This window comes from Sus scrofa, chromosome 15, assembly GCF_054392235.1.
Source record: "Sus scrofa isolate SSC_HxYL_T2T_F1_AM1 chromosome 15, Sscrofa_HxYL_maternal_Yorkshire_Landrace_v2.0, whole genome shotgun sequence".
Taxonomy (NCBI): domain Eukaryota; kingdom Metazoa; phylum Chordata; class Mammalia; order Artiodactyla; family Suidae; genus Sus; species Sus scrofa.
In genome coordinates, this window is record NC_139397.1 from 113486055 (window position 1) to 113774412 (window position 288358).

Consider the following 288358-nt stretch of genomic DNA (forward strand, 5'->3'; position numbering starts at 1 on the left):
TTTTCTGCTGTGTATTTACCTAAGGAAACTCATAGGATAGAAGAGAGACATAGTCCCTGCTAAGACTCTTCTCCAAAACTTCCCTGAAGACTAAGCAAAAAGTTTTCACTGGACTGTCATCCTTCCTACAACAAACTATACCTTGTGTCACCATCAAAGCTATTAAGAACCCATTCCATGTTGACTTGTGTCAAGGAACTAACCCTTGGAGAGATTGCTTCCCCACAATGTGTGCCTTTTCAGGGGCCACTAATTGCTTAGTTGGTGTTTAGAGATGACCTGATCATCATGATGGAGTTGGGGGAAGACCTTGAGACATGGGATATTATAAACAGACAGTTTTAACCAATTGTATTTATGTTATTTACGAGTGTGTATAAAGTAAATGCAGATCAGCTGAGGTTGTTATGTGTTCACATCCCAATTTAATTTCACATACCTATTTCTCTAAACGGCACAATTTTTTTATCAATGAAAATTTGGAATTACACTAGCCATTTTGTGGAACATTTGATATATCTAACATTATATATCTCTCAGGTGGACAATGAAAGAAAGGTAATAAGATTCTAAACATCCAATAATCATTCTTCCCAACTTTATTAAGAAAGTATTGACAAATACAATTGTGTACATTTAAAATGTACAATGTGATGATTTGATATATGTTTACTGTGGAATGATCACCAAGACCAAGATAATTAACACATCCATCGCCTCGTGGAGTTAACTTTGCATGTATGTGATGAGAATGCTAAAGATCTACTCTCAGTAACTTTCAAGTACATAGTGCTGAATTATTAACTATCCAATAATCATTTTAAAATTGAACTTTAAAAGAAAGTTTTACAAAGAACTTTAAAAGAAATATAGAGTTCAAATTGGCTTCCTTAAAGTTCTCCTTGGCAAAGTTTAAAGAAAAGGTTGTTTCAGTCTTGGATATACTACTCTCTACAGACAAGGGCCTCTTTCACTTTATCTTTTATTTCTAATGATTTTTATTTTTTCCATTATAGTTGGTTTACAGTGTTCTGTCAGTCTTCTACTGTATAGCAAAGTGACCCAGTCACACATACATAGACACATTTTTTTTCTCAAATTATCCTCCATCATGCTCCATCACAAATGACTAGCTTGGATTACTTTCTCCTTATACTTCTATCACTTCTTCAACCTCTACACGAATGATCCTCTACAAGGATCCTCTAAGTATGTTTTTTTTCCTCAGAAAGTTCCTTGGGAGGAAACTTTTTAATTTCCCTTATGGTGTAATAATCCTGAAATAAGGCTTATTATGCAAGTAGAAATTCAATATTTGCAGATGGAAATTCAATATTTGTTTCAGGCTGAACTTCATGTCATTACCAAAAAATTTTGTTAACCAAAAGAGAAGAAAACTAAATACCACTCCTGTCAATTTGATCATCAGAGACTTATGGTATAATAAGATGGACTTTCAAGAAACTCTTTTTAGAAGCCCCAGAAAATTCTTTTACCTATGTACAATTTATTGCTAACTTGGTCATCTTTGTACCAGTGTCACACAAGCTTTAAAACAAAATGGAAGACTTGGCCTTAGTCAAAAATACCTGCGGGATAGAGTGGCTCTGTGGTTAATGAACCCCACTAGCATCCATGAGGACGTGGGTTCAATCCCAGGCCTTACTCACTCAGTGGGTTAAGGGTACAGCATTGCCGTGAGCTGTGGTGTAAGTTGCAGATGTGGCTCAGATCCCACATCTCTGTGGCTCTGGCGTAGGCCGACAGCTGCAGTGCCGATTGGACCCTAGCCTGAGAACCTCTAGATGGCACAGGTGAGTCCCTAAAAGACAGAAAAAAATCTGTGGGCTAAAAAGAATAGATAATCCATAAAACATCTATATTGAAATGTAAAAACTTTGCCTAAATGACTGATTTCCTTAAGGTAGAAGCCAAAGAAGACAATAAAAACAATAAAAGGCATATAGATTAGAAACAAGAAATGAAACTTTAATTTTCCAATTATATAATCATTTATGTAGAATATGTAATGTGATCTCCCAAAAATGCTGCTAGAACTAATAAGTGAGTTCAGAAATATTGTAGAACAAAAAATCAATAAAAGAACAAACAAAAACCAACATTGTACTTCTATATGTTAAGAATCACTGAGAATTGAAACAAAAGCCATATCATTTAAAATAGCATTAAAAAAATAAAATCATTTGGGATAAAATTAATAATATATGGGTTAGACCTATATAATAAAATGATGAAATAATACAGAAAAATTTTTTAAAATAAAAAATGAAAAATTCTACCATGTTCAAGGACTGTAAGATTCACTATTGTTATACTGGAACTCCCTAACCAGATCTAAGAATGAAACTCAAACCCTATCAAAATATCAGGTTTTAAATTGGCCAATTTCTTTCTATGAAATTTAAAGGACCTATAAAAGCCAAAATAATTTTGAGAAGTGAGTAAAATTGAAGGATACTATGATTTTAAGATTTACTGTAAAGCTATGGCAATTATGTCAGTGTGATATTGGCACAAGGATAGGCATATAGATCTATGAACTAGAGAATCAAGAAATAAACCAACATATATATGATTATTTTTATCATCAAATTTATCAAGGTAACTAAGTGGAAAAAGAAGAGTCTTTTAAACAAATATCTAGAATAACTGGATATATATAAGAGGAAAGATAGACTTTGAACTTTCCTTCACATTTATATATGAAATTTAGCTGGAAGTTAATCATAGATATAAACGGAAAAGTGGAAGCTATAAAATGTCCAAAATTAGATGTCGTAAAAATTCTTCTGCAATCACATGGTAGGCAAAGGACAAAACAGCACAAATACTAAAGAAAAATAATTTGTAATTTGTGCTTTATCAAATATAAAAGTTCTATTATTTAAAAGACACTGTTAAGGAAATGAAAAGGCAAGTCATAGATGGGCATAAACGTTTTGTAAAACATTTTTCTGATGAAGGACTTAATCCGGAATATATACTTTAAAAAGCTGAATCTAGTAATAAATGATAACCAACCCAATAAAAGAGAACAAAAGAATTAAACAGCTACTTTTATCAAGAAGAGATATGAATGATAGTTAAGCACATGTAAAGATGCTCAACATCATAGGACTTTAGGGAAATGCAAATTAAAACATATACACACACACATATATATATATGAATCACTTTGCTGTATACCAAAAATGAACACAACATTGTAAATCAATCAATAAAAGAGTTTTTTTTAATATTTAAAAAAAACTACAATGAGATACTTGTCCACTGGGATGAAAAAATTTCTTAAAGAATGAAAATATCAAGTTTTGGCAAGCAAGTGGAGCAACTGGCAATCTTCTGTATTGCCATTGAAAATACATAATGTTACAGCCATTTGGGGAAAGTCTGTCAATTTCCTGTAAAGATAAATATGCACCTACCATGTGACTCAGTAATCTCACTTTAGATATTTTCCTGTCAGAAATGGAAATACATTTACTTCAAAGATTTGCACACCAATACTCATAGACTCAATTCTTGACTTAACAGTTTTATAGATGGCATTTACTTAAAGACTGGGCAAAGAAAATACCAAGCTGGGTATGCAGTAACCATCTTTGTTTAACCTTTAAAATTCAATCCCTTACCAGAGGCTTAGCACAAATTTCAAGAGAAAGTTTTAGCTTTTTCTAGAACCTGCCATATTGCCAAAGGAAAAAAAAGCAAGAATCTGTACTGATAACAGATACCCCTCTGGGGCCACACATGACTTTGGCACACTGTGAAAAAGGGAAAATTCCTTATATCTAATGCTCTTATTACAAATATGTAGCAAATACACAAATTATTAGAACCTCTTCAGTTGTTGAAACAAATAGGTATTATTTAATTGAAGCTCACATTATAAAGTACAAATTCTGAAAACACAAATGTTCAGTGAAAATATGACACCATAAATATCAGCCAAATTTGTAGTTTTGAATTTTTCATTGCCGCTCCACAAAAATTAAAAACAAATGAGTAGTTAATTCTAATAATATACTTTAGTTAAATGTGTACAAAATATAATTTTAATATGTAACAATATAGTAATATTATTAATGCTATTTTCACATTTAATATTATTGTTATATTTAATGCTATATTTTAATTTTTTTCTCTTTTATTAAGTATTCAAAGCCCAATGTGTATTTCACACTTACAGTACATCTCCATTGAGACCAACCAAAATTCAAGTGTTCAACAGTCTCATTTGGCTAGTGCCAACTGTGTTGGACAACCAAGCTCTAGACACTGCTGCTAAACATGCCCTGGCTTATCATCATTCCAAACAAGCGCTCTTAACATAGATTGGCATATAAGAGCTACTCAATGATTGAGACATAAATCTATGAATTCTTCCAAAGAGCTCATTTTAAAAGTTAATAATTCAACCTTAGATTCTGAGAAAAACATTGTGAATGATCATTGAATAATTCATGAAGATAAATTTTGTGATACCAAAAGAGCTGAGTGTTGGCACCTGATAACCTCAAATGGATATTCATGAAAATTCTCATTATGAAAATAAAAGTTATTTACCATGAAAATGGATACTGGTGAGTGACGATGTGGCTGGTTCACAACTCATAATCAACAATTCTGGGGGGGGGGGAGCCTTCAATCTCTTAGTGATATCATTACCTATGATAGCTTCGAATCTTCTTTAAACTGAGTTAGTTAAATATTATAAAGGGCTAACTCAGTATATTGTTCATATTGTCCTATCATCCAGAAGTTCAAGCTGCCTTTCCACAACATCTCTCTTGCCTGCCATTGCCCAACACTCAACTTGAATGTTTGGTACTTTGAAAAAGTTAACAAAGAAAGGCTACGTTTGAAACCTATTGAAACAAATCTTATATAATGTTGACTACTCACAGCAGTCAAACTTCAGTGAGTTGATACATGACTCCATATTCCAAAATATAAAAAGCTCACCAAAGAGCAATCCAAAATCTTGGGTGATCTCAAGATAAGATCTCCAGGTAGTCTCCAAACATAGATGAAATCATAAAGCAGACAATTGCCACCATGATTTTGGATCAAGTAGATGACTTTTTGATGTCAACAAACTTTGTTCAAAACCCAAATGATGCAATCCAGATGATGAGAAACACAAATAATCCATGTTTTAATCTACAAGATTGTGTTCTTTATTTTCCTAGATATTTTTTCTTTGTTGATTTAAGGTTCTAAAGGGTTATAACACTTGCAGATCCCTCACTATTGCTTCCTAAATGTCTCTATTTTTATTACTGTTGTTATCCTTCATTCAATACCTGGCTATTGAAGGTATGATCTGGCTGAAAGATACAATCAAATCAAAAGTCAAATTGTTCCCAATTTTCTTTGGGTGACATTCAGCTTCCTTTAGTACCAGTCCAGAATCAATTGGTTTCATGAGTAATTGTTTTCAACCACTAGATGGCAAACACAACACTAAATCAGAATGAAAAGTCTAAAACTCCCCACTACATAAGACAATGCACTGGCAGTTTCTACCTCCCTCAAAACAAACCTGAAGCCTTTTATAGAAAGTAGACTCTGTAACTGAACAGTCACAGAAACAGAACTTGGAGGAGAACTAAGAAATGCGTTGTGTGTATACATTCGCTTCTGTAGCTTTCCTGTTTTAGGCATTACTGAAACTGTTCTTAATAGCGTTCTCCATTGCCAGAAAGATTATGAATAAACTCAGCTTATTTTTTTGACATAAGGTTTTCTGGTGATCTTTATGGGAATTTAGATGAAGTATTCTTCTGATTTGTTTTTAGTTTATTTAGTGGATCATGTCTATTATCAGCAGTCTTAAAATAAAATAGTAGTTGTTAGAGGAAAAAGTTACATTGTTGAAGTTAGTTGTTCTTTGGCCCAAACTACATCCAATACCACCGTCAGTAAAAATTTGCCATATGTATGTATGTGTATGTGTGTTTATATACACACATACATGCACAAATATACATACAAACACATACACACATATAATACGTGGATATAGACACACATGCAGTATTTTCCAAATTGGCAAATCATTCATTGACATAGTTAACCCAATTGTCACTAAAATAGTTATTGTAAGGAAAAGAAACAATAGGAACTCCGAGTAGTGAAAACTCTCTTTGAGAATGCTAATACTGAGTCAACAGAATCCGTAAAGGCATGAAAATACAAGACAGTACAGATGGGAGAAAGCAATGTTCAAGAAAAATCTGTATTTCTGACTCTGATTAGATAAGTTCTCCTTAGCTGTTCTGAAGCTATGCAGTTTACCTAATATACCACCCAAAGCTATTTGTAAATAAATCAAACAGAAGCTACAAAAGGAAGCCAAATCATCCATCATGCCTTTAGAGGCCTACTCCACCTAAAAACAAACATCATTTAATTTCAGTTTATTGTAGCAGAAAGTAGAAATAACACAGAGTCTTTATAAGCCTGGCACTACCCCGTGACATAAAGGTCTGGTGCCAAGATGCTGAATGATTTCAATATCGGGTTGACTAATCATTTTCATCATTCATTTTAAATGAACAGTGACATGTCATTAATTAGTATTAATCAGGAAATTACCACACAAGCACAGAGAGAGTGGTGGTCCACACATGGTTCATTAGGCTTTCATAGCTTAAGACATAAACCAAAAATTTAGACTATTTACAGAATTTTATAGAGGCACTTGATTTCAAATATTTCAAACATATTATGAAAGATAAAAAATACATTTTAAGAAAACCTTCTTAAAACAAATGTTACTTTTGGCCCATAACCTTGACAAAAGGTGAAAAAAATACACTTTCCACAACAAAAGTATGCCACATCAAAGAATAAATGTCACCTGTGAAAAAGTCTATCAATGAATTAATATCTCCACATGTTATTTTATAAACTATATATCCTGTATTTTTAGAAGGCAGAGTAGGATAATATTTAATAAATAGTTAATTTGATACTGAAATTTAATCATTAATTTGATCATTTTTCCTGATTTCAAAGACATACCTCCAAGTAAAAAGAAGAAAAGCATATCTACTTCCGTATTTTCTATGTATCTGAGGGCTTTGGCAGACATTTTCTTGAAATCGAGTGAAGCGAGCTTGTCACTTGAAAGAAAACAGCTGATATTTGTGGCAAAAATCTAAGCATCATGTGTGGTAACATCATGTATGGATAAAAGGACCACTCAAAGAGCAAGAACAGTCGATGGATTTTAATGTCACTGAGTACATGAAATTCTTTGATATGGTTTCTCATTGCACATTACAACACACCTTTAAGAAACTAACAGTTTGGTAGCTCCCTGGTGGCTCAGCAGGTTAAGGATCTGGTGTAGCTGCTGCTGGGGTTCACGTCTGATCCCTGGCCTGAGAATTTCCACTATAGGCATGAACTTCCACTGTAGTCATGATCAAAAAAAGAAAAGAAAAGAAAGAAAGAAAAGGAACTAACAGTTATCTTCACATGTTTCAACTAAACCAATACATTGCAACACCTTAACGAGACTTCAGATGTCTTACATTTCAGCCATTAAATACATTTGCAAAACTATAAAACACCAGTACTCTTCTTGTGGCAAGCCAAATTCTTAGGTGGCTTTCAAGATTCTTGTTCCCTGTTGTATATGTCCAATATAATTACCTCTCTTTGAGTGTGGACAGAACCTGTGAATTTCAATGGCATAGTCACGCTCTTGATTAGGTGACATTACATGACAAAGGTAATAGGATAGTAATGTCCCTGATTGTCACCTTATTTAAGATTCAATGCAGACTTAAAATAGTCTCTCTGTTGGCTTTGTAAAAGTAAGCTCCATGCTGTGAGAGACTATACATAGAGTATAATTCCATTTCAATAAGCTCCAAAATACATGAAACCAATCTATCGTGCTAGAAATCACAATAACCCTTGCAGGGGCATGGAAAATAGTGACCGAAAGGGACATAGAATATCTGGGCTACTGGTAACGTTCTTTGTCTACTTCTGGATACTGGTTACATGAGTTTAATTTATAAAACTTCAAGTAGTTGTACTATTGTGATTAGTGTTCTTTGATGTAAGTATGTTATACATCAATAAGTAATTCCAATTTAGTCATTATAATGAACAAGCATATTTTACCACCTTCTTTTACTACCAACAATACTACATGAGACAGGGTGTACTGGAGTTCAATTGCTGGGTAATAAATTACAACAAATTTAGCAGCTAAAATAACATACATTTTCATCTCAGAGTTTTAATGGGTCGAGACTCTGGACACAGGTTAGCTGGGTCTTCTGCTTAGCATTTCACAAGGCTGAAGTCAAGGTGTCAGCTAAGATAGATTTTTTTTATGGAGCTCAGTGTCCTTTTTTAAACTCAAGAGGTTGTTGGTATAATTTATTTCCCTTGTGGCTGTATGACTGGTGTTCTCAGCAACTAGAGGCCACACTCAGTCCCTTGCCATGTGGCCCTCTCCATAAGCAGTTTCATCACAGAAGCTTGTTTCAACAAGGCCAGAGGGAGACTTTCTCCTTCTAAGACTGCATCTTATATAGCATAACAAAAGGGAATGACACCCCATTGACTTTGTCATAGTCAACTGTTAGAAACAAATTACAGGCTCTGTCTGTACTCAAAAGGAGGAGATTATTCAAAGGAAAAGGAAGGAATTATTGGAAGTCACTCTAGAGTATCTACTACACAGAGTATCAATGACTGCCATTTAAAAAAAAAAAAAATGACTGCTCTTTATGTAGTATTTCTTCAAGCGTGGAAAATTTCACTTTGGATATTTCCAAACTTATTTTCGCTCCTGAGAAGCTTCAGGGAGTCTTTTGGAAGTGTCATTATAACTGAACATGTATCAAATGATGACTAGTTTTTGGAATGAGAAGTATTAGAATCAGTATGCCCCTGCTGTGTTAATCAGAGACTTCTGGGTTGTTATTAAATTAACATAAATTATAAGAGTATTTCCCCAGTCTTTTTGATTCTCAACCTCAGGGATTCTGTAATGTTTTCTTCAATAGGTACTTATTCTATGAGATGGGGTATGAGATAATGCTTCTGCATGAGATATCACAGATAATAAAATATACCAATTAGGCCAGTAACTAAAGGATTTCTTAGAAGTTTCTATCAAGTGTTAGGGAAGTAATTAAACAATAAATTATTTTTCCATGTCTGTTGCAGTTAAATGAATGATGAAATCAGTTCAATTTCAAGTGTTAAATATATTTAAATGGAACACGTCCAGACTGGAATTAATTTCAAAGAAGCACTTGCCTTGCAAAACATAAGGCACAGATATATAAGGCAAACATTTTGCACTATTATATTACTGGGAATACATATACCTCAAGATTTTTAAAAGAAGGGTAAAAATACATGACAATGATAATTAATGGAAGAGAAAATTGTGTTACTGAAGATACAAAAAGTTTATTGTTCTGTCATTACCTCTATCTCTGTTCGTATCTCATGCTCTCCCTCACTTCCTCATTAATTTTACAATGTACTGTTTACTGCCATATCCCTGGAGCCTAGAAGGTCAGTGTTTGTACATACTAGCCATTGAATAATGATTTGTTGAATTGATGAACATGTGAATAAATAGGTGTATCCTATTTCTTGTATTTTAATCTTTTTATTGCCTAAACATCTCCAAGTTTTTATTTTCGGTACCCTCACATGGGCTATCTCATCTTAAAAGTCAGAAGAATAACTATGAAAAATGGAAAGAACTTGCTATTGATTTAATTAAGAAGGTGAAGGATTAAGATATTGATGGAGACAGAAAGATCTACTGGTTCAGATCGCAGGAGAAATAAGCCCTGCATAAAGAATAAAGCCCCCAAAGCATCAGGGAAAGATGATATTCAATACTATTTTAGGTAGAAGAGAAGGTCTGAAAGAGCCTCTGCTCTTACTCTGTGCTGCTGATTCAATCGTCCCTGTTAATGCCGCGAGGCAGGTGTGTGAGTCCCACTTTCAAGTCTGATATTTCACAAGATCAACTGGCATTTAAGCTCCTCGGGCTCTCTTCAGGAGTCATTCAATTAATACACCAAAGAGCTTTTGGTTTGCTATGATTCTTCAAAGGTCAAGTCGTAAACATTTAAGGGATATGTGATGATTAAAAGGACTATTTACCATAGACGTTTTAGGCTAAAAAACAGTTTTTTCCTAATTTTGACTACAAATCTTAAGAACAAAACAAGATAATGCCTCAGCAACCTGCCCAGACAATATCACTTTGAATTTTTGTGATAATGGCAGGTTCTTATTTTATTTAATTTTTTTGTGTTTGTGTGTGGCTATGCCCAGGGCATGTGAAAGTTCCTGGGATCGAGCCCATGCCACAGAAGCAACCCAAGCAACTTCAGTGACAATGCCAGATCCTTACCTCACTGAGTCACAAGAGAACTCCAGAAGGGTCTTATTTGAAATGCCTACAGTGATATGACAATTATTTTAATGTAAATTAAGTATTTTCATCTACGTTCATATTTTCACTATTATATTTTGAGTAAATGTTGGGGATATTAAGTATGAGGGGCTTTTTATAGACTTATTTTTATAATGGTTTAGCTTTTGTGTCAGTACTTTCATTAGTAAATATTTTTTGAGATATTTTATTTTAACCACTTGACCTAATAAGTATGAAGGGTTATTGAATTCAGGGGATGCTTACAAGGAAAAGGGCCCTCTGCTTATTACAGATTATAAGTACTAGTTGAAGGTGAATGTCAACAGTAAAGGAATGAAATGACAGTGTTGTAGTTCTCAAGAAAAATGTCACTCATACCAGAGATTTGACAATTAGAGGAGTTTAGCCCTAGAGCAAAGGTGCTAATGGTCACTGGCAGACAGAGCTTGCCAACACTGCCTGAGCTGAGTGCTGGATGTTTAGAAAGCATCATCTTGGCTGTCCTAGGATGAGCGCAGATGAAACTCAAGGCTGCTGAATCACATGTAAACTTTAGGAAATAGCTTCTGCTGTTGACTTTTGTTTTCAGTCCTAAGCAATTTTGAGAAAAAAGAGCTTTGACAGGATAATTTTCTCTTGGTTAGATCATCAGCATTCATTCATTCAACATATATTCACCACACACTGCATACCAGGAATTGAGAAAAAAAATTGAAGAAACCATTTCTGAATTCCCAAAGAGCTGTATATAAAACAAAATAATCAGGACCAGAAGGGAAAATATGTGTAGGATATAGGAAAATCACACAAAAATAAAATTAAAAAAGACATCAAAGAATAGAAAATAAGGAATTTTAATCAAGAGGACTGAAGGAGGGAAAGCAAAAGAGAAAGCATGCCTAAATGGTAAAGTATTAGAAATGAGTTCTTACAAAGAGAAAAGACTAATAAAAGAAGAAAGTTCCTGAATAATATAATCATCTGCATGCATAGAAAAATTAAATAGCCAACTAAATATGTCAGTGTTAAAATATAGTACAAAAAGAGTAATAAGTTATAATTTGGGAATATGACCCTTCTTACCTATTTAAGACTACCTCATATTTTGACTGAATGTATTCAGTCCAGAAGTTGGCTACCTAAATTAAATAACTAATTTTACTAGCTTCAGTCATTGTTTTTCACAGAATTAGTGAGTTAGGCCATATTAAACCAGCCATATGAAAAACTGTATCATCTTAGTATAGCACAACCTATTTTCGAGTGGGTATATTAGTATATAGTCTGAATTTCTAAAGAATTATGAAACAAATTATTTATCTCTTTTTGAATAAAAATAAGCAAATCAGTGGTGGAATTTTAAAAAATATATATACAAAACATGTTTATGTGTGTGCTTTATAGGTTTAAATTTAAGAACAAAAAAGTGTGTATTAGTTGTTTCTATGTAAAGAAACTTAAACACCTCAGTGGCCAACACCCATATCCATTTTCCTGGTCATGAATTCTCAGGTCATCTGAAGTTCCAGTAATCTAGATTGTAATCAGATAGGGCAGGGTGGAGTCCCTTCATTTTGGTGTGTTTAAGTCTGCTTTGCATGTTTCACATCCTGGAGCCCAGACTGAAGATAAGCAACTACCTGGAGCATACAGTGTTTATGGCAATCACAGAAAATAAATGAGTTAATAGAAAGAAGTGATACCTCTAATGGTCTTAACTAAAGTCCAACACACTGTTGCTTCTACCTACATTCCACTGGCCAAGCCAACTGTATAGCCTAGGAAATACAGGGCCAATAGGGCAAGGAAGTATACATCCTGCCCTTATTTGAAGTCATTGCTGAGCCACATGAGAAAGAAGAGACATAATTCTATTGAGATGGAGTAAGGGACTGGGAGACTTTAATCTAACCTATTATAAGGTGAATTACATATAACATTTGTCAACTTACACTCTCCTGCTTCTTTATTGGGCATGAGGAAAACAGATTTAAGATGATTGCATTTGGACCAACCTCAAGACCAGAAGCACTTGTGATCAAGATTGTTTAGGTGAATTTCAAGAAAATGAGCCCTTTGGAACATAGAAACACTTTGGCATTGACATCATTCAGGAATACTGAGCAGAATCACTTTTTCCTCCTCCAAATATCCTTACTGGTGCTGAAATTAAATCAAATAACCCAAGCCAGTTTCTATATATGAGGAGATGAATTACTCTAGCTGAATCGTCTTGGCTTTGCTAAAAAGGGTATGGATAAGAACACATAAAACTATTCTGGATTATACTACAATCTATAATTTTTACTTCTTTAAAAAATTGTTTTACTTGTTATTCTAAAGTGTGAAATATAAAATTTTTACTAAGTCTACCTTCAAATGACACTGTTTTGCTTCATGCATAACATAAATACTTTATAATGGAGTAGTCCCAATTCTTCTCTCCCGTCCCTTACAACATTTCTATCATTCATTTCACTTACCCACATGCTATAATCTCCCAATGCATCATTACTATTATTACTTAAAACAGTTACCTTTTGGATCAATTAAAAATAAGAAAAATACAGGATTTTATTTTGCCTTTATTTGTTCCTTCTCCGTCTTCTTTTCTTTAAATGGGTTTGAGTTTCTGATCTATATTATTTTTTTCTTTCCCAAATAACTTCTTTTAAAAGTTCTTATAGGGTAGGTGTGGTAATGATGAATTCCCTCAGTTCTGGTTTTTCTGAGAAACTTTGTATTCCTCTTTCACTTCTAAAGGGTAATTTGCTAGATATACAATTCTAAGTTGATTTTTTTCTTTCAACATTTTATTTCACTCTCTTCTCACTTGCTTCTTATTTGCTTGCTTCTGATGTTAAGTCTGTTGTAATTTATTCCTTTGTTCTATAGGTAAGTTGGATTTTTTTCCTCCTCTGGTTGCTTTCAAAATATCCTCTTTGTCTTTGATTTTCTACAATTTGAATGTGATCTGCTTAGAAGCAGATGTTTTGTCTTTTATCCTGCTTGGTGTCCTCTGAACTTTCTGGAACTATGATGTGGTTGGTGTCTGTCCCTAATTTTGGAAAGTTCTTAGTCATTATTATTTCAAGTGTTTCTTCTGCTTTGTTTTCTCTTTCTTCTCCTTCTGGCATTCCATTTATGTATCTGCTGAACCTTTTGAAATTGTCCCAGAGTTCTTCAATGTTCTTGAGATTTTTTTCTTTTGTTTTTAATTCTTAGTCTTATTTGCATTTCAGTTTGGGAACTCTATTAGCCTATCATCAAGCTCACTGACTTTTATTCTGGCTGTACCCAATCTATAGATGACCTCATTAAAATCATCCTGTTTTATTTCAATTCTGAATTTTTAAATTTCTAGCCTTGGCTTTTTATACTTTCTTAGAGTTTTCTTCTTTCTGATTACATTTCAGATTTGTTCCTGTGTTTACTTTTTTCCATTTAAGATTTTAACACAAGAATCATAGTTACTTTATATTCCCTCTCTGATAATTCCAAATCTTATGTAATACCTTAAGTCTGTTTCCAGTATATATGTTACCTTTTCAGATTGTTTTTTTTTTTTTTCTCACCTTTTCATATGCCTTGTAATTTTGGGTTGAAAGCCAGATATGATGTGTAGGGTAACAGGAATTGAGGTTATAGGTAATATGAATTGAAGTTTCATGTTTATCCCCATAGGAATAGGGTTATGTTTAATGTTGACTTTGGCTGTGGGTGCCAGAGACTTCAAATGGTAGTTGGCCTTGAAAATTACATATTTGAGCCATATGAGACACCTTATACACAATTTTTTTCAGTAAATATGCACTACAATACTACACTATCTGCCGCTGGTTTAATCCATGGCTGGGAAACCACAGATGTGAAGGGCTGACTATAAAAGTTATTCAGATATTTTCAGCTATTTGGGGATTGGCACTTTACTGCACTCTAGTGTCCGTGTTTGTGTCTCCTTTGCTTTCTGTGGACATCTCTAAGAAGTCCTCCTTTACGGTTAGAGTCTGCATCTCACAGCTCTCTGAGTTGCAATCCACTATATTTATACTAGAGCCCTGTTGATGTGGTAGTAAAGTGTGGGAAAGGCAAGCATATTATAATCTTATGATTAAATTTCATGCTTTTAGTTATCCTGTGTCCCTCAGGTGTGACCTTAAATGTGTTTCTTAGCCACCTCCTATCCTCTCCTTAGGTGAGACAGAAAGGTTAGACAGAGTTAGAATCTAGGAAATATCCTTCTCTCAGGAGGGATAAGGTTCTGATAAAGTCATTTCCCTAAGATAAAAGGCTGTTGTTACAGAGAAGTTTCTGTCTTATTTCACAATGCTCTTTCTCCCCTCCTTCTAACAGAGCTTACAAGGAGATATTTTTTGACTCTTGACTAAGAGAAACCAGTATGGTTCCCACAGGGACAATCTACAAAAGTGTGGGTATCTACCCTCAAGACTGTGGCCTGCAGGAGTTCTCATTCTCAAGCTGGTCCACACTCAAACCAAAGAGATTTATCAAAATTAACATTTAAATACGCCTAACAATGTATGGCTCTCACGTCTTCTGGTCCAGGTAAATCTCAGCTGTGACTGTTGAAATTTGCCTGTCTCTAGATTTCATTGTGGTAGTTTTCCCTGTGACATCAGTTATCTGAGGGGTCCAGGAAAAGTTGTTGATTTTCAGTTTATTCAGCTTGTCTCTTATTACAGAGTTGGCAGTGATGACTTCTAAGCTCTTTACATATCAGAGCTCAAACTAGATGGATTAATACTTGGAAAACAAATTTGAATTCAAAAAAAGAATCCTAAGCAGTAAAATCTGTAAAAATTTCTTTAAGTAGAAGTTTATTAGTCAAATTTTCCACTAAGAAGAATCAGGTAAATTCTGAGTATTAAAAAAAAAAAAAGAAATAAAGAAAAACTGCTATTTTTACAAATCTGTGGGATCATATCTACTCTAGCTAACAAAGATCCAAGTAAAAACTTATTCCAAGGTGGTCCCATCATGGCTCAGTAGTAACGAACCCAACTAGTATCCGTGAGGACCAGGTTTGATCCCTGGCCTCACTCAGGTTAAGGATCTGGTGTTTCTGTGAGATGTGGTGTGGGTCACAGACATGGTTTGATCTGGCATTGCTGTGGGTGTGGTGTAGGCTGGCAGCTACAGCTATGATTCAACCTCTAGCCTGGGAACACCAGTATGCCACAAGTGCGGCCCCAAAATGGAAAGACAGAAAGATAGGAAAAAAGGAAGCAAAGAAGGAAGAAGAGAGAGAAAGAGAGTGGAAGTGAGGGAGGAAGGAAGGAAGGAAGAAAGGGGGACTCATTTCAAAATAGGTATTATTTGTGGCTGTTCTAGAAATCATCTCATTTCCTGGAGATGGGGCTAAGATGGAGGAATAGAAGGATTGGAGCTCAACTTCTCTCCTAAAAACAAAAAATTTACAATCAAATGCTGAGCAATCTTCAAACAAATGGACCAGAAACATTCAAAAAGATATCCTAATCCAGAAGACAAAGAGGAGGCCACATCAAGAGGTAGAAGGAGTGATTACGCAATATAAGTAACCCCATACCTCCTGGGTGGGAAGCCCCACAAACTGGAAAGTAACTGTATCACAGAGACTCACCTACAAGAGTGAGAGTTCTGGGCCCCACATCAAACTCCCACGCACGGGGATCTGGCACTGGGAGAAAGAGCCCCCCAGAGCATCCGGCACTGAAGGCCAGTGGGGCTTGAGCTCCACAGGACTGGGGGAAGCGGAGACCCTATTCTTAAAAGGCGCACATAGACTTTCGCATGCACTAGGTCCCAAGGCAAAGCAGGTTCTCTGTGGGAATCTGGGTCAGACCTGGCTGCAGTTCTTGGAGGACCTCCCAGGAAAGCAGGGGTAAATGTGGCTTGTTGAAGAGGAAGGACATTGGAAGCAAAGCTCTTGGGAATCTTCATTAGCATGTGTTTCTCCGGAGGTAGACATTTCGGGAAAATCGGGCCCCACTCATCAGTGTTGAGAGGTCCCAGGCCAAGCAACCATCCAGGTGGTATCACAGCCCTATTCATCAGTAAAGAGGCTGCCTAAAGACCCCTCAGGCACACAGATGCCTCTAATCTCACCCAGAGACAAAGCCCCACCCACCAGAGGGATAGGAATCAGCCCCTACCTACCAGTGGGCAGGCACCCAGTCCCTTTCATCAGGAAACCTACAGCAAGCCCCCGTACCAACTTCAGCCACAAGGGGGGCAGATGGCAAAAGTAAGAGAGGCTACAACTCCACAGTCTGTGAAAAGGTCACCACACCAAAAACCTATAAAAATGAAAAGACAGAGAAGTATAACTCAGATGGGGGAGAAAGGAAAAACCCAGAAAAACAGCTCAGTGATCAGGAGATTGTCAGCCTCCAGGAAAAAGACTTTAGACTGTTGATGGTGAAGATGATGCAAGACACTGGAAATAAACTGGAGACAATGATGGATAATTTACAGGAACACTAATCAAAGAGATACAAGATATAAAATTTAAACAAGAAGAGATGCAAAATACAATCACTGAAATAAAAAATTCACTAGAAGCAACCAAAAGCAGAATACAGGAGGCAGAAGAACAAATAAGCGAGGTGGAGGACAGATTAGTGGAGATTACAGATGCAGAACAGAAAAGAGAAAAAAAATTGAAAACAAATGAAGAGTCTCAGAGAACTCTTGGACAACATTAAACACACCAACATCCGTATTATAGGGGTGCCAGAAGGAGAAGGGAGAAAGAAAGGGACAGAAAAAATATTCAAAGAGATAATATCTGAAAACTTCCCTAACATGGGAAAGGAACCACTCACTCAAATACAGGAAGTGCAACAAGTACCATATAAAATAAACCCAAGGAAGACACCCCGAGACACATATTAATCAAACTTACCAAAATTAAAGACGAAGAGAAAATCTTGAAAGCAGCTAGGAAAAAGAAACAAGTAACATACAAGGGAACTCCAATAAGGTTATCGGCAGATTTTTCAGCAGAAACGCTGCAGGCCAGAAGGGAGTGACATGATATACTTAACGTGATGAAAGGAAAAAAACCTCCAACCAAGATTATTTTACCCAGCAAGGCTCTTATTCGGATTTGAAGGAGAAATCAAAAGCTTCACAGACAAGCAAAAGCTAAACTTTTAGTGTTGTTAAGCAACACTAAACCAGCTTTACAACAAATATTAAAGGAACTTCTCTAGGCAGAAAAGAAAAGGCCACAACCAGAAACAAAAATATCACAAATGACAAGGCTCACCAGTAAAGGTATATATATGGTAAAGATATGAAATCATCCATGCACAGTTATGCCACCAAAATCAGCAATTGTGAGAAGAGGAGGGTGGAAATGCAGGACACTGGAGATGCACTTACAATTAAGAGACCAACAACTTAAAACAGTCTCGTATATATATAGACTCCTATATCAAAACTTCAGAATAACTGCAAACCAAAAGTCTACAGTTGATACACCAACAAATAACAAAAATTAACTCAAATACAACACTAAAGATAGTCATCAAACCAGAAGAGGAGAGAACAAGACAATGGAAGAAAAAGGAGCAACAAAAACAAATCCAAAGTAATTAATAAAATATCAATAAGAACATACATATCAATAATTACCTTAAATGTTAATGGACTAAATGCCCCAACCAAAAGACATAGACTGGCTGAATGGATACAAAAACAAGATCCATATATATGCTGTCTTCAAGAGACCCACTTCACTTCTAGGGACACATACAAATTGAAAGTGAAGGATGGAAGAAAATATTCCATGCAAACGGGAATCAAAAGAAAGCTGGAGTTGCATACTCATATCAGGCAAAATAGATCTTAAGATGAAGAATATTTTAAGAGGCAAGGAAGGACACTACATAATGATCAAAGCATCAATCCAAGAAGAAGATATAACAATTTTAAATATCTACACACTCAACATAGGATCAGCACAATATATAAGGCAACTGCTAACAACCTTAAAAGGAGAAACCAACAATAACACAATAATAGTCAAGGACTTTAACACTCCACTTACAGCAATGGACAGATCATCCAGACAGAAAACCAATACGGAAACAGAGGCCCTGAGTGAAGCATTAGGCCAGATGGACTTAATAGATATTTATAGGACATTCCATCCTAAAGCAACAGAATACACATTCTTCTCAAGTGCACATGGAACATTCTCTAAGATTGATCACATCCTGGGCTACAAATCAAGCCTCAGTAACTTTAAGAAAATTGAAATCATATCAAGCATCTTTTCAGACCACAATGCTATACGACTAGAAATCAACAACAAGAAAAAAACTGCAAAAAACACAAACACGTGGAGACTCAACAACATGCTACTAAACAAGACTGGATCACTGAAGAAATCAAAGAGGAAATTAAAAAATACCTAGAAGCAAATGACAACAAAGATATGACACTCCAAAACCTATGGGATGCAGCAAAAGCTGTTCTAAGAGGAAAGTTTATAGCAATACAAACCCACCTCAGGAAACAAGAAAAAGCTCAAATAAAGAAGCTAACTTTACATCTAAAGCAGCTCGAGAGAGAACAGACAAGACCTAAAGTTAGTAGAAGGAAAGAAAACATAAAGATCAGAGCAGAAATCAATGAAATAGAAACAAAGAAAGCCATAGAAAAGATCAATGAAACAAAAAGCTGGTTCTTTGAAAAGATGAACAAAACTGATAAACCATTAGCCAGACTTATCGAGCAAAAGAGAGAGAGGACTCAAATCAATAAAATTGGAAATCATCTCATTTCCCTCAAGTGTCTGAACCTTATGCTAGTGAGATCTGCAATAGATGTATGAAGTATCTTCCTACCAATAAAATACCTGAAAGCCTACAGAAATTAACATCAGAAAATGAGATTGTGACTTCCAAAATTTGTTGATTTGATTCAATATCTCTTTATTCTGCATCTTCTGTGTAGTGATTATGAACACCACAATTGCTCAGTATCAGTGGTTCTCAACGTATGGTTCTGGGCCAACTTGTTTTAACAAATCCGTCATGTGATTCTGATACATACTAAAGTTTCAGATACATTGTTTTGTTCTATGGACATAATTAATAATAATTATAATAAATATGAGCTTTGCATCTACAAGGTGACCTCCATTTCTCAAGGAATCTTGAAGCTGTAATGGATCTTGTTGACTATTTTTAAGAAACCATTTTAGATAATCAAAGTGGCAATTCAATAAATTTGAGATCAATAATCAACAATAGGTTTAATATGTTGCTGAATTGTTTTCCCTGCTTTCATGAAAATGACTATTTCTATAAAATGGTATATCTCTGCCTGTGTGTTTTATATTGCACTATATTATTTACCTTCAATTTACAGAAATGTAAATTATTTGATAGCATAGGGAAACAAATGTTTCTCCCAATACATTCAACACAAATTGCCTTTGGGGGAGAAAAGATTCAGTTTGAAATAAATAAATATTCATTTTTTTTAGTCTTAAAATTATTCTAAAATGTAAAGTTCAATATATTCTAATATTTGAAACTTTCAGGAAAATAATATGCATTGAAAATGTATCTCACCTTGCTTTTACCTCAATGTATATTAATATCTATAAATCTCTAAAAGGAAAAAGTACTTTTTTAGGTATTACAAAATATTTAACCTCTTAACTATTTAGTAAATCAGTTCTATATAAATAAAGTACTTAATGACATAATAGATAAGTTCAAATGAACTCTAAAAAAATATGTGATGTGTTGGTTTTTAATAAATTTGTTAAATCCCAGTTTCAGAATTTTTATGAATGACTGAGGAAACTATTTAATTGAGGTAGTGTAGTAAAACATAAAGTATGAGGAAACAAATTATAGCTGTATTTTTTTAGTAGTTCTCTCATTCCAAGTTGATACATTATTCTCTGAATTTATCAGCTGTTTGTGTGAAATAGTCCTTCCTGCACTAGGTTCAAAGATTTTAAAGAGATAATTATACATTTGTAACTATCATACTGTTTAATTTTCTGAAACAGTACTATACCTTTATTACCCTTTTTATTCATCCAGTGATAATCCACATTTTAAACAAAAATCTGAATACATTATGAGTTTATGCCTTTAAAATTACCATTGCAATATGTTTTACAAGTCAAGCATATTGCAAACTCAAACTGTGAAATTGCCCACTAAAGTTTAATAAACAAAAAAAAAATTTTAAATCACAACCTATAAATGGACATAGAGTTAATGTCTAATGATGTCTATTTGCCTTTTCAAAAAACAGAAACTGCTAAAATAAATTTGTTATAATATATTAACAGCAGAAAGAACTAAAAGAAAAATGAGTTATATTAATAGAACAAAAACAATATAGATTTTTCTTTTAATTTTGAAATGTGGCAACATTTTAGAGTGAAATTTATGCACCTTAATCCTATCAAATAAAATAAATATATACTCTTTCTAATTTGAATTTCTCAATTACCATCTACTTTTTTCTACTGTAATATATAAATTTATCCCCAGGGCAGACTGCAATATGAACAAGGAGAGCTAAAATTCATATTACACCTAATAACATTACAATTATAATTTCTCTAGAGGAATTTTTCTGATTTCTCTAAGTACTCTAGAGCCAAGATTCAAATTTTATTTATAGGGCAAAAGATCTATATTTTAGAGCCAATTAATAAATTTCTAGATTTTAGTTCTATATTATTAAATTTCATGGAATCTCTAAAATTAAAAATATGACATTGACGTTTAATTTTATTTTTCAAAGCATAAGCAACATCTATCTTTAGATTTGTTGGGGAAAGAAGGAGTTGATATTTTTGACATTAGTCCTAAATTCTCCACATAAATCACATACCCATCCACTTCAGTGCTTTGGTATTAAAGGAGACAGAAAAAGTATTGTGGGTTTCAACATTCTTTCCTCTTTTCTCCCCGCAACTATCAGACTAGGAGAATCTATACTAAGGAATAGATGACCTCTGTTGAAGAGGCAAAATCCAAGACCCTGAGTCAGACAAATCTCTTGAGGATTATTACACACCTAGGAAGCTTACAGAAAAAACAACACATGAACACAGACACACACACACCAAATATAAACTAGAGAAAGGCTACATGGGATGAGATTTTTGAAATCTGAAGTTTTAGTCTTTGCAATACCTAATTATTACTCATTTTACTAAAAAACAAATCTTGCCTTTGGTAGTTAAATGTGAATGAAAGACATAGTCGTGTGTGTGTGTGTGTGTGTGTGTGTGTGTGTGTGTGTGTGTGTGTGTTTAAGTAAATATTCTATTTCACCATCCTTAAAGGGAAGCTGCTTATGGTGAATAAAATCAGGAGTGAGCTAAAGTTCATTAACCTGAAATAACTTTTGTTAAATATTCCTCTATGAAAGATATAGAGATATATCCTACTTCTACTTCCTATTTTGTTAATCATATAACAAATTTTATATTGTCAAGATTTAGACTGTATATATTTTCTATCACAACCATTACGTCCACAAATTTATATATTTAAATAATTTAATTCTTACTACCAGTGTGTTTCATTTTGTTTTTCAATTCATCTCCCAGTAATCTATATTTATTTTATTTTGTTTTGTTTTTCTAAGAATGATTTGTGTTGCTATAGTCTCTGAACTCTTCATGTTTGAAAATGCTTGCCTACTGCTTCAGCTCTGATCAATTTGGTTGGATAAAAATTTCTTAGAGCACACTTTCTTTTGCTATGGATGCTGTAGTCAATGCTCTGTTGATAGGCTATATAAATATACAGCCAGGGAGTTCCTGTCATGGCTTAGGGGTTAATGAATCTGACTAGGAACCATGAGGTTGTGGGTTCAATCCCTGGCCTTGCTCAGTGGGTTGAGGATCTGGCGTTGCCGTGAGCTGTGGTGTAGGTTGCAGACACGGCTCAGATCCTGTGTTGCTGTGGCTCTGGTGTAGGCTGGCGGCTACAGCTCCAATTGGACCCCTAGCCTGGGAACCTCCATATGCTGCAGAAGCGGCCCTAGAAAAGACAAAAAAAAAAAAAATATATATATATATATATATATGTACACACACACACACAGCCAGCTTGATTTATTTTTACTAGCAATTTTTACTAGCATTTCCCCAAATGTCTGACTTTTTTTTCTCTAACATCTAGTAACTTTATCAAGATATGTTTCAATAGAGACAATTTTATTCAACTGATAAAATCCAAATAAATTATTATCTGAAGAAAATTGCATATCACCAACTTAAAATTTTATTTTTATAAAAATTAGCAATGCTATATATTGAGCTAAATGCAATATGGGGTTTCACAAATAAATTTCATCAAATAGGTTCTTTGGGGCTGACATTCTTCTATTCTCAGCTTTTTAACAAATTTCATGTGACTTTGTAGTTTTATTAATTTCATACAGTACAGTAGTTGTCTCACTGGATTAGTAATGTATCTTTTAAAGAGTCTAGTATAGTTTAGTCAGAAGATGGAGTCAAGAAAAAATTCAGGCTCTTATTGTCATAAAGCAATAAAAGGGAAAGTAAACAGGGATGGATAGTTTTAATTTTAACTTTTTCTGTTTTCCAAAGTTTTTGTTCCTATCAAAACACTTAATCAAAAATCAGATTTACCTTCTTACATCCATACATCGTACCAAATACTTTATATAAACTCAGCCCATAATACACACACATCTCTAAAGCATGTTGATAAAAAGACGTGAGGTGCCTAAACTCTTATTTTCTAAATTTGGTACATTTTTGCTTATTGCTAGTTGTTTACTTTTACCATCCACATGCCTATATCACTGACTTCTTGCAGAAAACATAAAAGAATCATTGCCTTTTATTTACTTCAAAGAAAGGAATATTATTCCCAACTTATATAATCATACCAGCTATGACCTGAAAAATGGCTACCAAATGATGAATCTTAACCACATTAAAGTTTATTTAAAGCAAGAATAAAATAAAAAATGAATTGTAGTAAATTCTATGTGTTTCAAACAATGTCACCCTTTCCAAATTATTACATGAGGCTGACAATGAAAGAATTCTAAATACAGTGAGTATATCGGTGTGTGTGTATATATAAAATAATTTTAATTATATATATTTTAAAGTACTTAACATCTTCCCTAATACCTCTTCCCTTATAAGGCCATTTATACTCTATAGCCCTATACTATATAATGGAGAAATATTATAAAATAGAGTTTCACTCAGTATGTTGTCCATATATTCACTCTAGTTGATTATGAGAAGTAAATACCTTGCAGTTTTATTTCCCTCTGAATGTTACTCAATGCGCTCTCTCGAAAAGGTCATAGTATAATCAAATCTCATTTGCTAGCATCAAATAGGAAAAGCATGCACAGAAAAAAAAAGTCAAAGAAATAAATTTTTATCCCCAATATGAAGGAAAAAATTGTATAAACTCAAGAAAAAGTTCATACAATCCCTAAAATGACTTCCAAAGAAACATAAGTCCTTTCTCAAAGTTAGTTTGAAAATGAGGCAGATTCCTCTGAAGCTGCAAATAATTACACCGCTACCTAAAGGATCTATTTTTACCTTGAATAAAACTGTTAAAAGCTCAGCCACTTTATGTGTAAAATCTCTTGTCAACAATTGGGAATTAGTTGCGTAGCCTACAATAAGGCTTTTAAGCAAGGATACTTGAAAAAAAAAAAGTGGAGATTTTTTAAAATAACATGCATAAGTTCTTTACATTAGAATTGGAAGGGAAAAGAAAGCTTCCAAGGAAAAGAAAAAAGACACAGTTGCAAAATATACACACATGTATATGAATGGCAACAAATAAGTTGTGTTAGCATGTTAAAAAAATAGATTTTCTATTTTTACATGGACACTAATGCAAAACATTTCCTAACTCTACAGGAAATGCCATAAAGCCTCACTCAAGTTTCTGTATAGAATAAGGGATAAAAAGAGAGAAAACGACTGAGGTGAAATTCAACTGAATAAAGAATTGATAAAGTTTTGTTTTTCATCTACCATGCTGTATCTGCTGTTCTTTGGGAATTTAAAATTTCACACTACGTTACATTTTAATACAAAATCTCTGCCTGGGTTTTCTGGATTGATGTGCCTGAAGAAAGTACAAAGAACCCAAATCGGTTAAATAAACGTTTCATGTATTTCCACTGGTCTGAGTAAGAAAACAAAGCGACTCAACTAGCACAAAAAGAGATGAAAACTAAACAGTTAGTCACCAGTTGGTAGCTCAACATGTCCAATTAAATGGATTATCATTCAAGCAAAGCAGCTAGCATCTCGTTTAACCAGCATTATGGGAGTTCCTATTCCATAGGATGTTCTGGAACATTGTGTCCCTTAGAGAAAAACTACTATGAAGACATAGCTGCCTTTTGAATTTTGCAGTTAACAGGCTAATGTGTGTCTCTCCTCTCAGAAGTTTTCCTGGAGGTTATACACTTTATCTTCCCCATATTTTTTGTAAAATTTGTACAGAGTATTTTCTGATACCAGTTGCCTAGATGTGCTGCATTTCATATGGTTTAGCATGGCATTCAGTTGCTGTTAGTTATTATTAAAAGTGTAAAATACCAAAACCCATCAAACTATATGCAATTTGATTACAATACAACTTTTTTTAAAAAAATTGTAAATGAGGAAACCACACATATGTATTAGAATTAAGTATTTTGCTTTTCATACATTTCAATTCTCATCTATCATTACTTAAGTTAGATCAGATAATCTCCTGATCAGGTACAAAATGAAAATACGCCCCAAATATTTAATTGGGCTCCAACATTTCTGAGCTCTAGACTTTCTTCCTCTGCAACTTCACATCTAAGTGTCTAGGCAAAACAGCTTTACACCTCAACATTCCATTTTAATTATTTGCTCTCCCTAATTGACTTGCTGATGGAGGCTTATCTAAAATAAGGCATTTATCTGTGGCCTTATTGTTTCCACTTAGCTATAAAGTGCTTAAGGCTTTTTTATCTTTTTGATGAAGTGTAGTTTCTTCTCTCCTTTATACAATTCCTGGTACTACAAACAGAAGGAGGCCAGAGACATTTAAGAGTCGCATATAATTTAGAACGAGATTTATTCCCTTAGCCACCTTCTAGTCATTCACACCTCCCTCATTTGGAGCTCACTGCTCATAGCCTTTACTAATTACTTTGCACAAAATTGCTAAAGGTAATAACTTAATGAACCCAGCAACTCTTAGCTGCTTAAAAGGAGCTTTGCCTTTATCTCTTTACAAATATCTGAACACAATAGTTCAGAAGAATTTAAATAAAATTATAAAGTATGTTACCTTGCCCAATTTGTCAAATTAAAAATCTATCTAGGGCATTTAGACTGTGTAAAAATAATTTATATTTTCATAATGATTTATAGGCCACAGGAAATAAGTAATGTATTTTTTAATCTGCTGCTTGAAATTAAGTCTCTCAAGTAGCCTCTCCCCTCTCCCCAAATGTTACTAATCCTCTCTCCTGTATCCATCAACTCTTCTGACTCTCCAACTCTCATTCTGATGCTAGGGCTTACTCTGGCATCATATACAAGTGTGTATGTATGACAGATGAAGTCAATATAATAATTTCTCCTAGGGAGTTCCACTTATCCCCAGTAAACTGCATAGTGCTTCTAACAGTGCTTTATTGCAAAAGGTTCTAGAAGATCTATCTAGATGGCCTTTCCTGTTTTCAAGGGTGGGCACTGCTCTCACTTGAGTAGCAGATCATGCTCCTGTATTCTGCTAGGATAACTCCCACTAGATCAAGTGTAGTAGTTCTTGCCTTCCAAAGAGAGTGCTCACCATTCAGAATTAGGAGAAACTCTTGCCAGAAAACACAATCTCTCAAGTAGTAGATGACGGCAATAGCCTTTAATCTCCTTGAAGATACTTTCTAGGTTTGATTCATCTTTATGCCTCCCATAGTATCTAATGTAATAATTTATATGCAGAAGACATCCAACAAATACATGCTAAATATATAGATTAAAGAATTGAAGAGTCACAGTAAAGTTTTTAGTATCCAGAGGCAGCAATGATGATACATGATACATTTCCTGATTTTGGAAAAATATGCTAAAAATAAACAATGAAAGAGGAAAATTCAGTAAGTGAAAACCTATAATTATTTTATTGAAAAATGTGAAGGGAAATATTACATTTATTGCATTATTTTCATAAAGCTTCTGTTTTTTTCAAAATACAAACATACACATACAAAACAAATATCATTCGGGAAAAAAGTTTTATGCAGTAGATCTATTGACTTGTGTGTCCTGATTGTTACTGAAAAATGCACGCACACACTCATAAGTTAAATCCCATAGATCATAAATGCCATTGAGGTCACCACAGATTAAAGATGCAGCCAGAATCTCTGACTCCTTTGCTGCCTTCTCATGAAGAAAAATAGTGTTTTTAAATTTACTTAATGAAATTACATTCATCATTTTTCTGCTCCCTTTTTTTCCCGTTCTCAATACAATTCTGTCATCTTTAGAGCTGATGTCAATGAACTTGAATTTTTCTTAAGTCAGAATCCCAACTAAGTGAGATGAATGAAATCAATATTCTTCCTTTTACAGGTGAAATGAGTTTAGTAACATATGTAGTACTGTACCTTCCTCTCCTTTTTTCGCCTTTGTACTGCAATCCATCAACATATTGCTCTTGGCACCTGAATGAACACATCTTAATATGAGATTTCAAGCAACAATTCTTTCTCAATGTAGTGAAATCTTTCAGCCTTTGTTCCTAAAAACCCAACCTAGATCAATGTTCTTGCCCCTTCACAAGAATTTATTTCTATTATTTTTAACAGGATTCCTAGTACTCACAAGCAATTAGTCAGGTCCTTCAGCTCATGAAATATCTGATCTTTATTCAATTCTGAGGTCTGACTAAAAAAAATAGGACTCTTAAATAGGAGATTTCATATTCAAGGCCACCACGCTTTATGCTTTTGTTCTGTTTCATGAAGCACCTGTTTGCCATTATTCATAAGGCTTCTTCTATTAATTCAAGAATTCCCTCTGCAATAGTCCTTATAAGGAAAAAAGTAACAGACTGCTTGGTGATACATTTGTGAATTATAAAAAAGTATCAGACTGCTTGGTGATGCATTTGTGAATTATAAAATACAGCATGATTTGTGTGTGTATGTGTGTGTGTGTGTGTGTGTGCATGCTTTTTTTTTAGGGCAACACCCATGGCATATGGAAGTTCCCAGGCTAGGGGTCAAATCAGAGCTACAGCTGCCAGCCTATGCCACAACCACAGCTTGTGGATCTGAGGCGATGCAAGATCCGAGCCACATTTACAACCTACACCGCAGCTCATGGCAACACAGGATCTTCAACCCACTGAGCAGTGCCAGTGTCCTCATGGATACTAGACAGATTTTTTACCACTGAGCCACAGCAGGAACTCCCTACATGATTTTTTTTTAAACTTTTCCAATTCCATAAATCATTCTATTGACCTATTCCAATTTTACATCCTAATTACATCACATGATGATTTAAGCAGGTGATAAAAGAAGAATTCAGTAAAGAATATGTTGATTCATGCTAATTAAGGGATAAAAATCATTTTTGTTTTCATATATTCCTATTTTTCACAGTTCTGAATACCAATAAGAATTTATTTATTTAGTATTTGTTATAAGGAAAATATGGAAAAGTTATAAGCTAAAATTTTAATTTATTACATGAAATAGATGCATTTGAACTAAAATTGGAAATGTCCTGGATCTTAACTTAGTAAATTTGGGGAGACATTAAGGAAATCAAACTCAGTAAGGAGCAGAGACTAGAGAGTCTCTAAATTATTGTTACCATATGGGTGGGTTGAAGCAAGAATGCAGGTGAGTTTCAGTCAAGTAGAGACAAGGTCCCGGCTGAGACAGAACTTAACCGGCACCATTACCAATTATAATTCACACCTCCTATCCCATAGCTGCCCTGCTTTTAATAATCACATCATATGTGAAAAGCAACAAGCAAAGGAAATAAACAAATAGTAATTATTAAGTAGCTAGTGAAATCCATGTTCTCACTGGCATGGAGAGAAGTTTGGGGAGTGCTTCCAGAGGGATTAGTACAGCAGACAAAGATGAAATCAAAATGGGGCAGATATGTGAATGCTAATGAGTTTTATCAAGCCAAATAATTTAGGGAATTCATGAGTATCTCAGACCTCAGATATCTCTCAATGTAGCCAATGCAGATAAATCTTCGTGTATACATGTTGCTTCACCCATTGCTATTACCAACTAAAAAAAAAGAGAGAGAGAGAGACTGTGAGATGGCCAAGCTCATTCTCCAAGTTCGGTGGTTCCTGTCAACTGATCCTGCTGAGCTAAGGAGTGGATTACAGGCACACTCTGGAGATATTATGGGTTCAGTCCAGCACACCACAGTCAAGTGTATATCACAATAAGACAAATCACACTTTTGTTTTCTTTTCCAGTGCAGATAAAGTTATATTTATTCTATCAAACATCTGGAAAAGAGTTAACACCTATCCTCCTGAAATTATTCCTAAAAATTGCAGAGAAAGGAATGCTCCCAAACTTATTCTGTAATGCCACCATCAGCCTGATAACAAAATCAGACAAAGATACCACAAAAAAAAAAAAAAAGATAATTACAGGCCAATATCACTGATAAACATAGATGCAAAAATCCTCAATAAAATCCAGTAATATATTAAAAGGATCATAGATACACCATGATTAAGTGGCATTTAACCCAGAGTACAAGGATTTTTCAATATCCACAAATCAGAGTGCTACGACACATTAACAAACTGAGGAATAAAAAATCATGTGATCCTCTCAATAGATGCAGGAAAAGCTTGTGACAAAATCTAACACCCATTTATGATTAAAAAAAAAAACCCTCCAGAAAGTGAGCATAGGGGGAACCTACCTCAACGCAGTAAAGCCCTTATATGACAAACCTACAGCTAACATTATACTCAATGGTGAAAAGCTGAGAGCATTTCCTCTAAGATCAGGAACAAGACAAGGACATCCACTCTTGCCACTTTTATTCAACACAGTTTGCAAATCCTAGCTATGGCAATCAGGGAAGGAAAAGAAATAAGAGGAATCCAAATTGGAATAGAAGTAAAACTGTCACTGTTTGCAGATGGCATAATACTATACATAGGAAATACTAAAGATGCTATCAGAAAACTACTACAGCTCATCAACGAATTTGGTAAAGATGAAGGATAAAAAATTAATACACAGAAATCTCCTGCATTTCTATATACTAACAAAGAAAGATAAGAAAGAGAAGTTAAGGAAACAACCCCAGTTATCATCACATCAAAAAGAATAAAATACCTAGGAATAAACTTACCAAAGGTAAAAGACCTGCATTCAAAACTGGAAGACATAAATGAAAGAAATCAAACATATACAAACAGACAGAAAGATGTAACATGTTCTTGGGTTGGAAGAATCATCAATATTGTCAAAATTTATACTGCCCAAGGCAATCTACAGATTCAATGCAATCCCTATCAAATTACCAAAGGCATTTTTTGCAGATCTCAAACAAAAAGTTATTAAATTTGTATGGAAAACACACACACAAAAAAACCCAAATAACCAAAGCAGCTTGAGAAAGAAAAATGGAGCTGAAGGAATCAGGCTCCCTGCCTTCAGACTATACTACAAAGCTATATTAATCAAAACAGTATGGAACTTGGCGTTCCCTGGTGACCTAGTGGCTAGGACTTTGCCCTTTCATCCCTGCAGCCCAGGTTCAATCTGTGGTTTGGGAACTGAGATCCTACATCAAGCTGCTGCACACTGCATCATATATATATATATATATATATATATATATATATATATATAGCACTGTTACAAAAGCAGAAATATAGATCAATAGAACAGGATAGAAAGCCCAGAGATATACCCACCAACCTACAGTCAATTAATCTATGACAAAAGAAGCAAGAATATACTATAAAGAATAGACAACATCTTCAATAAGTGGCAATGGAAAAACTGGACAGCTACATGTAAAATAATGAAATTAGAACATTCTCTAATACCATACATAAAAATAAACTCAAAATGGATTAAAGACGTAAATGTAAGACTGGATACTATAACACTCTTAGAGGAAAACATAGGCAGAACACTCTTTGACACAAATTGCAGCAATATCTTTTTTGATCCATTTCCTAGATTAATGAAAATAAAAACAGAAATTTTAAGAAAAATGAGATAATTAAACTTAAAAGCTTTTGCACAGCAAGGAAACCATAAACAAGGAATTCTCATTGTGGCTCAACATTAACAAACCAGACTAGTATCCATGAGGACACAGATTCTATTCCTGGCCTAGTTCAGTGGATTAAGAATCCAGCATTTCCTTGAGCTGTGGTGTAGGTCACAGACATGGCTCATATCTGGCATTTCTGTGGCTGTGGTGTAGGCTAGAAGCTACAACTCCAATTCAACCCCTAGCCTGGGAACTCCTATATGCCATGGGTGTGGCCCTAAAACAAAAACAGAACAAAAAGAAACCATAAACACAATTAATATACAACCCACAGAATGGGAGAAAATACTTGCAAATGATGCAATTGACAAGAGATTAATGTTCAGAAAATACAAACAACTCATGCAGCTCAATATCAAAAAAAAAAAACCCAATCAAAAAATGGGCAGAATATCTAAAGAGACATTTCTTCAAAGAAGACAAAACATATGGCCAAAAAGTATAAAAAAAAGATGCTCAACATTCCTAATTATTAGAAAAATACAAATTAAAACTACAATGAGGTATCACTTCGTACCAGTCAGAATACCCATCATGAAAAAGTCTACAAACAACAAATGCTGGAGAGGGGGTGAAGAAAAGGGAACCCTCCTAGCTCAGTGGTGGGAAAGTAAATTGGTACAACTACTTTGGATAACAGTATGGCGTTTCCTCAAAAAACTAAAAATAGGAGTTCCCATTGTGGTGCAATGGAAATGAGTCCGACTAAGGAACCATGAGGTTGTGGGTTCGACCCCTGGCCTCGCTAGGTGGGTTAAGGATCCAGCGTTGCCATGATCTGTGGTGTAGGTCACAGACTCAGCTCGGATCTGGCATTGCTGTGACTCTGGCGTAGGCCGGTGGCTACAGCTCCAATTAGACCTCTAGCCTGGGAACCTCCATATGCCGCAGGTATGGTCCTAAAAAGGACAAAAAAAAAAAAAAAAAACTAAAAATAGAACTATCATATGACCCAACAATACCACTTCTGGACACATTTCCAAAGAAAACCATAATTCTAGAAGATAATGCACCCCAATGTTAACTGAAATACTATTTATAACAGCCAAGACATGGAAGCAACCTAAATGTCCACTGACAGAAATGGATAAAGAAGATATGGTACCTATATACAATGGCATATTACTCAGCCATACAAAAGAATGAAATAATGCCATTTGCAGCAACATGGATGGACCTAGAGATTATCATATTAAATGAAGTAAGCAGAAGACAAATATTATATGATGTCACTTATATGTGGAATCTTAAAAAAAAGATACAAATGAACTTATTTACAAAACAGAAACAGACCGACAGACTGAAAACAAACAAAGGGGAAAGGTGGGGGAGGGATAAATCAGGAGTTTGGGATTAACATGTACACACTACTACACATAAAATGGATAATCAACAAGGACTTACTGTATAACACAGGGAACTCTACTAAATACTGTGTAATAACCTATATGGTTAAAGAATCTGAAAAAGAACAGACATATGTATACATATACATGTATATGTATAACTGAATCGCTTTGCTGTACACCTGAAACTAACACAACACTGTAAATCAAATATACACCAATGTAAAATAAAATTTTTTTAAATATACACAAAAAGTTATGTTTATATATGCTGTAGTCTATATGCAGTAACATCCTGTCTTAAAAAATTTACACATCTTAATTAAATCTATTTTATTGCTTACATTTTTTTAACCATCATCTGAGCCTTTAGTGAGTTGTAAAGATCATGGATCACAGATCACCATAACAAATACGAAAATAATGAAAAAGCTTGAAATACTGCAACAATTTCCAAAATGTGATGCAGAGACATGAAGAGAGCAAATGCTGTTGGGAATGTGGTGCCAATAGAATTGTTCATACCAGAGTTGCCACAAATCCTCAATTTGGGGAAAAAAAAAAAAAAACACACCCACACACACAGTATCTGTGAAGCACAATAAAGTGAAGTGCGATAAACTGCGGCATGCCTGTATTTTCCCTGGCATTCACATCACCCGTGAAGACTGAATGCACCCAGGGAATAGGACAGTGTAACAGGAGGACAACACTGAGATTACAACACCTTCTCCCTTGGGAGTTTCCATTGTGGGTCAGTGGTAACGAGTCCGACAAGAATCCATGAGGAATCGGGTTTGATCCTTGGCCTTGCTCAGTGGGTTAAGGATCTGGTGTTGCTGTGAGCTGTGGTACAGGTCAAAGACGGGACTCAGATCTGGCATCACTGTGGCTGTGGCTGTGTCCAGCAACTGCAGCTCCAATTTGACCCCTAGCCTGGGAGCTTCCATATGCATCACATTAGGCCCTAAAAAGAAAAAAAATGAAACAAGATCTCCCAGAAACTTAATGAAAGGGACCAAAAATAATCAATACAGTAAAACAAACAGTAAAGCAATAATATATATAATAATAATATGCATTAAAAGGATCAGTGATATCCAATAACATATTTACCATAATTGAAAACTGTAATCCAGAGAAGCACAGAGACTAGAGAAATTCATTCTATGCAAATAAACTTCAAAACCTGGTATAAATGGACTACTTTTGGAAAAGGTGTAAAATATAAGCCTTGTCACAAAACGGCTTATAAATTCAGTGTTTCTAGACTGTCTGCTGCCTACAAGAGCAGGAAGTTAGCTTCGCCTTCCTTCTACCTTTCAAATCTCTCACAGGTATATAATTTTACCAGAAAATAACTGAGACCCAAAGTCCTAACTACAAGTTAGCCTGAAAAAAAAGCGGGGGGGGGATCTTTTCACTCTCTTTATCTGAAAGAAGAGTGGACAGAAGCCAAGTAATGCGGCTGCAGAGCCCAAGCTCTGCTGTCTCTAATACTTTGGAGCTATTAACATTGAAAGAAAGCAAATATTTTTACTTTCCAACTTCATTCACAAAGACATGGTGTCAATTATGTAAATCAAAAATTAGATCTTTTACCAATGACTTTAATTTTCAAATATTTAAACATTAGGGAACAATACACACAAAAATAAAATTAATATTTATCCATTTTCTCCAGTATATTAATGGTAGACATAGGCATGCAGTAAATTTTTTAGATAATGGATTATTTGGCATCACTCCCTGGTCTTTTTGTGGAGAAATATCCAAGTCTGAAGCTACAGAGAGATGCTGCTGGGAAGCATATTCATTTGATCCTGCAGTACACAGAATTCTCCCAATAATTTCCTATGTCGTGTAAGATATTTGTTACAGTGCTAGATCTCGGCAACAGCCAAGTGGCTCAGGCTGTATAGCCGAGTTCTGGAAGACGGTATAAACTCTTTATAAAGTGCACTCTTATCATCTCACCAACTGCTCCCACGTGGAACTTAGGGAGACCTATGAAATCATAGCTCTATGCAATGTTATCTCTTATTCCTTACTTCATTTAAACAATTTTTTAAAGTTCTATATCCCTAAAAAAGAAAGAAAGAAAGAAAGAAAGAAAGAAAGAAAGAAAGAAAGAAAGAAAGAAAGAAAACCTTTACAATCTCTCACCATGATTTTTGGTATCTTTTTGTTATATATCCATATTATTTGGAACAATGATACAACTTACAAACTAAGAATTGAGATTTCCTTAGACAGTGAAAAGCCTTTATATTAAATTCAGAATACAATTAGATTGGTTTTAATACAGTTTTGGAAGGGATTTTAACACAATACTTTCAAACTAATGACATCATTATAAAGAAAATCCTACTTTTATTAAAATAGTAGAGATAAAAACTAATAAATTAATTTTACAACCTAATGCTAACCATCTGAAATGTTTCACAATATTTAATTTATCACTTCTCCCAGTCTAACTGCATCCTTTTTTAGGGCCTCCACCTTACCTCAAGTCCAAATTTCTCTTAGATATCACTTGATTCCAATTCTTATTTTCTCTCTCTCTCTCTCTCCCCCCATTTTGATGGACCTGATAACAAAGGTCTATTTGGATTGGATCTCGTTATGCATGACCACACAGCAGTTGTTAAATGAAGTCCATCTCTCTTTGAAGGACTTAGAAATTCAACAGTTGTTTCTCTACATTACCAACCTGAGGGTACAAAGAGATTGTATGAGAAAAAGAAAAAAAAAAAAAAAAAAAAAGGAGCCTACATTAATTCTCCAAATTAAGCCTTCCATCTTCTCCAGGGTCAAAAGGAGAAAAAGAAAACCTGAATTTTCTCCCTCTACTGACTTCATCCTGTTGCCTCATGACAGTAATGTCTCTTCTTGGCTAACTGTCCATGCCTCTTCTAAAGAATTCTTACCACAACTGGACAACTTGTGCACTATTTCTGCTGCTATCAACCAGCTATAACTGCACCCACCCATGCTTACTCAACCTAAGTAAGCATGCTTACTCAAACTAAGTTTCATCCTGGGTAGGAAGCAGGGTGCGAATGACCTATGAATAGCAGATAAATACTTAGGGTAGGCATAAAATAGGAAGCACATACTTTCTGTTGGTCTGTTGTTGCTCTAGATCCCAAGAGAACAGCTTGGAAAAGCACAATAAATATCCTCCCCATTTTTGTTAGTAACAGAAGCACTCACTCATTAAATCCTTATACAATCTTCTTTCTCCAAAATGAGGTATATAGACAAGGATTTTTAGCCTTTTAGAGTAAATAGTTGAATTGTGAAATGGGTCATTTATTATGCAACATCCATTAACCTGAATATTGTGAGGTACTTACTAAGAACATGGAATGTCTGTTTTCTTTGTCAGTGTCCATGTCCTTCACTCTTATTTTCCTTCTCTGGCTACTTCACCTCAGTCCCCACCATCAACATTGTTGTCTGCTACCTGAACTTTAAGTGCAAGATTGGATGTAAGACTTTATCTTCTCATTCTACACTATTTCCCTAGGCAACCTCATCTACCCCCTTATTCAAACCTATGTTATCTTCTATAATGCCATAATCAACTAATAACTACGATTCATTTTCTCTGAATCTTCTCTGAATTCCCGAGCCATACATCCAACTGTCTACTTGGCATATTTGCTTGGATGTCTCAAAGAATCCGCAGACCTTTAGCAAAAGAATGGTGTCCTCAACCATAGAGGTGGACTGTCTACAGTGGGACATGCCAACAAGCTCCTGCAGCTCTGTGCCTAAGGAAGTGTTAACTTTCAGAGTTAACTTTCAGAGAGTTAACTTTCAGAGAGGTATTTTTTCTCACCAAGGGCTCAAACACTAACCTTTAACTATTTCCTCCAAACCACCAAGTTAAGTATTCCTAGGTGATTTTCTTGATCTCTTTCAGTCTTATATATATATATATTGCCAACCTATATATTTAGTTTTAAAACTTCATGATATTTTGATCTATATCTCTTGCAAACATGCCTTCTATCTATTCTGCTCATTCCTTAGAAACACTCTGGCTTTAACTTTCATCTTGCCCTTAACAGAAAAGTTCTTGACTGCATGGTAACATTCACTAAAAAAAACTCTGCCAAATATTTTGAGAGCTCAAATCTAATGGTAGTGTTAAAAGTTCTATCAGATATACTATGATTGCAAAGAATGTTATGGTATAATGATCGCCAAACATTTTGACCATAATTATCAGAAAAGGTTTGTTCTTGCCAATGTTTCTCCAATATTTTTATTTATATTCATCTGTTGGTTCATTGTATCCATGCACTAAAATACTGTATTCATTAATTAAATAATACAAAGATATACATTTTTAATGATTTAGATTAAATAATATTTTCAAATAATTTTATTTTTTGTTTTTAAAATTTCCTAACAGAAAAAGAATTGCGTTCTCAATAGAATATTCCTTTTTTATTTTTGGTCTTTTGTCTTTTGTTTTTTTAGGGCCACATCTGCAGTATATGGAGGTTCCTGAGCTAAGGGTCTAATCAGAGCTGTAGCTGCCAGCCTATGCCACAGCAATGCCAGATCCGAGCTGATCTACACCACAGCTCATGGCAATGCCGGATTCCACTCAGCGAGGCCTAGGATTGAACCTGCAACCTCATGGCTCCTAGTTGGATTCATTTCTGCTGCAACACGACAGGAACTCCCAGAATATTCTTTTTAATAATTTTCACTGAAGCAATGTTACTAACTCTCTTCTTAATTATTTTTGAAAATTTTAACATTTAATGACAGAGCAATATGAATGATTATTTCTATGTTCATATTATTTCAATAACTGATTTTTAATAGCTTCCATAGATGAAAAATATATCATACAAATATACATAAAATCAGATGGAAGAAGCTCTTTACATGCTTGGCTTATTGAATCATGGCTTTTATTTTTTAATTCCATCTACAAATTATGCAAAAGGGTTTTTTGTCTAGTATTTATCCTACATTAACAAAAAAACCTAAAGCAAAACATCATTTCACTTCGAAACTGGAAACAAAATGAAGCACTATCACCAATTTTATTCAACATTATACTAGGGGATCCTAATTAGTACAATTATATAAGAACAGCAACAACAGCAAAGAAAGGATGATTGGAAAGGAAGACAAAAAACTGTCACTGTTCCTAAGTGATGCAATATATACAAAGAAAATTTAATGGATTCTATCTTCAGTGTCCATCCTCTTAATTACGATGCTATCCATACTGCCTCGCTAATCATAGAAAGGGAAGAGAAAAAGGAAACCTACTGTACAATTCAGGATTCTCCAGAAAAACAGAGCCAGCTGGAACCTACAGTTCAAAATATGGGGAGCTGGTAAGTTTCAATTCTTAGAGCAGGCTGGCAGGCTGGAAACTCAGGCAAGTTTCCTGAGTTTGCTGTAGTTTCAAGGTAAAATTCCTTCTTTACCAGGAAACCTTGGAATTTTCTCCTAAAACCCTAAACTGATTGGATGACTATTGTTGATAGTGACTTCCTTTACTTAGAGTTAACTGATAGTAAATATTTGCATAGCAACATTTGAAAGTAGTATTTGCCAAACAACTAGGCACCACAGCGTACCCAAGTTGACACATACAATTTACCAATTACCAATTGCTTTTTTAAAGTCTGAATGACATTAACATCATCACAATAAAAACAAGGTATGATTTTAAATATGTTGCAAAAATTTTAAATAGACTTTGTGCAACCTGAATCAAGAAATCTTTCAGAACACAGGACCGCAAGAGAAGTTAACTGCAAAATTCATGGATGTTTAGATCATGTACTAATGTAATCAGTAATAATAACTGCTTACACCATTACAACTTAGTGCTGCTCTAACCTGTCCAATGCAAATTAGGTGATAGAAATATAAATCAAAAGACAGAAGCAGGCATTGGCGGTAGATGACACATGTGTAGAATACCAAGAGAATGAAATCTTATAAAGTATTAGAAACAATAAAAAACTCTACTGTGACCAATTACAAAAATCAAATATAATGGAAGAAAAGTTACCATTTACAGAGCAACAAATAGAAAATGCTCAGGTGTAAATTAACAAAAACAGGTAAAATCCACGTAAAAAGTGAATGCTATTAAGGAACATAAAATAACTGAGTAAATGAAACAAAAATTGTTATATTTGTTCATGTTGAAAATGCCTCTCTTCCTCCTCAGCCCCAAATTATCCAAAGTCCATCCTGTATTCATAGGCAAGAACTAGAAATGAGAAGGCCATATTCTGACAGAGGGAAGTGTGTAGATGTTAGTACACATAAACGCAAAGTATCATGAAGAAGATTTGAGCTTCACCGTTTATAACAAGTTTTCTTAACAAAAATACCTAATATTGTTACAATTAGAATCCAAGCTATTTTCTTAACCTTTTTAGCTGAAATATATTATCACAACACATGATCCAAAAGCACTGGGAGTGTTTTTTTAAACATTATTTTAAACTTAATATTACAGACTTTAAAATAACCCTGGAAATGGAGTGTTGGTATTATTCAAAAAAATCAAAGAACATAGAGAAATAATAGGCAGCAATTGGAATGCTCTAGATATAACAAATGCAACCAGTATGATAAAGGTCAATGGGTCAGGAAAAAAATGTAACATGCGGGGGTTAAATGATAAAACTTTGGACAAAAGAAAGAGAGTAGACGTCCTACCATTTCAAGAAAAGAAAAAGAAATTAAATTTAGGAAAGTGAGATACATGGCTCTTTTTTATGACCTTAAGTATACAGAAATCTACTCTTACTATTTTCATATGGTAAATATACAAATAGATATATTCCACCAGCCCTTAGTTGAATCTACAGATTCAGAACTTATGGATTGGGAGGTCCCACTGTCAGGGACTTGAGCAAGCATCTGCAAATTTTGTTATCTGCAGAGCTATTCCTGGAAACAATCCTCTGAGGATACTAAGGAACCAGTGTATATGAAAGATTACAGAAGAAAAATTTTATTTATTTATTTATTTATTTATTTGTTTTGTTTTTTCTAGGGCCGCACCCACGGCATACGGAAGTTCCCAGGCTAGGGGTCTAATTGGAGCTACAACTGCCGGCCTACACCATAGCTCACGGCAATGCTTAACCCACTGAGCGAGGCTAGGGATAGAACCCGAAACCTCATGGTTCCTAGTCGGATCCATTAACCACTGAGCCATGACGGGAACTCCAGAAGAAAAATTTTAAAAATTAACTAGTTAGGTGGTGAGATTACAGGTAATTTTTTTTTTCTCTTTGAGCTTTTCATTTAATTTTTCTATCTTAAATAAGTTATCTTTTTAAAACGTAACCAACTTATCATTTAATGCACAATTTTTTAATTGACATAGATTTGATATATAGTATTATATAAATTACAGGTGTATAACATAGTGATTCAAAATTTTTAAAGATTATACTCCATTTATAGTTATTATAAGACATTTGCTATATTCCCCATGTTGTACAATATATTTTTGCAGCTTATTTTATACCTAATAGTTTGTACTTCTTCATTTCCCACCCCATATTACCCCCCTTCCCTCTCCCCACTGGTAACCACTAGTTCATTCTCCACACCTGTGAATCTGCTTCTTTTTTGTTATATTCACTGGTTTGTTATATTTTTTAGATTCCACATATAAGCGATAACATACACTATTTGTCTTTCTCTGTCATTTAGCATAATTTTAAGCAGCAATTCTAAGATTCATGTTAAAGCTCAGTGGAAGATTTCTAGCATCCAGAATTGAAATCTCACTGTAACCTGCCCTCCAACTTAATATGTCAACAATGCTAAGATTTATTCAATCACAACTAATGAGACAAAGTCCAGTGGTAAAGTTCACACTTGTTTACTTCTTTATGAGAAGAGACTATTAAGCCACAGCATTCCGTTTTTGCCTGAATAGATGGGGCTGAGTTACATGGGAAATTTTTCCATAAGTACCTAAATTATGAGGGACAGTTCATGTCACTTTCTTGAGAATTTTTTTTAACTGGCAAGAGAAATTATACTGAAGGAGAATTCCACCAGTGTAATGATTGCCACAAACATAATGCTGTAAAAGTGTGACTGGTGGTTTTCCTTTGATAAAGAATAATCTTGTGTGACAATTTTTTTTCTCCTTTGTTTGGTATGACTCCACATAATCGCCTATATTGGCTTTCATAATTATAACTAACCTCTTGATAGCAAAAACATATAATATACAATCAAGCTCATTCAACAGTTACAAAATCTATTAGTGTGAGTGTAGAGAGGATCTCAACTATTCTCTTGCTAAACATTAAAATTAAAAAAACATTTGAGAAAGTATTCAAAGCCTTATTGAAGTTCTGTAAATTTCAGAAGAGTATCTTACAAGATAAATTACTATATTCATCACTCTTCAGCAGTGTTTTGTAAATTATTCTTAATAAATATTCACAGTACATAAATTTGAGAACAGTAAAGTGAATACATATTTAAAAGTTCCAGAAAATCTCAGGGAATGTTAAAAGCATTCATCTCTGAAGCATTTATCATGATAAACTATGAGCCAAGATGAATTGGGAAACTTTCCTTTCATTTTCCAATGAAATGACAACCCTGGATTTTCAGAGGCTTAACTATGCACCTTATCTACAGCAAATGGCCTCATAAAAAAAAGCAGTGAATTCACAAATGATCCAGTTCCTCTTGAGAGTACAGCAAGCAAGTCCTCAGAATGCCCGACCATTAACAAAGCCTGCTTTTAAAGAAATTATGCATGTAGAGAAGGTGATAAGAAAACTTACATTCTGAAATTGAATGATTGAAGACTGAAGATTGACAGCAGTAGTGCGGAGCCAGATTTATGCAATTAGAGGAGAAACTTGCAATATTACAGATGAGAGATGGCAAGAGCAGAAGGAGAAAAGAACTATCTTCCGAAGATTTGGGGGGAAAAATAATGCCAGGATTTTAGAAGAGATGAGACTGAGTAAAAGATACTTTCTTTAAGGGCTACAAAAATGGTAGTACTGCCCACTAGACAGTGAAGTCTGGAGAAAGAAGATGACCGAGAACATATATTTCACTGACAAACAAAAATAGTCTATGGTAGCCAGAATGACAAATGAGCATTCATCAAAGGTATATTACATATTACAATATCAGGCAAAAACATCAATAATAATATCAAACCTTACATTTCGCATAAAGAAACAAAACCATCTCATTTGGTTTAGTCAGATATGACTAAGGATTATCATTAACTAATTCATTCTAAATGATGTACATAATAAGCATCTTTCAGTCACTTTTCTGGGAACAAGGGACACAATGAGGAACAAGATTGTTCCAGCCCACAGGGAGGGAGGTGAAGAGACTAGTAAGTAAACAGGCAATTAAAGTAAAGTGAGATGAGTGCCAGTCGTAAGAATGCAGAGTATTCCCTCAGACACACAAAAAAGGCATCAAATACATGCTGGAAATGTTAGGAAAATCAGACTTAGCAGCAAGACATAATGAAGACAAAAGAGGAATTAAAAAATATTCCAAGAGAGGGATAGGATGTACAAGGACCACTGGGAAAAAGAGACAGTTTGGCTGGCATGATTAAAGAGTTTGCATGAAGGAGTTGAAGACTTGATAAAACTCAAGACAGAGATGTAAGTAGAGGGCAGATCCTAATAGATCCTAAAGAGCCTGTAAATGCCCTGCTCAGAGGAGTTTGGGTTTTATTCAAACTGGTTAAAAGAATATCAAGGATTGAAATGATGCCAGTATTAGAAAGAGGAAGAATCAAAGGACATTGGAAAAAAGTCAAGGGACTCAAGAATCATGGAATCCAAGGGAAGAGGATTTTTTAGAAGGGACAGTGATAAATATTAATAAACGCTAACATAAGGCAAGGATAACTTAGACACAGGAACAATATAAGGCATTAGTAAAGGTGGATTTATTGAAGTGGGTGAGGCACAAGAAAAATTTCAAAAGTTTAAGTACGAAGAGAAAGTAAAAACGTGGAGAAAAGAAATGAAAACATGTTCAAGGAAGGAGATATACTTGACACATTTTGGGGCATAGGTAAAAAGAAGGTTTGTGGGCAAAAGGGACTTAAGTGTACAGCTGACCTGTACTACAGTGGTTTGAACAGCACAGGTCCACTCATATGCAGGGTTTTGTTTTGTTTTGTTTTGTTTTGTTTTGTTTTGTTTTTCAATAAAAACTTACTGCGATACTACATGATCTGAGGTTGGTTGTGTCTGTGGATGCAGAACCACATACAGGGAGTGCTGACTATAAATTAAACATGGATTTAAACCCTCATTGTTTAAGGGTCAATTATATTTCTAAATATAGGAAGAGGTTATTAGGAAAACCTGAAGATACTGAAGGAAAACATTCACTACTTATTAAGCAGAATCCATTTAATAAATGGTATTCACTAATGTCTTAAATAGTAGAAAGAGAATTATTTAGAGATAAAATGTAAAGAGAAAAGTATAGATATAAATTTATGACTTTTTTATATAATGATTTTTTTCCATTATAAAAAAGAACAAAATAATGCCATTTGCAGCAACATGGATGGAACTAGAGACTCTCATACTGTGTGAAGTAAGTCAGAAAAAGACAAATACCATATGATATCACTTACATCTGGAATCTAATATGTGGCATAAATAAAACTTTCCACAGAAAAGAAAATCATGGACTTGGATAACAGACTTGTGGGTGCCAAGGGGGAAGCGAAGGGAATAGGAGGGACTGGGAGCTTGGGGTAAATAGAGGCAGACTAATGCCTTTGGAATGGATAAGCAATGAGATCCTGCTTTGTAGCACTGGGAACTATGCCTAGTCAATAATGATGGAGAATGACAATGTGAGAAATTTATGACATTTTAAGGCAAGGTGACAAGAAGTTAAGGAAAGATATCTATGAGCTAACTCATGTTTTAAGAGGGGGATATAATAGTATAACAAAATAACAGGGGTAGTTTTATGAAATTGTTTAAAAGAATAGAAAACTACTTCTGTAGCCCAAACACCACAGTTAATGCCAGAGATAATGGATTTATTGTAATGGAAATTTACATTATTCTGTCACATTTCCAGCACAGCAAGCATTAGAAAGCCATATGCAAAACCAGAAAAGATAAAAAAACAAACAAACAAACAAAAAAAAAATGGTTGAGATAATATTGTTTTGCCAGGAGGTTGGAAGGAAAAGACAAGAGAGCAAGGATTTTGTTGGTATTGGCAAGAGAATCATTGAGGTGATGATCCATAGGATCTGTGCTAAAGAAGGGAGGAAGAAAGAAGTATATGGATAGCAGGAGAGAGTAGGGTACCTAACATTCAAAAAGGATGAGCAACCTATGTAGTAGGAATAATATATCACAATACATTTATTGTAGTATATTCCACCTAGTACATTCCAGGCACTTTTGTACTTAATGACTGATGATCTAGCTCTAAAAATAATTCTGTTAGTGCTGATTGTATACTTATCCAAAGAGAAGTCAGCATCTTGGGCTTCTGAAACCTTTCAATATGAATATATACAATCCTTCTAATTCCTTAACATGTGCTGAATATCACACATAGGTGGAGTTGTATGGCATGTGCTCCAGCAAAGGACCTCCTGTCTTTCTCTTCTGTACCTAAGGAGTGATGGAAGGAACACGAAGGTGAGCATTAATGTTTAATCTAAAAAATGTGTTCCTCATATTAGACGCAATCAAAAGGTTAAGAGTTCTGAAGCAAGTGTGTAGCTAGCTTTAAAATTTGACTCAGACCTCAACTACTACTTAGAAAATTGAAGCCCAATTTGATTAAGTAAGCTACTGAGGATCACACTGTTAGAAAAAAATCCAAAATTAAAATCAAAACTCAATTCTGACTGATTTAAAATTTTACATTCTTTTAATATAATACATTCTCCTTTAATGTGAAAGAGTTCAAAGCACAGCTGCTTGTAGATATAAAGTGGAATACTGTAAGATAAGAATTTATAAGTGACATAGTTACGTAAGAGGAAAATGTCCAAGGTGAATCTTGGGAGATACAGGTGAAGTGGGAGTGAGGAGACTGTCAACAGATACAGCTATAGTACGTTACCATTGGATAGATTTCCCTTCCGGGAAAATCCAAATGTCCTTTGACCTTATACTGGAGGATGGTGGGATACTGACCAGAAAAAAATGATTGCAGATGGTCACTAAAGTCCTCAAAGAATGGCAGGGAATGATCTGGGGTCAGAAAGTAGAAATGAGGAAAGATAATGAGATGTATGGCTAGTTGGCCTCCTCTCCAAAGAAATATGGTGGTTGTTAATTATCACTGTATATATAAAAGTAGCTCAGAAAAAATAAAATCAAAAGAACTGGAGTATGAGAGTAGTGAAGATGCTTATCCCACTTCCAATATTGAGTTATTTGCTTTACAGGATTATGAGTAACATTAATTAAAAGACCTACAATGAATGCAGTCTTTTGGGAGTTAAGATTCAGTTAAGGGGGGGGAGATTTGAAGATCATAAAAATTTTATCACACAGAATAAAGATTTCAAAAAACAGAAGAGAAGGGTTTCAGAAGAAAAAGAGTTATGGAAGGTGGCTCAAGAGACAAAAAAAAAAAAAAAAACTGCAAGTATAGAGTATTGGTTACTGAAAAAGCCAATATTTGGGGTAGTAACTAAAGATAACAGATATTTGAAGCATAAAGGTTGATTACAAGCATCCTGAAACACAAATAAGTCTTGCTCATTGGGGATGGAATCATATTCGAGATTGATTGAACTTCCAAAAAATCCAGCTGTCAGCAAGCACACAGCAGGATTTGTCCCCAGGTTTTCCTGTGGTGTTGGCATCTATAGCAACCTCTGCTGGATCAAAACTGATTCAAGATTGTAGAAAAGCTACTTCCAAATTTTACTACCAATGCCAAGCACCTGAAAAGTTGCTTCCACAAAAATTTTAGAGTTCTAATATAGAACATTTGCAATTATATTTGACCTATTAATTATAATTATCTTCAAGGAAAAATTACATTATATTTGAATATTAGTCTTCTGTCAAGTCACATCTAGAAGCTACACATTTATGAACTTAAAAACTACTAATTAATTTCTTCTAGTTTTGAATCAGATTTTAATGCCAAGGTCAGTAAATTAGATGTATTGCTAGTGAAAGGATATAAAATGCTTTTAATATTCCACTAAATAATCTCAAGTTAACATCACTATTCTTGATACATTAAGTGAAATGCATGTATGATATGTTTAGCTGTTTTGTAAAAAGTATTTAACTCACACCACCAAATAAAATCAATATGAATCATCAGAGATATTTTAACTTACTCTCTAGCTCCCTGGAAGGACATAAAGATCATCTATATCCTATTCTAGAAATAATACAGTGGATGTCAATTTAAATTAAGAATAATGTGCATTTGCACACTATTTTAAAAGTGTAAAGCATACTGATGAAAAATAATTTCATTCTAAATTCATTTGAATTAACCCTCTATTTTCAACTTGAAATCATAGCATAAAATGCTTATTTTATGTAATAATTTGCAGTTTACACCCAAATGAGTAGATTTTTTTTGTGGTCCCACCCCAGGGAGAAATAAATGCCTTCTCCTACCTTTAGAAAGGAGAAAAACAGACACCTCTGCCATAATCGTTTCCAACCTGGTGTTAACTGACAGGTTCCAGGCCTCTGTGGCAGACAAAATAGCTATCCACGTCATCCTTTCACCTCTTCTTAGATACATGACAACCTAGAATTCAATTCTCAGCTATGTATTGCTGTATAATTAAATTCTTCCCAATAAAATATGAAGGGAAATAATATCAGCAACTTCCAATGTGTCCTAAAAGGAGAGAGGGTGACCCCTTTCTCTTCCTTGCTCCAACTTGCAACTTTAAACTTGGACATGATGGGGAGTCTTGTTAGGACATAGCAAAGAAGGGTAATATTCTAAGGACTGCAGAGCAACGACCAGAAGGAATCTGGGTCCCTGGACTTCATAGAACAGATCTACCATACCTGGACCTTCTTTTATAGTGTGTTAAGTAGGTGAAACAAACTTTCATAATGCAGATGAAACTCTATCCTAAGAAAAAATTGCTACTATAGTCTCAATTCATTGTAGTATGACATTGCAACTCATGTACTTAGTATGAATGGTGATTTCAGAAGAAACTTTATTTCTTTTCTCTGAGTTTCCAGGTGGCATGAAGCATGTGTCTGAATCAGTGAAAGAGAAGTGATGTATAATTTATCCATTACCTTTATATAGAGCCATCCTAAAATAGAACAAATCCAAATAAATGACCCAGTCCCTAAGTTTGGAAGGAAATTTCATAAATTTCACCTGCAAAATTAACACATTTCTTGGTGAAAACAAATTCTTTCAGGCACCCGCAATTATCGTCTAGTAAATCAGGCAGTGTATTAGAGATTATTAGCACTCAAATAAATATGTGCTCCTCTCTTCCCAGACACACTTGCAGTTAGTTTAGAGCCCTGTGACCTGGTGTGGGACAATGAAAAGTGGGTAGAGACCTATAGCTCCTTTGTCCCCTGCCATGGCAGGTTTAGAAAGCATGAGTCCTCAGTGGTCCACCGTCCACCTATAAAATGGAAGGGAACAATCACAGTGAATGCTCTGATATGCCACTAAGATTCCCTCATCAGCAGTGATGACTGCTGGCAGCTGAGTGGCTCTCTGGAAATTTTCCTGAGCAGAAAAGAGATTCTTTTCCAAGACTATTAAACCCTTCTCTAGTCACAGCACACATCTAATAACTGGTAGATTCAGAAGTATAACAGCCTGGCTCCCTTCCCCGTGTAAAACAACCTGAAGAACTAGCCCAGCTCTAGATCTGTCTGTGAGATTAACTGAGGCCTTGGGCAAGACAGCATTACAGTTCAACTCTTCCCTCTGCCCAGTCCTATTTTCTTACCTCACTCACCCACAGGTGCTGCCTGCCTACTCTTTCCACTGACCTCCATGGACACAGATCATCTCAGAGTCTGTGTTCTGGGGAAGCCAGCCTAAGACAGACATTCAAACTGTGTCACATTTTGTCTGAGCAAGAAATAAACCTTAGTTGTGTTAAGTCTTGAGATTTCACAGTTTATTTATTACTCTAGCAAAACTGAATGATAGTCATTCAAATTAGCTTATCTCCAAGTCAAAACACAGAATTTCCAAATTCCCACTTTCTTTCTTTTTTTTTTTTTTTTTTTTTTTGGTCTTTTTTGGTCTTTTTTGCCATTTCTTGGGCCGCTCCCTCGGCATATGGAGGTTCCCAGGCTACGGGTCTAATTGGAGCTGTAGCCACCAGCCTACGCCAGAGCCACAGCAACGGTGGATCTGAGCCTCGTCTGCAATCTACACCACAGCTCACAGCAACGCTGGATCGTTAACCCACTGAGCAAGGGCAGGGATGGAACCCACAACCTCATGGTTCCTAGTCGGATTCGTTAACCACTGCACCATGACAGGAACTCCCCAAATTCCCACTTTCTACTACTGAAGGTCTATGGGAAAGGCATGCAGATAATGGGCAACATTACATTTTTGCTACTGCATAAATTCTCCTGGCATTGAATCTGAGTTAGATTGCAAGTTACTTTAACTTAAAGACAGATAAAGAGATTTGATGACCACTGAGCCATAGCTTCTTTTCCTTATAGACATCTCACTAAGTGGAAGGAAATCCCAAGCCCATTATGTATTTTATTTCCTGCCTCAGGACGAAAAGGACCCACTGTAGATTGTATTTTGATCACAACTATTTTTCACTGCCCTCCCTGGGGGTTTATCACATTACCACACCATGTCAGTCAGGCCTGGCCATATGGCTTGCTTAAGACAACAAAACACAACCATAGTGATAGGTAGCATCTCTGAGGAGAAGCTGTAGAGCTAATGCACTATATTCTTTTTCCCTCTGCCAGGAGAACTAGCAATGTTCCAAATAGTGATTGATCCCTCATTCTTGGGTCCAAAGTTCAGACAAGGTGGAAAAGAGAACTAATCCTTAGTCATCACTATAGCGCAAAGAAGAAATAAATATTTGTACCACAAGCCTCTGAAATTTTGGAGTAGCTTGTTACTACAGCAAAAGTTATCTGATGACTGGCGATCTAAGAGAGAAAGGCTCAAACTTAGATTGAAAATCAATCAGTCAATCAAACCCAAAAACACCACACCAAACAGAAGGAAAAGATTTGATCCTTCACCTGTGTCACAATGAAAATTCCAACCAGTCCCAGCAGTGCCCTTGACTTTGCACCAAGTTAGCACTGCAGATTTTAAATATATCAGAGCCACCAAATTAGGTGATTGGTACCCTAATATCTCCCTTTCTCTCTCTTTCATTCTCTCTCAAGGAGGATTATTTGATAATATTTCTTCATCAGGGCTTCCAGTAATATTTATTTCAAACTAATAAACATAAAAAATCTTTTAGTAATATAAAACATTGTGGATTGCCACAAATGATAAATGCTTTAAGCTTCCACCTGTGTTTCCAAGGCAACAAAAACATGTTATTTACAGTCATAATCAGTGAGTAATCAGGTAGAAAAATGTTAATAATACTAAATCAAAAAAATTTTAAAAAAACAAAGAAAAAATGTAGTTCTCCCATACACACCTTGCCATCTCTCATATACCTAAACATATATATGTATATGCACATACTATACATACACATAGGTATATTAGTACATATATACATAAGTACATAAGTATTCAAAATTTAAATTTCTAGTTTTACATATCATAAATATAGACAGATATGTAGATACATAAACTTATAAAACATCATTTATTTGTGGATAGACAGCTACATATTTTTCTTAGGCCTGTAATGTCAAATTTTCCAGTGTATAGTTCACATGAAGAAGTTGAGATGGGGACTGAAAAAAAAGGGAGAGAATATAAAGCAGGATTTAATAAAAATACTAAAAGAGAGACATGTCAAAAGCAGATTCTCGATAGGGAAATTGCAAAAAGGGTTGTCAAGCAGGTAAATATATTTCCATAAGAACTTTTCCTTGGTTAAACCAAAATAATTGGAAATGATTGGCATTAAATATCAATCAGGATTATAGTGGACATCAGTTATAATTGAGAGCTGCCAGAAATCAACATAATCATCGGTACTATAAAAAGCTCTCTATGTTATCTGCTTTCAGAATATTTCCCAAGTCTTTCCTTAGTTGAAATTTATGCATTAATACCAAACTAGCAAAGGTGACTTGTTTTGCTGTTTGTTTTTTGTTTTTTTCTTTATGCCTTTTATAGGGCTGCACCCATGGCATATGGAGATTCCCAGGCTAGGGGTCTAATCAGAGCTGCAGCCACCAGCCTACGCCAGAGCCACAGCAACACCAGATCCGAGCCGCGTCTGTGACCTATACCACAGCTCACAGCAACACCGGATCCTTAACCCACTGAGCAAGGGCAGGGATCGAACCTGCAACCTCATGGTTCCTAGTCAGATTCGTTAACCACTGCGCCACGACAGGAACTCCAAGGTGACTTGTTATTTTTTATAATTTCTTTATTCTTGCTTTATGGTTCTTGCTTAAAATCTTTATTTTATATTTCTTCAAAGATAGAAAAAAGATAATGAAAGGTAACCAGTATATCTTAATCACAGGTTAGGATAACCTATATTCCTGCTATAAATGGCATAGTCATTTTTTGCATCATGTAATAAAGTGTGAATTCTGCATTAGTCCTCTTTTCACCACAAGTTTGTAACTGCCTCTCCTGAAAACAACAGCATAACTCATATATTGATACTGGTGCTGTGAGTATATGGAATGACTGACTGAAATAAATATTTTGATAAAAAATAAAGTTGTGGGATCTATATATTCCACGAATATTTAAACAGTGTAAGGGATAAATAACGGTTTGTGTGGCTAGACACTTTTATATGCTGTACATGTTTGATTCAGTGTTTCTGACATACAGGGCTCTGAGTGAATTGTAAGTCCCAGAGGAGCAGCATGAGTTGTTTAAGCTGGGTGCTTAAACTTAAGTGATATATTTATAACCATATAAATTCCTTTTATAAGAAGAGGCTCCAATGGGGCTTACTCAAAGTAATCATATTTCATATAAGACAATATTGAGTGTTGGAAAGGAGTTTGGAACAAAAGCCAAGCCAGAGATTTTTTCTGAATTGCCAGTTGGGAAACAGAAAAATAGAAAAATACAGAAATAAAGGGGGACAAAAATTGAAGAAAAATGAAGAAGAAAAAAAAGAGAAGGTCTTATTCCCTGCAGGAGTGCACTAGGTGTAGAGTTAATTAACATGTTGATGAGTCAGGGGAAAGCAAGGGAGAAAGAAAATTCCCTCACAATTTAGGTGGAGTCAGTAGTTAAAACATCTCTTGACTCATAGGATTCCTCTTTTCTACCCTGTGCACAAATCTTTAAACATACTTTGAGTGAGACCCAAATATTTAGTGTTTTTCTGATCTCCCATCCACAGCCCATACCTGATTCTGGAACACCAGAGATAATGATGTAAAACATTTCTATTACTTTGTCTCATTTTTCCCATAAGTGCATTTTCCTCCACCTGTGGTAACCATTGTTCTGATCACATATTACTTTTGCCTGTTCTGAATTGAACATAAATGAAATCATACAGTATGTATTATACTATATCTATTTTTTCTTCTTCCAACATCATGTTTCTGAGGATCATCCATGCAGCAGCAGTACTGGTGCCCCATCTTTTAACAGGCTACTACTAGCCTCCTTGTCATAGGGTAAGGTGATAATTACTACTCCTTTCCTCTAGAGGATTGCATTTGGCTGATGGCATCTCATATTTAGGCAACTCAGAGTCAATGTCCAACAGGTATAGCGTACAAGAGGACAGCTTTTTTGTCTCAAGTTGGAGATGACACTGCAGTGTGATCCTCCACAATTTAGGTCAAGCCCAGACTTTATTTGAGCTCACTATCCCCTCTGCTATTTTGCTTTTCTCACTCTTTTACTGTCTTTTTTTTTGGGGGGGGGCTCTCAGAAAATCATATATAACTGAATCTGTCACACATTTGTTTTTAGGATTAAGTCAGAAAATTGGCAATGAGAATTATCCTAGGAAGTTGACACTATGGGTTTCTAAGTTGGATTATCCACCAGTCAGCTAGTAATGGACCCCCAATTACTGGTGATCATTGTAATATTGATCATCTCTGACATGTTGTAGAGTGTAATTGTTTATAATTTTACCAGAAGTGAATGGAACAGGACACATATTGAAGGGTATGCACTGATGTGTACAGTATCTCTGGCATTTGAGAGGTGTGAGGGAAACAGTAACTTGTAAGGACTCTGGAATAGAATAGTTGTTGCTGAGTACCAGTAATGCTTTGAAGACAGAAAATGACTGACTCAGGGCAACCAATCACCAATTTAAAGTAAACTATTGAAATCCTGACAATCTTGTCAGATTTTAAAGGATCTCTCTACTTCTATAGCTGAAGAACTGACTATACTGAGAACCAGGACCTAATCTAAAGAGCTGCAGAACTTCATAAAAGGTTGAATTTCAGCCCCCAGCAAGACTCTGAGGCTATAGTTCCAATAAGGATGAAGTGGGTTCTGGAAACTTTAGCTGGGGATATGTGGATAGATGCACTTGAAAATCTTAAATCCAAAGGGGTTGCAGCAGGGTCCCCTCTTCATATGAGAGTATAGCTGATTATATTTTAATGGGAAGGATTCTATAAAAAAGTAGAGGTTGAAGTAACAGAAGACAAACAACATAATTACTAAATATGTCTATGAACTGATAAGACAGTAAGATTTCAATGGTCAGAGTGAAAAAAGGAAGATTGTGGCTAGGCTTGCTTGGGCCTGAGGAGAGTACAGATAAAGTTGGAGACCATGAATTTATAGTAGCGATAATATTTTCATCTTTTCTCAAAGCATGAGATTAAGCACAAAGAAAGTAGATAGTTGGATTTACCCAGTTTGGAGGTTGCATTAGCATTATGAAACAGAATGACAATGTGAAAATTTTGTGAGACTCTTCATAGATATGATAAACCATGGGATCTAAAGAATTTAGGAAGAGTTCCGTGGTCATCTAATGGTTAGGACTCAGTGTTTTCACTGCTGTGGCCAGGTTTAATCCCTTATCTGGGAACTAAGACTCCACATCAATCTGTTGCACACCACAGCCATAATCATAATAATAATTTAGGAAAGGAAGACGATAGGAAAAAATAAGTGGGTAGGAAGAAATTTAGGAATGAAACATCAGAATTTATCTGCTTAACCATAAAGAAGTTTGGCAAAGATTAAGATCTAGGATGTAACCCATCAAAGTATTGGCTAAAGTTCAGCCCTGCCAGTGGACAAAGTCAATAAAGACTGGGTACAGGACATGCCCAGGGATATACAGATCATTATTTCTCAAAATTGTAAGACTCACACCAATAGGTTGTACATTCCTAGTCCTCTTGATCACTGATATATACCCCTGGATCAAAACACTTGGATCACAGATTTCTCTTTGGCACAGATCTTTCTAGCAATGTCATTGTATATTTATTTAGTAAAAAAGCAAAATTTCTGGAAATCACTCTCAAATACTTCAGATTAAAACAAAGGTGACAAAATTTTAAAACTAGTGTATCTGGTTAAAGGGTATATGAGAGTTTTTTGTAGTAGTCTTACAGTTTTTCTGAAAGTTTGAAATTATGTCAGAGTAGTGTTTAAATGAATCTGTTATAGCATTGAAATAAAAGAGGGCTTACTGATGACTCTATGATATATACCAATTAAAATTTAAAGACCAATTGATCCTAATAAAACAAACAGCCACAGTCATGGCCTTATTCAAGCAGCCCCTCTGCATTATGAAAGTATCTCATAAATCAACTTTTGAAAATATTTTAGTACAAATAAAACAACGTATTTCATCTGATGTTATCATGATTTTGTAGGATATATGCACTTTTATCTTTGAATTCGATTTTTGGATCTCTTTCATATGATGTACTCTTAGAAAATCTTTCAAACTCTACCAGAGACGTAAGTCTCCAAATGCACATTTGAGTTTTTAATAGGGAGTAAAATAATGTAGTAGGACATTGAATTAATCTGTAAGATCTGAATTTGAATTCTAGACCTGCCACATGCAAGTTGTGTGACTCTGGAAAAGTTATTATATAAAACTGTAAGCCTTCATTGCCTCATTGATAAAATGAGGACAACAATAAATCTTTCATCATTATAATTGAGATTAGAACTAGTTTATACAAAGCATTTTCCACAATTATGCCTTAATAAATGACAAATCTTTTACTACAGTAAAGAAAATTGACAAAAGAAAAGATTGAAAAATACAATTCTGTCATTTGAAATGACTGAGAAATGGCGCATTTGAGAAAATCTCAAATTTTGACTTAACGAAGTATTATCAGCTAAATATAACATGCTTACCAGTTTTCAAAGAATGACAATGATATATACTTAATATTCAAAATCAGAGTCCCCATAATGGCTCAGCAGAAACAAATCTGACGAGTATTCAGGAGGATGCAGGTCTGACCCTTGGCCTCCTTCAGTGGGTTAAGGATCCACCATTGCCGTGAGCTCTGGTGTAGGTCACAGATGCAGCCTGAATTCAGTGTCGCTGTGGCCATGGCATAGGTCAGTGGCTACAGCTCCTATTTGACCCCTAGCCTGGGAACTCCACATGCTACAGGTGTGGCCCCCCCAAAAAAAACAACAACAACAACAACCTCAAGACCTACTGAAATTAATTTTATAGTAATTTAGTAGTAAAACTTTATATCAGTTCCTAAGTACATATTACACATATTTACTAAAAACCAGTAACGGAGAGAATGCAAATAAACTGGTATTAACTATCACTATGGAAATAGTAAATATAAATAATTAAAAAAAATAAGCTTTGGTGAATAAATAAACTTTGAGGGAAAACAATTTAGGAGGAAAAAACTTGTCGTGGTCCAGCAAATGTGTGCTGATTTATAATATAATCTCCTCCAGAATAGGGGTGTTGTCTCTCTATCTCACTGCTTAGAGCAGTACCTAATACATAGCAAGAAATTAATAAATACTTATTGGACAAATGATTAATGGAATGAGTACACCAACAGCATATTTCTATACCTTTATCTCATCCTACACAAGAGTAAACCCTGCAAAAAATATCTATTCTAATCTTGGTTGGTGGTGTACTTGCCAAGAATTAAAAAGCTCTGAGCACTTTCCAGCATGTTTTGTGTTTATGTATGTTTACATAAGCTACAATACTTATTATCTCAAATTAGTTATTGTTTCACAGTCTGTAACAGTACGAAATGGAAGATGATCTCTTTTATAAGTTTCTGGATGTGTTCCAAGAAAACGCTTAGAAAATTACAGCAGACAAATTAACAAGCTCATAATGGGAGGTAATTCCGATCATCTTCATCACATTCCTTTTTATCACAAGAGAATGAAAATGAAATACCTACAATCTTGAAAACAGACAGCTTTGGGAGATTGCCATCTTGAGTTAATTAGAAAAATCCACTTCTTCAACATCCCACATTGACAAGAAGTAGTCAGGCCTTGTTTTTTAATCCTAAGGCTGCAGAAAAATGTTACTGAGGAGCAATCTGTACCCCAATTAGAAAGCCGCTTGTCAAATTCTTCACCTGGAAGGTTTAGGTCTGGACTACATAATTTAAAAAGATATGTTCTTGCATATAAGATGTTACAACTCCAAAAGATAGGTATTCTTATCTCAAATTTTAGGATGAAGAAACGGAATCTGAGAAAAATTAATTCCGTAAGACTACATAGCTAATAACTGGTAGATCTAGAATCCAAAACAGGTCCTCTGACTCTGAAGCCCACACATGTAACATTTCACTATTCTGCTTTCTATTCCTAATTCCTTCAGAATTCAATAAACTATGATTTGCTTTTCCATATTCTGATTGCTTGCTCCAACTTATCATATTTAAGAGCATTCTTTGAGCATTTCCATAAAGCAGTAGTAATCCCACTTAGGAAAGTATACCCTCCTTCCCATTATACTTTTCAAGGGAATGATTACTTATCAAATTAGAGACTTTGTGAGAAACAACTGTGCATACCTAGTCAGGCTTGACCTATCATTTGAAGCATTCTGCCCTCAACACAGTTGCATTCTCTACTTAGCTGTGTGGAATGGTTTTTGGAATAGGTTCAGCCTCTGGGAACAAGGCTACAGTTCTCCAACTCAGCCAATGTTGGGGGGATAAGTTCAATTTGGGAGATACATTAGGAAGCTAATTTTGATGAGTGATCAAGTTTGGCTTCCTAATTCTGCTTTTTTGTTATCATTATTAAAACCACTTTGATTTCTGATGTGGCATAGTGATAAAGAACACAGACTCTGAAGCCATACTGCCTGTGGACAAATCTGACTCCACCATTCATGGAAAAGTTACTTAACCTTTCTATGCCTTAGTTTCCTCATCTGAAAAATGGAGACATGAACACCCACAACACAGCTACCAACTGTCCAAACACACTTATACCACTTCATAGGAGCTGCTAAGTCCCATATGCTCTGTTTCATTATGTAAAGAAGGTATCTTCATTCTTTCCAGCTTTGTGACTAATCGCTTTTGATCTGAGGAACATGCTATAATGAATTCCCCAAAGCCCAGCTCCAATTCAGTGAGAAGAGGCACATGCCTGTTATACAGGTTCTTTGGACTAATTTATATTCCTTCCCCCTCTTAGTTTTGTTCTCTAACATGGCACTTTAGTTTTAACTTTCTCTTTCTGCATAAGATCCCACAATTTAAAGTTTCTATCTTAGGTTATGTTTTCTAATTCCATCTAAGAGTCTCTGCTTTAAGAGTGCCCTCAATTTTGCATGTGTACATGCTGCTCATTTGGTGGAAAAGGATGATCTTCCCTCATGACAAAGGACAGTTCTTCAGTGAAGAGTATATGAGTAACCATTCTCCCCTGCTGAAACTTCAAACAAGTTCGCACTTGCAGTTAATACTTAGTTTCATAAATTCCTGGAACAATTTGCACAGGTTTCAGACCTCCTAGCATATGAGGTTTAGGATTAGGGTTTAGGAATAAAGTCTTTTGCCTTTGTTGTGCAACTTCCTTTGATCAGCCCTTTCTGCAAACACCAGCAACAAACCAAATGTGCCTATTATTGGCACTTTGCTATTGGCCATCAGCACCACACTTGTAATCAATTCCAGTCCCACATTTTTACAAAGACTCCAGGTCTCTCCCTACACTATCCATTTATGACTAATAAATGCTACTACTTGCCTAATAACTCTAGTGACAGTTAACTATCATTCAAAAATTGCAAATATCCAGAGCACAGCTTGAGATTTTAAAAATCCATTCACCATCCTTCCTAGAGAAACACGAACATGTATTTTATTGAACAAATGTTAGATACTGGGCATTTTTCTGGATAAATGAAAATGCAGAGATAAATGAGACACCTTTCCTGTGGTATCAAGACAGAGATGGCTAAATAAACTAATAACTAAAAAATTACAAGCAAGATCAGAAATAATAGTTTGTATCAAATACAGTGGGACTACAGAAGAGAAATTATTGTCACGACAGAACGTGAGACTAAACGATTTGAGATTCTAGCTGAGACTTGAAGGATAAACAGGAGTTAGCCAGGTAGTCAAGGAAACAAAATCATTTCAGATAAAGGAGGTCAGGGTCCTGCCCTCTTTACTTTCTTTTCTCTTCTCTTCTTCTGTGGTTGGATTTCCCTTGCTTGAGTTCTCTTTGAATTGCCTACAGTGCCTTCTCTTCCTTGCAGATTTAGCCTCTTTATCTCATTTAATTCTCTTCCTGCCATCACTTGCAACAAAATTCAAATTATTAAAAAAACAGACTTCTCAACTAGCCCCTGACTCAAATTTAACTAATCTTAAAGATCTTACCTTGATTAACTGTTGTCTGTCATAGGCTATTTTCCTAAATGGATTCCTAAAAAAAACCCTTAACTTTAAAAAAATTATAATTATGTTAATGTAGTTTATTTGCAAACTCAAATACACCAAAAACAGATGCACCAACTCACATGTTTTAAGTATCTAAACCAGCACATTATTTCCTTTTATTCTTTGAAAATCTTTGTTGTTTCCATCTAGAGGGAGGTCAAAGGCATATTTCTGACCAAAAATTAGTTGCCAGCTTTGAAGCATCACAGCCTCACTAACTGGCAAAGCAGATATATTCTTACCAGTGAATGTGGCAGTCTCCATTATAAAATCAGATTATGAGGGTCTACAATAACTGTTCAACCAGAAGAGGCTTAGTAGCAATTGGTCGAGTAATAAAATGTACGTAATAATTAGCTTGAGTCTAATTAATCTGTGAATAATTATTTAGCATTAAACATTTTTTATTAGATTTCAAACCTGAAGCCCCAGGCCTACATGTATAATTTTAAAAGTATCATTTGTGTCAAGTCTTAAAAAGGGCTTAATACTAAATAAATTAAATGATAATATTTCCAGCAATTTTTAAAGATATATCTAAATGTAGAAAGTATCTTAAAGAAGGTCATCTTTCTAAGTGTTCTAATATAAAATGGAACTTTACAGTTAAATATAAGACATACAGATCATGTTTAACAATATCCAAAGTCAAAGATAACAAGTTTATCAGTTTGTTGTGTATTTCTTGTTATATAAAGCCAGGAAACAATGCTTTAATTTGTCTTTCTTTCTCTAGGGGACCCAGAAAGTATCAACAAACATGTATCGAATAGATGATTTTATTAATAGACATTGATTAAATGGAATCAATTATATATGAGGATTCAAATATGTATCCCACAGTCTTATGTTGCCATTTTTCACCTAAACTCCAGTAGATAGGTCTTATATAAATTAGACAAGAGATATCATATGGTATTTGTCTTTCTCTTTCTGACTTCCTTCCCTCAGTATGAGAGTCTCTAGATCCATCCATATTGCTGCAAATGGCATTATTTTGTTCTTTTTTATGGCTGAGTAGTATTCCATTGTGTATATATACCACATCTTCCTAATCCAATCATCTGTCAATGGACATTTGGGTTGTTTCCATGTCTTGGCTATTGTGAATAGTGCTGCAATGAACATATGGGTGCATGTGTCTTTTTCAAGGAAAGTTTTGTCTGGATATATGCCCAAGGGTGGGATTGCTGGGTCATATGGTAATTCTATGTATAGTTTTCTAAGGTACTTCCATACTGTTCTCCATAGTGGTCACTTATGATGGAGCATGATAATGTGAGAAAAAAGAATGTATACATGTATGTGCAACTGGGTCAAAATGCTGTACAGTAGAAAACTGACGGTACACTGTAAACCTGCTATAATGGAAAAAAAATAAAAATCATTATATATAAAAAAAATTAAATAAATAAATTAGACAAGAAAAATAAACTATCCAAAAGGGAAAATATTTCCACTTGAAATTTATTTACAAAATGTATTATTGGATTTGAGGACAAGATTTTTTTTATATAGTGATTTTTATTTTTTCCATTATAGCTTGTTTACAGTGTTTTATCAATATTCTACTGCACAGCAAGGTGACCCAGTCACACATACATGTATACATTCTTTTTTCTCACATTATCATGCTCCATCACAAATGACCAGACATAGTTCCCAGTGCTATACAGCAGGATCTCATTGCTTATCCATTCCAAAGGCACAACAAAACTTTCCTTGAAAAAGAAACATGCACCTGCATATTCATTGCAGCACTATTCACAATAGCCAAGACATGGAAACAAGCCAAATGTCCATGACAGGTGATTGGATTAGAAAGATATGGTATATATACACAATGAATACTACTCAGCCATAAAAAAATAACAAAATAATGCAATTTGCAGCAACACGAATGGAACTAGAGACTCTCATACTAAGTGAAGTAAGTCAGAAAGGAAAGACAAATACCATATGATAACACTTATACCTAGAATCTCATATATAGCACAAATGAACCTTTCCACAGAAAATAAAATCATAGACATGGAGAAAAGACTTGTAGTTGGCAAGAGTGAGGGAGTGAAATGGACTGGGAGCTTGAGGACAAGATTTTTTTGTTCCATCTGTATGAGTTAGATCCAGAGGTTAGGAGAGCGAATGTAAATTGGTCAAAATCAAGTTTGAATTTATGAATAAAAATACGTATTCTAGGATTAGACAACTCACTGTGAAGCAATTTTTCAGAAACGAAATCAAAGTATGATTGACTTTATAACACTTGTCATGTGTTCTTGGCACTAATGGTTCAATTTGTCTTTTAAAATAATTTTCTATTTAATTATGATCAAAGTTCAGTATTATATAGCAAGTTAACATATATTATATAATATATTTTGCTGTATATTATACAGCAAAAAAAATTCCATGACAAAAAAAAGACTAAAAGTATTTTTATTTTGCTGCTAGTATCAATCACAGGTGTCAAGATACAGTATATATAGATAGATGGATGGATTAATAGAAAGATAGACATAAATAATGCATTAAGTGAAGTACAGAATCATTACATGAGTTGACCAGCAGAATGAAAACAGATATAATAACCACAACTCCTTGAAACCCCTCTTGATAACCCACCTTTATCTGAAATGTAATTTGTCAAAAACTGATACTATATTTACCTCCTATAAAAGAACATTTTGCCAGTATCCATGCTATTCAACCCAGTGTCCTTCTTGGGTGCACAAGGTTTGGCACCTAGAAGTTATTTAAGTCATTTCACAGCTTTAATTATATTGAACACTATTTAGAGAACCCATTCATTATTTTACTTTTTTTGCAGCTTCTCTACTCTCCAGCAGCATATAGTGTATAACACATAAATACTTTTGCAATTAACTATATTTCATACCAGAGCATATTAAGCAAAATCTCTGATTTGAAGCATCTTTTAGAACCAGGAAGCAATTTTTTAAGAAAAAAATCAACCTATGGTGAGGGCTATCAATATGTAAATTATTCGGCCTCTTAAATTTATTTGGAATTAAATTAATATCCAAATCAAATTTCACTACAAAGCAGTATTTTTTTTTTTTGCCTTTTTAGGGCCGTACCCGCGGCATATGGAGGTTCCCTGGCTAGGGGTCAAACCAGAGCTGTAGCTGCTGGCCTATTCTACAGCCGCAGCAACATGGACTCCAATCCTTGTCTGTGACCTACACCACAGCTCAGAGCAATGCTAGATACACAACCCACTGAGCAAGACCCACTTAGCAATTATTGAACCTGACTAGTATCCATGAGGATCTAGTATCGAACTAGCATCCTCATGGATACTAGTCAGGTTTGTTAACTGCTAAGCCACAATGGGAATTCCCAGCAGTATTTGTTATTAAAGAAATTAATTTGTAAACTTGATACACATTCATGCTACTATTCAATGCTAATGCTGATACTGCAATTAAGCATGATCTTAAAGAATAAACTATATTTTAACAGTTAATTACCATTGCATACGCTAAATATTCACTTCTTAATGCTCAAGTTTCCCTCACCCATGAAAATGTGATTTTTTTGGTTATTATTTAATTTCCTTTGTGTCCTAAGTGTTAGTGTCAGCTAACAATACATAAAAGAGAGCCCACAGAGAATAAATCCATCCGTTGTCATTATTGAAATAGAACTGCAGCTGTTTTGCACCTGTTGCTAAAATCTTTTTAGACGTCTCAATTGAGACCCTAATAGTTCTACAGATATGCAGTTTTGGACCTCTGTGTGAACAGAACTATGTCAATATTATACACAGGTGTAAAGAAATAGCTTTTTAAGTTTTTTTATGAAAGCTTACTTTGAACTTTTTATATTAAAATCAAACATTTAACTAGTCTTCAATGTGGCCACTAACAGATATATTTGGAATTGAAAGTTAGAAAATTAGTTGCTTATATCTCCTGCCTTGATGGGTTGCCCGTGATTTTCATAATTATAGCATTTACTAAATAATTGAGCATGTAGCTATATGGTCTTATTTTACAAACACATAAACTGAGGCTTTAAGAAAGTCAAGTCACCTGATCAAGATTATGGAGCTAGAAAGTGGCTGACACTAAATCTTTTTCTTTTTTAGGGCCGCAGGTGCAGCACATGGAAGTTTCCAGGCTAGCAGCTGAATCAGAGCCAGCCTATAGTACAGCCACAGTAATGCCAGATGCTAGCCACATCTGAGACCTACACCACAGCTCATAGCAATGACAGATCCTTAACCCATAGAGCAAGGCCAGGGGTCAACCTGCATTCTCATGATACTAGTTGGGGGGGTTTCCACTGAGCCACAACAGGAAGTCCCTAAATCTCATTTTTAAAAATCACTGCAAGCTTCCTCCATTCTGTGAGAACTAGCACTCTATTTTATGCAAGAGGCAGATGTTTGGAGGTTCCTCTAAAATGTAAAGCATAAACTTATGTAAACCTATTATATCTTTCAGAAGCAACAGTGCATATCTCAGAACAATCCATTTTAAAATCACAGTGGATATTTTCTATTTCTGGGAAAATAATACATTGTAATATAATATATCCCTTAGAATTAAATAATGGTCTAGCATTTTTCAATCAAGTAACTTACTGGATAATATGTATACCATCTTCAAAAGAGATTTTTTTTTTTTTGGTCTTTTTGTCTTTTTGCCTTTTCCGGGGCCACTCCTGTGGCATATGGAGGTTCCCAGGCTAGGGGTCTAATTGGAGCTACAGCTGCTTGCCTACACCAGAGCCACAGCAACGTGGGATCCGAGCTATGTCTGCAACCTACACCACAGCTCACCGCAACGCCAGATCCTTAACCCACTGAGCAAGGCCAGGGATTGAACTGGCAACCTCATGGTTCCTAGTCGGATTCGTTAACCACTGAGCCACGACGGGAACTCCCAAAAGAGATTTTTAAATGCATAAAATAAAAAAGCTGAATGGAATTCTACCTGGGACTAAATACAAAGAGACATAATCTCAGGAAGTTGTATTTTCCAGTTTCTTTCAACTCCTGACAGAAATACATTTTGGATCACACCAGAAATAAAACTGGCTTAAGGAAAATATTTTATAATATCCTTAGAATATCATTCTATGAATGACCTATTATGGACAATACCTCAGACCACCACAATAAGATGAATATCACAATAAAGTGAGTCACACAAATTTTTCAGTTTCCCAGTGTATATAAAATTATGTTTATACAACACTGTATTACGTGTACCACAGTATTATGTCTAAACAGTAAGCATAATTTAAAAATACTGTATTGTGGAGTTCCCATTGTGGCTCAGTGGGTTAAGAACCATGAGAATGCAGGTTTGATCCCTGGCCTCATTCCGTATGTTAAAGATCCAGCATTGACACAAGCTGTGGTGGAGGTTACAGATGGGGCTCAGATCCAGTGTTGCTATGGCTGTGGCTTAGCCTGGCAGCTGTGGCTCTGGTTCAACCCCTTGCCTGGGAAATTCCATGTGCAGCAGTTAAAAAGGAAAAAAGAAAAAAAAAAAACTTTATTGCTAAAAAATACTGTTATCTGAGTTCAGCAAGTTGCAATAGTAACATCAAAGATTACAGATCACCATAACAAATATAATGATAATGAAAAGGTTTGAAGCATTGCAAGAATTATTAAAATGTGACTCAGAAACCCAAAGTAAGCAAATGGTGTTGGAAAAATGGAGCCAGTAAACTTGCCCCAAATCTTCAATTTGTAAAAAAAACGCAATATATGCAAAGTGGAATAAAGTCAAGGGAAATAAAATGAGGTATGCCTATACAGACATAAGCCTATTAGTTCACCAGTTAGATCTCCTGAAAATCATGAATTCGGGATAGAAACACCCTTTCAGGCATGGCATCATATTTTAGAAATAGCTTAAGTCAAATCTTTTATTTATTTTAACCCACAGGATTTAAAACACATTAACATTAATAAACTGTTCCTCAGTAACAAATATCTCATGTAGAATGGCCTGTTTCCTCTTCATCAGATGCTGACACATCATTCAAGCATTCCTAAATGATCTAACGTGCTCAATCATTGTAATTTGGATTTAAAATATAGTATAGCTAGTAAACACTGACTCAGAAAACTTATAACCTCAGCAAGATTATTAATAAATACTAAAGCTGTCCACTGTTATTTATTGAGCTCATTTGGGGTTTTTTTAAGATTTATATTTAAGTCATTTAACATAAATTCAAACTCTAGCATTTTGAATTTTGGTCTTTCCATACTGTCATCCTTAGTTATAGCATGCATCACTAGCCTAAAATGGCTGTCTATGAGGGCATATGGTATTTTGGGAAAAATGCATGTGTTTCAGAACAGAGAAAACTGGATTCAAGTCCTAGTATTGTCATATGTTAATTAACCTAATCTCTTTCCATGTACCTCTCTCTTTTATTATAATAAAAGGAGAATACGACAAACTCAGAAAACTGTGGGGAGGATTTTTTTTAATTATATAGATCTATTTAATTATATATAATATATATTTATATATTAATTACATGTGTATGTATTTATAGTTCATATGTATCCATATATATTCTCTATAAATAATGAATACATGCAAATAAATTAATATATCAAATATATACAATTCTTGAAAGTATTTTCTTTCTTTTTGTAACCCTGGTCATGAGCTGATATTTTATAAACAAAAGAAAACCTTACTGATTCAGAGAAAATTGGGGGGAAAGGAACCATACAAATTAGTGAAGGACCTCAGACTACAATTTCTTATAGAATTTTATCAAAATTGCTGTTCCCCACATTTCCAAGTAGAGGGCACTACTTTTAAAAAAAAATAAAATCCACCTAAAATAAATACTATCTACTTATATATAAACCATAATTAATAGCAAATGCTATAGAGTGCTAACTATGGGTCAGGTAATGTTCTATGTACTTTAAATCACAGTGAAATAATTGTAATCTTGACAGGCAATTACTTCTTACTGTTGAGTAAACTAAGACTTTCCCAACCGATCTGTCCAAAGCCGTAATACATACTAACTGGCAAATCAGTCTAGCTACAAGATTCATGTCCCTATCCGCTACTCCTTTATAATAAATGTGAAAACAAAATTTTTTCTTAAATATGTCCTCTTAAAACAACATCTTACAATGTTGATTACATTGTTATGTTGCTTAGTAAAAATTAATTCTTTATTTAGTCCACCCCATGCCACTTGTAATTAGTCTATTTTAAATTACTATAGTCCAAATAGATTCATCTCCGTTTATAAATTTTTAAACAAGAAGAGAATATTGAAAACCAATTTATCAACCAAATTTTAATTTTGCAGCACAAGTTTTCATATAAGAATAATAATTAGCTATACTTCAAAATATATTTCTGAAACTTGATTAATAAGGTACAATTTTGAGAACCAAATGTTGTCGTTACATTTGAAAAGAAAAGTTGAAATAAATAAGAATACAATATTCAACTTCTATGGAAGGTGCCTAAAAAATAAAAACTGATTTTAATTCAATAAAATTTGGAATAAAATAAATCTTTAGTTATACCTTTGATTTTTAAAGGTATAACCCAATCCCAAAGGATTAATTAGCTCATCTTTAATAACTTTTTGATGTTCTCAAAAGTAAATTTAGAAATTGGAAAAGAGCAGATCAGAAGAAATCTAAATTATACCAAAAATAATTATATTCCTGAATGTAAGGCTTAGGAAAAAAGAAAAATAGTTATTTTTAAAGGCTGCATAATTTGATCTAATATTAATATATCAATATTTCTGTACTATTTTGTTTTGCTTAGAAGCAAGGTACAGATCGAACTGAGCTTGGGTTTCCTTTACAAAGTATAAGCCCATAAATCTATAGCTTAATATATTTTAGGATATTCACGATGGAAGAGTTACACAATTCTGCTTTTGAGATTCCTCTTATATTTCTCAATTCCCTAGTCAATACCCCATTTGAGAATATCCTTAATGTGAATCTTAAAATTAAGAAATATTCTCATATTCTAGCAAGAGCAGACAAAATTTGGAAAAAGGAGACTGTTGCCAATTAACTATAATGAGTGAAAATAAATCTCAAAGTTTCCAGAAACAAATGATTTCTATGGAAGTGCTTAATCTCTAGAAATTGTTATAATTGTTTTATTTTTGATGAAATTAAAGCTTTTATAAATGTTTGTTGAACTCAGAGAATATAAAAACAATTCATGGCCCACTGACATCTTTTTAAACAAAGGAAAACTGTCAACACTTAGTAGAGTTTTAAAATTTCTCAAGAGAAAAATTCAGTGTCACATTACAAAATTAATTTGAATTGATTGGCAAAACACTAAGATTAGTAACATTAATTACTTAGAATGTGATGTGACATTTTTTGTACTTTTGTGAAAATAAAATTACTGTATTCTTTTTGAGTCAGACTCCCATCATATAAAAACTCTTAACCCTTTCATTGAATTCAGAAAATATAATGTATTTGATGCTATGTTACACAGGGTTAATCCATTCTCCACAGTGGAGTGCACAAGTTTGAGCAGTAACATATTCTGTTCCACTATCATCCGTATAAAATATTGTTTACACTCCAGGACTATTGCTTCAGGAAATTATTGATGAGAGCAGCTGCTCCTTCAGAAGAAAAGTAGAAAAGTCCTTTCTGTCCAACCAGGGGCATTTTCAGTCCCCTGCTTTATCTCTATGGCACAGAAGCATGCAAGATTGGATTTCAGACTTTGAATATAAAAAAAAATAATAAAATGAAATAAAAATCTTTAGAAAGGAACTCTTTAAAACTTCACTTGGGAACTTTTGTCAAGCTCTGAGCCATCTCCCTTTACTCAGAATTCTTTGTTAAAAATGAAATGAAAAGCAGAGCCTAAGCTATACAAGGTAATCTCTATCCAACTTCAAATGCAACTCATTGCTACTGAACTGAACATTGTAATTGCAATTATAACTCTACACTGGTTCATGCATAAATTATTCAAATTCTGGCAATAGATTATTCAAACATTATCTCCAAGAAACACTTCTGAAAGTTCATCAACAATTATTCTACAACCCATTACTAACAAACGTCCTGCAATTAAAAGCTTAATGTATTTTTAAGACCCCGAAATGGTCAATAAAATTGTTTTAACATAAATCTATTTTTAGCTATAATTCACTATCAAAAACTTATTTCTTGCCAAATCTCAAAAAATTCAAAACTGTCTCTGAAAAGGTTGAGAGTTTATCTACATTGTTCACATTGAGTGTATATACTTCAAAAGATGAATATCTTCCATAAAATATGAAAATATGAATATTACTGAAAAAGGAGATTCTCAATTATTGTTAAAATAGCAGTACAATGCCAATTTGACTTACCTAACTGACTGTACCCACCATGCTCAATAAAACCATATTTCCATGTAAAAAGTTGAACCAAACATTAGAATAACTTTCAGTTGAGTTCTAAAGTTAAAATCATTTGGGCTTGGCTTTTGTGTAGGTCGCTAAAATTCATAAACTCTGCACTATGCTGTTGTTTATGTTGTAGGCTCTATGAATTTCCTCTTTAAGGATTATTTAATCCACAGCTTACACAGACACACCTGAGATCTCTGATTGCCTTCCCAGAGTATCACATCAAGTTAGTAGCATAGAATGCTTTCTCAACTATTATTGTCTGTTCCATCATGAATGTCACTTACAGTAGCCTTTTTAATTCATTAAAAAAAAATAAACTAGAGATTCAATAAATGCTTACTGCTTAACCTCTGGCCAAGGAATTGATTACCTACCTTACTGAAAAGTCCAAAGGCTGATCTTGTTTCCCCCATGACTGGGTCTTTCACACAGATTTCTTCTCATTGGTTCGGAGTGCATCATATCTGTATTGCTGAGCCAAGCACTGGGGCAGCAGAAACATTAACTCATACATTGGTTTGGCTGGTGTCACGTGACCAGGAACAGTTTATATAAGAGTTATAAATCACACTATTATCTCTTTTTGTTACATGTATGTTTAAAATATAACTATTCCTTTATTTTGGCTACACAGATGACAAAATATCAGGAAAGTGTCATTATACATTATCTATATTGTTTAGCCTTTGAATGAAATTTTCTCTTCCATAACTGAATGAAAATATTCTCATGTGTGAAAAGTAAAGGACTATGCTTTGTCTTATTCTTGACTCACAATTTCCTCCTACTGAAGGGAAGAATTTATAGGCTGTCCCTAATAGCTGTCATTCTGCCAGCATGCAGAGGTGCATAGTATATACAAAATATGAATTTCTGTATATATGACTATATTTATACTCCACATCATTCCCTAAAGGATTCCAGTATGGTTTAAAAGAAAATATGTTCTACTACAAGATGAAACTGAATGGAATTTGGCATATGACTAAATAAAAACAAAAGTAGTACGATAGCAGGAATACAAAAAAAGCATCATAATAACCACCGTTAATTTGCATATAATTAGTAGAGTAACAGTGTAAAATTGCTTTTAAGCTTCAGAGTAGGAAGAACAAGGTGAACATGATCAACTTTCTAAAGATTCAGAGTTTCTGTAAAACTTAAAAATACGCCCACAAAGAGAAACTGCTTTACACAGTTAAAACCACCACCAATATCTGCTTTTTCTTCCTCACTGAATGGAGCCAAGAACATAAAAATGTGGCACTGGACAGAAGGTAACCTTGAAGAAAGTGCCCTGAGATGGTAGTTATGATTCTACAGTAATAAGCAGAAACCTCTAGCCTTATTTTTATTCTGCTTATGAAGCCCTGTAGCAGGGAAAGAAGGGAGATGCAGGTTAAGGATATGCCATAAACTAGTCAATGTACAGGTGTGAAATGGATTATGAAACTATTAGGGGAATTTTTGCTGCCAGCAAAAAGACATTCCTGTTTATAGTTTATTATTTGGGACTTTCCGAGAAGTAAAAGACACCAGCAAAATCCTGTCTTCATCTTTCTCTTGTTATTCAAAAAATTAAATTGCATATCAAAGCTTGCTTATCAAAATTATATTTATCATCTTTCAAACACATTAAGATGAAAATAACTAGAAAGTGTATTTTAAAGAAATAAATAGCACTACCTTTCTTCTTTCAACTTTGCTGGAGAATAAAGTGACTAGATTTTGGATTTGCATCAATGAACAATTTAGGAGTTATGAAGAAGACACTAATTGTTGATGGAGCAACCTTTGCTGAAGAACACTCTTATTTAAATAAGCAGTGCCTCAGGGTATTTTTGTCAGTCTAAAGAGAGGCATTTTATTTCACTCTAGGAACTTCTACAGTTCAATGTTGCATTAACTGAAAAAAAAAAAAGTTTTAAGCAGCACATTTGCTTATGCATATGAGTAGAAAATCTCAATAGAGATATTAATTCTGATTTTTTGGATAAAAAAATAAAAGGGCAAGAGACCACATGGGACTGCATTATAAACAAAAATAGAGAAAAACCATAAAGAATTTCACAGAAGAGCCATTGCCACAACAGTATTACATATTCAGCTTACCTGTATTACATAGTCTGTAGTTACATCAATTAGTGATAAACTCATTAACCATAAAAAAGCACCATCATTTTACATGTGATCCAACAAGAAGATGCACTCAATTCATATTTACTGAGTGCTTATTATATTTGAGTTGCTTTTCTAGACACAGAAGCCAGAGAAACATCAAGATTTTTATAAATCATAACAATTCATCAATATTAAATGTACTCCAAGAAGTTAGCATTAAACTGGAGAGGAACATAGTTTTGGATCTTTCTATTTCTTAGATTCAGGTTTTGTAATGCTGCATTTTTTAATGAAGAAAAATAGATGTGTTGTTAGACCACAAAATGGAGAATAACTGTAATTTCTGAGGAAGATTTATTTAGATGGAGTGTTTGAACCTAGAGTGAATAATGAAGAGAAAATGGGGGATGGTAAAGGACCAGTTGCAATGAAGTAAAACTTATTCCTTGCATTGTGTGGGCTACTTAAGTACTGTAGAAAAATGAAATCTGAAGAGTTTTGTCTACATTCAACTTTGATAAAGAATATCTCTGGGAGTTCCCATCATGGCTCAGTAGAAACAAATCTGACTGGCATCCACAAGGACACAGGTTCAATTCCTGGCCTTGCTCAGTGGGTTAAGGATCTGGCATTGCCATTAGCTGTGGTGTAGCTCACAGATATGGCTTGGATCCCGTATTGCTGTGGTTATGGTGTAGGCCAGCAGCTGCAGCTTTGATTTGACCCCTAGCCTGGGAACCTCCATATGCCATGGGTGTGGCTCTAAAAACACAAAAGACAAAAAAAAAAAAAATTCTGCATTGAAAACAGATCAAAAGAAATACAGCAAAATATTTGGATAATGCGATTATGGTTATTTGCATCTTATACATTTCTTCACTTTCCAATTTTTCTGCAATAAATGTTACCTCTAAAAGCAGGAAAAAAATCAATAAATTATATTTTTAAATGAAGCGTAATATAACACGAAAACTAATAAAAATAAATCTGTATTTGCTTTTATATCTTCAAAGTACATTTAAATTATACTTCATATTTATGTAAATATGTATACACTTGAATGCACACTTATATACATATTTTGCCCATATATTATACCCTCAGCACAGAGTTACTGGTTTCCACTTCAATGTAAAGTCGAAGTTCCATTAGCCCAGGATCATACTGTGAAAACTACCAACTGTTAATAGTGATGAAGACATCAATTTTCACATCTCTGGTCAAGATTATGGAATGCTTAAAATAATCATATATTTCCAAATGTAATACTATAATGTACATTTAAAATTTTTATTAACTCTGAAGCTTTGTGTATTAATTAGTTAATGACTTTTTGTAAATCAGAATTCGCTTCCAGTTCCTGGATCCTCATGGTTAATTCCTTGCCACTCTGAGACATATAGGAATTTATTACTGCAAACCAAGCAGAACTGCAGGTAACTAGTTGAAACTATCTAAGATCCTTATCTGCTTAGACATTCCACATAAATATTTATTCTTTGGAGTCCTCCCTACCAGAAGATCTTTTCTAAGGAAGTAAGCCACAGGTACCTTCTATTCTCATACTGTAGAAACCTACTTAGCATATGTTACTACTATTAAAAAAAAAAATGGCTCAAGAAACTGGGTGCAGAGCCCCTTCTGCAGGAAAATTCGATGGAGTTTTTAAATTTTTCTCCTGTTTTTCTTTGCCATAGCCCAAGCAACCTTCCCGTGTCTTGTGAAAACTTGTTCTTTTACTGTATATGTTCTTATATTTTGCATGTGTGTTTGCATGCGGTGTGTAATCTCATCTTACATATCTTAACTTCAGACTGCTTCTGCAATATCCTGCCTGATTCATTCACTTTGACCTAATTCTCAGGGGTATTCTATACCTTCTTTCTGACTCTTAAAAGGAACCCACCTTCCATATTTTACTATGCAAATCTCCTGAGAACTCTGAGTTCACTATAACTTTTCTCCCACCACCTAAAAAGATCTATGACTCTAGTAAGACTCTTTTCATCACGAGTCCCAACATACATCACCCCAGCTTCAACCCTGTTTACGTTGGTCACTCACTGGGCTTCACATGTACTCTATTTCTGCCCAAGTCTGGAAACATTCAAGATTCAACTCTAGGCATTTCTCCTGCATAAAGTTTTCCCCAATACTTTTCCCACCTCGATCATTCTTTGGTCAGGCAGCTGTTAACAATGTGTACATGATCTTTTGTTTTTGCAGTACTTTCTATTCTTATTTTACTCTATTTTACATGCTCATGTATTATTGCATTAGAAGCTTCTCACAGAATTCATTGTAGGCAGTATTCAGCTGAACAAAATGAAGTAAATAAATACTTAGTAAACTGAATTAAATACATACTTGTGTGGAGTCCTAAAGAGAGAATGAGAATATGGTTGTTTCAGATATTTGTCTCCCTATCTTGATAAGACAGACCCAGCTAAGTTCAAAATATACAAGTAAATAAATATTAAATTTCTTTCTTTCTGATGTAGCCATTCTAGAGTATTTTAATCATACAAAAACTCAGTATGTTAATACAAAATTAGTGTTCTGCCAACATCACTTCATTTTTAATATTTTGATAATCCTTGACCCAACTGCCTTCATTGGTGCAATGCTCTAATTCAATCTCTTGAGAAAATGTGTTTATTCCCTAGTCTTTTAGAAATTAAAACCTCAGTTTTCTCTGGCTGTTTCTTCATAAGTGCTTTCTACTCTAATGCATTATTTAAAGTAAAAACATGTGTACGAGGCTATTTCGATTGGAAATGTTATGTTCATTTGTTTTCAGAGATAGAAAAACAAGAATACAATCATCACCTTTGTATATTTAAATAATTCACATTGCCAGAGGTCCTTTGTGCTTACTAAAACAGGGATGTATTTCATTAATCTTTGAGAGAGTATATTAAACAATGGGTTGCTAGATACAATTTTCTTTCTACATTTCCACTACATTTCCCTTTCTGATATTAGATATTTAAAGCATTGGTGACAATGAAACTTTAGTGGTGCATTATTTTATCGGGAAGTTTTTATTTCCCATGGGGTAACAGCCTTTCTAGAAGCACATTCAAGATCATTTCTAAGGATTGTTTTCATTTGTTACTAAGGAGATCTCAACTAGGAAGTAAGCATCAGGGACATTTTCTCTTTGCAGCTAAATCTACAGCACCTGGAAGAGTCCCTGGCATTCAACAAATATTTGCTAAAGAAACAAAGGCTAGGGAGTTCCTGTCTTGGTGCAGTGGAAACGAATCCGACTAGGAGCCATGAGGTTGTGGGCTCAATCCCTGGCCTGGCTCAGTGGATTAAGGTTCTGGCATTACCATGAGCTGTGGTGTAGGTCACAGGTGCGGTTTGGATCTGGTGTTGCTGTGGCTCTGGTGTAGGTTGGCAGCCATGGTTCCAATTAAACCTCCTAGCCTGGGAACCTCCATATGCCACGGGTGCAGCCCTAAAGAGACGAAAGACAAAAAGAAAAAGGAAAAAAGAAACAAAGGCTAAATCAGCAAAGAAGATTATTTTCTTCTGTACTGTGTTTCTTCTTATGCCTTTCTTTTTTTATTTTTACTTTTTTTTCTTTCTTTTATTATTATTTTTTTTTATGCCTTTACCTGTGGCATATGGGAGTTCCTATGCTAGGGGTCAAATTAGAGATGAAGCTGCTGGCCTACACCACCAGCACAGCAACACTGGATCCAAGCTGCATCTGTAACCTACAGGGCAGCTTACAGCAACATGGATTCTTAACCCACTGAGCAAGGACGTGGATCAAACCTGCATCCTCAGGGAAGCTATATCAGGTCCTTACCTGCTAAGCCATAACGGGAACTCCCTTATGCCTTTCTTAAAAGTTCCTAATGTCCCTTTTCCTCCCATCCCCAGCTCTTGAATACACATCCCATTGATACCTTCAGGAACTAACCGACAGAAACAGCTTTAAACTGTACTTAGTGATAGTAGAATACTAGTTGATGTGGACAGTGCAAATATTTACAGATAGGAAGCAAATATTTATAAGTATTATATAAGCTTATTACCCCTCCCCCCAAAAATATTGCTTGATTTTCTCTAGGTTTAGCAAGTTTGCATAAACATAATAGAAGTTAAGATTTGAAAACTAGTTTCCTATAAGAACCTAGGAGGCAAGCAAATGCTACCTCTCCACAGTTAATGTCTCTACAGCATGAGACAAAAAGAGACATAGAGAAAGGGAGTGATAAAGGGAGGGAAAAAGAAAGGGAGGGAGGGAGGGAGGAAGGAAGGAAGAAGAGAGAAAGCCTAATATCCATTGTATCAAAATACGCTATTTATTTTTTAAAAAAATCAGTTAGCTGTTTTATACACTTGTAGTTGCCAAGGAGAAGGGAGAGGGAGTGGGATGGACTGGGAGTTTGGGCTTAGTAGATAGATGCAAACTATTACATTTAGAATGGATAAGCAATGAAGTCCTACTGTAGAGCACAGGGAACTATATCCAGTTTCTTGGGATAGACTATGATGGAAGATAATGTAAGAAAGGGGATGTATATATAAGATGTGTATGTGTATATATGTATATTTATGCACATATATATATATGCATATATATATATATATATGACTGGGTCACTGTGCTGTACAGCAGAAATTGGCACAACATTGTAAATCAGCTATACTTCAATAAAAAAATTTAAAAAAATCAGTTAGGTGTTTTAGATCACATGGATTTAAGCAACTAATTAGCTTGCAAATATAAATGTTTCACTTAAACAGATTTGTACTATCAATATAAACACTTGTTCAGAAGGACTATCTTCACATAAAGATGACAGCATCTGAATAAATCACCAGGAAAATCTTTTAGAGGTTTTAGAGTTCTGACTTTTTAAATTATATTATACATTACTAAATACCTTTTTACATATGAGTGGGTTATTAACATTTAAGAAGCAAAGCCAATTCATATTTAACTTTTGTTGCAGGAGCTCACCATGGGGCAGTAATTCCCTTAAAAGAACAAGGAAACTAGGCACCTCCAGCTGTGATAGAAATGGGATTGGAAAAGGGCTCCTCCCTCAGCTCACCTTTTCATTGTTTCCATGTCTTTTACTGTAATAAATCACTTTAAAAGGCATTTTTTACAGTATCACTTCTGCTTACTTTACATGATCTTCAATTTTGGATACACATCAGTATACTGAGATATAGTTTGCATTTTTATAGAAAGCTTTATTCGAAGTTAAATTTGTTTTTTAATGTTAAATCGGAGAACTTCATTTTTTTTTTTCTTAAAGTGTTAAAAGTGTTCACGTTTTAAACCTTGAGACGTAGACACATAAAATAGCAATATAAATGGTTTTGGAATTTTGCTATCTAATTACTATGCTAAAGAGGCCAGGTCCCTTTATGTTTTGTTTTTGTTTTCTTTGTTTTTACTTTTTAAGACCATTTATGCAGAACTATATAGACACTAGACACACTGAAAACTATTGTATATTTTCAGATAAAGTAACTAAATTTTGTAACCATATGGAAAGAAAGCATTATACTTGAATACACAAGAAAGGAAACAAAATTTTATAGTAAAGAAAGATTTTAAATAATTTTTCATGGAATAAGTAAGATGTATAAAATATATCATGTGTGTACATAACCATACTCAAATTTTGATATTGCTTTTATAATAATTGAGATCATACCCATAACCTTCCTATACTTTGTTTTTCTCACTCCAAAATGCATCATGAAACTACAGGTTAACTAGTAGAAAACTAAATCATTATTTTTAATGGCAGCATAATGTTCCATGGTGTGGATTTTCCCCCTAGTTTATAAAATCACTCCCTGTTAACAGGCATTCTCTTCATTTCCACTGTTTTTCTTTACTTATCTTTTACTCAAGATATTTTCACATATTTTATTAAGTAATGATGCATCTGTTCATCTATACAGTAGACTCCTGCAAATAAAATTAGTAATCAAAGGTTATGCATCTTTATTTTAATAGATGCTGACAAATTACTTTCTCAAACAGAAGCATTAACGTTCACTTTTCCTAGTATGTGAAAGAGTAAACTCTTCTCCACATCACTTTACATCACTTTTTTACCACTGATGGAAAATATAGGGTTGTGTGTTTTTTGGGTTTTTTTTTGACAGATCTATGAATATAATGAAATATCTTGTTTTCTGTGTTTGGCTCAATGTGTGTGTATGTGCATGTTTCTCTATCACACTTAGCCAATTTTTTCTCACATTTGTTGACCATTTAGGTAAAGATCTTTGCTATTTTTTAAAGACATTAATTCCTCTCATCAGTCTAAAAGTGCTGCACAAGGTATTAGCAAGTACAATCCAGAAACAAATAAAAATGAAAATATATGACTAAAGGTGTATTCTAGGAATGCAAGAGGAAGTCCATTATTCTACATATTAATAAAAGAAAAATATATGATCATATTTATAGGTTATTAAAAGATATTTGATAAAATTCATCAATAAAAGCCTAAATAAAATAACAGAAAAAATATGCAACTACAATAGACAGTCTTACCACTTCTCAAAGGTATACATTATAATAAATAAATAAGCACTAAAATCTTTCCAGTTATACAGGGATGAACGCTATTACAATGTTAAATACTGCCTTGAAAGTTTTAACAAAAGCAAATACCCAATAAAATCAAACAGCTAGCATTAGCACCAGAAGAGACTCAATAGGATACTATTTGAGTAGTAGAAAATCCAAGATATGAAATGTTCAAACAAAATTATTAAAACACTTTGCGAAGGTAAAATGACGAAACATAAACATGCAAATCCAAATAGCTTTCTCTATCCTAGCAATAAATACCAATAATGAAAACACAGGGAAAATCTCTTTTTGATAATGATGAAATCCAAAAGATATTTAATAACAAAGATATCAAGGAAGAGCAATGTAAAGAAAACTATAAAATGTTATTTAAAAAAATAAAAGAAGATATGAACAAATGGAAATCATACCATGTTCCTGGGGAGAAGGAGAAAAGCATTCCTGCAATGCTTGAAAGTGGACCTGGTGCTCACATGTACTCTTCTCAAAGATACTCAACTTCATAGAGTAACACCATCAGAAACAGCTATGCTATCACCATGATGAATAAATACAAAAACTAGAGTACTACCTAATTTTTTTCTAAACACAGACAAAATGTGAATACTGTCCAAATAACAAAACTAATCACACCTCCTACTTCCTGGTTAATATGAGTACCTGCTTCTTCTTTACCAATTACAGCTCCGGCCTCTCTTTATTCCTCCTGCCTTCTAGGTGAGATCTATTATTACCCTCAATGGCAGAATCTCTCCTGCTTCCTTACAGGATCCAATCCAGGACAAAGCCAGACGGACTGCCTTACATCCTCTCCAAGATCACTTAATAGATCACTTATATAATAGATCCTTTTTAACTCTGAGACACCCTATGGCTCCCCATGATGTGTGTTACCCTTAGTTGCAAAGAACAATAAACCCAACCTTTTCAACAAAAGTTCATTTCCAATGGTCTTCAGCTGGGTGGGCATTGACACTGAATGGGAAGATTAAGAGCAGAACCTATCAAATTTTTCCAAATTAATATTTATTTTAATGTTTAAAGCAATTACAATAAGTGCCCACATAATGTGTGTTGTGGGTCTGGATTTGCTTAAAATGATCTTCAACTTAATTTAAATTTCAATTAAATAATTGAAATTCTTCAGTTTCATTCTTCAAACAAAGAATGTTTAATGACTGAGTAGGCTAAAAATATACATATAAAGAACAATAGAAAGGAGGAGGGTATATTTATAAAAAGGCAACAAGATGGGTCATATGGAGATAGAACTGCTTGGTATATTTACTGTGGTGATGGGTACAAAAACTTATACATGTGATAAAATTGTTTAGAACTAAATATACACACAAATTAGTGCAAATGAAGCTAGAGAAATCCAAGCAAAAGTGGTGAATTTTATCAATGTCAATATTCTGGTGTGATATACTGTAACTCTGCAAAATGTTACTATCAAAAAAAAAAAAAAAAAAACTGGGAAAAGCATTCAAAGCATCTCCCTGCATTATATCTTACAACAACCTGTGAATCTACAATCATCCCCAAATTTTCAACTAAACAAAAAAAAAACGAATAGCAAGATTTGTGCAGGAAGGGAACTTACATTATCAGAATGAAGACTTTACTCCAAAATCAGTGAACACAAACAGTAGGTATTGATATGAAAATAAATCAGTCAATGGACTAAATTATAAAATCTAGAAATATATTCATATACACACTATTATTCATAAATATTTCCAATTCAGAGATTATTATTTACATCAGTGTTTCAAACTTCTGGAAAGCAATATATAGCACTATGTAAGTTATTATCATCTTATCCTCTTATCCTTTTAATCAAGTAATTTGATATACTGAAGGTAACCAATTACTCAATAAATATAAGCAACAGTGTTGCTACACCAGAATAATGCAAATTCTATTTTCAAGTTGAATATTACATATAAATCTTGCTTTTTGAGTGAGAAATTACAATTTCAGTGTATTCTATAGAATTGCTATCAGTGCTTTTATTTAAACACTGGAAAGTAATGTCTAGTATGAATACATATGTTTACCGTTGTCGTACAAAACAAAAGAGAATCTCTTGATCCATGTGACATTTAAACCTCTCAAGAAAGATTTCATCTATGAAAATTTCTCTACAAGGCCAAACCATCACTCTCCTAATCTCAATTACAGAAAATCAGATAAATCTAATACCTAAAACCCCTTTCCTAAAACTGCCTTATCTCTGGGAAGTAGGTTTCTTGTTCCTGCTCTCTTGTAATTTATCTTGAATTCTTTAATTCCTTTTCTGGTCTCCTTAATCCTCTTAATTACAGCTTCTTCGAAACTCACTCTTATGTACTCCACTTGCACTATTATCAGATCATTTCATTATCAATTATCTGTAAAATTAGTTCTTAAATTATTCTTGGTTTTTAATAACTTATTGTTCTCACCCATCAACCTTTCCAATTCTAAGGTAGTATTTTTAGATCCATTTCTTATTCTCTTTCTCAGAGTCATTAATCAAAGACCACACTGATTTTCTTTTCTCATAAATACTATGAAGTGCCCTACCCCTACCTCTCCTCAGGATCCAGAGCCAAAAACAGTCTTTCTCAAAGTTAGTGGGCCTAGGAATCACTTGCGATATGTAAATTTCCACCTCCGTTTCCTTAAATTCTGACTAGCTCTATGGTGGGAGTCAAGAATCTGTATTTTTTTCCTGAAACATTTATTTTTTTTTCTCTATTTTTCCTAGTTTCATTGAGCTATAATTACACATAACAAGAAATCTATATTTTAAACAAGCACCCTATATGATTCTGATATGGGACATATGTGGACAATTATTAAGAAACACAGATGGAAGGGTAGATAGTTTCCATCAGTGAGCCTACAACATCCTCACTGGAAATGTCTCAGTGTTTTGGCCAATAATTGAAGGAATCTAAAGCTTCTTCTAAGCAAGGCATTGGGACAATATAGTTAGTAATAAGGGGATATGAAGGCCGCATGAGCTCAAACAACTGTTTTCCTAACACTAAGCCTCAGTTTCTTCCTCTGGCATATGAGGATAACATCTACCCCACTGGGTAATTAAAAGAATTAAATGAGATCACCTGTAAAATGTTTATCTCAGTCAAACAGAGTATAAGCAATAAGTAAATATTAGCTCATATTTTTCTACTGGGAACTTTTCACACTTTTCTTAGATGTTTTTATTCTTAATAACTGTTTTACATTTCTAAAAGAGCATGGTCTGAGTGGAACATCTTACATAGTCCTGGGATCCTGCAGATGCTTAAATGATTATTATATTGGAAATTCAACAACAAAATATTTTGTTTTCCTCCTGTGTTTAATTTTTCTTTTTTGACCTGATGAAAATTCTTAGAAATCTGAGAGGAAAGTATCATAAGCATAGTGTCTGCTGAAAAAGAAGACAGCTTTCTCATATTACCATATTGTACTGACCCTTCCCCATGTCCCAGTATAGTCCCAGAGAAAAACATTTTCCCCTGTTAGAAACATAATAGTATCACAATGTATAGCCATGGATCTGTTTGCTCTGTAAGCAATATAAATATTTCACCTTTTTCAACAAGTTTGAAAGGGGAAACACAAAAGAACTGTGTTATCCCATTGAAAGTCTTATCAGAGAAGACTGTTCCTATATCACCAACAAGGTCCTGGAGAAAAATCACTCACCATTTGCAGTCCTAAAAAAAGAAAGGGAAAGGCAGACTACCCTCTTCATTCCAATTATTATCTTGACAAAAGGATTTCACAATTCACTAACTAGACAGCAAAAAGTATCTAGAGAGTACACACCTGGAGAATTCTAGAATGCTTCCTCTCTAGCCTCAGGAAACAATGTACTAGTCACTTTACTCTACAAGTGTCAGACACCACGCCTACCACACTCAAGGAGTTCTTGGTCTAACAACAGGTCTTTAACCAATACTTTCTCCTCCTCCTGGGTTGTACATTTCCCATCAGCTGTCTGTATCATCATGGCAAGGTGCTTTTCTTAGAACCATGCTTCTTTTTCTGAATATTTCCTTTTTCCCCCTTTACTTACTCTATCAAAACTGTCTAATTAGCTCAGATGTCTGGGAATACGACTACCTTGTGGCTAATATATTACACAGATCAAATATAGTCATTTTAGCTCTAGTCAATCTTTTTCATTTCATTTCTCTCCTAAAAGGAGAGGTCTGAGAAGAGGCTATCACTCTCTTTAAATCATGTTGCATATGCAGCCATAAACTCTGCATTCCACTAACTGCCAATTACATATTCATTCAGTAAAGCAAAAATCAAGCAGCTAATATGAGCTAGGAATGCTTTCATATTCTAAGCATTTAGAAGTTAATTTTAGCTAATATTACTGAGTATTTATGCTATTCCAAAAAAATCTTCATGCCCTTTACATAAATTAACTCACAATAACTCTATAATTAAGGAACTATTATCTCCAATTTATATATAAGAAAGTTATATATATATATATATATATATATATATATATATATATATGAGAAACAGAGAGGTTCTATATATTTGCCAAGGTCACACAGCAAGTAGGCACTGGAATCATGATTAAAATCCAAGGAGCTTGGCTTCAGAGCTCAATGTGCTTAATTAAGCATTATGAACTTTACCATTCTGAGAAAGTTTCCATGAGACTGAGAGCCCATTGTCCTAAGGGGACAATAGATGTGGAAAGAAATACCAATAATAAAACTTATGAGCTACACAGTGAGTTCTGTACCCTGAAGGATATATGCTTCTAACTTCTGGGATTCCTCAGCCATCAATCCTTTTCATAATTGCTCTAGATGAAAAGAGCAATCACCTTGCCCAAATTCAGACCCCTTTTCAGCACAGCTCCCATCCCAAGGCTGATGGACATGGAGAAGGCTATTCAAGCCTCACATCTTTTCATGGAGCTCACTGGAACTCTCTTTGAAACTACATCTCAGCTTGGTATCTCCCTCTGCTCAATCCTGCTCCTTTCCCTTTGCTTTCACAGATATTAAACTTCAGAATACTCACAAATAAACATCCTGCATCCTAATCTCCAGATCAGAAAAGAGTCTGATCTCAGTGCTGAATAGTAATCTCCATTTCAGAATCTGATACGTGGGAATTCTGACCTAAGACATGCTATAGTAAATTAAAATTTGAATGAGTTGAAAAATGATAAAGGAATTCATTAACTTCCAGAGGAAGCTCCAGGGGCAGTGGGTAGGGCTGAGAGAAGAGTATCTATTCTAGTCTTAGTTGTAACTAGCCACCAATGTGGCTAGTTTCCATTCAAAAAAAAAAAAAAGCAAAACTCTTTGTTAAGGGACATCAAATAGCTCATAGAATCTCTAAGGGGGTTGGTCGGCTCTGAGATTATCCCTACACATGTGTGTGATGCACCATATGCACATCTCTGCCTCAAACATCCCAGCATCAGTCAGCAATCCTTACATCTGGGATTGAACTCCAAAACATTTGCTACTGCTGCCCAGGGAATTGTATACCTTCACCATAATGCTTGTTAGAAAACTACTTCCCCATGCAAGGCCACCTTGTAATGCTGCTCATCTCTGAGTCTACATCTGATTTGTAAAACACCTTTCAGCTACCTATACCCTAGCCTAAAGGGCATCTCAGGAGGTGCATTTTCAGAAGGTGGGACTTCCCTGAGAAAGTAACAAATTGTAAGGAGAATGTTCAAAGATGGTGGATAGCCATCAACCACCACCCACTAGAGGAGGATTACCTGTGTTTTCCTCTTCATGTAGCAGGGAATCTGTGCAGTCTTTCTGGGTTATGTAGAGTTCCACAACAATTGGAAGAGAAAATTAATAGCCAGTCTCTCTTCCTTAACCAAATGTTTACTGCTTTTTTCTTGACATACCCACAGAAAGTAGAATCAGATTAATTATATATATATTTATCATGTTTTTAAAGCATTTTGCCATTCCTCTTAACTTGTTCATCCATTTTGAATGGTTTCAAATTAAACTTTACATTTTAAATTCATTGTAGATTTTGTACTGTACAATATCGTGGACTAATTATCGATGAATTATGCTCTTTAGAGAGGTAAATAACCAAATGCTTTCTCCTTGCTGAAAAGAATTGTGGAATTGTGGTATACATTTCTGTATTTTACTCATAATCACAATATAATTCTATTCTTTATTCATAAGACTAGGTCCATTCTGTATTATTTCTGATTTAAACCAAACTACCTTAGTTGAAAAGAATATTTATCATAATTATTATTAATTGGTTTATAATAAAATCTCTGCTGCCATTTTATAATACAAATTATAATTTAGTCTCATATACTCATTACCATTCTAAACTTATTAGTTAAAAACTTCATATTCTAATCTCAATATTACTCTGCTTTAGTCAAACATAGGGGTGATTTGTAAAATTATGATCTCAAGTACAAGATCAGGCAGCAGGGGTTAATATTTCATCTCATCAAGTCAGGTTGATGTTCAGTATCTTTTGTCTTTGAACTGCTGACAGGCAAACAGGCTCAAAGGAAGCAGGAGACTCTGGGTTAGTCAATCTGATTTGGCAAAAAATTTTTCCACATAAGGCAAAACACACACATTCACACACACACACATGTACACACACACACACACACACACAATATTTAATTTAAAAGGTCTTTGGGGAGTTCCTGTCGTGGCTCAGTGGTTAATGAATCCGACTAGGAACCATGAGGTTGTAGGTTCTATCCCTGGCCTCACTCAGTGGGTTAAGGATTTGGTGTTGTCATGAGCTGCGGTGTAGGTTGCAGACGCAGCTCGGATCCCGTGTTGCTGTGGTTCTGGCATAGGACGGTGACTACAGCTCTGATTGGACCCCTAGCCTGGGAACTCCATATGTTGTGGGTACAGCCCTAGAAAAGACAAAAAAAAAAAAAAAAGTCTTTTGGTGTTCCCTGATGGTTCAGCAGGTTAAGCATCTGGCATTATCACTGCTGTGGTACAGGTTCAATCCCAAACCCTGAAACTTCCAAATGCCAGAGGTGGCCAAAAATTTTTAATTAATTAAAAGGTCTCTTGATGGAATATTTTATGGGACTGTTTGTTGTAAAAAGCTACTATATATTAGGTTTGCACAAATGTTTAGCACCTCTTTACTACTTGATCTTTTTGGGATCTAACTCAAAAGCAAAATTACATGTTATAGCAAGAGCATTAATAGTAATTACCTTAAGAACAGAAAAACAAGACAATTCCACAGCTTTCCAAAATCCTACTCATAAAGTAATTTTAAAGGGTAGGGCATTTGCCTAAATGGATGAGATAAAATCTTTGTAGCTGTCTTCTGAGTCTGAACTTTTCCTTACATGTAAAATACCGATGTGCTTGTACGGACTCAAAGGGATTAAATGTGATTTGCATCTGATAGCTTTGTTTCTCATGGTAATTATGTATCTAGAAAAATGAAAGAATGTAGTTTCTGACAAACTAGGCATTGGCTTCGAAAATCATTTTTTAATTAATAAGTGATATGAAAAGGAAAATAATATTTGACTATTGAACTGCCTATACAAAGAAAAATCAACAAATAGATTAATTGAAAAAGTCATTCCATCTAGTTTGGGGACTTGGGCTGGGAATAAAAAGAAAGGCATGATTGACATTTCAGCTTTTAGTTAATTGCTTTGGCACTGTATTCACACAACATGGCTTCATTGTTTTGCTGGCACTCCTGAGCAATTCTTTACCACCATGTTACCCAGGTGAAAAGCACTGTGAAATAAACAAAGAAATAATGAAAAAGTTTTTCATATCATTATAATAAATTTATAAGTATACTTAATGTCAGGATCGTCTATATGCCGATTTCCTCTAGCAATGTTGAGCAACTGGAAATTACAGCCAAACAGATAAATTGAAAAATTCAAAGCTTAGTAGAAAGGGAGCTGGACAGAAGCAAGATCAGATGACAAAAAAGATTAAGTACAAAGAAAAGATCTGCCATGTTTACTGTTTTAGAAGAAAGATTAATAGCTAATGCTTTATTTGAAATAACATGCAAGAAGATTTCAGCCAAAAAAAAAAAAAACAACTAATTGTTAGTTAGACATAGACAATACGTTATAGAGCCCAAAGATTGAATCCTGTCTCTACCACTTCCCAGATAGAAGACTATACTCATTTAGCTTCTTCCTCAATAAGATGAGGCAAATGCTAACAACACCTGCCTCAAAAGATAGGTGTTAGGATTAAATTTCCTTCAATAGAAAATACCGATTTTTTTTTTTCTGAGACGGGTATAAGTCACTGTAACACTGAATTCATGGCAAAAACAATAAAAATGAACATAAAGAATGGTAGACCAATTAATAGAACTTGAATGTGCATTTAATGGCATGAAGCATATCCTGATTAAAAACTAGCCTATCTAAAAGAGATTTACAAGGGCCTTAACTTCTCTGATTTGGTCTACTCTAATGTAATCGTCAAACCACATGCACCAAATCCAATATTCACATGCTATGAGACCTAGAGAGGTTTCCACTATGAATATATACATATATATGTGTGTGTGTGTGTGTGTGTGTGTGTGTGTGTGTGTGTGTGTGTGTGTGTGTATTTTGCTTTTTAGGGCAGCACCCACAGCATATGGAAGTTCCCAAGCTAAGGCTGAATTAGAGCTATACCTGCCAGCCTAAACCATAGCCACAGCAACCCAGGATCCAAGCCACATCTACGACACAGCTAGCCATCTTCTTAGTAATAATTTGGAAATAGCCTAGCAGTTACTGTTGTCATTTTATGTCTACTTTAAGGACTCAGCTTTTTAGGGGTTTAGCAACCAGCTGCAGTTTGGCCCAGATTTTAAAAAATAGTATGGCAGTATGTGTGATCTATATAAAATACAGATATATAAGATTCATCCTTCTCTCTACCTCTTCTTCAACTTCTGGTTCTCTCCTAGCAACTTTGCCTCCTGGTTTCATGTCTATCAAGTCCTTGTGATAAGATAACTTCGATGCCCTTGATGCAATTTACATAAAATTATTAGTCTTAAATAAAGTCCATATTGCAATTTACATAAAATTATTAGTCTTAAATAAAGTCCATTCCAGAGTATGCAGGAATCTGGGCATGAATAGGTATCTGGTAACCCTAAGAGGATGGGCATCAGTCAAATGGGATGTGATAACACTCAGAGAAAAAGGCAGGATGAGAACAGAGAAGAAATTTCAGGCCAGGATGTGGAAACTACATTCCAGGCAAAGACCCTGAGAACAAGATTGGCAAATGGAAGATGGTTGATTACCTAAGACATCATTTCACCTAATGAAAGATCTTAAAGAGCTCTGTGTGAGCTCTGATTTGAGTGAGTACTAGGATAATCTGGTTTAGTTAGTCTCGGCATTTGCAATTACAGAGCAAAGTCTTTCCCTTCCATATCCTATTTAAAATGGTGGCTGTTATCTTCACTTATCACCTACAGTTGCTCTGTCCAACAATATCCTTATTTGAATGCTCTCTGACACCATAGAGTGGTTTGAACAGCAATATTCTACTCCCTTTCTTTGCTGGGAAAAAAAAAAACAAAAAACATAGATTTATAATTGGACAGAGTATTTTTGTCATAATCTTTCAAGATAAGACAATGAGCTCCTATGACATCACTCACAGATATTCCTGTTTCAATTTTTTGTTGCTATTATATATCTTTTATTTTTAGGGCCACACCTGAGGCATATGGAACATTCCAGGCTAGGGGTTGAATCGGAGCAGCAGCCACCAGCCTATGCCACAGCCACACCAGATCCAAGCTGCACCTGAGAACTACACCACAGCGCATGACAACACCAGATCCTTAAGCCGCTGAGCAAGGCCAGGGATCGAACCTGCATTCTCAAGGATACTAGTTGGGTTCATTACCACTGAGCCATAATGGGAACTCCAGTTTCAATGTTTTAATCCCAATAGAGAGAAGACTTTACAAATACACTGAAGCACCAGTGTTTTCATAGGAAAATTCCGATATTCCTGAATGATTAATATATTTCCTTTCCTCCAAAACAAGGCATGTTCCTCTTTTCTAAAACACTTATTCATATTCCTGCTGTGTGGTTATTCATAATAACAAATAAGTATAATAATTTAGAGAACTGTGGAAAAAAATTCATTCTCTAAACATCAAATTTAAATTGTGATTTTCAGAGAGTTCCCATTGTGGCTCAGCAGTAATGACTCTGACTAGTAACCATGAGGATGCAGATTTGATCCCTGGCCTTGCTCAGTGGGTTAAGGATCAGGCGTTACCATAAGCTGTACTGTAGGTCGCAGAAACAGCTCAGATCTAGCATTGCTGTGGCTGTGGCATAGGCCAGTGGCTACAGTTCTGATTTGACCCCTAGCCTGGGAAGGGGTCATGTGCTGCGAGTACAGCCCTAAAATAAATAAATAAATAAATAAATAAATAAATAAATAAATAAATAGTAATTTTTTCAGACTTGATAGTCCCAAAACTTTACAGAGAATTTAGCATCTGCATCTAAGAGAACAGCTCCCACTATCACCTTTATATGGATAACTATGCGACCAGCTGTATGTCCAGCCCTGGTGTCTTGAGCTTTTGTCTGTTCCCAGTTGTTTTGTTTTTTAGTTTTTTTATTTTTTTCCACCGTACAGCATGTGGACCAAGTTACACATACATGTACACATCATTTTTCCTCCCATTGTTGTGTTGCAGTGTAAGTATCTAGACATAGCTCTCAATGCTACACATCAGGATCTCATTGTAAATCCATTCCAGGAGCAATAGTTTGCATCCATTTACCCCAAGCTCCCAATCCCTCCCAGTCCCTCCCTCTCCCCCTGGGCAGCCACAATTCTATTCTCCAAGTCTATGATTTTCTTTTCTGTGGAAAGGTTCATTTGTGCTGTATATTAGATGCCAGTTATAAGTGATATCATAAGGTATTTGTCTTTCTGACTTATTTCACTCAGTATGAGAGTTTATAGTTCCATCCATGTTGCTGTAAATGGCATTACGTCATTCTTTTTTACAGCTGAGTAGTATTCTATTGTGTGTATATACCACATCTTCCTAATCCAATCATCTGTCGATGGACATTTGGATTGTTTCCAACTCTTGGCTATTGTGAATAGAACTGCAATGAACATGTGGGTGCATGTGTCTTTTTCAAGGAAACTCTTGTCCGGATATATGCCCAAGAGTGGGATTGCGGTGTCATATGGAAGTTCTATGTACAGATTTCTAAGGTACCTCCATACTGTTCTCCATAGTGGCTGTACCAGCTTACCTTCCCACCAATAGTGCAAGAGGGTTCCCTTTTCTCCTCACCCCCTCCAACACTTGTTATTTGTGGACTTATTAATGATGGCCATTCTGACAGGTGTGAGATGGTATCTCATGGTAGTTTTGATTTGCATTTCTCTAATAATCAGGGATGTTGAGCATTTTTTCATGTGCTGTATATCTTACTGAGAGAACAGTCTATTCAGGTCCTTTGCCCATTTTTCCATTGGGTGGTTGACTTTTTTGCTGTTGAGTTGTAGAAGTTGCTTGTATATCCTAGAGATTAAGCCCTTGCCTGTTGCATCGTTTGAAAGTATTTTTGCCCATTCTGTAAGTTGTCTGTTTTCTGTTTGGTTTCCTTTGCTGTGCAAAAGCTTGTCAGTTTGATTAGGTCCCAATAGTTTATTTTTGCTCTTATTTCTGTTGCATTGGGAGAATGACATGAGAAAATATTCATGATGTTGATGTCAGAGAATATTTTGCCTATGTTCTCTTCCAGGAGTTTGATGTTGTCTTGTCTTATATTTAAGTCTTTAAGTCATTTTGAGTTTATTTTGGTGCATGGTGTGAGGGTGTGTTCTAGTTTCAATTGCTTTGCACGCAGCTGTCCTGTTTTCCCAGCAATTCTTCCCAAATAGACTTTCTTTTTCCCATTTTTTGCTCTTGCCTCCTTTGTCAAAGATTAATTGACCATAGGTGTCAGGGTTTATTTCTGGGTTCTCCATTCTGTTCCATTGGTCTGTCTGTCTGTTTTGGTACCAGTACCACACTGTTTTGATGACTGTGGCTTTGTAATATTTCTTGAAGTCTGGGAGAGTTATGCCTCCTGCTTGGTTTTTGTTTCTCAGGATTGCTTTGGCAATTCTGGGTCTTTTGTGGTTCCATATAAATGTTTGGATTGTTTGTTCTAGTTCTGTGAAAAATGCCAGGGGTAATTTGATAGGGATTGCATTGAATCTGTAGATTGCTTTGGGTAGTATGGCCATTTTTAAAATATTGATTTTTCCAATCCATGAACATGTAATATCTTTCCATTTCTTTGCATCTTCTTTAATTTCCTTGATTAATGTTTTATAGTTCTCGGCATATAAGTCCATTACCTCCTTGGACAGGTGTATTCCGAGGTATTTGATTTTTTGGGGGTGCAACTTTAAAAGGTATTGTATTTTTGTATTCCTTTTCTAATAAATTTCATTGGCAGTAATAGAAATGCAACTGATTTCTGAATGTTAATCTTAAATCCTGCTACTTTGCTGAATTTGTTAATCAGTTCAAGTAGTTTTGAGGTTGAGTCCTTAGGGTTTTCTATTGTCCCCAACTTCTTAAGTGATCATCTCTGCCTTGGTGTTACCAACCAATAACTCAAAATTATATCCAAAACGCATATTATCTCCTTCACAGAATCTATTCTTTCTCTTCTGTTCCTTATTCCCTCTGATTTGAATGATTATTAACATACTCTCCCTGTTCAAAACTATAATAGATTACTTTACAAAAACTTCCTTTTCCATATTGAATAGACAACCAAATTCTGTGGATTTTTCTTCAACCATATCTTACATTTTTCCTTTTTTTCCCCATTCTTAATATATTTTATCATCTCATACCTAGATAGTAATAGACATAGTCCTTTAAAAAGCCTTTGCTTTCCATTTTGTCCTCTTTTCAATATATTCTGAACACAATGCTTCATTTCTCTTCCCACTGATGATATCACATCATTCACTCTACTCAAAAACTTTACATAGCTTCCTATTGCCAATTACATAAAGTTCAAAAACTTTGCTTATCCTGTTAATCATAGCCCTCTATGATCAAATCATAATCTATCTTTCTAATCTTTTCAATTTGTGCACATTTCACATAAACCTATAAAAATTATTCACTGGACTGCTTTTCACTGCTTTAGCTGTCTGAACATTGTTGAGGACATTATTTAGATCTTTTCTAAAAAACTGCTTGTAATTTCTTTTAAACTTTGTGGTAAAGTTTTGCTTCCTCTGAGAGGGTTTCTTTGTTTTAACAGAAGAGTTTTCCTTTTTTTGTTGTTTTGTTTTGTTTTGTTTTGCTTTTTAGGGCTGTACCTGCAGCATATGGAGGTTGCCAGGCTTGGGGTCCAATTGAAGCTACAGTTGCCAGCCTACACCAGAGCCACAGCAACACCAGGTCAGATCTGCATCTGTGACCTATACCACAGCTCACGGCAATACCGGATCCTTAACCCACTGAGCAAGGCCAGGGATCAAACCCACAACCCTCATGGTTCCTAGTCAGATTCATTTCTGCTGAGCCACAATGGGAACTCCAACAGAAGAGTTTTATAAATGACCATATTCTCTTTAATTATTATTATGCCTGTTACGTTGCTTAGACAAACCTGTAGATCAATTATATCAATATACATTTCCACCATGCTCTAAATATTTCTTTCTCCCTAATCATTTAAAAAATGTCTATTTCTATTTTCTAACATGTTCTTTATTATCTGTAATTTATTAGTTGTTTACTCTGTGTAAACCCCCTAAAATATTTCCATAATGAGGTAAAGCAAACAAAATTTTATCCAAACTAAATTTATTTTCTTGGGCCCATAGAATGTACATAACTATGTGTCTATACAATTTATGCCCATCCTGCCTCAGCATCTCTAAACAGAGCTGACATGCTAACATGTCTCCAGGAAATCTCCCAGTCCTTAAACTCTTATTTATGATTCCCTACTTAGTATTCCTGGCTAATTTCTTTCATATGGTTTCATATTGAACTTGGCTCTTGCTTCTCTAGCTTATCCACACAACACTTCCCCTTAGGCTTGGAACTGATATTCTTCCTCCACCCAGGGGTCCCTGCCAGAGCTTAGAACACCGGGAAACTGCCTGTAGACACGCTCACTTCTCCCAGTAGGAGAGCAAGATCAGCTGTATTCATTAGAGGAAAGGTCTCACTCTAATTTACATGTTTCTAAATCCTAACCAATCTGCATTCAGTGCCTCGCATTCACCTCCCCCATGCAGTCCTTCATAAGCCCTATTCCTCGGTAACCAGTCTTCTGAAATATTTGGCACTTAAATGCTTTTCAAATAAAGTCCTATTTCTTTCTATTATAACAGGACAAATACAAACAAAAAACGAACCTATCTATGGAACCGATCTATGTCCTATCACGGACATAAAGAACAGACTGGAGGTTGCCAAGGGGGAGGGGGAGGGAGTGTGATGGACTGGGAGTTTGGGGTTAGTACATGCAACTATTGTATTTGGAGTGGATAAGCAATAAGATCCTGCTATATAGCACAGGGAACTATATCTAGTCACTTGTGGTTGAACACGATGGAGGATAAAGTGAGAAAAAGAATGTATATAAGTGTGTGTATGACTGGTCACTTTGCTATGCAGCAGAAATTGACAGAACATTGTAAATCAACTATAATAAAAAATTTTTTAAAGAGGATTATTCTCCATGTTCAAATTAAAGGAAGCAGATTTTCCTCCCCTCCTTTTTCTTTGAGCATTTATGTGTACTTTTAAGTACTTTCTTCCACTCCCCTTATTCTTTTGAAAACCAAATAGTCCTTTTGTTGACCTTGGAAAGTCTTTTTCAAGGACTGGGAGCCATCTTTTTGAAATGTAAATGTCAAGTGAGATAGCACCCCTGTCTCCCAGTTTCTGTGAGACAGTAGGAACCTAACTTCAGTGGATACCTTGCTCCAAGTTGCAAAATTCTTTCCTGTCAAAAGAAATGTTTGCTTTGCCTCTTGATAAAGCCAATGAGCTAACACACCAATTACCATGTAAAGTTAGGATGAACTATATGTGACAGACAAATGGTATCATGAAGTCCTCTTACTTGAAGACTAATGATTGCTTATCTTGAGAAGATGTATATAATGGATCATATCTACTTGACTATACAAAAGGGTAGATTCCTTTCTGCCTTTGCCAATTGCTTGTGATATGCATCACATTCAGTTTAATTTTGCTTATTCAATAATAAAAGTGTTTTCTTTCTCTACCACCTTTGTGGAAGGGATTTCTGAGTTAGAAGATTTTGTTTTGGATTATATTTCCCCATCTCTATACACATAGATATTTTGGGTGTTTCATTCCCCTTATAAACTACTATAATAGAGTTGAATCTATCACACTGGATGTTCAAATAATGTCATATTTCAAACTAACCTACAAAAATTACAAACTATTACCAGAATTAGTAATAGATATAATAGAAATCAGTATAGTCTTCAATAGTCAAATGTGGGTAAGGCCACACACACACACACACACACACACACACATCACATCACATCCACACACATCACATCACATCCACACACACACCTTACTACTATGTTGTATATGATAATGAAACCCAGTATCTGACAAAAGATAACATCTGATTATATTCTGCTACCTATACAAATATTTCTCAACAAGCAAACACAAAATGTTACACTCAATAATTTGATGCAGTCTCAGATCTCTATCCCTTTAAGTGCTCTAAAATGTATCAACATGAAAATCTGGTCAAGGCAGTTGCAGCAATAATTCTAGCAGTAAAATTCGTCAAACCTACTAGCCAAGTGTCAGATGAGGGAATCCTCCAAAAGTCTCTGAACAGATGAAATCAAATGGAAATCTTACACTTAGGGTATGTTTCTGAAGGATATAGGCTACTGGAAATCACTCGATTACTTTATCTGATTCGTAAAGAATAGGATTATATATTTTTAGTGAATCCACATACCTTGAACAGTATTTATTTCACTAGCAAAAGTTCAGTAATGGCAAAATTCTGTTCTCCATTAGCTACAGAGCACACCCTGAGGGGTTGATGGAAAATTTAGACAGCTGAATTACTTTTGTAGTGCAAGCTTTTTATGAGTCTTTCAAATTCCTGATCATTGCAGTTCACAAGCAACTAACCACTCTTGAGTACAGCTCAAAACCAAATAATAGATGCATTTTTTTTTTACTATGTCTGTTAACATGTCTTAAATTACAGGCAATATAACATTATGCTTTCAAATTTAATTCAACTGCCTTGAGACATCACATGAATGACAATGGCAGAATGTCTCCCACCTTGGACCATGATAGAATTCTGTATCCCAACCTTGCAGCATCCTAGAGCTCGGGCCTAGATGTTATTTTCATTTGTAATGAAGACTCTCTCCCCTGACAAGTTCATCAGGTCTGAAGGCTCTAAATGTCATCTATAAGCCAACACTTTGAAACCTGTGGCCTAAGCCTGGACTTCACACCTGACCTCTGGGCTTATTGACCTAGCTGCCCACTTGACATCTTCCATCTCCGCTTGCATGTTTAATGGACATCTTAAAACTTATTACACCAATAGTTAGGCCCACATGTTGTCTTTTTTATTCTAGCAATGTTCAGCTTGCTGTCTAACATATAGTAAATGATCACTTAACCTTTTTCATTGATGGAAGTTGTAAATTTCTAACTTCATATAAAACCAAACATTACCCCACAAATATTATAGTTATTTTATCCCAATTGCATTTAGCATCAAATGTTACTATGTGAAGACTCTGGGAGTATAAATTCTGTGGTTAAAAATCTCACTGAAATTTTTGGCTTAAGCTCATTTTATCACTGACAAAAGAAAAAAGTTAAGCCAGTATACAAAGATATCTGGTATTAATTTCACTAACAATACACTGCCACAGGTCATCTGTCAGCAACATCAAAATTGTCATTATATGATTACAAACCATGTAATTACCTCTAGTCAAAGGAAAATATTGTGGGGAATTTGTTAGGTATACTTCTAAAATTCAGCAAAGTTTACAAATGCAATTTAATGCGATAAACATATGATGAAAACTTACAGTGCACCAGGTGTTGCTGTTGGCACTCCAGCAAGTACAGAGACACAGTTTTCTTTCTCTTTGTGTCCCTTAGAAAGAGATGAGAAGAAGGGTGATAGGACCATTAGTTGCAGAGACAAATAGTAGGTCACTCTAATTAATCTGGGTGTTTTCTTGCTAGCTTCCCCAAGGTTGTACCCTTTGTGAAGCTGAGCCACATGAGGAAGTTAACAGCACATCCCAATGATAATGAATCTAGTGAGGTAGAAAATGATATATTCAGTACAATGTTATTATAACTGAGAAGATCTGAGGCTATGAACAAACAAGCATCATTTATAGACAAGGCCTCCTTAGTATATCCAGTGAAAGAACGCAGAGTCTAGGACTGTGGGTGAGACAATGAAATGAGGCATTGGATAGGAATAATTGTTTCTATTATTATTTCAAGCATTGTACATGATAGACATGGTTCAAAGTTCTTTAAATATATTAACTCTATTAATTATCATAAGAACTCTAAGCATAGTTAATGTTCTTACATATCTTACATATAAATAAATATTATAATAGACCTAAGATCAATGCTATTATTATTCAATTTCACATACAAATGAACTCGGCCAGAGAGAGATAAAGCATTTGCCGAAGATCAGGAGTTCCTGCCCTGGCATAGTGGGTAAGAATCCAACTGCAGTGGGCCACTGAGGTGGTGTGGGTTGGATTCTCAGCCCGGGTCAGTGGGTTAAAGGATCCAGCATTGCCACAGCCACAGCACAGGTCATATCTGTTGCTTGGATTCAATCCCTGGACTGGGAACTTCCATATGCAGTGGGTACAGCCACTAAAAAAAATTTTTTTAAAGAAGCATGTGTCCAGGTTCAGAATTCTTTGTATTTATATGCAACACATGGATGTTGTATCTGTAAAACTCCTGTTTTGAGAAATATCAACAACAAAAAAAGCAGATACAGACAAGGTTTACTCACTAAAGAATATAGATATAAGGTATCACAGTAAGGATGTAAAAATAATAAACCAGCAACATTTTTCAAGAAAGGCAGAGATGCAAGCATTTGTACCCCCAAATGCTTACAAGTGAATATACAGCTAAGAAGGATACATGTGAGTGAGTGAATGAGTATTATATCCAAGTCTAATAACTGAATAGTGTAGTTCACACAAAACAGTCCTGGTTTACACCTGTTATCCCTGCATGGTTGTTACTAGTCCTCACTTGTCTCTCAAAAGTATCCTACTTCAACAATGTATAACATGATCACTGTAAAAATGAGCCTTCTGAAAATTGAACTGTTCCCCTGGGTCATATGCACATACAATGAGATCAAATGCACGTGTGCTATCTGTGGATATTGATGTGTCAAGGGGGCCCCTCATCTAGGCCAGGTGATCCTCACAAATCATGATATACTGCATGATACCGGAGAACAGAGAATTTGATACTCTCTAAGCATATTTCTCCATTAGACTTTCTTTGCTAACAAAGTTTTATCTAAGGATGTTTCTACATTCAGAATGAGGACAGAAAGCAAAGGTTGGTTACCTAGATTTCTCTGAAAATCAGACTGAGATTCCTTGGTCTATTATAGGGAATAGCTTGAAATATCACATTTCGTTAATTACCTTCCTAATACAGCTTTCTGCCAAAGTAATTTTTTAAATTGGCCCTTGGAGGAAAAGTGAAAGCAAAACAAAACAAACAAAAAACCAAGTGCAAACACACACACACACATGACCATGCACACATACCAGCATATAAATATTGCTGAAACCAACGGGTACCAATCAGGAGTTCCCCTCATGAGTCTGCGGTAACAAATCTGACTGGTAGCCATGAGAATGCGGGTTCGATCCCTGGCCTCAGTCAGTGGGTTAAGGATCTGGCATTGCTGTGAGCTGTGGCGCAGGTGACATATGTGGGCTTGGATCCCGAGTTGCTGTGGCTATGGTGTAGGCCGGCAGCTGTAGCTCTGATTCAACTCCTAGCCTGTGAACCTCCATATGCCATAGATGCAGCCCTAAAAAGAAAAAAAAAAATTTAAAAAAACATGTGCCAATCAAAGAAATAGTCCATAAAACTCCTAATCAAGCCATTATGGGACAATGACAAGTAGCAAAGAAGCTATATGTCCACTAAAGTCAGTATTGCCTGCTCGAAGCTCAAAAAACTCAGACAAGTTAACACATTGGTCTATGAAGTTCTTATTAAAGTGAAATAGTATAAAATAAGTGTTAAAATATGTAAATTAAATATTATATTTAAATAAACAGAAGCCTAGTATCAGTTACATGTTTTGATAAAGAATAGTTCAACTATGTCTGCCTCTTATATTTATGAATTTCAAGGCAAATTCATTTCACTGAACCAATAACTGAACTGTGGACAATCCTCAGACACCAAAAGAAATAGCCAATTTACAATGTTTTCCTGAAGCCTATGTACTTAATGTATTATTTTGATGGTGTCAGATTCAATTGTAAACATCTTAATTGGAATTCTTTTCATACTTCACTTTTCTTTTGGAAAATGAAATATGTTTCAGTGTTACAAATAAATGCATTGCTTTGAGAGAGGCAAAGACAAAGAGGTTTTGAAAGGGGAAAAAGTAAGATTGCATGAATCCATGCTTTCTCTTTCCAAATCTCTCACCATGTGTGTTAGACTCCTCCATTTCCAACACTGCTTGTCTTCTGGGCCCTGCCTTACGTTCTAGCCACCACTCCCAAAACCAAGCAGGGCCCTGTGGGGCTTCTGGGAACAAAAGCCTTTCTGTGTCCCCCATTTCTTGTTTTTAGGAAATAGGCCTCAATCAGCCTCGAAGGCCTTCCCTGAGTTTCAAGGGGCAGATTCAGACAGCTGCTGGTCAGGGAAGGGAGGGGATCCAAAGACAAGGAAAGAACAGTCAAACAACAATAGTATAGCTTTGGGGCAGAATCCTGGTTCCCTCTCAAGGGATACACATAATGACCTAGAAATCTTATATACCTAAAAGAAAAGTTAACATTCCTTATGCTTCTTTTAGAAATGATACTTTAAAATTGAACAGTTTGGAACCCTTCTTTGTGCTCCTCCCATGTTTGATTGCACCCTAAACACAATGACCTGTTATCTAAAGATGAGGCACCCTAAAGACAACTGCCTATGAATTAGATTATTAGCATATGATGTTCCTCAGCAACTTCCCAGTTTGTTCTAATTTCTGATCAATATGCCCTTTGTACAAGTACTGTTATTCTAGGCAATAACCCAGAAGACAACTACCAGCATCACTCCGAGATCTCCTGATGCCAGGCTCAATTATTAAGATTTCCCCCAAAGAAGGAAAAATGTATGTTTACCCCAACCCTGATTCTTATCTGAAACCCTGTTTTTCTCCTTTTAAACTATAAAACTCCCTGCAATTCTTCCCCAAAGAAGGGCACAGACTTTAAGGTATTAGCCTGCCGAGGCTTCCTTTGCCTGGCAAAGCAATAAAAGCTAATTTTTTTCTCCTCCACCCAAAACTCTCTCTGTGTGTTTCTATTTGGCACAAGGGACAGAGGCCAAGTTTCAGCAACACCACCATCCTAGGGAATTAAGCTTTTCATGACCTTTGGCCTGCTCCCCAAAGTACCTTGCCAAAATCTCTAAGCAGTTACAGAAAACACAACTTGCAAGTAATATGAAAACAGAATTTGCTTCCTCAACTCTATCCTCAGTACACAGCACATTACCAAGCACATAGCAGTTGTTTAATGAATATTTGTAGTATGAATAAGTGAAAAGTTATGCTCAATGTTTTCATTTAAAATGCAGTATTTAGTCATCTTAATATAGTCAGATCGGTTTGAGAGATTTTTTTAAACCTCCGGTCTGAATTCCTAACAACACCATGTTTTGCGCATAACAACTACAGTTCTGTGCTTCAGAAACAAAACAGGTTTTGGTTTTTTTTTTAACTATTAAATAATTCAAAAGGATCAAAAAAGTCCAGACACAGATAATCTCATAATCTCTTACTAACAGAGCCCATTCCTTATTTTCCAAAGCTATCCTTTGATCTTTTCATGCACAAGCATGTGCTCGTGTACACAGATATACAGACACAGAGGCACACTTAGAGTTTTCTTTTTTCCCCTCATTCCCCTCATTCTCCCTCCTACAGAGTATGATGTGGCTATTAGTCAATCAATCAGCCAACCTATGAAATGCAAATGGCAGCTCATAGTGATTTTTTTTCCAGGTTTCCTAGTCCAGGCAGCAAAAATAAAATACTTTCTCAGAGAAAATCAAATGAACCGCATGTGAATGAATTGTTTTCTTTACCATTTTCATATTTTAGAAAAAGCAGAAATGCTTTCACCTGGAAAGTACTTTCTTTGACTAAGTTAGTATCATGCCGACTGACCTTTACTTTATTGTTCCACCAGCTCTCTGGCATTTTAATGTTTGGGTCTGTAATAATAGTCTTGAAGAATGGAATGGGCTTTTTGAAGCAATTTTCTCCCTAAGGATTTAAAAATCAGTCTTTATTTTGCACATACTCAAAACAAAGCACTTAAAAAAATAAAATGGAAATGGAGTTAGTGCAGAAGTGGGCTCATTTACGCTTTAATATCTTTAAATACTGGACAAAAGAGAATACTGCATGTATATACTTTGTCAAATGTCTTTTTTTTTTTTAAGCTTGAGGGACTTTTGGGTTCAAAATCAAATGCAATATATTATAAGACTATAATCTCTCCTTTGCAGAGCTTCCTGGGATGAAGAATCTTAGAACAGCCCAATGAGGGGTCTGGATTTTCCGCGTGTGTACACAGATTGCTCTGCTGGAAACATCCTTGTGCCTGGCTCCAACCTGGTTGAGTTTCTAGTCTGTCTTTAAAAACTTGACTTTCTCTGGTTCCACAATTTCTGCTGGTGCAGCCTTTCAGCTGTTTCCCAAATAAAAAACAAATAAAAAAGAAAATCAAAGGCTTTTTCAAGTTGTGAAACAACCTTCCCCTGCTGAGCTAACAGATTTCTTTCCCTTTTGTCTCAGAAAGGAAACAGAATATACTCTTAAACATTCCCTCCATCCTCCAACATCTGCAGCTGTTTCTTTCTCAAAGATTCATGATTATCACAGCCAAAAATAATTCTTATCAAAATTCAATAATAATTCAAAAAACTGTGAAGGTAAAATTTAAAACTACTAAATTTAATTTTAACTACTAAATTTAATTTTAACTCACCAATATGTACCAATTAATAGATTACTAGAGAAAAATTTTAACTAGCATTGCTGATAAAAATAATTTAAATTTGTTAAAGAAGATGTCAGTGCTCCCAAGTAAATATTTTGTCATAAATATATTTTCTAAATAATCAAGAATGTACTATTCAAAGATAAACCATTTTAAGTTTTTGCGGTGGATTAAGTATTTAAGAATGTGATCTCTAATGAACTAGGCAACAAATATTTAAAGAAAAACACAGTGATCAAGACATTCCTAGGCATATACTTAGAGTTGAAGAAAATCATAATATACAAATTTCTCACACAAATAAAATATTACCATCTATTTGTAAGACTAAATTATAGGCACACATGAAAGAAACTGCAAATATGAGAATAACTGCATATAGCTTTTGGGTAGGCTTTATGAGACATCTATACAAAAGAACTGTGCTGCAATAAATGTAAGTGAAAAAGGAGTTAAGAATGAAGAATTATTGTGAATTGGTAGCAAGAGAGAAGGTTTGTCATGAATGCCTCAACTTTTGTCAAATCATTCCCCTCCACCAGTGGCTCAATTACAGTTGCTCAGTTTTTCTCATCCTTGTTTCTCTCATCACTAAAGACTAATAGTTTCATGGAATTGTCAAAGTCTTCATGTTCTACCCATTCAACACCCAAACACAAAATCTCACAATTTTTTCAGCATTTCTAACTAAAACTCTTCACCTCAACCTCTACCAAATCCTCTGATAGTCTAGAATTTACCATCACCCAGAACTGCTTCTTGGTAAATATGTAAACCTACAATATCTCTCTCTGTTTCCAAAGTCTTCTATGTCAGTACATCATTTACATGCACTCTTTGACCACATCCAGACCAATTCCTCACTCTCTATCCCTTTCATACAACTGTTTTCTTCAACTTTTTGCAGTGCCCCCTTGTTCTCATCTCCTTCCCTAGCCAGCCTGGAACCCCATGGCTGATAAAGTTAACTATATTTCCATCAGTACCTTAAACTCCCCACAGCCTCATTCTTTTTCAAACCCCCTCTACAAATTGTCATCTCTTCATTCATCAGTTCAATATGTAGATGCTGAAGCACTATTACAGAAACCCCCACATTCTTATGTATTCTTGATATTAAAAATATTGTTTAATGAAGGAAGATAGGCTATGAAGAAAAGGAGAGTTAGCCACTTATACATTCAAGGCTTTGGGTGGAGTGCCATGAGAATACTGTGCTGGTTAAAGTTACAGACCAAAGGAGTTCCCGTCGTGGCGCAGTGGTTAACAAATCCGACTAGGAACCATGAGGTTGCGGGTTCGATCCCTGCCCTTGCTCAGTGGGTTAAGGATCCGGCGTTGCCGTGAGCTGTGGTGTAGGTTGCAGACGCGGCTCGGATCCCATGTTGCTGTGGCCCTGGCATAGGCTGGCGGCTACAGCTCCGATTAGACCCCTAGCCTGGGAAACTCCATATGCCACGGGAGCAGCCCAAGAAATGGCAAAGAGACAAAAAAAAAAAAGTTACAGACCAAAGTTCCATCATGATTTTCAACAGAACATATCAACTGAAGTAACTGTTGCCAAATCAGGGTAGATGAAGGGATGGCTTTGAGGTGACAAATTGGAGACAATGAATATAGTATATTTTTTAAAGAAGACTGGAGTTAGAGGAAATGAGATATAAAATGATAGCTAAAGAAGATATATACAATGATAGCTCAAGAAAGATATTAAAATCTTTTTTAATACAGATGATATTTGAACATAGTTATAGGCCAATAAGAAAAAGCTAGTAGGAACATAGTTACAGGCCAATAAAAAGAAGCTAGTAGAAACGGAAATGCTGACAATTAAAGCAGAGAAAATTGCCAATTTGTGGATCAAGAAATCAGAAAAACAATAAGAAATGAGCTCACAGTTGCCCATGAAGGAAGAACAGAATAGGGAAAAAAAGGGGAAAGAATATAAGAAAAGATTTGGATGGGCTTTTAAGTAAAAGAGACAGAGTTGAATGAATTCTAAGTTAAGAATCTGCTTTTGTTGTATGTATGAGGTTTGGGGATTGAATAGGGAATCCGAAGAAAATGGCAAAGTTTGATAATAGTTGTGCAAGTAGTTGCCCAAGGGAGATACAAAAGGATGCTCAAGCACTTTAAGGGTACAGGTAATTTCGAAAGCCACACATTGATGGTGTCATAATTGCGTTTTGCTATTTTAAAAAATCGCTTTCTGTGATGTATTAGGTGCTGTACCCACTTTCTATGTTCAAATCACATCACTTCAACCTGCTTTGTTCCCTATTTTCTATATCTGCTTTGTTTCCTATGAAAAAATTCACAATGTCCCCTCTTACCTAAAGCTTTGTATCACTTCTATAATCATAACTGCTGGCTTCATTCATATGCACCCTTTAATTGCCTTCTTCTATTTAGTCTGTTTCAGCTCAGTTCCTTGAATCCTATGTGCCATCAGCTCACCAGATGCTCTATACCCCAATCAACAGGAAACAGACAAGCAAGAAACACTCTTCAGACTTTGTTTGATTTGACTCTCTATAGCATTTGATGATCCAATATAGCTTCTCTCTAGATTTCATTCATCTATCTAATGTTTGTGATTTCCAAGATTTCATCCTCACCACTAGAGACCTAGACAGAAGGAAACCAGATAGGTATTCTTAGAAGTTGCCATGCAAGATTATCTCTGAAAAGTGTGACTTGAAACATGAAACATGAGTAAAACTAATAAATTTAGAAAGGAAGCTGATTTGGGAAAGAGAAGGAGTTAGATTTTAGATTTCAGGTTGCTATTCTCCCATCTGTGCCTCCAGTTCTGCTCTCTGCTCCAGGAGGAGATTGACTTGCAGGGTATGCATCATTTATGTTCCTGCATCCTCTGGATTCCTGTTAAGTCTGAGAAACCCAGGAATGAGAAACCCAGGAAATAGGAGGGTGGGAGGAAATAGAACCCAGGTATATAGTTTTCCCTGCTCCCTCCAAGTTGGACTGCAGTTTTAGCAGTGGCTGCACTCCTCTACTCATGGCCACAGCATTTCTCAGGAAGGCTTTCGTTCATAGCATCAGTTCTCTCCAGATTCTGATAACCACTCTCTTCCCTCCCTGGACATTCCAAGTTTCTTAATATTGCTAATCCCTGGATGGTTCACCATCCTGTATTGATTACCTTATTCCTGCCCACATCTCTGCAAATAGTCTACACATTAAATCTCTTCAACTAACCCTTTGAATAAGCCATCTGTTTTCTGTCTGGACCCTTACTGATACTGAAGTGTTTTGTTTGAAACGACAGCAGAACAAGCAAACAGTGAGATGGCAGCACTTAACTGGAGATTCTGCGCAGAAACAAAGGAGTGAATTCAGAACTAAAAACGTATGTTTGGAAAAATATCTGCACAAATGTGATAATGGAATCCACAGCAGAGGATGAAACCTCTGAAAACTGCATGGATAGGAAGTACAAAGTAAATAGCTAAATAGAAACCATGGGATGTATCTATGTTTTTAGCAAATAGAAAAGAAAAAATGAAAGAACAAAAAGTAGAAAAAATTAAGTATCAAACAGACCCAAGATTCACTTAATATTTTTATTGTATAATAATAATACATGGAATTTTAAGAAATCTAGTGGTGACTCTGGCCTCCCCAAAATATTAAATCTTGTCCTATCATCTAAATGTATAGTGTTCATATTTGAGTATGTATTGGGTATGTGTGACTATCTTTCCAAAAAATATTTTAACAAATTGTTTGCTTCTGTCCTCATAGACTTAGCTATCTGTATATGCATTAATACAACCAACCTTACATTATATAATTTAGCATATTCTTTAATGTAAAAATAAAGTATTCCTATACAATGCAAAATAACTTGCCTAAGCATGGAAAGATATGAATTACCTTGGGTTGACAAGCTCTGGGTTGTCTGATTTGTGTGTGTGAGTTTTTTATAATTTTCCTTTTGTTTTGAACAAAAGCAGCCCTTGATATTGCAAATAATCTTTTGCCAGCTTAAAGAAATTGTTGGAGTGTGGGAGGCACTTAAAGCATTGCTTTGTCTTGTTCTGTTTTGTTTTAAGCAAAGGAGTAAAGAATTGAAGGTGGGAAAGACGTCAGCAGAAAGGAATAGAGACCAAATATACAGGCCGACACTTCACAACAGTTGATTATCTATTTTCAAAATTTGCCTTTCCAATGAAGTAGAAATTCAGCAGTCAGTTGATGATGCTGTTCAAACAGAGAATAAAGCCAGTTTTCATCTGTGAGAGGAACTCTGCAGTAATCTCATCTCAGCCATCCCCATGTTAAACCTTCAGTACCACTCACTATCAGGCCTGGGTCTGTTTCCTCAGATCCATTCCTTGCCCTTCTCTTGCTGTCGCAGTGTCCTAATGAGAGCTGATCCTGGCAGTCTGCATTTACCAAGCTCCTGACAGAAGACACTCAGCTGGGATTGGTCAGTTGAAAGCAATGGTGAGAACCGGGGCTCAGGAAGAGAGAAGCCAGAAGTTTGCCCTCTCATTTTATGCTGCAGGTGTCTCTGACAGCTGCTGTGCCCTTCCTGTGGTTGTAGCACCTGTCAGACAAGCTCTCCATGATTACATCTTACAGTCAGTGAACCCAATGACCTGAGTCTCTGAGCTCCAGCTACACTCCCTCTTACTTTTGCTCCTGCAGCACATGGCTGGCAGAAACTTTTGTCCTTGCAGATCTCAAGGATACTTCATTGTTCCCTGGTTGGCTTCTTATTCCCTTCTATCAGCTAGATAACCAATTCCCTGCACTAAATTCCCTCTGTCTTAAATACATTTTCTATTGTAGTGTTTTCTATTTTCCTATTGGTCCCTGACAGATTAATACCCTGTACTCTGCTCTGTATTATGCTGATTTGCATATTTGTTTCATTCTCTCCATTACTCTTTGAGATCACTGCCTGTAACACCTGGCATTGTGCCCAGCACAAAGTAAATGTTTCACAAATATGTGGAACTGCATTTCTAAAGGGAGTTTGTGAGGTTTAATATTTAATGAAAAATTAAAACAGAACCAAGAACCTTAATTAGGAACATAGTCATTCACAGTAAACTTAAAAGCAGCTATTAAAACCATCCAGTAATAACTTATCTCATTGTGACACTGATTGAAGAGACCAAAGCATTCCTGACCTCCTCCCACAGCAAACCACTGCAAATCCTCTTAGAATTAATAGCAGTCATAACCCTTTTCATAGGTGAAAATGCAGCACTCTTACTAGAACAGTAACATAACAATTGTAATGGCCTATAATTTATACCACGATTTGTAAAACGCAGGCATTCTGTGATGGTTTCCATGGCTACATGCATAGAGAGAGGAGTAAGATTACAGATGAAAATAAGCTATGACTGAACTGTGAAAAGAATAAAAAGTAACTCTAAGAATGAGAGGGAAATATTTTTTTTTAAAAAAATGAAGTGTTAGGATTGAAGCCACATAATAAAATACATGGTTGTTATTATGACCTGACAGTGATGTGATTAACTGAGAAATACTATCAAAGTGAAAAGAAATGAGTTACTTTAATGCAAATAAAAGGTACCTCCACATTTTACAGAAAGTCACCAGAACCAGATACTCAGCAGAATGGAAAGGCAAGTTTAGTTGCCCTCAAAACTCCACAAAAAGCACTCAGATATTGATAATACTGTCCTCTCCACTATCCTGGAGTCTTGACTCAGCACGTAACAACCCCAGTACAATCTGTGGTGACTGTTGTAAACCTGGGAGAACTAAAGGTTAATTTCACTGGGTCAATTTTCTAGGATTTATTTCTACCACATCACAATTTCCTTAATAGCTTAGACTTTAGGGCTTCCTGACTTCTTATATTGAATATAATAAAGGACAAATTAGAAGATAAAATTATTCTATAAGTTAAATCATGCTTTATCATTTAGTAGATTAGTACTAAAAACAAGCTTAGGGATATATAATATTAACCACATTAAATGGGCATCTACAAAAAATGTAGAATAAGAACAAGAAATTGACAAGGTAACTCTCAGTTATTACTCAGTAGTTTGTATGAAGCTACTTAAAAATCAACTCTTCATTACAAAAAACTAAATTTATTTTTCAATAGATCTGCCATAATTTGACATAACTGTGACAAAAGAATCAAAATCTATTACAAATGCATTAAATGATCTCATTGAAGGGAGTGGGGGAAAATGTTGCAAAAGGAACTATATGTAAGTACTGAATTTTGGTTATAAAGCTTCTTCCCATGAGAGTACAAGTTAATAATCTCAATACTGCTATACTTGTATACTGGAATTAAATAATATATATATAGATAGTGAATGGTGAAACCTACTATTAGATTGGGAATTAACAGATAAACAAGTGAAGGAGGCTAGAATAATCTTAGTTCCTCTGGCTGGTTGAAAGATTGCACTGACATGAGATAAATTAAAAGGAAAAAATCAAAAGTTTAAGAATATGTACACATGAGAGACCCAAAAAACCTGAGTAACCAAAATCCTTACCTTAAACTATGATCTCTAAGCCTTGCCCATATTCTTTGCAGTTATCTCTAGTGTTAGATCTATCTCAGAAATAGGTAGTCAAAAGTAGTGTAATAAGAATAACTTTCTGAATCTCTTGTTTCTTAAAAATAATCAACCTAAATTAACCCTCATGCCCAAGAGACACATTTGGTGTGTGAAAATGCGGTACTTCACTGGAGTTGGAAATAGCAGTACAAACTTGTATTTAATTTAATATAGATGATTTTATAGAAAGAGAGAGAGAGAAAGCAAGAGAGAGAGAGAGAGAGGCTAGAACACACACATTTATTTCCTAGCTCTGTCAACATAGAGAGCTTAAAAGAAGTAATACCCCAGTAACCCCAGCAGAAATAAGCACACTTTGTGCCTAAATCTTGGTGTCTTCCACCATTCTCTAACAAAAAGAACCAGAGTTCTCAGTTTCTTGGAAAAATAGTTGATTCTAGGACTGGCACAGGAATGCCAAGAAGAGTATGGAGCAAACCGTAGTGCCGGAAAGTAAGGAAGTACTCAAAACAAAACAAACAAACAAACAAAACCCACATTAACAATTCTGGGACTCTGTTGCCGTATCTTTGCAAATGATATTAAATTTGAATTTCACCTGAGGAACCAAGACATTATTGACTGTGAACATTCCAAGGTGAGGTAACTGACCAACACTTTAAAAACTGTTAGATGACTTTTAAATTCCTCATCCACTTCCAGATTGTGGCGGGTTGAAAAAGAATAGTAAAAAAAGTCCAAACCTATGAGCTAATGGAGGGTAAATGCAACTACAGAAAATATTAGCTTAAGCAAAAGAAAATGATAAAAATTAATATATAAAATGAAAAACATGAGAATGAATAGTAAGATGGTCAATGTAATCTCAAATAAAAACTCAAATATACACAAATTACCAAAGAACTATCTTAAATATGAGAACATTGAAAGGTTGAAAATAACAGAAGGGAAAAAGATACACCACATAAACACTAAGCAAATGATAGCTGGTGTGCTTATATTTATGTCAAACAAAATAGATAGGAGGTATTATTAGAGATTTTTAAAGGACACTTCATTACAATAAAGTTGTCAGCTTACAAGGAATAAAACAATTTCAAATCTGAATGTACCTTATAATGTTATTGCAAAATATACGAAGTCGATATTGACAAAAATATGAGGAGAAATGGAAAGGACAATAATGTTGGAAGACTTTAACTCATTTCTCTCAGTAACTTTTAGAACTAGAAAAGTATCAGGAGAAGCAGAAGATTTTAATAGCACAAGTAATAAAATTGACTAAAGAACACAAAAATAACACAGCAGAACATATATTCTTTTTTGAATTACTTAATGAATTTTATCACATTTATAGTTGTACAACAATTCTATTCAGATACTCATGGAACATTTCTAAAATTTGACATTATGTAAAGTCACTGGGGAAGTCTCAACAAATTTCATGGATTGAAAACACTGTATGTTGACACCAAAACCTGATGAGGACATTAAAAAGAAAGGAAAATTACAGGACAATCTCATTCTGATCTCAAATTAGTTTTAACACTGTCTTCAATGTTCTGAAGGACAGGTCAAGATTTGCCCTTTCCCTTCAGCAGGGCGTGGAAGGTTGAACACCACTGAGAATAAAGAGATCGTCTGTTGCTTTACATTTAAACCACTAGCTTCCAAACTACAGTATGTTCTTTATCACCTGTCTGCCACCTTTGGGGTATATATTTTTCTCTTTACTCTTATTAAGTTCCTACCCCTGGTTTTCTGCATCATGAAAGATCTTTCTCTTGGCTCCATTGTCCTTCTCTTGGCTTTGGGAATGTGAATTCAGTGAGCACTCAGACTTCCTCAAGTAGCATTTCCATTATTTCTCCTTCCTCAATTTCAGTCTTTTGTCGCTGAAGTTCTGGAGCACTTCACATGGAGCACTTCAGTCCTCTTGCCTCCAGTCCAAGAGCCCAGAATTCCTTCAATAAGACTCTCTCAACATTCCTACTATACCCCACCTTCACAAGGAAGATACTTTGGATGTCAAAGAATGTATAAGATGAGAATGGATATCTCATCTCTCCTGCTTTGTTCCCAGCCTTTGGCATATTACTGCCAAGACTTTGGGAGAGTTTATGGGAAAGAGTTGGAACGTGTGTGCCAATTTGGTCTGTGGCTGGAGCTCTCTATAACTGTAATCTATCACACAGCCTACTTGTAACTTTTAAAAATTCTTTTAAAACTTGGCTAATTTCCTTTGAACTCCATCTATAGCAGATTCTTCTCAATCTATCATTCGACTCAGAATGAGAACTGAGTGGATTTCTTCTCTCCTATACAGTTCTTACTATTTTCTGAAACTTTATTACATTAGACCTCTTTGTGTTTTCAACTAATGGATTTTTAAGTGACTTTACTGTTTATCTGGCTTGTTCAGTTCTTAGGTTAAGAGTGACAGAATCTTGAGACTTTTGAGGACCCAGCCAGAAGTGGAAGTAACTCTCATATTTTTTCATCTTTAAAGTTCAAACTATTTTTAAATTTCCATTGATTTCTTCTTTGATAAATTTGATATTTAGAAGTATATAATTTCCAAAATTAAGCAAATTATCTAACAGGAAAACATACAGATCATGCATCCATTTCAAAAAGAAGATGCAAAGAAAGTTGAAGGAAAGAAACAATGAAGATAAAAAAGAGAAATTATAAAATAAGAAACAAATACAACAAGAAAATAAAAAGCCAAAACTTGGTTCTTTGAAAAGACTAATAAATTTGATAAACTAGCAAAACTAAAAAAAGGGAAAAAATAAGTATGAATATCGGGAATGAGAAAGAAGACACTACTACAAAGCCAAGAATCAGTTAAGATCATAATAAAACATTTGAAGGACTTGTACCAAAAAATTAGAAAATTTAGATGAACCAGACAAACTTTGGAAAAACAAAACCTACTAAAACTGACACAAGAAAAAAAAAAATCTGAATAGTTTTATATCTATTCAAAGAATCAAATATACTATTAATTACTCCACAAAACCACTTCAGGCCCAGATGGTTTCAGTGATGAATTTTTTAAAAAATGATTAAAGGAAAAACATCAATTTAATATAAAGCATTCCAAAGAATAGAAAACAAAAACAAACATTACAAGCTGTTACACGAATTTGGAATAACTTTAACATCCAAACTTGAAAAAAGCTTTAAAAGAAAAAAAAATTATAGGCAAATCTTTCTTAAGAATACAAAGGAAAAAAACCCTAAATTACCCAATAAATAAAGGACCCAAGGTCATGGCATCAGAATGTCATCATCCAGACATCTATAACCATCTTCATTTACTCTAAGGCTAGAGAACACAAGATTCTTCTTTGGAAAAAGCACAAACCACAACATACCAAGAATTTAATACTCCCACACAAAGCCTGGCTTTATCACATAAGCATATAATACAATGAAACTCAGTAGATAAGTTCTGCCATACACACTAAACTTCCAGGCAGTTTTTGGGGTTTTTTTTGGTTGTTGTCTTTTTAAGGCCGTACCTGTGCCATATGGAAGTTCCCAGGCGAAGGGTCAAATCGGAGCCGTATGCCACAGCCACAGCAATGCCAGATCCAAGTCTCATCTGTGACCTACACCACAGCTCATGGCAACACTAGATCCTTAACCCACTAAGTGAGGCTAGGGATTGAACCTGCGTCCTCATGGATACTAGTCAGGTTCATTTCCACTGAGCCACGATGGGAACTCTCCAGGTGGTTTTTTATATTTCGCTTTTGAATTTAAATGAACAATAAAAATCAGTAGGTAGAAGAAGAAAGCCACTGAGTAAATAGAGACATACACACAAACCAAAAATAAATAAATAAATAAATGACAAAAATAAGAAGAAAGAGAGGAAATTCAGGGAACAGAATAAAACAAGGAAATACAACTAACATTCTTGAGGAAATAAGAGAATTGTCTTTATAAAACAAGAACATTTTGCCATACAAAAGGAAAAATCAGAAACAATAAAGAATTTGGAAACTATACATATGGCAATTGAAATTTAAAAATGGATAGCAATCTTAGAAGAGTTAGGAAAATATCCAAAAAATAAATATGGGAAAAGTAAATTAGAAAGTTAAAGGATCCATATGAAAATCCCTTATCTAATTAAAAAGACTTATAAGTCAAATTACTTATAATTTAGTTGTAATTTAGTAAGACATATAGTAGAAAGCAGGAAATTATGTAAGAAAACAATAGGAAAAAGGAAAATGCCTCCTAGTTCAATTGTTTCTACCACAATAATTTTTTGACTCTAGAGCAAGACTTATACACATGGAAATGTAGAGCACAAAGGATAAAGAGAAGATATTAAAGGTTAGACAAAAAAAAGTTCCCTTTGCTCATTCTTAGGAAAAGGATATGCTCCAATAAAATGAATATGTAAACAATTATGAGATAAGACATGGGATTCCTGAGAGATGGGCAAATGTAGTTGATGATAAAGAGAAGCCCCAAAATGATAAACATGCAATAGACCTAGACAGCAAAGAGTTAATCCAAGCAGTAGGGTATCCTGAGGAGGAAAAGATAAGTCACATGACATAGCTGGCTTTGTGAAAAACAGTATTGAATAGCTACAGATCTCTGGGTTTATCTGAGAAGAATTAGAAAAATAATTTAAAAGATTACACAATTATTAACTCTTAAAACTGTATAAGAAAAAAATGTAATTAGAATATACTATTCAACTAAATTGTGAACACTATTTTCCTAGTTAAAATAACATATATACCCTAACTTTTATTTCATTCAGAATCCTGATAGACCAATTAAAGGGGAAGCAAAGGAATTAGAAACTTGAGATAAGCAGGTTTTATGGTGCAAAAGTTAAATGTTTCTGAATCATAATCACATAGTATCTAGAATATAGAAATAAATACCTATAATGTAAATTGAGTTCCCTGCGAAGCTAACTTTGAGATAGAAGTTAGCTTGTAGTTTATTAAGGAGTACTCTTAGGCTCAACATCTATGGAAGAAGAGAAAAGAAAACAGGATTGGACAAAGGGAAAAATTAAGCATCAATGTACTTCAATCAATCATCTCAGCTAACCCCGTTCTGAAGATGGGATGACCATTTAGAGCAGTATGAAGTTAGAGCAACTCTTTGGAACAGTCTTGAAGTGTTGGGGGGGAGGGATGTGGCAAATGAGGACTTCATATCCATCCATTCTCCCTGTTCCACCCCATAAATTAATCAGTGGATACAGATTAACCAAGGAAAGGGCATGATCTTAGGACAAGCAGCTCTCATAACTGAGGCAGTTCCTGGAAGAGGTTAATAAATGAAAGCTATCTGTCAGTGGCACATCCAGCATCTGAGCAATAATTCCTTATTTATGAAGGGGAGTCTGCATAACCAACCACAGCCTCCACCACAGCAGTGTAAGTGTATCATTTGAAAATATCAAGGTAAGTATCTAAAGAAACACTTAAAAGAACTGAAAGTTGTTGCATCTGAGAAGCTAGTCCTATGATATAGGGAATGGTTAAAAAGAAATGTCCTATCTCATAAGCCCAATGGTATTATTTGATTGCTTTTATTCTGTATTTACTAGCCAACAAAGATAAAAGTGATAATTTTTAAGAGCAGGACTCACAAAGAAAATGTAAACATAAATGTATATATTTAAGGATAGATAAGAGGAAATACTTCAAATTTCATTGTTAGGATAACATGGTGGGAATATAGTTAGATACAAGAATATAGGTAGAACACAGAAAAATATCCACTCTTCGAGATTTCTATAAAGTCATTTATTATAGTTTTTAATTTAAAAAGATAATTTATAAACTTATATAAATAAATCAATGCATTTGTAAAATTTGCTATTTAAAATAAATATTTATTTACTTCTTTATTAAAGTAGATTCATCTACATTTGTTGTATCCTGCTGGAGTTTCAGATATGGTTTTGAAAAATATACAACAATGTCTATCTTTTTATATATCCTCCTAATTATGAGCATATATATATACATGTACGTCTATATGTCTATCTATCTGTCTGTCTCTCTAAGGCTTATCATGGTAAATTAGAGATCAGATAACCCAGGAAGATATGAAATATGTTTTACTTTTACCTTTACCTTTACATATCAAGCTATAAAATATCTATCTGATTGAAGTCATCTAAAGTTCTCCCTTCACCACTTAGAAAATTCTTATTCAGCTATAAGGTCAAACATAAAAGCCATTTTCCTTCCAAAGCATTCATATATATTCCTCCCTCCTCCACACAGATGTGATCTCTTTGTCCTTCACAGTAAGCATAGAACATAGCAAATGTAGACGGCTGATAATCTGAGCTTCTAAAACGTATTTGATTTGGAGTTCCCATCACGGCACAGCAGAAATGAATCTGACTAGGAACCATGAGGTTGCGGGTTCGATCCCTGGCCTCACTCAGTGGTTAAGGATCTGGTGTTGCCATGAGCTGTGGTGTAGGTCGCAGACGCAGCTTGGATCTGGCGTTGCTGTGGCTGTGGCATAGGCCGGCAGCTATAGCTCTGATTCGACCCCTACCCTGGGAACCTCCATATACCTTGGGTGTGGCCCTAAAAAGACAAAAGACCAAAAGAAATAAAAAATAAAACTTATTTGATTTGGAAAAAAAAAAAATCCGTCAGAAGAACCTATTTTTTTTCTTAATTTTATTAGAGTATAGTTGATTTATAATGTTGTATTAGTTACAGGTATATAGCAAAGTGAATAAGATATACAGGTATATAGACGTTTATCCTTTCTTTTTCAGATTCTTTTCCTATATAGGTTATTAGAAAATACTGAGTAGAATTCCCTGTGCTATACAAGTAGAATTCCCTTGTTGCTTATTTTATAAATGGCAGTGTGCATATATTAATCCCAACTACCTAATTTGTCCCTCCCCCACAACAGTTTCCTCTTAAGTAACCATAAGCTTGATTTCAAAAACTGTGAGTTTGTTTCTGTTTTGCAAGTACCTTTGTATATTTTAGCAGTGCTTATCAAAACTACAAATTCTCCAGCCTCTGCCCTAGGGGGTCTGATTCAGTACCTGTGGTACTGGGGCTATGAATCTGTACTTTAAGAGATTCCTCAGCTGAATTATTATGATCAGGAAAGTTTTGTGAAAGTATAATAGTATAAAAAGCAAATAGTGGGAGTTTCCTTGTGGCATAGCAGGTTAAGGATCAGGCTTTGTCACTGTAGCAGCTTGGGTTGCTGCTATGGTGTAGGTTTGATCCCTGGCCTGTGAGCTTCCACACACTATGGGCATGACCAAAAAAAAAAAAAAAGAAAGAAAAAGAAAAGAAAAAGGAAAAGCAAGTACTTTAGAAGAAAAGAGATCTGTGCTGTGTTCTAATCAGAGCTAGGATCACTAGCTATGTGACACCAAACTAACTCAACTTCTCAGTTTTCTCATCTGTACAATAAGCTTAACTTCATTTATTAAATACTATGTATTAGGACCGAGAACAGAGACTAGCACTAAACAGCACATGGCAAATATTCTTATCTTTCTTTTTAACCCCTCCTCCACCCCATCTCCATCGAGCATGTACCATCTTACTATATACCTAATTATTTATAGCTGTGTTCACTGCTGAATTATGAAATCTACAAGGACAGCACCACATTTTTATTCTTGGGTTCCTTAGTACCTATCATTGCACCTGGCACATGATTGGTGCTCAAATACCATGGAATGAAATGACCAGGAAAATATCATAATCACCAGTTCCAGTTCTTTGCCCAGATTTACTATACTGACCAATCTTTTTCACTCCCTCCCACTCCCAACAGATTGCATGTAATTGTGTATTCCTTATAATAAAATTAGAGAAATCAACACTCTTGATACGTAAATAAAAATAAATTGGTTATAATTATAGTAAAATTAGAATAAAATTTAAAAAGATGAAAGGAGTTTGAAATCATTCTCTATAATTACTTCTTTGTGCCATGAAAATGTGTGGTTTTCATTTGTTTTGTTTCTGGCCATGCTGGTGGTAGCATGTGGTTCCCTGACCAGGGATTGAACCTGTGCCACAGCAGTGACCCAGGCTGCTGCAGTGACACCAAATCCTTAACCTGCTATACCATAAGTGAACTTTTGGATTTCACTGTTTTAATCTGCCATATTTCTGAGTAACAAATATACTTAGGTAGGCATTTAGACATTCCTAGAATAGAAATGATCATTAGGGTAAGTCTAATTTAGTTTTCTGCTGAAGGTGATAAGGACAGCTCATTAATTTCTTCTAGTATAGAAGTCCCTTTCACTACTTCAAAATCTTCTCATGATCTGGAAGGTACTGCCAAACAATAGGATTCGAATGAGAACATAAAGACAGGGAAATTTTATGAAAACCAGTTTTCAAATAACATGTAATCCAGTCTTTGAAAGAAAATATTTTTAGTGAAGTAAAAATGAACTGGTTCGGAGTTCCCGTCGTGGCTCAGTGGTTAACGAATCCGGCTAGGAACCAGGAGGTTGCAGGTTCAATCCCTGGCCTAGCTCAGTGGGTTAAGGATCTGGCATTGCCGTGAGCTGTGGTGTAGGTGGCAGACAAGGCTCAGATCCTGCATTGCTTTGGCTGTGGCATAAGCCAGAGGCTACAGCTCCAATTGGACCCCTAGCCTGGGAACCTCCATATGCCGCGGGTGCGGCCCTAAAAAAGACAATAAAATAAAATAAAAAGAACTGGTTCATTACTTATTAGTAGCCAATAGATGTAGAAGGATCACTTGGCAGTTTGATTTTTCATGTATGAAGATGAAAATTAATTGTTGTGCTAATGTTAGGTTCACAAATATATTTTCATAACCTCTTCCTATTCAAAGTACTGTTATCTCTGGAAGCTCTTAAAAAAAAACCCAGAGGGTGGGGAGTTCCCATCGTGGTGCAGTGGTTAACGAATCCAACTAGGAACCATGAGGTTGAGGGTTCCATCCGTGAGCTGTGGTGTAGGTTGCAGACGTGGCTTGGATCCTGTGTTGCTGTGGCTCTGGTGTAGGCCAGTGGTGTAGGCCAAGAAATGGCAAAAAGACAAAAAAAAAAAAAAAAAAAAAAAAAAAAAACCCAGAGAGGCCAAGACTGTAGCCCCATGCTCAGAGAAACAGCATGCAAATATTGTGCCTGTCATTTGCTAACTCATTTTATGTATGATGACTCATCTTCCCTGTACTTGTCTTAGATTTGGAAGTTGCATAGCCAAATACTTAAGTTTTAGATCTTCAAAAATACATGAATTAGAGGCCAAACCTGAACACTTAAACTTAGTCAGTTTGGACAAGTAATTAGTATCACTCAATCTTCAGTTATTTATTTCTGGAATAAACAATATTAATGTCACAGGATTTATTTGAGGGTTCAATTAGATATGAATCTGTTAGAGCCCTTCCATTTCCCTGGCTATTATTATTAATTATGTTCAGTCAAAACTCCAGGAGATTAGCAGATCAAACTTCATTTTTTGATATGCATTCCCAGTTGTCTAAACTTCCATGTGCAAACTTTTACGTACTGCTTACTACTCTCAAAGTACTGCACTAAATTTTTATTTTTCACAACAAAGCCATTAGGTAGGTAATCACCATCATGTAAGTGAGGTAACTGAAGCACAGAGACATGAAGTATCTTATCCAGAGGCAGGTATCAAGCTGTGATTTGAACTCAGTCTGTTCCAGAGGGTTTTCCCTAAACCATAACTTTAACTGCACCCTGCTTAGTATAACCTGACTGAGAACAGGTAAAGCCCCAATATAAACTAAATTTATCTCAATTTAGAATTAGAAGGGGGAAAAAATCATACTCAGATGAAATAACCTCTACAAAAAACTTCAAAGAAATCCTGCATCAAAGACTTGGTTAAGCCCTGATGTATCAGCTCCTTGAATGTTTTGCACTTCCTTAGAAAGCTTGCCCTTGATTTGTAAGCAAGAAATATGAACTGACTACTCTGAAAACCCAAATCAGGAGCAGCTGGTTAAATTTTGGGAGATTTTTTCCTTCTTTTGTTTTTGCTTTTCCTGAAAACAAATGCCAATAGCAATAATTTGCTAAATATTTTTTAAACATAGACTCTTAGTTTCACAGCAGTATACTGTTGTGACTAAAGATTTTGCTCAAAAATTGTCTAATTATAATCATAAGTGAATGCCATCTCATGACTCAGAAAGTTGTTTCTTTGTTTTGACTTTTTCATGAATTATAGACACTTTTATTACTATGTCACAGGTAACAAAAGCAGTCTAGCAAGGTTAAATGACTTGAATGGAAGTTAATATTACCAGCCCTTACATTTCTGTACCCAAAAAATGGCTGACAAACATTAGTCCTTGTGCCCTGGTTTTAGATCCTCCAGTATCTCAAAAAGACATTTGGGAATATTTGCTTAATCTACCTTCATTCTGACATTAAAAGCTGTCCTCTGGAATTAATAATTAGTAACAATGTTATAGATAGTCTGAATCCAAATATATCCTCAAGAGCAAATGCCTTTTTTATTAGATGAAAAAAAATACATTTAGTGTTTTCAGTCATATATTTCTGCAGTCAAAAGTGTGTAGCACACTTACATATATTGGCAAATATATTCCAAAAATTCAAAAGCATGTCATAAAATGTCCACTCAAAACAAATTCCACTCCATAATCATACAAAATGAATCAAATCACCCTTGAAGTTTAATAATACCTCAATACCACGTGTTTAAAATTAGTATACAATGTAGATAATTGTATGCAAAGCATTACTTTTGCTTATGATATTTTTAGGCAACAATAAAACATAGATTTTTTTTTTTATTAACTGATCAGGAAAGCTTGACCAAACAAATAAACAAGAAAAATCATTCATGTAATACTAGCACATTTAAAATTGCACTTAGGAGTTCCCGTCGTGGCGCAGTGGTTAACGAATCCGACTAGGAACCATGAGGTTGCAGGTTCGGTCCCTGCCCTTGCTCAGTGGGTTAATGATCTGGCGTTGCCGTGAGCTGTGGTGTAGGTTGCAGACGCGGCTCGGATCCCGCATTGCTGTGGCTCTGGCGTAGGCCAGTGGCTACAGCTCCAATTCGACCCCTAGCCTGGGAACCTCCATATGCCACGGGAGCGGCCCAAAGAAATAGCAAAAAGATAAAAAAAAATAAAAACATTTAAAATTGCACTTAAATGGTGGGACAATAAATATTTTGGTAACCAGGAAAGCACTGAGAGAACTCAGAATGGACTGCTTCCCAGTAAAAACTCCATTGATAGGCAGCAAACATAAGCCTCAAAAATGACAAGGTTAGGGAGTACGTTAGAAGACATTAAACCAATCTTTAAAGTCTCAAACTTGGACACTTCTTAAAAATAAGCATCAGGCTGAATTCCTCCTCTCCAACCCTACAATCAAGCCTTCCTAGAGTCTCTCTCTCTCTCTCTCTCTCTCTCTCTTTTTTTTTTTGTTTTGTTTTGTTTTGTTTTGTCTGCCCCAGAACATCTGCAGCAGGATTCCTAACCCACTGCTCCAGTGGGAACTGAACCTGGGTCCCAGTGCTGCAGAATGCCTCATCCCTTGCACCACAGCAGGAACTCCTAGATTCCCTCTTAAAAGGGTGTATCTTCCTTTTTCCTTTTTTTTTTTTTCTTTCAGTTGTTAACACCCTAAGTTAAGATCTTTCACCTGGTTTCTGAATCTTGGAATATTCTCCCAGCTGGTTCCCGTTTCCATTTTCTCCCTGAAATAATCACACTGTTGTTTTCTGAATCTATCACTGATTTGCTCAAAAATGCCTCACTGATTGTTAGCTCACAAATTTGGGAATACCCCTGGGTGAAATTCAAAACTGGCCCCCCAACAGGGAGGGCAAGGAGAGACAGAAGAAAGAGGCAGGTCACTCCGGCTGGGTAAGGCGGCAGGTTTCACGGGACTTACCTAAAAGGTTGTCTCCAGCGGCCAGTGGAGTAATCTCAGCACCCGCGACCAGAATCTTAAATAAACCCAGGGGTCTTCACTGCGTTCAGTCACGTATTCAGAACAGATGATTTCAAAAACATCTTACTTTCTCAGGGCTCGGTGTTTGAAACCGCTTCTAGCATGGAGAGAGTTGGAGGACAAGGACAGCGGGAGCCGGTCAGAAGCCGCCAGTTTCCCGCTACCAGCTCTAGGGTCAATTGGAGGTCACATCCTCTGGATGACCTCCTCTAATGCTAACAGTGTTTTCTTCTCTGAATTCAACATCCTTCACAAGTATCTCCAAGCCACACTTTTTACCTTTCACTACTTACATTCTTGTACTTTATACTCCAAAACAATGGATACTTTGTATTTTCCAAATAGTCTATCCTCATTCTCCTTCATGCCTATAATACTCTTTATCTAGAAGTCACATATCCTCCATTGGCTTGCCTATTAAAATCTGAATTATTCTTAATGGCATCCACTATATTTGCTCCTCTGGCATACATTTCTTTTTCTTCTAGTCCCCAGTTGCACTTTTGAGAACTACTTCTAGCCCCAGGGCAGAATCTTGATAGGCTGTTGATCTCTGCCTTCCTTTCCTCTTGCTAGAGGGACCATTCTGTTTCCAATTTAGGCTGGATAGATGATCTACTCCTAGAATTACAACCAGGATTAAAATCTGTCAGATATCAGCCATCACTAACAGAACTTTATACAATCATGGCTCATTGATTCCTGATTTTCAGATGTGTGAAACTATTCTGGCCCCTATCTTTTGAAAATTGGCTTTTCTACATTTCCTTCATTTCTGTAAATCATACTTTTTTTATAATAAAAATTTGTTATAAAATTAACAGGATCATGATGTATAGCTTGAAGTCAAGGTACTCTTCATCATTACATCATATTGGTCCTTTCTCAAATAATACCTCCTCTGTAAAGATATTTATGACCCAGAAAAACCAAATTTGACTTTTCATAGATGAAAGAGTGGCTGATGGCATTCTGGTAGTTGAGTAAGCACAGGAACTATACTTTCACCTTTTATCACCATTACCCCGTATACAATGCCTCCCTTCCACTTTCAGGAATTCCTTATGTCCCTGATTACGGAACACTTCTGGTTCAGTACCCCCAAAATATCAGCCTCTTGGTAGGGTCAAGGAGATAAAATCCCTAGAGTACTTGGACTAGGGATGAACACAGGGGGTCTAATTACTCCTTACACAGACTTTCAACTGATCCTTGCACTCCAATGTAAAGACTTCCTGAGTCTTTCTAATGCTCCAGAATTACAAATCCTTTTGTTTCTCATTGTTTCCTCTGCAAGAAATTAGGTTTCAGCTTTGTCCTGCCTGCCAATCACTAGCAACTGATCCATCTGCTTTCAGTCTCCCAAAATGTTGTTGACATCTCTATATTACTGCCTTCAACTTTTCCCTTACCTAGTCTTTATACGTTTATCGCTTTTTGAAAAATTCTTTGGTCTGTACCCATGGCAAGTGGAAGTTATCAGGCCAGGGATCCAACCCACACCATAGCAGTGACCAGAGTTACATTGGTGACAACTCCAGATCCTTAACCCACTGAGCAACCAGAGAACTCCTTTTAAAAATTATTTTATTGTCATATAAATATATTTTGTGAAGGAAGCAAAAATAAACATTGTTTTCAATCTACCATGCTTAGTCTGAAGCCTTTTTTCTTTTTTCTTTTTGTCTTTTAGGGCCGCACCAGCAGCATATGGAGGTTCGCAGGATAGGGGTCAAATCGGAGCTGTAGTCTCTGGCCTACGCCAGAACCAAAGCAACTCAGGATCTGAGCTTCGTCTACGACCTACACCACAGCTCACGGCAATGCCAGATCCATAACCACTGAGCGAGATCAGGGATCGAACTCACGTCCTCATGGATGCTAGTCGGGTTCATTAACCATTGAGCCACAACAGGAACTCCTTAGGTTGAAGTCTTGAAAGTTAACTTTAATACTAAAATTTTCATCAGTATATTGTAACACTTAGAAGCATGGCCTCTGGAGTGAGACACTTCTGTGTGAATCCAAGCTTTACAGTTTACTAGCTTACTTATTTACCAATTTCTCTGGATCTATTAAGAATTTAGATTTGTTGTAAGGATTAAATGAGAAAATATATCTAAAGAAATATATTAAATATATCAATGCCTAGAAAAATCTCACTGAATGTTACCAAGAGACCCTGTCATGTATACAAATAACATATTTTAAGTATTTCTTTTATGCTAAGCAACTTTGATCTTTTAATGATATAAAGAGGCATATTTTATCATCTCCATTTTAAATAATATCTTATGATCTACATAACTAATGATAACCAAGTTATGAAATGCAGAATCTTCCTGGAGAAAATCAGAGAAAGCCTCTGTTATTTACTTGAAATCAATGTTTTCTCAGGTCTAAACTTTTCATAGGAGAACGTTAACATTTTGTATTTGTCAGTTTTTGTTAATCTTAGAAAGTAATAAAAAGTGTAAGTATGCTTTGGACCATCAAGCATCATCTTAAAAGTATGAGAATTCAGTGCTTGGGTTTGCAGGGTTTTTTCTAAGATGTCTCTGGTATTAGGTAGTAAAAATGTTATTGTCAGGATTATGAAAGATGAAAGACAGCAGATCTATTATGTGGAAAATGCATTTTATATTAACTTGGGGCCAGGTAATGTCAAGACACACTCCAAAAGGGAAAGTTTCAACAGTAGATACAAGAGAGACAAGGAGAGAGCAAATTTAACCATCACTAAAACCTCAGGAATATAATGTGGGTGTGAGCACTCAGCACCTTATTCACATTGCTGTCAGCACTGAGTTCCTACAAAATTATAATATCATCTATAAAATTAAGATAGGTTATTTGAATTTCTTTTTTTTTTTTTTTGTCTTTTTTAGGGCCGCACCTCCAGCATTTGGAGGTTCCCAGGCTACGAGTCTAATCAGACCTGTAGCCGCCTGCCTACTCCAGAGCCACAGCAACGCAGGATCCAAGCCGTGTCTGCGACTTACACCACAGCTCATGGCAACACCAGATCCTTAATTCACTGAGCGAGGCCAGGGATCAAACCCGAAACCTCATGGTTCCTAGTCAGATTTGTTAACCACTGAGCCACGACAGGAACTCCTAAATTTCATTGGTTTTCAAGCCTTGGTAGCATTTAATCTGCAAAAATTAATTTTGTAGTTTATAAGGATAATAATATAGAATGGGTATTAATTTTACATGTATATAACACAATAAAAATAATTTAATAAGAATAATTTCTTGACTTACTTCACTCAGGACTCCATGTGTCCTGGTCAAGGAGAGAAGAAGGTTGGGCAAAATTACTAACAATTTTGAACTATTGGTTGTTAGGAGTAGGAGCTTCCAACAATACCAATCACCTTGAGATGGAGAAACAAAGGATGAGTTTAAGATGCAACAGCCAGAAGACAAGGAAGAAGAATATGGGCATGGACTCGGAAGATGCCAATGGTAACTGTAATCCTTTAGAGCCAGAAGGGGAATGGACAAGGCCAAGAGTTATTTTATTTTATTTTGTCTTTTTGCCTTTTCTAGGGCCGCTCCTACAGCATATGGAGGTTCCCAGGCTAGGGGTTGAATCAGAGCTGCAGCTGCCAGCCCACACCAGAGCCACAGCAACGCGGGATCTGAGCCACGTCTGTGACCTACACAACAGCTCATGGCAACGCCAGATCCTTAACCCACTGAGCAAGGCCAGGGATCGAACCTGCAACCTCATGTTCCTAGTCAGATTCATTAAGCACTGAGCCACGACAGGAACTCCAAAAGTTATTAACGCAGACTGAGGCACATTATGTGTGAAAATACCTTGCCTGTTGGATGTCCAAAAAAATAAAAATAAATGAGTGCGAGTGCTTCCTGTGTTTCTCCTCCCTCAACTTCTACATCCATGTCATCTTAGGAGCCCTAACATCCTAAAATTGAAACCATGACCATTAATAAACATCTTTTATTTCCCTAAGTCTTGAAAGCTATGCACTATTTTCTTTAATTCCAAATTATTTTAAAAACAGAAATTTTGTAGGGATGGATGTTGATATCCTTTAGTCCAATATTTGGAGTGTATATCACTTAATCCTATTTGAGTGGAATTGTTTTGTTTCTCATAAAGTTTTTCAAGAAATTCTATTACCTAATGGGAGCCTTGGAGAAGGCTATAAATAGCAAATTACATTAATAATAAATTTTTAAAATAAGTGACAAATTTTATAAACTTTTCTAAAACTTGCAATAGATACTTTGTTATTATTAGTCAGATAAAAAGTTATATTAATTGAAATCTTCTCTTTCCAAATTTCCAAATGACACAGGGCAAAGGCTTTTGTCATCACAGATTTAAGATTTTATAACAAAAGTTCTTATATTTTTCCTATGAAACGAAATCTCAGAATCCTAAAATATAAAAGCTTTAGGAATATGTGGAATTTAACTACCCTACCCTTACACACATATTTTGTTTTCAGAACAATGTTGCTCCTTTATTTTTTATTTTATTTTTTGTCTTTTTAGGGCTGCACCCGCAGCATATGGAAGTTCCCAGGCTAGGGGTCTAATCGAAGCTATAGCTGCCGGCCTACACCACAGCCACAGCAATGCAGGATCCAAGCCATGTCTGCGACCTACACCACAGCTCATGGCAACACCGGATCCTTAATCCACCGAGCGAGGCCAGGGATCAAACCCAAAACCTCGTGGTTCCTAGTCAGATTGGTTAACCACTGAGCCATGAAGAGAACTCTAATGTTGCTCCTTTAAAAAAAGAAAATACTTAAACATCTTTAGGAAGTTCAGACCCACCAACTGTTATTCATTCCATTAAACTTCTTTAAAAGCTTCCATCAGAAAGTTTGTATTTGAATTTCAGTAGGAGCCAAATGTATGACTTTAAAAACTTTTCCCACTCAGTATGCATTATCATATTTACTTTTTAAATTTTTTTAAATTTAGATATAATTATATAATTAGACTATTTTCAGGTGTACAACATAGTAGTTTACTATTTGCATATATTTCAAAATGATTACCACAATAAGTCTAGTTAGTATCCATCATCAGGCATAGTTACAATTTTTTCTTGTTATGAAATGTCATACTTTAAGTTGTAATCACTATGCTGCAGCAAATAAAAGTGGATAAAAAAATAATAAAGTTGATTTGTATGGGGCTAACTGTGCAAATGCTTTTATATGCTACCTAATTTGATAATGAGAAAAAAATGTTTAAACAACTGTTTTGACTGGGGAATAATTTTTATTTTACAGCTTATATGAAAATAATAAGTAGTTGATGCACTCTATTTACAAAGTTATGTCACAGGAAAGGAGCTTCATAATATTTTTGAGGAATTTTGTATAATTGTTTTTATGTTGATAACTGTTTTACTGGTTGAATATTCCTATTATCAGGATAAGAGTGAAGGGAATATATTTTCTGAAAAAAAAAGAATTTTTAAACTAGACAGCTTAGAATAAATAAGAGAGAGAGAGAGGACAAGATGGCGGAGGAGTAGGGGGACACGCTCGCCCTCTCCCACAAACACAACAAAAAAAGCACATCTACAGAAGAAATGACTCGCACAGAACAACAACCAATCGCTGGCAGAGGAACCTAAACTCCAATAACGGCAAGAAATTCGTGACATTATTGGGCAGAACGGGAGAAAAGAGGAGAGTGAGAGAAGGTGAATCCGAGCGGGACGGGCGCTCCCGAAAGGGAACTGCGGAGGAGAAAGGGATCCCGCACCCTGGAAAGTCTCCTACCGGGGGAAAGATCAAACGAACCGGAGGAATCTCCAGATGCAGAGAAGAGTGTAGCAGTAAGTCGGAGTACGGAAAAACGATCAAGAACCCAACGGACCATCTGAACTACGGGCACAGTCACCAAAAATTGAGACGCCTGGGTGGGGGCTGGGCACCGAATCCTCGGCTCCAGAGGTTAGTCCCCGGGAAAGGGCCGGGGGACGCCTGGGTTGGGGCTGGGCACCGAGACCTCGCCTCCGAAGGTTAGTCCCCAAGAAAGGGCCAGGGGACGCCTGGGGGGGGGGGGGGGCTGGGCACCGAGACCTCGGCTCCAGAGATTATTCCCCGGGCTAGGGGGGCGGGGAAGAGCGGAAACTGCTTGGGAGGTCTCTAAACCATTTGACGGGGCAGAGACTGCCTGGGAGACTAGAAAACAAAGCTGTCGCAGAGGAAGGGAGCAATACTCTAGGGGCGGGGAAGTGGAAAGCCGCCTCAGAGGGAACCTGGGAGAAGAGCCTGGTCTGCGCCCGTGCTGGGGAGGGGAGAGAAGAAGGGGTGGGTCCCCATAGAATACCCCCCACGCCACAACAAGCTTACAGGCCCGCTAGCTAGCAGAAAGCTGTGCTTCCCAGTGCATTCCCTCCCCCCACCCCCGCCACCCCCTACGCTCTCGCCGAACCTGGGGCTGCCTGCCATCCAGGAGGGCTGGCCTCAACAATTGCCTGAAGCCTACCACCGCAGGGGCTCTCCCTGCACAGGCCTGCTTGCCCTTTGGAGGGGCTACACTTCCACAGAGCAGCACCAAACACCACCAGCCCCCTAGAAAAGGCCTGCAGCCCAGAAAAGCTAGAACAAGCCTAGCCAGGCCGTGAATAGATCGAACTAATTCTCCGACGGTTTTTCTGAGTCGGGCTCCCCCGGGGAGGAGCCTCTTGAGTCTCCAAGGGCCTTGCTACACGCCCAAGACCCCAGGGGGTGCTAAGACCTAGTGGACCAGCTGCATAGGACTGCCAGCTCCAGGCAGGACCCCCTGCAGCCCAGAAAAGCTGCAACAAGCCTGGCCGAATCGGGAAAAGATCTCAAACGGTCTTTCTGAATCGGGCTGCCCTGGGGAGGAGCCTCTTGAGCCTCCAAGGGCCCTGCTACCCGCCCAAGACCCCAAGGGGTGCTGAGACCTAGTGGACCAGCTGCATAGGACTGCCAGCTCCAGGCAGGACCCCCTGCAGCCCAGAAAAGCTGCAACAAGCCTGGCCGACTTGGGAAAAGATCTCAGACGGTCTTTCTGAGTCAGGCTGTCCTGGGGAGGAGCCTCTTGAGCCTCCAAGGGCCCTGCTACCCGCCCAAGACCCCAGGGGGTGCTGAGACCTAGTGGACCAGCTGCATAGGACTGCCAGCTCCAGGCAGGACCTCCTGCAGCACAGAAAAGCTGCAACAAGCCTGGCCGACTTGGGAAAAGATCTCAGACGGTCTTTCTGAGTCGGGCTGTTCTGGGGAGGAGCCTCTTGAGTCTCCAAAGGCCCTGCTACCCGCCCAAGACCCCAAGGGGTGCTGAGACCTAGTGGACCAGCTGCATAGGACTGCCAGCTCCAGGCAGGACCCCCTGCAGCCCAGAAAAGCTGCAACAAGCCTGGCGGAATCGGGAAAAGATCTCAGACGGTCTTTCTGAGTCGGGCTGCCCTGGGGAGGAACCTCTTGAGTCTCCAAGGGCCCTGCTACCCGCCCAAGACCCCAGGGGGTGCTGAGAACCAAGTGAAATCTGCTACCATCGTGGGGTGGACCTCCCAGTCCTGTCTGCCCTCAGGAAGTCCTCCTTTGCTTCAAAGAAACACTGTTAGTCCCATCAACACTCCAGAAAAGCCACACTGCCTCAAAAAAAGATTGACCAACAACGACAGCCCTCAGGAAATATTCCAGGGCAGTGACAAGGCAAACACTACCCGATAACGGAGAGTACAACTCCCTCAGGAGAAAGAAGACAACAAGCAAGATGAAGAAGCTGAGAAACCACCCCCAGTCAAACCAACAGGAGAACTCACCTAAAACAGTCAACAATGAAACTGATCTCTGCAGTCTGACAGACCTGGAGTTCAAAAGAGAAATAGTGAAAATACTGAAGGAATTAAGAGAAGATATGAACAGCAATGCAGATACCCTCAGAAAGGAGCTAGAAAATATAAGGAGGAGCCAAGAAAAACTAGAACATTCATTTGCAGAGATGCAAACTGAACTAGGGGCAGTAAAAACCAGAATGAATAATGCAGAAGAACGAATCAGTGATATGGAAGATAGAATAATGGAAATCACTCAATCTGGTCAACAGACAGAAAACCGAATCAAAAAACTGGAAAGCAATATAAGAGACCTATGGGATAATATAAAACGGGCCAATCTACGCATAATAGGAATTCCAGAAGGAGTAGAAAAAGATAAAGGAATGGAAAATATATTTGAAGAAATTATCGCTGGAAACTTCCCAAATCTAAAGGATACTGGATTCAAGATACAAGAAGCACAGAGGGCCCCAAACAAACTGAACCCAAACAGACCCACACCAAGACACATCATAATAAAAATGGCAAAAGTTAGTGATAAAGAGAGGATCCTAAAGGCAGCAAGAGAAAAACAGAATGTTACCTACAAGGGAACCCCCATAAGAATATCAGCTGATTTCTCTACAGAAACACTACAGGCCAGGAGGGAATGGCAAGAGATATTTAAAGTGCTCAAAGGAAAAAATATGCAACCTAGAATACTTTATCCAGCAAGAATATCATTTAAAATAGAAGGGGAAATAAAAATTTTTCCCAACAAACAAAAACTTAAAGAATACAGCAACACAAAACCCAGGTTAAAGGAAATATTGAAAGGGCTTCTCTAAACCAAAAAGAAAGGAAGGAAAGGGAAGAAAAAAGAAAAGAAAAAAAAAAAAAAAGAAGAAGAAGAAGAAGAGGAAGAACTAGGACTGAGGAAGATACAATCAGAGAGCAGTCACTCAAATAAGCCAGCATACAGATTTAATCATGAACATGCTTCAAACAAAATAAAATTAAAAAGAAAAAAATAAAAGAGTCATCAAAACCATAAAATGTGGGCAAGGGATGTTAGGAGGTAAATAATCCTTTTTGTTTGTATGTATGTCTCTCTTCTTAATTTTAATATAATAATGAAGTGTTTGAACTTACAGGACCATCAGGCTAAAACACACAATTATGGGAAGGGGTTAGCATACTTAAAAAACAGGGCAACCACAAGCCAAAACCAAATATTGCATTTGCAAAAAATGAAAAAAAAAATACACTCAAGCAGATAATAACAGGAGACATCCAACCAAAAAAAAAAAAAAAAAAGAATGGAGAACCATAGAATCAACTGGAACACGAGGATCAAATGGCAATAAATAATCATCTATCAATTATCACCTTAAATGTCAATGGACTGAATGCCCCAATCAAAAGACACAGACTGGCTGAGTGGATAAAACGGCAAAAACCTTCAATATGCTGCCTACAAGAAACTCACCTTAGGACAAAAGATACATATAGATTGAAAGTGAAAGGCTGGGGAAAAGTATTTCATGCCAATAGACATGACAGAAAAGCAGGAGTTGCAACGCTCATATCAGACAAAATAGACTTTAAAACAAAAGACATAAAGAAAGACAAAGAAGGACACTATTTAATGATTAAGGGATCCATCCAAGGAGAGGATGTTACTATCATCAACATATATGCCCCAAACATAGGAGCACCCAGATACATACAACAAATATTAACAGACATAAAGGGAGATATTGATGAGAATACAATCATAGTAGGAGACCTAAATACCCCCCTCACATCAATGGACAGATCCTCTAGACAGAAAACCAATAAAGCAACAGAGATCCTAAAGGAAACAATAGAAAAGTTAGACTTAATTGATATCTTCAGGACACTACATCCAAAAAAATCAGAATACACATTCTTCTCAAATGCTCATGGAACATTCTCAAGAATCGACCACATATTGGGACATAAAGCGAATCTCAATAAATTTAGGAGCATACAAATTATCTCAAGTATCTTCTCTGACCACAATGCCATGAAATTAGAAATCAACCATGGGAAAAGGAAAGAGAAAAAACCTACTCCATGGAGACTAAACAACATGCTACTAAAAAACCAATGGGTCAATGAGGAAATCAAGAAGGAAATTAAAAACTATCTTGAAACAAATGATAATGAAGACACAACCTCTCAAAATCTATGGGATGCTGCGAAAGCAGTGCTCAGAGGGAAATTTGTAGCAATCCAGGCCTTTCTCAAAAAAGAAGAAAGATCCCAAATTGACAACTTAACCCTCCACCTAAATGAATTAGAAAAAGAAGAACAAAGAAGTCCTAAAGTCAGCAGAAGGAAGGAAATTGTAAAGATCAAAGAAGAAATCAATAAAATAGAGACTCAAAAAACAATAGAGAAAATTAATAAAACCAAGAGCTGGTTCTTTGAAAAGGTGAACAAAATTGATAAACCCCTGGCCAGACTCACTAAAAAGAGGAGAGAAAGAACCCAAATCACCAAAATTATAAATGAAAAAGGAGAAATCACAACGGATACAGCAGAAATACAAAAAACCATAAGAGAATACTATGAACAACTATATGGCAATACGTTTGACAATCTGGAAGAAATGGACAATTTTCTAGAATCTTACAGCCTGCCAAAACTGAATCAAGCAGAAACAGACCAACTGAACAGACCAATCACTAGAAATGAAATTGAAGAGGTCATAAAATCACTCCCTACAAATAAAAGCCCAGGACCAGATGGCTTCACAGGTGAATTCTATCAAACATATAAAGAGGAATTGGTGCCCATCCTCCTTAAACTCTTTCAAAAGGTTGAAGAAGAAGGAATACTCCCAAAGACATTCTATGAGGCCACCATCACCCTCATTCCAAAACCAGGCAGAGATACCACCAAAAAAGAAAACTATCGCCCAATATCATTGATGAATATAGATGCAAAACTTCTCAACAAAATCTTAGCCAACCGAATCCAACAACATATCAAAAAAATTATACACCATGACCAGGTTGGGTTCATCCCAGGTTCACAAGGATGGTTCAACATACGCAAATCAATCAACATCATACACCACATTAACAAAAAAAAAGTCAAAAATCATATGATCATCTCAATAGATGCAGAAAAAGCATTTGACAAAGTTCAACATCCATTCATGATCAAGACCCTCGCCAAAGTGGGTATAGAGGGAACATTCCTGAATATAATCAAAGCCATTTATGATAAACCCACAGCAAATATAATCCTCAATGGGGAAAAACTGAAAGCCTTCTCACTCAAATCTGGAACAAGACAGGGATGCCCACTCTCACCACTGCTCTTCAACATCGTTTTGGAAGTCTTAGCCACAGCAATTAGACAAACAAAAGAAATCAAAGGCATCCATATAGGAAGAGAAGAGATCAAACTGTCACTGTATGCAGATGACATGATTCTATACCTAGAAAACCCTAAGGACTCAACCCCAAAACTCCTTGAACTGATTAATAAATTCAGCAAAGTGGCAGGATATAAGATTAACATTCAGAAGTCAGTTGCATTTCTGTATACCAGCAATGAAATATTAGAAAAGGAATACAAAAATACGATACCTTTTAAAATTGCACCTCACAAAATCAAATACCTCGGAATACACCTAACCAAAGAGGTAAAGGACCTATATGCCGAGAACTATAAAACCTTAATCAAAGAAATCAAAGAAGATGTAAAGAAATGGAAAGATATTCCATGTTCCTGGATTGGAAAAATCAATATTGTGAAAATGGCCATCCTACCCAAAGCAATCTACAGATTCAATGCAATCCCTATCAAATTACCCATGACATTTTTCACAGAACTAGAACAAACAATCCAAACATTTATATGGAACAACAAAAGACCCAGAATCGCCAAAGCAATCCTGAGAAACAAAAACCAAGCAGGAGGCATAACTCTCCCAGACTTCAAGAAATACTACAAAGCCACAGTCATCAAAACAGTGTGGTACTGGTATCAAAACAGACAGACAGACCAATGGAACAGAATAGAGAATCTGGAAATTAACCCTGACACCTATGGTCAATTAATCTTTGACAAGGGAGGCAAGAACATCAAATGGGAAAAGGAAAGTCTATTCAGCAAGCATTGCTGGGAAACCTGGACAGCTGCATGCAAAGCAATGAAACTAGAACACACCCTCACACCATGCACAAAAATAAACTCCAAATGGCTGAAAGACTTAAATATACGACAGGACACCATCAAACTCCTAGAAGAAAACATAGGCAAAACACTCTCTGACATCAACCTCATGAATATTTTCTCAGGTCAGTCTCCCAAAGCAATAGAAACTAGAGCAAAAATAAACCCATGGGACCTCATCAAACTGAAAAGCTTTTGCACAGCAAAGGAAACCCAAAAGAAAACAAAAAGACAACTTACAGAATGGGAGAAAATAGTTTCAAATGATGCAACTGACAAGGGCTTAATCTCTAGAATATACAAGCAACTTATACAACTCAACAGCAAAAAAACCAATCAATCAATGGAAAAATGGGCAAAAGACCTGAATAGACATTTCTCCAAGGAAGATATACAGATGGCCAACAAACACATGAAAAAATGCTCAACATCGCTGATTATAAGAGAAATGCAAATCAAAACTACCATGAGATACCACCTCACACCAGTCAGAATGGCCATCATTAATAAATACACAAATAACAAGTGCTGGAGGGGCTGTGGAGAAAAGGGAACCCTCCTGCACTGTTGGTGGGAATGTAAACTGGTACAGCCACTATGGAGAACAGTTTGGAGATACCTTAGAAATCTATACATAGAACTTCCATATGACCCTGCAATCCCACTCTTGGGCATCTATCCGGACAAAGCTCTACTTAAAAGAGACACATGCACCCGCATGTTCATTGCAGCACTATTCACAATAGCCAGGACATGGAAACAATCCAAATGTCCATCGACAGAGGATTGGATTCGGAAGATGTGGTATATATACACGATGGAATACTACTCAGCCATAAAAAAGGATGACATCATGCCATTTGCAGCAACATGGATGGAACTAGAGAATCTCATACTGAGTGAAATGAGCCAGAAAGACAAAGACAAATACCATATGACATCACTTATAACTGGAATCTAATATCCAGCACAAATGAACATCTCCTCAGAAAAGAAAATCAATCATGGACTTGGAGAAGAGACTTGTGGTTGCCTGATGGGAGGGGGAGGGAGTGGGAGGGATCGGGAGCTTGGGCTTATCAGTCACAACGTAGAATAGATTTACAAGGAGATCCCGCTGAATAGCATTGAGAACTATGTCTAGATACTCATGTTGCAACAGAAGAAATGGTGGGGGAAAAACTGTAATTGTAATGTATACATGTAAGGATAACCTGACCCCCTTGCTGTACAGTGGGAAAATAAAATTTAATAAAAAAAAAATAAAATAAAATAAAAAAAAGAGAAAAAAAAAAAAAAAGAATAAATAAGAGAGATTTCACATTTGGCACTTGAGATGATTTTGGTGAAATTCATTTGCATGTGCAGTATGCACATACAAATTTTAATAAGAAAATATCTTAGTTATCAACTATACTAAATGTGTATTAATTATATTATTCTTTTATATTTTATTTGTAAATGTATTAAGGGAAACATAATGTTAAGTCAGGTGACAAAGGCACTAAGTTTTTTAAGCCCCAAATGATGAATGCAGCATGTACATTTGGCATATCCTATGGAAAACACAAACAGAACTGTTATCATGACAGTTTACCTGCAAAATATTAGTTGACACCATTCTTTGTGCTTAAACAATAATGTGCTCTGTCATTATATTTTACATGCATAACATATTTTCTTTTTTATTTTGTATAATATGAACCTATGGCTACTGTTGGGATAGTTCTAATTTCATTACATTATTATTATTAATTAAATTGTACACGAAATGCTTTTTTATGTTAGCTCTATCTCACGTGATATTTGTAAGATGAAACAACGGTATTATTCAGGTGGATTTCCTTATATATGTCACACACAAACATATTCTAAGTAAAATGGTGTCTTTCTCTTGCAAATATAACGCTGTTTACCCATTCTGATATGTTTTAAACTTTTTTCCAGAAATGGGGACAATAACAGGTTGCTGCATTTAAAGTATTTCATTAGATTCTAATTGTGATTAAGGGGTATATTTGCATCTTACCTTATGGGTATAGTTTAAAGATGTAAAGTAGCCCACAAGGGACCTCATTAGCATGGTGATTACAAGTTAATCAGTAATACTTAAAATAAGGAAATAATGAAACAAAAAAACAAAATTTAATGCATTAATTATTAGAGTTTCCTGGCTTTTAAAGTTTTAAAAACTATCAGGCTAATGTTTGGTGCTTTTACTTTCTAAATTATGCTTTCCTGAAGGTATAGTTTTGTACTTTCAGGTAAAACTAGTGAGGAACAGTTGTCATTGGGTCATTTATTTTATTGAGGTTTTTTTCTTCAACTCAATAAACATTTAGAAAATGAGTATTAGGAGCAAGGCACACTACTAGGCACTGTGATGAATACAAATGCAAGGAAGAGTGAAGCTTATATATAAGAAAAGTCAGGAAACCAAACAAAATAGAAGTTCCATATGGAAAGGGAGAGAAGATTTGGATGGGGAGATCAGAGAAGGATATTAAAATACTAGGATTCAACCTAAATCTTGAAGAAAAGAATGCCGAAGGCAGATACAGTAAAACAGCATTCAGGAAGAAGAAATACTATAAGCAAAAATGGAGAGATGAAAATTATTCAGTCATAGTTAAGAAACATAGAGCAAAATTAAATTTTTTAGAGAGCCAAGGTACTTACAGAAGAATGAAAGGAGATAACCGATAAAGAAAAATTGGGCCCAGATGGTAGAAGACCTAACTGAATACAATTTTGAGGAATTTGAACTTTCATCTCTAAGCAGCAAATGTCCACTAGAGGGTGTTGCTTTTAAATAAACAAGTTTTATACTTCACCAATTTTTTTTAATAGCATATGTTCACTTTCAAAAATTTGGAAAATAGGAGTTCCTATTGTGGCTCAGTGGGTTAAGAACCCAACTACTATCCATGAGGATGTGGGTTTGATCCCTGGCCTCACTCAGTGGGTTAAGGATCCAGCATTGCTGTGACTGTGGTATAGGCCAGCAGCTGCAGCTCTGATTCAACCCCTAGCCCTGGAACTTCCATATGCTATAGGTGCAGCCATAAAAAGAAAAGAAAAAGAAAAAAGAAAAATAATTTGGAAAACAGAAAATAAAATATAACTCTTTGTACCACTTAGAGTCATTTAAGTTTTTTCTACTGATAGAAATGATGGACGAGCAGAGATATAAATGAATCACACTGGAGTTTTAGAATAAGATATGAACAAGCCAGTGTGAAGAACATAAGCATGCTACAGCTTCCTTTTTTGGTTTGAATGTGAAAAGCAGGCCTTTGAATTTTCGAGTATTTGTATTATATATTTTACATATTTTCCAAGACACTTTCACATTCATTTTTATCTTGCTGCCATGAAACATGGAACAGGGCTACAATTAACATTATATCTTAGTGAAAAATTAAGCAACTTTGCTTAATTCAAACAACAAATTAAGTCAGAGTCAGATTAGAATTCAGGTTTCCCAGCACATGTTTCAGTGTCCTTACCTTCAGTCCTTATATTAAAACACTAGAATAAAGACATGGAATAGAAGTGTTTGACATAGTATTCCTTCATGTAATCACCAACCCTTCCAGAGCATCTATTAGTGCCAGGTGCCAAGGTATCATGAGTATAAGAGGTAAATTAGATGTGACCTTGTCTCAAGGTCCTTAGCCTTTCATGGAACAGTCACAGTAAATATTGCAGTGAATATTATTGAACACCGTCTCTGTTACATAGTACTGAGTCTTATTTTATGTAAAACTATTTTTCTTCTGAAGAGATTTCAACATGAGTAGAGTAATACTTCAGATTCCTCTTTGCATCACTCATTCACACCAGAGGAAAAAGATTTCTCCAATTAGTAAGCTTTGAAGAAGTATGACTGAATTCTATCTGACCCTGTCATGGAGCCAGTCTGCCAAGCAGATGGGTGCAGTCTCGTTTGCTCTCTGTTGTGGAGTGTCCCCTGAAGGGGAAGCCCACAGTTATTTAGTTGTGCCAGTGATTGTATTGGTGACTCTAATTCAGGGATGAAATACTGGTAAACACACCTGGTTGCAGATCTTCCCTCCTTCAATTCTTTTTTTTTTTTTCATTTTTTTAAAATTTTATTGAAGTATAGTTGATTTACAATGTTGTGAGAATTTCTGCTGTACAGCAAAGTGATTCAGCCATAGACATATACACATTCATTTTCAGATTCTTTTACCGTAGATTATCACAGAATATTGGGTAGAGTTCCCTGTTCTATACAGTAGGTCCTCATTGGCCAATCATTCTGTACACCACAGTGTGCATATGCCAGTCTCAAACCCAGTCCATCCCTCCTCCCAGTCCATCCCTCCCCTCAGCCTGCCCCTTTAGTAACCATAAGTTTATTTTGTTTTCAAAGTCTGAGTCTGTTTATGTTCGGCAAGTAAGTTCATTTGTAGAAATAGGGCTGCAATGAACATTGGGGTGCATGTATCTTTTCAAATTATGGTTTTCTCTAGATATATGCTCAGGAGTGGGATCACTGGGTCATATGATAGTTCTATATTTAGCTTTTAAAGGAACTGCCATACTGTTCTCTTTAGTGGCAACACCAATTACATTCCCACCATCAGTGTAGGAGGGTTCCCGTTTCTCCACACTCTCTCCAGCATTATTGTTTGTAAATTTTTTGATAATGGCCATTCTGACAGGTGTAAAGTGATTCCTCATTGTACTTCATTGTAGTTTTTATTTGCACAGACATTTTTTTATTTAATGATACATATTCTCTCATGATTAAACATTTTTAGACTTTTTTTTTTTTTGGGGTCTTTTTTTAGCTATTTCTTGGGCCACTCCCGCGGCATATGGAGGTTCCCAGGCTAGGGGTCGAATAGGAGCTGTAGCCACCGGCCTACGCCAGAGCCACAGCAACGCGGGATCCGAGCCGCGTCTGCAACCTACACCACAGCTCACGGCAACGCCGGATCATTAACCCACTGAGCAAGGGCAGGGACCGAACCTGCAACCTCATGGTTCCTAGTCGGATTCGGTAACCACTGCGCCACGACGGGAACTCCTGATTAAACATTTTTATATCACTGCATTCCTCTGTAGAGATGTACCTTCTTTGTGCTTAGCTAAACATCAATTTCTACCTTCCAGACATCGTTCTAGGTAAAATAGGCAGAGAGCAATATTTTCTCAAGGAGAAGATTTTGTTGAGTAACAAATCTCTTTCTTCTCAAGGAGTTGGCATTCTAGTGGGAAGAGGGATTTTAAAAACCAAACAGGAGTTCCTGTCATGGCTCAGCAGTAACAAACCTGAGTGATATCTATGAAGATGCCGGCTAGTTCCCTGGCCTCGGTCAGTGGGTTAGGGATCCAGCTTTGCCCTGATCCATGGTGTAGGTCACCAGCTGTACCTCTGATTCGACCACTAGCCTGAGAACTTCCATATGTTACAAGTGCAGCCCTAAAAAGCAAAAAAAAAAAAAAAAACAGACAAAAAACAACAAAATGTAAAGAAGTGAAGTAGCAGAATTCCTGTCGAGGCACAGCAGAAATGAATCCGACTAGGAACCATGAGGTTGTGGGTTCAATCCCTGGCCTTGCGCAGTGGGTTAAGGATCTGGTCTTGCCCTGAGCTGTTGTGTAGATCGCAGACGTGACTCAGATCCTGTGTTGCTGTGGCTGTGGCGTGGCTGTGGCCAGCAGCTACTTTTCTGACTAGACCCCCAGCCTGGGAATCTCCATATGCCCCAGGTGCGACCCTAAAAAGACAAAAAAAAAAAAAAAGTGAAGTAGCGAGTATGAAAAAATAAACAGTGTGATAGAGGAGGAAAGAGAATCTTCGTTAGTTCAGGAGGAGGAAATGGTTTGAGATCTGAATGATGAGAATGAATTAATCAGGGGAAGATCTGGAGGGACATTGATATAGACGGACACAATAGTCACTGCAAAAGCTTTCAGCTAAGAATAAAAGTGGCCATGGGCAGAGAGTTAGTTTTTTCTCACATGCAAGGAAAAACTGAGGGATTTCTAAACCTGGGAATGAAGAGTTAAACTTTAGAGAAAAAAGTCACTCTCGGTTCCACAGGGCATCAACTTCAAGAAGGGAAGAGTAGGAGGCTATTATAAGAAGAGCTACAATAATAGAGATGAAACAAACTGGCAATTGTTGGGAAATCCTTTGGCCATAGTTTTATTCTTGTTGATGAGTTGGGTGTGAAGTTTTAGATGAGATATGAAGTTTGACTCCAAGATTTTTAGCTTGACCACTCATTTGAAAAATCATTTTTATAAATTTGGAGTCATAGCTTTTTGTCATATTTAATTATTGTCCCCTCTTTGTAGTTCGTCCTATAATTTTCTTTGTTATTTTTGAAACACGGAGCAATTTAATTTTAAGGAGTTAAATAAATAAATCTTTTCCTTTACTTGTTTTGCTAATAAACATTTTTTTTTTTTTGGTCTTTTTAGGGCCAAACCCACAGCATATGGAGGCTCCCAGGCTAGGGGTAGAATTGGACCTATAGCTGCAGGCCTGCACCACAGCCATGGCAATGCAGGATCTGAGCCATGTCTGCTACCTACACCACAGCTTACAGCAACACCAAATCCTTAACCCACCAAGTAAGTCCAGGGATTGAACCTGCATTCTCATGGAGGCTAGTCAGATTTGTTTCCGCTGAGCCATGACAGGAGCTCCTGTTTTGCTAATAAATTTATAAAGTGATTTGCTACTTTCAAATTTTGCTAATTATTCACTGTTTTCTTTTGAACATAAGGTCCTATTTTTACATGTTCGTAATATGTCAGAAATTTGTGAGTAAGATGTGAATAAGGGAAGCTCCCTCCCTTTTACCCAGTGGCTGTCTAGTTATTAGATAATCCATCCTTTATCCACTGACTAAAATGCTGCTTTTAGAAAACACTTAGTCTTATTTAATTTGGGTATATTTCTGGAATTTTCATTTTGCTCCTTTTATTTGCCTGAAGTTGGTCTGGTACTGAATTATTTTCTCAATTATTGGATATTTATTATATAGTTCAATATCTAATGAGGAAAATCTGTCCTCATTACTCATATTTTTTGAAATTATCTGTTACCCTCTCACATTCCTTCTTTCAAATGAACTGAAAATCCTGTTATCACTCAAGAAAAAGAAGTTTAACACTTGATAAACTACCAAATTTTAGCTTTATACTATGATTGGAATTAAAGTAAATTTTGGAATACAGCATATTGCATAGAAGTGGCATAGGTGCATAATAAGAAAAATATAATTACTTTCTTCTTTATCTTGGGCAATGCCTTTGTGGTAAGTTCAAGTTCTTGTCTTAAAAAATACTTCGGATATCTAATATGTTTTGTAAAAGAAGTGATATTGCAACAGTTTAATTATAAACATTTACATTTTACAACACCAAATGATTTTTGACAAAGCACCCGTGCATAATTAGCCCATTCTTTTAACTCCCAAATCACATTTCTATTTTCTTCAAAGGAAAACATAATCTAGAGTTTTTTTCTTTATCCTGTATTTTAAGCCTGATACAAAATCTCAACATTTAAATATGTCTTCATTGCCATGTATGCTTTTTGAGTTTTCAATGCAAGATTTTTTCTAAAAATGCAATTGTATGACTTTGATTTGTTTTCACACTTTAATCTTTATTTTCTTATAAATCACACCTACCCTTCTTCCCAAGAAAATTCTGAATGCATTATTACTTCCTATATTTGACATGTATTACCTAGAAAATAAAAGAATGAATTTCAAAAATCTTGCTTAGATCCACTGGGGGAAATTGCAGCATCATATTTACATGCATAATTCTAGTTGTGAAAGAGAATTTGGTAAACCTGAAACAGAGTGAACTAAAAAGTCCCAATGGCAATGTCAAGGGAAGCATGGATATCTTAGGTTGAGTTCAGATTTAATAATATCCAAGAAGTTGAAATGTATTAGTGATTCTTACAATCAATCATTATCTTCATGGGCTTGCCCTCCTTTATGATATGTTTTTAGACAAGTCTTCAGTTTGACATATCCACACACTCTATACTTATCCATTAAAACAAGACAAAGGTGCCAAGGACATTTTTCACTGAACCAGAACAAAATATTTTAAAGTTTGTATGGAAGCACAAAAGACCCAGAACAGCCAAAGCCATTCTGAGGGGGGGAAAAAAATGGAACTAGAGGAATCAGCCTCCCTGACTCCAGACTATACTACAAAGTTACAGTCATCAAAACTGTATGGTACTGGCACAAAAACAGATCAGTGGAACAGAATAGGAAGCCCAGAATTAAACCCATGCACCCACAGTCAACTAATCTATAACAAAGGAGGCAAGAATATACAATGAAGAAAAGACAGTCCCTTTGATAAGTGGTTCTGGGAAAGCTGGACAGCTACATATAAAAGTGTGAAATTAGAATACTTCCAAATACCATACACAAAAATAAACTCAAAGTGGATTAAAGACCTAAATATAAGACCAGATACTATAAAACTCTAAGAAGAAAACATAGGCCAAACAATTGCCAACATAAACCACAGCAGTATCTTCTCAGATCCACCTCCTAGAGTAATGACATAAAAACAAAAAGAAACAAATCAAACCTAATTGAACTTAAGTTTCTGCACAGCGAAGGAAACCCTAAACAAAACAAAGACAGCCCACAGAGTGGGAGAAAATATTTGCAAATGAAGCAGCTGACAAGGGATTAATCTCCAAAATTTATAAACACATCCTACAGCTCCATACCAAAAAAACAAAAAACCCCATCAAAAAAATGGGCAGAAGATCTAAACAGACAATTCTCCAAAGAAGGCATACAGATGGCCAAAAGACACATGAAAATATGTACAACATCACTAATTATTAGAGAAATGTAAATCAAAACCACTATGAGGTACCACCTTACACCAGCCAGAATGGCCATCATCGAAAACTCTACAAACAATAGAGGATGTGGAGAAAAGGGAACCCTATTACACTGTTGGTGGGAATGTAAATTGCTGCAATCACTGTGGAACACAGCATGGAGATTCCTCAGAAAACTAAAAGTAGAATTACCATTTAATCCAGCAATCCCACTCCTGGGCATCTATCCAGAGAAAACCATGACTCAAAAAGATACATGTACCCCAATACTCACTGCAGCACTATATACAATAGCCAAGACATGGAAACAACTTAAATGTCCATAGATAGAAGAGTGGATAAAGAAGATGTGGTACATATACACAATGGAATAGTACTCAGCCATTAAAAGGAAGGAAATAATGGCATTTGCAGCAACATGGATGGACCTAGAAATTATCATGCTAAGCGAAGTTAGTCAGGCAGTGAGACACCAACATCATATGCTATCACTTAAATGTGGAATCCTAAAAAAGGACACAATGAACTTCTTTGCAGAACAGAAACTGACTCACAGACAATGAAAAACGTATGGTTTCAAAAGGAGACAGGTTGGGGGTGGGAGGATGGGCTGAGGGTTTGGGATGGAAATGCTATAAAATTTGGTTGTGATGATCGCTGTACAACTATAAACATAATAAAATTCATTGAGTGAAAAAACAAATAAAATAAAATACCAAAAAAAGGAAGAAAACAAAAACAAGAAAAAGGTATGAAATTGTGTTCAGATGAACTGTTCAAGATTCCTCCTACTTTCCTTGCTTAAGTCCACAATTGTCTTTTACTAAACTCTTGACTGCAGCTCTATTATTTATTTTACAGTTTCGCTCTTCCTTTTTCGAATTAGCTTCTGCAATGAGTTCCTCCAGCTTCTAATTTTTGTCTTCCAATTTCTCACTCACTTCAGATACCCTCACACAGGATTCACCATCTTTATTGACCTACCATAGCAATTGCCGGCCTCAAATCTCTAACCATATGGGTATTACGAAGATTAACTAATACAATAATAATAAATATGAAGCATTTACCACCATATAAAGCACATCAAAAATGCTCAGTTAGTGGCAATTCTTACAAGCTATACTGCTCTGCAATAACAAGTTGTAACATAGAAACAAACTAAATCAAGTGATTGCTTTTCCTACCAATAGCTAAAAAAATAGTTTGGCTAATTTTTAATTTTATTTAATTGACTAAATATTTAGTGTCACAAATAGGATCAATGTAGGAGTATGTCAGCTGGTTGTTGTTAATGTTCATTATGTTTTGATACAGGGACAACTTTTGCATCTGCACACAGAAAAGAAGAAGCCAGTAGAGAAAAAAGTTGAAGATAAGTGGGGTGACCATATGTCCCATTTTGCTGGTGACAGTGACAATTTATACCTGCTCTGCTAGCGGTATGAATAGTGCCTAATACGAATAGTGCCTAGCTTCACTCTCCACCATGGAATTGTCCAGTTGAAATTGATGATGGAAATGTTCTATCTCCAGACCATCCAATATGGTAGCTAACAGCCAATGAGGCTATTGAACATTTGAATGTGACTAGTGTAACTCAATTTCATTTAACTTAAATTTCATGTGGCTAGTAGGCTATTACATTGAATAGTGCAGCTCTAAAGTATAATGTTTAGGGTGATAATATTATATGGTCATTCTAATGATAAGATGTATTTCGTAGATTGAAGTCCGTTAGGTCATCAGAAAGGAAATAATCTAAGTGAAAGGATTAGTCCTAGAAAAGCAAAGAGAACTTCCCTCTTCACTAGGAGGAGGAAATATGTGACCATATATGGAAATTTTCAGATGGATAAATGGATAGTTTAGAAAGCTCATGTCAAATTATCTTATTAAAGTAACCAAAAAAAAGAGATATATCTTCTGAAAGTGAAGGAGAGGTGATTTGGAATCACAAATTGCCACATATCCTAGGAAAAAAATTAAAGTAGGAGGTAAACTTTCCTAGCTGTGATAATAGGACTTCATGTTCTTCCCATGTTTCTCATTCCTTCTATGGTTTTTATCATTTACTCTCTACCACAGTTCAAATATTCTATCACCTCACAAGTTGTTCCTAATTAGCATACAACCAGTAAAGAAAAAAAGTGACCTTTTCTTGACTAATTTTCCTCCTTCAATTCAACAAGAGCCTGTGAAGTACTGTGCAATTAATAAGGATTTAGAGAGAAGTAAAGGTCTTATTTTATGATTTAAAAGAGGAATAATTTCACAAAGATCAAACTAGTTATAATTCCAATGATAGTTAATATGTATCCTTTAGTGTAATACCTGATGAGCCATTTTCTACATTTTAAGAGAATAAAAATCAAATAATTGTGGCTATTTGTATTATGTTTGAATGTAATTATTCATCAAATCATAATGAGGAGTGACATACAGACCTAATTTATTGCTGTAGCACTTTCCGACACTTAAGTTTGACTAGTTTGTAGTTTTTTTCTTATTTAAGAGGAAATAGAATTATTCAACTTCAGATATGAAAAGTTATTTTTAAAGGCTTCAACAAACAGGTTGCTCTATTTTAACTTAAATTTATTGTCCATCAGCTGAATATTCATAGAACTTTAATCTATATGACTCATAGATTACAATCTTAATATAGACTGTTTTATGTTTAATGAGAATCCCATGAGAATTAGTGATACATATTTTATTGCAGCAGAAGGGGAAAAGACATTCTTAGTTTGCTTGTTTTCTCACCTTTGTAAATCTCCAGACAGGCTGGCAAAAATGACATTGCTGTGTCTCATAAAGAATAAAAAAAAAAAAAAAAAAAAAACCACTGGGCCTAAAAACCACACAGCTGGTCTTTTCAATTTTCTTAACTAGTGAATTGGATTAACTGCATGATTCAAGTCAATTGATTGTGCAGAAATCAATGGCTGAGAAGGCCAGATCTTCTCTCCTGGCTGGCCTCTCTCCTAAGCCTCTGAGCATGTGATGTTCACTCAGTGCACCATCAAATTTTAAAATAAATTACTTCTGAATGCTAAAGTTATGAACTTCAATGGATGATAACTGTCTTGAAAATATCCAGTAAATGAGTAGCAAAATATAATTTAAAGGCTTGCAGTAAAATATAGAATTTATTAGACTTTTTCCAATCATATTTATTGTTGAAAATCTAGAAAACAGAAATATAAAAAAGAGAATAAAATACTGTAACTCAGCCACCTACTATTAATGCTATGGTATGTATCTTTAGAATCTTCAAGCGTGTGTGTGTGTGTGTGTGTGTGTGTGTGTGTGTGTGTGTGTGTGTGTCTATGTGTGCGTGTGAGTGTATGGTAGGGAGAATAATGTCCTCCTTCCACCGCCCCAACGATTTCCACATCCTAATCTCTGTAAACTGTGAATCTGATATGTAAAAAGTCAAAGGGGAGTCAGCTTGCAGAAGGAATCAAGGTTGCTTGTCATCTGCTTTTAAAATGGGGAGATGATGCTGTATTGCTTAGGTGGGTCCAGTGTAAGGGCAAGAGTCCTTAAAAGTGGAAGTTGAAGACAGAAAAGGAGGAAAGAATGATGTGATAAGAGAAGGACTCAACATGTTTATTAGCTTTGAAAATGGAGGAAAGGGGACCACAAACTTACCACTAAAGGTGGAATCTTAAATTCAGAAAATGTGCTACTTGAACTGATCAACAACACTATTTGAACTGATCAACAAATTCAGCTAAGTAGCAGGATGTAAGATTAACATTCAGAAATCAGTCACATTTATGTATACTAGCAATGAAATATTAGAAAAGGAATACAAAAATAAAATACCTTTTAAAATTGCCCCCTCAAAAATCAAATACCTGGGAATACACCTGACCAAGGAGGTAAAGGACTTACACACTGAGAACTATAAAACATTCCTCAAGGAAATTAAAGAAGATGTAAAGAAATAGATATTCCATGCTCCTGGGTTGGAAAAACCAATATTGTGAAAATGGCCATACTACCCAAAGCAATGTACAGATTCAATGCAATCCCTATCAAATTACCCAGGACATTTTTCACAGAGCTAGAACAAACAATCCAAAAATTTATGTGGAACCACAAAAGACCCAGAATTGCCAAAGCAATCCTGAGAAAAAAAAAAACCAAGCAGGAGGCATAACTTTCCCAGACTTCAGGCAATATTACAAAGCCACAGTCATCAAGACAGTGTGGTACTGGTACCAAAACAGACATACAGAACAATGGTACAGAACAGAGAACCCAGGAATAAACCCAGACAGCTATGGTCCATTAATCTTTGACAAAGGAGGAAAGAGCAAAAAATGGGAAAAAGACAGTCTTTTGGGAAATCTGGACAGCTGCATGCAAATCAATGAAACTAGAACACACCCTATACCATGCACAAAAATAAACTCAAAATGGCTGAAAGACTTAATATAAGACAAGACACCATCAAACTCCTGGAAGAGAACATAGGCAAAACATTCTCTGACATCAACCTTAGAAATGTTTTCTCAGGTCAGTCTCCCAAAGCATCAGAAATGAAAGCAAAAATAAACCAATGGGACCTCATCAAACTGACAGGCTTTTGCACAGAAAAGGAAACCAAACAGAAAACAAAAAGACAACTTACAGAATGGGAAAAAATACTTTCAAATGATGCAACTGACAAGGGCTTAATCTCTAAAACAACTTATACAACTCAACAGCAAAAAAGCCATCCCAATGGAAAAATGGACAAAGGACCTGAGTAGACATTTCTCCAAGGACAATATACAGGTAGCCAACAAGCACAGGAAAAAATGCTCAAATCAGTGATTATTAGAGAAATGCAAATCAAAACTACCTCACATCCATCAGAATGGCCATATTAATAAGTTCACAAATAATAAATGTTGGAGGAGGTGTGGAGAAAAGGGAACCCTCCTGCACTGTTGGCGGGAATGTAAGCTGGTACAACCACTATGGAGAATGGTATGGAGGTATCTTAGAAAACTATACATAGAACAACCATATGACCCAGCAATCCCATTCTTGGGCATATATCCAGACAAAATCTTTCCTTAAAGAAGGCACATGCACCTGCATGTTCATTGCAGCACTATTCACAATAGCCATGACATAGAAACAACTCAAATGTCCATTGACAGATGATTGGATTAGGAAGATGTGGTGTATATATACACAACGGAATACCACTCAGCCATGAAAAAGAATGAAATAATGCCATTTGCAGCAACATGGATGGAACTAGAGACTCTCATACTAAGTGAAAGAAAGTCAGAAAGAGAAACACAAATACCATATGATATCACATATCTGGAATCTAACATAAGGCACAAACGAATCTTTTCACAGAAAAGAAATTAATGGACTTGGAGAATAGACTTGTGGCTGCCAAGGGGGAGGAGGAGGGAGTGGGATAGATTGGGAGCTTGGAGTTGAAAGATGAAGACTATTGCCTTTGAATGATAAGCAATGAGATCCTGCTGTGTAGCACTGGGAACTATGTCTGGTCACTTACGATGGAGCATGATAATGTGAGAAAAAAGAATCTATACATGTATGTATATTGGGTCACCATGCTGTATAGCAGAAAATTTACAGAACACTGTAATCCAGCTATAATGAAAAAAAATCATTATTAAAAAAAAGAAAATGCAAGAAAACAGATTCTTCCCTATAGCTTCAAGAAAGGAACACAAGCCAATTAATACTTTAATTTTAGTTCGGTGAGATGGAATTGGACTTTTAACCTACAGAACTCTGCTATAATAAATTAGTGCTATTTCAGACCACTAAGATTACAGTGGAAATAGAAAACAAATACAGTATGTATATGCATGTGCATATATATGTATAGGTATGTATATGTGTATACATGCACATATAATTATATCTATATATGTGCCTACATGCACATATATGCTGAAGTGGGAATATCATCTATATGTGTTTTAACTTGCTTTTATTTTTAAAATACAAGCATTTTCGTTATTAAATATTCTAAAGCACAATTATCATGGCAACATAATAGTCCATCGTATTGATGACTTATTTTTCACTCCTCCCTAATGTTGGAGACTAAGATTCTTTTTTCCATAGTTATTAATGGCATTGCACTAAATAATTGGAATCAATATCTTATAGCTTTCTTAGGATAAATTTGAGAATTTTTTTTAAATTGTATATTATTGTCCTTACATTTAACAATAATACTCTTTTACATATATTATAGAAAACTGGAAGAAACATTGTCATCTAATTACAATTAGACTTTTGAACTGTAAGGCATTAAATGTTACACTAAGATTAAATCTACACTTAGCATAGTTTTGGGCTGGGACCCAATGTAGGTAATAGGGTTTTTTTTAATTCCCTTTTCATTATGCTTCTACAAAGAATTTCCATGTTAAATGCCAGGATAGAACAGTTTTCAAATAAAGCTGCCCCCTCTCTCCACACCATCCATTTTCTTTCTTTTCTTTTCTTTTTTCTTTTTTTTTTTTTGGCCACACTGTTAGCATATGAAAGTTCTAAGGCCAGGTATTGAATCTGAGCTGCAGCTGTGACCTGCACTCCAGTTGTGGCAATGCCAGATCCTTTAACCCTCTGCATTGGGCTATGGATCAAACATGTACCTCCACAGTGACCTGAACAACTGCAGACAGATTCTTAACCCACTGTGCCACAGCAGGAACTCCTTCATTTTCTTTACTGCTTGGGAGAAGTGATAACCTGAGACAGCTGGGAAAACATCATCCAATATACCACATTAACCAGAGGCAGAATTCTATAGAAAAATTTTATCACATCATGTGGTCTCACTCTGGCTCTTCTGAGACTCCTTCTACCATGTGGTAAGCAGACTAGGCCATGTACTTCTTATGTGGTTGGAAAACATGATATTCTAGGTCTCTTGTGCTTATAACCACAATCTGCCTAGACAGATTATCTCCTGGAAGAATGGGGGTTCTGGCTACCAGCATCCAGTGCATTCAATAAATAGGCATACTTTCATTTGCTGCAGAGTACTGAAATTTATTACTTCTCCTAGGGCATTTGGAGGAGATCTAGGATGAAACTATTCCTTTCTTTTTTCATTCTCATAATTCAGCAGTTCTCAAATCTAACTGTAAAATAGAATTACTTGTGGAGCTTTAAAAAAATAGTGATACAACCTGGCAATTCTGATTTCATGGGTCCGAGGTGGGTCCTAATTATTTTTTAAAGCACTCCCAAGAGATTGTAAGATAGGCCCAATATGATACTATATCAACTAGCTGGCTGATGTATCTTTTTTTTTCTGGCCTTTTGTCTTTTTTTCAGGGCCACACACACAGCATACGAAGGTTCCCAGGCTAGGGATCCAATTGGAGCTACAGCTGCCAGCCTACGCCACAGCCACAGCAACACAAGATCCAAGCCGCGTGTACATGACAGCTCATGGCAACACCAGATCCTCAACCCACTGAGCAAGACCAGGAATCAAACCCACATCCAAATGGATGCTAGTTGGGTTTGTTAACCACTGAGCCACAATAGGAACTTCCACAGCTGAGGTATCTTAATGTTAAAACACAGAAGAAGGAAACCATATGATTTGTCCCAATAGGTTTTGGTAATATTTGAAAATCTTCACAGGGCAGCATTAATCTTCTACTGTGGTAGAACTCATCAGCATTGTTTCCAACATATGCGGTTTTCCTAACATAGCATTATTATAAATAATCCTGAAGATTCAAGTACTTATGTTAGAGCCCATTGAATTAGGAAGAGTATTTGCTTTTGCTTTATCTTCTCTCTCATGTCATCCTTGCTTACAGGAGGTAGTAGACAATGGCTATCTTTACTCCTGTTCTGAAATTGACTTTCCTTCTATTTCCTTGTTCCTGAGCCTTTCGTTTCACCTTGCTCCAAAATCTAAGAAAGAAAGAAAGAAAGAAAGAAATTGAATGAGTAAAGTGAGGAGAACAAGGAGCTAGAAGAAAAAAACTTATAATGGGAAAAGGGCAAATAAATGCTGGAGAGAAAAGACAGAGGAGAGAGTAGAGAGAAAATGGTGGCACTACACTATAATCTAGATTTATGCTGTGCTTCAAGGATGTTAAAATGTCAAAAGTAATTTACTTTCTCCATGTGTGTTACTACAATAGGAATACGATGTGATAGGATGGGTTAAACAAGGAAAAACTGCATGAAACCCAAAACTAATTTATCATTTATGTTTCTCTAAATCCCGATGAGTAGTCAGGATGAGCTATGTTAAAAAAAAAAAAAAAATCTAGCTTCGGAGTTCCCATCGTGGCTCAGTGGTTAATGAATCCGACTAAGAACCATGAGGTTTCAGGTTCAATCCCTGGCCTTGCTCAGCAGGTTAAGGATCCGGCATTACTGTGAGCTGTGGTGTGGGTCACAGACACAGCTGGGATCCCGCTTTGCTGTGGCTCTGGCGTAGGATGGTGGCTACAGCTCCAATTAGACCCCTAGCCTGGGAACCTCCATATGCCAAGGGAGCGGCCTAGAAAAGGCCAAAAAAAAAAAATCTAGCTTCTTACCAAAAAGCGTTACCTTCATCCATATGTAACTCCCACTTCCTATACAAATGCTTATGCACATTCCCCTCTACATATGTGTTTTGTAGAGGCAGTGGGAATTACATACGGACAATGGTAATATTCTTTCTTTCCCTATGTATTCTCCATGCATCTATCAATCAGTCAATAGATAGATAGATGAATGGATAGATAGATAGATAGAGTTCCACATTATTAGTTCATTAAATTCTTAAATATGTTATTCTCTACTGGAAACCTTAATATAATCAATGAATGTTTACACTATGCAAATTTTATTGATGGCTAGTTTCATCTTACCTTTACCTTACAAATAATGAAAATCAGGAACATAAAGTTTCCAAGGTCAAATCACTATTTACATCTATAACCAAGATTTTGATGAGTAACAAATCTCTTTCTTCATAATATGCTATTATGAAGAATGTCATGGAGTAAAAAAGCAGTGTGAGAAAATAGCTTTGAAACATTTATATGAGGAGATCCTAATTTTAGCACTCCTGAGACATGATAAACACCTGAGAAATATAATGTTTTTTTTCCTCATATGTAGCAGAAGTGAGTGGCTGCTTGCCTAGGTGCTATATCTGAAAAGCCTAGAAGTCACCTCTCTATCCCCACCTTCATTCAGCCCATCCAATCAGACAAGGGCCTGAAACACTACTAGAAGTCCGTATCCTGCAGAAGCAATTATACAATTATACTCAATTATTTATACATTTTTGTATTTCTATAACTAAATCTATTTGTTTATAATAAATATTCTGTCTTCATTTGGCCATTAGTAAGTAAAGATATATTTGTACTTAAATTCATAAAAATTAAATTCGATGTTCTTAAATTCATAAAAATTAAATTTCACAGTCTGAGCAAGACTTAGTCAACACATTTCTGTGTACACATAAAGCTCAAGCAATAAAAACTCATAAGTAGAAAAACAAATATCATCACTGGCAACTGTAAAACGAATACTTATTGCTACTCTATGGTATGTTAGTACGTGCTTGTGTTACTTAAACACAATCAAAAATGCTCAAAAATTTTTTAGAAGAAATTTTTTCAATATTAGAAAGCTAGTCAAACTGCTAAGATAATCTTGATATATAGAGAGAGCTGCAGGAATAGTACATTTTTTCCTGCACACAGGCAGAATATTTATATAGAATATATATGAGCCCTTAAGCATATATAAGTATATTAAAAATATACGTGTTTTATGTCAAGACAATGGATGTGTAAAAATAGCTATAAGAGAATTTGATGATTAAACTATAATAACACATTCAATTTAATAAAACTCAAATGAGATTTATTCTACTGTAGCTAATATGCCATTCCTGCCAACTACTTGAGACTCATATCTCAAAAGCCTAATGGCTAAACCTTTAGAGATTTAATATGCCACCATGTCTTGAGAAATGAGCAAGACATACTTGATTAGTTTAAAAATGAAGCGTGCATTTCTATGAGACTATTTAGCAGTCTGTGGCTTATGTGTATAAAATGTCAGGATTTTAAGTTTGATGTGAAGTCAGTGTCTTGAGATCAATTAACTTATAGTTTATTAAGAAAAGAAGAAATCTATCTTTCAGCACATTTTGAAACACACACAAAATATTCAATGAGGATGACAACACATTCAATTCAATATGCATTGTCCAAAAGACTGTCAAATGACTCCAAAATCATTGATGCTTCATAGTTCTTATAGGTGTCTTTGCTAGCTTTGGATATCACTTCTTTTACCACATTGTGACAATCCAGTACTTGTGTTCTGATTGCCTTGAGGTTTAATGTAGTTCTATTTTGAGGCATTTACTGAATTGTATTAAGAACCATGGTGCTTGGGTTATATAGAAGCAGTATCATTTTTCTTTATTCCATTAAAAAGGTCTCTCATCTTTTTCCTATATATTTTCCCTAGCTAGAAAAGAAAATATTGCTGTCACTTTCAGTGGGGTTTGCCTTTCATCTCACAGTGGCATTTCAGGTCTCTAAGTGGTATCCAATTTATTTGTATTCCAATGCCACTTCAGCGAAGCATGACTCTCTGTCAGCTGAATGCAAGCTTCAGGTGCTCAGTACTGGAAGCCATGCCACGGACAAATTGACAATATCAACTGCAGCCAGTCATCTTGCAGATAATTTCCACATAGCTGCTAGAGAAGAGTTCTCAAAATTATTCAGCAGCACTGTCAATAATATTTTTAGAGTAATCTAAGATTGCCTTTCTTGACTTTCTCAAACTATGATATTTTATTGTCAACTCCCTTTATCACATTGAATATGCACTTAAGCATAACTTTTATTTCCAATAGTTTTTATTTAGTGTTATATTTTTAATCTTTTCAAATTCTTTAAATTTGCTATTAAGAATCAAACTTTAAGCCTTATAATTTATAATCTAAAATTTCATAATATCTGAAATCCGAAGAGTAACCCAGGTTTACAACGTACAACGCATAACATAGTATAACAACAACATATTTTCCTATCCTATTTTTATGTTATCCTTTCTACTCATTCACTTCTAAAAGATCCAACAATTATAGAATGGAATTGGTATGTCATATTTTAAAATATCCCCTCTAGTTTATTACAGATTGAACTGCAAAAAAATGCCCAGATTTTTAAGTCCTTCTCTCTAATGGTACTTTGCAGCTCTCCTTTCAACACAGCTCAGAATCTCCTCCTTACTACCCCTTTGAATCCAGGGTGGCTTTGGAACTTCCTTTATCCAACAGAATGAAATGGAAGTGGCAGAGTGCCAGTTCAAAATCTAGGCTATAAGAATCTTTGTGCATCTTAACCCTTTCTTAGAAACCCTGTCTCTACCATAAGATCAAGCACAGGCCAGCCTTCTAGAGGATGAGATTCAACTTGAAGCAGAATCAATTTATTCAGCAGAATCACCTCTATCAATGCATCTACACCCAACTCCAGGTGACCAAAGATGATTCAGCCCAACCAAAATCACCTGAGCCTAGCTCAGGCAATTCATAGACTCATGATAAATAATACATTATTGAAATGTGTGCCTAGATAAAATGCAAAATGAAACATCCTTACATTTGCTTAAGACATAGCAGAGTCAGGTCAAAGAGAAAGCATGGCTTTTAAAAATCCTTGTGAAAGTTAAAGCTATACTAGTCATACTCATTTTCTCAAAAAAAAAAAAAACCCTTTCTTGATTTTCTAAATCAATATCTATGTTCATTCACCACTGAGAAGTTGCAAAATGCAACAGATATTGGGGCTAGGCTTTGAAAAGGAAAGAAGAATCTGCTGAAAGACAGAGAAGGAACAAAGTAGGTTTAATGGCAGTGTGACCCACATGAGCGAAATGAAGAAAGGAGCTTAGCCAGAATAAAGTTGTATACACAGGCTAGTAGATAATGAGACCAAAAATTGGGTGGGGAATAAATTGCAAAAAGTTTTCTCAGGCAAGTCAAGGAACTTGAATCTACTCCCGGGGGCATTAAAGAGACTAAAAAGAATTTTTGACAGAGAAATGACAATAACTCAGGAGGCAACATGGAGAATGGTTTAAATGAGGGTGAGAGTATATATAGGAAAACCACATAAAGTGGCTTATTCAAAGGAAAAAAAAAACAATGAAGTTTCCAAAGGCAAAATTAGAAAGAATAAAAAGAAGAACTAAAGTTAATACATTTTAAAGCTAGAATTCAATGTTTTTTTCAGGTAAAAACTGATAAAGAAGGTTAAGAAAGAGGGGAGAAGGAAAAGCACAAAGCCTAGTGTTTCCCCAAGATTCAAGATTAAAAGATGATGTTGACCATGATAATTTCATTCAAATGTAAAATATTAGAATAGAAAGCTGCTGTGAGAGGAGAAGTAACACATTTGGTTTTAACATTAATTCTGAATTAGCTTCAGGATATATAGGTTAACATGGCAATTGAAAATACAAAATGATATCCAGGGGTATTAGAGTGAGAAAAGTTAGAATAAAAAAAGAGAATCAAAGAATTGAACTCTGGGGAATACAAAAATATAAAGGACAAGGAAAGGAGGAGAAGCTTTTAAAAGACTCTCAAAAGCAATTTTCAGATGTGGATAAAATTTTTAGGAAAAAAATCTTAAAAAATAATGGTGCAAATTTGTTATGGAGAGGGGGATCAATAGTATCAAAGGCAAAAAATGAGTAAGATGAGGTTCCAAAGAGCAGATCTATTGGCAATTAAGAGGTGACTGTAGAAAGAACAACTTCATCAGGCACTAATCATTTCCTGCTTATAAAGAGTAATTAAAAGAAAGAAATTAAAGAATTTGAAAAAGCAAGCCCAGGCTACACTGTCATTTATTTTGGTAAAGAATTTAAGGAGGAAAGAAGACATATAGATGGCAAAACACACACACACAAATATGCAGAGCATCACTAATTTTCAGAGAAATGCAAATCAAAACTACTATGAGTACCACCTTATACTAGTCAGAATAGCCATCATCACAAAGTCTACAAACATTAAACACTGGAGAGGGTGCAGAAAAGAGGGAATCCTCTTACACTGTTGCTGGGAATGTAAATTGGACAACCACTATAGAAAACAGTATGGAGTTTCCTCAAAAAAACTAAAAATAGAACTACCATATTATCCGGCAATCCCACTCCTGGGCATCTATCCAGAGACAAATATAATTTGAAAAGATATATGCACCTCAGTGTTCACAGCAGCACTGTTCACAACAGTTAAGACATGGAAGCAATCTAAATGGCCATCAATGGAGGAATGGATAAAGAAGGTATGGTATATATTCTTTTGTGTGGCTGAGTAATTTTTCATTATATATAATACATATAATATTCCATCATGTATATATAATAGAATATTACTCAGCCATACAAAAAACAAAACAATGCCATTTTAGCAACATGGATGGACCTAGAGATTATAAAACTAAGTGAAGTTAGTGAAAGATAAATACCATATGATGTCACTTATATGTGAAATCCAAAAAAGGACACAAATGAACATATCTGCAGAACAGGAATAGATTCATAGACTTCAAAAACAAACTTGTGGTTACCAAAGGGAAAAGTGAATGGGAAGGATGGACTAAGGGTTTGGGACTAGCACATGCATACCACAGTATAAGGAATTACTGGCTAATGGAGACTTGCTGTATAGCACAGGGAACTCTACCCAATAATCTGTGATAATCTGTATGGGAGAAGAATCCAAAAAAGAATATATGTATGTGTATGGCTAAATCACTTTGTGGTACAGCAGAAATTACCACAACACTATAAAACAAATATACTTCAATAAAACTTTAAAAAATGGGAAAAAATTGAAGGAGGTAAGTAGGGCTTGAAGGAAAGGTAGATAAAGGATGCGAATATTTGAGCTTTCTTGTAGGCTAAGTGACCCCTGGAGGAAAAGACTAATTAGGTCTTAAAGAAATAGCAGAAAATTGACTCTAAGGTAGAGGTTAAACAGCTACCTTTGTAGGTAAAGAGAGCAACTTGGGAGTTCCCTGGTGGTCGAGCAATTAGGACTTGATGTTTTTACCTCTGTGGCTGAGGTTCAATCCCTGGTCTGGGAAATGAGATCCCACATCAAGCCACTGAAGGTCTATGGCCAAAAAAAGAGAGAGAGCGAGCATCTCAGCCTCTGGGTCAGAAAAGAATGAACATCACAATAGGAGTATTTAGAACAGGGAATGAAAAGTCATAGGATATCCCTCTTGATAAACTTGGCTTTTTCTCTGAATTAAGAATCTGTTGAGTGTGATGGTATTGAAAGTACAATAGGATTCGGAGTAAAGTTTTTGGTATAGATATTATGGAAATTCAAATGAAAGTTTAAAAAAGAGAAAAGGAAAATGATTCCAAACAGTTCTAAAGGCTTAGTTGAGGTATAAAAATTCTAAGTTTATGGTCGTAAAGATGTGCATTGATCTGTGTAAAGTCCAGAGGCAGCAGTGAAGAAAGTAGATAGTTGGATTCATCTGAGTGAGAATGGAAAAAATAGACTGGTAAAAGCATTGAAATTTATAATGACCCCATTTTGAAGACAGGCTGCAGTCAAGATAGGAGACTGAAGTGAAGCCAGAATACAGCTTATATTTACAAGGATGACTGAAAATGCAAGGTAAATGCCCTCTAATTCCATTCTACTATGGTGCAAAATATCCTCTACTGTGACTTTTTCATATGTAAAAAGTTAGATTTTTAAGGACTTATGTCACTTCTACTTAAACACTAAGTACAGTTTTTCTGGTTTGAATATTTCATTATTATAGCTCTTTTAGTGAGCATTCACAATTACAACCTACATAAAACATGATTCCCTCTATTAATAACGGACTGTTTTATTTACCTTTCCCAAGCTAAGCTAAATGTCAGGCGTAGTTCAACAAAATAAATCTATAATTCTCAATAGACACAATGCTTATTTTATTAATGCCAACTCTACTAACTCCAAATTGAAATCATATGGGATTGACATTGTGTACATATTGCACCTAAACTAATTTTGTTTTTTAATGTGAAATACATAAGGAGAGTAATAAAAGCATTTGTTGTCCTTTTCTCCTGGTTTCATACTCATGGACTTAGAAGATAATAATTAAAAAGAATTTGCTCAACTCAAACACAAACAGCATAAAAATATGAAAATAGAGAGACAGATGGGAAATAGATGGATAAACAGATGGCCGTATCATTTTAGAAAAATAAAATGAAAACTTGCTTATCATTCTAATTAACATTGATCATCATTCTTTAAACTTGCACCTTGGACCAAAGACTACAGTATAAGCACTAAACCATAATACTGTAACTTATAGTCCGTTAACCCAAAACAAAAACAGAATCTATTTCAAGATTTTTTTACTCTAGATCTTGAACAAGTCTAAAGACTGTTAATATAAGTAACTTCTATGTGGGCACCAAGAAACTTATAAAATTTTACAATTAATATATTTATAAACCAAAGAAGTGTAGAAATTATTTCATCTTCCCCATTCAAGAAGGAGGTTTAAGGGAGAATACTGTTTTAAAGAAGAGTGAAAGAATCAGCTAGAACTGAAGAGTCCAAAATATAAGTGCAATCCTAGGGACAGACCAGTATGTGAAAGTAAAAGGAGTAATGTTGACAATAACTCCAAAGAAAATTTAAGTTTAATCTCATGTTTGATTAGTCCTAGAGAAAAGTCAGAGAAAGAACCACTGGAGTTTAAGAGTTAGGACCTTGTTTGATGGGTTATTATTAGATGGGAAGAAGAGTTCCCTCATGGCTCAGCAGGTTAAGGATCCAGCCTTGTCACTGCTGTGGCTTTGGTAACAGCTGTGGCACAGGTTTGATCCTTAGCCCTTCTACATGTTGTGGGTGAGGCTAAAAAAAAAAAAAAAAAAAAAAGGGATGATGGGAAGCAAAGGCCATTAACATACCTCCTCCTAAAATCTATAAAGATTGGTTCAGAAAGTAGATAGGACTAAAATGCAGATAAAGAGTAGGCATTATACCAAGGAGAGAAAAGCTTAAAGCAAAAGAAATGAATCTGGTTTATATATTTTTTTGAATTAGGACACTGGGATTAATAGATACAAACTACTTTATATAAAATAGATAAACCACAAGGTCCTACTATATAGTACAGGGAACTAGATTCAATATCCTGTAATAAAACATAATGGAAAAGAATATGAAAGAGTAGGTGTGTGTGTGTGTGTGTGTATTACTGAATCATTTTGCTGTACACTAGAAATTAACACAACATTGTAAATCAACTATACTTCAATTAAAAAATAAAGATATGGGAATTCCTGCCATGACTCAGCAGTAACAAACCCTACTAGTATCCATGAGGATGCAGGGTCAATCCCTGGCCTTGCTCAGTGGGTTAAATATTCCACATTGCTGTGGCTATGGTATAGGATGGCAGCCACAGCTCTGATTCAACCCCTATCCTGGGAACTTCCATATGTTTCAGGTGCGGCCCTAAAAAGAAAAAAAAATTTATAAATAAAGATGTTATTTCTTGTTTGACTTTATATGGGACATAAAGATAAGTCTCAAAATATAGTCCAATAAAGCATAAGAGGCCAATATAAACAATACTGTCATTAATATAAAAGTGTCCAAACTTCTGTGGTCCACCAGTGGGTAATAGAGCTCCCTAATAAAGCTTAGCAATGACTGTCAATGAAGTCACAATTTGGCCACATGTAACTATTCCAAGGTTATTTTTCATAACCATAGGCCAATACATCCAAGAGTAGGAAAGGAGAAGCCCTATTGAATTTTTCAAGAATAAAGATTGTGTCTAAAAATATTTGTGATCTAGTCAGCATTACGTAATATTTAGAATATAATAAATGCTCAAATGAATGAGAAATATAGATTGCTTATTCTCTTATTTTTGTTTAAGACAATTTCACTGTATATTAATAATATAAAATACTTAAAGTTCGGCCATGTTTATGAGGTGTGAAATAACACATCTGAGAAATCCACTTATAGCCAAGAGACCATAATGACAGGAAAAAAAATATATAATTAGTTATGTATTAAGCCAATATAACTTCCAGAGTGATTAAGAGGTAGGCTCTGGAATCAAAAGACCTTAATTTGAATCCGATGTGCCCATCTTACTGACTGTGATTATCAGGTCTGGGATTTTATTTTATTCTATTTACAAGTAAACTATGTAATTGTGTGATGGATACTAGCAGAAGACATGAGATTTCTGGGTCAGAAACAATTGTCTTTATTTACCCATAGCACAAAAAAGGAGCATAAGTGTCAGCAGAGTTGTGCAGGGTCTTCTTGCCCCACTTCCCACAGAGGCAACAAGATAAACCTATATGGATGCTATAAGAGCAACAGATTTGCATCCCAACTGAGAAACACGGAGTTTGGGGAGTCCAGTATTTTTACAGCAAATCAGTAAGGATGTCTATTCTTTCTCCAAGGAAAGGGAGAAAAATTACCTGCTTCTCAACCTTGAGAAACAAACCTAGTGGTTTGTCTAGTGGTCAGGGACTTGCAGCATGGCACACCCAGGAATATTTATAAGACTGAAATAGAACCGAAGAGTACTGTGTCTCACACTATGTTATACACTAGTGTATATTTATGTTTATTCATTTTCTCCCCTTTTTAATCTATTTTTATGACACTTTCATCAGCATTTTTATTGTATATCCCTCCCATGAGAATTAATTAAAAATCAATTAAGAAAGCAGATTTTTGTCTTATTTACTACTACATCTCTAGAAGTTAACAAGATAGAGAAGATCCCTACTCTAATTCTCGAACTAACTCTCAAAACCTTTATCAGTAGAAATAGACTACAACAGTGTCTGCTTCATACAGTTATTGAGAGGATTTAATAAAAAATACAAGTAAAATATTTAGTAAAGTTCCTATCATATGAACTTATGATTTCAGCACTTATTTATTAAAATGGAATGTTGCTACTATGGATACTTCTTGCACTGTATACTATATGCTTCGAAAAACTATTTAAATACTTTTTATTTTTAAAGTAAAATGCTCAAACACAAAGACATATAGAATATAATGCAATATGAGATTAAATGATGTAAATACCTCATATTTCATAAGAATATTGTTAAAGAAAAAGTTACAAATGCAACAAACACGTCACCTTATCCCTGTCTCTTTTTTTCCCTCTCCAGAGTTGAGGACATAATATCCATTCACATTTTTGAACAATATGGAATTTTTTTTACATAATGTCATCGTGCTTTGCAACTTACAAAAACTTAAAGTCAAGAGCCTTTCCTTTAAGAAATTAGTCAGATCTTCTTGGTCCTTCCAAATTACTCCAATGGAATATTTATAAGGAATAAAAGGGTATGAAATGGTACTTGAATTTGTTATAGGAAAATTACTTTACCAAATCCTGTACTCTGTGCTTTTAATGTCTTTCTTTTACTTGTACATGTAAGGATTTTCACCAATATACTCATCTTGCATTCAGAAATGATCATGAATATTTTGACTTTAAGACCTTGACCTTTTGATAAAATTTTATTTGGAACATTTTTCTTCTTATTGGTAGTTCACACTTTAGGGACTTATTAAAGTGTTCTTGCTAATTTCACTTGCAAACTATATTGCTATTTCTGGTATTTACTGCACTTAACCTTCACCTTTCCAAAAGAAACATTTAACTTATTTGCATAAGTTAAAATCACAACATTTGAGTGCATCCCTGACTATATTTTTAAAAATCACTTTTCTATAAATTACATTAGAATAACATTACTGAGGAAAAGTCATTTTGAAAGGATATTAAAAATTTTTTTTCACAAGATAAACATTTTTTTTTATGGCCACCACAGCATGTGGAAGTTCCCAGGCCAGGGATTCAATTCAAGCCACAGCACAGCTGAAACACCAGATCCTTTAACCTACTGTGCCAGGACAGGATCAAACCCACACCACCACAGCAACCTGAGACACTGTAGTCGGATTCTTAACCTATTGCACCACAGGAGATACTCCCAAGATAAACTGTTTTAGATTTTTTTAACTTTAGAGATGAATCTTGAGCGAAGGTAAATTCCTCTCACTTACTGGGGTTCTGTACTTCATATCCAGCTACTGCGGCTAAGTTCAACAAAAGAAGCATGTTGAGTCTCAAAAATTAATTCTTAAAGAGAATGAAAAATAAATGTTTAATACATGTATTTTTTTCTGTTTTCCAAAATTGGGTAGTCTCCGGATAGTTTATGAAAAATAAAATACTAAGTCCCTGTTTTTTTCAAGAATTGCAAGGAAGGTGTTCCCATTGCAGCTCAATGGGTTAAGAACCCAACACAGTGTCTGTGAGGATGTGTGTTCAATCACTGTCCTTGCTCCAGAATTGCCACAAGGTGTGCTGTAGGTCGCAGATGCCACTCAGCTCTGGCATTGATGTGCCTGTGGTGTATGTAGGCTGGCAGCTACAGCTCCGATTCAAGCCCTAGCCCAGGAATTTCCATATGCCACTGGTGTGGCTGTAAACAGAAAACAATAATATGATATACATATATATATGTATATATACAGATGGCACTAACAGTTTCTAAAAATTGAGAGTTCCCTGGTGGCCCAGCAGGTTAGTAGGTTAAGGATCCAGGATCACTGCTGTGGTGTGGGTTCAATCCCTGTCCCAGGAACTTATGCATGCCACAGATGTGGCAAAAAAAAAAAAAGAATTGCAAGGAAAAAACTTTACCACACACTTATTTTGAACTGCAGTTTTCACTTTGTGCTTAAATCTTTTTAGATAAACTTGATATGAAGTTCTACAAAACAGAACATTTCTAAAGTACCTTGAGACAAAAAGTTGGCCAATACAATTCTATGCATGGTTTTTGACACTTTATTTATTATAGTACCAAAAGAAACTCTAAACACTTTACCATACATTTTAACATAAAACACAGCTCTAATCCAAATATTCTTGCAGAAAACTATAGCTAGAGCTTTGTAACTCAGAACCAGGCAATCCTTGGGCTGCTTGTTCCGAAGCTTTGGATAATTACTATTTACAACCTAGAAAGTGGGGTTGGGGCACTCAGTATCTACCATAAGTTTCCCAAATATAAGGTTAAGGGAACACAAGACTGCCCTCAATTCAGATATCAACCACAAGTTCAAGTGTCCCCTGAACCACCCTCACATGAAATCAGCTGGCTACAAATTTGAGGGTTCCTATCATCAACTTCAGGTCCAACAGTTAACTAGGTTGACTCACAGAACTCATAATATCACTATACTTATGATTACAATTTCATCATAGCACAAAAGATAAAAATAAGAAGAAAAAAAGGGATAGGTATGCAGATGAATTCTGGTGGAACTCCAAATGCAAAGCTTATGTTGTCATCAGAGATATTTTACTCTCCTGGCATCTCTATGCGGCAATGCTCAAAAGAGTACTGCAAACTAGGAAAACTCACACAAGCTTAGAGTCCAGAGTTTTTATTGATATTTCATTTTACTGACATGATTGATTGAATCATTTTCCACATGACTCAATCTCTAGTTTTCTTACCCTCCATGGATGTCAGACTTAATCATTTGCCTCAAAGCCCCAAACCTCAAATCACATGGGTGGTATTCCTGGTGTGGCCAGTCCTGGTCCTGAGTCATCTTGCTTGCTACAGTTATCTGGGGGACAATCATGACTCATGTCATTAGCATAAGCTACCAGATGTAGTCCAAGGTCCCATTATGAATAAAAAGGTATTCATCACTAGGGAAATTCTAAGAGTTTTAGAGGGTACATCCCAGAAACCAAAAACAAAGACCAGTCAAATTCTTTATTACACAACATTTTTCCTTTGAATAACATCTAATTACAAATCCCAAACCACAACATCATTAAAAATATAAAAATGATCAAAATAACAGTAGCAAATTAATTTCTATACTAGAAATCCAGAGATCTCTGCCCAGGCATACTCTTGAAAGCAGTCATAGATAAAGACCTTAAGCAAATGAGACCTACACGACTGCTGTGAGACTGGGAGGAACTGAGGGAATCAAGAAAGTATGAAATTTCAAGAAAAAAATAAACAAGATGATGATGATATCAAAGTAAAATTAAATCAAAGGTCAAAAATTTAACCCATTTCCAGCAGTAAGAAAGCATCACTAGATTCACAGATCACCATAAACTGGACTAAGCCTTTCTTGGTGGCCAGTCTTTTTCAAGGTATCTTAAATAATAAAGCTTGTGTTTACATGGATCCAATTTGGGATAACACATTATCACACAAATGTTTTGTAGTTTATGAAACTACAGGTGATTTGAATTATAAAAGTCATGCTATACAAAGTAGATTAATTATTCTTATTCTGGCAGACTGCACACAATTGTTCTTGCTACACCTGGGAACAATGATCTCTCCCTCAGTTATAATTCACTCCACTACCAAAGAAAAGGAAATGTACTAATTTGAGATGAGAATTTCTCAATCTGCCTTCAGAAAAATGTTTTCCTCCATTGCTCCAGCCTAGGGTAGCACATTCTTAGTTCTAGACAGTTTAAAGTTCTCACTAAACCCTTTGTATTATCTGAACCAGGCCTAGATATACCTGATGTTCCAATAGTATTATATGTGCAATATGAAGAATGAAAGCTAAGGAACCTAAATGATATAAAAAATAAAAGGGTTCAATATCTCTAGCCAATTTTTTTAAAATAGAGAAAAGATTACCCTTTAGAAAAAAAATTAAACATCATCACAGTATTCTGGCCTTGGGGGAAAGGTGATGTAGATGAAGGATATATACCAGAATATGTTGTGGATTTTTATCAGTTATTCTTCCTTTCCACTGAGTGCAAAATAAGAAGCTATGAGCCCAAGTTGCTGCAAGAGAGATTTAGATGGGATATAAACAAGAAATTCTTGACAAGAGGAACATTGCTAAATATGCAAACAAGTTACAGAGTGAGATTTAGATCTCTCAATATGAGATAAAATTTCATATCTGAGATCATGAAAATGTAATCTTCTTGTGCATCAATGCCAACTAAAAAGAAAATTTCACCTCTATGGTCTTAAAACTCAATAATTCTATTATCCCATGCTGAAGCAAAGGTGCAATGATTTGCTTTCATGAATATTTAGAAAGATTTTACTTTTAAAAACCATTGAGTCATAATATTAATAACTAATGTAATTGCATTGCTTTATAGTTTGTAGTTTTTATAAATAGCTTTAATTTGTATTACTACATTTGATCAATTAAGGTATAAGAAAAGTTTTAATATATAAGCCAAATAGTACCCATTCAAAATATCCTTATCTTTAGTATAATAATAATTACTGCTTAGAGGGAATGGCAAAGATAGAGAAGTAGGAAGACCATGAGCTCACCTCCCACAGGCACATCAAAATTTACAACTGTTTACAGAGCAGCTATCAATGAGAATGACCTGAACACTAACAGAAAAGATTTACCACAACTAGAGATATAAAAAAGAATGAGGAGTTCCTGCTGTGGCACAGTGAGTTAAGAATCCAACTGCAGAGGCTCAGGTCACTGTGGGGCACATGTTTGATCCCCAGCCCAGCACAGTGGGTTAAAAGGATGGGTCACAACTGTGGCTCAGATTCAATCCCTGGCCTAGAAACTTCTATATGGAGTGGGTGTGGCCATAAAATATTTTTTTAATTAAAAAAAAAGAATGAACCAAAATAGGTAGGAGAGGCAGAGCTATAGAGATATGGTATAGTCATGACCTAAACCCCCAAGTAGGCACCCCACAATGAGAAGTATAATCACAACTGCAGAGGTTCTCTCCAAGAAGCAAGGGGTCTGAGCCCCACATAAATTCCCCATTGCAGGGAAGATGGGCCCCCTGAACATCTGTCTTTGAAAGTCAGAGAGTATTGTATATGGGAAAGCCAGAGGACTGAAGAAAACAGAGATGCTGCTCTTAAAGAGTGAATACAAAAATCTCACTTTCTAAGTACAAGCACAGAGGCAGTAATTGTAAAGAATTTTGGCTCAGCCATTTACTGATCTTTGAGCATTTCCCAGAGAGGTGGGAGTTAAAATGCCCTCTGACCATTGGCATTAGCCATCTGTGAAGGCTAATTCAACCACCAGGACACTGGTGCTAGCAAGTACCGTTTTTGAATTCTCCTTCTAGCTTTTTAGTGACTGGGGCTTACGTTGTGATCAGTGGCCCCAGAACCCCATAAGCTAAACAGTCAGAAGTGAGAGGGCCCAACCCACCCACCAGCAGGTTGGCACCAGCCTGTGACCCAAAGGCCCCCAAAGCCAGCCCCCCCAGAAGACTAATCCCTACTAAGCAGTGGGTCAGCACCAGCCTTGGTAATCCTGGGAACCATAACACCTGTCTCATTATACAACCCTACACATCAGTAGTCAGTCTCCTATATAAGGCCACTTCTTCAAGATCAGGAAGTATACCCAACCTACCTTAGAGAAATAAATACAGATAATTAAGCAAAATGAGAAAAATAAATATGTTCCAAGCAAAGGAAAAACCAAATAAATAAATAAATAAATAAATAAAACCAGAAAAAGAACTAAACAAAGTGGGCATAAGCAATCTAACTGGTAAAAAGTTCAAGATAATGATCATAAAGATGCTCAGGAGTAAGAATGGATGAACACAGTGAGAAGTTTAAAAACAGTTATAAAACATAAAAAAAGAACTAAATGGGGCTGAAAGAAACAACTTAAATTAAAAATACATTAGAAGGAATTAAAAGTAGATTAGATGATACAGAGAAATGGATCTGTGAACTATAAGACAGAAATCAAAAGAAATCACTCATGTTAATTAAAAATAATAATTAACAAATGATAGTTTAATATCTCTGGGACAACATCAAGGGTACTAACATTTGTGTTACAATAGTCCCAGGAAAAGAAGAGAGAGAGAAAAGAGCAGAGCAATTATTTGAAGAAATAATAGTGGAAAACTTCCCTAACCTGGGAAAGGAAACAGACAGCCAAGAGTCTATATATTTCCATTTGTGTCATCAGTTTCTTGGAAGAATTAATATTATTAAAATGACCATACTACCCAAGGCAATCTAAAGATTCAATGCAATCCCTAATAAAATACCATTGGTATCAAAATACCATTTTCCCAGAACTAGAACAAATTATTCTAATATTTATATGGAAGCATAAATGGCCCCAAATAGCCAAAGCAATCTTGAGAGAGAACAAAGCTAAAGTTATTTCAAACTATACTACGAAGTTATAGTCATCAAAATAGTATGTTAATGACACAAAAAGAGATCAATATACTAATGGAACAGAAGAGAGAGCACAGAAATAAACCCATATTTTTATGGCCAATTAATCTATAATATAGGATACAAGAGTATACAATGGGGAAAAGATAGGTTTTCCACAAATGATATTGGCAAAACTGGACAGCTACATGTGAAAGAATCAAAATGAACTACTTTTTCACAATATATACAAAAATAAACTCAAAATGGATAAAAGACTGAAATGTAAGTCTTGAAACCATAAAACTTCTGGAAGAAAATGTAGGCAGTATACTCTTTTGACAACAATTCTGCAATATTTTTTGGATCTATTCTCAGACAAGGGAAACAAGAGAAAAAAATGGCAAATGGGACTATATCAAACTAAAACAATTTTGTACAGGTAAGGAAATTATCATGAAAAAAAAGGCAGACTATTTGCAAGCTATAGGCAGGAAAAGATATTTGCAAACTATATATGCATTGAGGGTTAATATCCAAAATATGCAAAGAACTCATACAACTTAACATCCAAAAATCCCAAACATCCCAATTTTTAAAAATGGCAAAAGTCCTGTATAAACTGGGATACAAGTTACTTTACATTGCTTTGTCTAACTCAAGATGTCTACACAACCAAAAAAAAAAAAAAATCTACTCATATAAATTTAGTCTTCTGGGTAAAATAGTGTAATTTAATAAGCATAGGCCACACCAGATGTGCTCACACAGTTTGTGCACAGAGACTGTGATAATTCAGAGTGTTATCAACCTTCATCTATTCCCTTTCTGGAGCAGTTTTTATTGTCCTATCAAAAATGCCCAATGTATCATTAATATCTGTCACATTTTCCTTTATGACATTTCCTGTATTTACAGATAATAATATCTATAAATTTTCTGTCATTTGAGTCACTGCCACTTGATTTTCCTGATTTGTTCTAAAAGCAACCCCTGATATCATCCTTTAACGTCTTTGGTGAAAAGCTATTTACTATAAGGACCTACAATCATTCAACACTTTATAAGACAATTTTTTCAACCTCATTTTTTCCCATCATAAATGTTGCTGTTCAGATTGCACTAACAAAGCAATCCAGAAAGTGTTTCTAATATCACTGTTTCCAAACTGTGGGGTTTTCGAGGCTGTTCTTGGCAGTAGTGGTGTCACCAGATGCTAAAACACTGGTATTTAGAACCTGGACATTTGATGCTATAAGGAAAGTGTGTTGTGTATCAAATTCAGACTGTGATTATCCTGCCATACACTACAACATCCAAAAGGGAAAAAAAATAAACAAAGCTCAATAATCATCTTGGAATCAACCATGGTCTGAATGCATACATTTTAAATAAAATTAAATATGGATTCACAGATAGATAAGACTGTTCTCAAGACTTTTTTTGTCAAGTCGTATACATATAATGCAGAAATTTATAAGGCTAAATTTTAGGTAGGTTGAACCATGTAAAATTGTTTTTTTGGTAAGTCAAAAATGGCCAAATATTGGCAATTTTATGTGATTCTGCTTAATGTTCAAGTTGTAAAATATAATAACCCTAATTTTATTGAGAATAATAAGAAACATTGTTATGCAAACAAATGACAAAAATAGCAAGATAGCATTTAACATCTCATCATCAATCTCATTTGTCTGAATAAAATATCATGCATTACCTTAATTTTCAGCAATTTCTTCATCTCACGATCTCCAGAAGACTGTCACAGCGTAGATTAAAAAGTGGCAATATAAGTCACAACTTCTGCTATCTAATACCATGGTTTCCAAACACTATGCTGACAAATGATGAGAGTATTACAAACTCCTCAGTTCAATAATCCAATATTCCACCAGTAGTTAGCAAAAGTAGTGTGAAATAAAACACATTTTGAAATAAATGCCAAGGTTAAAAATACTGCTCAGTGTCTATAAACTTATTATATGCTATTGTAAAGTGCCAACAGTTTTCCGTTCCCAGTACTTTCATTTTACTTTAAATCGATTGGAATTACCCCATTAAATCTATGTCTTGAGAGCTCAGCATGGGAAAAAGAACTCAGATTAAACACTATTTGGTCAGCAACCTCATACAGTGTAATTATTTTTTTCATATCATTCTAAGCTCTTTACTCAAATCCACATGTATTTAAGGAACACAGTATTTTCAAAGCACTGCATGTGTGCTGTGAAGAAAACAAAAATTTTAAAACTTCTTTTTCCCTCAAAGAGTTTTCATTTTTATTTTAGAGACAAGATATGAACACTTATGTGTTTTCTTAAAATAAATTTACTTTCAATGACATGTTAAGATAGCAAAATAAAAGAGATGTCACAAGGCAGAACATAATTGTTAGACATATGTAGTATAAAGGGTAATTAATGTTAGAATTCAAAAGAAGGAAAGATCTTTTCAGACACAGTACAGAAAAGATTTGCGGGTGAAGTGGGATTTGTGCTTCCTTTAAAGGATCACTTAGAAGAGAGAAAGGCGAGAGAGAGCTCTTTCATTCTGGATGTCATGGGCTTGGCCTGGGTAGATATGAGAAATTAAAGTACATAGAAATAGTCATTGCGAACTGGTTTCTAATTACACATTGTCACCACTTTTAAGTTCACTAATCTTGTCACATTTTGGTTACTCAGAAACTTTATTACTCATTTTTGCCATCAACTTATTTATCACCATATCAACTTATTTACTGAAAATTGTTTGACATCTAGGAGTTCCTGGTGGCTCAGAGGGTTAAGGATCAGGTTCTGTCACTGCTGTGGCAGGGGTCACTGCTATGGCGCAGGTTCAATCCCTGGCCCAGGAACTTCTGCATGCTGTGGGCATGGTGAAAATAATAATTTAAAAAATAAAATAATTTGACTTAGTCTCAAATTCCATTTATTTTAGGTTCCCCAAGGAAAAAAAAAAATACACTCCAGTAAATTTAAAGCTGCTACTTGGAATGGCTAGAAAAATAAGTCCCACATAGTTGGGGACAAGAAAGCTTTGTGTTACTCATTCCGGTATTTCAAAATGGTGTCTGTGAGAAACTTCTCTAAATTTGGACTAGTGTACTTTTCCAGTTCTATTAAAGATTATTTTCTAAACATGTTCTAAGTTTTACCTCTTCTGAATTTGTAAAGAAATATGAAGGGAAAAAATGAATAAAAAGAAATTAAGACACTGTCTCCCCACTTTTTTTTTTTTTGTATTTTCACTTACTGTCCCCAACTACAGCTAGGGGCTCTACATTCAAAAACCAATTCAGAGAAAAGGCAGAAGGAATTTAAATTGACTTCCTTCTTTGACTTGGGAGTGACACTTAATGCCTTATTGCCTTCTACTCAGAATGATTCTAGGTCAATTTATCAGAAATCTATATATCTGAATTCAGCTTTCCAAAGGAACAATATGCCAAAATTACCAATACCCTGGAAACTTCCTTTTTTTCACCATGTAAAGGTTTATGACATTCATATTGCATGCATAGCCTTTACATAAATTTTTAATTTATGAGATTACAATCAACATTTAAGAATTATTTGATTCACTTTTGTCTTGGTTTTCTGCTGCTGCTGTTACTGCTACTGCAACTTAAAAAGCTGGAGAGAATGAGAAAGCCCTGGAGCTCCTGTTTTGGCTCAGTACATTAAGGACACAATGTTGTCTCTGTGAAGATGTGGGTTTGATCCCTGGCCTTGTTCAGCTGGCTAAGGCTCTGGTGTTATCATAAGCTATGACCCAGGTGGCACAGGTGGTAGATGGGACTTGGATCTAGTATTGCCCTGGCTGTGGCATAGGCTTCAGCTGCAGCTCCAATTCAACCCCTGAAACAGAAACTTCCATATGCCACAGGTGTGGCTGTAAAAGAAAAAAAAAAAAAAAGAAGAAGGAAAAAGGAAAAACTTTGTTAGGAGAAGAAAGAAAAGACAGTGGGCATAAAAAGAATCCTGGGATACTGTACTATCTCAGAAGAAAACGGTAGTGAATCAAAAAGTAGGAGCCAGGAGATAGGAGGATGGGATAGTGGAAGACAGAGGGACCAAGAAAAAATTGGAAGGGGGAGTAGAAAAAAAAAAATATCAACAGGGGAAATGGGGCAATGCTGATGGACTAGGAGAGAAACAGAGAGGAGAAAAGGGAATAAAGAAGCTTAGAAGCAAAGAGAGAGAAGACCAAGAGAGGGGCAAAAGTTGATAGGCAGAGGAGACAAGGTTAAGGAGAGGAAATGAGTATTGGAGGGGGTTGACTGAAGAGTAGAGAGAATACAGACTAAGGAAAAGAAATGTTTGTGTCCAACTTGCCCAAAGAAACCTAGGTCCTAATAATCCATCATATAATTTGCTGTAAGCAGTATGAACATTTAGAAGAAAAGGGATTTTGGTAAGTTAACTTTGGTAAATTCCTATTGACCACTGGGCAAAAGGGCTGACTTTCATGAAAACATTCATAGAAATTTTCTACAGAAATGAACACATTTCATTATAAACTTGGAATATCACTGCTTGAATATAATGTACTTTGAATGCCAGTGTGAGCTTCCATTCACCATCTGCCTGACTGTCATATAGGTTGTTTTTTCTCCTTTTAGTTTTAGCCCACCATGGCCCATCTATTTCTTAACACATGGCCAGAAAAAAAAAAAAAGAAAAAAAAAACACTAGATGTTAAAAAAGCTATTGTAGCTACTAGCTGGCTACTTCAGAAATCCTCTAGTCCTTACTATGGGATCTTCATTACAGTGTGGTCAAATTTCTTTTTCTTTTCCTCTCTCTCTTTTTTTTTTTTTTTTTTTTTTTTGTCTTTTTAGAGCTGCACCTGCAGCATATGTGGAAGTCCCCAGGCTGAGGGTCTGATGGGAGCTGTAGCCGCCGGCCTCCGCCACAGCCACAGCAACACAGGATCCCAGCCGTGTCTGCAACCTACACCACAGCGCACGGCAACGCCAGATCCTTAACCCACTGAGCAAGGCCAGGGATAGAACCTGAAACCTTATGGCTTCATTAACCTGAAACCTCAGTGGATTCATTAACCACTGAGCCACAATGGGAACTCCCAAATTTCTACTTAAAATGTTAACATCTAAGAATTTTGAAAGCAATATGTAAGTTAGATGATCAGAACATTGCCTTTTTTGTTGTTGTTTTTGTTATTGTTGTTGTTGTTTTGCAAATGCTGATGAGGAATTTGGTGGTTAAAGAAGAAAACTGAGTTGTTCAAGGTCATAAGGTAAGAATTTCAAATCTGGAACCTTAAGTCAGAAGTTTTCCTGTGGAAAAGCCACCACTTTTTTTTTTTTTCATAACATCCCACTGCATTGTCCCCAAATACTTCTAGAAATCAATAATTCCCATAACACATCTTTAAAAACAGTATCATTTTAAATGGGAAATAACAATAGCTAGAATATATGTGATGATTTGAATCAGTAAGATTCAAATAAGATTGATTCAAAAGGTACTCCTCCCACATTCTCTTCCCCAACATGGACATATTTTAGTTTCCAATATCCACTCTTGATAAATCAAGTAACTAGGTTTTCAGCTCAGCAATACTCAAGTGTATGTTACTGAAGTAAGGAAAAAACTGAAATAAAGAATTTATTCAGGTATACTTTCCTTCAAAAAAGAACTCTCATGGTGTAAATTAGCTAGACATCATGTTATAAGAACTGGATAAGCTAAAAGTTACTATTAGGATAAAAGTTTAAAGAAATATATTGTCTTGGATGTGCATAGGTCCCCTATCATCAAACTCTGATAAACTTTCAGCTCATTTAGAACAAAGTTTTATCTTTACAGACTTCTAAAATCAGCCCTGGTTCTGCTAAAAACTTAAATGTCTGAGATTTCACCCTTCTTGTTAGCTAACAAGTTAGTTTGTCACAATTTCATGAATGCTGACGGAACAAATGAGACTCCCACATGAGAGAAAGAGGACAGGTTTTTACTCACACTAATAGTGGTAGCCACAGTACCAGCATTTTTGGGTGGATTCCCCAAGACCCAATTACTACAAAGGTGACATGAAAAGGACCAGACAAAAGCACACACTATGGATTAACTGTATTACAGAAAGGAACCCCAAGCTTAGAGAACCAGGATCTTTTATGATGGGCAGTAATTATGTTTTCCCTGTGCTCCAGAGACATTTTTATTATACTAGATAGTAAGCATGGTTTGATTATACTTTGTTCTACTGAGGCACTAACTCTGTCTTCCAAGGTATTATACACATATCCTTGAAACAATAATCCAGAACAAATACCATCAGAGTTTCGCTGACAAAAAAAACATGTGCTGAAACACTAGAGACACATGAGAATTACTTCACTCACTATGAGAGTCTCTAGTTCCATCCATGTTGCTGCAAATGGCAATATTTTGTCCTTTTTATAGCTGAGTAGTATTCCACTGTGTATATGTACATCTTCTTAACCTATTCATCTGTCAAGGGACATTTGGATTATATCCATGTCATTCCATTGTGAATAATGCTGCAATGAACATAGGGGTGCAAGTATTTTTTGAATGAATGTTTTGTCTGGACATATTCCCAGGAGTGGGATTACTGGATCATATGATAGTTCTATATTTAGTTTTGTAAGATTCATCCATACTGTTTTCCATAGTGTTTTAACAGTTTTATTTACTCAGCAACAGTGTAGGAGGTTTCGCTTTTCTCCACACCCTCTCCAGTCCAGGGAAAATGACTCCTGCTGTCTTGGAAGGCTGTTTACATGTGAGAGCACCCCTGGGTAGTTTGAGATGGCTTACCTTTTTTTTTTCTTTCTTTTTTTTTTTTGTGTGTAGTGAAGGCTGCTTTCGGTTTGGATGCTTGCTATCTCTTTCCTCAGTGTGTAGAGGCTATTATCCCCTTTATAGGGGGTATGCTGGTGTAAGCTTCCAGGGAGATGGAGGCAATGGGCAGGGCTAGTAGCCAGTGCCTGGTTGCTGGGCCCTTGACAGTGGTGAGGACCTGAGGGAGGTGCACAGGCTGCTCCTGGTTGCCGGGTCCTGGGAAGTGGAGTAACCCTCAGGAGGGTGTATACGGTGCCCAGTGTTTGGCAGTGGCAGCAGCAGGGCATGTGCATTCCTAGGGAAGTAAGAGCAACAATGTGTGGTGCTCGGTTGCAGTGCCCTCCTCTGCCAACCCTTGAGGTGACTGGGGCTGCAGTTAGTGTCTGTTCATGGACCTCTATTGGTGGCAGGCCATGACCATCTCAGGAGCCTGAGATTGCTGTGGTGGTTTGGCCCTGCTACCCAGAGCCTGAACAAGAGGTGCCCTGCCACCCCATAGCCTATGCAAGAGGTGCCCTGCCTAGAAAGCCCATATGCACAGAGAAAGATACTCCTCTGGCAGTCCCACCTCTCCTCCTCTCACTCTCTCCAACAATGGAATCTTGCTTCTCCTGGGGGCCCAGGCCTCCTCCCAGGTTCCCTTGGCTGTGGTGCACCACTCCCGGGCCCCTCAGGCTGTCTCCACATAGCCAACCCTAGTCCTCTCCTCAGAGTCTGAGTCTCAGCACCCAACCCCCACCCAAGCATCTCAGGGTGTTGTGTCTGAGGGCAGTGGTATCTATGGTCTGTGCAGCTCTCTTTCTGTTTTGCCCTCCTCAGTCCAGCTGCTGTGCTTTTCTCGGAGACTTTGAGGTCTCTCGGTCTCAGCTGATCTCCCCATCAGTTAGATGGCCTTCCAGGGGGCTGGTTCTTTTCCTCTTTCACAGCTCACAGCTCCCTCTCAGGAGTGCTAGTCCCATCCTGATTCCTTTTTTTTTTTTTTTTTTTTTTTCCCCTCTTCTCTCTCTCTCTCTCTCTTTTTTTTTTTTTTTTTTTTTTTGTTCTACCCAGTTATGTGGAAGGTTTCTTGTCCTTTTTGAAGGTTTAAGGTCTTCTGCTGGCATTCAGTAAATGTTCTGTGTGAATCGTTTGACATTGGTTTTTTTGATGTGTTTGTGGGAGAAAATGAGTGCCACATCTTACTTCACCATCTTGATTCCATACGCTGGAAAATCTGATTTCCTATTTAAATAATCTAAACTACAAATTATGTCAGGTTGTTTCTTCTTTTCCAATCTTTTTTTTTCCCTCTCTTTGCTTAACTGGCTACCACTTCCAATACAATGTGGTCTAGATGTGTTGAGATATGAATCAATCATAAAGGAAAGAGTTCAACATTTTCAACATTAAGTATATTATTTAAGTTCACTGTAGATACCAAATGTCTGCCATAGTTTGCTTACTGTTTCTTTTTAAAACGATTTAAATTTTAGCAAATGCATTTTCTGCATCTGTTGATAAAAATATAATCCAACAATGTTGGGAATTTCATTATTTGATTCTCTAAAGTTAAACTAAGGTTAAAATCCTGAAAGAAATCCAACTCTGTCATAATAACCTTTTTTAAAGATTGAGATTATGGATTTCCCATTGTGGCACAGCAGAAACGAATCCAACTAGGAACCATGAGGTTGTGGGTTCGATCTCTGGCCTCACTCAGTGGGTTAAGCATCTGGTGTTGCCATGAGCTATAGTGTAGTTCACAGACGAGGCTCAGATCCTACATTGCTGTGGCTGTGGCATAGGCCAGCAGCTACAGCTCCGATTGGACCTCTAGCCTGGGAACCTCCATATGCCATAGGTGGGGCCCTAAAAAGACAAAAGACAAAAAAACAAAACAAAAAAAAAAGATTGAGATTACCTTTGCTAACACTTTGTCTAGAAATTTTTTTATCTGTGTCCATAAATGAAATTGGTCTACCTTTCCTATAATGTCCTTATGAGCTTTTGGTATCAAGTTATATAAGTCTTGTTATGCAAGTTTGGGAGTATTCCCAATTTTTTTTTGTCCTTTTAGATGACAGACCCACTCATAAAATCAATTAGGCCTCGAACTCACTAGAATGGCCAATTTTGTAAGAAATTTTTGATCACTGATTCTATTTCTTTAGGTTTAGTACTGTCCAGGTTTCTCTTTCTACCTGAATAATTTTGATAAATTATATTTTTCTAAGGATTTGTTCATATACATTTTCAAATTTATCAATATGTTACCAATAATATCTATTTTCCTGCTCAATTTCTTTAATGCTTCTAATGCTGTATTTTTCTCACAATTGATATTTACAATTTGTTTCTTGTCTTTTTCCTCTGCTTATTCTCACCAGATGATTGTCCATTTTATAAACAGAATTTTGACATGGCTTATAGAAAGACTTTTAACATAGCTCTTCTCTCTGTAACCTCTGCCTTACATTAGTGTGCCTTCCCTCCCACTAATTGAGTACTTAGATCAGCAAAATCTAAAATTATCATTATATCGTTTTTTTAATCTAAATCAGTTTAAAGCAGGTTTTTCTCACTTGCAATTAAATATGTCTTGATACAATTAGTAACGAAGATGCCATTCAAAATGACAAATGTAAAAGTAGCCTTAAAATGTAGCATTGGCATAGTGCTTTACAATTTACAAAAATGCATAAACATACATTTAATTACAAGCAATTTTTACCAACAATTATTAAAGTAATTCTTAGAACTCATTTTAGAATTACGTAATTGAAGCCTGAGAATATTCCAGGCCTCATTACTAAGTGACAATAGAAACTTGACTTCCTGGTTTTTAAAAGGCATGCTATTTTCAAAATAATATATACGCTTAGACTATTAAGCTTATATTTTCACTTTATATTTTAATGAATTACCTGTTACTATAGTTTCTCATATTATTAACTGCCTTCAATGAACTATTATGAGCTTATTTTGGCAATATAGGAAATAGTACTTTCTAATTCTAATGGTTCTGATTGTTTTCATAAATCCTGTTTACACTGTCTCCTTCCATGACCTATAAGCATTCATTTCATTGCAGTCAAATGGCTAGAATATTCCTTTAGGAATGTCTCACATATTATCTCCAAATCCTAATATTTCTTTACACAGTGGAACCCTTTCAGTATGACTAGATTTTAGTCTTTAGGACACATAGTTTTATGTGTTTTCCATAAAGCTGTCTTTAAAATATTTTGAATATGTGGTTAATTTCCAAATGCACATTACCATTATTTCTAGTACCTTGTCTTCCCTTGTCAATGCACATAAATGCATGTGTTGTCTGAGAAAATATCATCATCATCATAACCATCATTTATTCTAAAGAGAAAAACTGAAAACTCTTCTTTTCACGTGTGCACAAATTTCAAAGCCTTAAACAGATGATGGATGCTGAATATCTACCTGTAGAGTGAATGTAGCCTAGTAACACCAAGGATCTCATGAGAAAATCAACTCTTGCCTTTACCCAGCAGGTTGTTCTCACTTCCCTTTATGAACAGGATGAGTAATACTATATTCAAGTTTACTAGCATATTATAAGTGTTTTCCTCAATTACCTCTTTTGTCTATTCACTGGCTCTCTGCTTACTCTTGCTAAGCAAAGTGCTTGGATCCCAGCAGAGAGGGCCTTTGAGACCTACTTAACTACTGCCCGTGATGTTAAGGAAAGGACCCCAAAAGGGTAAACTGCTTGGCATCCACGTGAGAGGCAAGCTGTTGACTGACATTATTAAGAGGTTTTGGGGATTATTTGAGCAGAAGCTTAGAATGAGAAACTAATATTCTGGCTTTGGCTTCATCAGATCTTCACAGTATAGCTTCATTATTCCAAAATAAAGTAAAAAAGTTGTTCTTATTAAAATTAATTAGGAGTTCCTGTCATGGCTCAGTGGTTAATGAATCTGACTAGCATCCATGAGGACACAGGTTCAATCCCTGGCCTTGCTCAGTGGGTTAAGGATCCGGCGTTGCCTTGAGCTGTGGCATAGGTCACAGACGCAGCTCAGATCCCACGTTGCTGTGGCTGTGATGTAGGCCAGCAGCTGTAGCTTCGATTAGACCCCTAGCCTGGGAACTTCCATATGCCGTGGGTGCAGCCCTAAAAAGCCAATAAATAAATAAACAAATAAATAAATAAAGTAGGTCATTGGCATATTCTATATAGGGAGAAACAGATGATGAAGTGTGACAAAGGACTTGTGTTGAGGGATCATGTCTTCTGTGTCAGAAGAACAAGTCTTGGGGGTATTACTTGGTTGTAGAGTCTGCAATGACAGGCATAAAATCAAGGAAACAACACCAGATGGGTCAATAAAAGGAGACCTAGAAAAAATAGCACAGCACTTCAGAAGAATTACATATTGGCTAAAAACAGCCCCACTCTCCTCCCACTCATTCCCTTACCCCCACCAACAAATGCACCCAAAACCTACACATGCACCTTCCAGGTTTATTTAACCAAAAATACTGAAATCTATAGACACACAGTAAATATACCTTAGTGCTGTTTGCTTTACCCTCTCCAAGTGCACTGCTAATAAAACTGAGAAAAAGGGCACATTTTTGGCTATGTTACCTGTGTTTACACTACCTTATAGGAAGAAACTATATTTACATTCCGTGCACTTCTGTTTAAAATGACATTTTCAACATTAGGCTCTCTTGGATCCGAACCAAATTGAGCATCAAGAAGGCCATATAATCATGGAATAGAGAAAGTAGAGGAAAGCCTTATCATTATTTCTCATAGAGAAAATACTTTTCTCCAGGAAATGATGTCCTGTCAGTTAGAAGAAGCCAGTTTCAAAAGGGAGAGAAGAGCAAACAGCATTAAATTCATCAGAGAGGATGAATACTGAAAAGAGATCACTGAATTTGCAGCAAAGAAGATATAGGTGACTTGACTGTGACAATTTAACAATCAAAGATGAGTACAGAGTATATCAAAGACGCAGCAGTAGAGACCTGGCTTATAACAAACTTCCTGCTTCCAGTCTTGCCTAACTCTAACCAATTACCCATCTATCACAAGCATGATCTTGCTAATCTGACCACTTTAATTTCCAACTAAAATCTTTCAGCCACTTCCTATTTTCCACACAGCATAGTGTAGCTGTTTATAGTGTACATAGTTCATCCTTCATTACTACTTATTCTTTAACTATCAATTTTTATTTAAAACTCCTTAAACTGGCAGATTGAATTGAAAATCCTCTTTTTTTTGTGCTCCTCTATACCCAGGACTCGTAACATGGACAATATTCAATCCATGTATATGTTTTTATGATTACCTTTCTTGATAGATTTTGAGCCTGTTGAAGCTAAACACAGTGTCTAGCACATTGTAGAACCCAATACTTAATTATTAAATGAATGAGAAAGAGAGAGAGTAATAGAATATAACATTGGATGGATTAAACTTATAAAAAAAGAATACCTTGTCTACAAACAGGAAGGAAAGAGAGGAAGACAGTTTATGATATAATCAGAAATAAACTAATGATACAAGAGGAAATCAACCAAATGAAAAAAGAATCAGAGCGGCCCAAAGAAATAGCAAAAAGACAAAAAAAAAAAAAAAGAATCAAACATCAACTCCATGGAAAACTCAAATTTATACAGAAAAGGAATACTGCATACTTATATAATGAACTTGAGCTGATCTGAGCAACTGTAGCTCCGTGCTTGTCTCCAGGGATGCTTGGAGTCATAATACTGACCCTTGGCCAGGACTGGAAAAAAATGCACTACCTAGGGATTTATAATGTGCAGTTTGAATTCCAAAGCTTCCCTAGAGGCACCCAATAACAAGTAGTCTAGCGTTTATTGAGAACGTAGGGTGACAATTTGCATCTGGTTTACTAGTTACATATCCTTATCTTGGCTACTGACTGATAGTTAATATAAAGATTCCTCAGGGAACATGTTGGCTTCCCTAAGATAGAGGTATCTCACATGTATCCTGGTAAGTCATAATCCAAAGACAAAGCCCATGCTATACAACTGAGAAAGATCATGGGAGCTGTGCCTAGAAATCTCATATGTCTCTGATGTTTACCTGTGCTTTCATTCTCCTGCTACATTATAACCTTTACCTTTACCAAAATCACATATGAATATACTCTGTGGAGTCCTTCTATAATTGATGCAATGGTACATGGAGTCCAGTATCAAAGTGACCCTTGACTCTATAACTTAAATGATGGCCAAGACTTTTGGAAAAAAGAAAGATAAGGAAAGAAAGCTGTGAACCTTTGATAATAATCTGACTTCTGAGCCACCTCTGGTTTGAGATCATGCCAATGCTATGACCACAGATGGGAGGAAAGGCATATCAATAAAACTTGGGGGTGGTAGACCTTCAACCAAGAGAAATAGTTACATGAATTAAAAAGGAAATTCAGATAGAAGGGAAGTCAGCCAAGAATTTTATGTTTTTGGCTACTTTGAAAAAGTAGAAGTAGCATAAAGAACTGCGACTGCCAAGTCTACTAACTTATGGTTGGTGGTCCTAAAAAGAAAGGACAGCATACCAAAAGAGAATACGGATAGATATTTCTTTTGATCATAATGTGACTCAGTCTAAATGAGAATCACTAAAAAGGTTGCAAGGGAAGGAACAAACAAAATATAGTAAGTTTTTTGTGGAGTGATAAAGACAGCTTCTGGCAAGCTTCTGCTAAAATGGAATTTTTGCATTCAGATCCAAGGAGCTATTTCCCTTTTATTAGGTACTTTTGACTGGAAAATCATGACTCGGGATACTCAATTAGTTGCAAATTTTACAGAAATGTGTTTATAGGGTCAAATTCTAAATCTGTAGAGTTGGACGGAGGCAAGGTACATAACACACTTATAGAGGGGAAATTAGACAGAAGTGAAATACTCTTAGATGCCAAATGAAATAATTCTTCTGAAGCCTGTGAAATGCTGAAAATATCAGCAGCTTTGGATTGGTTATACGAAAATGCTAAAGTATCCTTTAATTTTAAGCCTTTGACTCAAGTGGTGATTGATGGCATGATTAAGGGGCTTCCAAATACTTAGATTCCTTCTGTTACTACACTGACGAATGAGTTGGATTATGTTAAAAGAAGCTGTCATTGACCTTTAGGCTCACTTCTTATAAGTAGGGTAGAATGATGGAAAAGATTAGGCTTATTCAGAAGAAAGGAAAAATAAGAATAAAATGGATTTTAAAAATTCATAAGATATTTAAGCTGAGTAGAAATGTTCACAAGGTATGGAAAAGGGGGAGATAGATGGAGTAATTATCAAAATTTTATTGGAGCACATAAGAGATTATATGATCTGGCTGCTTTACCAAATCCTCCATTTATCCTAGCATTGATGAATTTTATAAATGTAGTAATGATGTAAAAGGAGAATCTGCAGTCTCTTCCAAAAAAGTTCTATTTAAAATAGTGAGAGTTTTAAAAGTTTATTCTGAATGACAAGATGGCCAGAGACTGTGTGCAAGGTCACAGCAAGGAAACAAAGGCCAATTTCATTGGTATACAAAAATATCATCCAAGGTGGTAAAGAAATTTCTTTGAAATTTCTAGACACCAGTGCACAATACAGAAGTATACCTAAACCTGTTAATTAAAGGAACAAAGCAATGTAATTAAGTTAGTGGGATAAAGCTAAAATATTCAAAAATAAATGAATGTGTATTCTGATTTTTTTGGATGTAGTATCCTGAAGATGTCAATTAAGTCTAACTTTTCTACTGTTTCCTTTAGGATATCTGTTGCTTTACTGGTTTTCTGTCCAGAGGATTTGTCCATTGATGTGAGTGGGGTATTAAATTCTCCTACTATGATTGTATTCCCATCAATTTCTCCCTTTATGTCTGTTAATATTTGTTGTCTGTATCTGGGTGCTCCTGTATTTGGGGCATATATGTTGACGATAGTAATATCCTCTTCTTGCATGTACCCCTTAATCATTAAATAGTGTCCTTCTTTGTCTTTACATCTTTTGTTTTAAAGTCTATTTTGTCTGATATGAGTATTGCAACTCCTGCTTTCCTGTCTTGTCCTTAGGCATGAAATATTTTTTCCCACCCCTGCGCTTTCAATCTATATGTGTCCTTTGTCCTAAGGTGGGTTTCTTGTAGGCAGCAGATTGAAGGTTTTTGCTTTTTTATCCACTCAGCCACTCTGTGTGTTTTGATTGGAGGATTCAGTCCATTGACATTTAAGGTGATAATTGATAGATGATAATTTATTGCCATTTTAAACCTCGTGTTCCAGTTGATTCTATGATTCTCCATTCTTCCTTTCTTTTTTTGGTTGGATGATCTCTGATTATTTTCTGCTTGAGTGTTTTTCTTTTCATTTTTTGTGAATGCAATGTTTGGTTTTGCTTTGTGGTTGCCCTGTTTTTTAAGTATGCTAACCCCTTCCTATAATTGTGTGTTTTAGCCTGATGGTCCTGTAGCTTCAAACACTTCATACTAAAATTAAGAAGAGAAACAAACAAACAAACAGAGAGAGGGAAAAAAAAAGAAAAAAATTTTTAAAAAAGAGTCTATTTATTTCCATACTTCCCTTGCCCACATTTTATGATTTTGATGACTCTTTTTTTCTTTTCAATTTTATTTTGTTTTAAACATATTCATGATTAAATCTGTATGCTGGCTTACTTGAGTGACTGCTCTCTGATTGTGGTTTCCTCAATCCTAGTTCTTCCTCTTTTTTTTTTTTTTTTCTTTTTCTTCCCTTCCTTTCCTTCCTTTCTTTTTGGTTTAGAGAAGCCCTTTCAATATTTCCTTTAACCTGGGTTTTGTGTTGCTGTATTCTTTAAGTTTTTGTTTGTTGGAAAAAAATTTTATTTCCCCTTCTATTTTAAATGATATTCTTGCTGGATAGAGTATTCTAGGTTGCATATTTTTTTCCTTTTAGCACTCTAAATATCTCTTGCCATTCCCTCCTGGCCTGTAGTGTTTCTGTAGAGAAATCAGCTGATAATCTTATGGGGGTTCCCTTATGGGTAATATTTTGCTTTTCTCTTGCTGCCTTTAGGATCCTCTCTTTATCATTAACTTTTGCCATTTTTATTATACTGTGTCTTGGAGTGGGTCTATTTGGGTTCAGTTTGTTTGGGGCCCTCTGTGCTTCCTGTATCTTGAACTCAGTACCCTTCAGATTTGGGAAGTTTCCAGCGATAATTTCTTCAAATATATTTTCCATTCCCTTATCTTTTTCTACTCCTTCTAGAATTCCTATTATCCATAGATTGGCCCGCTTTATATTATCCCATAGGTCTCTTAGATTGCTTTCGTGTTTTTTCATTTGGTTTTCTGTCTGATGTCCTATTTGGGTGATTTCCATTATTCTATCTTCCACATTACTAATTCATTCTTCTGCATTATTCATTCTGGTTTTTACTGCCCTTAGCTCAGTTTGTATCTCTGCAAATGAATGTTCTAGTTTTTCTTGGCTCCTCCTTATATTTTCTAGCTCCTTTCTGAGGGTATCTGCATTACTGTTCATATCTTGTCTTAATTCCTTCAGTATTTTCACTGTTTCCCTTTTGAACTCCAGGTCTGTCAGACTGCAGAGGTCTGTTTCATTGTTGACTGCTTTAGGTGAGTTCTCCTACTGGTTTAACTGGGGGTGGTTTCTCAGCTTCTTCATCTTGCTTGTTGTTTTCTTTTTCTTGGTGGAGTTGTACTCCCCGTGGCCGGGCAAGGTTTGCCTTGACACTGCTGTGGAATGTTTCCCGAGGGCTAGTGGTCCAAAAAAATCAGAATACACATTCCTCTCAAGTGCGCATGGAACATTCTCAAGAATCGACCACATATCGGGACACAAAGCTAACCTCAACAAATTTAGGAGCACAGAAATTATTTCAAGTATCTTCTCTGACCACAATGGCATGAAACTAGACATCAACCACAGGAAAAGAAATGAGAAAAAACCTACTACATGGAGACTAAACAACATGCTACTAAAAAAACAATGGGTCAATGAGGAAATCAAGAAGGAAATTAAAAAATACCTTGAGACAAACAATAATGAAAACATAACCTCTGAAAATCTATGGGACAGTGCAAAAGCAGTGCTCAGAGGGAAATTCGTAGTGATACAGGCCTTCCTCAAAAAAAAAAGAAAGATCTCAAATTGACAACTTAACCCTCCAACTAAACGAATTAGAAAAAGAACAAAAAAGACCTAAAGTCAGCAGAAGGAAGAAAATTATAAAGATCAAAGTGGAAATCAATAAAATAGAGATTCAAAAAACAATAGAGAAAATTAATAAAACCAAGAGCTGGTTCTTTGAAAAGGTAAACACAATTGACAAATCCCTGGCTAGACTCACTAAGAAGAGGAGAGGAGAGAAAGAACCCAAATAAACAAAATTAGAAATGAAAAAGGAGAAATCACAATGCATACTGCAGAAATACAAAAAACCATAAGAGAATACTATGAACAACAATATGCCAACAAATTTGACAATCTGGAAGAAATGGACAATTTTCTAGAATCTTACAGCCTGCCAAAACTGAATCAAGAATAAACAGACCAACTGAACAGACCGATCACTAGAAATGAAATTGAATATGTCATAAAAACACTCCCTACAAATAAAAGTCCAGGACCAGATGGCTTCACAGGTGAATTCTACCAAACATGTAAAGAGGATCTGGTGACCATCCTCCTTAAACTTTTTCAAAAGGTTGAAGAAGAAGGAACATTCCCAAAGACATTCTATGATGTCACCATAACCATAATTCCAAAACCAGACAAAAATACCATCAAAAAAGAAAACTATCAGCCAATATCTTTGATGAATATAGACGCAAAAATTCCCAACAAAATTTTAGCCAACTGAATCCAACAATATATCAAAAAGATCTTACACCATGACCAGGTAGTGTTCATCCCAGGTACACAAGGATGGTTCAACATATGCAAATAAATCAACATCATATACCACATTAACAAAAGAAAAGTCAAAAACAATATGGTCATCTCAATAGATGCAGAAAAAGCATTTGACAAACTCCAACATCCATTCATGATCAAAACTCTTGCCAAAGTGGGTACAGAGGAAACATTCCTGAACATAATCAAAGCCATTTACGACAAACCCACAGCAAACATAATACTCAAGAGAGAAAAGCTGAAAGCCTTCTCATGCGGGGAGCCAAGGAGATGCAGGGACTCAAAAACAGGACCTTGCCTGACAGCAGAAAAACCTGAAGGCAGGTTCCTAACTAAGGAAGGGAGCTCACCTGAATGGTACATGCCAAAGGTGGGCTTCTGGTCAAGATGAAAGCCTGCCTGAATGGTACAAGCCGAGGGCAGGCCTCAGGTTACATAGCTCTCACTTTGATGTTAATGGGGAAGAATTGAGACTTTCCTGGGAAAACAATTTCCATGTTTGCACTGGAGAACATGGATTGTTTCTCGGGTGACCTAGTCTTTCCTGTTGTTTTATTTGTTATTCAGTTTTCCTCAGTCTTTCCTAATTATCTGCTTATTATTCTTATTTTCCACTATTATTTTCCCGTGGTGATTTGTGATTTAACAAAGTTGCAACAATAATATAATAAGAATTTCATCCTGAAGGACTTTCCCCTATTTAAATCCAACTTAGTTAAAACATAGTGTTTATCTACTAACTAGTTATATAGTAAACATTAGAGTTAGGATTTTAATGAGGTTCATGGAAGTTAGACATATATTATCCAAGAAACCTAGCAGTGAGTTTTGTCCTTGATTTTAAAAGCTCTTAAGTAATAGCTAGTTAAGTTGGTTTATATTTTCTTACACTGTCTCCCTGCAATACGCTATAAAGATAAGCACCAGTCTAAAAACAAGATTTGTGAATTCCAAATTCTTATGTCTGTGACCTCTTCAACTTGTGGAGACTGGCTGGCCATGGGATAATTTGTACTGAGTCTCCTCCTTTCCACATGATGTATTGTACCTAATTGCCCTTAAAATTGTACTCACTAAGTTTAGTTAAGATAAAGATCTTAAAACATGATATATTGTACCTAATTGCTCTTAAATTGTACCCACTAAGTTTAGTTAAGATAAAGAACTTAAAACATGATGTATAGCTGCTATACCATGTAATAGTTAACCAATGTACTTTTAACACTGTGATGTAATCTGTAGTAAAAAGCTGTCTATATAATAAACCACTTATGCCAATAAAACTTGAGCACTTCAGCGCCCTGAAAGATGGGACAAAGAGGCTCTCTCCATATGTACATTTGCCAACACTGTCCATCTCCTATCGGGAAAGTGTACACTCCCTGGCTGCAGGAGCTGGCCTCCAGCATTCTCACTCAAATCTGGAACAAGACAGGGATGCCCACTCTCACCATTGCTCTTCAACATAGTTTTGGAAGTCCTAGCCACAGCAATTAGACAAACAAAAGAAATAAAAGGCATCCAAACAGGAAGAGAAGAGATAAAACTTTCACTGTATGCAGATGACATGATACTATACATAGAAAACCCTAAGGACTAAACCCAAAAATTACTCGAACTGATCAACAAATTCAGCAAAGTAGCAGGATATAAGATTAACATTCAGAAGTCAGTTGCATTTCTGTATACTAGCAATGAAATATTAGAAAAGGAATACAAAAATACAATACCTTTTAAAATTGCACCTCACAAAATCAAATACCTCGGAATACACCTGTCCAAGGAGGTAATGGACTTATATGCCGAGAACTATAAAACATTAATCAAAGAAGGTAAAGAAGATGTAAAGAAATGGAAAGATATTCCATGTTCATGGAATGGAAAAATCAATATTGAAAAAAATGGCCATACTACCCAAAGCAATCTACAGATTCAATGCAATCCCTATCAAATTACCCATGACATTTTTCACAGAGCTAGAACAAACAATCCAAACATTTATATGGAACCACAAAAGACCCAGAATCGCCAAAGCAATCCTGAGAAACAAAAACCAAGCAGAAGGCATAACACTCCCAGACTTCAAGCAATATTACAAAGCCACAGTCATCAAAACAGTGTGGTACTGGTACCAAAACAGACAGACAGACCAATGGAACAGAACAGAAAACCCAGGAATAAACCCAAACACTTCTGGTCAATTAATCTTTGACAAAGGAGGCAAGACATAAAATGGGAAAAAGACAGTCTTTTCAGCAAGCATTGCTGGGAAACCTGGACAGCTGCCTGCAAATCAATGAAACTAGAACACACTCTACACCATGCACAAAAATAAACTCAAAATGGCTGAAAGACTTAAATATATGACAGGACACCATCAAACTCCTAGAAGAGAACAGAAGCAAAACACTCTCTGACATCAACCTTATGAATATTTTCTCAGGTCAGTTTCCCAAAGCAACAGAAATAAGAGAAAAATAAACCAATGAGACCTAATCAAACTGACAAGCTTTTGCACAGCAAAGGAAACCAAACAGAAAACAAAAAGACAACTTACAGAATGGGAGAAAATAGTTTCAAATGATGCAACTGACAAGGCCTAATCTCTAAAATGTACAAACAACTTCTACAACTCAACAGCAAAAAAAGCCAACAACCCAATGGGAAAATGGGCAAAAGACCTGAATAGATGGTTCTCCAAGGAAGATATAGAGATGGCCAACAAGAACATTGTTGCTAAACATCACTGATTATAAGAGAAATACAAATCAAAACTACCATGAGATACCATCTCACACCTGTCAGAATGGCTATCATTAATAAGTCCACAAATAACAAGTGCTGGAGGGGTTGTGGAGAAAAGGGAACCCTCCTGCACTATTGGTGGGAAGGTAAGCTGGTACAGCCACTATGGAGAACAGTTTGGAGATACCTTAGAAATCTATACATAGAACTTCCATATGACACCGCAATCCCACTCTTGGGCATCTATCCGGACAAAAGTTTCCTTGAAAAAGACACATGCACCCGCATGTTCATTGCAGCACTATTCACAATAGCCAAGACATGGAAACAACCCAAATGTCCACTGACAGATGATTGGATTCGGAAGATGTGGTATATATACACACAATGGAATAGTACTCAGCCATAAAAAAGAATGACATAATGCCATTTACAGCAACGTGGATGGAACTAGAGACTCTCATACTGAGTGAAATAAGTCAGAAAGACAAAGACAAATACCATATGATATCACTTATAACTGGAATCTAATATATAGCACAAAGGAACATTTCCACAGAATAGAAAATCATGGACTTGGAGAATAGACTTGTGGCCACATGGGGGGAGAGGGAAAGAGTGGGAGGGATTGGGAGCTTGGGGTTATTGGATACAACTTGGAATGGATTTACAAGGAGATCCTGCTGAGTAGCATTGAGAACTATGTCTAGATACTTATATTGCAACAGAACAAAGGGTGGGAAAAAAATGTATACATGTAAGTGTAACTTGGCCCCCATGCTGTAGAGCAGAGAACAAATAAATAAATTTTAAAATAAATAAATAAATAAATAAAAGTATGGTTCTAAGTAGAAAGTCATTAATGAAGTTGTGTAGGGTTATTGTATCACCCTTATAAGAATATATTACCAGAATAGCTATGATATATGAATGAGGAACTCTTTCCTATTTAAGCCATTGGGAACAAGGATATCATACAAATCTGCTCTTCATTCTCTTTTCATTGGGCTCTTCATTCTCTTTTCATTGGAGTCCTTTGTAACTTCTTAAACCCACTCAGGGCCTTAATATAAAATAATAGAATACCTGGGAAGGGGAATGGAAAGAGAAAGGAACATCAAGAAATTTCAGTTTTGGGAGTTCCCTTTGTGGCTCAGTGGTTAATGAACCCAACTGGGATCCATGAGGATGCAGGTTTGATCCCTGGTCTCGCTCAGTGGTTTAAGGATCTGGCATTGCCGTGAGCTGTGCTGTAGGTCACAGACATGGCTCGGATCCTGAGTTTCTGTGGCTGTGGCATAGACTGGCGGCAGTAGCTACAATTCGACCCCTAGACTGGGAACTTCCATATGCTGTGGATGCAGCCCTAAAAACAAAAATAAATAAATAAATTTCAGTTTTGATTAAAGATGGAGGTGAATTAGTATCTACAAATTCCTTGTTTAGAAAACTAGTATAGCATCTGAGGAAAGCTGATGGATCCTAGAGGATAACTCTAGACTCTGGAGGACTGAATAAAGAGGTGCCTTCAATAGTATCAGTCATTCCTAATACAGTGTAAACAATTTAAGATGTGCCACCAGCTAAGGGTAGTTGGTATTCTATGATCAGTCTTACTAATGCTTCTTTTAGATTCCTATTTTGAAAGAGTTTCCTATTTTGAAACAAAGTCAAAATCAAATTTGCATTCATGTGAAACAGACTCCAATATAAATTTACTGTGCTCCTATGGGGATATTTAAATTATCCAGCTTTGTTACCACAACCCAGTGAGAAAAGATGTTGATTTAATTCAATCAAAAGGTACTGTTATTCGTTATATCAATAACATAATGTTGATATCTAAATGTAAAAATCAAGCTAAGCATGAATTCCAAATGCTGGTTAATTATATAACCACTGGGGAGTAGCTAATTAACCCAGCTAAAATATAGGGTCCAACATAAGTGATAAAATTCTAATTAATTATATGGGTCAGACATACTAGCAGCACTCCTCAACCAATCACAATGAGTTATTATCTCTCTAGCTCTAAAATAGAAGCAAGAGACACAAAGTTTACTTAGTTTCTGAAGAAATCACATACTACATCTGTAACTTTCATTGGCCCCTATTCACACAATAACAACAGAAAAAGTTGAATCTGAATAATGCTTTGAACAACATCAGGCTCTCTCTTAAAACTTCAAATGGCCATTGATCCATACAACCCCACTTTAATTCAATGCTCAAATGACAGTAAAAATAAAAGCACCTAGAAAACTCAGGCTGGCTAAACCCTTTGGCAAAAGCCCATGATTCCCACCCTGGACTAGAATACTACCTAAGGCTGCCTGATAAGTAGCATGGTTCACAGATTGTAGCTCAAGAGTAAAGAGCCAAAACTCAGTCTGGAAGTCAGCTGTATTACAACTAGGTGATCATTTCACTTTGACTAAAGCAGGCAAATATGATTCCACTCAATAGGCAGAATTAAGAGGGTTATTCCTTGGGGAGTTATACAATAAAAATAACATAGCACAAATTTATACTAATTTAGGGCATAAAAAAAGAAAGCTTATCATATGCAACAAAATGGATGCACCTTGAGAACATTATACTAAGTCAAATTAGCCATCTCGGAAATAAATACTGCATGATTCCATTTATATAAAGTGTCTTAAGTAGTTAAACTCACAGAACCACAAAGTAAAACGGTGGTTGCCAGGGGCTGAGGGAAAGGGAAAATGAGAAGTTGCTATTCAATGGGTATAAAGTTTCAGTTACTCAAAATGAAAATATTCTATAAATCTGCTGTACAACATTGTGATTATAGTTAAAAATGATGTACTATACACTTAAATTTTGCTAAGACAATACAGCTCCTGTTAGGTGTGTATGGGTGTGTGTGTTTACCACAATTAAAAAAAAAAGCATGTGCTTACTTGCTTACTTAATGGGAGAAGGGTAAGACACTGAAGAAACGACTTATAAGATCAGATGAATGTTTGTTATATTTAATATGCATGGAAGTGAAATCACTATTGGATAAATTGTTGAAGTATTGTCACTATTGATAAACAGGGGAAAGGAAACAGGGAAGACATTAGAACTTAACTTATTTTAAATTTTTTTTTCTTTTTCTTTGCTTGATCTTGTAGGACTGGGACCTAAATTATATTTCTGAGTTCCAAAGTAAGGATTAATTAGTAAACATCACACAGCTACAATATCTATAAATATTATTGTTTGTATTCCTAAAAGAATGATGGTATGAGTTGTTCTTTCTCTTCTCATGCCTAAGCTGGGATGAATAATTACTACCTCTTTCCAACCTAGTAGACAAGATGGCCCTATTAAGTTTCTACTTATGCAACACTCCTCCATATGACGGAATGGATAAAGGGTAAAACACTGGCTAGATTCATACTACTGGCCAGGTATATAAGGCAATCCTCTTGCTGAACCTGATAATCCTCGGATCTAGTTAAAAATTAATAATAAATGGAATTAAGAGAAAATGATTGTTGAAAGAAAGCAAGCTATAAATGCATAATAGAAAAAGGAAAGGCTAAATTAACATTGGTGCCTTATGAGCAGGTGAGAATAAAAGAATGATGTTATCTTTCAAGTCTATTTACAGATTTCCAGAACAGTGATGCAATTTTGCTGCAGATACCTATTCCTGTTTTGAACTGAAGGGCCCTGTTTATGACACCTTGTAGATGAATACTTGAAATTCGCATTTTTCAGAATACATCTAAAAGAGAATCGACCCCTTTTTGAGAGGTAAGATACAAAAAAAAGTTGCCTCCCTAAAGTAATCACTTCAGACTCTCAAAGAATATATGGTGACAGGTAAAATTTATTCTAGTGATGGGGCAACAGGGCCAGTAGCTAGATCCTATTTTAAGAGACAGTATTAATATCTTGAGGCTTACATCAACAGTACTGTATTCATGAGATTTGTTTAGTGGAATGTGAATTAAGCCTTCTGTAGATTCTATTAGCTACGTGATATTCAATAAAATCCTTATTTCCTTAAATTTTTCTGAGTTATTTTTATCACTTGAATTAATAACATTTAATATTACTAAATTACATATTTAAAAGTCAGTGATTGCTTAATAATGGGCCTAAAATGTGGAACTGGATAAATTCAGGCACCTTATTGTCTTCATCAGCAACAATCAGAACTTACGCTATGCCTGGAGATCAGCTTGAAGAAGACACATACATAGACAGCTAATGCTGTAGCAAGTAAGAGCCCCCTGCAAACTCAGAGTCTATCCTTTATTAGGATTATGAACAAAAAGCATGGGGGGCAGAGACTATAGATAAAACTTATAAAGACCACACAAGCCTGGGGGATTATGATTTACAGGGTCTGTTCTAACAATCATCAGATTTTATCTCAGGAAGGCATACATTAACCTTTACAGCAGGCCTGTTTGTTCCCCTCACAGGGCCCATAAGCCTTAACTACCTAAAGTTCTTTCCTAGCGTGACCTTCTTGGCATTCCAAGAGGAGGTCATGTTTTTCCAGGATTTCTATATTCTATTCTCTTTCCTTACTCTAGCTACGTGCTTTCAAGCTTGAGGCTTATGGCCCTGTTTTCTTCCACCCACAGTGTCCTTATCATCTACTCAAGGATACTGGTGACTCTTACTATGCAACCATGAAACACGGGATTCAATCATTTCCTGTACCTTAAGATGCAGGTCCAAACAATGCAATAAAAATAAAGAAAGTAGTAAGAGGAATTGGGGGAATTAGGGCACATTTGTTACTTCATACAGTTTTCAGCAAAGTCAGTATATGCACAAAAAAAGCAATAGTCTGAGGATCACTACTCTAGAAGCAGAAAGAGAAGGAAATACAGATTTGCCAAGGGAAAAAAAAATATCTGCCTATGGCCTACACACTGAAGAGACTGAGAGACCCAAAAATTTAGAGAATAGCAAGGTTAGATAATTGAGGCAGAAGTAAAAAGGACGTGTAGCAGAAGAAAAAAATTAGAGGACTCTTACACAGTGTCCACTGGACAAAGAGACAGTGTAAAACCAAGATCAAATTCAGAGTGCAGCCTCTCCAACCAAAGAGAATGACTCAGTATCACAGCAAACAACTGTACATGGACCAGCGAAGGCAAGATCTGGGCCAATTACCACTCAACATCCCATGAAGAAAACCCAAAGTAATGATGAAATTTCTTAACTCTAAAACACTTTTGTTTTACTACTTGATTTCTTTAAGAATCAAACTCATTTGCTCTTTGCCAGGGTTCTGAAAAATCTAATGTATGAATAAAGTTGGCTAACCACTAAAATTAAAGCTGAAAGAACAACATAGTATATAGTCATTAGGAGTTCAGTCTAAGGGGCCGGACCCAGATTTCAAGGCATGTATGATCCTGGGATATGTATCTCTCTCCATTCTCAAAGCTTCTGTTTCCAAATCTTTACATTAAGGCCTGTCTCTTGGAGTTTAAATAAAATTATTAAATGAGAATTAAATAAAATAAGTCAGATAAACTTCAAAGCACATTCCCAGATACATAGCAAGCATCAGATAACCATTACTATAGATTCTATTACAAAACCTTTATGTGGAACATGGATCCCAAATTAAGGTTAATGGATATAGTCAAAACTGTCTTTTGTCATTTTTAAAGATATTTTCTATTTTTTTTTCTGCTTTTTAGGCCATATTTGGGACATATGGAAGTTCCCAGGCTAAGGGTCAAATCAGAGCTGGAGCTGCTGGCCTGCACCACAGCCACAGCAAGAACAGGATCTGAGCAGTGTCTGTGTCCTACCTCAGAGCTCACGGCAACACCAGATCCTTTAACCCACTGAGCAAGCTCAGGGATTGAACCCATCTCCTCATGGATACTAGTTGGGTTCATACCACTGAGCCATAATGGGAACTCCTAAAGATATTTTCTTAATTAAAAGATTATATATATGATATCCCTTATGAGTTATGGATAATAACAGGAGGTTAACAGTATACTGATAATTTAATATTAAAGTTTTCATTATATAAATAATATATGGATGGATTCTAGATATATAAAAGCAACCAAGATAATCAGGGATGTCAGATAATAGGAAATATTCAAGGGAAAATATCGTACTGAGGATGGCAAAATAAAACTGGATAGAGAATCTCCTCTCAAAATTTAACAAAAGTCATTGTTCCTTTAAACAGAGGAACTCAACAAATATAAGGCACTGGCAGTCACAAAACAACAAACAGGACAAAGTTCATGACACAGACTTTGATTCTGATATAGTTCAGTCTACTCCTAACCTAGATTAGAGAGGAGATTTCACCCTGGAAAAAGTTGAGAAAAGATATTAAATGTTGATGTTCCCCTCTATCACCACTTATTTTCAATAGAGAAGATAAATAATTAGATCCTCATTTTGACATCTCTAGGCTAGGAGAAAAGCAAATAAGGAGAGAAAATGGCCATGCTCATACTAGCACCAATAAACTATGACTAACTTACAGGAACCAAATGGAACCTACAAAACACTTGCTGGGGGAACAAGAAGCTAGCTAATGGATAAACGGTGAGTCAATGGAATTCTAAAAACAAAGAAAACTCCAGCTACATCCAAAGAAATCCCCTAAATATAATACTGAGCTAAAGAAGAAAATTCATTAGTAAATAATCCAATTGAAAAAGAGCAGAAGACCTTAATAGACATTTTCCCAAAGACATACGGATGGCCAACAGGTACATGAAAAAATGCTCAACATTATTGATTATTCAGAGAAATGCAAATCAAAACTACAATGAGGAACCACCTCATACCTGTCAGAATGGCTATCATTAATAAATATACAAATAACAAATGCTGGAGAGGGTGTGGAAAAAAGTGTACCCTCCTTCACTATTGGTGGGAATGTAAATTGGTACAACCACTATGTAAAACATTAAATATAGAACCACCCTATGATCCTGCAATCCCACTCCTGAGCATACATCCAGACAAAACTTTCATTCAAAAAAATACATGTACCCCTACCTTTGTTCACTGCAGCACTATTCAGAATAGCCAAGACATGGAAACAATCTAAATGTCCCTTGACAGATGAATGGATTAAGATGTGGTACATATATACAACGAAATACTACTCAGTCATAAAAATGACAAAATAATGCCATTTGTAGCAACATGGATGGAGCTAGAGATTCTCATACTAAGTGAAGTAAGTCGGAAAGAGAAAGACAAATACCATATGACATCACTTATTTGTGGAGTCTAAAACATGGCAGAGATGATCCTATCTAAAAAACAGAAACAGATCATGGCTGAGGAGAGCAGACTTGTGGTTGCCAGCAGGGAGGGAGTGGGATGGACAGGGAGTTTGGGGTTGGTGGATGCAAACTGTTACATTTGGAATAGATAAGCAATGGGGTCCTACTATACGGCACAGGAAACTTCATGTGACTGAGTCGCTCCATTGTACAATAGAAATCGAAGAAACACTGCAATTAACTATATTTTAATAATAATAAAGAACACATACAGTTTAATTCCATGTGTTTCAGGAGTGCAGAAATAGTGTATCATATACAAACATTTTATGTTCAAGCATAAAAATGTATGTTTATTTGCTTATATTTAGATGTAGGGTCATGGATTTTTTGCCCCTACTATAAGTCTACAGTTAAATTCCTCTTCAATTTTTTTCATCATCAAAAATTTCCAAGGAGGAACAAAAACTTCAAACAACCCTGAGGCAAACTGAGTGCAGAATCCTTCAAGGAATTTATTGAGCTGTTTTCCTTCTTCGATTGCTGCCTCAGACACACCAGATTTCATAACAATATTTTTTTCAGGAATTTATCTTCATCAAATTTTGCAAAATCATTCAAATTATGTTTTATAGAAACATCTCCTTTCCTTACACATCATACCAACTGAATTTTTTAAATGTTTAATCAAGTAATACAATCATAACTTCCACAACTGGCAAAAATATATTTGGGGAGAAACACAACTTAGTCTTAAAAAGCACACAATCTAGTTAGTGAAAATAGAAATACACAGACCACAGATAACCAGCCATAGGTGATGGGCATTAACTGTACATTTTATAGATAGTATATGGAATACCAGATAATAGCAGGTTATGAGTGAATGCCAGCTAAGTAAATGATATAAGAGTAAAGTTGAGATTATCTAATGACAGGAAAAAAAAAAACAGAGGAAAATGGCACAGAGATAAATGCAATTAGAGAAAAGTTGGACTTGGTGGGGGTGGGTGTGTTGGGGTGGGGGTTTGGCGTGAGGGACAGACGATTCAACAAAAGTTATTTAGCCTCTGAAGTACTGAAATCACATGGAACAGGATAAGTATTTAAAAACTTTTTTTTTTGGTTAAATACAGGAAAACCTGAATCTGCAAACAGAATGACACAGCATTTTCCAGAAAAATTAATATAGGAAAATTAGTAGTAGTCTTTTTTTTAAATCCTAAATTATACTGAATTTTCAAGATAAGAAATATTTCTTGAGCCATTGAGGTAGGCAAAAAAAAAAAAAAAAAGATGAGTTACTTAAGTGTGTAAAAAATTAAACTGGTCTCAGAATACTCCAACCAATGTATAATGCCAGAAAACAATAGGGTAACAATGTTTGCAAATTTCTGTATATAAAACATAAACCAAGAATTTTAGACCCAGCTAAGTTGTCCTTCAAGAATAAAGGCATTCTCAAACATGAAAGAATTCAGGAAATACAGCACTGAATGTATATGAATACAGAACTGAAACTAAACAAGTGATTGAATTATATTTCAAAAATGTATAAATGATATATAATTTGACAATACAATAACATGTCTCCAATAATCTATTTAATTTAAAAGAAATATTTTAGGAATAATAATTTCTATAATGAACTAGCTTAGCAAATCCTTTTGCTTAGAAAATTTTATATTCTGTTAAACAAGTAAAATTAAAATTAATGAATTTTATTATTATCCCATTATCTTGTTTTTATAAAATTATTATTTCTGTCTTTCATTATAATGCACACAAATATGAAATTATAACTAGTTAATGTCAACTCAGTCATTATTTTTGAGTAGTGAAATATGGGATTCTTTTCTGTAAGTTTGAAATTTTTATAATGGATTTAATGCCTTTGTAACATATTTTATAAAGATAGTCAACATTTTTCTAAAAGAAAAGGTAGAAAACATAAAAAATTATAGGTGCAATAAAGATAAAATTTTCCTATCTTGACCTTTGCTCTAACAAAACCCTTCATTTTCAGTGTTACTCACCTGATCAAAACCCTACATCTGATGGGCAAAGCAAACACACTCATTTTTTAAAACAAGTTAATAAAAAAGCAGAATGTCATACTAGTGGCCAACCCTGAAGAAAACTATTAGAAATAAATTACCTTCGTTAATCCCTTATCAAAAAAAAAAAAATCGACTCAAAGAAAAATTGGTAGAGAAAGCAAAGAAATTGTTTAAAAGAACTCAAGGCTTCACTCTATCACAAATCACATAAATGATTATTATTCTGTGTTACATACTGAATAACTATAATGTGCTCTGTTTAAAACACTATTGTATTTCCCGGGTGGGTGCAGGTTTTTCTAGTATATCTGAGGTTGTGAGGCACACTGGAGCCTTACAGTTACAAAGATTATGTTAATTTTACATATTAACAACTCATCCTATACTTGGAATGTTAAAAATGAAATTTATTCTAAAAAATTAAATGATCCCTTATATAGGTGAAAAATAAAGTAAAACCATTTTAGGTTAGAAAAAAATCTACCATATGTCAACACTGTCAAAACAAAAGTTACAGAAGTTTCAGGTTTTAGAAAAGAAGAAAGCTTTTTTATGAAGGGCAATTATTTCTTGCCTACACACAAAGAAGAAGTCTTTCTTTTTAATGATCTGTTTATTTCTAGCATTGAGTTAAATTTAAATTGTTTTTATTTGTGAATATAGCTGAGAAATGATAAATCCTTAAAATTAGTTACTTCAGGAAGTTTGGTGACCTCCAATAGAAAAAAAAAAATTTCATTCCAAGGGAAAACACCTGCTCAAATCTCAAGTTTTATAGGCAATTGTACATTCAGTAAACACTTTAGTTAACATTCTAACTATGACTTTTAATCCAGTCACATTTCCAATTCTGTGATAACACATAATAGTGTTTTTTTAGAATATTCACTTAAAGTTATTTCAACACATGGGAAAAAACCTTAAATAATGTGGTTTAATAATTGTTTTCTTTAGTTTTCAATCCTGCTCTTTAAAAAAAAAAATGAAATACACAGCATAATATGTCCCCATCATCTTTCTTTTCTTTTTTTTTTCTTTTTTATTAATTAGTTTATTTTTTGCTTTAAGGCCACACCCATAGCATATGGAGGTTCCTAGGCTAGGGGTCTAACTGGAGCTATAGCTGCCGGCTAGCCACAACCATAGCAATGCTGGATCTGAGCCGTGTCTGAGATCTACACCATGACTCAGGACAATGCCAGATCATTAAACCACTGAGCAAGGCCAAGGATCAAACCCGCAACTTCAGGGTTCCTAGTCAGATTTGTTTCCACTGCTCCACAATGGAAACTCCTCTTCTTTATTTTCAAGTGGGACTATCTCTTGTCTTTTATTTTCATAGCATATGAACTTGTTATTCCTCCCAAAGAGGACAGATAAAATGGGAAATAGCTGTTGCTATAAAGTGTGCTGACAATTCAAAGTGCTCTAACAAAGTCTCCAGAACTGTATAACAACAAGCAGCACCACTGAAATCCAATAGTTAGAATCCAGAAACAACTGACAGTGATTAACCTTAATAAACCGGTATTTTGAATGGCCATATCTTACTATTGTTTTGATTTTTTTTCTTTTTTTTTTTTTTTTTTTTTTGTCTTTTTGCCGTTTCTTGGGACGCTCCCACAGCATATGGGGGTTCCCAGGCCAGGGGTCTAATCGGAGCTGTAGCTGCCAGTTTACACCAGAGCCACAGCAACGCAGGATCCGAGTTGTGTCTGTGACCTACACCACAGCTCACAGCAACGCCGGATCCTTAACCCACTGAGCAAGGCCAGGGATCGAACCCACAACCTCATGGTTCCTAGTCGGCTTCGTTAACCACTGCGCCACGACAGGAACTCCTATTTTGATTTTTGTTATCTCTTTGGATAAATAAAAAAAACTACTTTGAGTTGGTCCTTTCACATCAAAGTTTTCCTTGCTATCTAAAAGTATAGTATTCCTATGAAAACTTCCATAAGCCAAAAATGGCATAAAGAAAAGAAGCAATTACCTTAGAACACAACTTGCTTACAGAGGCACAAAATAAATCGAGATAAAGCAAAGATGGTCACAGACTGTGTATAGTCCCAGGGGAAAGAGCTTGGTGGTGCTACTAGTCATGCTGCTCAGAATGCCTGCTGCCTCTGCAACTGCCTAACTGCAAAACAAAGGCTGTTTTCAACTTCTGCCCTTTTTCATAAAAGCAAAAATTCTCTTCAGATTTCTTTCTGTACGCAAAAACAGCTACTAGTGTAGGTCTTTCATAAAAGCAAAATGGTGTAATTCGAACATTTGAAAAGGAAAATGCCTGATTTGTATTGTCTGCTGAACATTTAAATTGTTTCCATTTTTACTAATGTAAGCAATGGTTACTTTCTCAAAATAAATCCCTAAGATTTAAAATACTCATTATTAAGATAGGCACATTAGGCACATTTTTAAGATTTATGACATGCAGAATCAGTCTTCTTTGCTTTTTCATTTTATTTTATTTTGGGCCACACCTGTGGCATATGGAAATTCTCAGGTTAGGGGCTGAATCAGAGCTGCAGCTGCTGGCTGGCCTGCTCTACCGCCACATCTGCCGGATCCAAGCTACATCTGCGACCTATACCACAGCTCATGGAAACACCAGATCCTTTAACCCAGTGAGGGAAGCCAGCGATCAAACCTGCATCCTCATGGATGTTAGTCAGGTTCTTAACCCACTGTGCCACAACAGGAATTCTGAGAGTCTTCTAAGAAATAATACAGAGTTCTGATTTCATTGATCCTAAATAAAACTAGATGGTTTATCATTTTTCATCTTTTTGGCATTTATACTTAAACTTGCGTCTTCATTTGTGGTTTTAGTTCCCATGGTCTATGTTCTAGCAACAAGAACTAAAACAGATAGCTATTAGTAGCTATGGAGTTAGTCCTTGCTGCATCAGACTGGAATTATGAGTGAAAGCAAAAAATTGAGAGCAGCAAAGTGACTGTTGGGAAGTGATTTGAATAGATTCAGAGTGTAAGAGAAATGGGAAAGAAATACAAGAATCAGCATGTGTTGGATTTAGGCAAGTGTTTTAGGAAATTGGTAAGAGAAAGAGGTATCTTCTTAGTAGCTTCCATAGATGATGGTGAGAAAGAAATATAATTATTTCCTCAAGTATATATGTGTTTTAAATGATCTAGGCCTCATTATTTTCATTTTCAAGAGATTTCAGTAAATATTTATATCATTCTAAAATTATTTTTAGAATTTCAGTGCTGTTTCTTTGAATCTCCCTCTAAGCTGTGACTGAGCAACTGGACATTTCGGCTTCGGGACACAGAGAGGACTTTTGATCAAACAGGCCTTGCTAAATTTCCCCTGGTTTACCACACCTAGTTATATTCTTTGTAGTTAGCTCTAATGATAGCTCTCTTCCTGGGATATGCACCCTACCAAGTCTTTCAAGGCAATTAAAGGGGAGGAGGAAAAAGCTTTTATTGGGCCTTTTGTTCCTTAAAAACAATCAGCCTAAAATAATTCTCATGCTAAAGGACACATTTTTTTTTTTCAGGTGGCACATTTTGCCCCCCTACATAAATGATGTTTTAGAATTTCTGTACAGGTTTTTATTTCAATATTTTTTAAACATGATATACTCTATATAACTTATCCTGATATTTTTAAAAATTTATTCACATTATAGAGGTAAATGCTTCTATTATGTTTAACTATGATTTACATATCTCCAAAAAAATATATATAAAAAGAAAAAGAGGTTCTAGGTGTGAGAAGAGTATACCATCAATTTTTTCTATCAGGACTAAATCAAAAACATATCTTTAACTTCCTGTGCTTCTTTAACTTTTGAATATTTATTCTACACTTATAAAGTGTCAAACCTTATTCTAGAAACTGGAGCTAGAGCAATAAAAAAAGCAGATAGTATCTTCCGGACACAGGGAAGAGGGAGAAAGACATTAATCAAATAAACAAATGAAAGGTAAAGCTGTATTTCTGAATCATGGTACAAGTTGTGATATAAAATCCTATGAAGATATATAATAATATTTGACCTGGAAATAATTTCTTTTTTATTTGATAAGAAACTTATTTTTTATCTTATGCTAAGGTCTAACCACATTTTAAACATATTTATTTTCCATAGCAACCATCTTTGAAATGATATGGTCCATGTTACATTTTAGAAACTTAACCTAAATGCAAATGCAGCATGGAGAAGAACTTGGAAAAAGAAATTGAATCACCCTCCCCAAGTTTTCACCAAAAATATTCACATGTAAAGGTGAGCACTGTCAAAAAAGAAAAATTTCCATTGAAGTGATAAGCAATGAAACTTCTTTAAGCAAAAACAAAAGAATTTATATATGTGAAAGAAAAGAGATTCAAATGTTTAAAAAAAAAAAACAGAGTAAGAACTGAGAAATAGGTTAGGGTCCTGAGGCTTCCAAGGAGAGGAGGGTCATTCACAAGATGGGAAGAAGAGTAGATGTTTGGTAACTAAATGTTTAATTACAAGTTTGCCCTGCCATATAGATGGGTCCACTTAGATAAAATTTATCTCTGGTAATGACTCTTTCTGGGAAAATTCCTCAATTTAAATTCACCTAGGTAGTTAAGGGAGGGGCAGTGGTTTCTCTTGAACCCACAGGGTTTCCTTTGCCTAGCTCAAAATAATTCACATGCCAAAGTGGCAAATGGAGACTTGTTCTGAACACCCCCCACCAACTGCACACCTAGTAGTTTCCCCCATAAAGCTGACATGTACTGAAATTAATTACGCTTAATTTTTCTGTATCATCAGATTTTTTATTTAAAAAGAACTGCCGCTCACCATCTTGTTTTGTCACCTAAAATATATATTCTTTCTACAAATACTTATTGAGCTACTACGTATATATTCGTGTTGTAGTAGGACTATAGGACATAGAGAAGTATATGTCAGAGTCCTAGACTTCCAGAAATTTGTCATCTGATTGAGTTGATATACATCAACTGCTGCAGGTGATTTAAATAAATTTGTCTTTTAATCACAGCAAAAACTCTTAGAACTGCTTTATAAACATCAAAAATAGTTGGGATTATAAAAGTTCAGTAACACAAATCTAAATGCCAGAATCCATAGATCTTGTCTTTTCCAAAGCCAGGATTATTTGCTATGTATAATGGAGCTAACACAATCAAATCCTCTAATCACACACGAATTGGAATCTTCCACATTATCAATCAGTATCAATTTTTACTAAATTTCAAGAATCCAAGCAGTGAAGAGCCTCATACACAGCAGATTATAATGATTTTCCATCATAATCTGCAGGGAGTCATCCACAAATCAGTAGATTTGTTTACTATAAACAATCTTAAACACTTAGGTACTTCCTAATAAAGCATTCCACAGATAAGGGCTTTCACGTGCTGTTTGCCAACAGGTCTGTCATTAGTATGTTTATAAGGAGATTAAGTCCAGATGACTGCTTTATGTCTAAGGGTGACACAAACACCCTTGACCCAATCCAACAAGAGAACAGACTTGCTGTGTTAACCATTTCATTCCCATCAAGGATTCTAATTTCCTCCCTCCAAACTTCTTTATCACTAGTTATCTTCATGCTTAAATAAACTTAGCTGCAGAATTATGAACTTCTACACAAATACGAATGTTCCACAAATAGTTTTATTAAACAAAAATTATAAGTTGCACAGATGGCCCAAGAATTTTATAAACTAATTACCTATCTCCACCAAATCTAAAAAAAATTTTTTTTCTTAAAGGAGAGACATATTGGAGGGAGAAAAAGCAACTGCATGATAATCTCAAAGAAGAGCCAGAAGCTTGAAAACAAAAGTCAGGGTCTCCCAAAATTCTGCTATAGCAATGAGTCTAAGCAAAGCTCTTCACAGCTGAGATCTTAAGCCACCCTGGATAGGAAAGTGAGGGAATGATTACTGAGAAAATGAATATGGTAAATTAGAAAGATATAGAAAAATTTATTTTTTTTAAAGTACATCTAAATTCAGTCAGATGGGGTCTCTAGATTTTCATACAAATCACTTTTCATTATTGGCCATTATGAAGGTTTAAGAACCTACAGAGAATTAAGATGCTTTGAACTGAGACTGCAGGAAGTCTACAGCTTCATTTCATCTAGTTTCGAGAGTCACTGCTGCTATATTCCAGAAAATTAATTTTCCACCTAGTGGTTTTCTTTGGTTTTCCCATAATGGAATATTTAAAACTCTACAGATCTAAGAATTTAAAGAGCTGTAGGCAGTGTTCAGCCAACTAGCTCTAACTCAGCCCAAGATACCCTGAAATTAAGGGCAGAGAAATAGAGGTTACTTAAATTGTGAGGATGAAGAAAATTTTTATGTTTGTTTTTATGTCTACTGAAGTATAGTTGATGTACAATGTTGGGTTAGTTTCTGGTGTAGAGCAAAGTGAAACATACACACACACACACACATACATATAATTTTCTTTTTTATATTCTCTTCCATTGTAGTTTATTACAAGATATTGAATATAATTCCCTGTGCTATACAGTAGGACCTTGTTGTTGATGTTTTACATATAGTAGTTTATATTTACTAATCCCAACCTCCTACCTTATCCCTTCATGACTCCTTTATCCCCTTTGGTAACCATAAGTTTGTTTTCTACGTGAGTATGTTTCTGTGCTTTAATTAAGTTCATACTTTAAATTCCATGTATAAGTCATATTATATGGTATTTGCCTTTCTGTTTATGGCTTTCTTAGTGTGATAAGATCTAGGTCCATCCATGTTGCTGCAAATGGCATTATTTCATCCTTTTTATGGCTAAACTGTATTCCACTGTGTGTGTGTGTGTTTATGTCTGTGTGTGTGTTTGTAAACCACATCATCTTTATCCATTCCTCTGCCTAGGAATGGACACTTAAGTTGTTTCCATGTCTTGACTATTGTGACTAGTGCTGCTATGAACATAGGGGTGCATGTATCTTTTTGAATTAGATATCTGAATATATGCCCAGGAGTGGGACAGCTGGATCATATGGTAGCTCTATTTGTAGTTTTTTAAGGAACCTCCATACTGTTTTTCATGGTGGCTGGACCAATTTACACTCTCACCAACAGTATGGAAAGGTTCTCTTTTCTTCACACCTTCTGCAGTATTTGTTTCTTTGTAGCCATTTTAAGGATGACCATTCTGATCCATGTAAGGTGATACCTAGTAGTTTTAATTTGCATTTCTCAAATAATTAATGAAAATGAGCATCTTTTCATGAGCCTATTGTCCATATGTATGTTTTCTTTAAAGAAATGTCTACTTAGGTCTTCTGACCATTTTTGGATTGGGTTGTTTGGTTGTTTTTGTTTTGTTACTGAGCTCTATGAGCTGTAAGTATATTTTTGAAATTAAGCCCTTGTCAGTCTTATCATTTGCAAATACTTTCTCCTAGTCTGTATGTTGTCTTTTCATGTTGTTTATGGTTTTCTTTGCTGTGCAAAAGCTTATATGTTTGATTAGGTCCCATTTGTTTATGTTTGCTTTTATTTCTATTGCTTTTGGAGATTGACCTAAGAAAACATTGGTACAATTTGTGTCAGAGAATGTATTGCCTATGTTCTTTTCTAGGAATTTTATGGGGTCTTGTCTTATATTTAAGTCTTTAAGCCATTCTGAGTTATTTTTGTGTACAGTGTGAGGGCGTGTTCTAACTTCATTGATTTATATGTGGCTGTCCAATTTTCCTAGCACCACTTGCTAAATAGACTATCTTTTCTCCACTATATATTTTTGTCTCCTTTTTTGAAGATTAATTGACTGTAGGTGTGTGAGTTTATTTCTGGGCTTTCTATTCTGTTCATTGATCCATATGTCTTTGTGCCAGTACCACATGCTTGGTTTACTGTAGCTTGTCTGAAGTCTAGGGATGTTCTGCTTTCTGCTCTGTTCCTTTTCTTCAAGTTTCCTTTGGAAATTCTGGGTCTTTCATGATTCCATATACATTAAAATTTATTTAAAATTTTAAAATTTTTGTTCTAGTTTTGTGAAAAATGTCATGGGTAATTGGTGGGTATTGCATTAAATCTGTTGATTGCTTTTGAGTAGTATGTATATTCTAAGAATATTAATTCTTCCAATCCAGAAAAATGGGATATCTTTCTATTTCTTTGAATCATATTCAATTTACTTTATCAATGTTTTATACTTCTCAGCAAATAAGTCTTTCACCTCTTTAGCTGGGTTTGTTCTTAAGTGCTTTATTTTACTTCTATATGATTTTAAATTAATTTTATTAACTTTCCCTTTCTGATATGCCATTTTTAATGTAAAGAAATGCTATAGAGTTATATATGTTAACCTTGCATCCTGATACCTTGCTGAATTCTGTTCTAGCAGTTTTTGTTTGGAGTCTTTAAGGTTTTCTATACATAGTATCATGTCATCTGCATATAATGACAATTTACCTCTTCTCTTCCAATTTGAATAATTTTCACTTCTTTTTCTTGTCTGATTGCTGTGGCTAGGACTTCTAATACTATGATGAATAAAAGTGGTGAGAGTGGGCATGAATGTGGTGTTCCAGATTTTGGCATGAAGACTTTCAGCTTTTCACCATTGAGTATTACATGTATATTTAGGTGTTCTATCCATTTTTTTTCTTTTTTTCTTCAAATTTTTATTAAACTATAGTTGATATACAGTGTTGCGCCAATTTCTGCTATGCAGTATAGTGACACAGTCATACATAAACATACACTTTTTCTCATACAATCGTCTATCATATTCTATCCTAAGAGATTGGATATAGTTCCCCTGCTGTACAGTAGGACCTCAATGGCTTATTCATTCTAAATGTAATAGTTTACATTTACTAACCCTAAATGCCCCACCCATCCCATTGCCTATCCATCACCCCTGGCAATCACAAGTCTATTCTCTATGTCTGTGAGTCTGTTTCTGTTCTGTAGATAGGTTCATTTGTGTCACATTTTATTGTCTTTTTTTTTTTTTTTTTTTGTCTTTTTTTGTAGGGCCACACTCGCGGCATATGGAGGTTCCCAGGCTAGGGGCCTAATTGGAGCTATAGCCACCAGCCTACACCAGAGCTACAGCAACGTGGGATCCAAGCTGCATCTGTGACTCACACCACAGCCCACAGCAACGCTGGATCCTTAACCCACTGAGCAAGGTCAGGGATCGAACCCACAAGCTCATGGTTCCTAGTCGGACCTATTAACCACTGAGCCAGGATGGGAACTCCAGTGTCATATTTTAGATTCCACCTATAAGTGATATCATATGGTATTTGTCTTCTTCATTCTGAGTTACTTCACTTAGTATGAGAATCTCTAGTTGCATCCATGTTGCTGCAAATGCCATTATTTCATTCTTTTTATGGTTGAGTAATACTCCATTGTGTGTATATATATATATATATATATACATATATATATATATATCACATCTTAACCCATTCATTTGCAATGAACATAGGGGTGCATGTATCTTTTTGAATTATAGTTTTATCTTGATAGATGCCCCAGAGTGGGACTGCTAGATCATATGGTAGATCTATATTTAGTTTTCTGAGATCCTTCCATATGATTTTCCATAGTGGTTGTAACAATTTATATTCCCACCAACAGTGTAGGAGGATTCCTTTTTCTCCATGCCCTCTCCAGCTTGTGTTATTTGTAGACTTACTAATTATGACCATTCTGACAGGAATGAAGTTGTTCCTTATTGTAATTTTGATTTGCATTTCTCTAATAATTAGTGATGCTAAGCATCTTTTCATGTGCCTATTGGCTATCTGTATATCTTGTGTCCATTTTTAAATGGGTTGTTTTTTGAAGTTGAATTATATGAGTGCTTCCATAATTTGGATATTAACCCATTATTAGATATATAGTATGCAAATATCTTCTCCCATTCAGTAGCCTCCCTTTTCATTTTGTTGATAATATCCATCGCTGTACAAAAGCTTTTTAGTTTGACGTCTTTCCATCTACTTATTTTTGCTTTTGTCTCTCTTGTCTGAGAAGACATAGACAAAGAAAAATATTGCTAAGACTGACGTCAAAGAGAGTACTGCCTAGGGAGTTCCCATTGTGGCTCAGCAGGTTGCAAATATGACTAGTATCCATGAGGATACAGGTTCAATCCCTGGCCTCACTCAGTGGGTTAAGGATCTGCTGTTGCTATGAGCTATGATGTAGGTTGCAGATGCAGCTCGGATTCCATGTTGCTGTGGCTATGGCACAGGTCAGAAGCTGCACCTCCAATTCAACCCCTAGCCTGGGAACTTAAGTATGCCACAGGTATAGCCCTAAAAAACAAAATAAAAGAGAGAGAGAGAGAGAGTACTGCCTATTGCCTATATTTCCTTTTAGGACTTTTATGATTTCAGAATTCACACTCAAGTCCATTTTGTGATTATTTTTGCATACAGTGTGAGAAAGTATTCCAGTTTGATTCTTTTCCACATAGCTGTCTGGTTTTGCTAACACTATTAATTAAGGATGCTATCTTTTCCCTTTTGTATTTTCTTGCCTCCTTTGCCTTAGATTATTTGACCAGGTAAGTGTGGGTTTACTTCTGGGCTCTCTATTCTGTTCCATTAATATATGTATATGTTTTTGTACCAGTACCATACATACTGTTTTGATGACTATAACTTTGTCATATAGTTTGAATTCAAGGAGCATAATACTTTCAACTTTGTTGCTCTTTGGCTATTTTGGATCTTTTATGCTGCTATACAAATTTTTAAAATAATTTCTTCCAGTTCTCAGGAAAATGCCAATGGTATCTTCATAGGGACTGCATTGAATCTATAGATTGCCTTGGGTAGCACGGTGATTTGATAACTATCTTTAACATTATATTTGGATTCTCTTTTTTTGTATTTATATCTTTATAGGTTTTTTATTTGTGGTTACCATAATTTTCATATGTAACAACCTACATATATACTTGATTATTTTAAGTTGATGATCTCTTATTTTCTAATGCATTCTAACAACCCTGCATTTTATATATATGTACTAAATATATGAAAAAAAAATGCATGGGACCAGAATACACAAAACTCAAAATAGAGACTACCTCTGATGGATATAGGAAGAAACATGGCCTGAATGTGATTCAAGTTTTTATTTTCAAGCTTGATGGTGCATTCCTAAGTATTGATTATCTTATTCTCTAGGCATATTGGATGCCTGAAATATTCATTAAAAAATTAGCCAAAAGATGGGGTTCCCACTGTGGAGCAGTGGGTTAAGAGCCCAACCGAAGCACCTTGGGTTGCTGCAGAGGCGCAGGTCCCCACCAGGCACTGTGGGTTAAAGGATCCAGCATTGCCACAACTGTAGCTCTGATTCAATCCCTGACCTAGTAAAAACCAGACCTAGTAAAAATCAGACAAAGAATGTAGTCCTTTTGTGAAGAGGAAGAAAATGAGAGAAGTATACGCACTTAAATCCAAAGTACCTTGAGGCCACCATCTTGTCCCCTGGTGAGTATTTTGTCTACATGATGAACAAAAGTTAAAAGTTCCTACATTGTAGGCCTTATCTTGTGGCACAGTGGCTTAAGGATCTGGCATTGTCACTGCAGTGGCTTGGGTTGCTGCTGTGGTGTGAGTATAATCCCTGACCCAGAAACTTCCATATGCCATGGTGTAGCAAAAAAAACAAAAAACAAAAAACCCACCATCAACAACAAAACAACTACATTGTAATAACCACTGGAACATAGATTCAGATTAAGTGAGTGTTTTGACCTGGTACTAAATGGAAGGTTTTCAAATCTCCTCTACAATAACTCTTGCTTCTGGGAAGGGAAAATCATCCCATGAAATCCCTCTCTGCTTATCTGGGGAACATTTGTAGTGGTATGGACTCTCCTAATTTTGGTGGCAGTAAGGCACATACAAGTGAAATTATCCCTCCTTAGTAATAATGTCTACTAGCAAGAGAAAACTTTGAAAAGACATTTGTTTCAGGTTTTTAAAAATGGAACCTTAAAACACACATTTTTTATTCAATGTTTGTAACTTTTATCTGACATTTTACAGATTTATTTTGACAACCTATTTAGTTGTTGACAAGTCTATTTTGCTTTCTTGTTAGTCTATTGTAAAGGTTTATGTTGAACACATTTTGTATAAGTCTCATAACAATGCAAAAACAAACATCAGGAAACCTGAATGCATCTTCAAAATATGTTTACTTTCATAAAGTTGTTTGGAACATGAGCACTAATAAAATTTTTAAGTGCTTTTATTCAAAATCAATTCAGACTTGAGGAACAAAAACTGCTTGAACAATTGTATTCAATAATTCAATTTACTGACCAAGTCTTGGAAGCGAGATAAGTTCAATATCCATCAATTACCAATTTTGTACTTCCCAAACATCTCAAATCCATCCACTTTTCTCTATTCCCACTGCCAATAAATTAATAAAATCTATCTTATCTATCTTTACCACCTCAGCCTCACCACTGACAGTGTCTGGTACATAATGGACACTTTAAAATATTTGTTTGAATAAATGAATCAGTAAATGCTGAATGTCTCACAATTGTTAATGCCGAAAGTGTTCAGGTACAGGATCAATACTTAGAAATGTGTGGAGGTGCATGAGAAAAGCAGGAAAGAAGTATAAGGTATATGAAATGGTGATGAAATAATAATATAATCTCATGTTATGTTCTATATTTTCATAGTGCAGAAATAAGCTTTTTTAAAAAATATACCCCAAAGTTAAGTTTTCAAAAAGTATTTTCAAATTGTAAAAATGGCTGAGAGGTCTCATATCATAAGTGGAACTGAAACAGAAGGGAAGGGGGAAAGGCACAACCTTTAAAAGAATGGCACAGCCATTGAGGACATGACAAAAACTAGTTAGAACCAATTAGGTCCAAAATGACAGAAGGTTTGACTTTCAGTAGACTTTGAGCCTCATTATTCACTCACTGTAATACATTAGCATGCTAAATGGACACACCCACAGGTGCCATGACAGTTCTGAGGCCAGCCATAAAAAGACCAAAAAAGTGGGTGATGGCCCAATTCCTGCAAATCCTCAGCCCCTCCCCTCAAAATAGTTGGAATAATCCTCCCGAATTAGCCTATGAAATTACCCAGCCCATAAAAACTCATCACATCATATTTCAGGGCCTCTCACCTTCTGAGATGGCCCATACTTCCTCTATCTTTCTCAGTAAATCTACTTCTTACCTATCATTTTGCCTATCACTGAATTCCTTCTGCGCCAAGACATAGAAGAATCTGAACTTCATAAGTCCTGAGACCAGGTGTTGTGATTTTCATTTAAAAAAAAAAAAAAATAGTGGGTTCACGTTTTAATCTGGGTTTTGACAGGGTTTGAATCCCAGCCCATAGATTCAAGTCCCAATATGAGTTTCACAGTTTCAGAACTTTGTAGGAAAGTAGTAAAAAATATAAATAAGCTTTGCAACTCACAGCTTACCTAACCAAGTTACTGAACCAAAGTTCTTAAGGGAAATTATGACATTTTATTCATACATTATTATTTGATTATTTTTGGCTTTTTGTTTTATATAATATCGTATAATTCACATAGCAGATATATAATAAATGTTGCCAATTCAAATGTCATTTGCTAACATTTATACAGACACTGATCAGATGTTTTCATTCAAAAAAATCTTTGTCACCTCTTACCATGATAACCACTTAAATATTTTGATGGAAAAATTAACTTTTTATATTTATGAATGTACCTTTCCTAAAACAAAATGGTATGTGATTCAGCAATCATGCTTGGATTCTAAATATTAAGTGGAATCCAATAATTTAAGAAATTGATAATCGATATAAATAACAATTGTTCATCACCAACAAATTTGCATTATAAAAACCTTTTTTGGTGACATTGAATAGTGGTTTTACACCTATTACTTTATCTTTAAACAAGACTAGAGACCATCCAATCATAAAACTCAGAGTGAGGTTAACACTTATTCAATATATTTTCTTAAAATCATTTAATTAAGTTACTCCTATGGATTTCTTTTACATTAACACAGTATTTTTATACATATCCTAATTATTGATTACATATCATCAATTTTCTAAATATTTCCAAGACAGATTTTTAGACTTGTAAATGTAGAATACACTTAGCAGAAATGTACTGTCATTCTTCATTAGACTTTCCTCTATCTTAAAAGTAGTGATGCTAGTGGATCTTTCAACAATGGAAGGAGACAAAGCAAAATCACAACATATGAGAGGAGACTACTACTGGATCTACTGACAGACACCCAGTTGAATCCTAGATCTGCCACTTAGTAGCTATAAAAATCTGAATAAAGCACTTAACTTCCCAGAGCATCCCTGTCTCCATGAGAATAACACTACCTGGTCTACTTATCTCAGAATTATGGATAAGATGATATACATGAAGTCTGGGTAAAAGCACTGTTTGGATATAATTAATATTTGATATCTAATGTAAAGATTTTTTTAAAGGATTAAACCAAGTGGAAAATACTTTGTACTGGACATCATTAGTAATTCCAAAATAGATCTTCCCATCTCCTAGCCCAATACTCAGCACATGTTCAATGAATATCTGTGTAATTAGTCAATTAACAGAATCATAAAACTGATTATATACTAGTAACAAGGAAAAATCTAGGACTGGAACAACACTGGGAGAGAAGAAGGCACTTTGTGGAATATGCTTAGATTCCATAAACCCTTCTTTAACTATATCAGTGATCATATAGAACAGCAAAACATAGGAAATGTGAAAACATTCATTTTGAGATACATTATGTGCTATACTATGGGTGAGGAGTTCAAGGCTGAAGTATTCCAGTTTTTTAACTAGAGCAGAGTGACCTACGAGAGCATGTACCTGGCACTCAGGCCAACTGCCAGACTCACTGTCATCCTCCCTTCTCACAGGGGTGGGTCTCTAACGCACCTACTAAAAGACCCATGTATAGCTTCAGATAATTGACCTTCAGGGGTGACTACCAGACCCCAAGCTAACCAGTCAAATTCTCTATCCCAAGAATTTGTAGTTTTTACCACATTCACAGAAACTAGGTGTCAATGAAGTAAGACCATATTAATAACAGGGTAGTAAAGGAAAGATCTACAAATGCTGCTTAAGAGATTTCCAGTTCCTTCCTGATTGTTCAAATCTTCCTAGGACTCTGTGAGATATGTCAGTACTCACATAATAATAGCCCTCCTCTGCTTAAGCTAAGGGAGTTTCCAAAAGAATGATTCTTTAAATACAGTATTAAGATACTGTCTGAGTTGTATCACACAATCTACCACCTATACAGAGACAAGTTCAGTTCTGAGTTACAATCATTTGGACCACTGATAACATTAAAGAGATAGAGGAATTAAAACTTAGGAGGGATGAGGAGGGAAATAATAAGCTCCAATGTCATTATTTAGAATAAAAAAGAAAATTTTGTACTTTTAGAGGAAATTTCTCATTTTTAATGAAGAAAGTAGGCTCACATGTAAAGAGAAGTAAGTGTAAATAAGGATTTAACAATGCATTTCCCTAGCTCAAGACATTCAGTCCATAAATATTCCCTGGACATACAATGTGTAGGCAAGGAAGTAGATTATTGAAATTTCAAATTTCCTCCCAATTTATGTTTTTTTCTCTCATTAGACTTTTGAACATAGAGAATAATCCAAACTCAAAAAATATTTTAATTAGTAGCTCAGAATAGTAACAATCCTTTATTACATTTATTTAAAGGCCTTATCATGAAATCATACACTGAAAACCACAGAGAAAGACACATGGCAGGCAAGTCATGTTTATTCATCCCATAATGGAACTCAGGAAATTGAAAATCTTAACTAAATTTAAGCATAATCCTCCAGAGGCAAGCACTGCTAGAGGGAGAAATAACATTTTTAAACAGTTTTTGAAAACAGGGTTAGTAGCTAATATCATTAATATTCCAAAGTAGTCCTCTGAGACTCAGCATAGACAAATCATTGATTTTTACATTTATCTTTCCTGGGACTTCTATAGTCACTTCAAGGTGTCTTCATGTAATCCACTCATATAGAGAATGTTTTCAAGGATATTGTAAATAATTAACCTTCTCACAGTGAAGTTCAAGTGTCTCTCTGTGATAAAGCACTTGAACACCTCAAAATCATAATTATAGGCATACCCTTGAGAGCTGGGATACAGCAAGCTCTCAAAATGAGGGTGGATATTAAAACTGATACAGCAGCAAATTAGTTATCATGAATTTTCTTCATCATCCAGGCTGTTGGATTGTGTCAGTGAATTATAATTCTGCTTAAAGGAATTCATACAATTTCTGATCACCACTTTCAATCCTCAATCTTGAATTTACTGTAGTACCTCAAAGACAAAGCCATTGAAATTGATTTGACTTTGGAGTTCCCATCGTGGCGCAGTGGTTAACGAATCTGACTAGGAACCATGAGGTTGCAGGTTCGATCCCTGCTCTTGCTCAGTGGGTTAATGATCCGGCGTTGCCGTGAGCTGTGGTGTAGGTTGCAGACGTGGCTCGGATCCCACGTTGCTGTGGCTCTGGTGTAGGCCGGTGGCTATAGCTCCGATTCGATCCCTAGCCTGGGAACCTCCATATGCCGCAGGAGTGGCCCAAGAAATGGCAAAAAGGACCAAAAAAAAAAAAAAATTGATTTGACTTCCCTTTTTCTTATCTCCCGCTGTTGAATTAGTTATATCTTTACATAAAGTCACATCTAAAGTGGACTTCTTTCTTATAAATATCTTTGAAGAAGAAATGATGCATCAATTAAAAATAACAAAAAGGAATCCTTACAGAATAAGGAATCATTTAACTAGGTGACTTATAAATGTATATAGGTTTATTAAGTCTTTAAAATGATGGCTTTAAATGTATGAAATAAATAATTTTGAGAATTAAGCCAAATACCAAACAGAAGATGACCTTTATAAAAAGCCATTCTGACTTTGATGTATCACGTACTTTCTCACCACAATTATCTTAATATGTAGCTTCCAAAATGAAAAAGGAATATTTTTATATTCTTCTAATCAACAATAAATTCATCCAGTAATAAGAATATCTCTCTAAAGTTTCATTCTATTAGCATTATTAAGAAAATAATCCAAAAGAAGTCACAAATGTATTATGAAATAATTATGTTAATATCCCCTACCCCTAGTACTGTCATATGATACACTGTGAGAGATAAACTTTAAAAATATTTTTAGTTCAGAGATTTCAGCAAGATCCATAATAAATAATACACTCTCCTTGACATATTTTTTTACCTATGTTTAAAATTTTTTATCCTAGCAAAATGATTGTCATAGTCTAATTTATGATGAAAATATATGTGTGTGTGCCTGTGTAAGTACGGTTCTTAGGTACAGATCATTTACTATTACACAATGCACCCATTTGTCCTCAAAACCTTTCAATGTCTTCTCATATACTACTAAATTAGAGATTATGTCAGAAGTGTGTCATGCTACAAAATCCTATATGGTCGAAGCGTCCACTATCACTTCAACCTCATCCCCTATCTTGTGATGCCAATTATCCCTATTCAGCTCCTCTCTCCCAATTCTGGCTTCCTTACTGTGTTCCAGAGGATGCTAATTCTTTCCCCTCTTCTTGGTATAATTCTGACCAACAGAGTCACAAAGCTTACTCTTTTAGTTCCTTTAAATCCCTGTTCAAGGTCATCATTTCCTTGGAGTTCCTGTGCTGGCTCAGCAGAAATGAATCTGACTAGTATCCATGAGGAAGCAAGTTCGATCCCTGGCCTCACTCAGTGGATTAAAGATCCAGCATTGCAGTGAGCTGTGGTATGGGCTGAAGACACGGCTCGGATTTAGGTTGCTGTGGCTGTGGCGTAGGCCAGAGGCTACAGCTCCAATTTGACCCCTAGCCTGGGAACCTCCATATGCCATGGGTGTGGCCCTAAAAAGACCATAAAAAGTCATAATTTTCTCTAAAAGTACCACTTTACACATAATTAATTATTTTATTATTTATTGTATTCCCAGTCCTAATGTAGTGCCTGGCACTCAGTAATTATAAATAATTTTTAGGTAAATAAATGAATGAATAAGTGATGGAAATAATTTTTTTAAATCAAATATAAATTTTGTTTTTCATGCTTGGTGTCATGGCATTAAAATTCTGATTATTTTACCACAAAACTTTTCAGCCCCCCTGTAATTATTTCTTTTTAACCACAGTTTTTCATTCTTCTAACTTTAATAAGGTAATAAATAAATACAAAATTCTGTAAAACACTATTCCTATAACCATCCATAATAAGCTAATTTAAATATCAACACATACATCAAAACAAGATAAAAAATCAAAAACCATTTCATAGACTATAGTTGCTTTCCACAGTGATCACTCTCCTCCAAAACCATAGCAAAGAGGAAGGAAAAAGGAAAGAAGAAAGGGTGGGGGGAGGGAAGAAGGGACAAGAAAGGGAAGAAAATTACATGAACTTTTAAATTAGGCATGTAGTTTGAGGTTAACATTTTTCTGATCCCTAGTTCTATCTATTGTCTTGTTTGTATCATTTAATCTTAGATTCTTTGTGTAGAAGCATTCAAAAGGTAATTCACTGAATATGCAGTCTTTCAGTATGTGATCACTATAAATAAAGGCAGTAATGACTAGTTATGGGAAATCCAACCACTCTAATGACTAACCACAATAATTGATGCCTTTCCAGGAATGTAATCCTGGAAAATAAAAAGAATTACTCTTCAACATGCACAAAACACGGTTTAATTTCTAATAGGTTTTTTCTTAGTCATTTGATTTTTACTCATCTGTTCCAATACTTCCAATGAAGAGCATATGTCATTCACATGTAATAAAATCCAATTGACACCTATTCTTTAATCACATCCTTTGCAAACTGTACTTTATCATCTGTTGAATATCAAAACGTTAGTACCTGATGTTATATAACAAACACCTTAGTATTTAGTTAACACCTTAGTTTATCTTCCAATGAACATCTAAGAGTCTATAGCGGTAGGTAGAAAGGAAGGGATTGATGCAGGATAGTGTCACCACAACTGATAATCAAAAAATAGACCTACTGGTGAGTCAAGAGTAAGTAGTAAGAGGAAAATGTTACATGCGATTGGACCCAAATCACTAAATATCCCAATATGGTTTATTATTTCCAGTAAATAAGGCATATGACTTCATAGAGTAGTAAGTAGACAACTGTTAGTTGTGATAAAGACTATGAGAAAAGTGAAAAAAGCTGCTGAAAAAATAAGCAAAGTGAGAATTGGAGTTGAGGATCTATTTCAGATAGAGTGGTCATGGACAGCCCCTCCAAAAAGCTAGTGTGCAGACTGAAACCAGAGGATTAAATGGAGTCGGTCATGAGAGATGCAAGGGAAAGAGTGGTCCAGGCAGAGAAATATGGGCAAAATTCCCAAGCCTGGGAAGAACTTGGCATATCTAAAGAAGTAAAAGCAACCCAGAATATTAGAAACTCAACAAGCAAGAGGGAGAGAGGGCAGGCCAGACCAAGATTTATCATATAGTGAAACTGAGTCAAACAGAACACCATGAGATGTAGGCCATGAACAGATATATAGTTTCAGTAGTGTCACCCTGGATGCTATATAGAGAATAGATTGGAGAGGACCAAGAGGAGATGCAAGGAGGCTTCTGCAATAGTCTCATGGAGAGAAGGTGTTGGTCTAGATGAAGAAATGTTACTAAAGTTTAAGAAAGATGGCTATATTAGAGACATATCTAGGAGGATGAATTGAGAGGCTGAATTGGCAGGCTGGATGTGAGATATGAGAGAGAAAAATCAAGGATGGTACTTATATTTCGGCCTTGGGCAACTGAGAGGATCATGGGAGTACCTTACTAAAAGGAGAAAAACTGTTGAGAAAGGGAATGTGAAAGAGATGAGAATATAGTTAAAAGGGGAAAAAAAACAAGTCTTCAAAAGATGTTATGTTTGAGAATTGGTGAAACCTCCAAGCATTGCTGCAGGGTAGGTAGTTTGATATGACAATCAGTAGTTCAGAGGAGAGGCCAGGTCTGGGAGTCAAAATCTATTTGATTCTACCTCTAGACACATCAGACACATCTGTGAAAGGGTAGAGAAGCTATGTATTAGCACATGTAGGTCACATTTTCTGCAAATGAAGTGATATGCTTCCATACACTTCTCTATCTAGTCAATAGAACTAAAGCTGTAAATGTGAAGCCCATCTGAACTGGCAAAGACCTGAATCTGTATCTCTCTCTCTCTCCCTCCTTTCCTCCCTTCCAATTCCCTCCTCCCCACCTCCATCCATTTGATTCCTCTCTATACCTAGTTCAGAAGTAAAATCTGAATATTGATTAATGCTGAATTTGCAAGTGAGTGGGCTTTACCCACATAAAGCTATATTCTCATCTCTTTCACACTTTCCATTTCAACGGTTTTTCATTATGAAACTACGAAACCTAACTTGTGGAAGAGAAGCCATGGCCACAGATCAGCTTACTACAGAATTTTCTATGCTGAGGTTGAGGCCCAAGCCCAGTAAACAATAATGTGGTACTTTCTACCTATATGCCATTTTTCTTTGTGGTGTACCCCTCTAGGGAAAGTTAACATGGTCTAGGATAAATTTTAGATACCTAAATGTCCCAATGTCATCATTTCTGAGGATGCTCAATTTCTTCATTTAGTCTCAGACTGTACCTGTCAGATGGTTGCCTCCTTTGCTAATTGACTTGCAGAATTTAATAAATAAAACACTCATTATATATCATTTACTGTTCTTTTGGACTATACTCTTAGTGAATATGAATACTCTGCTGATTCCATTTAACTTGTAACAGATCCAGGCACCTGCTTCTGGGCTGCAGTACATCTCAGCTGTGGGGGTTTTTTAAACGCTTTGGCAATTGAAGTGTATCTTCACTACTGAATGGCATCCCTCATCTGTAAAGCCATTTACAAACTTTACTGATCAAGCTGTACATTTCTGAGTTGGAATTTAATCTGCAGAGCCTTCTGCAAAATGAGCTGAATCCTTTACTACTCACGGGCAATGGTAGAATTTATTTGATTTGCAGTAATTTGCATTATTTGCTTATTATACCCCTTGGTTCCTGCTGCAGACTGCTGTGCAGCATTGCTGGAGCTGGGAAATCACTCTCCACATCATCCTACTCCCAAGGTGAGAGCATTTTGGTTGTGGATGAAATATCTTCTTAATATAAGAATCTCACCAATCACACATGCACATATCCTCTCACTGTACCCACATGATGCCACAGAGTGAGTTCTGCCCGGACATCTCCTCATAAACCTCTATGAAGTTATGATGTTCCAAAACATTAAACCAAAACAACGTTACTCTACTTGGCCACAGACGCTATATGACTCCCTTCAGCCTAACACAGCAAACATTGTTTGTGTTCCCTGTAAAGCCCTAATGCAATTAAAATTATTCCTGTGCTATGTTCCATCACTCTTACTCTGGAAACAATGCAGTAGACTAAACAGTCTGATAATGTGAATTATTTATATCGACCCATTTTATGATTTTACCTCCCCCCGAAAATGATTTTACTCCAAATAAAATATAGTAAATTGATGACTCAAAATTCCGTAAATAAAGATATTCAAGCACAAACTTTTATTCCTGGTTAGCAAACCTAGATAGACTGCAACAGATAATTATAATACAGTCAGAGCACTGTTTTAAGAAACAAACTGCACCTCCATAATACTCTGACAAAGGCATTGTTTCATAGGGAGAAAGAAAAAACATTTCTAGAAAAGGACTGTATTCACATCCAATTGTAGCTGAACCAACATCTAGATTTGTCAAGTAAGATCAATACACTTGCTTCATGTATGCATCACAGAATAGCAAGAAGGTTTTTGACTGGATAACATAATACCTAGAGTTTAATCTAGTGTATCAGAAGATAAAACACTCAACTGTTCAAGAGATTATAAAATTCATGTTTTAGTACCATGTAGACATTAACCATATAGACATTAGACCAGATAAGAGAATACACACAATCTTGAGAACAAATAATGCAAAACCAAGTCACTCATTTATGCTTGTTTAAGATTTTTTTCTCAAGAAAGCACAAAAATATGACTAAGGTTGCCTACAGTATGCAGACAAGAAAATATATAGCCTAGTAATAACGTCAGGAAATATGTTCTTATACTAACAGATTCACTCTTCAATCCATAAATTGTATGCAAGAAAGATTAAATAATTTCAATATGACAGAGTTTGTTAAAAATAAAAAACATACAAATCTTCACCTTTTTAAAAAATATATATCTCTACATTTCCTCAGGGAAGATTATAACATCAATAATTGCCCCATTGATGGCTCTTTTGTATGAAAGTGTTGTGTGTGTCTATTGAGAAATAAATGTCCCAGAAATAAATTTAATTTATAAAAACTATAGAATATCATGTTTGGATCCTTTAATATTTTGAGATCTATAGCATCTAACAGACTATAAGCAAATCTATTTCAAAAAATAGCTTTGAAGCTTTTGCTAAATATATATTTTCCCTTTTGCCTCAATTCCACTTCCGTCTTGGACAGATTTCTCTGTATTCAGGACTTATTGATTTTGAAAGCTGCTTCTTGGGGAGTCTTCCTAAGAAAATTCAAAGACTCTACTAGATGTCAAGAAGAAAGGTTTAATTTCAAGAATGTTATTCAAACTATTTATATTTAATCCTTCTTATCAAATATATTGTGGAGAATATTTTAAAAAAAATTAAATAATGTTAGAAGATGCGGCAGTGTCTTTTACTATTTAGCTGTTTTCTAGATAATTTGTTCAGTGTATACCTCAGTAGAAATATACTCACAAAATCTCCTATCCTACTGTGAGATTTTTGCCAAATACAATATGGCAGAAAACAGCTCAAATGGAGCTGAGTAGGCAAAGTAGTAAAAGCTGAAGTAAAACTATTCTGAGTTTAAAGATGTATGGACTTACAGTTGAGCTCTTACTGGGGAATAACTTGCTTGTTTGCCTTGAAGTAATACAGCTCTTCTTGTCTCTGGTCAAGGTAAGGGTCCTACAAGGGTAGAACAAGCTGTGAGTGTTACTCTAGATTTTACCTAGAAAGATCCCTAGATTTGGTAAGGTAGGCACTCACCCATAATTCTTTGGGGACTACCAAAGATGATATATAGACTTGAAGTCAGAGCCTCCTCCTTGATTTCTATCCTATCTACAAATAAGAAAGAAGAAAAGAGGAGTAGCCTGGGACAGTGCATGGAATATATGGGCAAACTTATGCTGCTAAGGTTATAACAGGTAATTATTTATTAATTCAAAAATTGAGAGTTCCCATTGTGGCTTAGGAGGTTAAGAACCTGACTAGTATCCATGAGGATATGGGTTTGATCCCTGGTCTCACTCAGTGATTTAGGGATCTGGCACTGCTGCAAGCTGTGGCATAGTTTGAAGATGCGGTTCAAATCTTGCATTGCTGTGGCTATGGGGCAGGCTGGCACCTGCAGCTCCAATTTTACCCCTAGCCTGGGAACTTCCATATACACAAGTGCAGCCGTAAAAAGAAGAAAAGAAAAAAACCTGGAAGAGGGTTAAAATGTTGAGCCCTGTGTGAGAAGAAATACAGTGTTTGCTTAGGATGCTTTTATGTAAGGGATGGAACCCGCAACTTCATGGTTCCTAGTCAGATTCGTTTCTGCTGCACCACAATGGGAACTCCCCGGTGAAGTCCTAATCTTAACGTCAACTGAGCCCCACCAGAGCATGGCTCAGAAGTATTGAGAATGCAATAACCCTTTTGTTTGAACACATCTGGCAAAGATAAGAAGAGAAAGGGCAGGCATTGTTGAAGTGATTTACAAGGTAGAGTAAAAGATAAATATATTCAAGATATTTAAGTGATAATCTAGCCAAAGTAAACTATAAACCCTAATCTCCAGACTTTACCTATTTCATAGGAAATTAGAAGGGGGCCTGTAGGAATGAATGGAAGACAAGGAGGCTACCTCAAAACAAAATATTTGCCTATATAATCCAAGTTTGAGACACATGCATATCAAACAGGGCCTCCAAATGCCAACATCTTGCCTACAACTCTAAGTAATAAAACGTCAACTATCTAATGTTTCTTCTATCCTATACATTTACTTAAAGCCCATAATCTCAAAAGTTCCATCCTGTGAGACAATGGACAGTGGCTGGGTCCAATCCAAGGCTTCTCTCTGAGCCTGCTTCCTAACAAAGGCATTCATACCAACAGCCCTCCAGTAAGGAGGTTTGAGCTTCTAAAAATGGGTTACTCAGAGTTCCCATGGTGGGGCAGAGGTTAACGAATCTGACTAGGAACCATGAGGTTGTGGGTTTGATCCCTGGCATAGCTCAGTGGGTTAAGGACCTGGCGAAGTCATTAGCTGTGCTGTAGGTCACAGACAGGGCTCGGATCTGGTGTTGCTGGGGCTGTGGCATAGGCAGGCGGCTACAGCTCTAATTAGACCCCTAGCCTGGGCATCCTCCATATGCAGTGGGAGCGACCCTAGAAAAGGCAAAAAAAAAAAAAAAAAAAAAAAAAACCACAATAAAATAAAATAGAAATGGGTCACTCAGGTTAGTGAGCTATAGCTACTCAGACTGGATGACACTCTGCATACCAAAAGATGGCAGGATGCCAGATGCAACCAAAATGTATTCTAGAAAGCATTACTTCAACCATCTCAAGAGGAAGCCTGGTCCATGAGGTTATCTTTCCCTGGACCAGAGATGAGAGAGAAAAAAAAAAAAAAAATACGGTCGAGTCGAAACCATATCCTTTGTCATCCACTACACTTGGACCTTTTCATTTATTTATTTAAATTTTTTTTGGCGGTACTGGCATGTGGAAGTTCCTGAGCCAGGGATGGAACAGGTGCAGAAGTAGGGTCAATGCCGGATCTTTAACCAACTGCACCACAGGGGACCTTCCTGCTTTAACCTTTTAAAAAGTATCTATTGTTGAGTGCTTGACTAGATCAAGTCATCTGGTACAGTTAAGGAATATGTTTAAAGGCAGTGTCTAACGCTTCGGCTATCTGAGAATTCATCTGTACCACAAACATGAAAGCAAAAGCAGGTTTTGAAGGATGAGGTAGAAAAGGAGTGCAGGAGACCATATCATGCACCTCCCAGGTATCCTCAGCCCGGGTTCCTCAGGCCCCATGTCACCATAACCCTCCAGGAGGATGATCTGGTCAAACCATGTTTACATAAGCCCAGAAGAGAGTTCTCAGTTTTCAAGGATGAAGGCTCACTGGGCTCCATCTCTGCCTCTATGACCATGGCTGAATAGATAACTGTGTGTTCCTCTGCTTGGTCACTTGGATTCACTTCTAGCAATTACTGCCTGGTCGCCAAAATCCCCTGAGGACAGCCCACCTCATACCTCACGACAGGCATCCTCTGCCTCCTGGCCGGAGGATTCTTTCCCCTCGCTGGGCCCCAGGCGGGAACCCAGGCATGCCCACGCCTGTGTACACTTCCACTCACCTATGCCTGGGCGGCCACAAACTGCAGGAAGATGAAAGTGCCTGGGGTTGCCTCCAGACCTTGATTTGTGCCACTAACGCACTGCCGCCCTCAGCTTGGAATCCGGCTTCTCCAGCCGCGCGGGGGAAGGTGGGAAAGGCCTCCCCCGAGGAAGGCGGGAAGGGCCCTGCAAGATGGCGGCCACGCTGGCGTCTTGCCCGCGGGCCCTGAGGCGACCTTGAGGAGGAAGCCGCCACCCGGCCTCACAGTTCCCCAGGGGAGGGTTGCGGGGCTGCAGGAGGAAGAGGCGGAGGCCGTGCGACTGTCGGGCGTCAGCTGTTCCGTCCATCGTCTGCCCCGCTGGCCACGGCAGCCCTCCGGCCTTCTGGCCTACTCCACCTGGCCGTGTGCCTGTGCTGCCACCGAAATTGTAAAAAAGAAGGCGGATAATTAATACAACCTAGAAGGGCTGGTGAGTGAAGAGCCCACTGTGTGCACTGATCAGTGAGAGACAGAAGATGAAAAGATCTAGAGGATGAAAAGCTCAAGTCCTTTCTTCTCCTCTCCCGCCAAGATGCAGTTGTTTTGTGGCCTCCTGAAGGTGCCCTGGGACTCCCAGCAACGATGGAAACTGGCTGCGAGCCTGAGGTGAGCTTGGGAACAGATCCACCCGCCCGCACTCCCTCCTCTTTCCTGGCTCATCCCTCAGGCTCCCCCGCCCCAGCAGCGAAGGCTAGCAGGTAACTTTTGCCTCTGGCTCTCTTCTCTAGGAAATGCGGATTAATGCTGCAAGAAATGAGATTTGTACATGTTGAGATTTGTACACGTAGAACATCCAAGTAAAAATGCCGAGCAAGTATAGATATAGGAATCTAGAAGGGTAGGTAGGTATCTGGACTGGAGATAATGCATTTTACACTGGGAAGTATTGTAGTGTAAATGATTTAATTCCTTCGATGAATTGTTTTAAATTCAAAATTGACAGATGTGTTCGTTTTTCATTGAGTGTCTACTATTTGCTAGAATGAGACCTGCAATTAGTGATCTTATAATATGGAGCCATTAAGAAAATGACATACATATTGTAGGAAGGTTTTTCGTCCGGGGTCCATGAACTTGAATGAAGAAAGGCAAACCGACATCCTTATTCTCGCTGACCCCGAACTAATATTTCAATTATGGTTAGAGAAAACAAATCATAGTGATATTAACAGTACTTGTTATATTGTCAGCAATGGAAGTAACAGATATTCTTCTATAATATTGTAGTTGTCACAAGTAACGCTTACCACTCTCTCTGTTGTTAAATTATGACCTATTAAATTATTAGACCTACTGAGAAACAGGCTGTAGTCAATACTTTGTCAGTATGTTAATTGTTGTAACACAAAATGTTTCTAATATTTTCATAACTATTTGTCGATCTATTCATTTCTTTTTTAATCGTAGGTATATTTATAAGTTGAAAAACATTATTCTGAAAAAGAGTGCAAAGTGTATTATTAGCTGGTTTGGGCCATGAGAAAAAGTACTGCTAAGTGAGTGGTTTAAACAGTAGAAATGTATTGCTTCACAGTTCTGGAGGCTAGAAATCTAAGATCAGGGTGTCAGATTCGTTTCACCTGAGGACTGTGAAGAAAAAACTGTCCCATGCCTCTCCTCTAGCTTCTTATGGATTGCTGTCCATCTCTGGTGTTCCTTGGCTTGAATAAGCATCACCTCAATCTCTGCCTTCATATTTACATGGCATTCTCTTTGTGTGTATCTGTCACCAAATTTCCTTTTTGTAAGGACACCAGTGATATGGGATTATGCTTCACCCAAATTACATCACTTTAACTTGATTATCTCCAGAAAGCCCCATCTCCAAACAAGTAACATTCTGAGGTACTAGGGGTTGGTCCCACATGTCTTTTTTGAGGGTGTACAAATCAGTCCATAATAATAGGTTTCAACAGACTACCAGAGCAGGCCGGTAATAAAAAGAGGATAAGAATGCTATCATGGAAGAATATTCAACATAAAAAATTTTTCAATGAGGTCCTGCTGTATAGCACAGGGAACTGTATCCAATCGCTAGTGATAGAATATGATGAAAGAGGAGTTCCCGTCCTGATGCAGCGGAGACAAATCCGACTGGGAACCATGAGGTTGCGGGCTCAATCCCTCGCCTCGCCCAGTGGGTTAAGGATATGGCATTGCCGTGATGTGGGGCACAGATGCGGTTCGGATCCTCCGTGGCTGTAGCTGTGGCGTAGGCCGGCAGCTGTAGCTCAAATTCTGCCCCTAGCCTGAGAACCTCCATTCGCTGCAGCTGTGGCCCTAGAAAGAAAAAAAAAAAAAAAAAGAATATGATGAAAGATAATATGAGAAAAATATACATAAATATATATGACTGGGTTGCTTTGCTGTACATCAGAAATTGACAGAACAATGCAAATCAACTATAATAAAAATTTTTTTAAAAACCTTTAGTATATTTAATGAAAAAAATATTAAAAATTGTGGTTATCTTATAATGTTGCTTTTATTATGAATATATATCTTATATATTTATGAAAAAGTCTTGCAACTATACATTTAAAAAATATAACAGTGGTTTTATTTCAGTATTAAAATCGAAGGGTTGTAGGTAGGTTTACTTTCTCCTTTACACGCTTATGAAATTTTCAGATGTTTTTAATCTTAGCATTTCAAGTGGTCTGTATCTCTTAAAGTGTTACATAATAAAAAAAAATACCTTTAAAGATTATAAAGATAAAAGTATCTCCTTTTTTTTTTTTTTTTTTTTTTTTTGTCTTTTTGCCTTTTCTAGGGCCGCTTCCCGCGGCATGTGGAGGTTCCCAGGCTCGGGGTCCAATTGGAGCTGTAGCCGCTGGCCTACACTACGCCAGAGCCACAGCAACGCGGGATCCAAGCTGCGTCTGCAACCTACACCACAGCTCAGGGCAACGCTGGATCCTTAACCCACTGAGCAAGGCCAGGGATCGAACCCACAATCTCATAGTTCCTAGTCGGATTCATTAACCACTGCGCCACGACGGGAACTCCCAAAAGTGTCTCCATTCTTTTGATCTTTAATTAAACCCTAAAATTCTACCTTTAATAATCCCTACTCTAAATGTACTCCACTCTACATATTTAATAAATCAATAACTTTTCTCCTCAGTTTTCCAAAATGTAGGAAAACTGAGCCTGTGGCTATAATTACCAAAGAGCCCTCTTATATGTAAAGCAATTTATTTGTTGTTTTACTTATAGTAAATATATGAGTCAAAACATATATACATATATGATTTTCAGTAGGACTGAAATGTAACTATTCTATATACATGTATTCAAAAATAAATCTCTGTTTTGGTACCATTACCACAGTGTCTTGATGACTGTGGCTTTGTAATATTGCCTGAAGTCTAGGAGAGTTATGCCTCCTGCTTGGTTTTTGTTCAGGTCTTTGGTGGTTCCATATAAATTTTTGGATTGTTTGTTCTAGTTCTGTGAAAAATGTCATGGGTAATTTGATAGGGACTGCATTGAATTTGTAGATTGCTTTGGGTAGTATGGCCATTTTCACAGTATTAATTCTTCCAACCCAGGAGCATGGGATATCTTTCCATTTCTTTTCATCTTCTTTAGTTTCCTTAATGAATGTTTTATAGTTCTTGGCATGTAAGTCTTTCACTTCCTTTCTCAGGTGTATTCCTATGTATTTGATTTTTTGGATGCAATTTTAAAAGGTATTGTATTTTTGTATTCCTTTTCTAATATTTCATTGTTAGTATACACAAATGCAACTGATTTCTGAATGTTAATCTTATATCCTGCTACTTTGCTGAATTTGTTGATCAGTTCAAGTAGTTTTTTGGTTGAGTCCTTAGGGTTTTCTATATATAGTATCATGTCGTCTACATAGAGTGACAATTTTACCTCTTTTCTTCCTATTTGGATGCCTTTATTTCTTTTGTTTGTCTGATTGCTGTGGTTAGGACTTCCAATACTATGTTGAATAACAGTGGTGAGAGTGGGCATCCTTGTCTTGTTACAGATTTTAGTGGGAAGGTTTTCAGCTTTTCTTCTTTGAGTATTATATTTGCTGTGGGTTTGTCATAAATGGCTTTTGTTATGTAAAGGTATGTTCCCTCTCTACCCACTTTGGTAAGAGTTTTGATCATGAATGGATGTTGGACTTTGCCAAAAGCTTTTTCTGCATCTGTTGAGATGATCATGTGGTTTTTGATGATGTGGTATATGACATTGATTGATTTGCTTATGTTGAACCATCCTTGTGTACCTGGGATGAATCCTACCTGGTCATGGTGTATGATCCTTTTCATATGTTGTTGGATTCGGTTGGCTAAAATTTTGTTGACAGTTTTTGGGTCTAAATTCATCAGAGATATTGGCCTATAGTTTTCTTTTTTGATGGTATCTTTGTGTGATTTTGGAATTATGGTGATGGTGACATCATAGAATGTCTTTGGGAGTGTGACTTCTTCAACCTTTTGAAAAAGTTTAAGGAGGATGACATACAGACCAATGGAACAGAATAGAGAACCCAGGAATAAACCCAAACACTTCTGGTCAATTAATCTTTGACAAAGGAGGCAAGACATAAAATGGGAAAAGACAGTCTCTTCAGCAAGCATTGCTGGGAAACCTGGACAGCTGCATGCAAATCAATGAAACTGGAACACACCCTACACCATGCACAAAAATAAACTCAAAATGGCTGAAAGACTTAATATAAGACAAGACACCATCAAACTCCTAGAAGAAAACAGAGGCAAAACACTCTCTGACATCAACCTTATGAATATTTTCTCAGGTCAGTTTCCCAAAGCAACAGAAATAAAAGCCAAAATAAGCCAATGGGACCTAATCAAACTGACAAGCTTTTGCACAGCAACGGAAACCAAAAAGAAAACAAAAAGACAACTTACAGAATGGGAGAAAATAGTTTCAAATGATGCAACTGACAAGGCCTAATCTCAAAAATGTACAAACAACTTCTGCAACTCAACAGTAAAAAAGCCAACAACCCAATGGGAAAATGGGCAAAAGACCTGAATAGATGGTTCTCCAAGGAAGATATACAGATAGCCAACAAGCACATGAAAAAATACTCACCATCACTGATTATTAGAGAAATGCAAATCAAAACTGCCACGAGGTACCACCTCACACCAGTTAGAATGCCATCATTAATAAGTTCACAAATAACAAATGCTGGAGGGGTTGTGGAGAAAAGGGAACCCTCCTGCACTGTTGGTGGCAATGTAAGCTGGTATAACTACTGTGGAGAACAGTATGGAGGTACCTTAGAAAACTATACGTAGAACTACCATATGACCCAGCAATCCCAGTCTTGGGCATATAAAACTTTCCTTGAAAAAGACACATGCACCTGCATGTTCATTGCAGCACTATTCACAATAGCCATGACATGGAAAAACCCAAATGTCCATTGACAGATGATTGGATTAGGAAGATGTGGTGTATATATACACAATGGAATACTACTCAACCATAAAAAAGAGTGAAATAATGCCATTTGAAGCAACATGGATGGAACTAGAGATGTTCATACTGAGTGAAGTAAGTCAGAGACAAATATCGTATGATATTGTTTATATCTGGAATCTAATATAAGGCACAAATGAACCTTTCCACAGAAAAGAAAATCATGGACTTGGAGAATAGACTTGTGGTTGCCAAGGGGAAAGGGGAGGGAGTGGGATGGATTGGGAGCTTGGGGTTGATAGATGCATACTATTGCCTTTGGAATGGATTAGCAATGAGATCCTGCTGTGTAGCACTGGGAACTATGTCTAGTCAATTATGATGAACGTGATAATATGAGAAAAAAGAGTGCATACATGTATGTGTAACTGGGTCACCATGTTGTACAGTAGGAAAAAAATAATGTATTGGGGAAATTAAAAAAATAAATTAAAAGATAAAGGTCTAAACATGAAATAAATCTCAAGTAAGGTCAGTGAAGGAATTCTATGCAATGAAAAGTGTGTGAAATAATAAGAAAACAGATGAATGAGGCAAGTGATTTCTGGACATTTGAAGAACAGCCAGAGGAAAGCAATTGGCTGGGTTGTATGAATAGTTATCTAAGTTACCAATTAATTCGTTTTTCTTCTTAGACCTAACTATTGCATATACATAGTAAAAGTCAAAACTAGTTCAGTTCAACCCAAAATAAGTAAAACAAAGTTTTAACAGTTGTCTGAATAATAGATCTAATCCTTCTTGACATTTTCCGCTTGAAAATTTGCAGAGCATTGTCACAATTCTCTACTTCTTTTTGGCAGTAGGTATCTAATATCACTGTACAAGGAAGGATATTAAGTAGCATGTAAGATGTTATATTGTGCCAGAAAATATTTCATTTGTGTTTGTCTTGTGATACCCCAAACTCTATTTTGCCCAAGCAATCAGAATAACAAATATAATTAGAACATAATTTTTTTAGAAGAACGTCAGAATTTAAATATAGAAAAAAAAAAAAAAAGAAAGAAAAGAAATTCCTGTTGTGGCTCAGTGATAATGAACCTGATTAGTCTCCATGAGTATGTGGATCCCTGGCCTCACTCAATGGGTCAGAGATCTGGCCTTGCCATGAAATGTGGCATAGGCCCAGATCCTGGGTTGCTCTGGCTGTGGCGTAGGCTAGCAGCTGCAGCTCCAATTCAACCCCTAGCCTGGGAACTTCCATATGCTTCAAGTGCAGCCCTAAAAAGCAAAAAAAAAGAAAGAAAAAAAGACAGAAATGTGAAGATTATACAGAGCAGCCTGACAAGGTCTATAAGAGCAACTCCAGCTTGGGTTGTCTCTAAAGCAGCCAGTTGGCAAAGTCCTGGTCTTGGCAGACTGGGCTGGTATTAACCTTTAGGATGTTTGAAATGACGAGACATTCTGTTCTTTTTCTAGTCTTTTAGGCACAGAATCAGGCAATTTCAAAGTGATCTCTTGGGCTTTGTAGTCACACTTTGGGATTAAAAAGGAGCTTTGACCTAAAGCACTTGCTTGGCATTGGTTATATACCCTCCCTGCACCTCAGTTTCTTCCCTCTTCTGTAAAGCTGTCACAATAGTAACTTCCACTTGGAATTATTATGCAGATTAAATTAGGAAACACATGCAAAACAATTTTTTAAATCTCTGGAAAGTAATAAGACCCTAAATAATATTAAATACTATAAATATTATTACCACTGACTTTTTAACTCATGACATCCACATAGGAATTATTTTCACAAGGGCTTTTTCCCAGTAGTTAGTATAGCTTAGACCCATCAAGAAACCACTGGGGGGAGTTCCTGTTGTGGCACAGTGGAATGGATTCCTACTAGGAACCATGAGGTTTCAGGTTCTATCCCTAGCCTTGTTCAGTGGGTTGGGGAGCTGGCGTTGCATGAGCTGTGGTGTAGGTTGCAGATGAGGCTTGGATCCAGCGTTGCTGTGGCTGTGGTGTAGGCCGGCAGCTACAGCTCCGATTGGACCCCTAGCCTGGGAACCTGCATATGCCGCAGGTGCAGCCCTAAAAAGAAAAAAGACAAAAAAAAAAAAGAAAAGAAACCACTGGGAAAGTAAAATGACAACATCATGTGTCTACCATTCCTCATGGATGTAAATCCAATTCCTTTTGCTCATCTGCATTTTAATTGTTACTAAGGAGGCACTGTTAACACTTCTGAAGCACATTGGTATTGTGTACTGATCCCCCGGCTGTCTTTTGCTGACCCAGATACCTCACTTGTCTTTTCTTGCCCTTTGTTCTTCTTTCTCTCAAAGACATCAAGAAAAAAAAGTGAATCTGTTTACTGGTTCAGGCTTCAGCTTCTAAGGCTTGATTTGTGGTAGGAATAGAAGTAGCATTTTAACCTCCAATGACACTTCTTTTCAGAGAGCTGCTAGAAGGGATCTCAAGGGATCAATATCAGAAGTACTCACAGGTAATGCTATGTTATTGGTCAGACAACAGGAGTTACCTATTTGTAGCAAGAAAGCTGAAACAACAAGCTGGTTAAAATCATAGATCACAAGGGTAAACTCTATGAAATGGAATTTTAACAGGAATATTCTATAGTTTACCAAATCTGTATTTTGGCTTATGGATTTTTTTAAGGTATTATAATACAGAAAGGAAATATGAAAACACTATCTGCACAACCACTGTTTTGGGAAATTCAGTAATGCAATGTAGAAAAAATTGATACACTGGCACATGTGCAAAAATAAATCAATCTAGATTTAAATAAACAAAATAATGAGCCAAATTCAAGATTCTGATCCATTTAAGATTTTTTTTCCAAAAGGAGAAAAACCAAACATAAAACATATACTTCAAGTGTTATTGGAATAAGATTACTTACTAGACTTATGATATTTATGAAACTTAAGTTTTGCTCCTGTCATTCCACTATTCTTCCCTATCTACTCAGTCCCAAGCACAATGGTGCATGTAAGGTATTGGCATGAGACCACAGCTCTCATTGAGTTTAACAAGACTTTAATGAGGTGACAAAAATTTGAAGATCACGTTGTACGTGAAACCACTTTATTAGGATAAAATTAATAAAATCATAATATTGATATATGTTCAATATGCAGGTGGAGTTTGTTATTGCATTGTATGTGTATTCTGCCTTGGATGTGCTTATTCTAAAAATCCTAGGGAAAATTACTTATACAGATAGAGAAGCCAATAAAGTTACCACATGAGTTGTTGACAAGAAAGGCTCTTGTGACTCTTCTGGTTTAAACATAATCTGACTTTCCTGCTACAGATATTGCTGTTCTTTTTGTCTCATAAACTAAGGGGTAAAATTTTCCACTTTTTTTGAACATTTACAAGCTACTTTTTTTAGGAGCTCATAAAAGTTCAAATTGAACAGTTACTATCTAATTTTGTATCTTCGTTTGTATAGATTATTACTGGAACTGGCAATAAAATTTTGCTGAGAGCAGTGTTATGCATCATGTTTTAAGCTGGCTTGCTGGCATAGTATCACATGTACTTTTGTAAAACGGTTTGTTATAGTCAACCTCAACTGGAGCTACTGTGACAACATTTGCAGATGATGAGACTTAATTGCATGGAAGTGTCATTTCTCAAATATCCTAGAAACAAAGGACAAAATAGGGATTCAAAAAGAAATTTCATGTTAACAAGGTTACTGAGAATCATCCTTGGCTCAGCAGATTAGATGAACTCTGAGACATCTGTATTTGATTTGACAAAATTACAAATATAACTAAATTCTTAAATGAAAAATAAAAGATAAAGCAGACATTTCTCCTAACTGGCTGCTCTAACCTTCTAATAAGCAATTTTATTTTAAAAATACAGATTGAATGTTTACAGAAATAATAAAAATGTAACTATAGATATGCAAAAGTTACATAAGTTTTCAACAAAGTACAAAGCATGTTGACTCACAAAAAGAAAATGACTGTAAGTTTATAGACTTGAAATTTGTTTTTAGTGGTTGATAAATATGTAAGATGTAACCTTTTATATAGTGACATGCCAGTTATGCTTCATTAAACTGATTATATACCATTTCATGAAGATGTAGTCCACTGGGACTGAAGTAGTCCAGTGTAATGTTATAATAAGATGGATCAGTACAAGTTGTAAAAATAACACCCAACCCATCCCATCCCCCACAACCTGTCTCCTTTAGTAACCATAAGTATTTCAACATCTGTGAGTCAGTTTCTGTTCTGCGAATAAGTTCCTTGTATCCTTTTCTTAGATTCCATATATAAGTGATAGCATATGATATTTGTGTTTCACTGTCTAACTTCACTTAGCATGATAATTTCTAAGTCCATCCATGTTGCTGCAAATGCCGTTATTCCTTTTTATGGCTGAGTAATATTCCATTGTGGACATGTACCACATTTCTTTATCCACTCCTCTGTTGATGGAAATTTAGGTTGCTTCCCTTCTTGGCTATTGTATGTAGTGCTGCAGTGAACACTGGGGTACATGTGTTTTTTCAAGTCATGATTTTCTATGGATAGATGCCCAAGTGTGGAATTGCTGGATCAGATGATAATTCTTTTGGTTTTTTAAGGAATCTCCATACTGTTTCTGATAGTGGTTGTACCAGTTTACATTCCCACTAGCAGTGTAAGAGGATTCACTTTTCTTCACACCCTCTCCACCATTTATTGTTTTTACACTTTTTTGATGATGGCCATTCTGACTGGTGTAAGGTGGTACCTCATAGTAGTTTTGATTTGCACTTCTGTGATAATTAATGATGTTCAACATCTTTTCGTGTGCTTTTTTTGGCCATCCATATATATTGTTCACTTTAATCTCAAAATAATCTACAGAGGTGGATTCTGTTATTTTCCCCATTTTTTTAGGTTGGGAAACCAAGGATAAGAAGTAAGCAACTTGTCAAAAGTCATAATCTATTTAAGAGAAAATCAGATTTCAGTATTTTTGTCTACCATGTAAATATAGCTTAGAGGAATACCACCAAATTGGAAAAAATGCTTAGAATAGTCAGACTTTAAATGTAGGCACTGGATCATATTTTTAAAAATCACTTTGGAAGATCTCAGAGAAGCCCTTCAAAACAACAGGCTGAAATCTTCCAGAGAGAATCAACCTGTGGCTTTATGCTGGCCTAATTATCATTCAGAACAGACAGACAAACAGTGGTTAAAAATATGACCCACAAATCTGATGTCTCTCTCTCATACACATACACACACATACACATACATGCACTCAGCATCATATATAGATTTGTATTCATTGATCTGTGACAAAGCTGCTTCTTATGGGGCAACTCTTAAAAGTATGCTCTGGTAGTAGAAAATTATGTATGCTCTGGTTAATGACTTTCCAGTTGGCTACATAGGATATATGATATATAAATAACCCACTGAAGCATTTATTCTACCAATTATCTGGGATACAGAACTTTGGCTACAGGGTGTTCCACAAACTCGAGTGTACCCTGGTCATCCTTCACCATTGCCAGAAGTTTGATAGCCTACTGAGTGATGCCAGAATTGTACACTGGCAAGAACCTGTCATAATCAAATATGCCAACTCAATCATGGAAGAATAGAGTATGTTGTAGGTGGCTAAGAGTTCAAGTCCAAAAACTCATAGTAGTTATCAAGTATGGACTGTAGCCTTCAGAGTCTAGTCAGTACCAACCACAGCAGAAATATGGTGGCCCAATTATTACATAGTACATTTGGAAAGAATGTGGTCTTTCCAAACTGAATGATGTCAGTTCAGCTATCAGGTCTGCCACCAGTCACTTAGCCTCCCTGTCTCCCTTTCTGGAAGTCTTAGTTTTTAACTTATTTTAATAATTTTAATAATACTTGCACTTGCTGTTTTTTTGTATGATTTGATATCATATATGTAAATGACCCATGCGGTATATATAGACTTTTGATAAGTTAACAATTGCTAGTATTATTATCTTTTAAAATTGACCAGCACCTGGTTATGTGTTGAATGTTTTCATATCAACACAGCATCATTGATTTATATTCAAACTGCTATTTCTTAAAACCCACCCCACCTATTCCCAAAGTGTCTATCCAGCTCATTCCCATATCATACCCATTATGCATGTTTTTGGAATGTGATTGCACCACTTGCTGAAACAACTTCTTGAACTGATCTAGCAGCAAAATCCAGAATCTACAAGTTCATTATTCTTTGTAGCCAAATTACCCTATTTTACCTTTATTTTAATACCTAATTCTTTATTCCTTCCAGCAATTTCTCTATAGGCTCTATCCTAAAGGAAAGTTCACAAGACTGATTTATGAGTGAAAGAAGTTATTTAACAAGAATTGCGTTTTGTAAATGCTGAGAGACATGACTGGTATCTGAATGCATCAAAAAGAAACAAAGTATGTTCACATGATGTGGGAAAACGTTGCTGTTTTTATTTTCCTATAGTATGAATCAGTTTATGGATTAATTCTTTCACATGTACCTTTGGTCATGGCTATAACTTTATGAGAAAAAGCACTTTGCAAGTTGATATAAAGCACCTTTTGAGCACTATGGTGGAAGGTCAGAGATAATATGTGGGTCTGTGGACATTGGGAACCATCTGAATGCAGCCTGTATGAAAAAGCAGATGCCTGGACAATTTTACATTAGAAACACTAGGAAGATTTTTAGACAATAGATCCTTGATTGCCAAGCTGCTGAAGATGGTTATTTCATCTCTAGAACATAATTGGTCTGCTGGCATTGTACCCATGTTATTCAAAGAGATGAAAATAAAATTACAAACTGCTGTGTAAAACCTGAAATGGCCACCTTTAAGTTTAATCTTTCCCTTAATGTTGTAGAGTTCATAAAATATGCATTAATTCCAGTTTTTAATAGCTTTTATCAATCCATCTTCTTGAAATGGTAGATGATGCCTAACTGAAGAAATTTCTCATGTTACACTTCCAGACCGTAATATATCTTGTAATTTAGTGCTGTTTTTTTGTTTGTTTGTTTGTTTTTTAGTTTCTTAAGCAGCCTTTAATAGACAAAGCACATGAGGTAATAAACAGCTTCCCAAATGTCGAAGCCAAAAGAAAAATTGGGATTGTTTGTTTTGATAAGCCAGTTTATTCTTTATAAGATCAAACTTTAACTGACAAAATATTATTTTGTAATATTATTTAAAGATTTTAATTTATGAAAAATTTACTTTTTGAAACAGTTATTCCTAATTTTCATTTGCCATCACATCATATTTCCTTCAACTCAAGGCAAAATCATCTAATTTTTAAATTCTACCTTTAGAAATATAAAATACCCAGAAATGTTGATGATACCTGTTTTTATCAAACTTCCCATTTACTACCTGTCAAGACCCTGAATTTTTCAACCACAATTAAAGAATAAAAAAAAACAACTCAATAGACCTGACTATATCCTCCTAAAAATTGGCAGCAAACTAAATGCCTTCAAAATGGATGATAGATTAAATAAACCATCAGAAAAGAAATATAATTCAGTAAATCCATTATAGATTGGTAGAATAATTAAAAACATGGGCTAATATTTTCAGTATATTTCTAAGAGAAAAAATTAAGGTACAAAGGAATATAGCAGCATGATTTTAACTTTATTAAAAGTACAAACAAGCTTATATATAAAATATCAAAAGAAATAGGGCAAAATATTTTTTTCTAGCTGTGATAGAATTCTGAGTGACATATTTTCCTTTTTTTATTTTTTTTTTCATTTTTTTTATTACTCAAATGAATTTATCACATCTGTAGTTGTATAATGATCATAACAATCTGATTTCACAGGATTTCCATCCCACAGCCCAAGCACATCCCCCCACCCCCCAAACTGTCTCCTCCGGAGACCATAACTTTTTCAATGTCTGTGAGTCAGCATCTGTTCTGCAAAGAAGTTCAGTCTGTCCTTTTTTCAGATTCCACATATCAGTGAAAGCATTGGATGTTGGTGTCTCATTGTATGGCTGACTTCACTTAGCATGATAGTTTCTAGGTCCATCCATGTTGCTAAAAATGCTGGTATTTTGTTCTTTTTGATGGCTGAGTAATATTCCATTGTGTATATGTACCACCTCTTCTGGATCCACTCCTCTGTCGATGGACATTTAGGTTGTTTCCATGTTTTGGCTGTTGTAAATAGTGCTGCAATGAACATTGGAGTACATGTGTCTTTGTGAGTCATGGTTTTCTCTGGATAGATGCCCTGGAGTGGGATTGCTGAATCAAATGGTAGTTCTATGTTTAGTTTTCTGAGGACTCTCCATACTGCTTTCCACAGTGGTTGCACCAATTTACAATCCCACCAACAGTGTACTAGGGTTCCTTTTTCTCCACACCCTCTCCAGCACTTATTGTTTGTAGACTTTTGGATGATGGCCATTCTGGCTGGTGTAAGGTGGTACCTCATCGTGGTTTTGATGTGCATTTCTCTAATAATGAGTGATGCTGAACATCTTTCCATGTGTTTCTCGGCCATCTGTATGTCTTCTTTAGAGAGCTGTTTAGATCTTCCGCCCATTTTTTGATGGGGTTGTTTGTTTTTTTGGTATGGAGCTGCAGAAACAAAAAGACAACCCATAGAATGGGAGAAAATCTTTGCAAATGAATCGACTGACAAGGGATTAATCTCCAAAATTTATAAACAACTTCTGCAGCTCCATACCAAAAAAACAAACATATTTTCTATATAATTCCAATATTTTAAAAAGATTTCCATTGAATTTGTACTACATGAATGAATCAGAAAAAGATGAAATATTTTAAGATTAATGAAGAAAACTTATTCAAGCACTTATCAACTGACTATAGTGTCATAGTGAAATCTGTATTTATTGCAAATGATGATAATAAATAATTTACTAATTCTAAACTAAATATCAAAGTGAAATTTTTACTTTAACAAAAAGAAATAAATTTTCTGATAAGTATATATTGAACAGCTACTGAATGCACAGCTGTTATATAATATGGTGTGGCATATAAAAAGAAGAACTGATGATCAGGGAAGTCAGGATGTGGCCATCCACAATGCAAGGGCCAGATTTAAGTACAGTCAGGGGAAACAATAGATGAATGGACTAAGGAGGGAAAAGTAATAGAGGAACTATCATGGTAGATCTGAAAGCACAAACTTGATATTAGACTTTAGTGCAGAGCTGGTTTATTTATTAGAAATAGTTGACACCATGCTAATGTCCACAATGTTTTAATTCTTTTCAAATGCAAAGAAGATATCAACTCCTAGGTCAAAAAACTAACTTTTTGCAAACACAGCTATAAAATATAATTTCAAATATTTTTGTAGTGGGAGGAGCCCACAAAAGCAAAAATCTCTAAGTCCCCTTAATGTCTTGCTTCCTTGGTTCAGTGCTAAGGAATAGTACTTAAGAAAACAATTCCAGGAGTTCCTGTCATGGCTCAGTGGTTAACGAATCCGACTAGGAACCATGAGGTTGTGGGTTCTATCCCTGCCCTTGCTCAGTGGGTTAAGGATCCAGTGTTGCCGTGAGCTGTGGTGTAGGTTGCAGACGTGGCTCGGATCTGGCATTGCTGTGGCTCTGGCATAGGCTGGTGGCTGCAGCTCCGATTGGACCCCTATCCTGGGAAACTCCATATGCCGCGGGAGCAGCCCAAGAAATGGCAAAAAGACAGAAAAAAGAAAACAATTCCAACATCAAGAAAACAGAGATGAGAAAGTGCCTCAGCCCAGCAAGACTGCATATGAATGTTATAGCAAACTATGAAGAAAAGGGCATCAGAGACAGAACAGCTTTAATAATGCTAACAGTAAAAGAAATAGAGAATCTTGACATAGACAAGAGATTTGACAAATCTTTGTTGCATTCGATGTGGGATTGATGACAATACAGCTGTGTGGATTTGTGGTTGATCAACCTAGAGAATGAATTCTTTGTGTGGTTGTGCCACAGGCACTGTCCTTCAGGCTTCCCTCTTCCACCTGGATAAAGATATGTTTTTCCAGTTTTCACATTGCACAAAGCTGGGACAAATTACTTTGCTGATTTAAGAATTAAGTTAACTTTTTTTAAAAGTTGGAGTTCCCATTTTGATGCAGTGGAAAGGAATGTGGCAAGTATCCTTGAGGATACAGGTTTGATCCCTGACCTCACTCAGTGGGTCAAGGGTCTGGCATTTCTGTGAGCTTGTGGTATAGGTCGCAGATGAGGCTCAGATCCTGCGTTGCTGTGGCTGTGGCTGTAGGCCTGTGGCTGTAGGCCTGCAGCTGTAGCTCCGATTTGACCCCTAGCCTAGGAACTTCCATATGTTGCACCTGTAGCCCTAAAAAAGCTAAAAAAGAGTAAAAGATTGAAAACAGTGAAATTAGACAATTATGAATGTGACATTCGATAAATTAATTGCAAAGGTACACAATGAAGAAACTTGGATTCAGGAATTCATATGAAGGAAAAGAAGGGTGAGTGGTTCACTCTAAAGCTGAAATGAATGTGCCAGTGCTACTAAAACAAGCAAACTAGTACAATCTCTGACTTAGACCTTGGTTGAAATACAGTCTCTATATCAAGGAAAATTACTGTGTTCAATTTGCATGCATTATTTTTAGAAAAAGTCTTTTACAGTATGATAAAGGCACAAGAGGTAACTAGGTTGACAAATGGTCTCTAAAGCACATCACATGAATTATTTGAGGATTTTTGGCCTGAAGAAGGGAAATGTGTATATCTATGTATATATTGGGGTGGGGGATGGGGGACAACAACTGACTCTAAACACTTGGTGATGAATTACCCTGTAAAACTAGGATTATACCTATTTTTAATCATTTATGAAAACAATTAGGACCAAAGGTTAAACACTGCAGAGGAAATGATTTTCACTAAAATATGAGTGAAATCGTTTCTAGCAATTAGAGATGTCCAGTAATAACATAAAATTCCTGGAAAGTAATGAGTTATTTGGTACTAGAAATAGGTACAAATTGAAAGATCATCTATCAACAATGCTGTAGAAGTGATTCTTGTAATGGATATGTCATTGACCAGGATGATCTCTAATACTGTCTCAGAGTAAAATATTTTATTGAAGAGAAACAAATGCAAAAGACCCAGTGAAGAAGAAAATGGCAAGGGTATGTGAGTGACTAGATGTGAGAAGGTAAAGAGAGAAACAAGGATCTGCATGTATATCGTATGCCACAATTGAATTCCTAAATAGAAGGAATTTTAACTTGTGATTTACCCAGCACATATCCTGCCTGTCCTTATCTATTGTAATCCACCCAGCTCAGCCCTTTGTAGAGCTCAATCCGATGCAGTCCCTCCAAGGAATCAACGTAGTCTCTCTGTTAATGAGTTCATTCCTCTGCCTTCACCTCTCCTTACCCATTTCTTTCAGGGACTGTCAGAAGCATCAAGAGCACAGCCAGAGTGCCATCAACAGAAAAACCTCATAAGCAGTCAACTCTTCAAAGTCAACTTCTCTCAGTCCAAGATAGGGAAGTGCAGAATATACCAAGAGAAAATCTGCGAGAAATATTATTGTGCATTATGGTGAGTATTGTTAAGCAATTCCTCTTATGATGGTGACTCAGTGTATATTGTCCAGAAAAAAATATTCCTCATATAGAAACAACTGGAGAAAACTAGGGTTTTTATTTATATTTCATTTAGAAAAATATGAATTAAGTAAGAAATTAAGTCAAAAGACAATAAAATAAAATGAAAAGCAGCTTAAGACTTTTCAACCATGAAGTGTAAGCCTGAATGATCAAGTGTTATTCATTCCTGTGCAGTTTGTATTAGCACTTTATTATGCAAAGCTGTAAATTTGATTTTACAGTGAAAATAAAATTGGTTTCTTTAAATGTGTTTCCTTTTCTGCAAAATACGGGATTTGAGCAACACTATCTCTATGGCCCATTTCAGTTCTAAAATTCAACAATTAATAGATGATATTTACTAATAATATAACCTCAAAAGTGGCTGTATTTTTGAGAGATCTTGTAACCATTACTTTCAAACCACTTTCAACACTCATTAGCAAGTGGAAGTTGAAATAATGGAAGCTATTTCCCTACTACCATCAATAGACGAGCTTTAAAGAAAAATGATTGAAGCAAACAGTCTCAATTATTAGAAGCATGGTTTTCATATCAATAAGTTGTGGGTGCAGAATACAATGTTGATGAACCTAGATAAGCTCTCTCATCCACTCACATCACATAATGTTCCTCATGGAATTAATTTCTTATAGGAATCAAAAAGGAGCTTTTAAATTTGATTTGCATGATTTCCTGGCTGCCTTTCTGGAGAACCAGAAGCATTATCATGGACCTTCATGGTAGTTAAAAGGTAAAGTGATAATTGCTGTTAAATTTCACATTGCAGTAGAATGTCCTCCTAGAAATATAGAATTTTAAAATGAGACAAAATTGGATTCTGTTATTCACAATTATGTGTCCCTTTTGACTGCTTCAGCTTACTTAGCATACAAAGCATGACAATTCAGTTATATAAATTTTACATACTAGTTGAAGAAATATTATGGTGGAAAATTTAAAAGTGAAATGCATGACTGGACTTTTGGTTCAAGGCCATAGTTTATTATTGTGAACTCAGAGAAGGAAAGATAACAGCACAGCCTGTTAAAGTATCTAAAAATACGCCATATGATAAAAGATTTTTGAAATAAGACACAGTTAAAGATGGTACAGAGATTCTTAGCAGTTTTCAAAGTGTATCTCAACAATTGTAGAAAGATGTCTCTGAGAGAACCTGATTAACAGTGAACAAAATATCTCCATCAATACCTTCACAAGCTTAGACGATGATGTATTTACATCATTTCATAATAGATGAGTCAGAGATTGAAGAGGACAATTTTAGATTAATTGGGATGTTACAATATAAAGAATCTGTTGCAGAGTAGGTGATCGACAAATGTTAGTTCCTATGGGAAAATAATATCCTTAAGCAGTATCCTTGAATATTTATATAGGGAACAAGCAACATTCATGGAAACAATTTCTGAAAAAAACAAAAATTTAAGCAGAATACTCCTCTGTTGTTTAAGTTCTAAGCTTATCTGGTTAGATATTTGATGTACTCTAAATTTCTAAATCCTAGTCCTTGCTTCCAAAGAACCCTAGAGAGTGAAAGTAAAAACCTTCTCACTGTTAAGATAAGCAGTGGCAAACATTTACTGCAGAAAAAAAGAAATTGTTTGATGTTTAAATAGTCACAAGAGTCATCCCCCACAAAATAGTGGTTCTCAAACTGCACTAAGCATAAGAATCACTCAGAAAGCTTGTTTAAAAATAGTTATATCCCCTGCTAACCCCCATTCCTTCAGTAGTGCCTGAAATGTGCACTTTAGCCATTATCTACAATTTGGGAGCACAGTCATTCTCAAGCTTAGAGAAACACTGTTCTAAAATGTGTAGCTACTCAGTGAACTTCATCTATTAAAATGGGGGACAGAATATCTTAGTGTCAATTAGTTTGTCTAAATGCATTTCAGATGCAATGGCATGCATTGGACAGATTTTCATAATTGACTGGCTTGGGCGGGAACATGATATAACTATTCTGAATGTGATTGATGTCCCAGCTGATAAAGCTGAACTGTACTCACTAATGCGATACGCTCTGGGAGGTTCTTTATGCTGGAGGCTGGGACTGTTGCCCAGACACTGTGATTATAATGAAGATAGGCATGGGTCTTTAATGATTTCCACCCCCAACCCCAAATGCTGAAAAATGGTTAGCATTGAGTATTTTTATACATAGCAAGAGTAAGACAGACTGAGTCAGAAATTTCTATTCCCATGTATTTAAGTAACAATATTCTGATATAATTTCTAATGTTCTGTTAAAATGATTGATGTCAAATTAAACCTTTGGAATGTATGTGAAAGTTTGACAGTTGGCCAGGATGCCATTATTAACAGTTTGCCTTCTGACTGACTTAACAACAATCCCATTTAGTATCATGTGTGTTCATTTACCACAATTTGCTTACCTGAAAAATGTTCTTTTAATGAGTTAACTGACTCATGACAGCTGTTGCTGGATTACCTCTTTCTAAATCTCATTTGTAAATAAGGCTAAGCTATCCAGTAACCAAAAGGTTGTCATCTATTATCTTACTGAATTTTAACTGATAAAAGTTATTTCTTCTTAGGAAGAAACTTCCTTTGGAAAATCATCCATTATGTTCATTCACTATCTGTATATTGCTTTTAAAACCATGTCCTCCAAAAATGAATCAAAAGACTATCAAGAGGTAAATCTAATGTGCTAAATTTTTCAGAGTTAAAACATCATTATGTGCAAACCTGATGCATTTCATAACCAGAATGGCATTCCTTAGACCTACCAGTACACTGGCAAGCCCCAGAAATGAGCCTATCCAGGCTATCAGAATACCAAAACACCTGAATGCTGTGTCTAAAATTAGACTATTGAAATTCTCCCTGGATGTCACTTTCCTTTATTACAAACACATTTTTTATTATCAAAGCTGCTTTAAATGAGTAAATAGTGCCACCAAGCGGCAACATATCATATTCCTACTTCATCTTGTTCTTTTTTTTTTTTTTAAGATAAAAAGATATACTTTACCTTTGTCAATTGTGTTCACACCCTTAAGAGAAGTGAATTAGCTGCATGATTTAAAACATATGCTTCAAGTAATTCCCTTGTGGTACAGCAGATTAAGGATCTGGTGTTGTGGCATGGGTTTGATTCCTGACCTGAGAAATTAACACGTACTGCTGGTGCAGGCAAAAAAAGCAAAAAAGCAATTAAAAAAATAAAACATGAGCTTCAAGTATCCAAGTCATATTTCAGGGAGAAAAACATATTTTTCTGGGTTGATGAGCAAATCTGCTATGATAAATTTTTCAACATAAAGATTCTATGTGGGAGTTCCTGTTGTGATTCAGTGCCAATGTGACTCGTATCCATGAGGATGCAGGTTTGATCCCTGGCCTCGCTCAGTGGGTTAAAGATCTGTCTGGCATCGCCTGTGAGCTGTGATGTAGGTCACAAATGTGGCTCGGATTCTATGTTGCTGTGGTGTAGGCTGGCAGCTGTAGCTCTGATTCAACCCCTAGCCTGGGAACTTCCATGTGCCGTGAGCGGCCCTAAAAATAAATAAATAAAAAGATTTTATCTGCAATTATTGATATTTTCTAAAAAAAAGATGTATTAAGAATCCAGCTTCTAAACGTTATTGACATTATAGTGATTATTGGTATAGAAATGTGCATAGTTTCCAGAAGAAAATTTTCTTGTTATACAAAATGTTATTATTTCTGTCCATAAATTTCAAATATATTAGACTGATGATAAAGGGGCAAGAATTTTTGAAATAACATATGATCCTTATACTGTTGACCTCTAGCCTTGCTCTGCTTTCCTTTTCAAAGGATTATACAATTTTATGAGAATAAAATCTATGGATAGTCCTTTAAATGTACTATAAGTATTCGTTCTGCCTCTGTGTTCATTTTGTCTTTCATTAAACAAACATCCTGAATGCCTGCCATGCCAGGAACAGTGCCAAGAAGAAAATGAGCGGGACAGTCTTTATTCTGATGATGGTCATAACAAGCTGGGGCTCCTGTTCTTTCCGAAACTTTAAGCTTGCTAAATTGAGACCATTTTCTTTACAAAGATGCATTTTGTATAGTGTAAGCATTTTCTAAAGCTTTTAGAATGATTTTACATTTATAATTTCACTTATAACCACAGTGACTTTGACCATGTACAATAACTGTGAGAACTATTAATTATTATTCTTACATATAGCTCAGGATGTAGTTAAGTGATTTACCTAAGATGTCATAGGAAGGTCGTGGCAGGATTAAAATTAAAATCTCCTGACTTCTTAAACTGTGCCCTTTCTACAGGCCACCACTCTTTATAATGAATACACTAAAATTAGCATAGTATTTCAAGAAGGTCATCATCATAAGAGGTTCTACAATAATTACAGTGATGTTGACACTGCTTAAAATATTTCTGAAACTCTTGTTTTGCGTTTGGGAACACAAGAAAACCAGTCTCATTCACCTCAACATAGACTTATTCAGTACCTATCACTTGCCTAGCACTGCACTGAATTATAAACAGGTGTAGAAATTATACAATTGGCAAGAAATTTACAGTATAGCCAGTGCAATGAGGAAATGTAGTACTGGTCCTTTTTTTTCTTAGTTTTAACAGGCTGAATGGCCATTGTATAGACATAACACATACTGTACTTTATTGAATCTAAGATGTCCTTAAACACATTATTTATGTCTCAGTAAGAAAGAAAACACTGCACTGCCAACTGACAAGTTACTTTCCTATCATTTAAAATTTTTGTTTTACATTTAGAGAAAAATCTCTTTTAGTTTTATTTTAACATTGATCTTCTTTACTATATCACTCTATCGCATATGTAAAACGGGAAAATATAAGCAAAATACATTGGTTAAACCAATGACAACCATGCCACAGTTGCTATTTGGTGGTTAGTAATTGTAAAATTTCAGTGATTATTATATACACTTCGATTTAAGAGATGTATTAAAATACATGTTGGGAGATGCATTTTAGAATCACTGAGGTGCTCAGTTTAAAATAGTCACTATATAATGACGCTAGGAAATATCATGGAAGAAAAAATAGAGAATTTATTTTAACTCTTTTCTTTTGTCTTTGGATGCTTCAGTAATTACTGCAGTGGTTAAGAGAATGTATTATAGAGTTAAGATTTCTCATCAATTATTTTTTTCTACTTCTTATAAGCAATGTGACCTTTGGGCAGGTTAGTAAACCTTTCTGAGTTTCAGAACCCCCATGTGTAAAAATGGTAATAATAATAACTACTACTTAGGTAATATTAAGTGAAATAATGTACTTTACACACTTGGTACATAACCAACAGTTCTCTTATATTTGAATATCAGTAAGCTCTGAGAATTCTTCTAAATAAAATAATGATGCTATACTATTAAGCCCCAGAACAGCTAAAACAAAAGTGTTTCTTCTCCTCTCCAATGATGGACTTTTCAGCATTACCCTTTCAGCTAACCCTTTTAAAGGCCTGGATCACACCTTGACCAAGGCATAAAAAGAATTAAGTGCTCCAGCTTAAAGCAGTTCTAGAGTAGCTATCAATTTATCAAGTAGAAAAAAATAAACCTGAAAGAGAAATTCAGTTTCTGAATTCATTTCTTTACTTCAGATATTCAAATATTAAGAAGAACATGCAAAAGGAAGTTTATTCATAATATATTCATACAATCATAATCATAGTATTTCAAAATGAGCTGAACTTAAACACTAGAAAATATAACAACCCTGGCCAGGAGAGATACAAACTGAAAAATAATAAAAAAGAAAAGATCAGAAAGGCTGCCTTTTCAGATAAAGTAGCTGCCAGAATCATGACTCTCAATAAACACAACTCAGGAAACAATAAACAAGAAAAAGGATTCCTAAACAGCTGGTTACAGTGAGCCTTTGAGTGACTGATGGCTTACCTGCTACCTTGGCTTCCCCAGGATACCTCTGTGACAGGTGGAACAAAGTCAAGCCCATAAATCAGACATAGCCTCCAGGTTGGGACTTGTTCATAGGACATAAAGACAAACTTCAGAGACAGCTTGTATCTTGTGACCCTCCCTGAGGCTGATGAGTCCAGATATCCCAGTTTCTAGGTCACTTTCTGAATAGAAAAGGAAGCTTTAATTTGAGAATATTCCCCCACTATAGATACCTGGCCACCATCATTACCATGTATATTTCATTTTTTAATTAAAAAATATGTCATTGCTAACAGTTAATAATACTAATGGAATAAAAACCTTAGTATTTCTGAAAATATATTTCTCAACCGGAACCACTGCCTAGTCATTTCCATTTAAAAAGAGGAAAAGAGAGGGGAAAACTTAATCCTGTGGGTGAGTGAGTGAAATGGACACATAAACAAATATTTGGAAAGGTGTAAAGTATGTATTTCCATTTCACCAGAGGGAGCAGATTTGTCTGTTTTGCTATTCATAAGCCACAATTTTAGTTTAGATATCCTGCTTGCTAAATATCAAGCATGTTCTAAGCCCCCAGGCAGTGGACTTCAGTAAATAATGGCTGAATTTCATTCACTGCATTATGGAAAAATAAAAATTTCAAATTATAAAATATGTGAACAACAGTGTTCAGTTTCCCTTTTTCGAGGAGCATTGTAACTACTACTTGAGGTCAGGAACTAGTCAGCCTATGTTTACTATGAATTCTTATGTGACACATTAATACAACATGAATTTCGTTAATAAAAACTTTTATTTATGAATTAATCAATTGTTACTCTAGTGTGAACCTAGATTTTGTAATGTCAAAAAAGATAATGAAGCAATTTTTAAGTTACCAGTGCCCCCAACACAAATGTCATAGTTCTTTAAAATATGAAATACAAAATCAGGTACAAAAATAATTGTTTCTTAGTTTCTCCCTCAAGTAGAATATTTTAAACACTCTCTTAAACTTAGTCATAATGAGGTCTGCTATATAGACAAGTTAAACAGTTAAGTTTATGGCCTATTCATAGTTTTAAATAGAAACTTTCATCTAAAATTATAAGTGAAGAATGTAAAACTGTTTACTAGGACAACCCATTGGTCTCTATCATCCTGATCTGGTCTAATTATAAAAGAAAATTCTGTGTATGAAATACTATATTCTAATCCTGCAAAGGATTTGGCCATTGTCATTGACAATGCATAAGATCAAAATGTAGGGGGACTATTCCTTATGGAATGCCACCCATAATGTCCTAATTATGATATGCACAGGGTTTTGAAGCCTCCAAGGTGATGAAAGAGGAAAAGAAGTGGTGAGAGAGAGTTACCTATGAAATATATGGAGTCAGTGAGGTTAAAAATTGTCAGATACAACTTGGGCAGTTCACAAGGCATTTCTCCCCATCTCTTCAAATTGATAATTTGAAGATAGATATGATATAATTAGCTATAACAGAAGTAATCTTATCCAAAAATATCTCTATCATGGGCTCTGATAGACACCTGAAATTCACAAAATGCTAACTCCTTTAGATCAGAATATAAAGATAAACTATTTTGTTATGGGGCCACCATCACCCTGATACCAAAATCAAAGATACTACCTACCAAAAAGAGAAAATTACAAGCCAATATCACTGATGAACATAGATGCAAAAATCCTCCACAAAATACTAGCAGACAGAATCCAGCAATACATTAAAAGGATTGTACATCACGATCAAGTGGAATTTATCCCAGGAATGCAAAGACTTTTCAATATCCACAAATCAATCAGTGTGACACACCATATTAACAAACTGAAGAATAAAAACCATATGGTCCTCTCAATAGATGCAGAAAAAGCTTTTGACAAAATTCAATGCCCATTCCTGATTTAAAAAAAAAAAAAAAAAAAAAAAAAAAAAAAAAAACCTTCAGAAGATGGACATAAAGAGAACCTACCTCAACATAATAAAGGCCATATATGGCAACCCACAGCAAACATTCTCAATGGTGAAAGCTGAAAGAATTCCCACTAAGATCAAGAACAAGACAAGGATGTCTGCTCTACTATTCAACATGGTTTTGGAAGTCCTAGCCACAGCAATCAGAAAAGAAAAAGAAATAAAAGAAATCCAAATTGGAAAAGAAGTAAAACTATTACTATTTGCAGATGACATGATACTATACCTTGAAAATCCTAAAGACAATACCAGAAAACTATTAGAGCTCATCAATGAATTTGGAAAAATTGCAGGATACAAAATTAATACACAAAAATCAATGACATTTCTATGTGCTAACAATGAAAGATCAGAGAGAGAAATTAGGAAAACAATCCCACTTACCACTGCATCAAAAAGAATAAAATACCTAGGAATAAACCTACCTAAAGAGACAGAAGACCTGTACTCTGAAAACTATAAGACACTCATGAAAGAAATCAAAGACAGCACAAACAGGTGGAAATATATACCATGCTCTTAGATTGGAAGAATCAATATTGTCAAAATGACTATACTACCCAAGACAATCTACAGATTCAATGCAATCCCTATCAAATTACCAAGGACATTTTTCACAGAACTCGAACAAAATATTTTAAAGTTTGTTTGGAAGCACAAAAGACCCAGAATAGCCAAAGACTTCCTGAGAAAGAAAAATGGAGCTGGAAGAATCAGGTTCCCTGACTTCAGACTATACTATAAAAGTATAGTCATCAAAACAGCATGGTACTGGCACAAAAACAAATATAGTTCAGTGGAACTGGATAGAAAGCCCAGAATTAAACCCACACACCTACAGTCAACTAATCTATGATGAAGGAGGCAAGAATATACAATGGAGAAAAGACAACCCCTTCAATAAGTGGTGCTGGGAAACCTGGACAGCCACATGTAAAAGAATGAAATTAGAGCACTTCCTAACACCATACACAAAAATAAACTCAAAATGTATTAAAGACCTATGGAGTGGATACTATAAAATTCTGAGATGAAAAAATAAGCTGAATACTCTGACATAAGCCACAGCAGTATCTTCTCAGATCCACCTCCTAGATTAACGACAATAAAAACAAAAATAAACAAATGGAACCCAATTGAACTTAAAAGTTTTTGTACAAAACAAAAAGACAGCCCACAGAATGGGAGAAAATATTTGCAAATGAAGTGACTGACAAGGAGTTAATATCCAAAATATATAAACACCTCCTATAGCTCCATACCAAAAAAACAACCCCATCAAAAAATGGGCAGAAGATCTAAACAGATGATTCTCCAAACAAGATATACAGATGGCCAAAAAACACATGAGAAGATGTTGAACATCACTAATTATTGGAGAAATGCAAATCAAAACTACTATGAGGTATCCAGTCAGAATGGCCATCATCAAAAAGTGTACAAACAATAAATGGTGGAGAGGGTGTGAAGAAAAGGGAACCCTTTTACACTGTTAGTGGGATTGTAAATTGGTGCAAACACTATGGAAAACAGTATGGAGATTCCTCAAAAAAACTCCAGCAATCTCATACTGGACATCTACCCAGAAAAAACCATGACTCAAAAAGATACATGTACCCCAGTGTTCATTGCAGTGCTATATTAAGTAGCCAAGATGTGGAAGCAACCTAAAATGTGAGGTAAAGAATATATGGTACATATACACAGTGGACTATTACTCAGCTATAAAAAGGAATAAAATGATGGTATTTGCAGCAACATGAATGAACGTAGAAAATATCATGCTGAGTGAAGTTAGTCAGACATTGAGACACAAACATCATATGCTATCACTTATATATGGAATCTAAGAACGTTACAGTGAACTTATTTTCAGAACAGAAACTGATTCACAGACTTTGAAAAACATGGTTATCAAAGGAGACAGATTGTTGGGAGAAATGGACTGGGTTTTTGGGATGAAAATGTTGTAAAACTGGGTTGTGATGATCATTGTACGACTATAAATATAATAAAATTTATTGAGTTTTTTTTAAATATATACACTATTTTATTATTATATTAGCCTTTAGCATTTTGGTTTAAATTTGTTGATTAGATTTACCAGTAACTTGATAAAACTAACATACTAGGATAAAGGTGAGCAAAACTTTGATGACAAAGGAGAAAGTCTGGAAAGATCTAAAGAACTTTCAGAAATACTGTTAAAGAAAGTAGACAAAGCAGGGAGTTCCCGTCGTGGCTCAGTGGTTAATGAATCCGACTGGGAACCATGAGGTTGTGGATTCAATCCCTGGCCTCGCTCAGTGGGTCAAGGATCCGGCGTTGTCATGAGCTGTGGTATAGGTCGCAGATGCGGCTCAGATCCCGCGTTGCTGTGGCTGCGGAGAAGGCCAACAGCTGCAGCTCCGATTAGAGCCCTAGCCTGGGAACCTCCATGTGCCACAGGTGTCGCCCTAGAAAAGACAAAAAAAGAAAAGAAAAAAGAAAAATATCAGTGTCTATGGAAGGGAAGGAGCTAGGGCCTTTGAGAAGACTGAAGATCGTAAAAAAATACCTAAGAGTGCTAAGAGAAGTAAAAGGACTACTCAAAATCAAAACTGGATGGAGAGGCATCCAAGATCAATTATACTCACTTTTCTATGATTGATCTTACATTAATAGATGCCAATCACTTTTGATGATTTTCAATCAACTCTTGAAAACAACTATATATTAAAGAAATGGGTAAATAGTATATTTTAGGATATTACTTAAGAAAAAAATCATTAGAGCCTCTCTAAGTTTTTACACTTAAAATCAGTTTGTTTGTTTTAGTATGAAAATCTGGTTAAAGGATCAGGGAGGTTAAGACTCCAAATCACAAAATAATGACCAGTGGAGTTCTGATTAGTTCTGGTGGACAAGGTAACCACACAAACAATTGATCACCATCAGCCATCCAGTGAAGACCAGAAAATGAGTTATTTCTGACCATTTCCTCAGTTCTTCCTTTCATCTCTCCCTCAAGAGGCAACAAAACTGTCCACCAAAAAGGGTCTCCAAGTCAATACAGAGAACTAAATAAAAAAACTCTACACTGATCATTTGAGAAGAGATTGATGAGAAAAGATAGGAACAGGAGGGAGGAAAAGGGTAAAGAGTTTTTGGTCTTATACATGGAGAAACAAGAACAAAAACTCGTGTGATACAATGGTATTTAACTGCTTTCTAATGTCTGGACGTTCATCTTCTTTGATCTGAGCTAAAGCCAGGTGGAAGATAAAAGCCTGCATCAATTCTATCACCTTTAAGCTATAATAGTCATTTAACTGTAGGAAGCTATAACTACCAAAAAAGGGAGTGGAGAAAGCAAAAGATACATGGTTTTATTGTTTTGCATTTTATGTAATGTGTGCTAAAATATACAACTACATCAGAAATGAAAAGAGAGCTAAAGCTATCATATGTAACACTAGACTGAGCAGACTGATTATAAATAATTTTAATTTGTTTATTCAAATACAAGTTCTTAGGACCAAAATTGAGCTCCTTTCTAGTATGAATCACTTTCCTCAGTTCCAGAGGAAAGGCACTGTTTTCAGTGAAGGACCTAGGACTTCTTAAATTTCACACAGCTGTATAGTCTTTTAGCATAAGGCTGGTTTTCAGAAGAGATTACTGTGGTAAAATGGACTTATTAGAGGTTCTTAAGCTCTGACCCAGGTGAACAGTTTTTTAGTATGGAACTGCAAGACTTCATTTGACTTTCATAAATAGTGTATCAATACCGTTTTACTCCTCGGTGGATTTAAAGGACTTAACCACTCTTCATCCATATTCTGAAATTTTAGGAAACGAAGTAAAAATAACTCAACTGACAGCTCCTAGTTGGAGCTCAAAAATGACCTTTCACACAGTTCTCACTACTTCAAGCAGTCCACCAAATAAACTCCATTGTTGAATGAAAGCAGTGTAACTGTTAGCGTTAAATACTGGGATCATCCTGTGAGAAAATCATTATGATACATGGGCAACATAGTAAGATATGACCTTTTTTTGAACAATATCATCTGAATTCTTCATTAGAGATTTTTAAAAGAGACTTTTTTCTCTTTCTCTTTCTGTAAGTGAATAACTTCTAAATGGGAAAATATCAATCAATTTTTGTGGGGGTCATTTTTATCTTCTTTGAACCCTGGAAATAAAATGAGAGACAAATTTAGCCAAAAATATGTAGAGTTGTGGGAAGTTAAGATATTTTCTCCCAATTTTTTTTTTTTTTAAAAAAAGGAAATCAAAATTCCTAATCTGCTTTCCACATTTTTTTCCAAGACGGTCAGAGAAGCAAATTGTAAAAGAATGTTCATTGGTCTTCATGTACTTGTCCCTTCAAAGGAAACCTCATTAAAAATAATCCCCTGTCGTTATCACAAATCTTGGGTGCAAGAGGCTGTCAGGGCTGTTTTTTCTTCCCTCCTGCCCCCAGCCCAACTACTTTCACTGTTGTTCGCCATTTCTCTCTTCAACCTTACAAAAGTTTTGGGAAGACTTTTTTCAGAATTTCCCAGATATTTCCTGAGAAAACCCCTTCAGAAAAAGAAAAAAATACTGAGTCTTTCACCTTGTTTCCAATTACATTTAAAACGGTGTTTATGAATTTGTTGTTTTCCAACTACTTAGTAATCATCTTATCCTGTTCCTCCTTGGACAGCTTAAGGTTGGGAGCTATATTCTATTATTCTCTAGATGTACAGTTTTCATATAAGGTAAAAATAGAAGTTTGTACACCATTCCATCTTTATATCTTCTGTTTCACTTCTGTGTTAACCCAATAAACTATGCTGTACACCTCATCTTCTAAAAATGTGCTCACATGTGACAGTCCCTCATGTGTATGAAATATTAGCCACGTTGCTTATTTCAAATTGCAGAAAAGTTTTAAATACTGCTTTTCAAACACTTTGAGTAGAAAATGCCATCACCTTTCTTCTGTATGCACTTTAAAGAATTTGAGAATTTGAATTAACTTTCTTCTGTATCCACTTTGAAGAATTTGAGAATTAAGAATTTAATTCTTAAAGCTGTTCTCAAGGATTTTAAACCATCAACAGTTTTTGGTATGAAGGGACACCCTTTAACAAAAGCTACTGGTGTAAGCTTTTTTTGTACTCCTCAAAGAAAAAAATTAAGGTTTTTCATTGGCAAACAGCTCTTTCTTAAGAATAGGACCCATAACTCCTTATTTCTGAAATATTCTGTGTATTAGAAAATTGGGTAGGGGGAAACTAATACAATAAACTTTTTTTAAGGAAATAGAATTAACCACAACACTTACTTGTTTAATTTCACAGAATTCAACACTGGGAAAAGAGATGTCCCTAAAAAATTCCACTTATGCCCTTCTTCAGTAGTTATTATAAAGAAAGATAACTGAAGCTTTGAGACTTTAATTTGTTCTTCTCTCTCCTTAACTTAAGCATATGAAAGTGGAATTACTTTCAGTATTTTGTTGAAATAAATGAAAGAGATCAATTTTTAACACCCTTCAACATTAGACTGGTCCATTGAAAAACTTTCAAGTCTTTATACGCTACATCATACTTTTACTATGACATCACTTTTCACCTCAGGAGTAGATTTCTAGAAAACCCCTAATACAATATCAATTTTTATATCTTTTAACTTATAGAAAATGTTATTCATTTTCATCTTCAAATATTTTAAAAGGGTAAGTGCTTAAGGCAATGAAGACTAAAGAAAACCTCTCTAAAGCAGGAGATATTATATAGTAGACTTTAGTTGATTTTGTATCCTATTAAACATCTGCTTCTTCCTGAAATAATAGTAGCTTATTTTTGCTTTAGGGAACCATAACGGTGCTATTAATCTACACAGTATTTTTATGTGTGCATGTGGGGGAGGGCATAGATGGGTAGGTAGGTAGGTGGGTAGGATAGATAGATATCGTGATTTTAATTTTATTATAGTAAGTTCAAGTTGAGGTTCCTGGTAGATTCATGGCTGGAGAAAAAAGGGAAAAGAAGTCATTAGAGGTGGGGACTTTTTAGCAAGTTTATAACATTATCTGAAGCTGTTTAGACAATAATAAAGATGCATTAGAAAGAGAAGCATGGAATGAAGCTGATGAGATTGCCTTGGAAAGTAGTCTCAAACTCTGAAACCAACCAATAAATGGCCCATGCTCCATTACCAATCTCAGCCTATAGACAAAATCTAACTATAACTGCACATCCATAACTGCTACAATCAAACAGACAGAAAACAACAAATGTTTACAAGGGTATAGAGAAATTAAAACCCTTGTGCACTGTTGGTAGGAATGGAAAATGGTTCAGCCTGTATGGAAAACAGCATGGTAGCTCCTCAAAATTAAAAACAGAATTATCATATGATCCAGTCATTTCACTTCTGAGTATTTATCCAAAAGAATTACAAAAGGTCACAAAGAGATACTTGTGTGTTCATGTTATAGCAGCGTTATTCACATAGCCAAAAGGTGGAAGTAACCCAAGTGTCCATCAGTGGATGAATGTATAAACAAAAGATGGTATATACACATACAATGGAATATTAGTAAGCCTTAAAAAGGAAGGAAATTATGACACATACTACAACATGGATGTGCCCTAAGAACATTATACTAAGAAAAATAAGCCACTCAGAAAAAATAAATATTATTTGATTCCACTTATATGGGACACCAGAGTAATCAGATTTATGGAGCCACAAAGTAGAATGGTAGAGCTGGGGGCAGTCTTTAATAGGTATAGGGTTTCAGTTTTGCAATTTGAAAGAAGTTTTGGAGATTGGTTGCACAATAATATGAATATAGTTCTCAACACTACTAAACTGCATTTTTTAAAATGTTAAAATAATAAATTTCATATTATGTATATTTACCACAATTTTTTAAAATTTGAAAGAGAAAAAAAAACAGGGAATTATATAAGCTCTTAAAAGACTGACTCAATATGCATGAGAATGAGTTAGAAATCAGAGGTATATATGTAAGTAGAGTTTTTCATTCTTTTTGAGAGAAAAGGCATATATATACATACAAATAGAAATACATACATATAGGCATATAAAGATATATATAAGAAAAGGTATATGTATGTATATATGTGTGGTGTAAAAATATTTTTTCAAGGTAAACTATTATTTTCATCATTGATAACCACCTAAACATACACATGTGATTTGCAGACTTAACTACAAAGGTGGTAGTTATCCAAAATATCTAAAAGAGTTCTGATTCTTAAGGAGAAAATACTACAAAAGACATAAAAATTAATTTTAAGACTTTTTTTGAGAGAAAAACTTAACTCTATGTCCTTTCATCATTCACAGTCAAAAGATTATTAATTTTATTATTAGCCTTCTTAAAAATCAACTTATGTTTGGTTCCTATTTTATTAATTTATGCTTCTTTATTGTTTTCTTTCTTCTACTTTGTTTAGCGATACTTGCTGGATTTTCTCACTAATTTCTTGAGTTGCTTGCTTTACTTACAGGTTTTCAGATTGTGTTCTTTTTTATCATATTTATTCATGGCTATAAATTTCCCTCTAACACTCCTTTATCAGAATCCTACATACTTGATATTTAGCATGCACAAATTCTTTGATTCAAAATATTTTCTATTTTTGAAATATTCTTAAATCTGAATTATATATAGACTTCCAAACACTTGTGGCTCCTCTAGTTGTCTTTTTTGTTATCAATTTCATCATCATTCAAAAGCACAAACTGTGTAATTCTTGTCATTTGAAATGTGTTGAACCTTTCCTGAGGGTCTCATTCTATAGGTCTCATAAAGGGGTGGCTCTGTGTGTGTGTGTGTGTGTGTGTGTGTGTGTAGGGAGAAATAAAATCAGAAACTCTGCTTAGGAATGGACCTTAACTTTGACTTTTGGTTCTCTCAACTCAAGCCGAAACAAGCTAACCTCTAATCAAGCCCAGTTTCAAAAATGCTTTTAAGATGGAGTTCCTATTGTGGTTCAGCAGGTTAAGAACCCAGTATAGTCTCCATGAGGATGCGAGTTCCGTCCCTGGCCTTGCTCAGTGGGTTAAGGATCCAGCATTGCTACAAGCTGTGGCCTAGGTCACAGATGTGGCTCAGATCCCATGTTGCTGTACCTGTGACATAGGCCTGAAGCTGCAGCTGTCATTCAACCCCTGGCTTGAGAACTTCATATGCTGCAGGTATGGACATAAAAAGAAAATGAAAAAATAAATAAAGATGCTTCCAAGAGGATATCAAATAGCCTTTGAGCAAAAGTAGATTCAAGTACTGCTCTTGCTTTTCTGAATCCTTATTTTTTCTGGGATTTTGATTCAGAAACCTGTCTTTCACATATTAGCTATTTGATGCTTTTAAAGAAAAATTTAAACTGTTTTATTCAGCATTTTAATTTTCTTGAAAGGCAAGGCTGGTCAAAACTACCAAGCCTGCTGTTATAGGAAGTAGATGTCCAAGAACATTAGATTTTCTACCAGACATTTGAAAAACATTCAGCTTCATTCCTTGAGTGATATAAAAGAGATGTTTGACTTTAAAACATCTATTCTTCCTCAATTTCATAGTTCTAAAGGACTATCAATTATGATACTTGGTCTTTTTGACCACAAGACTGGTAACATGAGCCAAGCTAGTCATTCAAAGAATGACATCCCCCATACACACGGTCATAAACTGAAAATGTGAACCAGATGGAGCCAATCACAGTCCCTCCATGAGATTTGATGTTCTCAACTCTGAAAGGAAAAAGGGCCATATTTCCATGGGCTCACATGCCACAAATATACATATTTTAAGACTGTCAGCCGCCACCTTTCCTTACATACAGAAGAAGCCTGAGTCAGAATGAAGTCAATACACAGAACAAAGTAGAGAAAAGGAATAAGAAAAAAGCAGTGTCTAGACCTATGCTGCTTAGACACTGATCCTTCGACTTCTAGTTGCATAAGCAGAAAAAAAAAAAAAAAGGCCACCTCTTTGTTAAACCTAATCAACAATTTAATTATCTAATTGGGTTTAGTCTCTTTTCAAAATGAAAGAATCTTGACTAATCCAATGTTAATGGCTGATATAATCCACTGCACAACTGTTTGTTGTTCCATAACATTTAAGGACCAAGGTATATAACCAGTTTCCTGAGGATACTGTTTCTACTGCCAGCCTCTACGCATGAGCCAATGAAAGGACATGAGCTTTCACTTCCAAGAATAGATTAATTTCAATGCTAATCCCTAGGAGTCTTTGGTTGTTTTTTCTCAAGAACTCTGTAATTTAAGTAGGCTTCTTCTACAGAAATAAGGAAACAGGACTCTAGGTCAGGTTTTCACTATACAATAATTGTGGTTGTATAGGTTTAGCTACCTGGAATGTAAATTGCATGCTTCCCCTCCAGTTTCCATTCAATTATAATAATGTCTTCATAAAAATAAAGCAATTTCAAGCTGATCATAAATAATTTCCTAGCATTCAGATAACATTATACTTAAAAGAACGATGCATAAATAGTGTTTTAGTTAGGTTCCCAACAGGAAACAGATGGAACACTGAAGATAATTCAAGGAGAGTTTAATTACAAAGTGACTATTCATAAATGTGTTGACAGGGTAAGAAGAACCACAAAGGATGGTTCTGTAACCTAAGCTTATTAACTTCAAAGGGACAAGAGAGGGAGCAGTTACTATAAAAGAGGAGAGACTTTATAGGGGAGGCTGCCTTGAAAGAAGCCTACAGTTTGAATAATGAAAATAGCCAAAATCACCCTTACATGGAAGGAGCCAGGGAAGTAAATACTTTGACCTCATTCACACACTTCTGATCCTTTGCCAGGACTCCCTGTTGGTCAAACACAACCAGAAACCAGAGGGTGAGAGACTCTTTCTCTAATTCATACAGGCTGGTCTCCTGGGGGCAGTGAATAGGATGGAGAAGGACTAAAGAGATGAAAACAGAAACATGAGAATAATTTAAAGCCTTTCTTATTAATCCCATCTTATTGCACTCTCATGCTAATATTTTTCCTTAGTTTTAAATATTTGTCTATAAAGATAACAAGTTTCTGTATTAAAAACACTTCTACAATACAGTGGGTTAAGAAAGTAGGTATTTTTCTCTCTCGCAAACACCTTCCAAGGTGAATGGCTGGCTTGGTAGAGTGGTTGCATTCCATTCAGTTAATGGGACTATGTTCTTTTTACCTTGTGGCTCCTAGCATGCCCTCAAGCGTATTCCTCATCCTAGGTCAAGCTAGGTCCTGAGCATGTCCACATTCCAGCTCACAAGACATGAAAAGAGGATAAGCTCAGAGCAAGTGAGTGAGGACGAAGTTGCACACATCACTTCCCACATTCCCTGGCAAGGAAATTTGTCATATAGCATTTGCAGTAAAGGAAGCTGGGTAAGGTTGTATGTGATCATGTGCCCAGGAAGAAGAGAAAAATAGATTTTATAAGGGGGACAACTAGCAGTATGCCAGAAGGTATTAAAATCTCAGTATTTCTAGTTTTAAGAGTTTATACAATAATGAGCCTTGTAATAGATTCATTCTCAGCTCTTTTTACCTCACTTTTTCTAGCTAAAATCTACCTTTGTTAACATATTTAAATATGACTTCATAAGATTATTTTTTAGTGATGGAGAATGATTCATCACTCTGAGTCTCTCACCTGAATCATTCATCTTTCATACAAGAGATAAGACCCCTTATAGTTGTATCCCTAAAACTTTCATTTTATTTTATTTTATTTTATTTTATTTTATTTTATTTTATTTTATTTTATTTTTATTTTATTTTATCTTTTTGCTTTTTAGGGCCACACCCGTGGCCTATGGAAGTTCCCAGGCTAGGGGGTCAAATCAGAGCTACAGCTGCTGGCCCATCCCACAGCCACAGCAATGCAGGATCCGAGCCACATCTGCAACCTACACAGCTATGCCAGATCCTTGACCACTGAGTAAGGCCAGGGATTGAACCCATATCCTCATGGATTCTAGTCAGATTTGTTTCCACTGCACCACAATGGGAACTCCAAAACCCTCTAATCTCATACAAATTCCGAATGTCCTACTCCAAAGTATATGCCACATCCTCTCAATTTGTACCTTGTACTGAAAAATGATGAGTGCTATGGTGGGAATGTGTAAATCTATCCAAGAGAGTAAATAAAGCCCTGTCATATGAATAAAGTAAATGACAGGCTAGAAATAATCGTATTGGGATCAAAGGAGTGATGGAGTTGCAGACCCAGTAAGTAGGCAGAATAGTGTTAGAAAAGGAAAGTTATAATTCCTGCAGGACATGAATTTCAGTCAAATATGACTTGTGACATCTACCTGCTACTCCCCAGTGTTGCCTGAAATTGTGAAATTCTTAGAGATTTTTTTAACATGTATGTAATACCTGAAATATTTTTTGAACTTTAATTTCTATTCCTTAGGAAGGTATTGGTTTATTCCACATGCCTGACTGACGGATTCCTGAATCACTTTGCTTTTTAAAACAAAGCTAAGAGGAAAGGGAAATATTACCCAAATAAAATCTCTAACAATATCACCTGTTCTAGATATATCTAAAAAAATCTTTACATTCCTTTATGTATCTAAGAAAGAACAGTGTAACCTTAAGTTTAATCCACATGGTCTAAGTTATTATAAAAATGTCAACATTTGACAGTCTCTTTAGTATAATTGCGGAATTCTTTTAAAATTTGTTAATTAAAATGTGTTAAATCATTAAAACATGGTTGTTGGTATAAATTGTTTCTTTTCCATTTTTGCATATTAAATTTCAAATATAATCAAGAAAGTAAATATAGCAGCCATCTTCTAACTTGAAGGGCATGTATATATCTTAGTGCAAATTTGTATAGTTATTAGTACTTTACCTGCTATCTAAAGTCTCTTCCTTAATTATAAGTCTTTAACATTTAGTATATTCTATCAAGATTCAGAAGTTCACATTTTTAACATTTTTCATTGATTTTTGAGACAGTTGTTTTCATGCAGGTGCCATGTGTGAGTTTAGCAGAGTTTCAATATTTTGATATTTATGTAGATGTCTAAAGTAACCCAGAGGTCACTATGAATCTCATCTTACTTCCTTATCCATCATTATGTATTTCTAGTTCAGTTATCTTCTAAATGTATCATGTGTTTTAAATTATCTTATTGTATAATTCAGTTACTGGGTTGTTTTCATTTCTATTTCCATTATCTATCATAAAGCTTTTCTTTCTATTCATGGGCAAATATGATAAGCTTTAAGGTCACTGTCTTCAATATGACATCAATTTGTCTAACCCAAATACTTTCACATGAAAAAAGTATTCATTCCAAATTCACATTCTATTTTAGAACTTTAAAACATAACTGAATAAATGACTTCATCTAGGGCAAACCCTGAAAGACATTTTAGTAAACCATGTTCAATATTTTCACAATTCAAAGATCTTCCTTCCTATGCTCTAGAAGTGGCTGAACATTAATTTTGAAGTAATTTTTAAATTTCTCCCCCAATAAATTATAATATCATCCTACCTTAAAAATATTAGGAAAGCATGAAGGCACTGCAGTTCTTTTTTAAGTTAGTCATAAATTCTTAAGAATAAGAATGTCCGAGAAGTTCCCATTGTGGTTCAATGAGTTAAGGACCCGACATTGTTTCCATGAGGATGCGGTTTCATCCCTGGCCTCACTCATTGGGTTAAGCATCCATCATTGCTGCAAGCTGCAGTGTAGGTCTCACACAGACATGGCTTAGATCTGGTTTTGCTGTGACTATGGTGTAAGCCACAGCTGCAGCTCTGATTACACCCTTGGCCCAGGAACTTTCATATGCTCCAAGTACAACCATTAAAATAAAAAAAATAAAAAAAAAAAAAGAATGTTTGAGAGGTCATTTAACCTCCATGTGTACCCACCTCTGCCACCTTCAGAGACAGACAACTGCATCAAACATACTCTAACCAGATGGAAAACTAAATCTCATAAGAAACAAAGTCCATGATCCACTACTCACTGTCAGGAAATTCTCCTTTCTGTTTAAACTACAAAACTCAGGCTGCAGATTAAGCCCATTTCCTCCAGTTCTATTCCTGGTGGAGGACCAAAACAGATGGACACAATCCGTCATGTAGTTGAAAACAATAATTAGGTCACTTCTTTTTCTGCAGCCTAAGAAAAGAAAAGAAAATTCTTTTGGTGCTTTATATGTATTTTACTTCCTGTACATATTCAAACTATTTCAGTAATATACATATACAAACTATTTTGGTAATAGTATAAGTAGGGGCCTTCTGTGCAAAACTAAGTGGTAGGCAGTTGGCTTTTAAATGTCTTATCTTCCAGCTATCAGTGGTCTCTTGTTCCTTCCTACTCTGTCCCTGTCTGCAATACCTTGGGATCACTGCAGATAAATATGAGATAGGGAAGATAATGAGAGGGACAAGGGCTTGGTCAGACCCAAATGGGCCCAGAGTTTAAAGCATCTACGTCCTGGCCTGGTAGCTTATTGCATCTGCAGTGAAGCTGTGAGCAAGCAGTATGTCGAGATACCAAGTGAATGAAATATGAATCCCAATTAATAAATCTGAGCATATATTGGGAGTAATCTAATCTAAGCAACAAAGAATGCAAATGAACAATAAATTGGAACTGAGAGCAGACTCTCAGCATCTGCCTCAGGCAAGATGTTTTTCATTTCAGAAAAGCTATGAGACTAGACCAATTATTGGAAGACAAACTTGAATTGGGACTAGAGAAAAGAGCTAGCCTTAGACCTGGGCCACATGGAGAAAGTGTTAGGAAAGTGGGAATACATGGGATAAGTACCCACTTCCTACATCCTGGGTCAGTAAAAGAAAAGGTGGCAGAGGACACAAGGGCAGAGGCCAGTGGCAGAGGGCTCACATCTATTTGGTCCATAGACATTAACTGCCTTGATGAAGCTGAACTTATCAAAACTTGAGCAAGGGAAGGATCTACAACACACTTATGCAAGCCTTGACAGACCTATAAGCCATTTGTTTATGTTTTTGAGAATCTACTATAATCATCTACCATTTGATTTGGTACTAGAAAATAACAGTGAGCAAAACAGGAAAAAAATCCCTGTCGTATGGTAGATAGAAAACAAAGATACTAAGTAGAATATTTAGATGGCAACAAGTGCTATGATGAAAAAATGGAAAAGACTAGCATTTTTATTAAAGAGTTCACACACTTAAGAGTTCACAAGCACTTATTAAGTCAGAAGAATAAAGTTTTGAATTCATTATTTTCATGAACTGAATGAGGAGAAACCTGGGGGTGCCTTTCAAAAGCTCCAAAGTCCCAGCACACAACAGGTACTTACCATTCCCTCTTTGTCTTTTGTTCTTTTTAAAAAGCAAACAAATAAAAAATACTCCTCATAGTATTAACTGAGACCCTGGGATTGAGATCTACCCGTATGTGCTTGTTTAATCCTCACCACAACCCTGCTTTTATGAATTAGCCTATTGTTATTGAATCTAATTTCTCTGTCTACCCAGTTTGATAGCTATAATGACTGGAGTAGATCACAATAATGCATTATATGATAAATATGAAGTTTTGAAGCTATAATACTATAAAAACAAAGCCACATTTTTTTATTACTAGACCATTATTCATTTAAATAGAGCATGATTAAAATATATCTGGTAGCATGCTATGAAATTATGCCTTTGCCCCTTTCCTGGTCAATATTTTTATCAAAAGCCTGGATGAAAGCATGGAAAGGATGGTTATCAAATTAAAACTGAGTTAAAAGGCAGAGCTAATGTGTCAGACGACAGAATTAAGAGTCAAAATGATCTTGACAAGGCAGAACCCTGAGATGAAACCCATAAAATAAAATTAACAGTCCATGCTATTAATAAAAAAACAAACTAATGAATGAACACCCTGCATGTATACAAGATGGGAGTGATCAAGCTCGATAGCATTTTCATTAAGGTGAAAAACATCTAGATGCCTTAGTTGAACATTAGTAAACATTCTGATACAGCTACCAAAAAAAAAAAAAAAAAAGTCTTAGGCTGTTAGTAAAGTAATAGCCAAATCAGGATAGTTAATATCTATGTAAAGAAGGAAATTCACACCTGGATATCACACTTAAGAGCAATATTAAAGATATTTTAAGTATTCAGGGAAGGGTGACTAGTAGAAAATGCAGTCCTCATTATCTCATAAGGAATAGCTGAGAAATTGCTGCTGTGGAAAATATAGTAAAATAATACATATTTTCAATTTTTTTTTTTTTTTTTTGTCTTTTTGCTATTTCTTTGGGCCGCTCCCACAGCATATGGAGGTTCCCAGGCTAGGGGTCGAATTGGAGCTGTAGTCTCCGGCTTATGCCAGAGCCACAGCAATGCAGGATCCGAGCCACATCTGCAACCTACACCACAGCTCACGGCAACGCCAGATCGTTAACCCACTGAGCAAGGGCAGGGACCGAACCCGCAACCTCATGGTTCCTAGTAGGATTCGTTAACCACTGTGCCACAACGGGAACTCCCATATTTTCAAATATTTTAAAGAGTTATTACTCATAAAAATACTTCATCATTTTAGACCTATTAACTGTATGACCTCAGAAAAGATCTTTGGCTTTAATCTCTAAGAATACCAATTCTGTAGGATTATTATAAAGATTAGCAAGGATACAGGTAAGGTGTATAGTAGTTTACCTGGAACTCTGCCTGCATTCCATAAAGGGTGAAAATTTTTATTCTCTTTCTCTAAAAGTAAACTTGAGTGAATAGCAAAGCCATGCCACAAAAGAAACCCTAAAAGAGTTAGCTACTTTCCACGAATTTTCCATGCAGTTGTTAAATGACCGTGAGGGAATTTGAGAAAAGATTCCTACATTGGTTAAAAGTTGTATTAGGTAATTTCTACATTCTTTTCACTGAATAATTTTTAAGTTCCCTTCCAGTGCTACAATTATGTAATTTTTGCTGATTTCTCTCTGTGTATACAGTGAATGTATTTCTGACTGATAAAACTGAAAATATACAGAAAAGTTTATAACAAGTTAAGATTCATTGGGTTTTACTCTGTGTAGATTCATTGTTTTGCTCTGCATCCCATACTAAACTGTTACATTTATTATCCTCTTTTCACAAATGAGGAAACTGAGGCAGAGTAAGTAATGTAGGCCAAAAGTTCATACAGCTCTTTAGTGGCAAAGCAATCACTGGAAGCCAAGCTATCTGAAGTCAGAGTCACTTAGACTAATTGTGACTCCACCGCCAGACTTTCTTTCTATAGTCATTGGGTCATGTGGACCTCGGTAGGTTTTGTGATACCCTGAGATTTCCTCAGTTATCTCCAAACTGTTGCACAACAACATTTAACTTTAGAAGTAACGTAAATTTAAAATGACTAGGTACTGGTGGAAAATTTGTTCTGCATTATTAGAAAATATTGTGTTCTGCAAAATTGTATTTGGTACTGATAAATCTCATTTTTCAAGTGCTCAAACTTTTTTATTTCAATCATCGTGGATGGCACTGTTCAGAGGTGAACTGTCTACTTCCTGTTCTAATTTATTCTAATTTACAGAACACAAGTTAACCTGTACTTATGACTCAAGATCATTGCATCATGAATGTTGGTTATTATTTGACATTAGTCATTAACATTCTCAGGATATATTGATAAATGGACTATGTCAAAGTAAAAAGACTTAGGGAGAGCCTGAGGCACACTCCAAAGAGAATTTCTTTGAATTACAGAGTTGGTGTTTGTGACTGTGTTCCAAGCTCTTCAGAAACACTGCTTGTTTTCTTCCTTGTTCCAGTTGTTTGAAAGGGGTGTAGTTGCAAGATGAAAGACTCCTAATTATGTAAGATGGTGGTGCTTATTCAAAGCAAATTTTGGTGCCTGTCAGATAATAAAAAGACGAAGTGTGGGAATTGGTGCATGGTGAGAGGGCGGGAGAAATTAGCTGAACAATGTAGTTCTGAATCCACAGGATATTTTGGCTACTGAAGAATGAATTACTAAGAGCAAGTATAGGAAATTGAGAGGAATAAGTGAGAAAGTTTAAAAGTTCAAGGAAGTGAAATTCTATAATACCTTAAAATGCAAATCATGTTTTCTGCTTATTTGGGTAAATTTTGCTTCCTGATTATTGTAATTTAAGTTTAATGTGGTTTAAGATTCTAGTTCCTATGTCTGTGTGTCTAAGCTTTTAATGCAGGTGTATTTAAACTTTCAAATATTTATAGCATTTACTAACATCCTTTTTCCTGAAATTTAAATAGCTTCGTAATCAGCTTTATAAATGTGGGGGTTTTTGTTATTTCCAAGGAAAGTCATAACTTGGCACTTACTTGGAAATTTACTTTTGAAACTAAGGATAATGAACTACAAATATTTCCCTGGGAAAGAGCTTTCACCTAAGTAAATAGATTTTATGTGCAATAGCTAGAATTTGATTGAAATTTGATGAGTATTTGTTCTGTTGGTTAATCTTTTTGCTTACCTTACCAAATATTTGACTAGAAGTCTAACTACTGAACTGTATGTACCTAAAGACTAGACATAATAAACTTCAGAGAGTAATATGGTATACTTTATCACTGCTAATTTATCAGTATGCAAGAGCCCCCAAAATGATTACTAATTCAGTTAGGTATTTATCGACATCCATTCCAGTTAAGCACTCTGCTCAGTGCTGAGCATACAAAGAAGTTCAGTGGGAAGAGAGTTTATATCCTACAGTGTGGTAAGTGTCTAGGTGATAGGAACCCAAAGGAGAAAGAGTAATCTAGATTGAGAAAGTAAGGGAGGGTTTAGTGATGGAAATTAACATAAAAATGGAGTGAAATTTGGTGGCTTCAAACAATACAAAATTATTATCTTACATCCCTGTAGGTTAGAAGTCTGGTATGGCCTCACTGGGCAAACATCATAATGTTGTTAGGTTCTTGAGAATTTTATACCAGCAGAAACTCTGCAAGTTTGGACAAAAGAAAGTAAAAAATACAATAAGATTGTCAGATCCCCAAAATTCTACAGGCAAGAAACAGACTGATAAAACTACTCATCTGTAAACATAAACTCATGTGCTACCTTTTATGAAAAAGGAAGGATGACTCCAAGGGTAGAGTGTTAAACCCACAGGAAAGAATGGAGAGCCACAAGGGATTTTGAAATTGCTTGGGACCTGTGTGTTTTTAATTCTTTTATAAGATGGCCAGTCAAGTTTGGCCACAGAGGAAACAGAAGAGGCTCAGGAAAAAAAAAAAAAAGCAAACTTTATTATACTCTCAGGGCCTAGAGATAATAGTTGCTATACTTATAGAGGGAGGTGACATGGGACAGAACACCAAGGAATGAGTTCATCCCCAAGCAGCTGGCAAGCCAAGAGAGAGCAAGACCTGGTAGGCAGATTCCTTTATTGGGCTCAGGGTAGGGTAGGCAAGAAAAGGCATGAGGGGATTTCATTAGTGCCTTTGAATGTCATGAGGTTATAGTCAGGAGAAGGCATGAAAGGGGACTTGTGGCAGGGGCCAGCCTTACAATGCTGGTACACCTGGTCAGTTGGACACAATGTTCAGAGGCTAATTGTAGCCTAATTGAGGCAGAAAAAAAATATGCATATTCAAAAGTTTGTAATACACTACAACTCCTTTTTTTTCCATCTTCTTTTTTTGTTTGTTTTTGGTTTTTTATTTTATTATTTTTTTATAACTCAATGAATTTATCACATCTGTAGTTGTATAATGATCATAACAATCTGATTTCACAGGATTTCCATCCCATAACCCAAGTACATCTCCCTACCCCCCAAACTGTCTCCTCCGGAGACCATAACTTTTTCAATGTCTGTGAGTCAGCATCTGTTCTGCAAAGTTCAGTCTGTCCTTTTTTCAAATTCCACATGTCAGTGAAAGCATTGAATGTTGGTGTCTCATTGTATAGCTGACTTCACTTAGCATGATAATTTCTAGGTCCATCCATACTGCTAAAAATGTATCTCGTTCATTTTAATGGCTGAGTAATATTCCATTGTGTATAAGTACCACATCATCTTGGTCCACTCCTCTGTCGATGGACATTTAGGTTGTTTCCATGTCTTGACTATTGAAAATAGTGCTGCAATGAACATCGGAGTACATGTGTCTTTGCGAGTTGCGAGTCATGGTTTTCTCCAGATAGATGCCCAGGAGTGGGATTGCTGAATCAAATGGTAGTTCTATGTTTAGTTTTCTGAGGACTCTCCATACTGCTTTCCACAGTGGTTACACCAATTTACAGTCCCACCAACAGTGTACTAGACTTCCTTTTTCTCCACACCCTCTCCAGCTCTTATTGTTTGTAGACTTTTGGATGATGGCCATTCTGGCTGGTGTAAGGTGGTACCTCAGAGTGGTTTTGATTTGCATCTCTCCAATAACGAGTGATGTTGAACATCTTTTCATGTATTTTTTAGCCATCTGTATGTCTTCTTTGGGGAACTGTCTGTTTAGACCTTCTGCTCATGTTTTGATGAGGTTGTTTTTTTTTTTTTTTTTTTGGTATGGAGCTGCAGAAGTTGTTTATAAATTTTGGAGATAAATCCCTTATCAGTCACTTCATTTGCAGATTTTCTCCCATTCCATAGGTTGTCTTTTCGTTTTGTTTGGGATTTCCTTTGCTGTGCAGAAACTTTTAAATTATATTAGGTCCCATTTGTTTATTTTTGTTTTTATTGTCAATACTCTAAGCGGTGGATCTGAGAAGATGTTGCTGTCGTTTATGTCAGAGAGTGTTTGACCTTTGTTTTCCTCTAAGAATTTTAAGTCTTCTATCTAGGTCTTTAATACATTTGGAGTTTATTTTTGTGTATGGTGTTAGGGAGTGTTCTAATTTCATTCTTTTCCATGTGACTGTCCAGTTTTCCCAGCACCACTTATTGAACAAGCTATCCTTTCTCCATTGTATATCCTTGCCTCCTTTGTCATAGACTAGTTGGCTGTAGGTGCGTGGGTTTGATTCTGGGCTTTCTATCCTGTTCCACTGATCTGTATTTCTGTCTTTGTGCCAATACCATATGATTTTGATGACTATAGCTTCATAATATAGTCTGAAGTCCAGGAGCCTGAGATCTCTAGCTCCATTTTTCTTTTTCAGGATGTCTTTGGCTATTCTGGGTTTCTTGTGCTTCCAAACAAACTTTAAAATATTTTGTTTGAGTTCTGTGAAAAATGTCCTTGGTAATTTGATAGGGATTGCATTGAATCTGCAGATTGCCTTGGGTAGTATAGTCATTTTGATGATATTAACTCTTCCAATCCACAAGCATGGTATGTCTTTCCATCTATTTGTGTCATCTTTGATTTCTTTCATCAATGTCTTATAGTTTTCAGAGTACAGGTCTTCTGTCTCTTTAGGTAGGTTTACTCCTAGGTATTTTATTCTTTTGGATGCAAAGGTAAACGGGATTGTTTCCCTAATTTCTCTCTCTGATCTTTCATTGTTAATGTATAGAAATGTCATTGATTTCTGTGCATTAATTTTGTATCCTGCAACTTTGCCAAATTCATGGATGAGCTCTAACAGTTTTCTTGTAGTCTTTAGGATTCTCTAGGTATAGTATCATGTCATCTGCAAACAGTGATAGTTTTACTTCTTCCTTTCCAATTTGGATTCCTTTTTTTTCATTTACTTCTCTGATTGTTGTAGTGGCGAGAGCAGACATCCTTGTCTTATTCCTGATCTCAGCAGTAGTTCTTTCAGCTTTTCACAATTGAGAATCATGTTAGCTGTGGGTTTGTCATATATGGCCTTTATTATGTTGAGGTAGGTTCCCTCTCTGCCCACTTTCTGAAGGGTTTTTATCAGAAATGGATGTTGGATTTCGTCAAAGGCTTTTTCTGCATCTATTGAGAGGATCATATGGTTTTTATTCTTCAGTTTGTTAATGTGGTGTATCACACTGATGGATTTGTGGATATTGAAGAACCCTTGCCTCCCTGGGATAAATGCCACTTGATCATGGTGTACAATCCTTTTAATGTATTGTTGGATGTGGTTTGCTAGTATTTTGTTGAAGATTTTTGTATCAGTTTTCATTGAAATTGGCATATAGTTTTCTTTTTTGGTGGTATCTTTGTCTGGTTTTGGTATCAGAGTGATGGTGGCCTCATAAAATGAGTTTGGGAGTATCTCTTCCTCTGCAATTTTTTGAAATAGTTTCAGAAGGAGAGGTGTTAGCTTCTCTCTAAATGTTTGATAGAATTCGTCTGTGAAGCCATATCTGGTCCTGGACTTTTGTTTGTTAGAAGTTTTTTAATCACATTTTCAATTTCAGTTCTTGTGATTGGTCCATTCATCTTTTCTATTTCATCTTGGTTTAGTCTTGGAAGATTGTACTTTTCTAAGAATTTGTCCATTTCTTCTAGGTTTTCCATTTTATTGGCATATAGTTGCATATAGTAATTTCTTAAGATCCTTTGTATTTCTCTGTTGTCTGTTGTTGCTTCTCCTTTTTCATTTCTAATTTTATTGATTTGAGTCCTCTCTCTTTTTTTCTTGATAAGTCTGGCTAAGGGTTTATCCATTTTGTTGATCTTTTCCAAGAACCAGCTTTTCATTTCATTGATCTTTTCTATGGTTTTGTTTGTTTCTATTTCATTGATTTCTGCTCTGATCTTTATGATTTCTTTCCTTCTACTAACTTTAGGTCTTGTCTTTTCTCTCTCGAGCTGCTTTAGATGTAAAGTTAGCTTGTTTCTTTGAGCTTTTTCTTGTTTTCTGAGGTGGGCTTGTATTGCTATAAACTTTTCTCTTAGAACGGCTTTTGCTGCATCTCATAGGTTTTGGAGTGTCATATCTTTGTTGTCATTTGCTTCTAGGTATTTTTAAATTTCCTCTTTGATTTCTTCAGTGATCCATTGGTTGTTTAGTAGCATGTTGTTGAGTCTCCACGTGTTTGTGTTTTTTGCGGTTTTTTTCTTGTTGTTGATTTCCAGTCATATAGTGTTGAGGTTGGAAAAAATGCTTGATATGATTTCAATTTTCTTAAAGTTACCAAGGTTGGATTTGTAGCCCAGGATGTGATCAATCTTAGAAAATGTTCCACGTACATTTGAGAAGAATGTGTATTCTGTTGCTTAAGGATGGAATGCCCTATAAATATCTATTAAGTCCATTTGGCTTAATGCATCATTCAGGACCTGTGTTTCCTTATTGATTTTCTGTCTGGTTGATCTGTCCATTGCTGTAAGTGGGGTGTTAAAAGTCCCCCACTGTTATTGTGTTATTGTTGATTTGTCCTTCTAAAGTTGTTAACAGTTGCCTTATATATTGTGGTGAACCTATGTTGGGTGCGTAGATATTTAAAATTGTCATATCTTCTTCTTGGATTGATCCTTTGATAATTATGTAAATGACCTTTTTTGTCCCTTAAAATATTCTTCATTTTACAGTCTATTTTTTCTGTTATATGTATTGCTACTCCAGCTTTCTTTTGATCCCCATTTGCATGAAATATTTTCTTCCATCCTCTCACTTTCCATTTGTATGTGTCCCTAGAAGTGAAGTGGGTCTCTTGAAGACAGCATATATATGGATCTTGTTTTTGTATCCATTCAGCCAGTCTGTGTCATTTGGTTGGGGCATTTAGTCCATTAACATTTAAGGTAATTATTGATATGTATGTTGTTATTGCCATTTTATTAGTTGTTTTGGATTTGTTTTTGTTGCTCTTTTTTCTTCCCCTCTTTCTTGTTCTCTCCTCTTCTGGTTTGATGACCATCTTTAGTGTTGTATTTGAGTTGATTTTTCTTATGTGTTTGTGTATCTGTTGTAGATTTTTGGTTTGCAATTATTCTGAAATTTTGATATGAGTCTATATATACATGAGATTGTTTTAAGTTGTTGTTCTCTTAATTGCAAGTATATCTCCAGTGTCCTGCATTTGTACCCACCTCTTCTCATGATTTCTGATTTTGGTGGCATAATTGTGCATGGATGATTTCATATCTTTACTGTATATATACCTTTACTGGTGAGCCTTGTCATTGTGGTATTTTGTTTTTTCCTGTTGCTGTCTTTTCTTTTCTGCCCGGCGAAGTTCCTTTAGTATTTGTTGTAAGGCTAGTTTAGTGTTGCTGAATTCTCTCAGCTTTTGCTTATCTGTGAAAGTTTTGATTTCTTCTTCAAATCCAAATAAGAGCCTTGCTGGGTAAAGTAATCTTGGTTGGAGGTTTTTTCCTTTCATCACGTTAAGTATGTCATGCCACTCCCTTCTGGCCTGCAGCGTTTCTGCTGAAAAATCTTCCAGTAAACTTATTGGGGTTCACTGGTGTGTAATTTGTTTCTTTTCCTTAGCTGCTTTAAATATTTTCTCTTTGTCTTTAATTTTGGTCAATTTGATTAATATGCATCTCGGGGTATTCCTCCTTAGGTTTATTTTATATGGTACTTGTTGCACTTCCTGGATTTGAGTGAGTGATTCCTTTGCCATCTTAGGGAAGTTTTCAGCTATTATCTCTTGGAATATTTTTTCTGTCCCCTTCTCTCTCTCTTCACCTTCTGGCACCCCTATAATATGGATGTTGGTGCATTTAACTTTGTTCCAGAGTTCTCTGAGGCTCTCTTCATTTGTTTTCAATCTTTTTTCTCTTTTCTGTTCCACATTCGTAATTTTTACTAATCTGTCCTCCACCTTGCTTATTCGTTCTTCTGCCTCCTATATTCTGCTGTTAGCTGCTTCTAGTGAATTTTTTATTTCAGTTATTGTATTTTGCATCTCTTCTTGTTTAAGTTTTATATCTTGTATTTCTTTGCTCAGTGTTTCCTGTAAAATTATCAGTCTTTGCCTCCAGTTTATTTCCAATGGCTTCTGTCATCTTCAGCATCAACAGTCTAAAGTCTTTTTCCTGGAGGCTGAGAATATCCTGATAACTTAGCTGTTTTTCTGGGGTTCTTTTCTTTCTCCATCATCTAAGTTATAGTTCTCTGTCTTTTCATTTTTACAGGTTTTTGGTGTGGCGATCTTTTTACAGACAATAGAGTTGTAGCCTCTCTTACTTCTGGCATCTGCCCCCTTGTGTCTCATGTTGGTAAGTTGGCTTTCTATAGGCTTCCTGATGGGAGGGAGTGATGCCTGCCCTCTGGTAGGTGGAGCTGATTCTTATCCCTCTGGTGGGTGGGGCTTTCTCTCTGGATGGGGTTAGAGGCAGCTGTGTGCCTGAGAGGTCTTTAGGCAGCCTGTTTACTGATTAGTGGGGCTGTGATCCCACCTGGATTGTTGTTTGCCCTGGGGCTTGTCAGCACTGATGGGTGGGGCCAGATTTTCCCAAAATGGCCACCTCCAGAGAAAGGCATGCTGATGAATATTCCCAAGAGCTTTGCTTCCAATGACCTTCCCCCACAACAAGCCACATTCACCCCTGTTTTCCCGGGAGATCCTCCAAGAACTGCAGTCAGGTTTGACCCAGATTCCTATGGAGCCTTTGCTTTGCCCTGGGACCCAGTGCATGTGAAAGTCTGTGTACACCTTTCAAGAATGAGGCCTCCATTTCCCCCAGTCCTGTGGCGCTCCTGTGCACAAGCCCCACTGGCCTTCAATGCCAGGTGCTCCAGGGGCTCTTTCTCCCAGTGCCACATCCCCACACGTGGGAGTTTGATGTGGGGCTCAGAACTCTCTCCTGTAGGTGAGTCTCTGTGAACAAGTTAGTTTCCAGACTGTGGGGCTTCCCACCGGGTAGGTATGGGTTGTTTATATTACATAATCGCCCCTCCTACCTCTTGATGTGGTGTTCTCTTTGTCTTCTGGAGTAGGATATCTTTTTTAAGGTTTCCAATCCATTTGGTTGAAGATTGCTCAGCCTTTAGTTGTGAATTTTGTTGTCCCTTCTATTTTCTTTTAAACCAAATTTCTATCACTGGTATCCCATGCCTGTCCCACCATTGTATTTTGGAAGTAAATAACTTGTTCCTTGAGTTTCATGTTCACAGGTAGAAATTGTGCCCCAGATCAATTCTGCACAGAACCTTACTAATAACTGATTTAGATGATGAGAATTGGGACTTTCGAGCAATGATATTTTTGACTTGATTCTTTGAAGACCTTTGGATGGGGTGAATAAACATGTTTTGCATGAGGAAGAGATGTGAGTCTTTGGGAGCCAGAAGGTGGGCTATAGTAGGCAGTATAATGGCCCACGGAATATGTCTTAATAGGCAATTAAGTTTGTAAATGAAATTTGGGTTGCCAATCAGCTAACTTTAATATAAGGAGATTATCCTGGATTACCATGATGATTCCAATATAATCACATGGATCTTTAAATGGAAAAGAGGGAGACAGAAGAGTGAGAACCAGAGAGATGGCATTATGAGAAAGACCTGACATTGCCAGCTTTGAAGACAGAAGGGCATTACAAACCAAGCAATGTGAGCAGCCTTCGAAAGCTGGAAAGGGCAAGAAAACGGATTCTCCTCTAGAGCCTCCAGAAAGGAACATAGCCCTGTGGACACCCTAATTTTATCCCAGTGAAATTTTATCTCATTCTAACTTCTGGCTTGCAGAAATTTAAGGTAATAAATTTGCATTGTTTTAAGCAACTAAATTTGTGGTTATTTATTACAGCAGCAATAGGAAACTAATACACAAGGAAAGACTGAGAAACTGTTGCTGATCAGAGAAAATTAAATGCATTTTGATGTCCCAAAATGAATCCTGGAACTGAAATAGGACATTAGTAGAAAGTGTGTTGAAATTTAATACAGTCTAGAGTTTAGTTAACAGCATCATACCAATGCAAATTCCTTGATACCGACAAATGTGCCATGGTTATATAAGATGTTAAAATTAGGGGAAGCTGAGTGAAGAGTATTTGGAACTCTCTGTACTATCTTAACTTTTTTTCTAAATCTGAATTTATTCCAAAATACAGAGTTTATTTAAAAAAAAAAAAAAGGTTTACTAAGAATGAAAGGAGTGAGTTTGGATTGTTAACTCAAGCAGATGTTAGAGTCAAGAATACTTTTTATGTCGTTGAGTGTTCCTTTCAAAAGGCTTAATCTTAGGGAGTTCCTGCCATGGCTCAGCAGTAACAAACCCAACTAGTATCCATGAGGACTCAGGTTTGATCCCTGGCCTCACTCATTGCGTTAGGGATCTGGCGTTGCCATGAGCTGTAGTGTAGATCACAGACATGACTCGGATCTGGCATTGCTCTGGCTGTGGTGTAGGCCGGCAGCTACAGCTTTGTTTAGACCCTTAGCCTGGAAACTTCCATATGCCGCAAGTACAGTGCTAAAAAAAAAAATGGCTCAATCTTAAAAAAGAAAGTTTTCCCAAGCAATTTACTTGATGTTTTTCTGAGAATTTTTAAATAATCATAGACAAATATTGAGCAAAATATTTTTTCTGTACATGGTTGATAGTAAAATTATGAACTGGGAAGCTTGTGTAACAGGTTTTGCTTCTCTCCTTTCTACCTTTTTTTCTGACTTTCTCTTTGCCTTTATTTTATTCATTTTTTTTCCCCAAGTGGTTTCATGCAATCTTTTCCAGTTGGAGAAAGAAATAGGACTGATAAAAATCATTTGCCACCAAGGTACTAGTGAATTAAAATATTCAATACTCTTCTTTGAAAATTTGCACTTCAAAAGAAGCAGGCACTAAGGAATATAGAAACTTCTGACAGCATAATTCTCTAAATACGCAAATAAATTTCTCCCACAATTTGCTTTAACTGTTACTGCTTTTATCTATAATAGCTGAGTCTGTATTATATTTATCCCTCCCTGTATATTGGATAGGATGGATAGTTTGGGACAAGCTTTTTAATAACCAAATAATTAGTTATTCCTTTGAATTTATTAAACTATCAAACTACTGACCACCCTTAGTCTTAATCAAATTATTTTCAAGTAAAATATGAGATGCTAAAACTTATTAAAAATAGCAATAACTTTCCACTACAGGAGCATTTACATGGTACACAGTAATTATACTAAAATATGCTTTTCTTTTTAAAAAAATAAATGTATGGCATCCCTACTTTTTAAAAATTGCCTGGGAGAAATGACTTTTTGTTTTTGAATACACATGTGTCACATTCCTTCATTCTACTCCTAGGCAAACTACTGACATTTTGACCTGGCTAATGTCCATAAAGTACATACTATTTAGTGAAATATACATTTATTTCAGATTAAAGATTAGTTTCCCTTTAACTTTGGGTTCTAAAACTGAAAGCAGATTTTCTACCAAGAGATTCCCTGTTTTATTTCTGTGATGCCTTTGTTTGATAGGTAAGGCACATATATACAGGTATTATTTCTCTCGTGAGAATGAAAGGCATTGTTTGCAGGTGCACTTTTAAAATCTCATTTTAGTCCTAAAATGAACTTTAGCTCTATTACTATGGAATTTGGATAGACTACTTGACTAATTCTGTTCAAGTTGTGTCAAAAATCTCAGTCTTTTGGTAAGCAAAATATGTTAAGGACAAGTTTTAAGGGGATGATTAGGGAGAATGAAGTCTTGTGGAAGTACAGAGAAGGGGTAGGAGCCTGGCTTCATGAAAAAGCAGCAAACTCATGAGCTGTGACTCAGAACCCTGGCAAATTTGCCTGCAATACTCTGGCAAATATCAACCAAAGAAAAGACAGAAAAGATTCTCTTAACTGAAACTATTCACATACTGCCTTAGAATAAACTTAAATTTTACTGAATTACTGAAAATCAGTAATTACTGTATTGGATCAAGAAAACTTAAGGCTCAGCCACAATTAAGAGCTTATTGCTACAAAAATTTGGGAAAAAAAGAAATAAAAAATCTAACCCTCAACCAACTCACACTCACTCCATTTTTCCTTCCAAATAGCCAGAATGAAAGGGAAGGATTAAATGAGGAAGGGAGACTCTTTAACATTAACTTGAACCCATTTGAAGCTCATATTATAGTAGGCACTGTATGATATTTTATTTAATCTTCATAACAATATCATGCAGTGCAGGCTTTGGAACTTACACATTATAGATGAAAAAAGAGTCTCTAAAAGCATAATCTAGCCAAGATCACACAGGGAAGTATGAACCAGATCTCCTGTCACTGAGTCCACAGCTTTTTCCAATGCAACACAAGTAGCAGTTTTTGTGGTTTGATATGGGGATATACAAGGAAACCATCCAAAAAATTGTCACCTACAAAAAGCAGCATGATTTCCTCAGAATCACTCTTTGTCACTCCTTGAGTCTCTATCTTACTTCAGTTAGTTTTTAGTAACTTCTTGATGAGAAATCAGTGAGCTTTTAGAAGGAATAGACACAGTCATTTAAACTCAAGCCTTACAATAACCTCTTCCTGAAGACCAGAAACTTTTGTTTTCCAGTTTATTTCCCATAGAGCACAGTTCCTTATACCAAGAGATACTCAGTATTTTTTTAAATCAAATACACTTTTTAAAGAGTAGACAAAAGCAAGAAAAATCCCTCTCTACTGAGGTTGTGTTTCCTACATAGGTTCACTAGTTAGTGATTTGTTTGTGTTAAGGAGCTCCTCTTTTAAAATGCAAATGCATCAAATAGCTAAATGAGCAAAAAACATGAACAGAGAACACACCAGAGGAAATACAAATGGCTAATAAACATTAAATGAAAAGTTCAACCTCGTTAATAATCAGAGAAATGAACATTAAGATGATACCAGTTTTCCTCATGAAACTTGTGAAAATTTTCATGTAATTCTCAATGCCAAGTGAGGTGTAAATAAGAATATAAATATATGCCTGTCATAAATTGCTGACAGGACTGAAAATTTGGTGCTAACTTTCTTGAGAGCAATGTTGCAGTAGACTCCTAACTTTTGATGAAGGAATTCCATTCCTAGGAATGCAGTTTAAAGAAAAAAAGTATAGATATATGTGAAAAAATTTTATTCAAGGATGTTCAATGCAGTGTTATGCTCCCTAAACAATTGAAATAATCTAACTACTATCCACAAAAGAAAATTAAAGTTTGTAAATCAGGTCACTAAAATATTATTTAGTCTTTAAAAACCAAATTTTCAAAAGATATAAATGGGGAAAAGTAAAAGTAGTACAGGAATCTATACATCATGGTATCACTTTTAAAATTTTTAAGCATAGGCAAAATATTGAAAGAAAATAGTTGTAATGCCGTTCTCTGGATGATGGTGTGTAGCATTATTTTTGGTTGTCTTTTTAATTTTCTTTCATATCAAATTCTCTAAGAGAATAGTTGTTATATATAATCAGAATTTTTAAAATGTATTCTACTTATTCTAGTTGTAATTTATAGAAATCCATCCTGGGAAGATAATCCCAAATGAAGCAAAATTTCTACACAAAGATGTTTATGCATTTCTTTATTAAAACAATAAAATTGGAAAAATAAAGAACTAGTTGAAGATGGTCCATAAAATAGACAACATTGTCTTTTAATATTGTGTTTATTCCTTTTACTTTATGCAAAACATCTTATTTTAGTGTGCTACTATGGAAAATACTAGGACAGTTAAGACAGACAGACAGACATATCCCTTCTCTACCACCTTCTCTCTACAGAGCAAAATTCAGGATTGCAGTAGAGGATGGATTGTCCTGTTCTTTGAGTACTAGCAGCAAGATGAGCAAAGTTACCCTCTCTTCTATGAGTTTAGGCTTTATTTCCTAACCAGCTCAAAACATAAACTCACCTAAATGACAAAAACTTTTTAATAATATAGAAAAATATTTTGACACCAGAGTTAAATTTTGAAAAACAAAACAACATTATGAAATCAACAGTACAACCTGAGCTTTCTATATGCACATAAAACTGGCCCGTTGAACAGCCCTTGAACTCAGTGGGATACAAAGATGATGCAGTTTTACTTTTTTCCATTCACTGCCTTCAAATATGCTCTGTTGAATTTCCTTTTCCCATCCTTTAGTGACATCACAGGCTGATCCTATAGTTTCCCAGTCACTTTCAAATGTTAAAAATTTTAGTCTAGTCTAATAGTGTTAAAAATCTCTTTCTTATCTTCATTTCTGTGTTCATCTTGGCTTTTTTCCCAGCAGGATGGAGTTTGGGATGGAGACCAGGGCTCTCCTTCACTCTTCCCCTATTTGATATAATGACTCGCTTCTAGCACTTTCAGAAATGGGTAGGAAGAGAGATTACAGAAATAGATCAAAGGTGTACTATTAATGAAGCTGCTCTAGCCCCTCACAGCTATAAATTGTCCCAAGAGCTTTTGGTACAAATTTTCAGCAGGTGCCAAGGGAGACCCCCCCTCACTGAGCAGTCTGGTGACATGGGGAATTTATTCCAGTTTAATTGTTTTCTAAACCTACTCCCACTCCACTTCTAGCTGTACCATTGATCCACAACCCTTCGTCTTATCCTCTCTCAAACACCAATTCTCTCAGGTGGGCCAGGAACCAAACTACTGAAGCCTTCCTTGATGTTCCTTTGACCCACTAGAAAACAGAACATCTTCATCCCAATCTAAAAAAAAAAAAAAAAGAGTAAAAGACAGCTTTCCTTCTCTGTCTTCCTACCCCAACCATTCTTGAATTATTTTCCCTATCCCCACTCCTAAAAGGCCAGAGGCCAGTCCAGTAAGCCTGATATATAAGTGTCTACTGGGCAATAAGATACCTATCTCCCCTTTCCTGGTTAGTTATCCCCCCATGTTTACAAGATATTCTATTATATTCTATTGGACCTCTGCTGCACCTGTCATTCTTCTGCTGAGGCCAATAGCTCACCTCTATAAAAGTTCATAACATCCCTTAAGTAGAGTACTCATATAGACTTGAACAAGGATGAAGGGAGGAGGGCCAATTCTGTCACCTTAATAATCTTCTGGAAATATGACTGATGCCTCCTTGAAAGCTTCTTATAGAATATACATACTACCTGTGCATTTGGTTATCTGTTTGTTTTGCTTTTTAGGGCTGCACCCATGGCATATGGAGGTTCCCTGGCTAGAGGTCCACTCAGAGCTACAGCTGCCAGCCTATACCACAGCCACAGCAATGCCAGATCCAAGCCACATCTGCAACCTACACCACAGCTCATAGCAACGCTGGATCCTTAACCCACTGAGCAAGGCCAGGGATTGAACCCCCAACCTTGTGGTTCCTAGTCAGATTTGTTTCCGCTGCACTACAGTGGGAACTCCCAATTTGTTCTTAGTTTGGGTGTTTGGTTGTTTTGTTAGTTGGTTTGGGGACTTTATAAACAATTCTAAGAAAACAGTGATACAAATTCAATATTGTTACATGTAGAAAAACAACTGGACAGAAAGATACTAATATACTACGGTGTTACAAGTGCTTGTTACTCAGTGGCAATATTGTATTACTAACTATGGTATAGGTATATATTACCATCCTTTAATGACATCATAGTCAGATCCTATAGTTTCCCAGTCACTTACCTCCTTACCTTCTTAATTTTTCTGATTCATTAAAAATTAAGAGGAAGGAGTTTCCTTGTGGTGCTGGATTAAGGACCCAGTGTTATCACTGCACTGGCTTGGGTTGCTGCTGTGGCACAGGTTTGATCCCTGTCCTAGGAACCTCCACATGCTGTGGGTGTGGCCAGAAAATTAAAGGGGATATGTAAACTGATATTAAAATATAATGCATATACTTTCACATTAAAGTGATTATAGGGGGAGTTCCAACTGTGGCTCAGCGGATTAAGAATCTGACATAATCTCTGTGCAGAGATGGGTTCTATCCCTGGCCTTGCTCAGTGGGTTAAGGTTCCGGCATTGCTGCAAGCCATGGCATAAGTAGCAGATGCAGTTTGGATCCAATGTTGCTATGGCTCTGATAGAGGCCGGCAGCTGCAGCTCGGATTCAACAGCTAGCCCATGAACTTCCATAGGCCACAGGTGCAGCTGTAAAAAGAAAAACAAAAGTGATTATAGGGGGTATTTTTATTTTTTAATTTTCTCAGCTTTATTGAAGTATAATTGAAAAATAAAACTGTATATTTTAAAGGGTAGAATGTGATGGTTTGCCATATGTATGCTTTGTGAAATGATTACCACAATCGGTTAATTTACCTATCTGTCGCCTCCCATAATTATCTTATTTTTGTGTATGGTGAGAACAGTTAAAATCTATTCTCAACACATCGAAAGTATATAACATATTATTATTAACTATAGTCATCATCATTGTATCACCAGAACTTATTCATCTTATAACTGAATGTTTATACCCTTTGACTAGCACCACCCAACCCCAGCTCCTGCTAACCGCCATTCCACCTTCTGTTTCTATGAGTTGGGGTTTTATAGATTACATGTATAAGTGAGATCATATAGTATTTGTCTATATCTGTCTGCCTAATTTCACTTAGGATAATGTCCTCTAGATTATTTTTGTTGTTGTAAATAAGATTTCCTTCTTTCCCATAGCTGTATAATATTGCATGTATACAATGTACACACATACATATATATATATTACATTTTCTTTATTCATCTGTCAGTGGACACCTTGGCTATTGTGAATAATGGAGCAATGAACATAAAAATTCAGATATCTTTTTGAGATATAGATTTAAATTATTTTAGGTAAATACTCAGAAGTGGGGGATTGCTGGATCGTACTGTAGTTCTATTTTTAATTTTTTGAGGAAATTTCTTTTTGTTTTCCATGGTGACTGTATCAATTTACATTCTTAGCAACAGTGTAACAAGAGTTCCTTTTTCTCCACATCCTCACCAGTACTTGTTATCTTTCTAATAAAAGCCATCCTAACAGGTGTGAGGTAATATCTCATAGTGGTTTTGATTTGCATTTATCTGATAATTCATGACATTGAGCATTTTTTCATGACTGTTGGCCATTTGTATATCTTCTTTGAAAAAATGTCCTTTCAGGTATTTTGCCCGTTTTTGAATCAAATTACTTCCTTTTTAGCTATTGAGTTAAAGTTAATTTATGTTGAGTTCCTTATCATATGAAAGTGACTAAAAAGTCATACCTGGAGTTCCCACTGTGGCACAATGGGATCAGTGGCATCTCTGGAACACGGGGATGCAGGTTTGATCCCCAGCCCAGAACAGTGGGTTAAAGAATCCAGCATTGCCGTAGAGGTCACAGCTGCGGCTCAGATCTGATCCCTGGCTCAGGAACTCCATATGCCATGAGGCAGCCAAAAAAAAAAAAAAAAAAAAAAAAAAGGTAGGGCTTGTTCATTAAAATGTATAAGTATCTACACATGAGACAGCAAGGATGGCCCGCAAAAATTCGTTGATTCTACAAATACTTACTCAGCTTATCCTCATGCCAAACACTCTTCTAGGCACTGAAGAAACAGTGGTGAACAAAACAAAGTTCTTATTCTCTTGATGCTTCTGTTCTATGCAAGATAAAAAAAAAAAAAAAAAAAAAGTCATACCTATCTACAGTTATGAAAAATTATTTAATGGTAGATATACAGAAAATGTCCAAGCTTCTTTACTACTCAGACAAATCAAGAAATTATTCTTTTTCAGAAAAATGTATTTAACCTACATAGCTAAACACACACATACACAGAGAGTTCTCATTATTCAATTTTCATAGTATCAAGGGTAAAGACATTTAAGTAACCTCCCTTAAAACTAGAGCAAAATTTTACATGTATAGTAAAAAAAAATGTATGAATGAGACTTTATTTTGAAATATAAAATTTTTAAATTTTTAAATAAGTTTATCTTATGTTTAATGAAATAGAGGATATATTTTTAATCATATGTCAATTCTTAAAATTCACCAAAAAATCCATGGTATTCTTTAAAAAATTAATTATTCACACAGAATTGTACGATGTTTTTACCTCAAGCTTGATAGCAGGATCTTACAAGAAGGTCGTTTCCTTGCAATATTACTCAAGAGCTCATTCATTTTCCCAAAGGATCTTTCTTAATCTTTTGAAATTCAAATCATTCTCTTTTCCAGTTATCATGGTTGTCATCTTTCACTTCCACTGTTAATTTGTCAAACTCTGCCAGGTCCTCATTTACCAATGGTTTTACATGTGATTACAGCAGTTCTCAAACATTACGTATTCTTCAAAATGTTTACAAAATTTGCAGTTTCACCTTAAAATTCATTCAAATTTCACTTGCAAAACTTGAATGTTTATACCTTTCTATAACCACCTATAAAAACAATATCTAAAACAGTCCATTTTGTGTGAAGGGCTAAATATATTCATGTTATGAACCCTTTTATTTCTCTATAACAGCAAATAAAGCAGATTAGATAGTGATTATTAAGACAGTGAGAGGCTCTGTGCATGTAAGTGTTTATGCCTTAAATCCCTGGATCATGGTAGTCCTACCTAGTTATTGGGAAAACTTTTGGTGCCAAAACTGAGTAAAACAAAGTAAGTATCCTCTCTCATTTTTCAGTCCCCAAATGAGAAAAGAGACTGGGAGACCTAAACCAGATCCCATTGTATATTATAGTCAGAAAATCATCCAGCGCAGAAACTCAAGTATACTGATGAGTATTTTAACTAGATTGGAAAAAGGGAATATAAATTTAAGTTGGAATATGAGACATTTTAGGAGGGAAAAAATGTACTTTTAGAGGTGCTTAAATATATGTATTTGAAGGATTTATGTTTTGAACAGATAAAAGGCAATATAAAAATTCTGATTAGGGAAAGGGAGAAAGAAAGAGTAAGAGAGGCACAAAGTGCAGAAAACAAAATTTGATCACTCAGAATACCAAATAGAGCTAACAGACATATGCAGAACATTCCACCCAACAACAGGAAAATATACATTCTTCTCAAGTGCACACAGAACATTCTTCAGGGTGGAGCATATATGAGGTCAGAAAACAATTCTCAACAAAATTATGACTGAAATCACACCAAGTATCTTTTCTAACCATAGTTGAATGAAGCTAGAACTAAATGGCAGAAGAAAAACTGGAAATTTCACAAAAGTATGGAAATTAAATATCACACTCCTGAAAAACCAATTTGTCAAAGAAGAAGTCAAAAGAGAAAATAGAAAATACCTTCGGACAAACAAATATGAAAACACAACATACTAAAACATATAACGTTCAGGAAAAGAAGTACCAAGAGGGACATTTATAATAATAAATGTCTGTATTTAAAAGGAAGAAATAGCTCAACAAGCAACTTAACTTTACCCTTCAAGGAACTTGAAAGAGGAAAAACCAAGCCTAAGTTAGTGTAAGAAAAGGAAATATAGAGCAGAAATATTAACAAAACGACATTACATGCAACTATCAAAAATCATATACCACCAAATTGTATAGTAGAGAAGAGGATAAACTCCTAGAAACACAATCTACTAAGACTGAAACATAAAGAAATAGAAAGTCTGAACTGTCTTATAACTAGCAAAGTGATTGAATCACTAATCCAAAACCTTCCAACAAAGAAATACTTATTACCTTTTGTTTATTGATAATTGCCATCCCAAGAGATGTGAGCAATATCTTGTTGTAGTTGCTTTGCATTTACCTGATGACTAGTGATGCTGCACACCATTTTGTGTGCCTGTGTCTTCTTTGTGAAAATGTCTATTCAAGTCTTTTGCCAATTTTTAAAGTCAGGTTATTTGGAGTTTTATTTGTTTTGTTTTGTTTTTGTTCTTTTCCAGCTGCACCCACGGCATGTGGAAGTTCCCGGGCCATGAACTGAATCCGAGCCATAGCTGTGACGTACACCACAGCTACAGCAATACCTTAGCCCACTGTGCCTGGCCAGGGACTGGATCTGTGCTGCCACAGAGACAATGCCAGATCATTAACCCTCCGCACCACAGCAGGAAATCCCTGGAGATTTTTATAACTGAAATGTTGCCTGTAGCCCTCAAAGTTGACACACACACACACGCACATCCATGCACACACACACACACACACACCACTTTTATTTACATACAGTACCTAACTTTAATATTAATTTATGTAATAATTCTTTATTAAATACTACATTGTGCTAGACTATTTTAGATGATGAGATACAACTTAATAAGACAGATTTAATTTTAAATTCCTCCTGTAAAGAAGTGGAATTTCTCTATTTCTAGCCTTACTTAATGTCTCAGTAAATCTAATCTCTTCTAAACATTTCCAGACTTCTTATTTAAGTTACTTCTGACTTATATAATTTACCAGAAAATTCATTAAAGTAATGTTCATTAATTTTTCACCAATCTATAAACCTTATCACTGCAGTTTTTATTAGCTAAGATATAATTAACTAGGTTTGACTTTTTAATTTTGGGGACAAGTCATTTACCTACGCTATCAACAGTTTTGTAATAATTACTTTTTTATTCCATCAGATTTCTTTTCCCATCAAGTTCAGTAATTAGAATTCTACACTTAATATCTTATAGTCATAGTGACATTTATATCTGTCTTTTTAAACCCCAGTCTTTAAATACTAAATACTTTATGATATTAACTGTCTATTTTGAAGAAATCAATAGTGATAATGTGCACAAAATTGGTGCACTAAATATGTTATAGACATGCCCATTAGTGGAAAAGTTAGATCCTCATTTCCTGACATTTGTATCACATTTTACCATTGACTATCAACTTCCTTCATGTAGTAAAATATTTATTAAATGTTAGTGATTCTTGACAGGTAGAAACAATGATTAAACAGTCATCTCTCGTTTAATCAATATGAACTCCCTAAATTTACTTAATAGTACTGACGTTAATTCTGTGAGCAGCATCATGCATTCATTTACACATTCTTTTAGAGAGCAAAACTTATAACAGCAACCAATATGGTCTCAAGTAAAATTCTAGAATCTTTATAAATTAATTTCCTACCAAGAAGCAGCACAAGTTTAAAAAAATAACTAAGTAAAATGGAGCCATGAGAGTTTTGCTCAAGCTAAGAATCAAGTTATCTAAACAATTCCATCAACTTAGGCTTTATCTAATATATTACCTCAAATATTTCCCTTTCTGAGTTTTAAAAATTCTGAAATTGAGAGTTTAAATAGCACTTATCCAGATTGTTTTAATTTTTTCTTCTTTTGCTTTCAGTATAATCAGTATTTGTAGACAGTGATTTTATATGAAACCTCCAGTATAATTTTAATGATGATTAGTCTTTAAAAAATAAAAACCTTTAAATAAAATGTACTTAATTAAATTTAGAAAAACTTGGAGTTCCTGTCATGGCGCATTAGAAACAAATCCAACTAGGAACCATGAGGTTGCAGGTTCGATCCCTTGTCTCGATCAGTGGGTTCAGGATCCAGCGTTGCCGTGAGCTGTGGTGTAGGTTGCAGATGCATCTCGGATCCCGCGTTGCTGTGGCTCTGGTGTAGGCCAGCAGCTGTAGCTCCGATTGGACCCCTAGCGTGGCAACACCCATATGCCGCAGGTGTGGCCCTAAAAAGACAGAAGACAAAAAAAAAAAAAAAAAAAAAAAAGGAAGAAAGAAAAACTTATGTAAAGTCAAGATTTCAGGAGAGCTACTTTCTGGAGAATAACATTACATGAAAATTAGTAAAATTTATGTTTATTGGAAAAGAAATGGGAAGCATTTGAAAAATAGTTCAGGAATGTCTTTTTACATTGCTTTGTATGAATCTAATGCTTTAATGTGCTGTGTGTACATTAATGTCAATATAAACTCAGATTTATTTTATCCAATATTTTTCAGTTTTACAATTTAAAATATACCTATAGTATTACTATATTCAAAGTCTGTAAGACATCATAGAAAATCAGAATTAAGCATTTTAATAACAACAAAATATTTGCAGAAGAATATTTTTCTACCAGAGGCACTGAAATTCAAAATTAGGAAGAAAAACATTAAAAGGTAACAAATTATCTGATCCAAGAAATTATTTAAATATCTCATATAATGGACATGAACAAAAATAGATCTTTGAAAAAGAGAGAAGATTCTTGACATTTTCAAGCCTTCAGGTTTAAATAGAGATTTTCCAAGATTTTGTTTGTTTGTTTCTAAGGGATCCGCTAGAATTTTGAAGCAGCCTTGGAAGTAGGTTTTTTTTTTTAATTAAATAAAGTATGCTAGGGAGTTCCCATCATGGCACAGCAGAAACGAATCCAACTAGGAACCATGAGGTTGTTTAGGTTCAATCCCTGGCCTTGCTCAGTGGGTTGAGGATCCAACATTGCCGTGAGTTGTGGTATAGGTCACAGATGTGGCTCGGATCTGATGTTGCTGCAGCTGTGGTATAGGCTGGCAGCTGTAGCTCTAATTGGACCCCTAGATGGGAACCAACATATGCCATGGGTGCAGCCCTAAAAAGCAAAAAAAAAAAAAAGTATGCTAGAAAGTGAATATGGAAATTAGTAAGTGAATGGCTCAAGTCTGAATATATTTTGTCAATCAGAAAACATGAATATAGTACCAAAAAAGATAAAAGTATAAACATGTACAAGACACATTTACAAGAGCTTACAATTCCTTGATAAAATATGTATGCATATATAAGCATATTTATATACATACATATTATTAACTACTAACATATAGCAAAGTGAATGTGTTATGAACTGAGTATTTGTGCCCCTCCAAATTCAAATGTTAAAGCCCTAACATCCAGGCTATATTTGGAGATAGGGCCTTTAAGGAAGTAATTAAATTTAAATTAAATAATAAGAGTAGGGCCCTGATCAATAGCATAATTATTCTTATGGACATCAGAGCACTCACCCACTCTTACTCCATGTGTGTACAGAGGAAAGACCCTGTGAGGATGCAGTGAGAAGATGATCGGAAAGAGGTTCTTGCCAAGAACCAAACCCTGTTGAACTTTGATCTGAGACTTTGCATATTCACAACTATGAGAAAATAAATTTCAATTGTTTCAGCCATGGACTACAATCTATGGGTGTTTGTTTGTTTTTTATGGCAGCGCCAGAATATAAATACAAAGCAGGTGCCAAAAGAGTAGCAGAGGAGTTCCCGTCGTGGCTCAGTGGTTAACAAATCCGACTAGGAACCATGAGGTTGTGGGTTCGATCCCTGGCCTTGCTCAGTGGGTTAAGAATCGGTGTTGCATTGAGCTGTGGTGTAGGTCACAGACACAGCTCGGATCTGCCATTGCTGTGGCTGTGGCATAGGCTGGCTGCTGCAGCTCTGATTGGAACCCTAGCCTGGGAACCTCCATATGCCAGTGGAGCGGCCCTAGAAAAGACAAAAAAAAAAAAAAAGTAGCAGAGGAAATTTGTGTGGCGCAAGGATATATTTATGGGGTAAAGGAGGACATCACAAGCATGAGGAGGAAGAGAAGATCTTCTAAGGAAGAGGGAAGCCATCTATGAAATGATCTGGTAGGGAAATCAGTTTTAGTGGTAAAATTAGTACAAATTATAAAGTATATGTTGATGGGATGTCACTGTACCTTAGAGTTGGAAAGGGCCAAAAGTTTCTTAGCCCAACCAAGTGGCCCCATTGTCCATAAAAAACAAAGGCAACAAAGACCCTGCAAATAGAGAAGAAATCTCTCCTCACTATTTGACAGGCTACATTGTCCAAAAATAAACATTTGGATTTCTTTTGAAGAAATGTGTTTATGTAACTAGATCATCAAGTAAGGATATTATAAGAACACTAGGAGTGTGGTCAGGGCCTAGAGAATTCACTTCCACCTTTTCTCATAAGGCAGCCAATTATATAACTAGACCCTTTGAGACAGTACAAAGGTGACTATCAACTTTCATCCAGCAGAAGTCCCAGGTCTTACTTAAACTTGAGGGAATCATTTTCTCTTGTAGAAAGGCAGGAGAGTTCTCAAGAGAAAAACTTATACAGAATCACTTGAAGAACTGGTGTAAAAGTTGCATGCCAAGTGACATAGAACTTCAACTTTATTGTCATTTTTTTTTCTGAGAATGCCCTGATTTGCATCTAAATTCTTCACCTAGAATATTAGTCCGTTGAAGGAAAAGATTCTCAGGGTAAATGGGGAGATGGTTGTTCCATTGAATTTATTTGGGGCTTCAGCAGAGAAGAGGGGCATCTCCAGTCACTATTGTCTATAACCATAGAGTCTCTAAAGAGAAATTTGCAAGAAGAAGGAGGCACGAAGAGCAAACTTTTAATTATTACCAAGGTTTATAGCAGGCTATTCTTTGAGGGAAGGTGTTGGGAGTCAGAGAAGCAGCATCATCTCTGTTACAACACGTTAAAGAGGCAGTTTGGAAGTCAGCATTACAGCTTTTAAGCAATTCACAGATGAACACACTGCATTGAACTAAAATACTCTATTAATAAATGCTCACAATTCCACAAAGGCATGATTAATCTTTGTTCATTTCTCCAGTCAAAGCAACATATCTTTTTCTTAAATTCCTATTTGTACTGATTCTTCTTCCAAATACAGTAGCCATCTAGAAGAGTGTCAGCTCTAATCGGATGATGGTTTGGAGGCTTCAGATAACCCAGAGGTCAAGTAATGTAGCATAGAACCTGTGTTATTCAAAGGGAATGTTTTAATACACTGGGAGAAATGTAGTGACACAGCAGCTGTGTGAACTCTGGCAGACGTGCTGCCCTGAAGAAGCCCTATATTGTCTCTAACACCTTAAGTTCAGCAGTTTTAATTCCCACCTCTGTGTGATGTTTGACAGTTCATTCATTTAGAGAGCTTCAGGGATGCACAGGTGACCCAAGTTCAGATAGCTATTTTAAGGATATGTCGCTTCTGTTTATTTTTTAGTGCTAAGGAGAACACACTGAGTCAGTCAGAGGAAGACCTTTTGCACACAAAAGAAGCTGTTCTTTCAAAAAGGAGAATGTTTTGACATTTAGAGACTAAGTACTTCTTTGGGGGATAGACTTCCATAAGACTGAAACATTGATTGGTAGCAAAGTTTAATGGAGCCCAACCATATAGCACCCTCTCTGAATGCTGGGTTTTAAAATACTCAAGGTTAATAATGTTATACATATATGTATAACTGAGTCACTTTGCTGTACAGTAGAAATTGGCACAACAGTGTAAATCAAGTATACTTTAATTTTTTTAAAGAAAGTAAAATACTCAAGGCTATAAAACAGAGATCAGGCTAACTATGTAAACCTTTCTATGTATATACATATATGCCTCTTCATCCAGGCTGTGAAGGGTGTTTATGAACTTCATTTTGATTTGGATTAGAAACATTACCAAAAATTAAAGTCAACAGAGTTAACAGAGGAAACTATGCTCTTCACACCAGAGGAGAACACAGAGGAAACGGATCTTGGCAACACTATCCATAGTATTTTCCAAAGTAACCATAGTGGGGTTATTTGTCAACTGTCAGGGATTATGGGTATGTAGGGATTGATTAAAATAGTAAACAGAAAGATAAGAGGGTGAGCCAGGCCATTTGTGGGTGGAGCGAGAGAAACTTGAAAGAACTGAGGAAATTAAAGGCAGTAATGGTAACAAATGAGGTCTTAGAGTAAAGCATGATATATTCAATAGCTACATTCTTATAATGGAGTTCCCGTCGTGGCGCAGTGGTTAACGAATCCGACTAGGAACCATGAGGTTGCGGGTTCGATCCCTGGCCTTGCTCAGTGGGTTAAGGATCTGGCGTTGCTGTGAGCTGTGGCGTGGGTCGCAGATGTGGCTTGGATCTCGTGTTGCTGTGGCTCTGGTGTCGACTGGCAGCTACAGCTCCAATTAGACCCCTAGCCTGGGAACCTCCATATGCCGCGGGAGCGGCCCAAGAAATGGCAAAAAGACAAAAAAAAAAAAAAAAAAAGTAGTTCATAGGATTTTTTTGGAAGTTAATATAACATTTCTATTAAAAAAACTCTGATGTACTTACTAATGTAAAAAGAACATTACCAAGAATAAATTAGCAACCCTTAAAATATTATTCTCTATGCTCCAAACTAACATTTTCATATTTCAGTGGAAAATGACTCATTTTGTCACATTAAATAGCATAATTCAAAGTAAAAAATCTGTGTAAAAATTATATTGAGCTTCCCAGTACATGAAGATGAACCAGGTTTTATTGAAATACATAAATGTCAGCTGCTTCACAGAATCTGTCCTTGAAGTCTAAACAGTTCATTGCTCAGATACAAAAGACTTTTTTTAATAAGTAGCTCAAGACAATTTTTCTTTCATTCTTTTATCCCATTTTCTTACACCACCATTCCCCTTGCACTCTTCATTTAAATCTTCATTAGAGTTACCACATCCAAATAAAAAGTCCATTCTGCCAAGTCTTTTTCCTAATCCTTATTTCTTCATCCTTTCCTTTAGTTTCTTTTCCCACAATCTGGCCCAAGCCTTTTCAGAGTTTCCGATTTCTCCATTATTCCATTGGTTCACCCCTAGAAGATGGAATGTTGGGGGAGAAATGTTTCTGATTCTCACGTTTGTCCATATCCTGGACAAATCCCATTTCCATAACCACTCCCTCCAACCTCACTCTCTTGAGAATCACAGCTTATATGTTTCACACATGGAGCACTATTAATCATCTTTCTCAAGAGTCATTTTGATTATATCATGGGGAGTTTGCAATCATTTTTAGTTATCATTCCAATCAAATTGAAATGGATAATCTTTTAGATCTTTAAAGAATAATTTCTCAAATGCATAATACCTAGTTATTTCAGGAATATTTTAAACAGGCCTTATTAGCACTTCTTTCATCTGAAGATATTTTTATTTTCCCTGGAAAAACACATGCAATATCACTGAAATCTAAAGCACTTAACTCAAAACATAAATGTTATGTTAACCCAATATGTTATAATGAAAATTTCATTTTTTTTGATATAGAAAACATTCACAAGAAACTGTATAGTTCCTTTGAATAAGTAATTAAGGTTTTTAAATTCTCAAATTAGTGTTGCATTGAATGATTACATTAGCAAATTGTATTTCTAGAAAAAAAACTGTTGTCTAGGGATAGCATTTTATCACTGTCCTTGTAAAGTATTGGAAAAAATTCTGCCTAAGATTGTGTTTATTATCAGTGTACCACATTCAATGACATTCAGAGACAAAAAAAAAAGAATACTTTTTAGTATTCAGTCATCATTTTTAGAAATTTTACATAGTAAGCATAAATTGTTGCTAATACTTTTTTCTTATTTTGAAACTAACATTCCTCAAAGATGAAAAAATATATGCATATAATGAATTTCTCCCTTGGTAAGAGCATAGAAAAAAATGGAACCAGGTTCATGAGAATCATCTTCAATTAACTGTCTTCATCAAAGTGATATTTCTGTAACACAAACTATGCTGATTTCTTTCTTCCTTCCTTCTTTTCTTTCTTTCTCTCTTTCTTTCTTTTTCTTTCTTTCTTTCTTTCTTTCTTTCTTTCTTTCTTTCTTTCTTTCTTTCTTTCTTTCTTTCTTTCTTTCTTTCCTTTTTTGTATTTTGAGGGCTGCACCTGCAGCATCAGCATATGGAGGTTCCCATGCTAGGGGCTGAATTGGAACTATAGCTGCGGGCCTACAGAACAGCAATGTGGGATCCAAGCCATGTCTGTGACCTATACCACAGCTCGTGGCAACACTGGATCCTTAACCCACTGAGTGAGGCCAGAGATAGAACATACATCCTTATGGATACTAGTTGGGTTCATTACCACTGAGTCACAATGGGAACTCCTGAACCACGCTTATTTCTATTTGTGATTTGTTCCAGTTATCTAATGTTAAATAACAGACCACTCTGAATTTATTAGCTCGAAACATCATTTATTTGCTTACAACTAGAAATGTAAGCAGAAGTCAGTGGTAATGGCTGACATACCATCAGCTGGGGTGGTGAGGGCAAGAAGCTGAGATTATCTTAGCTGGGGATGGAACTGAAGGCTCACTCACTCACACATCTGCTGGTTATGATGGCTGTGGGATGGGTGGGACTTTAGCTGCTGCTATTGGCCAGAACACTTATTTGCGGTCCTTCATGTGGCTGCTTGCCTTCCTAATAGCATGGTGGTTAACATCTGAGAATGTCCTAAGGGGACAATGTGAATGTGCATAGCATTTTCATGACCGCTGAGGTCACATAGCATCATTCAGCCACACTCTATTAGTAAAGGCAATTACAAAGGTCATCCCTGTTTGAAGGGAGGGGAATGGGCCCTACCAATTGATAGGATATTTGTCAGTCTCACATTGTGGAAACTGCATGTGAAATGGGATAAATTCTGGAGCCCATCTTTGGAAAATACAATCTGACATAAGACTTCATAGATATGAGTAATTTCAGAAGATATAGCTCCCCTACAATATATGTTCCATAAAGCACTCCTGCTGTTCTTGCCAAATACTTTCCCTCTGCAACAGGAGGAATTTTTATTTGTGGGTACAATCTGAGTGGCTTTTAGGCTGAATATTACCCAAAAAACCTTCTGATGAGGAGCATGCCCATCAAACTGTCACTGTTTCATTCAGTCAAGAGCCTAGGCTGGGGTTAGGCCACCTTATTATCACTCTTTGTGGAATATGCATTTGCTTTTGATTCATCCAAAAGATTATATACCCACAATAAGTAATAAACTATCTTTGCTGGCCTAACCCGGCACCTTTAAATCAATCATCTCCTTTGTCTCAATATCCAATGATTTTGAGCCCTGGCATCTTTGCTTTGCTCCGTTTTAATAACTAATGTTCCCCCATTTCATATCTTGTTTCATGACCTAATTCTCTGCCCCAGACCTCTTGCTTCAGCCTCTTGACTAGAGTGTCATATTTGATGCCTTTAAATTTGATGATATATAGGACAAGTTCATGAGTTATTTTCTGGCAGATGACTCTCACTTTTCCTCAGGCTACATTTCCTTCCACTATTCCACACAACAGGCCTCTGCCACTGCTGGTACCCAGCAGCTCAGTCTCTACCTGAATGCCAGCCTAGTGCCATTTCTTGGGCCTGGGAAAACTGGAAGAATGATGCCCCAACTATGAGGAATACAAGCATGAATTCTTCATTAAGCAGATGTTCATTTTGAATTAGAGTCTAGTTGAAGAAACATATGTAAACAGCTAAATAGAATGCAAAACAGGATAAAATGAATGCTGTAACAGAAATACAAAGCACTTAGCCATATTATTTAGGTCTGCAGATAAATAAACAATTGCTTACTTTTCCTAGAAAAATATTCAATACTGACAAATAATTACCTAAAATAAACATACCTCACTCAGTGTGTTCCTAGTTTAATCCAGCTAGTTGCCTAACCCAAAGGAAAATAGAAGCACCTGATGCTGAGCACCATAGAAATATGGTATCTAATGATTGGACATGTGTTAACAATGAATAACAGCTCCCACTACGCCCAGACCATGGTGCAATGTCACTTAAATTTCTACTCTAGAGGATAGGCCTCAAATAGTTCAACATACTAAAGTTCATGACTGATAGCTCTGTTGGAGCAGAAGAAGCAAGTGTTGGAGGTGCTGGAAGATATGCTGCAAAACCATGGGAATGTTTCTGATCCTATTTGTGCTTAAATTCTTGGTTACACACAGTTCTGGCAGTGTTTGGTAGTTACTGCCTATGCTGTTGGGCCTTATATAAAAATACCAACTTGTTTATTTTAGATATTTAAGTTTCCTCTGTGTATTTCTTACAAAAATTCTAAACATTGTCTTTGATCTTTTCTTTCTATTCAACTAGTTTGACTCCCTGAAATTCCAAGATATACTTTGGCACAAGACAAAAAGAACCGAACAGATTAAATATTTTTCTGATTCCCTTTTAAACTCTGGAATAAACACAAAGTTAAAAGTTACTGTCAATACCACATGACTGAGTGAAAGGTAATGAATGTGTTTTTATGTGCACTTCAGAAGAATATTTGCTACTGATATCCTTTGGATAACATAGTTGAATCTCCCAGCACATTTTTCCTTGTTAAAATTGTTAAGCCAAGATCATTTTCATGCTTTAATTGCTGGAAAAATCCCTGAGCATTCCAAGAAAGTAAAGATTTAAAAGAAAAAAAGAGAGAGAGAGATAAATACAGGGAAAAAACCTGAACTTCTCTTTATAAAAGCTAACTCTGAATGTGGATGACTAATGTTTTGGGAGTGAATAGGCACTGCATAAAATTGTGGGTGGTAGTTTCTTCACAGTCTGTAGACTATTTTGTAATCAAAGTATAGTTTTATTTCTGTATCTTATATAACCCAATATAATTTACTTGGGATATTGAAAATGTAGGTAAAAATTTAATAATAAAAAACAACAACAACAAAAAAACAACCAAACACCAGTACAGGAAAGAATTCTAAATAATGAAGTCATTCCTAGGTCCTTAAAGCAGCCTATATACTAACACTGTTTTGTTGATCTCATTGCTGACAATTGTCAGTTATTTGCTGTGTTCTTGTCCCTGTTACAGTCAATTTGTCATGCAAAAATATTTAAGTGTGGACTCTGCACTCTGGTCTGAGAATAGGAAGTAGGTTAAATTTTCTTGTCTTCCTTT

General features: G+C 35.7%; 1 protein-coding gene across 1 annotated transcript; it reads right to left on the reverse strand.

Annotated features, from left to right (window-relative positions):
- Positions 1 to 42340: 42340 nt before the first annotated feature.
- On the reverse strand, positions 42341 to 217196 carry LOC146396059 (uncharacterized). The gene is made up of 5 exons (XM_084999109.1): positions 217141 to 217196; positions 216869 to 217084; positions 214328 to 214409; positions 92521 to 92588; positions 42341 to 43827 (listed from the first exon to the last, which is right to left on the reverse strand). Exons 1-5 carry the CDS (start codon positions 217194 to 217196, stop codon positions 43737 to 43739), a joined length of 513 nt encoding a protein of 170 aa, XP_084855235.1. The 3' UTR covers positions 42341 to 43736.
- Positions 217197 to 288358: the final 71162 nt, after the last annotated feature.

Excerpts from the sequence above, each read along its gene's own strand:
- LOC146396059 (XM_084999109.1), bottom strand. The coding sequence starts at position 217,196 with ATGGACGGAACAGCTGACGCCCGACAGTCGCACGGCCTCCGCCTCTTC. Across the intron at positions 217,085-217,140 it reads CTCCGCCTCTTCCTCCTGCA|GTCGCCTCAGGGCCCGCGGG; the intron begins GCCCCGCAACCC and ends TTCCTCCTCAAG. Across the intron at positions 214,410-216,868 it reads TTGTGGCCGCCCAGGCATAG|GACCCTTACCTTGACCAGAG; the intron begins GTGAGTGGAAGT and ends CTACCCTTGTAG.